Source organism: Rhinolophus sinicus, chromosome X, assembly GCF_036562045.2.
Source record: "Rhinolophus sinicus isolate RSC01 chromosome X, ASM3656204v1, whole genome shotgun sequence".
Lineage (NCBI taxonomy): Eukaryota > Metazoa > Chordata > Mammalia > Chiroptera > Rhinolophidae > Rhinolophus > Rhinolophus sinicus.
This window is the reverse complement of record NC_133768.1, coordinates 98,175,544-98,463,901: the sequence shown is the minus strand read 5'-3', so window position 1 is coordinate 98,463,901 and position 288,358 is coordinate 98,175,544. Positions and strand designations below refer to the sequence as shown.

General features: G+C 39.5%; 3 protein-coding genes, 1 non-coding gene and 1 pseudogene across 13 annotated transcripts; 4 read left to right on the top strand and 1 right to left on the bottom strand.

Moving 5' to 3' along the window:
• Positions 1-7,041: 7,041 nt before the first annotated feature.
• RBMX (RNA binding motif protein X-linked) lies at positions 7,042-16,092 on the top strand. Of its 4 annotated transcripts, none has more exons than XM_019714680.2 (11): positions 7,042-7,181; positions 8,691-8,817; positions 9,016-9,122; positions 9,653-9,824; positions 10,350-10,502; positions 10,762-10,876; positions 10,974-11,099; positions 11,186-11,268; positions 11,909-13,110; positions 13,996-14,080; positions 14,834-16,092. In XM_019714680.2, exons 2-9 carry the CDS (start codon positions 8,709-8,711, stop codon positions 12,220-12,222), a joined length of 1,179 nt encoding a protein of 392 aa, XP_019570239.1. In that variant the 5' UTR covers positions 7,042-7,181; positions 8,691-8,708; the 3' UTR covers positions 12,223-13,110; positions 13,996-14,080; positions 14,834-16,092. The 4 variants fall into 4 exon arrangements, with proteins under 4 accessions (XP_019570239.1, XP_074179320.1, XP_019570238.1 ...); XM_074323219.1 differs by having other exon boundaries at positions 10,956-11,099; XM_019714679.2 differs by having other exon boundaries at positions 11,909-14,080.
• On the top strand, positions 8,869-8,940 carry LOC141569782 (small nucleolar RNA SNORD61). Its single transcript, XR_012493578.1, has one exon. It is a non-coding gene; the product is annotated as a small nucleolar RNA SNORD61 (small nucleolar RNA).
• Positions 16,093-46,935: 30,843 nt separating the features above from the next.
• On the top strand, positions 46,936-173,622 carry ARHGEF6 (Rac/Cdc42 guanine nucleotide exchange factor 6). 7 transcript variants are annotated; one of them, XM_019714692.2, is made up of 22 exons: positions 46,936-47,203; positions 48,416-48,499; positions 79,478-79,562; positions 81,714-81,838; positions 83,039-83,240; positions 96,998-97,068; positions 122,478-122,572; positions 125,778-125,873; positions 127,457-127,579; positions 149,835-149,973; positions 152,890-152,949; positions 154,928-155,074; positions 157,508-157,594; positions 158,384-158,462; positions 159,483-159,628; positions 160,672-160,809; positions 162,507-162,527; positions 163,712-163,805; positions 164,931-165,020; positions 167,226-167,325; positions 170,080-170,134; positions 171,250-173,622. In XM_019714692.2, exons 1-22 carry the CDS (start codon positions 47,039-47,041, stop codon positions 171,388-171,390), a joined length of 2,343 nt encoding a protein of 780 aa, XP_019570251.2. In that variant the 5' UTR covers positions 46,936-47,038; the 3' UTR covers positions 171,391-173,622. The 7 variants fall into 7 exon arrangements, with proteins under 7 accessions (XP_019570251.2, XP_019570252.2, XP_019570250.2 ...); XM_019714690.2 differs by having other exon boundaries at positions 47,010-47,203; positions 160,684-160,809; XM_019714693.2 differs by lacking the exon at positions 160,672-160,809 and having other exon boundaries at positions 47,008-47,203.
• Positions 173,623-181,264: 7,642 nt separating this feature from the next.
• CD40LG (CD40 ligand) lies at positions 181,265-194,363 on the bottom strand. Its single transcript, XM_019714663.2, has 5 exons — positions 194,117-194,363; positions 192,131-192,262; positions 187,183-187,237; positions 185,208-185,270; positions 181,265-182,491 (listed from the first exon to the last, which is right to left on the bottom strand). The coding sequence occupies exons 1-5, from the start codon at positions 194,270-194,272 to the stop codon at positions 182,115-182,117; spliced, it is 783 nt and encodes a 260-aa protein (XP_019570222.1). The 5' UTR covers positions 194,273-194,363; the 3' UTR covers positions 181,265-182,114.
• A 78,089-nt stretch (positions 194,364-272,452) lies between these two features.
• LOC109436235 (large ribosomal subunit protein uL6) lies at positions 272,453-273,035 on the top strand (annotated as a pseudogene).
• Positions 273,036-288,358: the final 15,323 nt, after the last annotated feature.

The following is a 288,358-nucleotide window of genomic DNA, read 5'->3' as shown; positions in this document are numbered from 1 at the left end:
AGCTGATGGGTCCTGGGAAAACACAATGTTCCCCGATATTCCCCAATAAAAAATGAAAAATAAATTAAAAAATAAAAATAAAAATTAGCTCAAGTTTTTCTCCTGGCTTAAAGCCCTTCAATGGTTTCCCATTGACTTACAATGTTCTGGATGATCAGATGGCTCCTAAACCTTCCAACTAGATCACTTGCCATTGTTTTCCCTAAATCACTATGTTCCATAATATTATGTTCCACTTAAATAGTGGCTTCATTTAAGTTCTTGAAATACATCAAACCCTTTTCTTCGGCAGGGCCTTTGCACATGCTGTTGCTATTATCTAGAATGTTCTTCCCACAGTTCTTCCCATGTGTGGTTGCTTCTCATTTTTGAACTCTCAGTTTTCATGTCACTTCCTCAGAGAGATCTTCCCTGACCATTGTAAGCAGGTTTCCTCCACTTGCACACACATACATTTTGTTATTCTCTGTTACTGCAACTTGTTTCCTTTATGGCGCTTTTCACTATTTTTAAAATTTGTTTTCTTGTTTTTTTTCTCACACAGCCGCCCACTAGAATGTCAGCCTCATGAAGGCAGGGACTAAGTCCATTTTATTCAACCACTGTATACCAGTCCCTACTGTAGTAACTAACACATACTAGGTACCCAATAAATATCTGGCAAGGGAATGAGTTAATGAATTTGAGGCAGCCCAGTGGTAATATCAGACAGGAAGTCTGATGTGCACATTGAAGAGCTCAAGGGAGAGATTTGGGGTAGAAGTCATAAGGATATTTATTGTAGTGGACACCCTGGGGATGGGTGAGATTTACTGAGGAGTGAGGATATAATGAAAAGATAAGAGGGTCTAGGGGCAAGATTGGAGAAACTAATATTTAGAGATCCACTTGAAAAGAATGAGCTATACAAGCAGTTTGAGAATGAATAAATGCTTTTATAGTCAAATGAATCAGTTTTTTTTCATTCGTGCCATCTGGATTTTGTGTCAGGAAATCCTTTTGACTCTACCTTCAAAATATATCCACCATATTTTGGTAGATGGTGAGTGGTCAGATTCTTCTCACCACCTACCTCCATTACTACCCCTTCCATCCAAGGCACTATTACAATCATCTTCTGATTGGTCTCCCTGTTTTCACTGTTGCTGCCAACTGCCTGGATACAGCAGCCAAGGAGATCCTGTTATGAGGTGAGACAGATATGTCACTCCTCATAGATATGTCACTATGTTCCATCCATAGTGGCTTCATTTAAGTTCTTGAAATATATCAAATTCTTTTCTTCAGCAGGGCCTTTGCAGATGCTGTTGCTATTATCTAGCATGTTCTTCCTACAGTGGCCCTCCAGTGGCTCTTCAGTGGCTCCTGATTTCAATCACAGTAAAAGGTGAAGGAAAAAAAAAAAAAAGGTGAAGGGGATCAGAATTGCTATCCCAAAATATGCTTCATCGGCATAAGGATTATTTGAGTTGATTGATTTAAGAGACAGACACAGGAAATCTCTGAAACCTGGGTAGAAGTTACCCTTTTGTTACAGACATTTACATTTATAAGGGAATCTCCATTTGTAAGGGTGTCTTCCTCTCAGTAGTAAGCAGTGGAGGAATACCAAATCTCTGGAAACTGTCATTACAGGATAAAACAAGGACTTAGATCTACATGACAACCATGCCCTTGTTTACTGTGATTTTCCTGATAACATCCCCTAAATGGCTTCCCACCCCCCACCTTCTTTTGTCTTTAGTTGGAGAAGGTGATGGCTTGAGTCATTTTAGGGGATTACTCAGTTTTCCTGGGTCTCTCCCATGTATACATGTTATTAAACTTCTGTTTTTCTCATGTTAATCTGTGTTTTATTGTAGGGGTGGGGTCTCAGTCAAGAACCTAGGAAAAATAATTTTTCCTCCTCAGCAAAGGCCAAGTCTTTACCTTGGTATACAATGACCTACATGATCTGGTTCCTCTGCTACTTAACAGCCTTACCTCTTGCTACTCTTGTGTTCCCTCAGTCAGTTTCAGCCATAATGGTCTACCTGCTGTTCTTAAAACATGGCAGATAGCAGATATACTTCAGTCTTCCTGGCATGCTCTTCCCCCAGGTATCCACACTGCTAACTCCCTCCACTACCTTTGCTTCAACATCACCTTAATGAGGCCAGCTCTGATCAATCCTTTTAATTTTGCACACTTCCACTCCTGTACTCCTGACTCCCCTCCTTAGCATGCTATTTCTTTCATAGCACTTTTCATCTTCAAACATGCTTTATAATTTATTTATTTATTTATTTGGTTTATTTTCTATCCCCCCTCACTAAAATGTTAGCTCTAGGCAGGCAGGGATTTTTGTGTTTTTGTTCACTGATGTATTTATTCCCAGCACCTAAAACTGCTGGCATGTAATAGGCACTGAATAAATATTTGCTAATTGAATTAATGGATGGATGGTCCCCATGAAAAGATTATAAAAGCACCTACCCATTTTTCTTCTAATACTTCAATGCTTCAATGGTTCTAACTTTTACATGTCAATCTTTGAGCAGGAATTCATTTTGGAGTAAAAATTGTGGTACGAATCCAGATTTTTTCCCCCCTTAAATGGCTCTCTAATTGTCTTGACACAATTTATTGAAAAATCCATCATTCCCCACCCCCATTTGAAATATTCCTTAAGGTATACTTAGGTTACTTTGGGTAGAATATTAAGTTTGGTTAAAACACATCATTTCCTAAATTATTGGGAAAGATACAGTAGAATTATACCTTCGTTCATTCAGCTACTTCCTATATAGGTATCAGAACCATATGCTTGTTAAAAAGTTTTTATTCCTTGCTTGTTGTAGCTAAGTAGGCTATCTTCTGGACAGTGGCTACTTGAAGTGGTTTGGAAAGTTTCCCAGTCTTTAATCACATAAAATTCTTTCCTCCCTTCCTCCTTCTTGCTTCATACCAGATAACAGACATTTTTAGAACATGTGGCAGGATATCTTTTTGCAGTTTGGAAAACAGGCATAACTGGATGCAGAGTGACCTTACATCTGCCCTTCACGTAAAAATGCAAGGCTGACAGAAGAGTTTTGATTTACTTATTTCAGTGATCCCTACTTGATAACTAAATATTTTATTTTTTAATTTTTATTGGGGAATATTGGGGAACAGTGTGTTTTTCCAGGACCCATCAATCATTGTCCTTCAATCTAGCTGTGGAGGGCGCAGCTCAGCTCCAAGTCCAGTTGCCATTTTCAATATTACTTGCAGGGGGCGAAGCCCACCATCCCATGCAGAAATTGAACCGGCAACCTTGTTGTTAAGACCTGGGGTTCTAACCAACTGAGCCATCTGGCTGCCCCACTGGCAGCTCAGCGGCAATTCTTTGTCTTCAGTCTAGTTGTGGAGGGCGCAATTCACTGGCCCATGTGGGAATCGAACCAGCAACCCTGTTGTTAAGAGCTCATGCTCTAATTTACCAATTCATCCGGCCACTCCTAAATATTATTTCTTAATCATTCAACTGGTTGAAGCTTTTGAAACGATGGATTGTTTTTGTTTGTTTTTTATTTTATTTTTTAAAATGTCAGCCCTTTGCAAGGAAATTGGAATTAAAGACAAGACCACCAGTATTCAATATTTAATTTACTATGAACCCATCTCATATTAAGTATCATGGAAGGTAAAAAGATCTTACAAGTCATTTAGCCAACATTTACTAAGCACTGATTATACTCCAAGGATACCTACTGGCAAAGTAATATTGCTTGACTCAGTCTATCAGTTAATCATTGAGATGGCATCTGAAGATAAACAATGTGTTAAGTGAAAAATTATAGTGAGAAAATAGAACTATATTTAATGATAATTCAAAGAAAGAAGTAAAGAGAAAAATCTAGACGATCCATAAGGAGGAAGGGTGGAATTCAGAGATTAATTTTGGGCAGTATGAGACCTGCTTATCTGACTGCTGGTTGGCCAGTCCCTTACACTCAGCTGGCCCATGTCCCCTCTCCTGGTTTACATCAGCTATACCCTGCTTCTTGCCCTCCCTCCCCCAATACCGTCTCCAGAATGCAGCCACCATAATCTCTTTAAGATAAAATCTGATTACCTTGCTCCACCTCTTTAAAAGGCTCCTCTCTGCATTGCCATTTGATGTAATCAGTAGGCCCTCTGCCTCTCTCTGCAGCTTCTTCCTTTGTCCTCTCTGTCCTGACTGCACTATAGCCACAAAGATCCTCTCCTACAATTTCCTCGACTAGCCATACTGCTCCCTTGCTCTCCTGGTCCTCGGAAATGCTGTCCCCTAGTCTAAAGCACTCTACTCCTCCTTCCCTCACATTCCTAGGCACTAACTGCAAAGACCAGAATGATCTGGTCTACAGTGATGCTCATTTTCTCCTTAAGACCAAGGGAGCAGAGACATCTATTGAGTCAGCCTTGTTCTGCCCTAGACTGGGGAAGGTCTGGCTTAGACTCTGAGCTTAGGGAAGGTCCTGCAGTCCTTGGGTCTGGATCTGAGATCAAGTGCCAGCTAGCCCAGTGGAGGGACTTCTCCTGGTTTTGCCTGGGGGTGCAGATTCTACCAGCTGAGCCTGGCATTTAAGTGGTTTTTGCTAACCTGGCCAATTTCCACCTATTACCAGAGCCAATCTTTATATAACTTATTCTGAAGGCAAGACTTTTGCTTTACTTGTCATTATTTGGCGGGGAAAAAACCAAAACAAAACAAAACAGAAAACCAAGAACAAATATTCTTGCCTTACTAAGTACTATTCCCTCAATCGATGTTAATAATTCAGAGCTGGTTCCAAAGCCCCTTGGGGTTTTTATCCATGACCTGAGTATCATTTACTACCATCTGCCTGGCATATAACATAATTCACCATGGACAGAGTAATTGTAAGTGTGAAGAAGAAAAAAAAAAACAAATAACAATTGTCCATACATTCTCCATACATTTTATCTTCCCAAGATAAACAGGTAATACTTTAGCATTATTTCCTTCTGGTTATTTTCCCTCCATGTATATTTTTTAGTTCATATTGTATGATCTTGGGCCTTCTTATTGCATTGCATTCTCTTTCTTGTGATCTCATTCATCCTGGTGTGTTTTTACTACCATTTCTTATTGGGGGAGGGGGGCAGGACTTTATTGGGGAACAATGTATACTTCTGGAACTTTTCCAAGTCAAGTTGTCCTTTCAATCTTAGTTGTGGAGGGCACAGCTCAGCTCCAGGTCAGTTGCCGTTGTTACTTGCAGGGGGTACAGCCCACCATCCCTTGCGGGAGTCGAACCGGCAACCTTGTGGTTGAGAGCCCCTGCTCCAACCAACTGAGCCATCTGGCCACCCGGGAGCTGAATGGCAGCTCATCGACTTCATTCTAGTTGTGGAGGGTGTAGCTCACTGGCCCATGTGGGAATCGAACCGGCAGTGTTAGGAGCATAGAGCTCCAACCGCCAGAGCCACCAGGCCAGCCCCTTTACTACCATTTCTAAAGCGACAATTTAGCTCTGATCTCTGCTCTGAGCATCAGATTTCCCTACCCCTAACATCTCAAACTCACTCCTCTGCAGCCAATTTGATAGATGGCCATCATCTACTAATGCCAGATACTTAGAGTCATTCATAATGACTTCCCATTTCCTCAATTCCACTCTGGTCCTTTCCCATCTGATTCATTAGCAAATCCTGTCAATGTTACCTGCCATGTACACCTAGCAATTGTTCCTTCCTCCCCATGCCCACTGCCACAACCCTGATTCAAGTCACCATCCTCTCTCCTGGTCTGTTCACATGGCCCCCATTGGTGTCCCTTTTTCCACACTTAACCCTTGCAATCTCTTAATGGGTTTGAAGGTTCTGCTTACCTTGGTTCCCTCTTTTTATGCCCCTTGAATTCCTGTCACCCTGGATCTTTTTCTGTCCCTTGATACATCCAAGCTCTTTACCCCACTTTGTGTTTGGTGCTCTCTTCTTTTCCTGAGAAGCTCTCCCCCCAGCTTTCCCATGGCTGGTTTCTTCTCCCGTCAGACCTGATCTCCAAAGTCACCTCTTCAGATAGACCTTCCCTGATGTCTAAATTAAATTTTGTCTTCTAAATATTGTCCATCAAAGCACCTAGTTTACCTTCTCCGTCACTAATCACAACGTGCAATTGTTTTATTTAATTGTATTTATTTTTTCTTTGTTTTTAAAGAAATTAGACATTTTTAAATTTTTTAATCCGCCTATACATAGGATTGGCAGCTAAAATACAGAATGTCCGGTTAAATTTGAATTTCAGATAAACAATGAATAAGTTTTTTTTTTTTTTGGTATGATGATTGGGGCATACTTACACTGAAAAAATTATCTGAACTTCAAACTTAACTGGGCATCCTGTGTTTTTATTTGCTAAATTTGGCAGGTTTACCCATGAAGCGCCTTGTCCTTGTCTCGCTTGTTCTGGGTTGTATGCTCACGACCAAGCCCGGACAGAGCCTGCCGTTTAGGTGTTCAGTAATTGTTCTATATGAAGGAACTGACGATTGGTATGTTTTTTCCCCCACCTGACATCCATTTATCAGAATTTCACCCATTCACTAAAAATTCTTGTTAAAGATAGTTTAGGAAAATATGTTTTATTAATATCGAAACTTCTTTGTTTTCCATTTTCTGCAAAATTGGCATAATAGGAGTATCTACCCTTATCACGCTGTTTTGAGAATTAAACGAGTCAAAGGGTGTAAAGTTTAGCACCGTACTCGGCTCACTTGAACACGCGATAAATTTCAGTTCTTTATTAAAGGCAGACCGTGAACCATTTCAGCGGAAAGCAAAAACGCGCGTTTGTGGAGCACAGATGGGGGCTGGGAAAGCGTTTAGAAACGGGCGCCGGCCAGAAAACTGAGGGCTCAGAAAAGAGGAGAAGTGAAAAGTGAATGACAGAGAAGGCAGCCAATGGAGAGACTGGGAACTGGTCCCCCCTCCCTTTGCGTTTCAAATTAAGCTCAATTTCCATCCGGGTCCTTCAGCCTCGTTCCCGGGCAGTATAAAGTTTGCTGTCTCCTTTGTTCGCCCTCGTTGCGCAGTAGTGCTAGCAGCTTTTCTCTTCCGTCTTCTGAGCCAGTGGACCTCCCTCGTGCTGAACTGCTGAGAAGACCCTGCCCACGAGCTCGTTGGAGCTTGAAACCATCTTCACCTCTCCGGTACGTGTATCCTTTCTTTAGCCCGTTTTTCGGATACTCTTGCCACGTTAGAATTTGGGATTATCTCCCTGGAGATGGGGGTGCTGGGCGCCATTTTAAGAACCCAAAGGTGCCGACCTATTTAGATAAAGCTGAGAGTGTCGGAGGGAAACAGATGTTGGGGTCCCTTTCGTTAAATGTCTCTCAAAAGTTTGGCTGTCGTCTGCGGGGGTGGTGGCGGAGGTCGGGGCTGAAGCGGGACGAGGAGAGACCGCGCCACCGGTACCTGCATTGGGCTGGCGGTACGGATGGGCACGTGCACTTTTACGCGGGGACCTTGTTAATTGGCGGCTTTGGCGAGGAAGCCCTTTGAATTTCTTTCCTAAGCCACTGCTGATGGTAAAAGTTACTCCCCTGACGGTGTCGGTTGTTCTGGGTTGAGTCCAACTGTCGCCATTTTGTGTTTTCCACGCGGTTTTTTTTTTGTTTTGTTTTTTGTTTTTTTGTTTTGTTTTTGTTTTTTGGGGTTTTTCTGGGTTGTTTTTTTTGTTGTTTGTTTGTTTTGTGGTGTGTGTTTTTTTTGTTTGTTTGTTTTTTTAGATTTTATTGGTGAAGGGGAAGGGGACTTTATTGGGGAACAGTGTGTACTTCCAGGGCTTTTTCCAAGTCAAGTTGTCCTTTCAATCGTAGTTGTGGAGGGCGAAGTTCAGCTCCAGGTTCAGTTGCTGTTAGTTGCAAGGGGGCGCAGCCCACCATCCCTTGCGGGAGTCTAACCGGCAACCTTGTGGTTGAGAGCCCACTGGCCCATGTGGGAATTGAACCGGCAGCCTTCGGTGTTACACGGAGCTCAAACCGTCTGAGCCACCGGGCCGGCCCCTCCACGCGGTTTTTAATGACATTTTAATTGAGTTCTGCTGCAGTCATAGAGCGTTGAGCGTTACAGTGCACGTTTTTCACGTTCCGTTATTTAATATGAAGTGGTATTGACGGCCTTTTCGGCGGGGCCGGGGCTGGTGAAGAAGGGAAGGAGGCATAAGTTGGCTCAAACTTTCAATTTTTTATTAGATTTACTAGGGAATCCTTATGAGGAAAGGCAGAGTTCTTGGAAGAAGGCTTGGTGTTAAGGACCTGTGTCTGGTCTGTGACCTTGAATGAGTCCATAGTCTCTAAAAAACCATTAGGGTAATTAGGATGTAATTGTATCCTTAAAAGGCTACAAATCTAGGATTAAAACTAAAACTTTTTCAAATGTTGAGTAGTGGTTACTTGATTAAAACTGCCAAGATATGGATTGGGGTAGAGGCCATAAGTAAGTTAAGTTGGACATTTTAACCAGTTTGATGTAAATTGCGTTATGGCTTAACTACTTAATTTGGGTTTCCTGCTGAGGTTTAGAAAAGATCGCTTTTGGTGTCCTTAGTTATTAAGGAATAATGGTTTCAATAAAACAAGAACTATGTACCCCAATAAATACGTGTGTCCGATAAAGTTGAACTTTTTCCAGGGAGTTAATACTACATATTTTAACAGACTCTCACCGGGGGAAAAATGGTCGAAGCAGATCGCCCAGGAAAGCTCTTCATTGGTGGCCTCAATACAGAAACAAATGAGAAAGCCCTTGAAGCAGTATTTGGCAAATATGGACGAATAGTGGAAGGTGAGTGTATCTTAAAGTATATGCAGGGCTATTTTTGTAATTAAAATGTAAGCTATGATGAGTTTCATTGCATTGATCATTTGAAGTGATAATATATTTTGTCCTCTAAGAAGTTCTGAGCTTTCTTTTTAAAGATTCACTTTAGGTATTTCGTTTGAACTTAGAGTAACACTTTTCTCCCTGAAAACTGCTTTTTAGTACTCTTAATGAAAGATCGTGAAACCAACAAATCAAGAGGATTTGCTTTTGTCACCTTTGAAAGCCCAGCAGATGCTAAGGATGCAGCCAGAGACATGAATGGAAAGGTGAGATTTTTTTCACAAAGATACAGTGTTTGCTAGTGCACAAAATAGCACAATGTCTGGTCTAGAGAAGCTCTGGAATTTTGTTTTGAGTGTATACCTTTCCAGGATCCAGTGATCATGGCCCTTTGTAATTTTATAACCAAATTTCATAGCACAATTATAGATTATATACTCTTATTAAGAGTCAATTCAAAATACTATATGATGCTATACTTTAATCTGGGATCCATAAACTGATTTAATAATTTGTATTTTCTCTTTGGTTATTAGTTTTGATAAGTTGATAACTGTCTGGCCTTGTTTTAAATATTAAAAACCAGCAGTGCAGTGGATCCATCTTCTGTTTGTTCAAATCATTCTTAAAAACCTAAGAATTTTACGTAAATGGAAGAGTAATACTGAGTATTTGTAGCGTTTTTCTTACATTGGTGAGCAAAATTTGTAACTATTTTGAAGGATATTAGTGTCAGAGTGGATCCGCGAGTTCTTTTTAAATGTTGATGTAATTAACCTTTAAAAATATTATTTAGTCCTTAGATGGGAAAGCCATCAAGGTAGAACAAGCCACTAAGCCATCGTTTGAGAGTGGTAGACGTGGACCGCCTCCACCTCCAAGAAGCAGAGGCCCTCCAAGAGGCCTTAGAGGCGGAAGAGGAGGAAGTGGAGGAACCAGGGGACCTCCCTCACGTGGAGGGCATATGGGTAATGACTGGGTCTACCTTAGGCTTGGTATATAAGTTAGGAACTACAAACCTACACCAATGTGTGCTTTGGATAAGTCTTTGCTTAAAGGCCACAGATTTTGAAATTGAGAACATTGGCTCATCTACCAAAGTGATAATGACTTAGAAGGAAAACATAAAAGGCATCCTAAGTTAAATTACATACAGTGTTTTTAAATGATGGATAATATACTATTCCTTATCCAGGTAGTTCACTCTGTAGGAGAAAAACACTTGCAGAAAATTTTTGATAGGCATAAGAGTTTGAGCATATGAACTTGAAACAATTTATATTTTTCTTTGAAGTAACTTTAAGACTACCCTTTAGTTTTATTTTAGTAGCCTATATAGACTTTCTTGTGCTCAGTCTTATTACATAAGTGAAAACTAAAGCAAGATTCTCCAACTAAACAGAAATGGTCATAGTCTTGATCAAGCAAAGAACTTTTATAGCCTTTTCTTGATTTCTTGTATTAACATGTTTTTCTTGTCTGTTCTAATATAGATGATGGTGGCTATTCCATGAATTTTAACATGAGTTCTTCCAGGGGACCACTTCCAGTAAAAAGAGGACCACCACCCCGAAGTGGGGGTCCTCCCCCTAAAAGATCTGCTCCTTCAGGACCAGTTCGCAGCAGCAGTGGAATGGGAGGAAGAGGTAAATGTTCCACTTATAACAATCCTACCACCATAACACAAACGATTGAGAGGTGAATCCTAAAAATTGCTTGACACTGACTTAAGGACTCCAGGTGATCTATGTACATGCAGTTAATGAGCACTGAAAAGAATTTAGGTGTGAATAGGAAATTTTACATACTTTTGTATTTTGTTGATCACTATTCATTGCCTGATTCTAAATTCACATTTTAACTTCTCACTTTGGGTATATTTTAAAAATGATTGTTTTCCTTAAGCTCCTGTGTCACGTGGAAGAGATAGTTATGGAGGCCCACCTCGAAGGGAGCCCTTGCCTTCTCGTAGAGATGTTTATTTGTCCCCAAGAGATGATGGATATTCTACGAAAGACAGGTAACAGAGAAATGTAGTAGCTTTTGTCTCATTAATAATCAGGATTGAAGGGGAGAGCTCATCAAAAGTGTAAACCAAGTTACTTTTGTTTTTGTAGCTATTCAAGCAGAGATTACCCAAGTTCTCGTGATACAAGAGATTATGCACCACCACCAAGAGATTATACTTACCGTGATTATGGTCATTCCAGTTCACGTGATGACTATCCATCAAGAGGCTATAGGTAAATGACTTTGCTGCCAAAGCTTGCTGTAAAATGCTGTAAAAAGTTGATGCCCTGGGGCTTATAAGTTTTTTTCTTTAATTCAGTGATAGAGATGGCTATGGTCGTGATCGTGACTATTCAGATCATCCAAGTGGAGGTTCCTACAGGGATTCATATGACAGTTATGGTAAGATACTGGCTGAGGGTCTTTGAATAGCACCAGCTTGAGTTTTTAGGTTCATGAGCCAGTTTATTAGGCTGTGTGGTGCTTGCTTTTAAAGGGATGTTTGCTTGCTTTTGAGGGGGTAACTATGAGCTGGGCTTTTCCTAGTTTTGTGAGGGGCTTTTGTTTTTTTTCTAAGTTTTTTTTTTTTTTCTTTTTGAGGCTGTTTGCTTGCTTTGGAGGGGATTTTGCTTGCTTAAATTGGCAGCCTTATGTGTTTTCCCCCAACAGTGAAAATACAATTTAAAAAAAATTTTATTAACAACATCAAATGTTTACCATTCCAATATGAAGGAAAGTCTACAGTTCAAAATTGCAACTTATCACTGGAAAGTGGCTGAGTGTCTACTATAAAATAACAAGCTGTCTGGAATATCCTCTTGAAATACACCGTCTTCAGTCTTTTCAAACAAACATTAAAACCCATCCATTTCCATATCTCAGCAGATGAGCAAATCCCTGTTAATGGCCAGCAATGGCAGAGTTTAAAACCTCCCAGTTGAGAAAGTAAACGTTTAATACAAGAATTCTGTAAATTCAGATTTAAATGTTGTATATATACAATTTATAGTGTTGCCATATTACCTGACCATTGACCCTGCAGGTAACTCACGTAGTGCTCCACCTACACGAGGGCCCCCGCCATCTTATGGTGGAAGCAGTCGCTATGATGATTACAGCAGCTCACGTGACGGATATGGTGGAAGTCGAGACAGTTACTCAAGCAGCCGAAGTGATCTCTACTCAAGTGGTCGTGATCGGGTTGGCAGACAAGACAGAGGGCTTCCCCCTTCTATGGAAAGGGGGGGGTACCCTCCTCCACGTGATTCCTACAGCAGTTCAAGCCGCGGAGCACCAAGGGGTGGTGGCCGTGGAGGAAGCCGATCTGATAGAGGGGGAGGCAGAAGCAGATATTAAAAACAAAACTTTGGACCAAAATCCCTGTTCAAAGAAAGAAACAAAAAGGAACCTATTCTGTCATAACTACCCAAGGACTACTAAAAGAAAATTGTTACCTTTTTTTAAATTTCCTGTTAAGTTCCCCTTCCATAATTTTTATGTTCATGTGAGGAAAAGCGTGAAAACATGTTTAATCTATTTGATTTTATGACATTGCTTTCAACAAGCAAATGTTACATGTGTTAAGACTTGACTTGTGTACTAGTGTTGTAATTTTCCAAGTAAAGTGTCCCTAAAGGCCACTTTCTGATTTTTCCCAGTAAATGAGGCAAGCCATTCTAAGATCTTCCACAAACACCTAGCCATCTAAATGGAGATGAATCCCTCTGCCTATACAAACAAGATAGCTATTAGGGGGTGGTTGGGGGTATACTACTCTTAGGATACCAGTCTTCAAACTGAAATCTCAAATGTTCTCAGTATGAAAAACCTGAGATCAGGTGCTTATGTAAGGAAAGTGCTATTCACCCAGTAAACCCAAAACAAATGGATAGTGCTGGCCATATTTTGCCTTTCTGACATTTCCTTGGGAATCTACAAGAACCTCCCCTTTCCCCCTCCCCCAATAAGACCATTTAAGTGTGTGTTAAGCAACTACAGAATACTAAATAAAACGTTTGGCCAAAACCAACCATGAAGCTGCAAACGATGCTTGCTCTTACTGTTTCAAATTTTTGCAACTCTGTAGTGTCTCACTTTTAAGGAACAGCTTGATTGCAAAGGAGAAAATAGATAAGCAATGAAGTTATCTCCAACTTCTCAAAGGCTTATGACTTCTAAAAAGTGAATCTATCAGCATTCCACATCAGATTTAAAGCATCAAATGCCTGTGAAACCGCAAAGATGGTAAGCAAAGCAAACTAGTTTTTCCGTCTAAGTCGAAATTGAACACTTACCTTCCTCATAGTACAGTGAAACACTGTACCTGATGGCAGTGGAAATGCTTTCTAGATTAAGAAAAAACCTTTGGAAAAGCAAAGTGTTCTATAGCGTATTAGAAGTCCTCCAAATTCAACACTTGGATTTTTTTTTTTTTTTTAAGCATGTATGACACTTAAAGGCCTTAATACAGCTGTTTACCAATAGCCATCTGGGGCTTGGGAGGGGGTAACTTTTTTTTTAATCTTTTTGATGAAGACCTTTAAACATGCTTCATATATTTTAACATTTTTCAAATTAGTCTTTTAGTCAATGTAGGAAATGGCTTAAGTCTGGGGTCCCCATCTCTACCCCTGTAAGCCATTGCAAACTTGACATTTAGTTGGATGCCTGACTTGTTTTTAGTTCTATGAAACTACACTGGAGAAAATCTATTGCAAGTGGTCTTTAAAAAAGCAAAACCTGAGGCAGCATGACCCAGGTCCAGCCACGAAGTTGAAAAACATGCTCTTGAATATAGTAAACTTGAAGACCTCCAACTAAAAATCCTTATACTGCACTTATTCCTTCAAATAAGTTTTGTCCGTTCAACTTATGGATTTAACATGGCAGTGCACCATTGGAACAGAATGAGAATCCATAAGCCATGGAACTTAACCATTTAAGCCATTCCAGTCCATCCCAAGCCAGTGTGAATCTTCCACCACTTAAGAGACGTAGTAGAACATGAAATACGTTAAGCTGCAAGTCTGAACTTGCCTTTTCTTTCTGGAAAAGAGGGCAGTAAGTTATAGGCAAGTTTTGAAGAATTTCCTTAAGGGAGATAACTAGTTACCTATTTAATTTTTACAGGTTGAGGATTTTGGTCATTAAGGTCATGGAGTGCTGATTTATTCACACTAGATAAAGCTGGCAGCAAGAGAAATCAAATGCTAAGGTAAGTTTTGAAAGCAGTGGCCTTTACAGGTTTAAGTACTACAGTTTTGCCACTTTGCATGACTGGGAAATTGGCAAGTTACTACTGTAAATGGGGGATAACCTAAGTCGTGCATTCTGAGGCTGAAGTGAAGGGCTGTAATGTGTGACACCTGCTATATTTATTTATTCATTTGAATGTAGGGTGGTTATTTTAAACAGGTGTTTTTCCATTGGTGGCTCAGTCATGCAGTACTCTTAGCTACATTGGAATGAATAAAGCTTTCTAGTACTACCTCTTTATAAGCAGTTATTGACTGGAGCTATATACAGTTCATGTTTTGACACTTAAGCAAACTTCCTTTGTATGAGGTTCAAACTTGCTCCTGTGCATCTTGTAAGAAACACCCTCTTATCAGTGCCTGATCCTTTGCAGAGCCACAGTACAAATCCACTAAAAGGGGGAATAGATGGAGCTGTTAAGTTCCCAGTTTCAGTATCAATTTTATTGGTACATTATAGTTACATAGTATTGATATTATCAAAGTGAGGTTTATAGGAATTGTAATGGATATTTATGGTTACTTTTTAGACCATAGCAATTTAGAGCAAATACTTCGCTAGTTAAAGCAACAAAGTATGTATTTAAAGAATAGATAAGGGAGGCTTTGCTAGTTAAAGCAACAAAGTGCCTTTTAAAGAATAGGTAAGGGAGGAGGAATTTTCAGCTTAAAACAAGATCTTGTGACCTGATCACGTGCTTTTCATTTTACAGAGTTGAAGCAGAAGAATGCTGATGGTGGATAAGGCACAACAGTTGCATAAACAGTACTCGTCAGAATTGGTTTGGTGCAGGCAATAGATTTTTGCCTTCAAGGGTTCCTGTGGGTCTGAGGAAGGCAATCAGTGTTGGTTAGCACTCAACTAAGGAGTGGTAGTTACTTAAGTAATTGACCAGATGGAGAAAGGGGAGCAATTAAGGAAATTGGTAAGTGGAGGTAGTCAGGAAGTTCTCCTGGTTCTTTATGTAGATTTTTATAGCTTTGGCTTTGATCTTGTTGAGCTAAAGTTATAGGGACAACTCTAATTTAGAACTTCCTAATTATGACTCAAAGTTGAATTGGAAAAATGAAAGGCATAAGTGGCAACTTGTTATCCAGTAAAGTGTCTGATTTTCAGCAAGTGAAACACTTACTGTTACTTTTTCCAGAAGTGGGATTTAGTCCTATAAAAAAAACTAAAGGGAGGAATGATATCTGGAAACTAAGTGACTGGAAACATGGCTAAAATTATCTGAAGCACACTTTGAAAAGGACACAAAATTGGGCCACTTGGCCTTTTTTTTAACTTGTTTTGTAAGCCTACTTTACCCCCACCTCCTGTCTTGGAAACAAATGAAGACACTACTTGATTACATTAGAGACTAGATATGATAGTATAAAAGCTACTGTTCTCAAAGGAAACAAGGTTTTTGAGTTGTTGGATCTAGAAGAACCAACTCAATTTGAGAATTTTTGCATAGTAAATATCAGTACTATCATGTCCAACATTCGCCATTGTGGAAAATAATCCAAAAAATATAACCCTCATTTAGTATGCTCTTGAATCACAGTGAGGGTATTCACCAAGTTTAAACCAGCTATTGCACTTACATAGATGTTTTCCTCAATCCTATAACCTATATTACTTGGGTTTATGCTTCTTTTGGCTCTTGAGATTTTATTTAGATGTAGTGAAGATGGTATGGAACATTGAGATTAATCATAGTAAATATAAATTCTGAATTCAAATTAAGTAGTACACTTAAATGACCAGACAGCTTTTTGGCAAATAGATTACTGACCCAGTAGACTTACTTCTGCTCTCATTGGAAAATAATTGGTCTTGATTCTTCTGACTTTATATACTGGTTGTAAAAGAAATAATGATAGAGTGTTTTTCTTGTTTAGTCGAATATAGAGAGCATAGGTATTATAGATCACTTTTCTCTTTTGGAATGTTTTGTATTTGAAACTTAATAAAACGGAACATGCATTTTTTGTGGCCTTGGGTTCTTTTTTACTTTTTTGCAATAAGGACTTTATTTAGACTTTTAAGTATGATTTTCCCTTGTCCCCTTCGCACACAACTGTAGTTTTCATGATGCACTGTTGGCACTTGCGCCAGTTACCAGGGATCATAGTCACTGAGGGGGCCTCTTGCTGTGATTAGGCCTCCTATGTGGACTGGGCTGCAGGTAAGCATCAAGGTCATGTGGATGGTTTAATCCTTACCCTGAAATTAAATGGGAGCAATAATACTAGAAGAGTAGAAGCTGAACTAGACCAAAGATGTGCTGTAATGCTTTTACTGTATTTTGCTTAACTCAGGAAAAACTGGTCAGTTAACTCAGTTTGGCAGTGAACCACTTGGGACTAAGTCCTTCAGCATTACTGTTAAACCAGCACGTGACTAACGTGCTTCTGTACTGGCACCTATGTTTCTTGGCTCTCTACAATTCTACATACATCAGTCTCCTAACGTTTGTTTGCAGTCAGTGCCAAAAGAATAAAGTAATATGTGTCCTTTATCCCAGGGAAAACCATGGATTTGGGGAGTATAGTGCCTCACAAGCAGTGGAGCACTGTTCCCAAGATGTATAGAGTGTTAGAAGGCGCAACACAAGCATGATTGGCTGCAGGTTCAGTTATCTAGGGTAAAGTGAGCTAGTGGAAGCCAAGTTGGACAAGTGATTGGTGTGTTAGGTTTCCTTAACAGGTGTTGGCTGTAAATGCAGGTTGACTTGGACTTAGGTTTGTGACATGGGCCAAGCTACTGGGGCAGCCTCCATTTTGTGGGTCCCTATATATACATTAATTTCATGTATATATTTAATTAATTAAGTGCCTAAAACTGTTGCATTTGGGTTATATATCCAGTAGAACAGAACTTCACACCTGGAAAGAATTACCTGAGTATTAGGATGGCAGAAAAAAAAATTACCATTCTGTAAATAACCTAAGCACCATAGCCACTTGTTCCAGAAACTTCATCGCAGTCAAAAGCTCATTTCCCACCCCCAGAGAAGCAATGTTGACCTGGTATCTGTCACTAGGATATTTTTGCATATTAATATAAATTGAATCCTACATGAATGCTTTTTGTGTCTAGCTGCTTTCAGCATGTTTTTGAGATGTAGCCATGTAGTTGCATGTGGTTCGTTTTTGTGTTGCAGAGTAGAGTTCCAGTGTGTAGTTTATGGTGTGTGGAGTATCTGTTCTAATGGACACCTGGGCTGTTTCCAGTTTGGGGCAATTATGAATAATGTTTATGAATAGTGTTGTATTAGTCTTGGACATACTTTCTTTTGGATAAATATCTTGGAGTAGAATTGATAGGGTAGAGGATATATAAGTATAGTTGACATATTAGGTTGGTGCAAAAGCAATTGCAGTTTTTGCAATATTTAACCTTTTAAATCACAATTACATTTGCACCAACCTAATTTAGGTGTACAATGATTCAATTGTTATATACCTAATGATCACAAAGTCTAGTAACCATCTGTCATCAGTATTACTTGTCAGAGTATTAAATGACTTCCCCTTCACCTTTCACCCATCCCCACCCCCTCCCCTCTGGCAACCATCAGTTTGATCATTGTTTCTCAGTCTTTTTTTAGATTCCACATATAAGTGAAACCATAGGTTATTTGTCTTTCCACTGTGATTTTTTTTTAAAAAATTAAACTTTTCCACTTATTTTATGTGTTTATTCCAGGACCCATCAGCTCCAAGTCAACTAGTTGTTTCAATCTAGTTGTGTGGGGGGGGTGCAGCTCACAGTGGCCCATGTAGGGATTGAACCGGCAACCTTGTTAAGAACCTTGTTAAGAGCATCGAGATCTAACCAACTGAGCTTACTGGCCGCCCCTCCATTTTGATTTTAATTTGCATTTCCCTACTGACTAATTCTGCGCACCCTTTAAGAAAAATTAGGATGATTTTAAATTACAGAAAAGTTGCAAAAATTGCATAGAGTTGCTATATATCCCTTTACCCAGTTTGCCCTAATTTTAATATCTTACATAACTGGGGTGCATTACTGTTAACTAAACTCCAGACTTCATTGAAATTCCACAAATTTTCCATCACTGTCATCTTGCTGTTCCAGGATCCAATCTAGTATGTCATTGCATTTCATGTTGAGCAGTTTCTCATGTTATAGCCATCAGTATATCTTTCACAAAACTGTTAAGTCTTTTGTCCATTTCAAAAATTGGATCACCCTTTAAATCTTACAAAAATCCTTTATAGATACAAGTCTTTTGTCAGATACATGTGTTGTATGTTTTCTGTGTGTTGAATATTTTCTCCTAGTCTGTCTTGCCTATTTTTTATTTTTCTTAAGCAATTAACCTGATCAAAAATTTTATGGTTATTGCTTCCAGTGATCTATTGAAACTGCCTACTTTGAGGTTATGAAGATTTTTTCCCTCTACAGATCTGATCGTTTGAACTTAAGTCTATAATCCATGTTGAATTATTTTTTATGGTGTGGGAGGAGTTTAAACATTTTTAAAAATGGAATATCCATTTCTAGGGTCTTGATGAAAAGACTTTGCTGAGTTACCTCAGTATCTATCCCTAAGAACCATATATATATCTAGGTCCATTACTGTATTGTTTCATTATTAATGTGTCTATATTACTGTAACTTTACAGAAAGCTCTCTAAAGATAGTAATTTTTTTAAAGTTTTCTTTTACTCTGGGGTGTTTCTCCCTCCTCCTTGAAATTATTGGTGCTGTTTTTTGCTCTACTTCAAGCTCCATCTTCCGTGTTAGAGGCTTTCCTGAAATGAGTGGAAATTTTTGGTTTTGTGTTCATGATTATAAGAGTAGGGAATTAACATATGCTCTGAGGGCTTTTTGACTTTGAGGTTAACGGGATTGTTGGGGAACTCCTGATGCCAAGGTCTTTAGGTTTTTCCTCTTGGGCTAGTGAGATGGCTCGAGTAAAATGTTGGCCAGATTCCTCTGTTGAGGGTCTAGGTTGTATTTATGAGATTTAATAAAAAAAATAGTGAATGCTGCTGCCGAGTGCCATCTAATGGACAGGCAGGGATCTTCAATGTGGAAAGCTGCGCGTTGAACCTTAGTAACAATGTGACAAGTTTCAACTTGTTAGGTGCAGTCACCTGGGTGTGAGCTAAGGTTTAGAGAAGATGTGTTTTCAAGTGTGCTGTAAATCATCTTCCATCACGACGATTCTCTGTGTCACACATGGCTTCTGATATACGGCAATTTCTGTCAAAAATATTATGGTGTGTACTCATCTCACCCAGCTTGTTCACCGGCTCTGGCACCATGCGACATCTGGCTCTTCCCCAAAGTCAAAATGATTCAGGATATGGAGGTAGGCAGACAGCACAACTAAAGACATTCAAGAAAAGGCTTACAGAACTGCTTAGAAAGGGGCAAGAATGGTGGGATAAGTGTTCGAAGCGAGGGGGAGTATTTTGAGGGGGATTAATGGCAATGTGCCTTTAATAATTTTTTTTTTCCATTTAAACTCACCGTATTGTCCGATCACACACCTTGGACTAGCTGAAGATGCAGGGTTGGGGTTTCAGTATATGTGTGTAGTAGGAGGTGACTCAGCCTGTGTACCTGCCCCTGTAATGTGCTCCCCGCTCCAGTGCTGCCTTAATGTATCCCACCTGCAGCTGGCTGGGAACTGCTGTTCTGTCTTGCCATGGTGATGAGGTAGAGGATAAACTTCCCAGAGCAATGTTGGGGGAAAAAATAAAAAGGTGCGATTAGAAATTTCTCCTCTGGCATCGGTGTCCCTGGTGCCTCTCTTTCATTTCAGGCCACTCTCCTGTGACCTCCATCCCAGACTCGCCCTCCAGTCTCTCTAGGTATTAGAGACTGAGTTCAAATTTTAGCTGCAATATTACCAGCTGTGTGACTTTAGGCAAGTTACTTAGCCTCTCTACTTGTTTTCTCATCTGTAAAATGGGAATGATAATATTTAATAGCATCGGCTAGGAAGATTAAATGAGTTAATAGTGCCTGGCACATGGTAAATGCTGCATAAATAGTAGATGTCATCTGTCAATTTTCCTCTTGTGTCAGCTTCAGGGCTGGATTTGGGAGAGGGAGCCAGCACCTTATGTTAGATCAACATCTTGTCAAGGACTTCAAGTCCCTACTGCAAGCCAAGGTTCTTCCTTTTTCTCCTGAGTCATTCCTCAATTTTGTAGTACATTATTGTGATTAGTCCACACAGGGCCCGTCTCATTTTATTTTTACTTTTTATTCCCATTCCCCTGCCCCCCCACAGTGGTAACCATTCTAATGCATTTAATGTATATCCTTCTGTTTGTGTTATTGAATGTATATTGATGTTTTATGCATGTATTTTTAATTACTTAAATAGTATGTTGTATTATATGTCATTCTAACTTCTCATCACCATGTTTCGAAGATTTGCCCATGTTGCAAAATGTACATCTAGTTCATTGCTTCGAAGTATAGCATAGTATTCGAAGGTACAACCCAGATCATCTGCCCATCCACTCTCCCAGTTTGGTGGGTGTGTAAGCTCTTCTTTGGTTGTAGTGCATTACCTGGCCACCTGGAGCATGCTGAGATTTGACCCTAATTATGGGTCTAGTGAGAGTTGGAGGTGGTTGTGATGGATAGTAAGAAAAATAGCATTCTCTTTCAAGGTATCTGCCCCGAGTGAGGTTATCATGGGATTTTTAAGCAGAGGAAGGCTTGTTTCTACAGATACTGCAGGAAAAGCTTCTTCAACTGGTAAGGGAGATTCAGAATGACTTAAGGGTTCAAGATTGTCAGTTTCATCTGGATCCAAACATGTCTCCATTCCAAGTTTTAGGGTCCCATTCCTTGTCAGCACCCTTTCACATGAGAAACTTGAGACTGAATTCAACTGTCACTGTAATTCAGCATCCTTCCTGTACAGTTTTCAGGAATATCATGTCTGCAACTTACAAAGTTTTTTGTTTTTTGTTTTTAAGAGTTCTTTTTTAAGGGTTGTCATGGAAGCTCTTTCATTCTCAGACCATGAGGAGCTGAGAGTGGACTTGAGCTTGTACTTGTTTTCTTTGTAGGGACTCAAGTGAACACCAGAATCCACCCAGCACCAGTTTTTATTGGCATTGCTAGTACAGTGGTTAAGTACAGCAGCCACTTGGACTTCCTAAGCACATGTTTCAGTTGGCACGTATTGATTCACGTCTTGTCCCTGCATGCCATGGACTACAGTCATCCCATTTCCCATTTGCAAGGAGCCCTGAGCTCATACTCAAATGCTGTTTTTGTGGGTCTGTCTGTAGTTGCTATTCTTCAAGGTCTATCTCAAGGTCAGTTCAGTATTTGGGTCCAATTAGGAGAGAGAAACCACATAGTAGTTTGAACAGGGAAGGTTTGATATAAGGAGATTAACATGGATAGGAATAATGAGGGATTACTTAGAAGTAAGAGAGCCCTTAAGAATATAAGGAGCCAAGGTGGAGTACTCAAGGAAGACACCCCCAACCCAGGGTTGTGGTAGAGGAACCAAGGAAGAGCCCCACCCCAATGCTTAAATCTAGACATTGTTGGAGAGGCAAGGATGTAGCCTGTTAAATCGTAGAGAAGTCACTGGTGCCACACCCATAGAACTTACTAGAAATCTATCCTCCAGGATATTGGAGAAGGCTATTGACAAGGTGTCTCACCAGAGGTACTGAGCTATAAAACTGCCCCGGGGTGGGGGTGGGGAGGTTCTGGAGAAGTTGCTGTCCATTTCGCATTGCAGGAACCAAGCACTGGAGGCTGTGAGCACTGTAGGGGCCTGAAGCTGGAGACAACCCCCACTGCAGGAGCCAGAGCTGGAGAAACAGATGGTGCAAGAGCCAGCAAGCAAGCATACCAGAACCAGGAAGCAAAACTCTTTCTTGTAATGTTTCTGATGCCCTTTACTGTCAAAACTTAGTGATACTGTGAGATAATAAGAAATAACATATTTTGGTCTTCATCCCCAGCTCCTGAAACAGCTCTGGAGTGATAAAGGTGAAAGGAGCATCTTTTGTAATATTTGGGTTTTGTCCCCAGTTCTTGAAATAGCTCCAGACGGATAAAGATGAAAATAATGTCTTGTTATTCATAAAGTCCCTAAGGATAGGGTGGGGTAGGGGTGGAGTGGGGCGGGGAGGCTGGTTGCCAGAGTAACCAAACACGGACTGAGAGGACTGGAACTTGTAGCTTTACCCCCCTGACCTCACGGAGGGGAGAGGAGTGGAGATTGAATTAATCATCAATGGCCAATGAGCTAATCATACCCATGTAATGAAGCCTTCATAAAAAACCCTGACCAAAAGGGTTTGGAGAATTCCCAGTTGGTGAACACATGGGGTTGTTGGGAGGGTGGTATGCTTGGAGAAGGTATGAAAGCTCTGTGCCCCTTCCCCATACCTTGCTCTATGCGTCTCTGATTTGGCTGTTCCTGACTTGTATTCTTTATAATAAATGGGTAATAGTGAGTAAAGCACTTTTCTGGAGTTCTGTGAGCTGTTCTAGCAAATTACTGAACCTGAGGACATGTGGGAAGCCCTGATTTATAGTAGCTCAGTCAGACTTAGAGGAGGCCCAGAGTTGTGATTGGCGTTTTAAGTGGGGCAGTTTTGTTGGGACCAAGCCCTTGTGGAATCTGATGCTAACTCCACGTAGGTAGAATTGCAGGCCACCCAGTTGTCAGGGAATGGGTCAATGGGAAAAAACCCCACACATTTGGTGGACAGAAGTATTGAGAATAGTTGTATAGGGGAAACAATATGCCAGCTGGCAAAGGAAAAATCTTTAAAGGCCACAGATTCATTTTCACAGAGCAAACAAACAGTGAATTTGGAGCTGAGGCAATAAATTATGGTAAACTGGTATGAAGCATAATGCTGGTCTCATAAAATGAATCAGGAAATGTTCCCTCTTTCCTGAAAGGGTGTGCTTAGGATTGGTACTATCTTTTCCTTAAATGTCTGATGGAAATCACTAATGAAATCATCTGGGCCTTGAATTTTCTTTGTGGGAAGATTTTTTATTGCAAATTTAATTTCTTGAGTACATATACCGTGTTTTCCTGAAAATAAGACCTAACCGGACAATCAGCTCTAATGCGTCTTTTGGAGCAAAAATTAATATAAGGCTCGGTCTTAGAGTCCGGTCTTATATAATATTTATTATATACGTGTCATAGTAAGATCGAGTCATATTAATTTTTGCTCTAAAAGACGCATTAGAGCTGATTGTCCGGCTAGGTCTAATTTTGGGGGAAACAGGCAGGATGCCAAAATGACCCTCCAAATTCCCTTCCCTAATCTCTAGGACTATGAATGTTATATGTCACAATCATGATTATGTTACCTTACATGGTAAAAGGGATTTTGCGGATATAATTAAGGTTACTAATCAGTTAACTTTGAATTAATCAAAAGGGAGATTATCTGGGAAGACCCAATATAATCACGTGAGTTTTTTTAAAAGATGAGATTTTTTTTCTCTGGCTGGTAGCAGGAGAGGAAGTCAGAGAGATTTGAGCATGAGAAGAATTTCATGTGCCATTGCTTGCATGAAGATGGAAGGGGCTGCATGTCCAGGAATAAGGGTAGCCTCAAAGCTGAGAGCAGCCCCAGGCTGACAGCAAGGAAAGGAACTAAATTCTACCAACAGGTCAAATGAGCTTGGATGCAGATTTCTCTCCAGAACCTCCAATGAAGAGCCCAGCCCAACCAACACCTTGATTTTAGCCTTAGGTGACCCTCAGCACTCCCTCACCTCCCTGAAGTCTTTGTTTTGCTCATATATCACTTAAATGAGGCCTATTCTGACTGTGCTATTTGAAAACTGCAATCTGTCTATCCAATCTAACACCATGCCCAGCATGCCTAAACTCCTACTCTGGTCCCCCCTGCCCAAAACTCTTAATGCTTTCTTACATACTATGTAATTTACCTGTTTATTATACCCATTATTTGTTTTGTCTGCCCCTGTTAGAATATAATCTTCATGAGATCAGGAAACTTTACCTGTTGATTGATGTATCCACAAGCCTAAAAAAGTACCTGGCACTGGTTTGAAAATTAATTTGGGGAACGTACAGAGGGATAGTGGATGGGGGGAGGGGGGTTCACACAGTGTGAGGGATATAAATGATAAACGTCTAAGTTTTGCTTTGTCTTGTGCACCTGAAACTAATAAAAAAAAAAAAAAGTACCTGGCACAGTAAGAGTTCAGTAAATGTGTTGAATGAATGCATACACTTTTCTCCCCATATTTACTCTTCCAAAAATGTCTCTACCTAACACTATTTTGCATATATCCCCAAATGTACTGTTCTGTGTCCATCCCAAAGAAAGACAACCCAAAGTTTTGTGAATAATTGCATTCAACTCCAAGTGCAGAATCTCTGGGATCTTATCTCCATGTTCTCTTAATATGTGGACTGAAAATGTTAAATTTATCCCCAAACATTCTATATGAAGTATTAAGAGGAAATGAGTATGATACAATAGTAACTGGTCACAAGGCCATGACTGGTATTTGTAGTGGTCATTCTAAAAAATCCATTTTATATTCCTTTTACCGCAGTTAATGGTGGTATTTTACTTGGTGGTATCACCTAAACCTTTATTACTGAGGAGTCTAAGTGGACATCTTTGTGGGGGGACATTAGTCTGCCTACCACACAGAATATGTTCTCTAACTAATGGAACCAAACTAGAAATCAATAACAAAAATACAACAGGAAAATCAATGAATACTTGGAAATAAAACTTGAGCATGGCTAAATAATCCAGGGATCAAAGAGAAAGTCTCAAAGGAAATTTTTAGCAATACATAGAATTGAATGAAAATGGAAATACAACATACCAAAATGTGAGACTCATCTAAAGCAGTGCTGGAAGGCAAATGTTGTTTTTTTATGTAGTAGCTTCATTGAGAAATTTTTTACCCTCTTTTTTTTTTTTTTTTTTTAAATTAAATTTATTGCGGTGACAATTGTCAGTAAAATTACATAGATTTCAGGTGTACAATTCTGCATCACATCATCTATAAATCCCATTGTGTGTTCTTCACCCAGATTCAGTTCTCCTTCCATCACCATATATTCGATCCCCCCCATCCTCATATCCCACCCCCCACCCCCCACCCCTGTTACCCTCTGGCAACCACCAAACTATTGTCCGTGTCCACGAGTTTCTCTTTCCCATTTGTTTTTCCTGTTCCCTTGCTGCCTTTGGTTTATATACCACATATCAGTGAAATCACACGGTTCTCTGCTTTTTCTGTCTGACTTGTTTCGCTCTTAAAGTATACAATTCAGTGGTTTTTAGTATATTCACAGAGTTGTGCAACCATCACCACTAAGAACATTTTTATTACCCCCAAAAGATACCCCATACCTATTTGCAGTTACTTTTCATTCCTCCCTGCCCACTGTGCCCTAGAAAACTAATCTACTTTGTGTTTCTATGGATTTGTCTATCGTTTACTTGCACTTAGATGAAACCATACAATATGTATCTTTATGTGATTGGTTTCTTTCACTTAATATTTACAAGGTTCATCAATGTAGCATATATCTGTACTTCATTCCTTCTGTTGTCAAATAATATTCCATTGTATGGATATAACATTTTGTTTATCCATTCAACAACTGATGGACATTTGAGTAGATTACACCTTTTTGCTTATGAACATTCCTGTGCAAACTTTTTGTGTGAATATGTGTTTTCAATTCTCCTGGGTGTATACCCTCAGGGTGGAACAGCTGGGTCTTGTGGTAACTTGTTTCCATTGTGAGTTAATACAAAATTATTTTTCAAAGTACTGCACCATTTACAATCCCATGAATGAAAAATTTATAACACTAAATACTGTTTACATTAGAAAAGAGAAAAGGTCTCAAATCAATAAGTTCCTTCTTCAAGCAACTAGAAAACAAAAAGCAAAATAAAACCAAAGAAAGCAGAAGGAAGGAAATAATAAAAATAACAGAAATCACTGAAATTGAAAACAAAACAATAACGAAATCAGTGGAACAATAAGTGGTTCTAAAAAAAATCAATAAATTGAAAAGCCTCTAGCAACATTGACAAAGATAAAAAGGAGATATAAATACCAATATCTAGAATCAAACGGGATGTAACTAGATCCTATGACACTAAAAGGATAAAAAGGAATACTAGGAACAACTCAGTACTGATAAATTTGAAAACTTAGAATGTATCAATTCTTTCAAAACCACAAGGTACCTGTGATGGTTAATTTTACGTGTCAACTTGCTAAGGGATGTCCAGATAACTGGTAAAACGTTATTTCTAGTTGTGTCTGTGAGGGTATTTCTGGAACAGATTACCATTTGAATTAGTAGATTAAAGAAGATTACCCTCAGGAATATGGGTGGTATCATAGATTCAGGGCCTGAATAGAACAAAAAGGCATAGGAAGGGTGAATTGCCTCTGCTCGAGCTAGGACATCCATCTTCTCTTGTCCTTGGACATCAGTGCTCCTGGTTCTCAGGCCTTTGGATTTGAACTGGGACACCATTGGCTCCCCTGGTTCTCAGGCCTTCAGGTTTGGACTAGAACTATGCCACCAGCTTTCCTGGGCCTCCAGCTTACAGATGGAGATCCTAGGACTTCTCAGCCTCCATAACCACGTGAGCCAGTTCCTCATAATAAATTTCTTTCTGTGTATCTGTATATATAGCCTATTGGTTCTGTTTCTCTGGAGAACCATAATATAGTCCTAAAACTAAACCAAGATAAAATAAATCATCCAAATAGTCCTTTTAACATGGAAGAATTTGAATTTACAACTTAAAAAGCTTCTGAAAAAGAAATTTCATGCTCATCTTGTTTTTGGAAAATTCTCCCAAACATTTAAACAATATTATACAATCTCTCCAGAAAAATAGAAGCGAACACTTCTCAGATCATTTTATGAGGCCATTATTACTGTGATACCAAAACCAAAGACAGCATAAAAGAGAAAACTATAGACTAATATCTCTCACAAAGTTAGACACAAAAATACTCCATAAAATATTAGTAAACTAAATCCATCTGTGTACAAAACGAATTACACACCACAACCAAGTCGTGTTATTCCAGTAATACAAGATTGGTTCAATATTCAAGAATCAATATAATCCACCATATCAACAGACTAGGGAATAAAATCATATATCAATTGGCACAGAAGACATTTGCAAGCTTATTGTAAAATTTGTATGGAAAGGCATAGGCTGTAAATAACCTAAAACAAATTTTAAAAAGTAAAATGGGAGGAATCACTCTACTCAATGTTAAGGCTTAATATATAGTATAATCAAGATAATGTGGTATTGGTGAAGGGATGGCCACATAGACCAATGGAACAGAATATAGAACCCAAAAATAGACCCACAAAAATCTCCCAAATGATTTCTGACAATAGCATAAAAGTATTTTTTCCTCAGTGGAGGAAAACTAGCCTTTTCAACAAATGATGCTGGAACAATTAGACACATTCATAGGCAAAAAACCCCCCAAAAAACGAAAGAAAGAAAATCAACCTTGAGCTAAATCTCACACCTTATACAAAAATTAATTCTAAATGAAACTAAGACTTAAAATACAAAACTATAAAACTTTTAGCGAAAACATAGGACAAATCTTTGGGACCTAAGGCTAAGTGAAGCATTTTCTCATTTGACACTAAAGCACAATCCACAAAGGAAAAAAAATGGATAAATCGGACCTCATCAAAATAAAAAGTGCTCTGAAAAAGACTGTTAAGTGGGTGAAAAGATCAGCTAAATATTGGTAGAAAATATTTTCAAACCACATGTCTTACAAAGGTCTTGTATCTAGAATATATAAAGAACTCTCAGAATTCAACAGTTAAAAAAAAACAATCTAATTAGAAATTGGACAAAATATATGAACAAATATTTCACTGAAAATAATAACAAATGGTAAGTAAGCACACGATAAGATGTACAACATCATTAGCCATTAGAGAAATACAAATTAAAATTGCAATGAGATATAGCTACACACCTATCAGGTTGGCTAACATATAAAAAATTGTGATAACACAAAATACCGGCGAGGATATACCAAAAATGGATCACTCACATTTTTAGTGGTAATGCCACTCTGGGAAGCATTTTGATAGTTTCTTTAGCAACTATACTTATATTTACCATATAATGCAGCAAGTGCAATCTAGGCCACTTATCCCAGGGAAATGAAAACTTACGTCCACAGAAAAACCTACACATGAATGTTTAAAGTAGCTTTATTCATAATAACCCCAAACTGTCAATAATCCAAATGCACTTCAATGGGTGAATGGTTAAACAAAATGTGCTACATCCATACCATGGAATACTATGTAGCAATAAAGAAGAATCAATTGTCCATAGAAGCCACAACCTAGATAAATCTCCAGAGCATTATATAGGGTGAAAAAAGTGAATCTCCAATGGTTACCTAATACGTGAGTCTGTGTGGGCCCTTTAAGAGGATTTCTAGCAGCCTTCTAGCAGTCTGGGTTTCTAGCAAACTTCTGTCACACCTGGACAGACAGAATCCCTGCTGATTATCACAGCCAGATGTTGGGGAGGCTCCTCTTCGTGGCACCAGTGCTCTGGACTGGAGAGCCTGGTGTGGGGTTGAGGCCCCGGGTTCCTCGGGGGAACCTCTGCTGCTGAGATATTTCTCCAGATTCTCTACTGCCACATGTGGTTGTGGAGCCAGCCCATTTCATGTCCGTCCCCTCCTACCAGTCTCCATGTGGCTTCCTCTTTATATCCTTAGTTATAGGACTTCTATTCAGCTAATCTTCAGATGGTTCTCCAAGTTTTACCTGCTCTGCCCTCTTGCCTGGACTCCCCAAAGGGAGTAGATCTTAAAATCTCTCAGCATAAGAAAAAAAATGTAACTATGAGTAGTGATGGGTGTTAACTAGACTTATTATGGTAATCATAGTTCAATTAAAAAATAAATACAAAAACTGAAAACAAAGCAAATTCTCACATAAACAACCAGTGAGAGAATGTATTGCTACCATAATTACATCATAAGTAACATCAAAAATAAAGAAATAAATTTTTAAAAATCTAAAGAAGTTTCTTGAGTGAAAAGAATTTATACCGGAGATTAAAGTGAATCCACTCAGAGAAACAGAACAAAGTTAAAAAAAAACCAGAAAAAAAACAACCCACAAAACAGAAATTTTATTTACATATTCCCTTTTCTTATCTTAATGGATTAAAAAAAACTCCATAAAATAATAATTATAAAATTTTATTCTTAAGCTTTTTGTAACATATAAAAATGTGATATATATATGACAACATTGGAGGAGAGAGGGAATGAAACTATATTAGAACAAATAAATGACAGCAAACAGTAATTTAAAACCACAGGACAAAATAAAGAGTACCACAAATGGTAAATATATAGGTTAGTACAACAGAGTTGAGCAACAATTAAGAAAAATAACTCAAAAATATAGAGAAATTATTTAACAAAGGAGTTAAGAAGATACAGTAGAAAATATGTTTATTAAAAAATATGGCAGTAAAAATGGAAGAGAGGAACAAAAAAGTGAAACATACAGAAAAAATATTAGCAGAATGACCAACAAATCCATACTAATAATATTATAACATTAAATGTGAATGGATTTTACAACTTAATCAAAAGCTGATATTGTCAGATTGGATTAAAAACCCAAGATCAAACTATATACTGCCTATAAGGAATGCACTTTAGTTTCAAAGAGACACAGATATGTTGAAAATAAGAGGATGGAGAAAGATGTACCATGTAAAAAGTAATCATAAGAATGCTGATGTAGTTATACTGATATCAGATAAAATATACTTTAGATAAAAAAGTTACTAGAGACAAAGATGGACATTTTATAATAATAAATGTTTGCAAAAATGTAGAGGAATTGGAACCCTTATACATTGATGATGGAAATATAAAATGGTGCAGCCACTTCGAAAAACAGTTTGGCAGTTCCTCAAAAACTTAAACATATTTACTATGTGACCCAGCAATTCCACTCCTAGGTATATACCCAGGAGAAGTGAAAACATATGCCCACAGAAAGATTTGCACATAGATGTTCATAGCAGGTTTATTCATACTAGCCAATAATTAGAAACAATACAAAATACCCATCAATTGGTGAACAGATAAAATATAGTGTATTAATTCAGTGGAATACAATTTAGGGATGACAAGAACAAACTACTGATACACGTTATAACATGATTGAATTTCAAAAACATTCAGAAACCAGGTACAAAAGGCCACATATCCTATGATTCCACTTACATTAAATGTCCAGAAAAGACAAATCTATATAGACAGAAAGTAGATTAGTTCTTACCTAGGTCTTGGAGTGGCGATTAATTGCAAATGGACATGATGCATCTCCTTGGGTTGATGGAATGTTTGGTGGATTGTGTTGATGGTTGCACAACTCTGTAAATTTACTAAAAATGGTTTAATTGAAAAGTTAACAGCAATGAATTTTATGGTATGCAAATTATGCCTCAATAAAACTGTTTTAAAAAACATGAAAATATGATCAATATCATTAGTTACTAGGCAAATAAAAATCACAATGATAAAACCATTGCATACCCATTAAAATGGCTAAAATAAAAAAGGTGGACAATAGCAATTATTGGCAAAGATGCAGAGAAATGGGAAAACTCATAAATTGCTGGTGGGAATGTACATGGTACCACCACTTTGGAAAACAATTTGGCAGTTTCTTAAAATGTTAAATATAAGTTTACCATATGACACAGTAATTACTCTCCAAGGTCAATACCCAAGAGGGATGATTTTTTTTAAGGGAGTGTGTCCTTTTTAGGTAGTTATTCCATTTCCCAAGGCCAAAAATATATCCTCTGACATTTTCTTCTGTTTTTAGTTTGGAACAATTAAGTTTCTTCTGTTTTCAGTTTGGAACAATTAAGTTCACAAACTTGTTGCAATGATGTTTCCAACCTTTTTAGATATCAGAGGATTATCCATTATGAATTTGTAACAACTAGACAAACAGCCAAATTTACTATTTGGAAGTGCTGAAAAGGTTCTGTAGAAAAGTTAGACGACCTGAACCTTTTGCCAACAATTCATGGCTCTTGCTTCACAATGCACCAGCTCACATGGCACTGTCTGTGAGGGAGTTTTAGCCAGTAAACAAATAACTGTATTGGAACTCCCTCCCTACTCACCTGATCTGACCCCAATGACTTCTTTCTTTACCCAAAGAGAAAGGAAATATTGAAAGGAGGGCATTTTGATGACATTCAGGACATCAAGGGTAATACGACAACAGCTCTGATGGCCATTCCAGAAAGAGTTCCAAAATTGCTTTGAAGGGTGGACAAGGCACTGGCATAGGTGCATAGCTTCCCAAGGGGAGTACTTCGAAGGTGATCCTAGCGATATTCAGCAATGAGGTATGTAGCACTTTTTCTAGGATGAGCTCGCGAATTTAATTTTTTGACCTTGTATATATGCTTATATACCAGGAGTGCCGAAAAAAAGTATACAAGTGGACACTTTGGTCAACGTTGCTCAAGCTGTAGTTCACCATAATCAGAAATGTCTGGACGTTGATGGTAACTACTTTGAGCACCTCTTGTAATTGCAGAAGTCAAACATGACTTGTATTCATCCTTATTTATCAGTATATATTGAGTGTTACAATTTTAATACAGTTTTCCTTTCTTAAAATGTGTATACATTTTTTGGCACCCTCTGAATATATTATTATTAGGCTTAATCTTTATATTGTTATAAGGATTAAATATGACTTTCTGAAATTTATTTTTGTTTGTGGTATGAATTGATGATCTACCTCTTTGCCAAATGGATAGCCAATTGTTTTAACATCATTTATTGAGGAGTCAATCTTTCCCTATTGATTTAAAATACTATGTCTATAATATACCAAATTCCCACATATGCATGGGTTAGTTTCTAGACTCTCTATTTTTTTCTACTGATTTGTTTACCTAATCCTGAGTCAACACCACACTTATTTCACTATTGTAACCTTACAGTATGTCTTGGTATCTTTTGGGTAAAATCTCTTTTTTATTTTTATTTTTTAAAATAGTCTTGGTTCTTTTAGGGGTAGATGTGTTGAATCAATCTGTTCTTTTTAAAATATACAACAGCTTTATTCAGATAATTTACATACAATACAATTAACCCAGTTAAAGTGTACAGTTCATGATTCTTAGTATATTCACAGATATGTGACACAATCAAGTGGAGGTAGTAAGTAACCAGTTGAATATGTAAGTCTGGAGTTTAAAGGAGAGGTCGGGGCTGGGGAGCTGAAATGAACAACCTCGGGTTGTTTCCAGTTTGGGGCTACTACAAATAAAGCTGCTATGAACATTCATGTATAAGTTTTTGTATTTTCATTTTTTTCTTGGGATAAATCCCTAAGTGTAATTTCTGGGTTATATGGCAATTACATGTGTAGTTTTTTAAAGAAACTGCTAACTACTTTCCAGAATGGCTATAACATTTTATATTCCTAAAGCAATATAGAAGTGATCCAGTTTCTCTGCATCCTCAGCAGCGTTTGGTGTTATCACTATTTTTTATTTTAGCTCTCCTGATAGGTGTGTAGTGATACTTTACCTTGGTTTTAATTTGCATTTCCCTAGTGGCTAATGATATTGAACACCTTTTCATGTGTTTATTTGCCATTCACATAGCCTATTTCATAAAATGTCTGTTCATGTCTATTATCTATTGGATTGTTTATTTATTTTTTTATTGTTGAGTTTTGAGACTTTTAAAATGTGTTCTAGATAGTAGGCCTTTATCAGATATGTGGTTTGCAATATTTTCTCCCTGTCTCTGGCTTGTATTTTCATCTTCTTTAGATGGGCTTTCATAGAAGTTCTTGATTTTGACGAGTACTAACTTATTAATGTTTTTATTCTGTGAGGTGTGATTATATTGTCATCAACATATATCTTCCGAACTTGTCATTATTCCCTAGCATAATTTTCTAAAGTGACTTCGAGGAAGGATTTTAAGCATGATATAAAGGTATATATCTTAAAGGGATAGATTGGCATATTTAATTGTATACAAAATTTAAAACTTATGTATAGTAATTGTTAAGAAATACATAATTTTTAAATAAAATTTAAAAGACAAATACTACCTAGGAAAATTACACACACACACACACACACACACACACACACACACACACATACAGAGGGTGCCAAAAAATGTGTACATATTTTTTTTTAAATGTTTTATTGGGGAATATTGGGGAACAGTGTGTTTTTCCAGGACTCATGAGCTCCATGTCAAGTCATTGGTTTCAATCTAGTTGTGGGGGCATAGTTCAACTCCAGGTCAAATCTGTTATTTTCAATCTAGTTGTGGAGGGCACAGCTTACTGGCCCATTTGGGAATCGAACTGGAGACCTTGGTGTTATGAGCACTGCACTCTAACCACGGAGCCAACTGGCCGCCCCAATATACACATTTTAAGAAAGGGAAAAAAAACTATTAAAATTGTAATACTCAATATATACCGATAATAAAAGATGAATACGAGTCATGTGTTTATATACTTTTGGCATATATATAAATTTTATACATATATGAAATTTAACTATATATATACATTTTAAATAAATGTAATATTTAAATATATATAAATTTTAAATATAGATATATATCAATGATGATATTAATATCCTTCATACCTAAAGAGTCTTTATAAATTAACAAGAATGAACTGTATTAGTATTCATTTATTGCATGATGTAGAAGAAGACATAATTAAAAGTAAACTAAGCCAACTTCTGCTTTTATCCATGAAGGATTACATGGTGCGGACTTGTCTAGATATTGAGACAACAGACAGTGTAGGACTTTGATCCTCAAAAGAAGGAAAACAAATGAGGAAGAACCCTAGGTAACTCAGATCTTTGCCTAGAAGCAAACAGTACTATGACACAAGGAGGGGCAACTTGTTTGGATGCTGCTTTGAAAAAAAAAAATCTCTAAAAGACATATTTAGGAGCAATTGAGGAAATCTTAATATCGATTGAAAATTAGATGGTTTAGTGACTGTTAATTTTCTTAGTTGTGGTAATAGATCTTCAATTATGTTGAAAATGTCCATAATTTTAGGAGAGGCATGTTGAAGTATTCAGGATGAAGTGATATGATGTCTGCAACTTACTTTCACATAGTTTATTTTTTTAAATGTAGCCATTGTACCTATATAGGCAAGTGAAATATGACAGAATGCTACCAATAACTGAATCTGGAGATCATGATACCATTCCTTCAATTTTTCAGTATGTTATAAAGTTTTCCTAATAATCTGTGGGGGGGGTGTCATTTTTATCCCCCTTCCTCCTTCCTGCTCACTGGAATGCAGACATGATGGCTAGAGCTCAAGCAGTCTTTTTTTTTTTTTTTATGTACAATTGCCTTTTAAAAATAACAGCTTTATTGAGACATAATTCAGATGGTATTAAATCACCTATTTAAAGTGTATAATTCAATGGATTTTCATATATTCGCAGAGTTGTTCAACCATCACCAAATCAATTTTAGAAAATGTTCTTCAATCTGCCTCCTTCAAAAAACCCCTCATACCCATTAGCAGTCACTCCCCATTTCCCCTCAACCCGCACCCCAGTCCTAGGCAACTGCTGTTCTACTTTCTGTTTCTATGAGTTTGCCTAGTCTGAACATTTCATATAAATGGAATCATACAATGTATGATTTTTTGTGTGTGTGACTGGGTTCTTTCACTTCACATAATGTTTTCAAGTTTTATCCATGATGTAGCATGTAGCAGTACTTCATTTTTATGACTGAATAATATTCGATTGTAACATTTTATTTACGTATTTATCAGGTGATGGACACGTGGGTTGTTTTCACTTTTGGGCTATCATTAATAACGCTGCTATGAATATTTGTGTAAAAGTTCTTATGTAGACACATATTAATTTCTCTTGCAATTGCCGGGCCATATGATAACTATGCTTACCATTTTGAGGCACTGCAAAACTGATTTCCACAGCAGGTGCACTATTTGACATTCCCACCAGCAATGTATAAAGGTTTCAGTTTCCCCACATCCCGCCAGCACTAGTTATTATCTGACTTTTTTTATTATAGCCATCCTAGTTGGTGTGAAGTGGAATCTCATTGTGCTTTTGATTTGCATTTCCCTGAAGTCTAATGATTTTGAACATCTTTTCTTATGCTTATTAGCTATTTGTATTTCTTTGGGAAAATGTCTGTTCATATAATTTGCCCAGTTTTAGTTGTCTTTTTAATTATTGAGTTAAAAGAGTTCTTTATACTTTTTGGATAAAAGCCCCTAATCAGATTTATGATTTGTAATATTTTCTTCCATTTTGTGGATTGTCTTTTCACTTTCTTGATGGTGTCCTTTGAAGCACAATTTTTAAAAATTTTGATGAAGACCAATTTATCTACTCTTTTCTTCCATTGTTTGTGAACTTGATGTGATATCTAAAAAATCTTGCCTAATCCAAGTTCACATAAATGGTCATTTTGAACTATGAGGCAGGAAGCTAAGGATGGCCAAGTGACAGGAGAGTAGAATCATGGGTCTCTGATGACTATGAAGCTGCATGCTAGCATGGACTACAAAACTCTGGATTTATTTTACATGAGAGTGAGATAAAGTATCTTATTTTTAAAAATCAAGAACTTCTGTTCTGTAAAATATACCATAGAATGGAAGACCAGAGTATAAGAAGATATTCAGAAACACATATAACTGACATTGGTTTTGTATCCATAATGTACAACAAACAAACTTTTACAAATCAATAACAAAAGACAAACAATGCAGTAGAAATGTGGGCAATAGACATGATGTATTTGACAGAAGAGGAAATATGTGTGGACAATTAATATATAACAAAAATGCTCAACCTTATTAGCAGTCATAGAAAAGTAAATTTCACACCCACAAAAATAACAAGATTTTAAAAGTCTGAACTGTCAAGTGCTAGCTATGATATGAAGCAATGGTAAATCATATGCAGCTTGAGGGAATATAAAGTTGTATAATCATTTTGAAAAATAGTGCTTTGGAGATCTCTATGAGGTTAATGACTAGTTGTAGTGGGAGTAACTGAACAAACAAGATGAAAAGATGGTAGGCTGTGGTTAGAAATTGTAAATGTGATGTTTGAATTCATGATTTAGGAGGCAGAGAAGTTTGAGTGATGACAAACTACAAGATGTGACCTTGAGAGTGGTTGGCTAAAGTGGAGGAGTATTCATTGAAGATAACGAGGCAAGTCAGTCTGGGTCCAATTAGAACAGAGAAACCACAGAGAGATCTGAACAGAAAAAGTGTAACATAAAGAATTATTGGGGCAGGTGTTTAGCTCAGTTGGTTAGAGCATGGTGCTCTTATCAATAAGGTTGCTGGTTCGATCCCCACATGGGCCACTGTGAGCTGCACCCTCCACAACTAGATTGAAACAATTACTTGACTTGGAGCTGGTGGGTTCTGGAAAAACACACTTAAAAAAATTATAAAAGAAAGAAAAAAGAAACAAAGAATTATTGAGGCTTCCCCTTAAGATGGCGGAGTAGGTTAATGCAGTTCTCACCTCTTTTCACGACCACCTCAAAATTACAACTAAACTATAGACAACCATAATTGAGAATCACCTGAAGTCTACCTGAACAGAAGTTCTATAACTAAGGATATACAGAAAAAGCCACTTCAACTGGTAGAAAGAGAGGAGATATAGAATGGTCTGATCCCACACCCAGGTGTGGCAGTTAAAAATTGGGAGTAATATCTCAGCTGAAGGGGTACCCCTGAGGAGCGAGGGTTCCCAGCCTCACACAAGGCTCCCCAGCCCAGGGTTCCAGTGTCGGGAAGAGACGTCCCCACAACTTCTGGCTGTGAAAACCAGTGGAGATTGTGGCTGAGTGAGGTAGAGGGCGTCCAGAATCCCAGGCAGTCCTCTTAAAGGACCTGTGCATAGACTTATCCAATGATGGACTCACTCTCTCTGAGCTCCAGCACAGGGGCAGCAGATTGAAAGGTGCCAAGGACATATGGAGAGGAACTGAATTGTCTGGAATCAGGGTGAGGGCTGGAGGGAAATCTTCCTCCCAGACAGAAGTGCTGGCAGGAGCCATTGTTCCTAGGTTGAGCCCTCCATCCACCCAACCTACACATGCAGGTGGACACTATATGTGAGTCTCCATCAACATGGGTAACACCATTTGCTCTGTCCTGGTGATTCTCTGAAACCCCGCCCCACCCAACTTGCAGGCCCACCTAAGCTACTTCCAGTGGCTTTCCCATACCAAGGGCCTGTGTTGGCTCATGCTACAGACTTTCCTAAAATCTTTCAAAGGTTCACAAACCCCAAACAAGCAGCATCTTGTTCTGGTGTGTTCTGTACCTCTAGTTAACCAGCCCCAAGCCCGGCATTAGCAGCAGCCAGCCTCGGTTCACAGCTTAGCCTCTCCCAGGTACCTCCAACCCCAGCACAAGTGGCAACCACCTGCACACCACTTTGGAGCTCCTACCAAGTGTCCCCAGGCAGGGCACAGGCAGCAGCTGAACTTGGCCTGTCTCAGAGTATTTCCAAAGAGGCCCCAGAATCAACATACCTGGCGGCCAGCTTCAGGTGACACCAGAGCTCCACCCAACCAACCTCACAAACGAAACACCCAAGGGCAGACTGAGCAGGCATCAGAGCCCCGCTAAAGCAAATCCTGTGCCAGAGGATCAGCCCCTGCACAACAGCTCCTCACTGTAGTCACAGCCAGTCTCCACAACCAATCAGCCTGAGGGTCAATCCTTCCCATTGATGTGCCAAAGCAATCAAGGCTCAACTAAAACAGGAGGGCACACACAAAACACACAAGGGAAGAACCTGGAGCACCTGGCTCAGGTGACAAAGGAGACTGCATGACTGAGCCCCACAGACACCTACTACATAAGGCCACTCTACCAAGACGGAGACACACAGAAGCTCTACCTAATACATAGAAACAAACACAGGAAGGCAGCCAAGTGAGGAGACAAAGAAACATGTCCCAAATGAAAGAAAAGGAGCAAACTCCAGAAAAAGAACTAAACTAAATGGAGGCAAGCAATCTTCCAGATACAGAGTTCAAAACACTGGTTATAAGGATTCTCAATGATCTCAGTAAGAACTTCAACAAAGAGATAGGAAACATAAAAATGGAGATAGAAAACATAAAAAAGAACCGATCAGAAATGAAGAATACAATAACTGCAATAAAGAATACATTAGAGGGCCGGCCCGGTGGCTCAGGCGGTTAGAGCTCCATGCTCCTAACTCCGAAGGCTGCCGGTTCGATTCCCACATGGGCCAGTGGGCTCTCAACCACAAGGTTGCCAGTTCAATTCCTCGAGTCCCGCAAGGGATGGTGGGCTCTGCCCCCTGCAACTAAGATTGAACACGGCACCTTGAGCTGAGCTGCCTCCCGGATGGCTCAGTTGTTGGTTGGAGCATGGGCTCTCAACCACAAGGTTGCCAGTTCAATTCCTCGAGTCCCGCAAGGGATGGTGGGCAGCGCCCCCTGCAACTAAAATTGAACACGGCACCTTGAGCTGAGCTGCCGCTGAGCTCCCAGATGGTCAGTTGGTTGGAGTGCGTCCTCTCAACCACAAGGTTGCCGGTTTGACTCCCGCAAGGGATGGTGGGCTGTGCCCCCTGCAACTAGCAACGGCAACTGGACCTGGAGCTGAGCTGCGCCCTCCACAACTAAGACTGAAAGAACAACAACTTGAAGCTGAACAGAACCCTCCACAACTAAGATTGAAAGGACAACAATTTGACCATTGTTCCCCAATAAAGTCCTGTTCCCCTTCCCCAATAAAATCTTTAAAAAAAAAAAAAAAAAGAAAAAAAAAAGAATACATTAGAGGGGATCAACAGTAGATTAGATGAAGTAGAGGATTAAATCAGTGATTTGGAAGATAAGGTATCAGAAAACACCCACTTATAACAGCAAAAAGAATAAAAAAAAAATGAGGATACTTTAAGGGATCTCTGAGACAACATCAAGCATATAAACGTTCACATCATAAGGGTACCAGAAGGAGAGAGAGAGCAAGGAGTTGAAAACCTATTTGAAGAAATAATGATGGAAAACTTCCCAAACCTGGTGAAGAAAATATACATACAAGTCCAGGAAGCACAGATAGTCCCAAACAAGATGAACCCAAAGAGGCCCACACCAAGACACATCATAATTAAAATGCTAAAGGTTAAGGACAAAGAGAGCATCTTAAGGGCCGCCCCGGTGCCTCAGGCAGATAGAGCTCCATGCTCCTAACTCTGAAGGCTGCCGGTTCGATTCCCACATGGGCCAGTGGGCTCTCAACCACAAGGTTGCCAGTTCGACTCCCGCAAGGGATGTTGGGCTGTGCCCCCTGCAACTAGAAATGATGACTGAACCTGGAGCTGAGCTGCGCCCTCCACAACTAAGACTGAAAGGACAACAAGTTGAAGCTGAACAGCACCCTCCACAACTAAGATTGAAAGGACAACAACTTGACTTGGAAAAAAGTCCTGGAAGTACACACTGTTCCCCAATAAAGTCCTGTTACCCTTAAAAAAACAACAACTAATCAAACTGTACATTTTTTTAAAAAAAGGGCATCTTAAAAGCAGCAAGAGAAAAGCAGTTAGTTACCTACAAGGTAGTTCCTATAAGACTGTTAGCTGATTTTTTTTAAATACAAATATATTGTCTGCTAGGATTATTTTTATTAGTTGCAGGTGTAGAAAACATTTACACCCCTCACAAAGTAATAACCCACTCCCCCAATCTACTACCCCTCTGATATCATATATATCTGTTACAATTCCATTAACTCTGTACCCTACGCTGTAATCCACATCCCATGACTATATATATATAATTATAGTTGACATTCAATATTATTCAGCTTCAGCTTCAGGTGTACAGTGCAGTGGTCAGGCATCTACACTGTCCATGAAGTGGTCTCCCTAATAGGACAAGTGCCCATCTGACACCCTACAAAATCATTACATTATTGATTATATTCCCCAATGGCAATATTGTGGCTACCAATTTGTGCTTTCTAATCTCCTCACTTTCTCCCTCATCCCCACCCCCTCCCATCTAGCAACCATCAATTTTATCTCTATATATCTGAGACTATTTATTTCTGATTAATTTGCTCATTTATTCTGTTCTTCAGATTCCACATATAAGTGAGATCATATGGTATTTGTCAGCTAATTTTCTTGACAGAAACTTTGCAGGACAGAAGGGATTGGCACGAAATATTCAAAATGATGAAAAGCAAGAACCTACAACCAAAATTATTCTACTCAGTACAGGTATCATTTAGAATCGAAGGATAGGTAAAGAGTTTCCCAGACAAGAAAAAGTTAAAGGAATTCATCACCACCAAACCATTATTACAAGAAATGTTAGAGGAACTTGTTTAAAAAGAAGAAGAAAAAGATAAGAAATATGAATAACAAATATGTAGCATTGACTACATATCTATCAACAATTACTTTAAATGTATATGGATTAAATGCCCAATCAAAAGACATAGGAGAGCTGAATGGAAAAGAAAAAAGATCCTTACATGTGCTGTCTACCAGAGAATTACTTTAGATCGAAAGATACACACAGACTGAAAATAAAAAGATCAAAAAACGTATTTCATGAAAATGGAAGTTTTAAAAAAAGTTGGTGTAGCAATACTATACCAGACAAATTAGATTTTAAAACAAAGGCTATAACAAGAGACAAAGAAGGGCCCAAAAAACTCACTTATGAGTTTTTATTTGAAGAAACCCAAAAACACTAATTCAAAAAGACATATGCATTTATATGTTCATTGCAGCATTATTTACAATACCCAAGATGTAGAAACAACCTAAGTGTCCATCAATAGATGATTGGATAAAGAAGAAGGGGTACATATATACAATGGAACATTACTCAGCCATAAAAATAGAATGAAATCTTGCCATCTGCAACAACATGGATGGACCTAGAGGGTATTACACTGAGTGAAATAAGTGATACAGAGAAAGACAATTACCATAAGATTTCACTCATATGTGGAATCTGATAAACAAAATAAATGAACAACAAAACAGAAACAAACTCATAGATACAGAGAACGTTTTGATGGTTGCCAGATAGGAGGGAGGTTGGGAAGATAGGTGAAGGAGGGGGAGGGATTAAGGGGTACAAATTGGTAGTTACAAAATAGTCACAGGGATGTAAACGGCATAGAGAATATAGTCAATAATATTGTAATAACTCTTTATTGTCAGATGGGTAGTAGATTTATCAGGGTTATCACTTCGTAAGTTATATAAATGTCTAATCACTATGTTGTACACCTGAAACTAATATAATATTGTATGTCAACTATAATTGAAAAAAAAATATTTAGAAAGGAATGCAGTTTCTAGAGTCAGGCTACTTGGATCCACTCTACCATGTATCAGTTCTGTGAACTTGGGCAAGCTGCTTCACTTCTGTGTGCCTCATCAGTAAAATAGAGATAACAATAGTACCTGCCTCAGACGGTTCTTGAGGAGGCAAACTAATCCTAATTGACATAAGTGCTTTATGTTAGCTGTGATTCTTCCTCACTTGGTGGGGTGGGTGGGATGAACCTCAGCTCCAGGCATAGGATGTGAGTGGCTTAAGCAAATTAACGTAGCCCATCCCTAGCCATAATGATTGGTTCAGGAGGGAGCTCAGTATTCATTCAGGCCAACGAGGCCCAAAGAGATTTGCTGGGGTTTCTGGAAAGAAAAAGCTTCCATTTGTTTCAAAAGGATCATTTCTGTTTCCCTGATTTGAACAAACCAGCATTACTGGACATTTGTGAGGCAACCAGAGAAATTTGAACTCCAAGTATTAAATGATACTCAGGGATTATTAATGTTGTTAGAAGTCACGTGTCAACATAAGAAACGTCCAAGCCTGTAGAGAATTTTTATGAGTTTATTTGAGCCAAGCTGATGACAGTTGCCGGCAAGCGAAATCTCAACGAATTGAGAAAATGCTCTGGAGAAGTGCAGTTTTGCAGCTTATTTTATACATTAGAATCAAAGGAGGAGAACATGAAATGCATTGGTGGTAGATTAAGGGGGTGGGAGAAAGCAAAGCAGAGAAGTCTCTAGGATTGGATAAAAGGCAAAATGGAAAGACACATACTTCTTTTACATTGGTGGGTACATGACAGCTAATAATTATGAGATGGTATGCGGGGAACAAGATAATAATGAGTGGTCCTGTGCTCTGGTTGTCTTGTGCTCTGGTGCTGGCGGTTGTGCCTTCAAAGGGTAGGAAAAGAAAACTGATATTTCAAAGGTATGTTATCCTAGATGCATGGGAACAATGAACAGAGCTCACTGAAGGTAATGACTGACTTTTGCTAAGGAAGCTATAGGCCAGGGACATGACTACCCACCATGATCTGCCCAGTTAGGAATTTGTGATCAGACCATCCTGTGTGATGACTTTTGGTCTCTGAGTTTGTCAGCCTTGCCGTGTAGCCCCCCTGACCTTGTCAGGTTTCTTACATATCCCCCTTTTCATTCATATACGGTATTGTGGTTTGGTAAAAAACAAACAAACAAACAAGCAAACAAAACATACAAATGTTCTTATTTAGATGTGCACGTTAAAATATTTATGGGTGAATGTGAAAAAAAACAATTATTAATGATAATGAGATTGGAGTAACGAGGGATTGGCTAGTAAGAAGTAAAGGAAACTCTGAAAGGATACAGGAATAACAGATATACTATCTAATAGCAGGCTATATAAAAATAACGTGTATTTTTCACTTCCCTAGAGCTGTGATAGTCTGCCTTTCCACCCACTGTTGAGATGCAGGCCTTGTTAGAGAAGTTGCTGTGGTGCTGAGTCAGTGGAATTTGCTGGACATCCACCCTCTGGAACTTGCTGAAAATGTGCCACTCTAGGGTGCTGGTTCCTGTTACAGGGGAGGTGTCTCACCAGAGAAACTTCATTGCAGAACCACCCAAGGGTGGTGCCAGGGGAAGCTGCTACCCGCTGTGCATAGAGTAAGCCAATGCTGCAGAAGGTGAGCATCAGGAAAGCTGGGAGCTTGGCAGAAGCCTGTGGAGTGAGCACACAGGAAACAGGAAGTAAAAGTCTGCCTTCCAGCAACGTTTCTCCACCACCGTCTACATAAAACTTGATAAAACTTCATATCATGCCAGCTGGTAAAGAAAAAAAGAAAAAATATGTAAAGGCCCCTGGTCCATTTTCACAGAACAGGCACAAAGAGAGTCTGAGAGGTAATACATCAATTACAGGTACAGGTGGTTAAGGAACTAAGTGGTTCTAATGTTGGATTGTGTTCCTGTGGATATTGAGATGACCTAGATGTTGGCAGAAATTGGGGTGGAGTGAAAGGTTATAAATCAATTTATTTCTCCAAGTGTGACCTTGGTCCACCTGCATCAGAATCAGGTTGGGTACTTTAATAATACAGATTCCTTTGTCCCATAGTGGATCTTCTGAACTAAGGTATTGGGGAATAGGGCTCCCAAATCATTTTAACAAGTGCCTCAGTAGATTTACATTTTTTCTTTTCTTTTCCTTTCTTTTAAAGGAGGACGCAGCTCATAGTGGCCCGTGTGGGATTGAACCAGCAACCTTGGTGCTACCAGCACCAGATTTAAAAAAATTTAAAGTCAATTATGAATATTTCAAATACATAAAAGCAAACAAGTTCCAGTGTACCCAGCAACCCGTTTTAAGAAATGTTAACATTTACCTTACTTCCTGCAGATCTTTTTACTTTTAATAAAATGTTGCCTATTTTGGCTCAAGTTCAATTATCATTCTTTTCTCCTCCTTCCCTCACAAGAGGTGATTATTTTTGTACATCGTTGTTTGTAAATCATTGCTTTAGGCCTTTGAGGGTTATTGAGCAGGGGTATTACCCTGTTAAAGAGGTGTTTTTGGAAAATCAACCAAGCTGTGCTCTGCCAGAGTTCATTAGGATGAGAAAACGGAGGTAGGAAAGCCAGTGAAGACACAGATTCAGTGGCTCAGGGTATATGGTACTAACGATCTTAAGTAGAGTGAGAGACCTTTGCTCTTTTTACTCATCCTTTTGTGTGAAGACTGCTCTTTCTGCCACTGTGACCTCCAGTCTTTATATTCCCCACCCTTATTTCCCCAGTTCATCAGCTCCTTTCTACCATCACTGGCTTCCTTACCCAGCCAGGGTTTCATGATTAGTCATTTCCCCCCGTATGCTTGCTACTGTCCCAGAATTCCTTACTTTCTTGACATTTGATCATACCAACACTGACTTCCAATCTTTCTACTCATAGAATTGTTGCTTCTGCCTTGAGGAGTTGGCCTTGCCTTTCTGATTTTACTTTATTACTTAAAGTAATTTGTTGTAGTCAGGGTCCAAAATGAGGCAGATTTTCATCCAGGTGACCTTAGTGGGCTCAAGCCTATTTTGAACTAGGATGGGTTCCTGAAATTACTGACTCTTTGGTCTTCATCAGAAAATGTAAGTGATATGTCAATAATACTGCCTGATTTATTTGTCTGTAGAGTACAATTTTGATGAGTAATTGTGAAAACTGTGCAAATGACATATAAAATGTGTTTAAACAGGTCAGATTTGGGAATTTCATTTATCAACAAATGGGTTTTGTTTTTATTTCCATTACATAGAGTTGGCCATGGGTCAAAAGTCAATTAAAACTTTTGATTGATTACACCTATTTTGCTTTTAAGTATGAATACATCAAACCAAATATTTGGAGGTCAAATCTTTGTTATAGAACTATTGATATATGCAACAACATAAATGAATCTCAAAATGATGATGTTGATTGAAAGAATCCAGACAAAAAAATTTACCAAACTGTGCACTTCCATTCATATAAGATCCTAGAAAATGCAAACTAATCTATAGGGACTGAAAGCCGATTGGTGGTTCCTTGGGATTTGGGGGGAAGGGAGGGAAGGGTTTAAAAGGTCACAAGGACACTTCGGGGGGTGATGGAAAGGTTTATCTGGATCATGTGTATGTGTGATTGTATCTCAGGTGTATACGTCAAAGTTCATTATATAATACATATTAAATATGTGTAGTTTATTATGTCAATTATATCTCAATAACAGTATACAAATCATTAGCAAGGAAAAAAATGTTTCTTTTAAGACATTAAAATAAATAAAAACATCTTTGTTGTAATCAGATAATGTCTATACCCAGAAGACAATATGAGTTCATTCATTCATTCAGTCAGCATTTTTGAACATCTACTGTGTACCATGCACTCTGCTGGGAACAATGTTAAACAAGACAGATAAGACTCCTACTCTAGGGAGGTTACTTTCTGGTGGAGGAGACAAATCAACAAGTAATAATAGTAAAGTGTGATAAGTGTTATGACACGGCAGGAAGGGGAAGCTTTGAAAACATTTAGCAGGATTATCTAAACTGATTATTTGGTAGTAGATGCCTAAAGCTGTGTTGAAAAGGACTGTGAAGCTTAGGAGGATCCCATGCATGAGGAGGGGTAGTGATGGTGAGTACCATGCATTTGCCAATATAAGGCTATACTATTAAAGGTGGCCTTATCAGAAATTTCCTAATGCTGTAACTTTCAGCTGGTTCTGAAAATGTTCGAGAATAGGGCAAATCTCTTGTTTTTTTCAGAGCAGTATTTTTAATGCAAAATGTTTATTGTTGGGGAAACATCAATCAACCTTCCAGACTATAGTATAGACAGAGGACAGGTGCTCTTTTGTTCTCAAAAGTTCTGTTTTCAAGTGATTTTTACCCACTTATGTGACTGTGTCTGAGCCTTTGCTAAGGGTACTGCAGCTGGATTGTGTAGTGGAACCAGGTCCAGAAAAAGAATTGCTAAAGAATGCAAGTAAACAGGATGTCAGATGTTATCCTTAGCCTATTTCCCTAAACATAGCTTTTTGGCTGCAAAGTAAAATGCCATTCTTCTAGCTTCTGCTTATATACAGTGATGGCTGACAGCAGGTACAATCTTCATTTGCTTGGCATGGTGTCACCATGCAACTCAACATGTTTTGCAAGGAATGGTCATGACATACCATCTCTGTGAGAGTATGGGGACATCTGGCCATTTTGTGGAAGAATTTTCTCAGCCTACCTTCTTTGAGTCCTGTTGTGCCAGCCAGCACAGCTCCCCACAAGGCTCAGATCTGTCTGACCTAAGAGCCAGTTGGCATCTTCCTCCTGACAGAAGCCAGATTTTCACTGGGGCTAGACTATTTATTGACAGCGTTTTCCCAGACTGGCCCAAGAGTGTCTCATTTCCAAGGTCCCCTGAAGTGCTGGCTCACCTCTGTTTTCCAAGAGCTCTTGTTTCCTTCTTTCTCCTCCCTCCCCAGCATCCTCCTCACTTCCTTCCCTAAGAGCTTCTTGCACAGCTTTTTTTTTTTTTTTTTTTTTTTTTTTTTTTTTTTTTTTTGTGTGTGTGTGTGTGTGTGTGTGTGTGTGTGTGTGTGTGTATGTTTCTTCTTCTTTTTTTTCAATCCTAATGAATTTGTTTTGCAGGTTTTGAAAAAGAAAACCAATGTTTTCCAGGAATTTTACATTCATTCTCTTTCCACATCTCTGAGTGTGATCTTTGTGGTTTTGAAATCCCATAATTTGAGTGGGTTCCACCGTTGTCTAAGAAAAGTTGTTTTAAAGCTTTGCTCTGCAAGCACCAGAAGAGAACTCATAAAAAGGAAGACAACAGCAGATGCAATCGCGGATGTGGCTTAGTCCTTGCAGCTGCCCCAGAAAGCTGTTCGGAGGGTACAGTCCTCAGTAATGAATCCAGAAGAGCGAATCGTGACATGGCTTATATCCTTGGGAGTTTTAGATTCTCCAAAAAAGACCATCTGTGATCCGGAGGAGTTTTTGAAGTCCTCGCTGAAAAATGGGGTAGTGCTGTGCAAACTGATCAACAGACTGCGGCCTGGCTCTGTAGAAAAGGTAAGGGACATCACGTTTGTAGTATCTTTGGGAGTGCTTACCACCAGAGAGCAGCAATAATGTAACTCGTGAAATTTTCGATTGCCCAGGTCTTGGGACTCTATTACTTAAATGTCTTTCTAAGAGTTAGACATTCTTTCTTGCTGCTTTTGTAGTGTGAAAAAGTCAGAAAATGAAATGTTATCATTTAGTAATTAGCTACCAAATATTAGTATAATAACCTGTTACACCACTGGTACCAGTGGACAAGGAGAACACCCATATTATACTCTGTCATAGAGCTGCATGTTACACTTCCCTGTGTACCGAGGACATGTTTTGAACTTGGGGTACATATGAGTCTGTGGAATAATGGGATGATTTATAACAGATATTGATGGTGTTTATTGATAGTTTGACTAAAATCAATGTAGATTTTCTTCTCAAAGAAATAAAATATCTATAGAAAGAGAGGCTATTTAGCATCTAGGATAAATAATTCTAAATGTTACATAAGGTTTGTTAAAAAAAATAGAAACTGAATATATGATTCGAATGCAACCTATGTTCAAAGTGAAACTACCCTTGTTCTCTTTTAAAAATCCAAAATTTTTAATGTTGGAAACCCATAATTACAAGGATGGATAATTTCTAAACTAGGCACTTTAAGTCAATTTAAAGGTACAGTTCTACAATTATTTTCCTAAGGTCATCAGGGAATGTGACTGTGAGTATAATTCTTTTGCCTTCTTGAACTAGTTTATTTTTATTGAACAAATTGATTTACTTATAATTCATTAAACCTGAAAAGCAGTGAGAAAATGGTGGTAAAAGGTAGAGAATTGTGATCAAATGTAGAGAACAACAAAAGGGAAAATATACTTTGAATAAATTACTATGAAGAGACGGGAGCAAGGTAGTATGCAGAAAGCAAAACCAAGCTCAAAATACTGTCTGGGTTTCTCTAATTTGCTATCAGCACTCAGACAAAAGAGCATGAGAAAAAGTTCATAGAGATGGCTTGAGACTAAAGATTTGATGGCATTTGAAACAAAAACCAACCGTTTAGATTTTTGCATCACTTCCTTTGGTGGTTATTTCTCTTCCTGGATTGACAGCAACGCTGCTCCCTGCCTTAAAAAGCCTACCTATGTAGTTATTAGAGAATGGTGAATATGGTACGCTTGGCATGGGATGACAGTCTCCAAGTGACATTTGACTATTTTTCTCTAGTACTGTCTGGAGCCCCAAACAGAAGCCGACTGCATCAACAACATCAATGACTTCCTGAAAGGATGTGCAACCCTTCAAGTGGAGGTAAGCCCACCCAAGTTGTCTTCCTTCTTGCCATTGTTTTTCACTCTGCTAGTGAAGGCAGTGCTGTAGGTAAGTCCTTGGTTTATTTTCACTGTTAAACAGAGGAAGCATTTTAGGGAAAACCATGGTTGAGATTGGTGGTCCACAGTGGTGGCTTGCTAGTTTGGCTTTTCTAGAAACCAGTTTCAAAACAAAACAAAACTCAAAATATGATACCTTTCAGATACAACATCCAAGTCCCAAAAGCAGGCTTCCAGTGACAGAGCTTGTGTGGTGTGCTTCCCTACTAAGGGGAACCAAATGTGAGCCGCTGGCTGCTGCAGAGGGTCACTGCATTACTCCTGAGTTGGAAAGAGAGGAAAGTGTATCATTACTTTTTCCCATTAACACTTTAGAGCAGAGGCCTTGAAAAGCTAAGAGGATCTGGCCCTGAGTTAGAAATTGTATACTAAATTACATTGCATTATTTAATATTATATGGATCCTTATGATACATATTGGGGGTGTTACTGAGAGGCAGGTAGTACTCTCACCTGTGTGCCAAGTAACTTCACTTCACTGTACCACAGTGTTTTTATCTGTAAAATGGACACAGTGATCAGTACCTCATGGGGTTGCTTTAAGGATCAAATGAGATGCTGCATAATAATGTAGAGCTAAGAGCCCCAACTCCAAAAGACCTATGAGATAATGTATGTAGAGTTCTCAGCACAGGACCAGGGACATAAGAAGTGCGGGCATACATTAGTGGTATTATATTTGGAGAAATATTAGTAGTGGTTTGAACACGGAGTCTGACACTAGACTGCCTGGGTTCAAATCTCAGTTCTCCCACTAGTAGCTTTGTAACCTTGGGTGTGTTACTTAACGATGGCTCTATGGCTCGGTCTTCCCACCTGCAAAGTGGGAATAACAGCAGTACCTATATCATAGGATTGGTGTGAAATATCAATGAATTCATGTCCACGGAAGAGTGCCTGGCATGGAGTTAGTATTCCCCAAGTGTTAGCTATTATTATTAATACTAGCACAAGTAGCTTTGCCCCACATAAACTTTGCTGGCTTCAGAATTTTTCCTAAACTTAGCCACAGCATCAGACTATGCTTGTCCCAGAATATTTAGTTCCCGTACTGTGCACCTTAAGTTTACACAATGTTATGTGTCAAATATATTCAGTTAAAAACAATTTTTAATAATTTGCCAATATTTGTGTTTAGATCCATCTCTTAGTTATCTGGGAGCTTGAGACTGGGTGGTCAGTATTTTTGGCTGCTGGGTGCACCCAAGCTCAGTTTCTAGTTTCATTCCTTATGTACTGATTTTATTAGACTTCCGTCTGAGTCCTAGGAGTGCCTCAATATGGGTCCCATATACCTCTTACAAGCGTAATTTTATATACAATACTGCCTAGTAATAACAGTAACATTAACCAGCTGTTATGCATGTCTTATGTGCAATGATATCTTAAATGCCTTAGATGCATTTTCTCATTTGATCCTTAAAACCATCCTATGCAAAAGATATTATTAATGTCTCCATTATACAGATGAGGACACTGGAGCATAGAGAGGCCACGTAACTTTTCTAGAGTCACACAGTCAGTAACTGACCAAGCCAAGACTCTGACCCAGGTCTGTCAAACTAAAGAAAGTATGTGCTTAACCATGATGCTAATATTGTCTTGTTACAATATTCAAACAATGTTCAGGCCAGCCTGAATTATCAAAAAGAGATAAAAATATGTCCAGTGCCTGTCATTTAAGAAATGAAAAGTATGATATACTTTTAAAACGATTTCTATCCAAAGTGGATAAAAATATTTTAAGCATTGGTGCTTGAAGGAATAAGCATTAGCTATCAGAAAAAATCCACTTTTGCGAAACGACTCATTCTCCAACAATGTCAGACCTGAGAGGTGTTTCTGTACCACCTACTATTCTTAAAACTGCAAAGAAGCTCAGTATACCTTCTGGCAGCTTCAGAGTACAGAAATCATTGGCAACCTCACCATGTTTTCATTTGACAAATAAAAACGAAAATACCATTATCTGTTCCATAATAGCTATCATTCTATAAGGGATATAGAGTCATCTCAGACTAAATTACTTCAAAAGCTATACACACACATGCCCATATGCACAAATGTCCATGCACACACATGTGCTCACATACACATGTGCATGCTTGCGTGCACACATACAGAGCTAAAATTGGTCAATAGATTGTTTCCATATCTTGTCACTTAGATAGAGTATCTCTCAGGCTTAAAGTACTTTCCACAGTGCCTAGCATGTAACATGATTAATAGATTTTTGTTGACGCTATAAAACTGTTAATGCACACACAAAAAAACAAGAAGAACAGGGCTTGACTACTGCTTAAAACACACTGTTATTTATCTAAAGAAAGAATGCCAGATTGAAATGGTCAGTTTGGAAATGCAGAAAAGTGAAGCCAGAGATGCAGCAGCACACTGACAATTTGAGTATTGGCTGTGGGGTATGGTGACCACATTAAAAAGTGGCTGCCTTCTGACCCTCTTGGTGGCCAGTTAGGTTAGCCTCTCCAAGTGACCTCTATCTTTGTGTTCTCATATGGCTATAATGTCCTAGGGTCTCTAGAGGATCACACAGCTAGCAACTGGTCAGGTAAGTCTGCTGAGACACATGGGAAACAAAGCACTCCCTGAAGTGCCTCCCTAAGTTGATAGTATCCTTTGAAACACATTTTTTTTTAAAAGCAGGGCACAGCTCACAGTGGCCCATGCGGGGATTGAACCAGCAACCCTGGTGCTATCAGCACCATGCTCTAACCAACTGAGCTAACACGCCACCACTGAAACACAATTTTTAAAAACAATTTTGATGAAGTTAAATTCATCTAATTTTGTTTTTCTTTTGCTGTTTGTGTTTCAGATATCATATCTAAGAAACCATTGCTTATTGCAAGGTCATGAAGATTTATTCCTATGTTTTCTTCTAAGAGTGTCATAGTTTTAGCTCTTACATTTAGGTCTTTGATTTATTTTGAGTTAATTTTTGTATGTGGTGTGAGGTAGGGGTCCAAATTTATTCTTTGACATTTGAATATCCAGTTGTCTCAATAGCATTTGAAGAAAAGACTATTCTTTCCCCCACTGAATTCATTAACGTAGCTTTGAAGTAAGTTTCCAAATCAGAAAGCGTGAGTCCTCCAACTTTGTTTTTCATTTTCAAAATCATTTTGGCTATTCTGGATCCTTTGTGTGCTCATATGGATTTTAGGATCAGCCTGTCCATTTCTTCGAAAAAGCCAGCTGGAATTTTGGTAGGGATTTTGTTCAATCTGTATATTGCCTTGGGGAGTACTGCCATCTTAACAATATTAAGTCTTCTGATCCATGAACACAGGTATCTTTTCATTTATTTACATCTTTTTAAATTTCATTCAACAATGTGTTGTAGTTTTCAGTGTACATGCTTTGTACCTTCTTGATGATATTTAATATCTTATGTGATATATTAAAATATCTTGGTGGCATTGTAATCAATTCCTTTTGATGGCATTGTAAGTGGAATTGTTTTCTTAATTTTATATTTGGGTTATTCATTGCAAGTGTATAAAAGTACAATTGATTTTTGTATATTGATTTTATCCTTCAACTTTGCTGAACTTGTTTATTAGTTCTAATAGTTTTTTAGATTTCTTGTGGTTCTCTTGTGTAAGATCATGTCATTTGTGCATAGACATAGTTTTACTTTTTCCTTTCCAACCTGGATGCGTTTTTTTCATTTTCTTCCTAATTTAATTTCTTGTCTGGCTAGAACCTTCAGTACAATGTTAAATAAAAATGGTGAGAGTAGACATCCTAGCCTTGTTCTTGATCTTAGGGGAAGTTTTCAGTCTTTCACCATTAAGTATGTTAGCAGTGGGTTTTTTCATAGATGCCTTTTAGCAGGTTGAAGAAGTTCCCAACTTTGTATTCCAACTTTTTTGAATTTTTTTTTTTATCATAAAAGAGTGCTGGATTTTGTCAAAGGCTTTTGCTTCTGCTAAGATGAGCATTGGTTTTTGTATTTTATTATATTGATATGTACATTGATTAATTTTCATGTTAAATCAACCTTGTCTTCCTGGGGTAAATCCCAGTGGGCCATGTTGGATATGCATATAGAGATTTGTGCACATCTGTGATTATTCTTTTTTATTTTTTACTTTATTTGATTTTATTTTATTGGGGAAGGGAACAAGACTTTATTGGGGAACAGTGTGTACTTCTAGGCCTTTTTTCCAAATCAAGTTGTTGTCCTTTCAATCTTAGTTGTGGAGGGTGCCATTCAGCTTCAAGTTGTTGTCCTTTCAGTCTTAGTTGTGGAGGGCGCAGCTCAGCTCCAGGTCCAGTTGCCATTTCTAGTTGCAGGGGGCACAGCCCACCATCCCTTGCGGGACTCGAGGAATTGAACTGGCAACCTTGTGGTTGAGAGCCCACTGGCCCATGTGGGAATCGAACCGGCAGCCTTCGGAGTTAGGAGCATGGAGCTCTAACCGCCTGAGCCACGGGGCCGGCCCCCTGTGATTATTCTTGAAGCATCTTCACAGAAATAAAATTATTGTGTCAAAATTCTTTAGATACTCTCAAATTCCCCTACTGAAATGCTATACAAAATTCTACTCCCACCAATAGTGTAGAAAGTGCCTTCTTTCTCATGTCCCTGGAAGTCCTCCATATTATCTTTAATGTTTACAAAACTGTTGGGTGAAAATGGCATGTCATTTATTGCTGTAATTTGTATTTCATTGATTCCTAATGAGTTTGGACATCTTATCACCCTTTTATATTCTATTTGTTTTTCCTTTTCCGTGAACCAAATATATCTGTCCTATTTGTTTACAGAATGGAGAAGGGAGGGAGGACACTAAAGCCGCAAGAGAAAATCTTCTAGAGCATATGGAAAAATCCTCATGTCTAGGTAGAGTGTCACTAATGTGACCAGGAAGTCCCTTGGCAACACTAGTCTAGCAATGGTGGTTTGGTTTTGTTCTGCCTTTGAACTTGGTTGGAATCAGGGACATACACAGTTCTTCTGATCCTTTGAGAGTGGCCAGGTGATACTTATCTGACTGCATTGTCCTGGCTACAGCACCATGAATGATTGGTTTGTCACAGCTCTAATCCTGTGGTTGGTTTTCCTTTCAGCCAGGCTTCCCTCTGCCTCATCCCCAGCAGATTCTCCTGCTTTGTACCCTGCCACCCTTATTACCAACGCATTGCTAAGTATGCCCTACCATGTCCTGATCTGCTCCTGGTCCAAACCTACTTTGTAAAGATATGTTTTTTTTGTTTTTTTTTACCTGAAGGATTTAATTGAATATATATGAGGCTTATTTAGTGCTTCTTTCTTCTCTCTCTCTCTCTCTCTCTCTCTCTCTCTCTCTCTCTCTCTCCAGCTGGTATCAGTATGGCTTTTTCTTTGCCCCACCCCCTCACTGCCTCCTGTCTCCCTGACTCACTCCATCTGCCTTGTTGCTGGAACAGCATGGGTGCCTCCCCCCCCAAAGTGGGGCTGTGGGATGTATGATTTGCCATTTCCCAGGGGATGCTCTGCAGGGAAGCAGTTCTGGAAGGAAGGCAGCTCTACCAATGATCATGAGTCAAGGCTAAATCTTCCATAAGAGACCTCAAGCCCTAGGAGAGCAGAAACTCCCTGGAGGAGTGAGGCATAAGGCCCAACAACTACCCAGTGGCTGTAATGGGTATTAGCAGACTTTCCTTCAAGCCCTAAACCTACCACCTGTATGAGGTCAGAGTCCCCTTCTCTAAGCCTCTGTTGTCTCATTTTAAAATGAAGGGAAGAGTAGGGATTGGTAATGTCTAACTGTTGGACACTATTTTTAACTCTCCCGTTTCTATCAGTTTCCGCTGGGCAAAGCTTTGTATATTTAGCTGCTCAACTTCAGCTAGTGAGAAGACTAAAGAGGATTTGGTTAATTTTGTTTCTTCTGTTGAACAAATCTGGTAGTCCTCGTGAGTTCCATGAGTTCCATTAAATAACACCTATGAGTCTGGTCATCTTAATCTTTTACCGACTGCATTGTCTTTCTGTAAAAATTGGACTTCAAATAAGGTTGCAAATATTTCCCATCTGTCAAGAACCTTTTTATTCCTCCTCAAGAGACTATTTGATTTGGGGCCTGTTATCAGAGAGCCCAGGAAAGACATCCAGGATAGTTTGGGGAAGGGAGGCATGTGGAGGGTCGCTGGACAACGACCCTGGGGTTCCGAGTGGCGTCCGGGGGTGGAGGAGGAAGCGGGCCACCAGGAAGGGCTAATCTGTGAGGCCGGGATTCCCGCCCGAGGCTCTGGAAGTGACCGACTGGCAGGCGAGGCGCCGGCAGCCCTGGGCTCGGGGTTTAAGCAGGCGGCAGCAGCATGCGCAGTGTGGCCGCCGCCGTTACACCGGGGCTTCTGCAGCGGCCACGGCTACTTGGGCTGCTGCTGCTGCTGCTGTTGCTTTTCTGCCTCTCGCCGCTGTCACTTCCAGTTCCTACTTGGGTGATCCAGGTCCGGGTCACTGCTACCCCGCCGCTTGCCGGGTCCCTCCAGGCCGCTCTCCCTCCCTTGTAGACGGTGAGGGGGCCAGCGAGGGCAGCTGAGCGGGGTCCAGAGGAGCTGCGAAGGCAGGTTCCCTGGGTAGCCACTCCCGCCCGCAGCCGTCCCCTACCCACCCACCCCCACCCCCGCCCGCACGCCTGGCGCGGCTCCCTGACAGCGCAACCAACGGGGCGAGTCTCCTGCCCGCCCCCCTCCGCTTTCGGCCCCGCGGTCCTCCGCCCGAGGGGCGAGGTTCTGGAAGCAACAACTTGAGGGCAAGAATCTGGCTTCCCTTTAAATTAAAAAAAGAAAGAAAGAAAGAAAAGGAAAGACCAAAAATTTCCTGGACCGGAGAGGTTGCGGGCGCGGCACAGAGTTTGGAGACTGGTGCCCCCTCCTCGCCCGCGTCCAGGAGCAAAGTTGCAGCCGCCCCTCTTGCCCCTCCCCGCCCGGGCGAGCCGAGCCCAGCTCTCCAGTTTCGTCCTGGTGGCGGCCGCGCTCAGGGCAGGGTCCCAGCTCTGGCTGGGTTGAACGGTTCCCGCAGCCTTGGCACAGGCTCGCCCGCCCGCTCGCTGGCCCCGTGACTCCGGAGGACGAGCCGCTTCCAAGAGGCGGCAGCGGTGGGGCTGGAGTGATCGAGCAGCCGGAGGACAAGCGGGCAGAGGCCGAGTCAGGTGACCTGCCTGGGGGGCAGCGAGTCAGGAGAAGGGGAAAGCGTGAGGGTTTGGGGTGGTGCCTAAGGACCCCTGTTGGAGAGGAGCCGTCCTTCATTCCTCCTGCGGTGGCTCCCAGACTCAGCCGCTGTCAGGGCCTCCCAGTGCACTGAGATCCCGGGTGCACGGAGGGGGTGGCGAGGGAGCAGAGCGAGGACGCTCCAAACTTAGGGGCGAGTTGTCCGGCTCTGGCCGCAAGGTTTGCATCTGACCAGACTCCTCTTTTCCCCACCCCCGGAACCAGGGCAAGGAGTTAACAGTAATATTTTTGATACTAATTAGATGCCCCCCCCCATCCCGGACATCCGTACGTTTGGGAATATTTTTGGCGATGAGTACACAGGTCTGTCGCAGGAATAGTTTATGGATGGGGAAAGACCTGTACTCTATAAGGCGTTCCAACGTGCCGGTAGTTAATTTCGAGTTTTCATTTTCCAGTCATTTAAAAACCCAACAGGTATTCGAGCTATTCGTTTCTTAGTTCTAGAGTCCTTAAGTTTATTTCTGTCTCTTAGAAAATCTTATATTTTTGGTTTGTTATTGGTTTTGGATATAGAGGTGACTCACATGAGTTTTTTTCTTTTCTTAATGTGTAGTGGGAATAAAAATAGAGTAAGGGAATATATTATTCTATACAACTGTGTATGTTTTTGTCAGTAAAAGCTTCACATAAACAAGAAAGCATTACAGAATAGGAAAATTTCAATTGCTGTTCTGTAAAGTATTAACAATTTTAAAAGCAAGATTCTAAGGTCCAAACGGCTTTTCTAACTTATATTTGCCTGGAAACCCCACAATTTGTCCTTGAACTTCCTATCTTAATTTTGACATTGACCATGGTAAGAGGAGCTCTGATGACATCATTTGCTCCAGCCACAGTTCTGGTGTTCGGTGACTGAGAGCACCTCTCTCCAAAACGTAAGGCCTGGACCTGCCCTTGTACTTCAGCTGAGGCATTTCCAAGGATTTTTCTTAAGCAAAGTATTATGCTACATGCCAGGCAATGCTGCAGTCCCTTATTACATAAGCAAGTTTCAGGCTATTGTAGTGTTGGGGTGTGCTTGGAGTAGTGGATATCAGAGACTTCTCAGTCTTGGGGTGGGGTGGTGGTGGTTGATTGGAGTTTGGAACAAAGAAAATTTCAGCTAGTGTTCTCATCTTGCATTTCTTTGCTGCTTAATGATTTTTGGAATGCCTTCTACTTATCTTATCTGCAAGTCACTAGGCCCTTGTAAAGGATGTAGGAGAGATGGCATTGCTTTCATTTGACAGAGAAACAAAAGTTTAGTTCACCAAAGTCAGGCAGCTTAATAGCGGTAGCATCAAAACTCTGACCTGTATTTCCTGCTCTCAGCCCAGGGTTGTGTTTGTTTGTTTGTTTGTTTGTTTGTTTTTACTAAAACATGGCATTTTATACAAAAATATTTCATTTGGCATATTTTATGGATGGTAGGTTTTCCAATCTACTAATTTTTTCTATTCTTTGTGCCAACTCATGTCTTGGCCTTGTCCTTGCACAGGGCTGGAGCTATTCTTAAGGGTGAGAATGGGAGCAAAGCTTTCCAAAGGAGGGTCTGTGGTTTGTATGTCCCACGGTTGGCCTCCTCTCCATTCATCTTCAGGGATAGCAGGTGCTGAATAGAGAGAGCCACTAGGGCCCAGAAATGCCCGATATTCATCTGACATCACTAGTCCAAGTATAATATTACTTCAGTCTTTACAAAGAAACTCATTCAGAAGGAGAAATTGCAGAGCATGAGTTTTGTTCATTTACAGCAATCTGCTCATCACTGTACTTAGAAACTTAGATGCAAAAGAGAAAGAGGAGTCGAGTCCTCACCATTTCTCAAGTACCTTCTATGTTCTAGCTACTGTGCTAGGTACTTTAAGTATATTATTTTACTTTATCCTCACAACAGTCCTGGGAGGGAGGTGGCATAGTGCCCATTACACAGTGCTGGTTTGGGGATGACCCAGACAAAGACCTCACACTGCCAGTGCAAAACAGAACCAAAATGTAATCAGTGATGTACCTTACTCCAGAACTCATTCTCTTTGCCATGTGTCAGGGTGTCCCCACAAAGGAGCTGATGATAAACACAGGAACACCTAGCCCCTTGGTTTTCAGACATGGCTGTAATTAGAGTCACCTAGGATGCTTTTAAAAAATACAAATGTTGGGCAGTCCCTCCCACTGAGCTTCTGGGTGAATTGATCTGCAGTGAGGCCCAGGCCTTGGTATTTCTCTCTCTTTTTTTAACATTTAAGTAAACTTTATATATGTGTATAATGTGAATTCAGGAAATTGCACAAATCCTAAGTATATAGTTTGATGAATCTTTACAAATTGAACACATCCATATAATCAGTGCATCCATAAGGAACAACGATATCAGCACCCAGAAGCTACCCTCGTGCCCCTTCCCAGTCATACGCCTCCCAACAGGCTCCGCTGCCCTGACTTCTAACACTCGATTCATTTTTTCTGTTTTGGTACTTTATATGAGTGGAATCATGCAGTATGTGCTCATTTATGTAAGGTTTATTTCACTCAGCGTAATATTTGTACAAGTCACCCACGCTCTTACGGATACTAATGGTTCATTCTTTGTTATTGCTCGTTGCATTCCATTGTGTGGATATACCATATTTTGTTTCTCCATCACCTGTTGGACACCTGGGTTGTTACCAGTTTTTAGTTGCTATGAACAATGCTGCTGTGAATATACTTGTGCATGTCTTCTGGTGCACATTTCTGTTGGGTTTATACATAGGAATGAATAGCTGGGTCAGAGGGTGTGTATTTGTTCAGTTTGAGTAGATACTGCCCAACAGTTTTCTGAAGCAGCCAGGTCCTGTTATTATTTCATTTCTGAAAGTTTCCCAAGTGATTCTAATGTGCAGCCAGAGTTGAGAACCATTTTGCTGGTTAATCTAGAGTTCAGCAATCTAGCAACCTTCAGTTTCTGCCACCTAGCTGAGAACCCTAAAGAAAGATACCAGCTTCCTCTTCAGCCTCAGATCTTCTAGAAAATCTCTTCTGGATCGGGCAGCTGTTGTCTACTTTCCCATAGTCCCTTGTGCCACACTACCTGTATGCCGTCCACCTATGGTAATCTGTGGACACATTTGCCTCTCTGCTAGTCTTAGAACATCTCAAAGGCAGGAACCAGAGCTTGATCATCCTTAGAACCCCAGCACTCAGTATAGAACATGGCACATAGCAGGCATTCAGTAAATGTTTATTAAATAAATGATTCATAGAATCTCTGAATGGTCAGAAAAGATCTGGGCTGCAAAAGATATGCCCCATCTTTGCACTAAGACTTAACACACTTTATTCCTAGGAGACTGCCATAGACCCTCACTCAGAGCCTAATTACTTTTATTTATCTAAGCATGTTGGAAGTATGGGTAATCTGGTTGCTCATCTCAAAACTGATTAGAAATTAGATTGGAAGAGATAAGGTATGAGGAAGCGCTTTGTAAAGTGCAAAACAGCGTGTAAATAGAAACTTGTGATAAAGGGAGAAGAGGGGCTGCTATAGATTAGACATGCTGGCAATAGCAGAAAGAGTATGTATCTATGCATAACGTGGAAGAAGTGAAATCAACAACAGGTCAAGAACGAAGACAGAAAAACTATAAAAAGCAGCCCCCAAAACATAACCACCTTTTGGGGTCTTTTGTTATAGGGTCAGGCAGCTCAATACACACTGTGTGGTCTAGTGGCTACAATTTGACTTTCCCTGCCTTGTTCTGGCTTTGATTCATGGTCACAGAACCTTTGTCCTTGAGAAGTAATATAGTGGCTAAGAGCTTTAATTTTGGACTTGAACTGACCTGGGTTAGCCAATTATTAGGTATAGTCTAACTTCTTTGGTGGTAGTGGTACATAATATTAGGTATATGCTACTTTATTATTATTAGGTATATGCTTATTAGGTATATGTTTATTAGGTAACACTACCTCTTAGCATTAAATGAGAGAATGCAAGTAAAGCTCTTAGTACAGTGCCTAGCACTGGGTAAACTCTCAATAAAAGCTACTTCCTAATTGGAATTTTAATGTATTTCAATACACTAGTGTTCACAAATGATAGCATTGCATTATCAAAAGAAGTTCACTCAGTTCGGTTATGTTAAGCAAGGTCCATTTAAGAAGTGAGTCATGCTTTTTAGAAAGATTTCCTTTTGAAATCTTAACATTAAAGAAAACCTGGATACAGGAAAGGGTAAACTGTGGGCTCTGTGGAATGATAGCTTTGCCAGGGGTTCTGAGGTTTTACACTAGTTATACTGAGAATTTAGACAGGGATGAAACTTAAAACAGGAGAAAACAAATCCAGCCATCTTGTTTCTCAGTCCCATGCTTTATTTGGCAGAGATTGCTTGTTTTGGGAAAATGTTTTTTTAAAAAACAAAGTTGAAGGTAAAACCCCCACATATTTTCTAATACTTAACACCCCTCTTCAGAAGACAAAACAAAGTTCAGTTTCTGGGAGTTTTAGATGTAGTGATGGCAGGCTTGGCCTCTGATTTTATGTTAACAGCAGAAGTTAATGTTTTCAACATTATTAACATCTTTCACTCACTAATTGAAATGCTTTTTTGCCCCCTAGACTTGAAATTCTCAGTGCTTTGCATCATAGAAAATAATTTGAATTTAGATTAGAGTATATTGGAATGTGTTTAAAATTATTTACATGTCATATTTAATTTGTTTGTATATTCTATTTGGATGGCTACATAAAGACAGTTTAAATTTCAGTGATATTTAATGGATCCAACATGGAACAGAGATTGGAATTTTAACTCTAATTTCTGACAATAAATGTGTAATCTTAAGAATTTTATGAATTGGTTATAAAAGATGCTAAATCTTTAGCTTATTGTCTTGCTGCTGTTAGTGTGGCCAGTTTTTAACCGCTGAAAACAATTTGTATATGGTTTCCTTTATAACAACTCAGAACTAGAAATATGTTTGGGGATCCAGTTTGAAAGAGGAACTGGAGAAAAAAAAGCAACTGAATTCTTCAGAGACTATGAATTATTCAGTTGTTAACCACAGTAACTTCTTAGCTACTATTTTGTGTGCTAATAATAGAAACCGTTCGGGCAGATTCCTCTTGGAATTGAAAAATCAGGAAACCTTTTCATTCTTTTCTAGTCTATACATAAACTAGAAGAATGTGAAAAAAAAGAGTATTTTCAGTTTCTCATGTTTACCTGGATGAAATAGTTTAACTTTTATGTCTTTAAAAATGAGTGTATTTATTTTATAATTATGATAGCTTGAAATTTAAAAATACACACCAGAGCAAGATGCATATATTTTAGTTAAATTAAACAATTCAACAAATATTTTATTTTTTATTTCTGATGATGACTGACAAAAGCATTCCCCCTTGTCTCCAGGAAAATAAATAATAAGCCTGTTGAACTGGGCATAGTTGAGGCAGAAAATCAAAATAAAATTCCTCTATACAAAAAACACAGTATGTAACACTTAAAAAGGAAACACGTCATTTCTGAATTGGGATGCATGTATATTGATAATACCAAAAAGAATGTATTCTGTTAGAAAATTTGATCAATTCAATCTTCCTGACAGGAGATGTAAAAGTTATCTTGTTTTAAATCTAACTCATTCTAATTTGGTTTTAATGTTGATTCTAATCCAGGCCCTTTCTGAAGGCAATGGAACACAATATAGCTCTTTATTAAAACCACACAATTTTGGCCACCTATCCCCTACTCCAGTCCCATTCTAATTTGGTCATATGTTATCACTAAGGCAGCCCCCAAAATCAATCTGAGAGGTGAACAGTTGCCAGCACAGCATAAGGTATGCAGAGCCATTGTTGATGACATTGGAGTTAGAACCAAAAGGAAGTGCAAGGTCTTGCCTTTGAATCGCAAATGAAGACGTGTGATGGTACTTGCCAGTTTCTTAGGACCTTTGCTCACCAACTTTTTAGAGGGAGTGTATATCCACTCAGTCCAGAAGCTGCTCCATATTTGGATTTCAACAATGACGTTGCCACTTCCTCTGCTGTCATTGGGAAGAAAGACTTAAGACACCAGACTTCTGTCTGATTAGCTCCAGGCTTTGTCATACCCTAGCAAATTGTACTCTACCACACAGAGGGCTGTATGTGTTCTGAGATGTGGATCATCCAAAACAGCATACACTCACGCATCATTTCTGTTTGACTTCTGGCAGAAGATTTACCTTCCTAATTAAGTTCTGCTTAGACAAATCGAGTAAAATCCCAACTTTATACTTTCTTGGGGACTTGAATATTATTACAAAAATCAGACATGTCAATTGAGGGATTGAATAGGACAATAGGGAAAAGAAGTAATTAAAGTGAGATGAAATGCACTAGTTTGCAAAGCGGTGAGTGAAACCACTATTAAGGACTTCTCTCATCCTAGACAATAACATACAGGTTTATTTACCTCTTGGAAACATGGAGGCATTGTTAAGGTGTCAAACTCTTAACATCTTTTATGAAGAGCCTAGCCTGTGAAGCAGACCTGAATACTAAGGAACATTCCATCTTGTAATTTGTCTGTTCTTCATGGCGAGGTCTCCAGCAAACTGGGGATATTTATCAATGATTTCTGAGAAATGTATGCAAACCAAGAGAGTACAGTATTTTACTAAGATAGAAATTTAACCACTTCTTTTGGGAAATGTATGTTGTGATAGTGTGTTGTGGATTGGGGAAAATCTTGATTTGGGATTTTAAAAAATTACCTTCAAAGAAAGACAATATAATGGAAAAGAGTGGTTTAACGGCTGGTGCACCTGTGGGTGACTTCTTTGTTTGCCAGATTTTATATAGGGTCCTTTTTTTTCTCGTCTTAAAACAAATTTATGTGTTAGTGCCTGGCATATACCAGGTGTTCCATAAATGTTTGTTGAATGGATAAATTTTTAAAAATTTATTTTAGATAGCTTGTGTATCTAATAGTGTATATGTAGATTATCAAGAGTTGACTGTTATACACATAAATGACTCTTTAGTGGATGAAAATATGGATAAAAAGAAAGTTGAGTCCCCCCTAATACAGTATTACTCAGTTTTTCTTGCCAAGCTAGAGTACCTGTCTCACTCTTTTAAAAATTAAAAAAAGAAAAAGAAAAAAATTTAAAGTATGAGAGATTAGGCCCCCTATGTCTCATGGAAGACCTTCCCTGTTTTTCCAGACCTCAGGTCACTTCTTGCGTTACTCAAACTTTCTCGATTTCTTTGGGTTTTCAAGGTATGACATTAGAACTCTGTGACTTTGACTTTCCAAAGTGATCCCAGGCAGTCACTTCACTTTCTTTTGGTGAGGTAAATGCTTTGTCAGCATTCTTCAGTTCTCTCAATCATATTCTTCAAAAGGAAGAACCTATTTTATTAAGTGATGAAAAATGTATGAGCCCTGATTTATCAAGTTCTACCAGAAAAAAGTTACCTTTTCCCTGTCTTTCCTTCTGTGGAAGGCGTGCCAAAAGGACAAGTGTTTCTATTGGAACAAATATCTGTTTAAATTTTAGGTTGAAAGGAAAGACTAATAGTCAGCAAGTATTTGTTCACCATCTATATGGTGAGTGCTATGGCATTGTGGAAAGAGGCAGCATGTGTATGGGAAATAATGGAGTTGAACAACGTTTAAGAGTGTATGACTAGGTATTCAAGTTAATGGTTCCAGAGTCTAGAGCATAACACAGAGTTCAGAAGAAAAGACCTTTGTGTGCTGAGGTGTAGTGTTTGAGGAAGATCCGATGGAGGGGAGTGATTTAGGATGGGCCTTGAAGGACAGCTAGGATTCAGATGGTTGAGGGAACTTTTTCATAAAGAAAACTATACGTATCAGAGAGAGGCACAATGAAGAAAGTGAAGAATTCTGGGGCATACAAGGAGATGATGGTGAGAAAAAATGGGCTTGCTAGGTTGGGACCAGCTTGAGAAGAAATTTGAATGCTAGCCTGGAGAGTGTGGACTCGATCTTATAGGCAGTTATAAGCTGGGTTCCATTAGGCAGAGAGACATGGATGTTAAATGGAAGCACCATTCCTGATGTTGCTGGTATCTGAGCTCCCGAATACCCACCTTACTGTGTTTGGATTGTTTCCTAGATACAAATCTTGTTTGGGATCAGATGGAGGAAAATTAATTAACTAATTAAATAATTAACTAATGTCTGTTAGGCATTGATGGGCATCTCTGAAAATTACATACTTTTGAAAAAGTGACTCACATATAGACATAAGCAAGGAGTGCCAAAAGTCATTGCTAAATGTATTATTGAAGGTGATTTCTAAATAAAGAAAATGGTAGTGACTTTGGCACATCTTTCCCACCCAGATTAGCTGGTATAAAAGGGACTTCGTGGGTGTGATTTGTAGTCTCTTTCAAATTGCCTGTCACCCCTTTCTTGCCTCTCGTGAGTTACTTTGCCATATTTTGCCTTGTCCCACCGTGCTCTGGCTGCAACTTGAAGCTTGTTTTAGAGCAGAGTATGAGTGTGGCCTTAGTGTTTGTCATTTAAGCTATTTTACAACAAAATAGTTAAAAAATATAGCCAACTCCAGAAAGCAGTAAAACCACACAGTTCTTTCCAGCTCCCTTCCTCTATAATGCTTAGGTCAAGGTACTTTATGAGGAGATTTAAAGGAGCCTGTACTACTTGGAACAGGCCAGCAATTACGTACTTTGCCCATACTCGGCACACAACTCAATGAAATCCACATACATGGAATTTGAAGCACCTTTACTCACCTCATGGTTGCAGGGCTTAATTTTGCAGAGAAGTACAGATGTATGTTATTTTACATAATACGTCTCCTGGAAAGTTGCATGGAAATTGATTGTTTTTCCTTCCTTAATGATATATACAGATATATCACTTATATTATATATATTATACATATATTTCAATTTACTTAGGTATAATTGATATGTAATATTATATTAGTTTCAGGTGTACAACACAGTGATTTGACATTTGTATACATTATGAAGTGGTCATCCCAATGTCTAGTTACCATCTGTCACCTCACAAAATACAATATTGGTAACTATATTCCCCATGCTGTACATTATATCCCTATGAATACTTATTTTATAACTGGAAGCTTGTGTTTTTTGATCCCTAAGATCTTATGACTTAATCACTCATTTTACCCCCAACTCACCTTCCTTCTGGCAACCACAAATCTGTTCTCTGTATCTATGAGTCTGGGTTTTGTTTTGTTTGCTTGTTTTGTTTTTTAGATTCTACATGTAAGTGAAATCATGTGTTACTCTTTCTGTGTCTGACTTACTTCATTTAGCATAATACCCTCTAGGTCCATCCATATTGTTGCAAATGAAATGATAATTCTTTTTTACTTTACTGTAATTTCAGGACTGCTTTTTCTTCAATTATGGTTAATCATCTATTGGTGAAAGCTTCTAAACTTTTATTAATTCATCAAATATTTATTGAGCACCTACTATGTGACAGGCAGTCTTCTAGACACTGAGGATACAGAAGTGAAAATGTTTTTAAAAACATAGCTTCATGGGACTTACATTCTATGCACAATTTATATTTAAGTTTCTCTGACAGTACATCCTGTCAATCAACCAACGAATGAGTATTTATCAAATGTCTCATATATGTTGATTACTGGGCCAGGGCTGTGGGGGCAATTTGGACTTCAAAGAGTTTACCTTCTATTGGATATCCAAGGCTAATCTTTTTTTTTTTTATCCCCCACCCCCAAGGCTAATCTTTTTTTTTTTTTTTTTTTTTTTTTATTTTTATTTAATTAGTTTCAGGTGCACAAGACAAAGCAAAACTTAGACATTTATCATTTATATCCCTCACACTGTGTGAACCCCCCTCCCCCCATCCACTATCCCTCTGTACGTTCCCAAAACCTCTCACCTTCCCCTTATCCCCAAGGCTAATCTTAACACCCACAGAATAAACAGAGAATATTACAGTGGTGGGTAATTGAGGGCTTAAATGTGCAGAATCTATACAGCCTGTAAGACTGTAGCTGTTCAGAAGAAAGAAACGTGAGCCTAAGTCAATGGAGGACTTCATGGAAGGCTGTAGATGAAATTTCCAGAGGAGATGCTGCTTAAAGCAACCAGCAGGGGCTCCTTTTATCATTGCCCTCCTCCTGCCATAATCCTTGTGCGGGGTTCAATCAACACTAGTCTGTCTTTTATGTAGAAGTCGTAGTGAAGCAATTGCTTCTGCTAGACTTTCAGACAGGGGCTTCAGGAGCCCTATCTTCATAGCTGAGTCTCCCCCTTACCTGCCTAGACTGTTACACAGTCAGGAGCTGTAGACTGTTACAATTTCTGAGGATATTCTCATAATCTTCATACCTAACACTTGATTCTCTCATCACAGAGAGTTCTAATATAAATAGCACTCAGAGTGTCTAGGGTATTTGTTCATCCTTTAGGTGATAGGACAAGGAAAAACTATAAAGGATGTGGACTTCGATTTGGGGCCACACATCCAGGCATTCTTCAATATAAAAAATGGATTATTTTCCGAAAGTTCATTTGTAAATTATTGTCGGGAACACAGAAAACATTTTCCCATAGAAACAAGCTTCTATGCGGTGACTATGTTTTCTGGCTGGACCACAACAGCCTGTTTAATAACTAATGTGGCTGACTATAGAACTCAGAGACTAAGTGGCAGATGTGACACTATGTCTCTGAGAAAATGTTTTCTGCATTCCAATTTAGAACACTAGGAAATAAGTCCCCTTCTCTGAAGGGGTAGGGTGAGGGGTTTGGGGAGGACACCCTCAGATCTGGCACACAGATGTTCCAGCAGCTGAGGCATCACCCCTCTACCCCCACCCCTCAAAACTGGAAGCCAGTATGGCTCCTGCAAAGGCTCTAGTGACAGGAGCACAGGAGGAGGGGCAGGCTACAATGGCTGGCTGGCTGAGGGGCAGCTGGTTTTAGGCCTCCTACTTCCTGTCCTTGGTTTGGCAAGCACTACTGACAGGAAATATGTTATCTTTCCTTTTCCTTCATGCCTATTCTCTTTTTGGTGAGATTATCCAAGGCCAGTTCTTTCTCTTTCTCTTTTTAATCCTGTGACCATCCCCACCAAGATGCCTATGTCATTCCTCATTCATTCCTCTCTTTCCTGAACACTTAATACTCAACTGCAGATATATTTCTGTTGTGGAGAAAGTGTTTTCCCCCTAAATGACTGTAACAAGGAAGAATGGAGGTCGTAATGTATGACACATTGATGTTGCTGATGCTGAGGTGGCCATTAGGAAGTAGATTTGGTGACTTTGCAATGAAGGGTGAGCAGTGAGGAATTACACTCAGATCTTTGCTCCTATCATAAGAGCTCTATGGAGCTGAACTTCCAGGCTGTGGATTTGATGAGGTCCAAGTAATCTAGAAGCCCATGGTAGTTATGAAAAGTGACCATATAGAAATCCACAGAGATGAAAGAACGTAGATCGTTATAGCTGTCTGCAATAACAGCCCAAGTCCCACTAGGCAGTGGCAGCAAGATAGAGCCAAAATATATAATTAGGTCATTTTAAAATGACATTTTGAAAAAGTCAACTAATAAAGAAGTAATAATTATGTTAAGCTGTGATACCCCAGACTCCCTTTGCTTTGATTCTATACTATCCAACAAATTTCTAATTCTAATTTGGCTTCCCATGTAGAATTCTCTATGGGGAGAGAGTGATCTGGCTATAAAATGAGAGTATCCGATCTTCTTAATAGTTCATTTTTAAATAAAAATTAGCAAGTTGGCATTTTATTATATGCATTGACCTTTTGTGAATTTGGTTGATGTGAGTCCATTTTGAAGAGCCTTTTTTTTTTTAAAGAAAGACTTTTATTAAAATATAGCTAACATACAATATTATATTAGTTTCAGTCAAGAGCCTTGAGAATCGAAGACCAGATTCTGGACCTTTGGGTGCAGCCATGATGCTGCCTTTGAGAACCCCTATTCAGGTGATGGGCCAGCACATCTCTCACTTCCCAGATGGGAAACAGAGCCACAAAAAGGTGGTGTTGCTTTCCTAAGGTCCTCACAACTACTCAGCAGTGACAAGTCTGGGACTGGAGTCAAGGTCTTCTGACCCTCAATAGTGCTCTTTTCAATACCCCGATGCATATACGTACACAAGTCAGATCTTGTTTCCTAAATTGGTGAAATGGACAGAAAGCAAGAAATAAGAGAGGAATAGAGAGCAGGGTTTGCTCTCTTAAACTTGCTCCATATCAAATAGGAATAGTTATTATTTAAAACCAGGCAAGTACAAGTGCCATCCACTGTATTCTAGTAAGTGGAATACCGGTGGCTAGTTGAGTCTACTTTCTGAGCTTAGGATATTATTTGTTGCTGACTTTGTGACTACTTGTGGTAGGGGCTATGTGGACGCATCCCAGATCGCGTTTACAGACCCAGGAGCAGTGTCACCCAGTGAAATATGACTAAACAGCTCAGATTTGCTTGCTCTGTTGCACTCTGTGATGACATTTCCTCCAAAGTTCAGAGGTTAACAGAGACAGCATGCTCAGCTGTGAGAATTAGAGAATGAGATTCAAGATGGCGTAAGTTAATTTAAGATTTTGTTCAATAAGAACAAGAGACAGAATATTCCTAAAATATTTGGAATCTTGTTTTGATTGGGTCTGAAACATGAGCTATGTCCATGTGGTTCCACTGAATCCCTTGCTTTTCAGTTAATTAGATTTTAACAGTTGAGTGATGGAGCCTATTGTGATCACTTCAAACCCTAAATTAACTTTAAATGGAAGTCGATTGAATGGGACTGAAGCCACATGACATTAGAGACTTCACCCAGTTCTGAACTAGTATATGGCACGGCTTCTCTTAACAAAGATATGGCTGGGTTGTGACTGTTAACTTAGGTGATTAGAGCATGTTGCCAAGGAATGGTTTGATTTGGCCCTGTAACCATGGGCTGGACCTCCACCTAACCAGCACCTCACAAGTATGGACAGTGGCTCATAAGATGGAATCAGATGAACAAATAGGTATAGCTCAGTGCAACCCTTCCCAGCTTCTGGCAAAAGGTGCCTGCTGGGTCAGGGCTGCACTTTGAAATGAGAAGTATCACACAAGAATTAGGTGAGAACCCTGTGGAGACAGTCTTGTCATATGGGATATTTTCTCTTTGCCATGATTAGTTGAATTAGTCATCTTAGAGGCTGTAACAAACTTGCTGTAGATGGTACAAATGCTGCATGTACTGACAGCAGCAAGGGATTTCTCTTTGTGTACAAACCCACGGATTTCTTTTTTATTTTATTTTATTTTTTTATTAAATTTATTGGGGTGACAATTGTTAGTAAAATTACATAGATTTCAGGTGTACAATTCTGTATTACATCATCTATAAATCCCATTGTGTGTTCATCACCCAGAGTCAGTTCTCCTTCCATCACCATATATTCGATCCCCCTTACCCTCATCTCCCACCCCCCCCCTACCCCCCTTACCCTCTGGCAACCACTAAACTATTGTCTGTGTCTATGAGTTTCTGTTTCTCATTTGTTTGTCTTGTTCTTTTGTTGTTTTTGGTTTATATACCACATATCAGTGAAATCACATGGTTCTCTGCTTTTTCTGTCTGACTTGTTTCGCTCAGCATTACTCTCTCAAGATCCATCCATGTTGTCACAAATGTTCCTATATCATCTTTTCTTACTGCAGAATAGTATTCCATTGTGTATATATACCACAACTTCTTTATCCATTCATCTATCGAAGGACATTTTGGTTGTTTCCATGTCTTGGCCACCGTAAACAAAGCTGCAATGAACATTGGAGCACACGTGTCTTTATCTCTAAATGTTTTCAGATTTTTTGGGTAGATACCCAGGAGAGGGATTGCTGGGTCATATGGCAATTCTATTCGTAATTCTTTGAGGAACCTCCACACTGCCTTCCATAACGGCTGCACCAGTCTGCATTCCCACCAACAGTGTATGAGGGTTCCTTTTTCTCCACAGCCTCTCCAACATTTGTTATTATTTGTCTTGTTGATGATAGCCATTCTGACTGGGGTGAGGTGATATCTCATTGTGGTTTTGATTTGCATTTCTCTGATGATTAGTGATGTTGAGCATTTTTTCATATGTCTATTTGCCATTTGTATGTCCTCTTTGGAGAAATGTCTCTTCAAGTCCTCTGCCCATTTTTCAATTGGGTTGTTTGTTTTTTTGTTGTTGAGTTGCATGAGTTCCTTGTATATTCTGGATACTAGCCCCTTATCGGAGGCACTGTTTGCAAAAATCTTCTCCCATTCAGTTGGTGGCCTCTTTATTTTGTCAATGGTTTCTTTTGCTGTGCAGAAGCTTTTAAGTTTCATATAGTCCCATTCGTTTATTTTAGCTTTTACTTCCATTGACTTTGGAGTCAAGTTCATAAAATGCTCTTTGAACCCAAGGTCCATAAGTTTAGTACCTATGTTTTCTTCTATGCAGTTTATTGTGTCAGGTCTTATGCTTAAGTCTTTGATCCATTTTGAATTAACTTTGGTACATGGTGACAAATAGCAGTCCAGTTTCATTCTTTTGCACGTGGCTATCCAATTCTCCCAGCACCATTTATTGAAGAGGCTGTCTTTGCTCCATTGTATGTTTTTAGCTTCTTTGTCAAAAATTATCTGTCCATATTTATGTGGTTTTATTTCTGGGTTCTCAATTCTATTCCATTGGTCTATGTGTCTGTTTTTCTGCCAATACCATGCTGTTTTGATTATTGTAGCCCTGTAGTACAAGCCAAAGTCAGGAAGTGTGATACCTCCATTATTGTTCTTTTTTCTTAAGATTGCTTTGGCTATTCAGGGTCTTTTGTGGTTCCAAACAAATCCGATGATTTTTTTGTTCTATTTCTTTAAAATATGCCATTGGGATTTTGATGGGGATTGCATTGAATCTGTATATTGCTTTGGGTAATATGACCATTTTAACTATGTTGATTCTTCCAATCCATGAGCACGGAATGTCTTTCCATTTCTTTGTGTCTTCTTCAATTTCTTTCAAAAATGTCTTATAGTTTTCAGCATATAGGTCTTTCACATCCTTGGTTAAGTTTATTCCTAGGTATTTTATTCTTTTTGCTGCAATTGCAAAAGGAATTGTTTTTTGTATTTCTTTTTCTGAGATTTCATTGTTAGTATATAGGAAGGCAATGGACTTTTGTGCGTTGATTTTGTAGCCGCAACTTTACTGTATTCGTTGATTGTTTCTAATAGCTTTTTGGTGGAGTCTTTAGGGTTTTCTATATATAGCATCATGTCATCTGCAAAGAGTGATAATTTAACTTCTTCATTCCCAATTTGGATGCCTTTTATTTCTTTCTCTTGCCTGATTGCTCTGGCAAGGACTTCCAACACTATGTTGAAAAGCAGAGGTGATAGGGGACATCCCTGTCGTGTTCCTGAACGTAGAGCAAAGGGCTTCAGTTTTTCTCCATTAATTATGAGATTAGCAGAGGGCTTGTCATATATGGCCTTTATTATGTTAAGGTATTTTCCTTCTATACCCATTTTATTAAGTGTTTTAATCATAAATGGATGTTGTATCTTGTCAAATGCTTTTCTGCATCAATTGATATAATCATATGATTTTTGTCCTTTATTTTGTTTATGTGATGTATCACATTGATGGATTTGATGTTGAACCATCCTTGTGCCCCGGGATGAACCCCACTTGGTCGTGATGAATAATCTTTTTAATGCATTGTTGTATTCGATTTGCTAGAATTTTATTTAGGATTTTTGCATCGGTATTCATCAGAGATATTGGTCTGTAGTTTTCTTTTTTGTGCTGTCCTTACCAGGTTTTGGTATCAGGGTAATGTTGGCCTCATAAAATGAGTTAGGGAGTACTGTCTCTTCTTCAATTTTTGGAAGAGTTTGTGCAGAATTGGTATTAGATCCTCTTTGAAGGTTTGGTAGAATTCACTAGTGAAGCCATCTGGTCCCGGACTTTTGCTTTTGGGAAGGTTTTGGATGACTGATTCAATTTAGTTACTGGTGATCGGTCTGTTTAGATTTTCCAGTTCTTCATGGTTCAGCCTTGGAAGGCTATATGTTTCTAAGAACTTGTCCATTTCTTCTAGGTTGTTGAATTTGGTGGCATATAGTCCTTCATAGTATTCTTGGATGATCCTTTGTATTTCTGTGGTGTCCGTGATAACTTCCCTTTTACGTTTCTGATTTTGTTAATCAGTGTCTTCTCTTTTTATCTTAGTAAGTCTAGCCAAGGGTTTGTCAATTTTGTTAATCTTTTCAAAGAACCAGGTCTTTGTCACATTAATTTTTTCTATTGTCTTTTTGTTCTCTATTTCATTTAGTTCTGCTCTAATTTTTGTTATTTCCTTTCTTCTGCTGACCTTGGGTTTTACTTGTTCTTCTTTTTCTAGTTCTTTAAGGTGTAACATGAGGTTATTTATTTGGGAGTTTTCTTGTTTCTTGAGATAGGCCTGTAATGAGATAAATTTCCCTCTTAAAACTGCTTTTGCTGCATCCCAAAAATTTTGGTAGGATGTATTTTCATTGTCATTTGTTTCTATGTATCTTTTGATCTCTCCTCTAATTTCTTCTTTGACCCAGTCCTTCTTTAAAAGTATGTTGTTTAATCTCCATGTATTTGTGTTTTTCCGCTTTCTTTTTACAGTTGATATCCAATTTCAAAGCCTTGTGATCAGAGAATATGCATGGTATGATTTCAATCTTCTTAAATTTGTTGAGACTGATTTTATGTCCCAATATATGGTCTATCCTTGAGAATGTTCCATGTACACTAGAAAAGAATGTATAGTCTGATGTTTTAGGATGAAGTGCTCTATAAATGTCAATTATGTCCATTTCATCTAATGTGTCATTTAGGGCTACTATTTCGTTATTTATTTTCTGTTTGGATGATCTATCCATAGCTGTCAATGATGTATTTAAGTCCCCTAGTATAATTGTGTTTTGGTCAATTTCTCCCTTTAGTTCTGTTAGTAGTTGCTTGGTGTATTTCGGTGCTCCCTGATTGGGGGCATAAATATTGATGACTGTTATGTCTTCTTGTTGTACAGTCCCTTTCACCATTATGAAATGTCCATCTTTGTCTCTTGTTATCTTTTTCACCTTGAAGTCTGTTTCATCTGATATCATTATGGCTACACCTGATTTTCTCTGGGTACCATTTGCTTGGAGTGTCAATTTCCACCCTTTCACTTTGAGTCTATGCTTGTCCTTGTAGCTGAGATGTGTCTCTTGGAGACAGCATATGGTTGGGTTTATTTTTTTGATCCAATCTGCTACTCTGTGCCTTTTTATTGGTGAGTTCAGTCCATTTACATTTAGGGTGATTATTGATATGTGAGGATTTCCTGTCATTCTATCTTTAGTTTTCTGGTAAGGCTGTGTCTCCATTGTTTCTTTGCCTTTTGTTGTTGTCTATTATTTCTGTGTGGTGGTATTCTATGATGTTTCCCTCTGGTTCTTCTTTTATTTCAGTATATATTTCAATTCTGGATTTATTTTGAGTGGTTACCCTTAAGTATATGTAAAATAAAGTTTGATATTTAGAGTATTCCATTTTCTTCAGCACGCTTACTTTCTCCATTCCCATATTCCGGTTCAGGCCTTTACTCTCCCCTTTTTGAGTTTTGGTTGCCACAAATTGTCCCTGTTGATGGTGGTCGAATAGCCTCCTTTAGTATTTCTTGTAGTGCAGGTCGTGTATTAGAAAATTCCCTCAGCTTCTGTATGTCTGGAAAGGTCTTTATTCCTCCTTCATATCTAAAGGATATCTTTGCTGGATATATTATTCTTGGCTCATGGTTTCTCTCTTTCAATAGTTTGAATATTTGGTTCCACTCCTCCTGGCTTGTAGAGTTTCTGCTGAAAAATCTGATGATAATCTAATGGGCTTTCCTTTGTAAGTTACCGTCTTCTTTTCCCTGGCTGCCTTGAGGATTCTTTCTTTGTCGTTGATTTTAGACAGCTTCAATACAATGTGCCTTGGAGAAGGCCTGTTGGGATTGAGGTAACTAGGTGTTCTATTTGCTTCTTGGATTCGAGGGTCCAGTTCTGTCCACAAATTTGGGAAGTTCTCATCGACAATTTGTTTGAATATATTCTCTGTTCCTTCTCTCTTTCTTCTCCTTCTGGTATGCCCATTATTCTTATATTGCTCTTTCTGATGGAGTCAGAAAGTTCTTGTAAGTTCTTTCATTTCTTTTAAGTCTCAAGTCTCTTTCTTCTTCTATCTGTGTCATTTCCAGGTTTCTATCTTCGATGTCACTGATTCTTTCCTCCATCTGGTCAACTCTACTACCTAAGCTGGTTATTTCATTCTTAATTTCTTCTATTGAGTTCTTAATCTCCAGAAATTCTATTTGGTTCTTTTTAAGATTTCAATCTCTTTCGTAAAATGCTCATGCTGTTCTTTGATTGAGTTTCTGAGTTCATTTAACTGCCTATCTGTGTTTTCTTGTATCTCGTTGAGTTTTTCAGAACTGCAATCTTGAATTCTCTGTCATTTAAGTCACATATTTCTGTATCTTTAAGTGCCTTCTCTGGAGATTTTTCACTTTCTTTCTGAGCTATCTTGTTGCCTTGGTTATTCATGGCGATTACTGGTTTACTATTTCTCTTCCTAGACATCTACAGGAGTGACTTCTGCAACAGGTTGATAGAAAGCGGTCTTTCTTTTGTTTGCCAGTACTTGTTGGTAGAATGTTTTATTATTTCTCCAACTGCAACTTATTTTTCTTCTCCCACATGGTAGTGCTATGTTTTCTCTGCACTATTCCAACTTCTCACACAATGGGGGATTCCCTGGGAGACGGGATTCTCCTCTGTTAATAGTTCGTCTAGGTCACAGGGCGCAGTGTCCCGGTGGGTATGCGGAGAACTTTTGATGTTCCAAAGCTCTTCCAGCTCCTGATTCAGAGCCCGTATATTTCAGCAGTTCTGTTTACTCCTGCAGGGATCCGCCCAGATAGGTGGGGTCAGGGGCGGGGTGAGTTGTGACAGGTGGCCCAGAGCAACGGCGGCGACCACCACCACAGCCGGTCCCGCCTCCACAGCTCTCTCCCCTTTGCCGGAACTAGTTGGGCTGTGAATTTGTGTTTGCGGTCCACAGTTCTCAAAACAGCAAATTTTCTGTTGTTTTGATCTGACACTGCTACTGTTTTGCTTCTAGAACCGGGCAGGTGGGGGCGGGGCAAGCTCTGGGAGGGGTGGGAGGTGGCGGCTAGTCTCAGTGCCTAAGGCTCTGTTCTCTGCTCGGCAGTGAGGGCTTAAACCACCGTTTTCAGCCTTTTTCCCTCAGTCTTTTCTCCGAGGTCTCTGCCGTGAGCGTTGGGTTCAGCCGTGTTATATGCTGTCCCCTCAGCCCTGTGGAGCCCTGGCAGAGCCCTAGCAGTCCGCGCTCTTCCCTCTCCCGCAGCTGTGGTAGTTTCTGGAAGCAGCGAGCTCAGAGCACTGAGCTAGGTCTGCGTCCTGCGCCCGTGCGGCTCTGTCTCCGCGCACTTCTCCCTTTCCTCCTCCCTCCACTCGCGCGAATCTCCCACCTGTAGGTGATTTCAGTCGGTAGTGGGCCTCTTCGTCTTGCCTGTCTGCTTGCAGGGAGTCCTTTGTGGAGTTTTTGTTGTTCGATTCTTTGTAAATTCCAGGGGAGCTTTACAGAGGCTCACCTCACGCCGCCATTTTTCCAGAAGTCCCCCCACGGATTTCTTTTCCTTGTGGTTTTTAAAAAATTTTTATTGGGGAACAGTGTGTTTTTCCAGGACCCATCAGCTCCAAGTCAAGCCGTTTTTTTCAATCTAGTTGTGGAGGGTGCAGCTCACTGGCCCACGTGGGAATCAAACCGGCGACCTTGGTGTTATGAACACTGCGCTCTAACCAACTAAGCCAACCAACCACCCATTTTCGTTGTATTTTTAATGTCTCATGAAAACATAAAGTGTGCATGCAGGGCTTAAACACCCCTCACAACACTTTCTTGGGTATTTTCATTGGTTCCATCACTTTCCTGCTTCATGACTTAACTACTCTGAGTCTCAGTTTACTCGTCTATAGAATGTGGGAAATAATTGTACCCACATTACAGCCTTGCTGGGACAATCAAGTGGAATGAATCGAAATGATCTCTATATCTATCTATCTATCTATCTATCTATCTATCTATCTATCTGTCAATCAATCATCTGTCATCTATCTAATCTCCAAGCACGGTGTCAGCACATAGTAAGGGCTCAGTAAATCAGTAAATTGGAGCTATAACATTAGTGAGGGAATGGAACAAGGGGTTGGGGGAGTTTCTTGTCATGTGCTTTCTTGTGTTTGTCAGTTTAGTAAAAATGTCATAAAACAGCATACATGTTTTAACTGAAAACCACTCCAAAAGGATCTATTTGTAAAGCCATAAAAATATTAACTTCTGTGCAGTTTATACTGGCAGATCCCCAACAGTTCAGAATTAACACCTGGTGTTTAGTGGATGGAAACACCAGGATATCCAAAATGGAAAAACGTGGCGAAACATTTAAAAATTAAATGCCTCGTCTGATTTGAGCTGCTGGTGTGAGATTGGACCTTAGACTGGGTATATGTAAATCCTTTTTTAAAATCTTCAATGAAGATTAATCTCTGTCTCTCCCATTTTGTCTCCAGAGTATAGTAAATGTTTTTGTTTTGGTAGTTGGTATACTTGAACTTTGCCTCATCCTATTGCAGGAGTGGGATCTTGAAACCATCTAACAGTAGTCTAAGAAGCAATCCTTTTTTTCTTGTCTGCATCACAGTCATGGTATGTGGAGGGAGGGAATGCTGCTGTTCATCTGACCTTCCCAGATCTAACTGGACCAGCTAAATTATCTGGAACTAACCAGCTAATTTCTGGACCAAAATAGGTTTCATACCATACTAAACAGGCTAGTGAGGCATGCACAGAGTACCAGAAGATGAGTTCATAATGATTGTGTACTGGAAAATCACATGTAGCATAAATGTGCAAATTTACATTACCTTTTAACAAGTCACAGTGCTTTGCTGATAGAAAGGGGTAATTGGTTTTCCATATTGGGCTCAGTCCTAGGCAAATGGCCTGTATTATAATCTACTTTTCTTTGTTCTCCTTTCACCGCTCTCCATGTTGTGGTGTTTTCCCTTGCTTTTTCCCAGTTGGGCACCAGTGACCTTAGTTTTTCTCCACATCATCATCTCTAAACTTGGTCTTATGCCCCTCATTTCCACTAAAGTGTAAAAGACTAATAATGACTGAAAGTGTTGCACTCCCTCCAAATCATTTTAGTAGGGAACCAATCTCAAGTGCATGGAAGAGAGATCTGGGTTGGAATTTTCAATAGCATTCAGTTTGAGGTGTTGCCTTCTCTACTAGTCCCTAGAGGCCTCTTCCAACGCTTTCCTGTGTAGTTCCTCGTGCTACAGAATAGGCTTGCAGTGAGAAGAATGGTGTCTGTGGGTAAACTCCAGTGTACTGGGGTTTTCTAAAAAGGAAACTGCATAGTACAGGCAACTTCCCTCAAACAGACACAATGACTCTTGTTGATACACATTTTATTTTTCCGTCAGTTTATTTGTTCTCATATTCAGTCAAGTACTGGTACAACTGAATGATCCTAGTGTTGCTACATATAGGCAGTCAATTAATCTGGATATGGAGCAACAAAGGGAGAGAGGTTTTTTATCACAGCTTTTGCTCTCATGCTTATTCTGCTAATATTTACTTCTGCTTATTATTTTTGACTCTACCCATGTCCACCACATTTACCCAACACATGCATCCACACACACACACACACGTATTCACACTCGCATTAGGAATTAGGGGCTAAAAACAAATAATTTTTTTTTGCTTTGTTACCATGTTGACATACATGTCATTAACACGTTCCCATTACTCAGTTTTAAGGGAGAGTCAATAAGTCTGGAATCCCCTGGGATACTAGATACTCTTACCAGGGTCTATTGGATCTTGTACACCCAGGCTTTGGCAATCTAAAACAGAATGCCTATCAATTTATTCCTGGAAAACTTTGAAACATATATTGTAGTATTCAGAAACAATTTCAATTGTAATGTCATTTAACTCTTTAGTAATATTGGCATTACCCCTTTACTAAAAGTATATTAGTGTCTCAATTTTAGATGTCATTGGGTACTTTAGTCGTTTTAAGTTTGAATACAAAACATTTATTGATTAAATGAATAGCAGAGCTATTCTGGAATTCACTCTGAATTCCAGAGTAGGCAGAATTCCTTAGGCTCACATTTGCATATATTATCTGTATGGATGTTCCCCCCAATTTGATAAAAATGGATACTATATATTTTCATTCCAGAGACGGATTTTAGATCTTCAAGAATATGTACACAAAGAAGATAAAATTTTGTCTAGATGTGGCTCCCAGAAATCATGCAGATTAGAAGTAGAGCAAGCAAATGGCTCTACCTAATGGGAAGACAAATCCTTCAAAATCTTAGGCCCAATCATGTCCCACATGAAAAGGTACATTTTATTCCCATCACGCATTTGGGGAAAAAGACACAAACTCAGACATCCTGCAATTAAATATTTTTAGCAGGTTCATTTCTATGCAGAAAGTGGGCATCTAGTTACCTACAGATATACATATCAACATCATTGGCTGGCAGATTAGTAGAGTGTGTTTGCACTTGAGAATACTTCTAGCTTCAAATACCCGTATGTGAGAGTAGAAGTCTCAATATGTTTTAATACATTGAATATGTTTTAAAATTAATAAATTATATTTAAAACAACAACTAATTGTATCTTTACTAGGGACAGTGGCAAATCAAAAGACTGGCAAAGTGAAATATTGTATTTATTTAATTTATTGTTTAGACTGGCAAAGTGAAATATTATATTTATTTAATGTTTTGTTGCTGACAGTTGAGTGGTCTCAGGAAGGCCAGAAATCGTATCTGGAAAAGTCACTTAAGGCCAGGAAGAGTCTATAGGCTCAGGCAGACAGAGGTTCAAATCCAAGAAGCCTAGCTGAGGGGATCAAGGTCAAGCAGCAGAAACCAGGAGCTGAGGCTGGGAGCAAAAGGCAGACCTGGGTGCAAAGTCTGGGCGATGTGGAGTTGGGATCCCAGGCGTTGTGACCCGGTGGGTGGCAGTGGGGAGAATGAAGAGCAGAGAAAAAGGCACAGCTCACAGTGCCCCTGTTGAGTACAATGAATAAACTGTACAGATGAGAAAGTGTCCAAAAGGATCCACCTACTTCTTTGTCTACTATTATGTCCTTCTGTAGGTGATGGGCATTAACTGTAACCCATGCATATGAGTTTCCTGTAACTGGGCTGAGAGAATTGATATCTTCAGGTCAGAAGAGTGGGCCTGAGTATGCACTGTGCATTTCCTAGTGGGCCCTGCATTCTCAGCTTGGCTCTCATTTCCCATTACTGCTTCGCTCTGACTCACTTATGGCCTGCCACATGTCATTAGGCGGCTCAGCTGCTGCTTTCATTTCTCCCAAAGGTATACAGAGGTTTGGGTCTTGGCTTTTACATTTTTTTAGTTCTGAGAGCTAAAGGAAGTGGTCTTTTGATAGTTTGGTTTGTTGAGTTGAATACTTACAGCGTCTTACAGTTTCAATTTCCTTTTTCATAGGTATTTGATCCTGATGACCTTTATTCAGGAGTCAATTTCTCCAAGGTTCTGAGCACTCTTTTAGCTGTCAGCAAAGCAACAGAAGGTAAGCAGAGCTTGTGATTTATGAGTTCTGGGTGACATATTTGGTTCCATGTGTTTCTAATTACCTTAGGAGACAACTATGGCCAGGATTGTTTGGTGCAAATTTCTCCCCTCCCCACAAATAAACTCCAATGGATATCAAATGCTTTAAGTTTTCATGGTTTAGGATTTAAACATACCTATCACAGATGTCATTCTAATACCTGTAGTACAATCATTAGAACTAAGAACTCTTTCATTCAAAGCTACTGAATAGGCAACTGAGTGTAAGAAGACAAAATAAGAAGGAAAAGATCAGTTCCTTTTTTCATAAACTTTACAGACTATAGTGGTTGTTACTTCCCTTTCCCCACTAGAGACATTTTTCTCGTCGTTTTCTGTATGTCTTTGTCCATGTAAAGGAACCCCTAAGGAACCTTGCACTGGAAATGCAAACTCCGGTTCATAATGAGTGAAAAGAGTATCTTTTATTTAAGTGTTAATACTCACTACATTGGAGGTATTAAATATAAATCGTAGTAGATGCAAAGAAAATGATGATAATCTTGGAGTATAACTTCACTCCTTCTGTGACATAGTATCTTACCTATAGCTGGGCAGTTATAACCATAATTAAAGTGCTTTGAGCCCTTACCATGGGTCTAGGCTGTCCTACAAGCCTTAGGTAGTCTCATTCAATCTTTGAAACAACCCTGGGGGTAGGTATTATTATTAGGCCCATATTACAGATAAAGAAAGTCAGGCCCACACATGCCCAACTAGAAAGTAAGTGGCAGAGCTGGGATTCAAACTGACTCCAGAGCCCTATGCCCAAACACGGGTCTTGCTGCCGCAGACTGTGTGCCTAGCAGTGCCAGGGGCTACAAAGTGTAAGATATGGTCCCCGACCTTGAGAAAATTACCGTCTATTTAGGGAAACTCAACTTACCCACGTGAAACAATTAGAGAAGAAGAGCAGACAATATAATCAAGTGCCAAATAGGATGGAGCATCTAGGAAGCTATCAAGTAATTATAGTTTTAGTCAAAAGAGCTGTATATAATAGCAATAAATGTAAAAATACTTCTCCGAAGTTGTTCTTTTGCTATTTGGAAAAAAAAATGCTTTTGAGCTATGGCAAAGCGTAGAGCAGAAAGTACAGCTAATTCAAGTAACTATATTTAACACACATGACAACTCTCCAGTTCTGGGCAGGGAGGACCGTATCATTCTAACATTATGCCATACAAATTATACGTTCCTTTGCCAAACTTTCCTAGCAAGTTTTACAGTCTCTTCCCTCGCCACAGATATTTATAAAATACAAGGAGGTGAAAGTTAAAACCCACAGCATCAAGGAAACTACTTGGATACTGAGCTTGTCGCCTGGGGAATGTTTGGGCTTTAGACTTTTGCAGTTTATATCTTTTAAAAATAAGTGGAGAGGAAGAGAACCCTCATTTGAATTTGTCAAGAAGCCAGCTCCTCTCTTTAGTACACTCTCAGCATACTGAAAAATGTCCAGCTCAGCGTTGGTCTACTCGAATTTCACATGATTTCAAGGAAGAGAAGATTCTTGAGTTTGATTTTAAAAAAAATGATTCTAGTGTCAAGATTGCATCTTTCCAGACACACACACACACACACACACACACACACACACACACTCTCTCTCTCTCTCATTCTCGTTCTCCCCCGCACACCAGGCATAAGGGAGATTTTACATTATATATGCCACACATATTGTTACATGTGAGGAAAAAAAGAACCACTCAGTTATAGGCCAAAAAACAAAGAGAGAAATTTGAAATATTTCAAAGTAATAAGAGCCACAAACAGCTGTTTGGTACCCAATATAGTTCTGCCTGGGATAACAGGGCATACTGTTGCAACTGGCTCAGGAGGGAAGACTTGTAGGGAAATGGGTTAAGAGAAAATGTGGTTCTGTCGCTGTTTTTCATTCTACTGGAGAGCAATGGCCAGTAAGGTTAAGAAAAAGAAGTTGGCCACCAAAAAGGGAGGGGTGGGATAGAATACACTTGGCACATTCATAATGATAACAGAATTATGGCCAGGTTGCCTTTGAAAATGTCCCATGAAAGCTAATGTTATGTTGTAGATGTTTTTCTGACATGAGTGGTTCCCTTTACTGTGCCTTTTCCTCTTTTCACAGATCAGCTATCAGAAAGACCATGTGGACGTTCCTCCTCTCTTAGTGCTGCTAATAGTTCTCAGACAAACCCACAGGGAGCAGTTTCTAGCACAGCTCCAGGGCTGCACAGGCAGTCAAAGGCAGTGGTAAGTATAGTCCCCAATTTCCCCTGCCTGTTTTAAATCTGTGAAATTAGATCGAGACCCCGGTTGCATCTCCATGTGTGGTAAGATAACCATCCTGTTTGTTTGGGGCATCTCTCCATAAAACTACTTTTAAACCTAACACCAATTCAGGGTGGCCCAAATGCCTCTGAACAAATCAAAGGCGTGTGAGGCACAGAGTCAGATAACTGGGGTTGAGACTTTGGAGAATGCTATGCAAATATGTCATTATGACTACTTCCTGATGGCAGTTTGCTGTGATTTCCTCTATCTCTCGGTTTATTATCATCATGGGTACTGTCATTTTGTTTTTCTCTTTATATTATAATTGGGCCTATGATGAACTCCTATACTGGCATAGCCCTGTTGTCTTTGCATTTGGTCTTAACGGGAACTTTTGTTTAGGCGGAGATACCCCATCTTCTGCTCTTTTGAGACAGTATTCCTTGTGAAAAGCCACCCACTTGCTTTAAGCTATCATGAGTTATTACTTCCAAAGCACTTAACATTTTGAGATCACAGTTCCCTTTGAGAAGGTGATGAACACTATGGTTTCACATTCTTTGGGCCCTCTCAAATTGTGTGCAAACTCTCCTGTGTATGAACTTAGGGTATGTGTTTTGGGTAAAGTTCAATTTTGCTCATCAGCTTCTCAAAGGGGCCTGTGACAGGTGAAGAACTCCTGACTTAAGTAACTATGGGGTATTTGATCTTTTCATATGACTAAGTCTTAGCCGATTTAAGATATTCTTAGTAATTGTGTTGTGGGAGGCAGATTTTATGAGAGTAGGTTAGTACCTAATTTTGGTCGTATAATTACATAAGATATGTCTGTGTTGGATAGAGGCAGGATGGAATAGTTTATCACTCTACTTTGTTTCCTGGATCATTTAAATAAGTGTCTTTAGATAATTGGTAGGGAGAGAGGGAAATGAAAACCATGACCCACTTCAAAATACACATTCTCACAAATGGAAAAGTTTGCATATAGTTTCAAGGAGTTTCTTAATCCCCCTTGAGGCCTATCCATGTTAGGACTACTCCTAAGTTAAAAATTCAAGACTGAGATGGACCTGGGGTTTTATCCTTGGTCACCCCACTTTATTTGCCTACATTCATATAATGTCTGCCCCTGCCTCATTTAGATGAGTGCTTAATTTGGTGTGGCTTTTATTTTTCTAGGAGATGACGGAAAATGGAAGTCACCAGTTGATAGTAAAGGCAAGATTCAACTTTAAGCAGACTAATGAAGATGAACTGTCAGTCTGTAAAGGGGACATCATTTATGTCACTAGAGTTGAAGAAGGAGGCTGGTGGGAAGGCACATTAAATGGGAGAACAGGCTGGTTCCCTAGTAATTATGTCCGAGAAATTAAATCCAGTGGTAAGTCAATCTTTTAAAAGTCTTTTTGAATGTGACTCTTGTACTTTCTTGATATTCTTACAGGAAATCTTGTAGTTTTAATTGGTTAGCTGAAACTGTTTGTACTTGTATGTGTGTGTCCAAAATAGACTAAAACAGAACTGGGGAAAATCTGTGATTAGATATTTTGAAATGAAGTTGTATTTAGATTACATCAAGGCAGCAAAAAACTAAAAAAGCAAAAGAATTCAAAGCTCAGACAACTGTTCCACCTTAACTATGTCCCCTTCTGTCTACTAATTCTAGCCCATGTAACATAGTACATAGTCCTTCCTGCTACTCTAAGAATCACCATGGCAGAATACAATAATAAGAGGGGCCATGTGCTAACTTCCTTTTTTTAGCCCTCAGCTCTTGAAGCAGACCTAAGTCTAAATGCCTCAGAGATATGAGTGAAATCTTATTGCTCTTTAGTAGTCTTTTGAGACCTTGCTTAGGTAACTTACTTGCTTTTTATTATTTAGGAAAGTAGACTCTACCTATATTCCTGGAAAAAAACCTGTTATACAAAAATGTCATGATACCGATATAGTATTCAGGTATTCATTATATCTCCTCACTTTTCAAAAATATTTACCCATGGGTTCCTTTGAGTGATTAGCTTCTCAGTGCATTTTTTTCTTTTATAGATGTCTTTATTGCTTTTTTTTTAAAGATTGTATTGAGGAAGGGGAACAGGACTTTATTGGGGAACAGTGTGCACTTCCAGGACTTTTCTCCATGTCAAGTTGTTGTCCTTTCAATCTTAGTTTTGGAGGGTTCTGTTCAGCTTCAAGTTGTTCTTTCAGTCTTAGTTGTGGAGGGCGTAGCTCAGCTCCAGGTTCAGTTGCCGTTTCTAGTTGCAGGGGGCACAGCCCACCATCCCTTGCGGGAGTCTAACCGGCAACCTTGTGGTTGAGAGGACGCGCTCCAACCAACTGAGCCATCCGGGAGCTCAGCGGCAGCTCAGCTCAAGGTGCCGTGTTCAATTTTAGTTGCAGGGGACGCTGCCCACCATCCCTTGCAGGAGTCGAGGAATTGAGCTGGCAACCTTGTGGTTCAGAGCCCGCGCTCCAACCAACAACTGAGCCATCGGGGCGGCAGCTCAGCTCAAGGTGCCGTGTTCAATCTTAGTTGCAGGGGGCAGAGCCCACCATCCCTTGCGGGACTCGAGGAATTGAACTGGCAACCTTGTGGTTGAGAGCCCACTGGCCCATGTGGGAATCGAACCGGCAGCCTTCGGAGTTAGGAGCATGGAGCTCTAACCGCCTGAGCCACCGGGCCGGCCCTTTATTGCTTTTTTAATGCCTCAAAATAATACTATTAATTAATAATATTATAGGCTCACTGTAAATAAATAAAAACATTACAGAAATACATGTAGAGAATGAAAATTCCTTTCCTTGGCCCTTTCCCCCAGATAACCATTGTTATGAGCTTTTCCCTAAAGCTTTTAGGACAAATTTTACTTTGTACACTTTTCTGCACTGTTGGTTTAAGGCAGGGGGCAATCTTTTTTAATGGAATAATTATCTGTCTATCTATCTATCTATCTATCTATCTATCTATCTATCTATCATCTATCTATCTTAGCATTTTTTTTATTATTGAGAATTAAGATATTTCTGTTGAGCCTTGAAGTATTTTCAGGTCTTGCCTGGAATTTCCTTGGTTTTGATTATGTTCACAGCCAGTTTGTACCCCTTGTTACATCTTTCAATTGGTATAATCTGGTTGTTAAGATCTCTAAATAACTTTCCAGATTCACTCTAATTTTGTTCTCTTATTCAGTGTCTTCATCTGCAAAACTATAAGGCACAGCACTTGCTGCCTTGCTTTGGGACATAGGAAGTGGACAGACAGCACGCCCTCATTGTAATGTCCTTCACTGAGATGCCTTGTAGCACAGTCTGGACACTCCCTTGTGGACTGCCCATTTCTTGGGGAGTTATCTGAAGATTTTCAAATAACCAAGCTATTTGTCCTGATTTTTGGACCTTTCCCTTCAATTTTGTCCAATACACTCTTTGATTTAGAACTCAGTAAAGGACTCACATGTAAGCTCTGGTTCTGATTTGAACATCTAGGTAACCCCTGGAAACATTTTACCCAGCTGTTAAGGATAGGTCCGAACAGCTGGGGCCAGGAAGCCTGCTAGTCAGAGAAGGCCTGGGACTAGGAGTATGTGGAACAACATATCTCACCTAGCTTATTTCAGTGGCTTTCTAACTGGTATCTCTGTTCCTGTCCTTGTCACTCTTATAATCTAATTAAAACTCAGTAACTAGAGTGATTTTTTCAAAATCGAACTTGGGTAATGGTTCCCCATCTGAAAAAGAGTTAAACCAAGGTCATCCCAATAGTCTACAGGGATCTCCAGGATTTGACCTCCCAAACCCCTCTGACCTCCTCTCTGCCCTCTCTCTCCCTCACTCATTCCACTTTAGCCCCACTGGCCTCCTTGTTGCCTGGGCCAGACAGGCACCTTCTTTACTCTCTGTCCTTCCGCCTGGCGCACTCTCCACAGATATGAGCGTGGCTGATTCCCTCACCTCTTTCAGGTCTTTGCTTACTTGTTAGCTTCACAGTAGGGCCTTCCTTGGTCACCTGGGAGAAAATCGAACCCTATCCCCATTGTCCCTGTCATCCTTCCCTGCTTTATTTTTTTTGTTTACCATTTCTCTCCATCTAACGTAATATACATTTACTTATTTATTTCATTTACTGTATGTGTCTTACTATTAGAATGTAAGTGCTATGAGAGCAGAGATATTTTTCTGTGTCATTTATGCTTAGTAAATATTTGTAAAATGAATGAGTGTTGTGGGGCAGGTCATTAAATTTTGCTCAGCTTTTGTTCACTGAGCATTCCTAGGTACTGGGTGGGGGAGGTTATAATAATCTGTTCTCATGGACTCTGCCTCCAAGGACCTGACGATCTAGGAGTCAAGACAGGTGGGTACACAATCAAATATAACAGGATAGGACAGAATAAGTAACATGGACAAAACTCTAAGTCTAAATAAGATGCTGCTGGAGCAGTAAGGAAACAATTCAATTAACAATAACCTAAGTGGGGGAAGCACTTGAATTGGGTCTTGAAGAATGGAAAGAAGCTTCTGACTTGTAGAAGAAGGTTAGAGAGAGTTAGTACATTAAAGCATGGAGCAAGTGGTAGGATGATTTGGGTTGAGCGTAAGGTGAGTGAAGAGGAGTGGGGCCTTGAGCAGGAGCTACATTAAGAGAGGTGTCAATGCAGGGGATAGCAATGTAGTTCAGAAAGATCTTTCTAGTGGTAGTGTGAGGAATGGTTTGCAGGGAAGTGGTGGGGATAACCAATGAGGATGTGGGGAAACCGGCAGAGATGACTGCTGAAATCCAGGCAATCCAGATAGTGGTGTGGGCTACTTTTGTGAGAGTGGGGAGGAAGAGAAAGTGGATGGATGGAGTAGATACTGTTAAAGTAGAATCAAGAAAACCGGCTGATAATTAGTTATGAGGAAAAGGGAAGAGGTAAGGATTACTGCAAGTCTAGGGATCCAGCTTGATGGTGATCTCCTTAGAGACATGCAGTGTCATCCACCTAGCCAGCCGGCAAAAATTTATTCACCATGGCTAAGATTTCAGTCTTTGTCCTGAGCTCTGGTGAGGCAGAGACACCTAAGACGTGACTCTTGCCTTCATGGTGTTCATAATCTAATGAGGGAGCGCTATGATCAGAATGCAGTATGATAAGTTTAGTGATAGAGCTAAATAAAGGGTAGTTTGGAGAGTGGTGAACGGAAGAGAGGTGACTAACTCATCGTGACAGGGAAGTCAAGGGGGACTCATTCCTCTTTGTATACCTTTCTGTCCCCATAGTGCCTAATGGTTCTTTAGACATTGGAAATGTTTGATACATGCTGACCTCCATTAATAGAGAAGATAGGGAAGATAGGAGTAGGAGGAGTGTGTGTGTGTGTGTGTGTGTGTGTGTGTGTGCGCGCGTGCGCGCGTTGGGTGATTGGCACTGAAGACGATGAGTTGTTGTTTTGCACATGTTGAGTGGAGGTGCCAGCCAGTTATAGTTCTGAAGGTTTTCAAAAGGTAATTGGCGCTATGGATTTAGAACACGGGAGAGAGAAGAGCTGGAGATGAAACCAGTTGACAGTGTAAACTGGTAGATGATAAAGTGTAAAATATGTAGCAGATCATCAGTGTACACAGTGCACTGTGGCTGGAGAGGTTGGGGTAGGTTTCATGGAGGAGGTTGGGATTGAGCTGAACCCTCAGAGATATGTAGGCTGTGGGTAGGCCCAGAAGAGAGGGGTGGGGAGAAATCTAAGTCAGTGATTGCTCGAGGAGTACAAAAACCACAAAGGATCTGCAGTAGGATTGAGCAGAGTGAGCTTAGGGGACAGTGGGAGATATTAGCTTGATATAATGAAAATGTCTCATTGGAAAAATAGGTGTTAAGTCTTTGTTGACTTGAATTCTTTCCCATCTCAATTCCTGCTGCTTCCGCAAAACAGTGAGTAGGTCAAAACCTATCTAGGATTCTGCTGAGGGACATTTTAAATTCAATGCTGTGCTGTTTTGGTCTAGAAAACAAACACCTATCAATTTTTATTGCTTTTCATGAAGTTCATATTGATGTAAAGCTTAGGAAAGAAGATTTGTCTGTAAGGAGTTTAAAAAAATGATTCATAGATTAAATGCACATCTCATTGAAACAAAACCTTCAATTTAGAGTTTTAAACCCCACTGCCATACAACCTCTTGGGTCATTTATGAATCTGAATCAGACATGGAACTGAGGAACTTCAGTGATCTCTGTCTGCTTACTATTAGGTCAAACGTGTAACACTGAGATCACTAGAATCGTTAGTAAATCTGGTTACAACCTTCTCCCTGCAGACTGCTGTGCCATAGGAGTGGTGTGCATAGTTTTCTCCCCTGCAGCCGATGAAGAGCACTTTGTGCCTGGTAAATTTGCTCTTGGGGAGTGGCATTTTAAGTTTTAGAACCCACTGTAGCTTTTGTTTAGAGATAATTATGGCTGAAGCCCTGGGGACAGCTTCTTTCCTCTCTTCAGGAGGAGGATGATGTCAGAGGACTTATAGGACCACCAATCTAATACTGTAGAGAGTTAAGAAATAGAATATTTAACACACACACACACACACACACACACACACACACACACACACACACACAATCTCCTTTCAACGTGAGTTTTAGGATGAAGATAGAATAGTTTTTTGTGACCATGATAATAAAAGCCTCTCACCAAGGATGGTGGAAGTTAGACAATGGTGACGTTATGAAGCCATTGTTACCAGTCCTGCTTGCCTACCTTTTGATTTGTTGTTACATGAGAAAAATAAACTCTATTTTGAACACAAATGTTTTCATCAAATATCTTACTTCATAAAAAATACATGTATGAATAACTTAGTCCTTATAAAAGCCACAGAAGATATATTAAGGGCCTTTGCTCCTTTATTTCATTTGAGTCACATACATTATTTATAGGAAATTAGCCATTTATACAATTTTCAGTCCTTTTCTTAAACATCAGTGGTAGCATGTAAATTAACATGTTATTTGTACATCAAAATAATTTCTACCAATACATCAATAACATAGTAAATTACATCTCTTTTTAAAATGTTTTGTCTTTGTTACTGAGAAAAGCTAAGGGTTTTATCGGGACCTTGCATTAAAACTTTCCTGGCAAAATTTCCATGCCAAGAAAATATTGAGGCAAGTGTGATCGGAGAAGATATTTTAAGCAAATTCAGCTTTGTGCAACTGCTTCAGTTAAGGAGGGTCATTAAATTCTTCTAAAACTTCTTATTAGCAGGTAAATATAGATATCATATGAAGAGATTAGATCGATGGCTAATTAAGTTTATATTAAGGGAGATTAAGAAATGACTCTTCCTACCGATTATACAAAAAACTAGGATTAAGCTTTATATTTAGACTTCCTGTTTTAATCCCTTGAATATATCACATAGATGTTTCATATCCTGAGAAACTAGTTGTCACCAGATTTCTTTTTGTCCTATCACTGCCAACAGGCAATAGGAATTTGTACATCAGCAAGGGGAGGGAAAAAATCAAAAGTTAATTGAAAAATTATCTTTATATTAGGATTCAAAGAGTTTCTTATGGCTATATCTGTGTTAAACTTATTGTTTGGGTTATATTATACCAAATAACCCATTTGAATTCTACACTACATTGACTTATGTTTTTTCAGAGATTGAATTGAATTGACCAATCTTTTCATTGCCTTAGAAACACCACCTAAAAGGTTTATATTTTGATGTCAGTTCCCATTAGGTCACTTTGAACAATCCCTAGAAACTGAATTTGTCTCCTTTGAACCTCTACATCTTTATTCCTTCTCTCCATGTCGCTGAGTGTGGGTTTCAGAGAGAACTGCACATGGCAGGAGTAAGCAGTGGGAGGGATGGGAGTGGGGGCAAAGAGGAACCAGAGGTAACAAACTGTCACTGAGGCACAGTGCTGGTGTTTTTCAGTTTATATAGCCACCCTTTGAATTTTTTCATGGGGCCAATCATTTCCAAAGGCTGCTTTTTTAGATTTTTCCAAGTTTGTCCTTCCAAATCTGTCTCCCTTCTACTCTTTGTGTTTTGATCACCCATCCTATACCAGGCCTGTAGGGAAAGCCAGAATTTCCAGCACTATGCTGAATAAGAGCGGTCAGATGGGTACTAGACTTATGGGATGACCACTTTGTAAGTGATATAAATTTCTAATCACTATATTGTACACCTGAAACTAATATAATATTGTATTTACAACTGCAATTGAAAAGAAAGAAAGAAAGAGTGGTGAGAGCAGATTTCCTTGCCTTGTTCCTGATCTCAAGGCAAAGCGTTCAGCATTTGGTCTCTTACCATTATGTAAGATGCTAGCTGTAGGTTTTCATAGATGCTCTTTATTGAGTTGAAGAAGTTCCTCTTTATTCCTATTTTTTTTCTGGAAGTTTTTTTTTCTTGAATAGGTGTTCAGTTTTGCCAAGTACCTTTTCTGCATCAATTGATATCACCATGTGATTTTTCTGTTTAGACTCTTATTATGGGTTACATTGATTGATTTTTTAATATTTAACCAACCTTTCATCCCTGGGATGAATTCCAGGTATACAATTCTTTTGAAATATCACTGAATTCTATTTGGTAACACTTTGTTAAGGTTTTTTTGCATCTACATTCATGAAGGATACTGGTCTGCAATTTTCTTTTTTTGTGCTATCTTTGGTTTTGGTGTCCATATAAGAGTGACTTTATAAAATAAGTTGGAAAGTGGTCCCTTCTCTATGATTTTCTACAAGAGATTGTGAAGCATTGGTATTGCTGGGGGAAGGGAGTTATCACTTTGTGAGTGGTGTAAATGTCTAACTATTACATTGTTTTGTACACCTGAAACTAATAAAAATGAATTAATATTGCTTCTCCCTTAAACATTTTGATAAAATTCTCTAGTGAAACCATATGGATGTGGAAATTTATTTTTCCAGAGTTTTAAATTTATAAATTCAATTTCCTTAATAGTTATAATAGACTATGCAAATGGTCTATTTCCTATTAGCTGAGTTGTGGTAGTATTTATTTTCTGAGGAATTGGTTCATTTCACATCTAATTATAAAATTTATGTGTGTAGAGTTCTTTATAGTATTCTCTTATTATTTTTTTGTAATCTCCAGGGTCTGTAGTGATATCCCGTTTCACTCCTGATATTGGTGATTTGTATCTTGTCACTTTTTTCCCTGTCAGTCTTGCTAAAGGTTTGACAATTTCATCAGTCTTCTCAAAGCACCAGCTCTTTCTGCATCACGTTCAAGTATCCAGTAAATTTCAAGGCAGCCACTTCTTTCTTTTTAATTCATATTTCTCACTTCTACTTTACATAGTTAACATTTTGTTTCATTTACAATGACCTATTCTTATGGCCTTTCCTTTCCTCTTCCATGTCTTGGCAGGCTCTCCATTACTGTTTACCCTTTCTTTTGGCCTTGCTTTAGAAAGGTAACCACATCTTGCTGGTATCTCTAGAAACTTTTATGTTTATCAAGAGTGGTTTACATCATAATTCCACAAAACAACTGAGTTCTAAGTAGAACCATTATAGCTACATTGTAGAAAACTTGCCTAATAAAAAAACTAAAGGAATTAGGCAATGGTCAATTTTGAATATGTCTAAGAGTGTGGTATACTGGAAAGAACATCAGACTTGGCAATATAATACTTGGGTTCAAGTCCTGGCTCTGCCACTTACAATCATAAGTAATAGGCTAGGTGGTACTACATTGCTCAAGGTCACTCAGTTCAGCCTTGTGAAGCCACCAGGTGAATCCAGGCAGGTCTTGAAATATCATAAAGCCTCCGCAAACTGTCCATACATCACTTGTCAACACTGGGAAGTGACAGAATTGGCCCTTATTGCTGCCTTTACTTTGTTTCCACTATGCCCAGCTTGGCACAGCTAGACAACTCACCATCACAGACCCAGTCCTGCCTTGAGCATTGCCATTTCTATAGCTGTGCTTCTGGAATCTTCCATGACTAGAAAACTCTACTGTCTTCTCTGTCTGTTAGAGTCCTAGCTACCCTCTAGCGCCTGATCATGTACCCCCTGTCCAGCAAGGTCTTCTCTTACCATCCCAGGTCAAACTGATGGTCCCTTTGAACACCAGTAGGAACCACTACCCATGCCATCAACTGACACTTTTGGTAGCTTTATCTCTGGACGTCATATTGGTTAGAAGCACAAGCCCTTGTCAAGGCATACCTGAGCTTCAGTCTTGGCTCTGCCATTTCCCAGATTCATGCCATTAGGCAGCTGACATCACCTTTGTGAACCTTAGTAACCTCCTCTGCAAAATGAGAGCATTTCTGAATGACGGGGTTGTTGTGAAGGTCAAATAAAATGTCTTAAAAGCTATTAGGTGCCAAATAAATGTCAGGGATTTTTTTTTGGGGGGGGGCTAGCCACATTGCTGCTGGCCCCATCTGTGGAAAGATGCTTTTTTTGGGGGGAGAGGAACAGGACTTTATTGGGGAACAGTGTGTACTTCCAGGACTTTTTTCCAAGTCAAATTGTGTCCTTTCAATCTTAGTTGTGGAAGGCGCAGCTCAGCTCCAGGTCCAGTTGCCGTTGTTAGTTGCAGGGGGCACAGCCCACCATCCCTTGCGGGACTCGAGGAATTGAACTGGCAACCTTGTGGTTGAGAGCCTGCGCTCCAACCAAGTGAGCCATCTGGCACCAGCAGATGTGGGAGTCGAACGGGCAGCTTTTGGCATTAGGAGCATGGAGCTCCAACCACCTGAACCACCGGGCCAGCCCCCAGGATATTTTCAATATAATAATAATTAGCAATCAAGGGTAAATGGGAAATTATTCATGAAAGAATGTTGTAATAATTGGTCTTCCGGAAAAATGGCGGCGTGAGGTGAGCCTCTGTAAAGCTCCCCTGGAATTTACAAAGAATCGAACAACAAAAACTCCACAAAGGACTCCCTGCACAGCAGACAGGCAAGACGAAGAGGCCCACTACCGACTAAAATCACCTACAGGTGGGAGATCCCCTCGAGTGGGGGGAGGAGGAAAGGGAGAAGTGCGCGGAGACGGAGACGCGCGGGCGCAGGACGCAGACCTAGCTCAGTGCGCCGAGCTCGCTGCTTCCCGGAACTACCGCAGCTGTGGGAGAGGGAAGAACTCGGACTGCTAGGGCTCTGCTTATGGCCCACAGGGCTGAGGGGACAGCATATAACACGGCTGAACCCAACGCTCACGGCAGAGACCTCGGAGAAAAGACCGAGGGAAAAAGGCTGAAAACGGTGGTTTAAGCCCTCACTGCCGAGCAGAGAGCGGAGCCTAAGGCACTGAGACTAGCTGCCCCCTCCCTCCCTCCCCTCCCAGAGCTCGCCCCGCCCCCACCTGCCCGGTGCTAGAAGCTGAACAGTAGCAGTGTCAGATCAAAACAACAGAAAATTTGCTGTTTTGAGAACTGTGGGCCGCAGACACAAATTCACAGCCCAACTAGTTCTGGCAAAGGGGAGGGAGCTGTGGAAGCAGGACCGGCTGTGGTGGTGGTCGCCGCCATTGCTCTGGGCCACCTCTCACAACTCACCCCGCCCCTGACCCCACCTATCTGGGCGGATCCCTGCAGGAGTAAACAGAACTGCTGAAACATATGGGCTCTGAATCAGGAGCTGGAAGAGCTTTGGAACATCAAAAGCTCTCCACATACCCACCGGGACACTGCGCCCTGTGACCTAGACGAACTATTAACAGAGGAGAAGCCCGTCTCCCAGGGAATCCCCCCATTGTGTGAGAAGCAGGAATAGTGCAGAGAAAACAGCACTACCGTGTGGGAGAAGAAAAATAAATTGCAGTTGGAGAAATAATAAAACATTCTACCAACAAGTACTGGAAAACAAAAGAAAGACCTCTTCCTATCAACCTGTTGCAGAAGTCACTCCTGTAGATGTCTAGGAAGAGAAATAGTAAACCAGTAATCGCCATGAATAACCAAGGCAACAAGATAGCTCAGAAAGAAAGTGAAAAATCTCCAGAGAAGGCACTTAAAGATACAGAAATATGTGACTTAAATGACAGAGAATTCAAGATTGCAGTTCTGAAAATACTCAACGAGATACAAGAAAACACAGATAGGCAGTTAAATGAACTCAGAAACTCAATCAAAGAACAGCATGAGCATTTTACAAAAGAGATTGAAATTTTAAAAAGAACCAAATAGAATTTCTGGAGATTAAGAACTCAATAGAAGAAATTAAGAATGAAATAACCAGCTTAGGTAGTAGAGTTGACCAGATGGAGGAAAGAATCAGTGACATCGAAGATAGAAACCTGGAAATGACACAGATAGAAGAAGAAAGAGACTTGAGACTTAAAAGAAATGAAAGAACTCTACAAGAACTTTCTGACTCCATCAGAAAGAGCAATACAAGAATAATGGGCATACCAGAAGGAGAAGAAAGAGAGAAGGGAACAGAGAATATATTCAAACAAATTGTTGATGAGAACTTCCCAAATTTGTGGACAGAACTGGACCCTCGAATCCAAGAAGCAAATAGAACACCTAATTACCTCAATTCCAAAAGGCCTTCTCAAAGGCACATTGTATTGAAGCTGTCTAAAATCAACGACAAAGAAAGAATCCTCAAGGCAGCCAGGGAAAAGAAGACGGTAACTTACAAAGGAAAGCCCATTAGATTATCATCAGATTTTTCAGCAGAAACTCTACAAGCCAGGAGGGAGTGGAACCAAATATTCAAACTATTGAAAGAGAGAAATCATGAGCCAAGAATAATATATCCAGCAAAGATATCCTTTAGATATGAAGGAGGAATAAAGACCTTTCCAGACATACAGAAGCTGAGGACATTTCTAATACACGACCTGCACTACAAGAAATACTAAAGGAGGCTATTCGACCACCATCAACAGGGACAATTTGTGGCAACCAAAACTCAAAAAGGGGGAGAGCAAAGGCCTGAACCAGAATACGGGAATGGAGAAAGTAAGCATGCTGAAGAAAATGGAATACTCTAAATATCAAACTTTCTTTTACATAAACTTAAGGGTAAACACTCAAAAAAAATCTAGAACTGAAATATATACTGAAATAAAAGAAGAAACAGAGGGAAACATCATAGAATACCACCACACAGAAATAATAGACAACAACAAAAAGGCAAAGAAACAATGGAGACACAGCCTTACCAGAAAACTAAAGATAGAATGACAGGAAATCCTCACATATCAATAATCACCCTAAATGTAAATGGACTGAACTCACCAATAAAAAGGCACAGAGTAGCAGATTGGATCAAAAACTAAACCCAACCATATGCTGTCTCCAAGAGACACATCTCAGCTACAAGGACAAGCATAGACTCAAAGTGAAAGGGTGGAAATTGACACTCCAAGCAAATGGTACCCAGAGAAAATCAGGTGTAGCCATAATGATATCAGATGAAACAGACTTCAAGGTGAAAAAGATAACAAGAGACAAAGATGGACATTTCATAATGGTGAAGGGGACTGTACAACAAGAAGACATAACAGTCATCAATATTTATGCCCCCAATCAGGGAGCACCGAAATACACCAAGCAACTACTAACAGAACTAAAGGGAGAAATTGACCAAAACACAATTATACTAGGGGACTTAAATACATCATTGACAGCTATGGATAGATCATCCAAACAGAAAATAAATAACGAAATAGTAGCCCTAAATGACACATTAGATGAAATGGACATAATTGACATTTATAGAGCACTTCATCCTAAAACATCAGACTATACATTCTTTTCTAGTGTACACGGAACAGAGGGTAAGGGGGGTGGGGGGTGGGGGGTGGGAGATGAGGGTAAGGGAGATCAAATATATGGTGATGGAAGGAGAACTGACTCTGGGTGATGAACACACAATGGGATTTATAGATGATGTAATACAGAATTGTACACCTGAAATCTATGTAATTTTACTAACAATTGTCACCCCAATAAATTTAATAAAATTAAAAAAAAAAAAGAATGTTGTAATAGGAGAATTACAAAACTGTAGGTAACATAAGAAAGATCTGTGTGTGTGTGCATGTGTGCGTGTGTGTGTGTTCACAAGCACATATATAAAAGGAATGGTATGACACACTTCAAAATGTTACTCTGGATTATGGTTAGCTCTGGGTAATGGGCTAATCATTGGTTTTTATTTACTTTTTGATATTTTGCATTTTTTAGGGTGAGCATGCAGTAGATTTAAAACTAGAAAACATTATTTTTAAAAAGAAAAATCAAGGTCTGGTGATATATTATTACTTGGTTATTTATACTCCACCACACTTCAGAAAGAGTTTAGAGCAGCATACAATATAGCAAGATAAAAATGGAATACAAAACAAAATGAAGCAAAGGAGAAAATGAGGATAGGAAAGATAGTATATAGTGACACTATTAAACATTTACGATCAATGTCTTGTATTTTTATCAACTGGTTTTCTTTTTTAAAAAAAGAATGTACTAGGATGTCTCTTAGTCATGAGTTTAATAGGGAAAATGAACTTTGTAGAAGAAAGGCAACATTTTCCAGAGTAATGTGTTAATATTAAAATGATACATAAAAGAGAAGAATTTTATGCGAGTTGTTTTCAGTGTATTAAAAATTCTGATTATTTTGTTTTTGGCACAGTAGACAGCCCTAAGAAAGAATGGTTGCTATTATTTATATTATACTTGTACAGTAAGTTGCAATTTAATATATACATATATATATATATATATATATATATATATATATATATATATATATATATATACACATACATACATACATACATATATATATATTTGCTTCGTGTTAGCTTTGCTTATCTGTTTTGAATAAGTTGAATGGGGAAGCTGACTGGAGTAAAGAAACAAGCCCAAACTGGGAGTGAAATTTTTGCCCCAGCCCTGCCATTAAGTAGCTAGACCTTAACTCCTTGGGTTATTTGCCTCCTCAGAAATTGAGGGGCTTGGATACGAAGACCTAAGTTTGACTGTGTATAGTTTGGTAAAATTACAGTTTCTTGTTTAGGAATGTACATTTCCATTGATCCTTCCACTCGACAATATTTATAGTATGTTAGTTATAAAGTGTTCCTCTTAGACTTGTATGATATTAACATAATTTAAATGTCTTTTTCACAGAGAGACCTCTCTCCCCCAAGGCTGTCAAAGGATTTGAAACTACTCCACTTACCAAGAATTATTATTCCGTGGTGAGTGATTTCTTGACTCTCTATATGGAAACTTTTCACTTGTTGAACCACTGTATGTGTTGAGGTAATACAAATGGAAGGCTGGATAAAGTTGCACTGCAAGGATCTAGTGTCAGCTGCATTACAGTGGAGCTCTTCCACTTGTAGGCTTCTTATAGATGTCTAGAAATTTTACATTCACTGTACTGAAAAATTCAAGGGTAACACAAAGACCTAGAGCAAGGCCTATTAAATTGTAGTGAAAGAGAAATTCGTGAATATGTAGATGTTATGGGGAAATTCAGCCTTACCATATATTTAGAAGGTGAATTCCCAAGTTCCTCTAATGCAATAAGTTTTCAGTGATTGCATACTGTGATTTTATTTTAGAATCAATCAATTCATTATGATATCCTCTGAAATACTATCAACTTTGTTCTTGAAGAGAGCCCAGAGGGAACACTGCCCTTTGGCACAGAGGGAGGAATTAAATGGCTCTGGTTTGAACATAGACATGTCAAAATATATTAACTATAAATAGGGCATGTGCAATACTCAAAATAAGTTCCTGTTTGAAAAAGGAATCATATCCTTGTCCTTAATCTGCTCTCTGCCTTCGTTCATGTCTTCTTTCCTGACTTGGCCCAGTCACTAATGAAAAGGTCAAGTCATCATAACCTCTAAGTTTCCCTGGTAGTCTCGTTGTCTTCCCCCACCTCTGCTGAAATACGGTTTCACTTTTCACCCAATGTTGTATGTGTGTTTGTACTGTATGCTCCTTTCATTTTGTGCATGGACAGTTTTTAAACATCTCTATACATTTGGTTTCAAAAAACTAAGTTTCACTCTTCAGTGAATTTTTTCCATAATGATGACATGAGCAGCAGCTGGTATGAAAAATCAAGAAGGGACTTCATAGGTAGCATGGACAACAATCATAGGGGACAGTTTTGTCACTATTTTTCATTTTACAGTTCTGTGGTTAAAGTATATTACTCAACAGAGCTAGGCTCCCTTAACCCTTTCCCTCTGACTACTTATTTTTTAGCTTCCAAGTGACACCCAATGATTTAATTTTTAAAGACAGGATGCATTCAAATGGTGGATGACAATGTTAACCATAGCCTCTTCTCCCTGTGGATCTGGAACATACCATCCATCACCCTGCCTTGGGTCTCTTTCTACCTCTGCTGATTCTACCAATTTAAAATATTGTTGGGATTATCCAAGGCAGATTAACCTCTATGATACTTATGGGCCTTATGGAAATCTTGTATATGCTATGTGCAAACTCTGGATGTACTTCAGTTGGTATCATCTACCTCCTATTGGAGTTCATGTGCATCATTTCTAGTTCCTTGCTATTGTAAGCAATTCTGCAGTGAATATCTTACATATGTAACTTTGGCAAAGTATATAAAGATCTATAGGGTGAATTCCTAGAACTTAAACTGTGGGGTCAAAATATATATATTTTTTTCAAATTTTGATAGATTTTTGTCTCAAACATCAAGCTTAATAAAGAAAACTGAATGCCTTGGGGAGGCCGTGATGGCCTCTGAAGGAGCTGTAGAGCTTTCCTGTAAATATTACTGAATTGTTGAGACCAGTTAAACATATTGTTGTAACTAGATATGGATGTGAAGGCATTTGGGTTGGTTGTTGGTTTTTTTTCAAATCCATGTTTCTTTTGCTTTGAGTATTTAGGAAACTTTTTAGAGGTAATTAATTCAAAACATGTTCTTAATGTTGTGATTGTCCTTTCAATCTGCACTGAATACCTTAGAAAAAATCAAAAAAATTCTAGTCCACACACATTATGTAGAGACCTGGAAAAGCAAGTTTATCCACATGTAAGGTGTCCCTATCTAATCTTATATTAACTCTTCTTCCCTCTAAGAGTCATTAATTTTAGACATTTCTTTGCTAGTTTTTATAAAAGCACTAGTGACTGATTTTTTACTCCATTTCTTAAAAAACAGAAAAAATATTTTTTCTGATTACATAACATTATATAAATAACATAAAAATAAGACAATACAGAAAAAGTCTAAAGAAGAAAATAAATATCACCTTTAATCCCAGCATTCATAAATAATCACTCTTAACATGTTGGTGAATCTCATGCCAAATTTTCTTTGAGGTAGATGTGTATGTGTGTATGTGTGTGCATATATATAGCCTGTGATATATGTGTGAGTGTGTATAAAATGAAAACAGGAACAATGTATTTTTCATTGTTTCTCCTTCATGGAAATTTTTCTATCCTCACACCCTGACAATACTCTGACCAGACCTGTTCTTATGATCTTTCATTCAGTGAGTCCTTGCTATTCCAAATGCTTCCTTTACTTTGGTTCTGTGTATTATTCAGAGTTATTCAGAGAAACATAACCAATAGGGTAATATAAAGAGATTTACCATAAGGAATTGGCTCACACGACTATGGAGCCTGAGAAGTCCCGCAATCTGTCATCTGCAAGCTAGAGACCCAAGGCAGATGGTGGTATAGTTCAATCCTGGTCCAAAGGCCTGAGAAGCAGTAGAACCAATAGTGTAAGTTCTATTCTGAGAGCAGGAGAAGACTGATATCCCCACTGAAGCAGTCAGGCACAGAGTGAATTCTCCCTTCTTCCACCTTTTGCTTCTATTCAGGCTCTCAGCAGATTCGATGATGCTCGCCTACACTAGGGAAGGCAACTTGCTTTACTGAGTCTATTGATTCAAAGGCTCATCTCATCTGGAAACATCCTCACATACACACCCAGAAATGATGTTTAATCTGGACACATTGTGAACCAACCAAGTGGACAGATAAAATTTACCATCACATGCTATAAACTTGGGAAACATAGAGAACTCTTGGGATTTACAAGTCTATTGACATTCCGCCACCCCCCACCACCCCTTTTCAAGTTTCCAAGGGATTTTCAGGCCCATTCAGGCCTTTATGTGTTTCTGGTGGCACATCAGTTTTGAAATGTTAAAAAGTTCTCAAGTGTGATCAAAGTGCCTTTGTTACCAAACTCAGGTTTAGTGTCGCTTGCCACCGAAGAGCCTAAAAACTATAGAGTGACGGGTTGGTGAGGAGAAAAACGTCCTAGATGCCCACAGCTAGGGAAGATGGCAGACTAATGTCTAAAAAACCACCTTCCCCTGAGCCAAGAATGATTAAGAGGTTTTATAGGCCGGTAAATGGGAAAGAACAAAGGAAAGCAGGCCTCAGGGCTAATGAGAAATATGAGAAGTTGTCTCCTGGGGTCTTGTCGTGCAGGAGACCCTGCTCGCTGCGCCATTTGTCGTGCGGGGCGGCCTGCGGGGTCTCTGCTCCCGCTCCCCATACAAGAACGCAGGATATGGTGAGGCCAAAAAGGAACACCCACGGAGCCATAGGTAGGGGAGTCATACCACTATATTCTCTCTGGCGGCACTATACTCTCACTGGAGGCTGGATCCACACTGTCCGCAAACCGCCATCCACACTTGCCAGCCCAGCCGCCATCTTCTTGCTAGCCCCCATTCTTCCTCTCTCTCTCTCTGCTAGCGTAGCCACAGCAGTTATATTAGTGGCCAATGGCTCACTGGTTACAGCTGACGGCCAACTAGCCACAGCTGATGGCCATGCAATCACAGTTGGCCATTTACTACCTGAGCCAGCACCTGTCTATGTGAGGCCGAGAGCCTGGAAACTACTTTCTGGGGCTCTGCCCCCACACTCCACCCCTACAGGCTCTCGCCTCACAATCTACGCGACAAGCGTCTTCCGCGAGGGGCCCTGTGCGAGGAGCCTGGGGGTGAATGCAATATCCTGGACACAGCCAGGCTCTCTGGGCACAGCCAGGGTTTCTCAGGGCACCACCAGTGCTTCTGGGCACAGCCAGACTTCCTGGACTTCTTAGGGTACCACCTGTCTTCCCGGACACAGCCAGGGTTTCTCAGGGCACCACCAGTACTTCTGGGCACGGCCAGACTTCCTGGACTTCTTAGGGTACCACTAGTTTCCCCGGGCACAGCTAGGATTTCTCAGGGCACTGCCACTCTCTGTGGGCACAGCCACACTTCCTGGACACAGCCAGGGCTCTCAGGGCACTGCCACTCTCTGTGGGCACAGCCACACTTCCTGGACTCAGCCAGGGCTTTCAGGGCACTGCCACAGCCACACTTCCTGGACACAGCCAGAGCTCTCAGGGCACTGCCACTCTCTCTGGGAACAGCCCGACTTCCTGGGCACAGCCAGGGTATCTTCAGGGCTCAGCCAGACTTCCTGGACTCAGCCAGGGCTCTCAGGGCACTGCCACTCTCTCTGTGCCTCTCAGGGTACCCTGCTGGAACAACAGCGACTCACAACCAAGGTGCTTACATATTCTCAATGGCGGCCAGTCAAGAGACAAAAGCAAATATCCCCCAGTTCCACTAACAACAGTTCCCAAACAAACAGTCAAGCGGTCCATTAAATTAGGGATGGAAGGCAATTCCCCATAGTCCATAGTCATTCACCAGGGCTGTCCTGGGGGTGAGGGATGACCTTGACCCCACCCTCATCTCCCACGGAGGACTCAGCAAGCGTTACCTCCTGGGACTATAAGTCCTGCATCCGGGCTGCCTGAGCAGGAACCTCCCAGCCCACAGGGCCGCAACGACCTTTGCTTTCTCCGGCCTGTGCTGGTTGGGGAACCGTCCACATCTTTCCACCTCTCCACGGGGCTCCATCTCTGCAGCAGCTGCATGGCTTTTCCTGTGCTGGTGGGAGAACCGTCCACATCCTCACACCCCTCCACGGGGGTCCAGCTCTCCGGCAGCTTCTCCTCCTGGTCTTCCTGAGACTGGGTGTTCACACGCACAAACTGCTCCACCACTCTTTGGAGAGCTTTGGCTGGCACCATACCCTGCTCGCTGTGCCATTTGTCATGCGGGGGACCCTGCTCGCTGCGCCATTTGTCGTGCAGGACGGCCTGCGGGGTCTCTGGTCCCGCTCCCCATACAAGAACGCAGGATATGGTGAGGCCAAAAAGGAACACCCACGGAGCCATAGGTAGGGGAGTCATACCACTATATTCTCTCTGGCAGCACTATACTCTCACTGGAGGCTGGATCCACACTGTCCGCAAACCGCCATCCACGCTTGCCAGCCCAGCCACCATCTTCTTGCTAGCCCCCATTCTTCCTCTTCTCTTCTCCTGCTAGCGTAGCCACAGCAGTTATATTAGTGGCCAATGGCTCACTGGTTACAGCTGACGGCCAACTAGCCACAGCTGATGGCCATGCAATCACAGTTGGCCATTTACTACCTGAGCCAGCACCTGTCTATGTGAGGCCGAGAGCCTGGAAACTACTTTCTGAGGCTCTGCCCCCACAGGTCTTCTGAGGCCTCAGGTCTGCCTCAGTGTTATCTTAGATTTTATTGTCCGTAGCTGGACATTTATTGGCAAAAAACTGCTAGGGAGTTGTGATCATGGGTCCCTGGCTTCCGGGCACCTGAGGATTTAAAAAGCTGCTCTTTTCAGGTTAGGATGTTAATTAATGAGGTATGGGTAGCCTTGAGAAAGGGAGCAAACAGAGTTTTTCAGTTAATCAGCGAAGGGAGAAACAAAGAGGAAACAACTGAATATCAAGATGGATCAAATTGCAAACTAGCTAAGTTTAATTAAAGGCAGCTAGATAGTGAGCTATGTAGTGAGCCATTCTGCAAACTAGCTAAGTTTAACTGTGTTATTGACTTACTGAATTTCACCCTTACACCTTTGGGCACCCAGTACCTACCATAAGGCATGTTTAGTGTGTCTAACTGAGGCTTAGCCATTCCTGGCCTGTTGTTTTGAATGGGAGTTTAGCATCTTTTAGGGACACAGTAACCCAGAGGAGGCTTTTGCTGCCCTTGACCTTGGTTCCTTCATTGTCCTCAAAATTCATTTGTTAAACTTCTCTCACCTTTGGGGAAAAAAAAAGCATGTAATTTTTCTATTAGTTATCTTTCTAATAATCTCCTTCTCATTGGCTTTTTTACCCATTGTAACTTGATGTTATGTGCCAGGAGGGATTAAAAAATAAAGAACAACAACAACAAAAAAGAAAATGGTAACTATGTGAGTAATGGATGTCTTAGTTAGCTTGATTGTAATCATTTTACAAAGTATACATATATCAAAACATCAAGTTGTATACCTTAAATATATACAATTTTATTTGTTAATTATATCTCAAAAAATCTGAAAAAGTAAAGAATGAAAAAGGTGTCGTGCGGGGGACCCTGCTCGCTGTGCCATTTGTCGTGCGGGGCGTCCGGCGGGGTCTCTGGTCCCGCTCCCCACATAACGCAGGATATGGTGAGGCCAAAAAGGAACACCCACGGAGCCATAGGTAGGGGAGTCATACCACTATATTATATCTGGCGGCACTATACTCTCACTGGAGGCTGGATCCCCACTGTCCGCAAATTGCCATCCACACTTGCCAGCCCAGCCGCCATCTTCTTGCTAGCCCCCATTCTTTCTCTCTCTCTGTTAGCGTAGCCACAGCAGTTATATTAGTGGCCAATGGCTCACTGGTTACAGCTGACGGCCAACTAGCCACAGCTGATGGCCATGCAATCACAGTTGTTGGCCATTTACTACCTGAGCCAGCACCTGTCTATGTGAGGCCGAGAGCCTGGAAACTGCTTTTTGGGGTTTGGCCCCACAAAGGAATCTATGCAGCTTAGACATCAGGCTTAATTTGTATGCAGTGCTTAGGTCTTGGCACCCATGGTCTCATTGGGAAGACAGGACAGACACGATAGCATAAGCCACATGGCAGAGAGTGATGTAAAGTTATAAAGGGTCTTAAAATGAGTTTCTCCAAATGTAGTTGGGGGATCCTTTGCATCAGAAGCCCCTGGGAGCCTGTTAAAATTGCAAAACTCTGGGCCCCAAACCGGACTTGCTACATCAGAATCTCTGGCCATAGATCCCAGGAAACAGCATTTTATTTTGTTCAGTATTTTTTTTTATTAGTTTCAGGTGTACAAAACAATGTAATAGACATTTATACCCCTCACAAAGTGATAACCCCCTCCCCCAATCTACTACCCCTCTGACATCGTATGTAGCTGTTACAATTCCACTGACTCTATTTCCTATGCTGCACCCCACATCCTGTGACCATATATATATTAAATTATAGTTGACATTCAGTATTATTCAGCTTCAGCTTCAGGTGTACAACACAGTGGTCAGGCATCCACACCGGCCATGAAGTGGTCTCCCTAATAAGACACCCTACAAAATCTTTACAACATTATTGATTATATTCCCCAAACTGTCTTTCGTATCCCCATGGCCATCTTGTGATTTCTGATTGTGCTTTCTAATCCCCTCACCTTCTCCCTCGTCCTCACCCGCCTCCCATCTAGCAACCCTCAGTTTTTCCTCTGTATCTCTCAGATTAGGAAACATTTTTTTTTTGTGAGGAAATTGAGACTTTTTTTTTCAGATTTTTTTTTTTAATTGGGGGAATGGGAACAGGACTTTATTAGAGAACAGTGTGTACTTCCAGGACTTTTTCCCAAGTCAAGTTGTTGTCCTTTCAATCTTAGTTGTGGAGGGTGCCATTCGGCTTCAAGTTGTTGTCCTTTCAGTCTTAGTTGTGGAGGGCGCAGCTCAGTTCCAGGTCCAGTTGCCGTTGCCAGTTGCAGGGGGCGCTGCCCACCATCCCTTGCAGGACTTGAGAAATCAAACTGGCAACCTTGTGGTTGAGAGCCCACTGGCCCATGTGGGAATCGAACCGGCAGCCTTTGGAGTTAGGAGCATGGAGCTCTAACCGCCTGAGCCACCGGGCCGGCCCAGGAAACATTTTTAACAACTCTCTCAGCCCCTTTCTGCCCTGCCACCTGCCCCCATAGCCAGGTGATGTTGATACTCACTAAAGTTTGAGAACCAACAAAGGAATAGGTAGAATGGGAGGGATGGAATTCTAGGTGTGTCAAGATTTAGATAAACAGAGAAGAGCTGAAAGAGAATTCAGGCAAGGGGAATTGTGGGGACAGAGCCAGGAGTGCAGTTTCCAGGCTCTTGGCCTCACGTGGAAAGGTACTGGCTCAGGTAGTAAATGGCCATCAACTGTGATTGGATGATCATCAGCTGTGGCTAGTTGGCCGTCAGCTGAAACCAGTGAGCCATTGGCCACTAATATAACTGCTGTGGCTACGCTAGCAGCAAATGGGGGCTAGCAAGAAGATGGTGGCTGAGCTAGCAAGCGCGGATTGCAGTTAGCATGGTGGATTGCAGCCAGCTAGTGAGGTTGGTTGGCAGGCAGAGAAGTGAATGGCAGGTTGCGGATAGTGTGGCTCCTGCTTCCTGTGTCTCCAACCCAGCCGCCAGCGAGAATATAGTGGTGTAACTCCCTACCTATGGCTCCGTGGGTGTTCCTTTTTGGCCTCACCATGTCCTGCGTTCTTATGTGGGGAGCGGGACCTGAGACCCCTTATGCCACCCTGCATGTCAGGAACTATATGAGCAAAATTCATTCAGGCAGGAATGTGCATGTCTGCAGGTCATAGAGTGGACTGCACTGTCTTCTTCCTCCATCCAAATGCCCCTTGGAAGGTGGGATTCTTTATTCATTGCAACTAGGGTAGAACACTTTAATATTGCTGTCCTTTGTGCTGCCACGAATAGGCCAGACTCACAGTAATCCCAATATTCAACTCTGGGAAGGAGCATCTATCTGAAGAGTGAGAGGTGCTATTTCCCTACATCCAAATAGGAAAATATAATCAATAAGGGCTGGTATTATCTTTTTCTAACTTTTCAGCTTTATTATAACTTGTGGCAGATACCTAAAGGGTATGTTTCACAGAAAGTATATGCAGTAGGAAAGGTGGGAAGAAGTCTGTGCCATGTTAAATCACTTAAAAATCCCAGGAAGCCTCCTGTAATCCTTGCTCTTGCCACCCAATTTCTGCTTATCCGCAATTTCTCTCTCACTCATTTATCTACCCACTTGATCCTACCCTGAATTTTCTCTACCTTTTTAGTGCTTATCTGCGTTTTTAAAAATGACTTTATATTTTTAGAGCAGTTTTAGGTTCACAGTAAAATTAAGTTGAAGGTACAGAGATTTCCCATATGCCCCCTGCCCACATACATGCACAGACTCCCCTATTATCAGCATCTCCCACCAGCGTGGTGCATTTGTTACAATTGAAAAGTCTGCATTGACACATAATTATCACCCAAAGTTCATGGAACATTAGGGTTGACTCTTGGTGTTGCATTTTCTATGGGTTTGTACAAATGTATGTTGTGTATCCACCATTAGAGTATTATACAGAGTATTTTCACTGTCCTAAAAGTCCTCTGTGCACCCTCCCTTTTTTAGTCCACCAGCCTAAACTACCTTACATGTCTATCCATTTATTCCTTCTCCATACTCCTATTCTTTTTTACCTACCCATTTCCTGGCTCATTTATCCATATATCTCTTCTATCTGATTGCTGGAGGTAGAGGAGGTGATGGGATTTTATGGAGTCTATCTGTCGATAATGGAGGACAGTGCCGCTTGTTTTGTGAAAGTTAAGGAATTGGAGGTGCAAAATCAATCACTGAACTTAAATGTAAGCAGGTGGCTCTACTGGCATATAAGTAGAATATGACATAAATACAATATATTAGTATATTGCCTCTTTTGGTCTCATTGGACTTTCCCAACGTTAACTCATTTTTATAGGCATAAGAATTATCTCACAAATTGTATAATATGTTGTTTTTGCTCTGATTTAAAGTTTTCTGGGACCATTATAGTCTTCCTTTATCATTTAATATACCTTTATTTTCAGCCTTTGATTATGCCTATTAGCCTCATGAAATAATTTCTTCATTCTTATATGACTTTCTCTTTGGAAAACAGAGTTTTAAAAATGAACTCACTCTAAAGCCTTTCCAGGAAATATAGAAAATATATTTTACTGGAACAGCAATAGCCCAGGATGGTACTACAAAAGGCCTCCACCTCTTTTTCTATGGCTTCTCACTGTCCGCTTTAATCCGAATTTAGTCAAAGGTTAATTGAGCAAACGATACTTAGTTGTCCTTGTGAAGACAGAGTCAGGGAGGCAAAGGCAATATCTGGAGGCAGTCTATTTTAGTAAGTTTGAATGGATTTCATCTCAATCAAGTTGTACTGCTCTGAAGTTGGTTGGCCTGCCAAACTTCTTGCCTTCTGACTCAATACTGAAGCCTTCTGTTTGGGAGCACATAGCCTTCTCTGTCTGCTTCCCTTTTTATCCTTTTACAGTAGATGCCCTGTGGCCTGAAAAATAAAGAACCACTCTCATAAGTTCATCAGTTGGTCTTTTGAGATTGAGGAAAGCAATAAAAGTCCAAGCGAATTTGGGAAAGAATCCCAAACATCCACCCTGATGAGCATTTCTACTTCTCAAACCACAGCATGGACAATATTATTTAATACTTTACCATTCATTTTTTTTTGCATTATTTCATGAAGGACTCACTAATCACCTTTGTCAATTTAGTTTTGTAAAGTCAACATTCAGCCGCACTCAAAACTGGCAACCATAGGAGTTTTTTCTTTCTTTTTTAACCATAGGAATTTAATGTACATTTCTGTTTAGCTCTCCAGAACTCACTCAAAGGCACCAGAGGTGTCTGCTTGCTTCCCTCATCTTTGCCTTCTATGTGTCCAATGCTAGTGATTCCAAACAGAGATGGAACTCCTCGAAAGTGTACTGCTTCACGTAGCAAATAAACCCATTGGAACAGGACAGTTGGCACCTTTCTTGCAAAATCTTACTTATTTCTTTTAAAGGAGCCCCAGATGATAGCATTTTAAAGGAAGTTGAAATAATAACGCTGTTTCAATGGGGAGAGGGAGGTTGAATTATAGCAACCATGGAATTAAAGTGATGTTTAATCATTTTACAAAGCACATTTTATGGTGTAAATAATATCTGTGATTTTTCTAATTTAAAAATTCCTTTCCGGAGAACTAACTCTGGGTTGTGAACACAGAATGGAATATATAGATAATGTCATATTATAGAATTGTACACCTGAAACCTATATAATTTTACTAACCAAAGTCACCCCAAAAATTTTAATTAAAAAAAATTCCCTTCAGCTAATGACTGTTTAGTTTGTTTTTTTATTTTGTTTCTCTTTTTTTTTTTTTAACAGACATTATAATTTGCATAGTGTGACAGTTATAGACAACAGTGTTTGAAAGGATGGTAAGGATGTGAGATGGCTCATTACCAAACATTTTTAGAAAAATGTGAACAGGAGGTGATTAGATGACTTCATTCTCTCCTGAATATGACATGCCACCATCCTTTTCCCCCCAATACAATACTATAGACAAACAAATATTGTTAATAAAGCAATCTGCATATGAGTTTTACCTCTTAATATAATATGGTATCGTTGAATTCTAGTGCAGTTCTTTCCATTTCTAAGAATAAAAAAATGAATAATATTGCTGAGCGTGAGTATAATTTATTACTTGAGGTACTGTAGTGAACAACAGCTCAGCTGGGCAGAGAGCTATAATGATAGAACAATTTTAGTTTGGAGGGTCACTATACTGGATAAAGACTGGGACTCAGAAAAAACAAAAGTTTCTATTAACAGATGAGACATTGTGCTTTGGCTTTTTAAAATAACAGCTTTATTGAGATATAATTCACATACCACAAAACTTAACCATTTTAAAGTGTACAATTCACTGATTGTTAGTAAATTAACAATTGTGTGATCCACCAGCTTATTTTTAACATTTCATCACCCCAATAAGAAACTCGATACCCATTCGCAGTTACTCGCTCCAAGCCCTTGACTACCACTAACCTACTTTTCTTTTGTTTTAATTTTTAATTACATTTTTTTCAATTACAGTTGACACGCAATATTATTTTATATTAGTTTCGGTTGTACAGGATAGTGGTTAGACATTTATATAATTTATGAAGTGATTCCCTTGATTAGTCTAGAACCCACATGGCACTATAAATGGTTATTACAATATTATTGACTGTATTCCCTATGCTATACTTTACATCCCCATAACTATATTGTAATTACCAACTTGTACTTCTTATTCCCTTCACCTTTTTCACCCAGTCTCCCAACCCCATTTCCATTTGGCAACCGTCAAAATGTTTTCTGTATCTATGAGTCTATTTCTGTTTTGTTTATTTTATTTGTTTTCTTTGTTTATTCGTTCTTTAGATTCCACATATAAGTGAGATCACATGGTATTTGTCTTTCTCTGTCTGACTTATTTCACTTAGCATAATACCCTTTAGGTCCATCCGTGTTGTTGCAAATGGTAAGATTTCATTATTTTATGGCCGAGTGATATTCCATTTTATATATGTACCACATCTCATCCAATCATCTATTGATGGGCTCTAAAGTTGCTTCCATATCTTGGTTATTGTAAATAACGCTGTAGAGAACATAGGGGTGCATATATTTTTTCGAATTAGTGTTTTGGGTTTCTTCGGGTAAATATCCAGAAGTGGAATTACTGGGTCGTAAGGTAGTTCCATTATTAATTTTTTGAGGAACCTCCAAACCGTTTTCCATAGTGGCTGCATCAATTTGCAATCCTACCAGCAATGCACAAGGGTTCCCTTTTCTCTACACCCTCATCAACACTTGTTTGTTGATTTCTTGCCTTCTTTGTCATAGCTTAATTGACCATTATAGGCATGGGTTTATTTCTGGGTTCTCTTCCATTGATCTATTTGTCTGTTTTTGTTTTTTTCCACATTAGCATGCTGTTTTGATTACTATAGCATTGTAGTACAGTTTGATAACAGGTAGTGTGATACCTCCAATTTTGTTCTTAATTCTCAGGATTGTTGTGGCTATTCAGGATCTTTTATGGTTCCATATAAATTTTAAGATTATTTGTTTTAGTTCTGTGAAAAATGCCACTGGTATTTTGATAGAGATTGCATTGAATCTATAGATTGTTTTGGGTAGTGTGGACATTTTAACAATATTAATTCTTCCTATCCATGAGCACAATATATGCTTCCATTTATTTGTATTTTCTTCAGTGTTTTATAATTTTCCAAGTACAGGTCTTCTACTTCCTTGGTTGAATTTATTCCTAGGTATTTTTTATTTTATTTTGATGCAATTGTAAATGGGATTGCTCACTTCATTTTTCTTTCTGACAGTTCATTATTGGTGTATAAAAATGCAACTGATTTCAGAATCTTACTGTTGTGCCCTGCTACTTTACTGATTTCATTTATCAGTTCTAATAGTTTTTTGGTGAAATCTTTGGGATTTGCTCCATACAGTATCATGCCGTCTGCAAATAATGAGTTTTACTTCTTCCTTTCTGCTTTGTTATGCCTTTTATTTCTTTTCCTTGTTTGATTTCCTTGTCCAATAGTATGTTGAATCAAACTAGTGAAAGTAGACATCTGTGTCCTGTTCCTGATCTTAAGGAAAATGTTTTAGCTCTTCCCCATTGAGTATGATGTTAGCTGTGGGTTTGTCATTTATGGCTATTATTATGTTGAGGTATCTTCCTTCTATTCCCACTTTGCTCAGAGTTTTATCATAAATGAATGCTTGATTTTGTCAAATGCTTTTTCTGCATCTATTGATATTTTCGTATGATTTTTAGCCTTCATTTTGTTTATGTGGTGTATCACATTAATTGATTTGTGGATATGGTAACAACCTTGCATCCCAGGCGTAAATTCTACTTGACCATGGTGTACGAGTTTGGACAATTAAGTTCATGAACTTGTTGCAACAATGTTGCTAACCTCTTTTGATATCAGAGGGATTATTCATTATGAATTTGTACCAACTGCACAAACAATTAACCAAGTTGACCATTTGGAAGTGCTGAAAATGCTATGTGAAAAAATTAGACAGCCTGAACTTTTCGCCAATAATTCATGGCTCTTGAATCACGACAATGCACCAGCTCACACGGTACTGTCTGTGAGGGAGTTTTTAGCCAGTAAACAAATAACTGTATTGGAACACCCTCCCTACTCACCTAATCTGGCCCCCAATGACTTCATTGTTTACCCGAAGGTAAAGGAAATATTGAAAGGAAGGCATTTTGATGACATTCAGGACATCAAGGGTAATACCACAACAGCTCTGATGGCCGTTCCAGAAAAAGAGTTCCAGAATTGCTTTGAAGGGTGGACTAGGCACTGGCATCAGTACATAGCTTCCCAAGGGGAGCACTTCAAAGTTGACCGTAGTGATATTCAGCAATGAGGTATGTAGCACTTTTACTTGGATGAGTTCGTGAACATAATTGTCAGACCTCGTATGATCTCTTTCATGTATTGCTGAATACAGTTTGTTAATATTTTATTGAGGATTTTTGCATTTTATCTTCATCAGGGATATTGACCTATAATTTTTTTTTATTTTTATTTTTTGTAATGTCTTTGTCTGGTTTTGGAATGAGGGTAATGCTGACCTTGTAAAATGAGCTTGGGAGCCTTCCCTCCTGTTGAATTTTTTGGAATAGTTTGAGAAGGATAGGTGTTAATGCTTCTTTGAACATTTGGTAAAATTCACTTGTGGAGGCATCTGGTCCAAGACTTTTGTTTGTGGGGAGTTTTTTGATTACTGATTCAATTTCATTAGATGTAATAGGTCAGTTCAGATTTTCTGTTTCTTCTTGATTCAGTCTTGAAAAATTAAATGTTTCTAGAAATTTATCCATTTGTTCAGATTGTCCAATTTGTTAGCATATAACATAGTATCTTCTTATACTCCTTTGTATTTCTGTGGTATTAGTTGTCACTTCTCTTTCATTTCTAATTTTATTTATTGTGTCCTCTCTTTTTTTCTTGATGAGTCTGGTTAAAGATTTATCATTTTTTAAAAATCTTTTCAAAGACCCAGCTCTTGGTTTCAGTGATCTTTTGTACTGTTTTTATTTAGACTCAATTTTGTTTATTTCCACTATGATCTTTATTATTTCCTTCCTTCTACTCACTTTGGACTTTGTTCTTATTCTAGATATGTTAGGTCTAAGCTGAGATTGTTTATTTGAAATTTTTCTTACTTCTTGAGATAGGCCTATATTGCAATTAATTTCCCTCTTAAGACTGCTTTTGCTGTGTTCCATAGATTTTGTGTCATTGTGTTCTCATTTTCATTTGTCTCAAAGTATCTATTGATTTCTTCCTTGATCTTGTTGTTGACCCATTCATTATTTAGTAGCATGTTATTTATCCTCTATGTGTTTGTGTGTTTTTCAATTTTTTTCTTGTAATTAATTTCTAGTTTCATACCATTGTGGTCAGAGAAGACAGTTCATATGATTTCAGTCTTCTTAAATTTGCTGAGACTTGTTTTGTGGCCTAACATATGGTCTAATTTGGAAAACGGACTGGCTGTACTTGAAAGGAATGTATATTCTAGTACTTCAGGTGAAATGCCCTAAAAATACCAACTAAATCCAAGTGGTCTAGTGTGTTGTTTAAGGCCGCTGTGTCCTTGTTGATTTTCTGTCTGGAAGATCTGCCCATGGGTGTCAACGGGGTGTTAAAGTCCCCTACAATTACTGTATTACTGTCTGTCTTTCCCTTTATGTCGGTCAGTATTTGCTTTATATATTTAGGTGTTCCTACATTGGGTGCATAATTGTTTACAAGAGTTATATCATCTGGTTTGATCAAGCCTTTTATCATGATGTAATGTCCCTCTTTGTCTCATTATAGCCTTTGTTTTAAAGTCATTTTTTCTGATATGAGTATTACCACCCCAGCTTTTTTTTCCATTTCCATTTGCATGAAATATCTTTTTCCATCCCTTTACTTTCAGTGTCTGTGTGTCTTTTGATCTGAAGTGGGTCTCTTGTAGACAGCATATGTATGGGTCTTGCTTTCTTATCCATTCAGCTACACTGTATCTTTTCATTGGAATATTTAATCCACTTACATTTAAAGTGATTATTCATAGATACATCGTTATTGCCATTCTGTTATTCGTATTTGTGTTCTTTTTCCCCCCTTCTTCTTCTTAAAGAATTCCCTTTAACATTTCTTGTAATACTGGTTTGGTGGTGATGAACTCCTTTAGCTTTTTCTTGTTTAGGAAGCTCTTTCTCTCTCCTTCAATTGTAAATGATAGCTTTGCTGGGTAGAGCAGTCTTGGTTGCAGGTCCTTGCTTTTCATCATTTTGAATATTTTATGCCAATCCCTTCTGGCCTGCAAAGTTTCTGTTGAGAAATCAACTGAGAATCTTATGGGAGCTACCTTGTAGGTAAGTAGCTACTTTTCTCTTGCTGCTTTTAGGATTCTTTCTTTGGCTTTAATCTTTGCCATTTTAATTATGATGTGCCTTGGTGTGGGCCTGTTTGGGTTCATCTTGTTTGAGACTCTGCACTTCCTGGGCTTGTATGTCTATTTCCTTCTCCAGGTTAGGGAAGTTTTCCGTCATTATTTCTTCAAATAGGTTTTCGAACTTTGCTTTCTCTCTTCTCCTTCTCATACCCCTATGATGCAAATGTTGGTATGTTTGATATTGTCCCAGAGGTCTGTGATCCTCATTTTTTAAACTCTTTAGTTTTTCAATTGGGTGTTTTCTTCTACCTTGTCTTCCAAATTGCTGATTCAATCCTCTGCTTCATCTAGTCTGCAGGTGATTTCTTCTAGTGGATTCTTCATTTCGGTTATTGTAGTCTTTATTTCTGACTGGTTCTTTTTTATGGTTTCTATGTTATTTTTTATGCTTACTATATCTTTGTTGAAGTTCTCACTGAGTTCATCTATTCTTCCCCTAAGTTTCTTGAGCATCCTTATAACCAGTGTTGTTGTGTTTTTTTATTAGTTTCAGGTGCACAAGACAAAGCAAAACTTAGACGTTTATCGTTTATATCCCTCACACTGTGTGAACCTCCCTCCCCCCATCCACTATCCCTCTGTACGTTCCCCAAATTAATTTTCAAAACCCCGTGGCCATCTTGTTATAACCAGTGTTTTGAACTCTGTATCTGGTAGATTGCTTGCCACCATTCGGTTTAGTTCTTTTTCTGGAGTTTTCTCCTGTTTTTTCATTTGTTACATGTTTCTTTATCGCTTTGTTTGGCTGCCTCTCTGTGTATATTTCTATGTATTAGGTAGATCTGCTACATCTCCGAGTCTTGGCAGGATGGCCTTATATAGTAGATTTTCTGTGAGGCCCAGTGGAGCAGTCTCCCTGATCATCTGTGCCAGGTGCTTCAGGTGTGTCCCTTGTGTGGGTTGTGTGTGCCTTCCTGTTTTAGGGGAGCCTTGATTGCTGTTGGCACATCAATGACTGGGATTGACCCTCAGGTTGACTGGCTGTGAGGGTTGGCCACTGCCACAGCATACGAGCTGCTGTGCTGGTGATGACCCCATGGAGCGGGATTTGCTCCAGTAGGTTCTGGTGCCTGCCAAGAACACCCTTTGGTTGTGCTGGCTGTGGGGGTAATCAGGTGGTGCTCTGTTGTGGTCTGAAGCTGGTCACTGAATATGTTGGTTTTGGGGCCTCTTGGGAGGGGCTCCTATGCAGTCCAAGGTCAGTAGCTGCCTGTGTCTGCCCCAGGGCTACCTGGTAGAAGCTACAAAGTAATCTGCAGTTGTCATTGCCTGTGCTGGACCTGGAGTGAGAGAAGCCATTGTGTGAACCGAGGCCAGCTGCCACTAATACTGGGCCTGGGGCATCTCAGCAAATGGCCAAGGGCACCCCAAGGGCTGCTGCCACCTGCTTGAGGCCCTTGGACCCCCATGTGTTGTCCAAGAAAGACTGTATCGAGAATCAATGCCATTTGCCTGCCACCAAAAGAGCCTCAGGCAGTGTGGGGGCTCTGTGAGGCAGGATCCCAAAGAGTCACCAGGATGGAGCGAGCAGAGTCCACCAGGCCAACACAGATTCAGATTTGGCCATGTGTGGGGAGAGCTCAATATAGGAAAGATGGTGCCTGCCAGCAGGCTGTACAGGAAGAGGGCTGAACACAGGGACAATGGTGGCTGTCCCTTTAGCCCTTGCTTTGAAGTCACACAACTCAGTCTCTCTGTATGTGTCTCTGGCAGCTACCAAACTGCTGTCCCTCCACATGAGCTCAGGGTGAGTGCCTGGGAAAAAGAGAGGCTCTTTGTGGGCCCTTTAAGAGGACACCTGGGTTTCCAGCAGTCTTCTGTCTCACCTGGACAGACAGAATCCCTGATAATTTTTGCAGCCATATGTTGTGGGGGCTGGTCATCCTGGCACTGGAGCTCTGAGCTGCAGAGGCTGGTATGGGGCTGGGATCCCTTGCTCCTCAGGGAGGACCTCTGCAGCTGAGGTATCCCTCCTGATTCTCAACCTCCACACATAGGTGTGAGGCCTGTCAGTTCCGCATCTCTGCCCCTCCTATCAGTCTCGTCATGGCTTCTTCTTTATATCTTTAGTTATACTGTGTTTCCCCAAAAATAAGAGCTAGTTGGACAATCAGCTCTAATGTGACTTTTGGAGCAAAAATTAATATAAGACCCAGTATTATATTATATTATATTATATTATATTATATTATATTATATTATATTATATTATATTATATTATATAAGACCTGGTCTTATTTTACTATAAGACCAGGTCTAATATAATATAATTATAGTAAAATAGGTCTTACTATAGGTCTTATAGTAAAATAAGACCAGGTCTAATATAATATAATTATAGTAAAATAGGTCTTACTATAGGTCTTATAGTAAAATAAGACCAGGTCTTATATTAATTTTTCCTCCAAAAGACACATTAGAGCTGATTGTCCGGCTAGGTCTTATTTTAGGGGAAGCATGGTAGGACTTATGTTCAGCTAGTCTTCAGATGGCTCTCCAGGTTGCTTTTTCTGTAATTTAGTTGTAATTTTAATGTTGTTATGGGAGTAGGTAAGCACAGCATTTACCTACTCTGCCATCTGGATTGGAGGAACTCAGAATCACCACTAATCTACTTTCTATTTCTGTGGATTTTGCCTGTTCTGGACATTTCATATAAATTGAACCATACAATATTTGTTCTTTTGTGTCTGACTTCTTTCACTTAGCATAATATTCTCAAGGTTCATCCTTGTTATAGAATGTATCCATACTTCTTTTCTTATTATGGCTGAATAATCTATAGTACCAGGTTTTGTTTATCCATTCATCAGTTGATGGACCTGTGGTTTATTTCTACTTTTTGATTATTATTAATAATGCTGCTGTGAAAATTCATGTGCAAAATTTTGTGTGGACATATGTTTTCATTTCTCTAGGAGTGGAATTGCTGGGTCATTTGGTAACTGTATGTTTAACTTTTTGAGGAACTGCCAACCTGTTTTCCACAGCAGCCAAACCTTTTAACATTCCCGCCAGCTGTGTATGAGGGTTCCAGATTTCCCACATCCTCACCAACACTTGTTATTGTCTGTTTTTTTTCCCTTTTCATTATAGCCACCCTAATGAGTATGAAGTAGTATCTCATTGTGGTTTTCATTAGAGTTTCCCTAGTGGTTAATGATGTATCTTTTCATGTGCCTATTGGCCATGTGTATATCTTCTTTGGAGAAATGTTTATTCAAATCTTTTTGCCAACTTTTAATTGATTATTTTAATTGCTGAGTTGTAAGATTTCTTTATATATTCTGGATACTAGACTCTTATCAGATATATGATTTGTAAATATTTCTTCCATTCTGTAGGTTGTCTTTTGTCTTTCTTTTTCCCCCCTGAATATTAAATTTCTGTATTTCCCCCCCTTTCTTCCTCTTCCCTCCACCCCTACTCCGGTTCAAGCTGTTGTTTCTCAATCTAGTTGTGTAGGACACAGCTCCCTGGCCCATGCTGGTATTATGAGCTTTGCACCTTGCCTGGCTGAGGCAGTCTGTCACCGGTGGTTGGTCGGCCGCTCACAGCAACTCATGGCTGCTGTTGCCGCCTGCCGGCTGTTCACATTGGCTGCCAGCCACTCTTGCTGGCCACCGGCCGCTCATGGCGGCACACAGCGGCCCACAGCAGCCCACAGCAGCACACAGCAGCCCGCAGCAGCTCATGCCAAACTCCGGCTGCTCAGGGCAGCCCAGCTCCAGGGAGCGCCGTTGTTCACAATCTTAGCTGTAGAGGGCGCAGCTCACTGGCCCATGTGGGAATCGAACCAGTGACCTAGGTGGTAGGAGCATGGGGCTCCAACCACCTGAGTCACCCGGCCGGCCCATCTTTTGTCTTTCTTGATAATGTACTTTGTCATACATTTCCCCCCCCCAATTTTCATGAATTCTAGTCTATCTAATTTTTCTCTTGTTGTTTGTGCTTTTGGTGTCATCCAAGATTCCATTACTAAATCCAAGGTCATGAAGGTTTCCTTCTTTGTTTTCTTCTAAGACTTTTGTAGTTTTTTAAATTATTATTAATTTCAGGTGTACAAAACAACATAATGATTAGACATTTATTTACACCCCTCGCAAAGTGATAACCCCAACAAGAGAGTTTTGTAGTTTTAAGTCTTGAGTCCATTTTGAATTGATTTTTGTGTATGGTGTGAAGTAGGAGTAAATATTCTTTCTTTTGCATGTAGCTATCCAGTTGTTGAAAAGGCTGTTCCTTCCCTATTGAAAGGTCTTGTTACCCTTGTCAAAAATCAATTGAACAAGTTCATTTCTGGACTCTCAATTCTATTTTATTGATCTATATAGCTATCCTATACCAGTACTAAACTGTCTTGTTAGTGTAGCTTTTTATTAATTTTTGAAATGGGAAATTGTAACCCTCTAACTTTGTTCTTCTTTTCCAGGATTTTAAGGATTTGTGTAGGATTGGTGTGAATTAAACTTTTGGTAGTATCAATCAATAAAGCCATCTCATTCTGGGCTTTAACTTATGTGAAATTGTTTTGAATACTAATTCAATCGCTACTTATTATAGGTCTATTCAGATTTTCTATTTCTTTGTGAGTCAGTTTTGGTAGTTTGTGTCCTTCTAGAAATTATTTTACTTGTTTTAGTGATTGCCCTATGATTTGCAATATACATTTAGAACTAGTCCAAGTCCACTTTTAAATAATACTATACTACTTCACAGGTAGTGCGAATAACTTATAATTACAAAGAATTCCTAATTCCTTCCTCCCATCCACGTATCATTGTTGTCATTCATTTCACTTATACATAAGCATACATACATACTACATTTCCCTGAAAATAAGACCTAGCTGTACAATCAGCTCTAATGCATCTTTTGGAGCAGAAATTAATATAAGACCTGGTCTTATTTTACTATAATATAAGACCAGTCTTTATAATATAATATAACATAACATAATATAATATAATATAATATAATATAATATAATATAATATAATACAATACAAGACCGGGTCTTATATTAATTTTTGCTCCAAAAGATGCATTAGAGCTGATTGTTCATCTAGGTCTTATTTTCGGGGAAACAGGATATTATATATAAGCATATATAATCTAATACATTGTTTCTATTATTATTTTGAAAAAACTGTTATCTGTAAGATCAGTAAAAAATAAGAAAAATAAAAAATTTTTACTTTACCTTCACTTATTCCTTCTCTCATGCTCTCTTCCTTTATATAGATCTGAGTGTCTGACCTATCGCATTTTCCCTCTCTCTGAAGAACTTTTTAAAAACGTTTCTTGCAAGGCAGGTCTACTGGCAAAAAAGTTCCCTTTATTTTTATAGGTCTGAGAAAGTCTTTATTTCTTCTTGATTTTGAAAAAGAATTTCACAGGATACACAATTCCAGGTTGATGGTTTGTTTTGGTTTTTTTGTTTTCCTCTCAACACATTAAATATTTCACTCCACTCTTCAATATTCAAAAGTATTCAACTCTTACTTGAATGGTTTCTGAGAAGTCCGATATAATTCTTATCTAAGCTCTTCTGTAGGTAAGCTGTTATTTTCCTCCGGCTTCTTTCAAGATTTTTTTCTCTTTATCTTTGATTTTCCTGATGCTTGAAAATGACATGCCTAGGTGGGATTTTTGACATTTATTCTGCTTGGTTTTTCCTGGGTCTGACATTAATTTGGAAAAATTCTCAGTCATTGTTCTTTCAAATACTTATTTTATTCTGTTCTTTCTTTCTTCTCCTTCTGGTATTCTCATCACACATGTTATAACTTTTGTAATTGTTCCCCGGTTCTCAAATATTCTGTTCCATTTTTTTCAGTCATTTTTCTATTTGCTTTTCAGTTTTAGAAGTTTTATTGACATATCCTCAAGCTCAAAGGTTCTTTCTTCAGTGGCTCATCAAAGGCATTCTTCATTGCTCTTATAGTGTTTTAAATATTCAGCATTTCATTTTTATTCTTTCTTAGCATTTCTCTCTTACATTACCTATCTGTTCTTGCATGTTGTCTACTTTTTCCATTAGAAGTCTTAGCATATTTATCGTAATTACATTAAAATCCTGGTCTGAGAGTGGCCGGTTAGCTCAGTTGGTTAGAGCATGGTGCTAATAACACCAAGGTTCCCAGTTCCATCTCCACATGGGCCATCATGAGCTGCACCCTTCTTAAAAAAATAAAAATAAAATAAAATAATTATTTAAAAATTTTAAAAAAATGAAATCCTGGTCTGATAATTCCAACATTCCTGCCATATTTGACTCTGGTTCTAATATTTGCTTTGTCTCTTCAAACTGTGTTTTTTGCCCTTTAGTATGCTTTGCAATTTTCTGTTGGAAACCAGACAAGTTGTACTAGAAAAAAGAAGGAACTTCAGTAAATAGGCCTTTAGAAATGTGGTGGTGAGGTGTGGGGAAGTGTTCTAAAGTCCTATGATTAGGTCTCAGTCTTTTGGTAAGCTTAGGCCCATAGATCATGAACTCTACCAGTGTTTCTCACGTTTTCCCCCCCTCCCTTATGTGGGGCTAGAGGTGTTTCCCTCCCCCTAGGTATGTTAAGCTCTGATAAAACCCCAATATGTTAGGTTCTGGTAAAATCATTTCTCTCTTGAGAGCAGACCTTGTTACAAAGAACAGAATACTCTGGTGTGTTTCAAAATGGCTGTTATTCTCTTCCTTCCTCTGAAGCATGAAGGGGATTGTTCTGTCTTCATTGCGACAACCCAGTAGAACTACTGAAAGTGAAACTCACAAAAGTATCGGTAGGCTCCCCTATGACTGGGCCCCTCGAGTTTTTAACTCTCAGACTTGTTCACACTGATCCCCCAGCTATTCATCATTTCAGTTCAGGTTTTCCTACCCTGGTACTGATTCCCATTGAGGCTTCTGCTTCAGCAAGTTTTGATTCTCTTTATCAGCCTGTCTGTCTCTCCAATTTTGGGGGTAGCATTTTCCCGTGACTTCAATTCCCTGACACCCCATGCACAGATTATTCACCTATTTACTTGTCATTAAGATGGAGTAATGATGTCCAAGCTCCTTAAATGCTGGACCAGAAAGCAGAAGTCTTCTTTCTTCTTATTTGATATAGGCATTTACAGCTATATATCTGTCTCCTAATCACTGCTTTAACAGCATCCCATAAATTTTTTTAATGTTGTGTTTTCTTTTTTATTCATCTTAAGATAATTTCCTTTGCTATGCTTAAACTTTCTGTAGGGGGTAACACTTCTGTTCCATCACTGGATTAATTTCAGAAAGCATTAATACCTCCAGGCCCTTGTATTTACTTATACCTTTAGAGAGTAATTCCTGAGGAAAAGAGGAACTGAAAGTAGACGTGAGTGACTGGGAAGGTGGAGCTACGATTTAAACCCCAGCTTTTGAAGCCACCCTGTGGCCTGTGTTCTTCCAAACCAGTGCTTCTCAACCTGGGGTGATATTGTTCTTCATGTGACATTTGACAAAGTCTGGACACAATTTTACTTGTCGTAACTGGGGTAGTGGTTGGCGTGCAACTGGCATCTAGTGGGTGGAAGTCAGAGATGCTGCTAAATGTCCCATAGTGCACAGGGCATCCCCTCACAGGAGTTATCTGGTCTGAAATGTTAACACTGCTGACATTTGGAAACCATTTTTTAACCCCTTAAATTGGTGGGACTGTTTCCCACTTACCCAGCAACTACCTGTTCAGTGTCTCACTACCTCTTTACAGTGGTCCATGAGGTAGGAAATGTCACAATTCGAGATGAGGCAATTGAAGTCTTTAAACTGAAGTAACCTGTCAGTCAGTAGCAGAGCCTGGATAACCACCTATCAGCCCAGTTGTTTCCCAAAAAGCCCACAGCTACCTGGGCTCCACTAGTTTTGTCTATTCCACCTTTCAAAAGCAAGTCATCATGCATTGTCTTGTGAGTATATGTCTGGCATATTGATAGACTTAGGGGCTTCTCCTAGCTAAGAATGTTTCACGTTATCTTGTGATCCCCTGTTTAATGTTTGCCTCTACAAATAGGGTGGAAACTTCCTGTGGGAAGCATGGCATTTCGCATAGACATTCAGTGAATTTTTTGTTGAAAGAATTAGGAGATATGAGAGAAAATATATCAAAATGTTAGTTTGGTTATCTTTAGGAGCACAAAATGTAGGGTGTAGCTGCCTCCAGAAGCTGGGGAAGAGGGTGTGTCCGTAGGACTGATGGGGGAAGAGAAATTGTGTGCCTGTACATAAGATTTAATTTGGTTATCACTAATAATACTGATAAGCATTATTTCCCTTGTGAAATTCCTCACATTTCAGCTTCCTTTTCTCTTTGTATTGTTCATACCAGCACCTTTTACCTTTATTAAAAGACCAATTTTAATCCTGTTTAAAAATTCAGTGTCTTCAGATTTTGTCCCCTAAAGGTCTCATAAAAAACATAACTTAAAAAAGTATCTTGTGATGTTTGACATCAATTATCATTAAATTATCCTGACCTTGAATCGCTACAGTAAGTCCTTACTTAACATCACCGATAGGTTATGTGATTAAGTGAAATGACATATAACAAAACTAATTTTATCATAGGCTAATTGATATAAACAAGAGTTAGGTTCCTACAGCATCTAATTAACATTATAACGGGATGATGTTGAATGAAACAACGTTATTCAAGGACCTGCTTTAGGTCTTAAGGTAACTAGTCTCAATTTTTTTGTGCATAAAATAGGAATAATGATCCTTTGTTAACTAACTGAGACCTTTCCTGAGGATGAAATGATTTAAAGCACCACAGAAGCATTTTGAATTTTACTGTGTAAATGGCAAGACTCCTCCAATTATGGGCAACTCTGAAAAATTGTGTTTGAGTTTCAGTTTGTCTGACAAACACTATAACTAGTTGTGATGCAATGATTAAACAAAGTAGTTTGCTAGAATGCAATAAAGTGCATTTAGATTTTGTGCTTCTTACTTACAGTACTAGCCTGAGTAAATGGGACTTCTTTTCTAGTAATTTGATTAAAAGATCTAAAGTTATATTTTACCTTGGATTGTCCTGACAATTACAATACCTTGACCTTTGTTTCTCCATAGGTGTTACAGAACATCCTGGACACTGAAAAAGATTATGCTAAAGAACTTCAGTCTCTTCTTGTTACTTATTTAAGACCCCTGCAGTCTAACAACAAGTAAGATTTATATTTTAACCCCCTCACTAAATAAAGCAAGATAATGTCAGCATATGGAATCATTACTCTTATGTCACCGAATAATTGATTTTGCCCTTTAGAAGAATTTCTACAGATCATAGGTTGCCAAGAACATGGTCAAAGCAACAGAAATTATGCAAGCTGTTGCCTTTCAAGAGCTTGCTTGGCTTTCTTTCTCTTCTGGCTGTGGAAGGGAAGAGAAGATCTGCATTTCTGTCTGTCACAATTTTTATCTTGTACGTGTTTAGAAGTGATACATCTGGTTTCACCTTACAGAAAAAGAACTTGTTGGTGTTTTTATGCAGAAAGCGCATAAACTGGAAATTCTTGTGCTCACTCTGACCTTTCCTTGCCAGGACAGAAACTCTTTCCCATGCTCTGAGAGTGGAAAGAGTGTGGCATTTTGTGAGTGTTCATAAGAGCGAGTCAAGCTAGTATTTTACCCAAGCAAAAGTGAATGATAAGGAGATATTAAAACGTTCTTTAAAATAAAGTGTTCAAATCTTATTTTTGTCTTAGAAGTCTGAAGTGATTGTCTGAGGCCTGAATTGAAAACTTAGTTTTCACAAAAGAAAGATATTGACCAGTCATTTGTGTGTGTGTGTGTGTGTGTGTGTGTGTTTGTGTGTGTGTGATTATAGGCATGGCATATTTAACAAACAGTGGCTAACAGCATTTGTTTGCATTTTTATGTTAGCTGATTAAACTTTATTAGAAATTATGATTTATAAATAAGATAGAAAATTTAGCAGTTGGTCTGTGCAATGGAGGACAAAAGCCTCCTCTTTAACCTCAGTAAGAGTTTACTTTTGTTAGACAGTGGCCTAAACTTTTTTGACTTCAGGTTTAAATAAGTTCAATATGTTCCATTATTTTTCTCCCTTTTTTCAAATTGTGTTTGCTTAGGCGTAATGTCTTCCTAATTTCCCACTTGGTTATTTTCATGGCACTATGGGAATCTTACTTCAGTATGAAAGAATTTTGTACTTCTGTGTTTTGTACGAATTTAAACATGATCAGCAACAAAGTGTCTTTTGTCATTATTATGTAAAACATGAAGTGTTCTGTGAATCATAGTTCTTACAGCTGAATGGACCTCAGTGAATCATTGACTCTAGTGCCCTGGAAGAAATGACTATCCCCATTGAATGAATAAGAAAACTGAAGTCCAGAAAGGCTTACTGCCATACCCGTTACACAGTCAGGCAGTGGCCAGGTTGGACCCACGGTGTCTCCTGCCACCGAATGAAATTTGCCTTCCATTTTCTGGAGGTGACAAGTAGAGGAGGAGAGGGAAACTGAAGTGGTAACCCTGGGAGTGGAGATGGTAAGATTTCAAATGAAGGAGCGACTGATTAGCCATCAAGAAACAGTAAGAAGAAAGGAAAGGGAAAGAGCTGGGGCAGAGGAAGTGAGAGACCCGAGTCAGAACTGCACTGTGTCTCAAATAAATTCAAAATGCGGTCAGAGTAAGTTTCCACTGGTTCTGTATTGTAGATCCCAGAGTGATTTGAGCCAACCAGACAGTTTATTTTCTAATCCTGAAGGGGCCAAAGAAGCCCCCAGTCAGGTTCAAGTAAGCACCTAAATCAGATTCCTGGAGCTGTGAGAGAGCAACAGCCAGGGAAGCTGGCTGAAGGTTTCGCTTTTGATACCCATAATAGGGCTTTTCCAGTTTGTGGTTCAGGAGAGCATTACAATAGAGGAACTGGGAGCTTTTTATACTCTAGGGGTTACTGGTAATGTTTGGGTCTTCCTTTTCTTTGTCAGCAAAAATTACTCTCTTGGAAACATTCCCTTAGTATTATTATATTAAGGAGAAAGGACATGTAGCAGACACTGGCCTTTTAAGGAAATCTTCAGCAAAGTTTTCTCTCCAAAAGTGGTTAAGAGCTAGAGTGTTTTGATTCACATTCTGGCTTCACCACTCACTGGCTTTGTGACTTTGGGTGATTTGCTTAACCTCTCAGTGTCTGGGCTTCCTTACATGTAAAATGGAAACAGCAGTAGTACCTACATCATAAAGTTGTTGTAAGGTTCAAATGAGTTATTAATTGTAAAATGCTTGCGTAAGTGTAAAATGCTATATGAGTTTTGTTGGCTCTTGCTATTATCATCTACTAGTATTTGATAGGGAAGAATGATTGAGAAAAGTCTTAGTACGGAGGCCCTGGATGAAATTGTTCAGTTTGCCTTTACTTGACCCCATTCCACTCCAAAAATAAACAAAGCAGTATTATTTTCTTTCCTCCTATTTCTTTTCATAAAGATTTCCTTTAGTTGATTTGTGAGCATTCTCATTTAGGAGAAAATGGATTTTGTTCTTTTTCCCCATGTATTATAGGTGTATGAGCATGTGTAATACCTTTCCATTACTTTCCCAGCTCCTCTAGAAGAGAATACTCAACAGTTTTTACACATATGCCCACCTGTGATGTATTTTACTTATTTAAAGGCTAACATTTTTTATTGAGGTATAATTGACATATAATATTGTATTAGTTTCAGGTGCACAATGTAATGATTTGATGTATGTATATATTGTAAAATGCTTACCACAATAAGTCTACTTAACGGCCATCACCCTACATAGTTATACAACTTTTTTTCTTATCATGAGAACTTTTAAGAGCCACTTTCTTAGCAACTTTCAAATATGCAATACAGTGTTATTAACTATAGTCACCATGCTGTATATTACATCTCCATGACTTATTTATTTTATAACTGGAAGTTTGTATCTTTGACTCCCTTCACCCGTTTTGTCCATCCTCACACCCACCTCTGGCAACCACCAGTCTGTTCTTTGTAGATACTTAGATATTAAGTACTTGTTATTTATTTACTCATTGCTTTGTAAAATAACTAACAAACACTTATAAAATACCTTATCAAGCACTCATTTTCTTTAGGATCATTATTCTTATTATGGAAAAGGGAAATCAAGGAAAGAAACTTTGGAAGATTGCTTGAAACCAGAATTGGTATAAATGAAAAAGTAAACGTTAAAATATAGGGATTGCTTCCCTTGTCCCATTTGCCACTTATTAGCAAGCTATCAGCTCGCCAGACTAGAGATAGATAGCTGGAGCCTTTCTCAAGTTCTAGTCATGGATACTACATATATATATATATATATATATATATATATATATATATATATATATATAATTTTTTTTTTCAGTTTGAGTACTGTGGAGTTTACATCTTTATTGGGAAACTTTGAGGAAATATGCACATTTCAACAGACACTCTGCCAAGCCTTGGAAGAATGTTCAAAGTAAGTGTCTCATATTGCCATAAGGATAGCCAGCACCGTTGTTTTTATGTTTTGTTTTCCTTTTAACTGTTGTCTTAGATAGGGGGCACTTTATATTTATGCATTTGTTACAATTTTGATAAATTATGCCATTGCAGAGAAAATGTACCAGGTGGTGGTACTCACATTGTCCAATCACTGGTTGTAGTTTTGACTTTATTTAAAAATCATATCAATTTACTGCTTGTGGTCAGTATAAGAGACAAATAAGGTCTCAATGGACCATGGATGATGCCTTTAACATCAATTAGATATTTTCTTTGTTATGTTGCAAATTACTTGGAAAAGTTATTCAATTATTCATTCAGTTTCACAAGCTTGTTTTTCTCTTTTAATCATTCCTGGTATCATGTCTATTATATTAACAGTTGAAAGATATGAAAAGTGGGGAAAGGAAAAGTATATCTTTATGTGAACCACAACACATATTTGATGGCTAGCTAGATTGTTAAAGTGTTCAACTTCATACTACAGAACAAACTGTAATGATCATCAGGCAGTATATTTCTGTAGCAGGATTAATTTTTCAAGTAGTGTGTTTTGGAGAAGTTGGTGACTTTCATTGTCCATAGGGAAATCGGGGTGATTGCCTGTTTCTTGAACTTTATGGGACACGGGTGGTTGTCGAGGGAAGAAGATGGTGAGAGCCCACAATAAAGAGACCTGAGGAGCCACTCCAAATGCTGATATAGATCCAGATTATTGATATGGAAAGGTGGTCACTAAATGAGAAGAGTAGATTACAAACTAGATTTGTAATCTTTGTTTTCCATTTTATAGAGAAATGCAGAAAAAGTCCAATGAATATGACAAAATCATTATAACAGATATCTCTGAATGGTGGTATTCTGAGTAATTTTTTTCTTTACTGTGCTTTTCTGATTTTTCTACAAATGGAAATGGGTAAATTGTTATTTGAAAAATTAATATTAAATATGTGTATTTTTTTATTTGTCTGCCTTTTTTAATTAAAATTTATTGGGATGACAATGGTTAATAAAAGTACATAGGTTTCAAGTGTACAATTCTGTAATACGTCATCTATATAGCTGTGTGTTCACCATCCAGAATCAGTTCTCCTTCCATTACCATATATTTACCCTTATCTACCCTCATCTACCACCCCCCTAAAATCTTGAGGCCACGCTGCCTAGTAACCACAAGGCCACCAAGACTACATAATATTCCTTTTTGGATTGTTAGTTTTGTCTGTACTTGAACTTCATCTAAATTAGCCAACAGTAATTTTAGTGTGCTCAGCTACAAATTCGAATATTATAATTTGAATAAGCATCTTAAAAGAAAACCTTACCTACTGATTCCTAATAAGTATCTGACCCTACGTATTGGCACTATATTTAGTGGCTAGAGTTAAAGCACTGGTCAAGTACTTGCATTTCATGCATAAATGGTTGTAATATAGTTTCTCTTTTAACTTTGGCAAAAGAATTTGAAACATTTGCGTGTTTCTAGGTTTAATTAGAATCATCTTCCTTTATCCCCTGTTTTTTTTACATTCTGTGTTTCACCTGTTTTGCCTACAGGTTTCCAGAAAACCAACACAAAGTAGGAGGTTGTCTACTGAACCTCATGCCTCATTTTAAATCCATGTATCTGGCTTACTGTGCAAATCATCCTTCAGCTGTAAATGTACTCACCCAACACAGGTAAATCGTTAACATTTCCCCAAAATAAGCTGTTTTACAATGAGATCCTTTCCTAGGACCACCTCATTGGAAATTCAAGGTCTCCAGTTAAACTCTTAATTATTTTCATTCATCATGCCAAGAATTGATTGTTACACGAATTGATTGTTCATTAATGCAACAAATAAATTACTGAGCACCCAATATGTGCAAGGTCCTGTACTACTGTGTTTCCCCAAAAGTAAGACCGGGTCTTATATTCATTTTTGCTTCAAAAGACGCATTAGGAAGTATGTTCAGGGGATGTAATCCTGAAAATTCATGCTAGGGCTTATTTTCCGGTTAGGTCTTATTTTCGGGGAAACACAGTAGCTGATGGGGATACAGTAGTGAACATGGAAGAGATGGTCCCTCCCCTCATGGTGCATAGAATCTTGAGGAAAAGACAAATACAAAATATTGTAAACATGTTGTATACAAAAGGGTAATTAAAAGGATGCTGTAAGACTCTGCAACTTGATATCAACTTCATGGGTGTGAGAGAAGGATTAGGGAAGGCATTCCTGAAGTAAAATTCTATATAGATCCAATGGTTTAGCCTTCCTGTGTCCCAATGAATTATCTGAGTTGCTGACAAACAGCTAAACTTCCTAGGTTCATCTCTTTTTCAATTTTCCTTTGCCAGATAGAAGAAGTCTCAGACAGTGCTATGGTTAAAAGGTAGATATTAACATGGAAAGGGCTCTGATAATAATTATACATTGAATATGAATTGTTTCTGATTCATGGAGGACAACAAAATCCTGTCTCCTTTAAGAGTCCTTGCAAAGGACTGGGATAAATTTCCTACCCTTCCTTACCCTCTGATTACCCATCCCTGACACATTCATCTGGGCCAGAACACTGTATGATCGTCTTAAAGATGTAGTTTTAACTTTGAAATTGTATGTTAGAAATCCAGGTGGGACAATAGCAAGAACAGCACACAGAGGTTCTTAGGACTTAACCTGGAGATTCGATTCATAATGGACATGAATTTTAGAGGCTGCTCAAGACTGAAGAGAATGTTCTTCTACTAATCTGGCCCAGACTTAAACTCCCAGAGGCAGGCTAGAACACTAGTTGATTAGCAATCCTAAGAAGTGGCAGAAATTTGGTTTTGTCCTGATTTGTTGGGAGCTTTCTTGACTTTATAGAACAGTTATGTAAGGACATTTTTAAGGTAGAGTTCAGTAGTTCCTACTTGAAGGTCAATTTTTTCCCCTCTGATCAAAGTCGTGAACTCTTCTGGAATAGCAAATATTGAAGCTGAATTTAAAGAAAGAGAAGCCATTGACTCTGGGTTATTTAAGCAAGTGGCTCAACTGCTTAGAACTCATATTAGCTAATAATAACACTGAAAATGTGCCAGGCACATGATTTAAAATTCTATGAGGGAGTTACTATTGTTACCACCTCTGCTTTACAGATAAGAGATTGAAAGGTCAAGTAATCAGCCAAAGAACTCATAGCTGTTAACTGGTTAAGCCAGAATTAGAATTCAGGTCTGTCAGATTCTAAAAATATTTTTAATAAGATATATATTTTACCTACAAAGACAGTAATCTAGATGCAAATTTAAAGAATTATAATAAAATGAACACCCATGTACATACCACCCAGCTTAAGAAATAAAACTTTACCATTTCCTTTGTATATAACAGCTTTCTTATTTTATTTCATTTTATTTTATTAAATTTATTGGGGTGACAATTGTTAGTAAAATTACATAGATTTCAGGTGTACAATTCTGTATTACATCATCTATAAATCCCATTGTGTGTTCATCACCCAGAGTCAGTTCTCCTTCCATCACCATATATTTGATCCCCCTTACCTTCATCTCCCACCCCCCACCCCCCACCCCCCTAACCCTCTGGTAACCACTAAACTATTGTCTCTGTCTATGAGTTTCTTATAACAGCTTTCTTGAGTAATGATTTATATACCTTATAATTCACCTGTTTAACGTATATTCTTGAGTTATTTTTAGTATATTCAGAGTTGTGCAACCATCACCACAATCCATTTTAGAGCATTTTTATCACTCCCAAAACAAACCTATACTCATTAGTAGTCATTCTTCCCTACCAGCCCAAGGCAACCAGTAAAAATACTTTGTCACTATGGATTTGCTATTCTAGATATTTAAGTGAAATCAAACAACATATGACCTTTTGTGCTTGGCTTCTTTCACTTAGCATAATGTTTTCAAGGTTCATCTATGTTGTAGCACTTATCAGTACATTGTTTAAAATTTTTAAATATAACTAGTCCAGCTATCTTTTGATTACCTTTAATATATCTTTTTCCATCCCTTTACTTTTCATGTATCTGTATTTTGTAGACCACATATATGTAAGTTTTGTGTTTTCAAAACTACTCTGACAGTCTCTGTCTTTTAATTGGCATATTTAGACCATTTACATTTAAAGTGATTATTGATATACTTGGATTAATATTTACCATGTTTGTAACTGTTTTCTATTCATCGCACTTATTCTTTGTTTCTTTACCACCACCCGTTTTACTGCCATCTCTGGTTTTAGTTAAACAGTTTATATGATTTCATTTTCTTTACTCTCGTAGCATATTATTCTTCTTCTGACAAAATTTTAATGGTTTCCCTACAGTTTATAATATCCATTTACAACAATTTAACAGCATTTTCACATAACACTTTACCATTTCATAGGTAGTGCAGGTAACTTATAACAGAGTGTTCTCAATTCATCCCCCTCATCGCTTATAACATTGTTTTCATTCATTCCATTTATCTGTAAGGCAAAAATCACCCAACATATTGTTACTATTAGTATTTTGAACAGTTATCTATTAGATCCATTAAGAATAAGAAGAAAAGATTCTATTTCACCTGAATTTGTTATTTTCTGACACTCTTTCTTTTTTATGTAGACTCAAATTTCCTTCTCTTTGTTTTTTATGTAGACTCAAATTTCCTTCTCTCTGAAGAACTTTGTTTAACAATTTTTGCATAGGTGACAATTTCCCTCAGTTTTTGTTAGTCTGAGAAAGTTTTATTTCTCCTCCACTTCTTTTTTCCCTTTTATTTTTTCCAAAGGAATGCAGTTTTATTAGTTTTTTTTTAAGATTTTTTTATTAAAAATATAGCTAACATACAATAATATATTAGTTTCAGGTGTATACCATAGTTAGTCAATATTTATATATGTAAAGAAGTGATCACCATGATAAGTCCAGCAACCGTCTCACACCGTACCACGCTATCACAATATTATTGACTATATTCCCTATGCTGCACATTACATCCCTATGACTTGTTTGTTTTGTACCTGGCAATTTGGACCTATTATTCTCCTTCACCTCCCCCCCCCTTTTCCTTTTTTAAATTTTCAATTACAATCGACAGTCAATATTATTTTATATTAATTTTAGGTGTACAGCATAGTGGTTAGACATTTATATAATTTGAGAAGAAGTTATCCCTCTGACTAGACTAGTACCCACCTGGCACTATACGTTGTTATTACCATATTATTAACTATATTCCTAAAGCTTTATTTATATCCGCATGACTATTTTGTAACTACGAATTTGTACTTCTTAATCCCTTCACCTTTTTTCACCCTGCCCTCCAACTCTCCTCCCATCTATCTCCCTGATAAATCTAGTACCCATCTGACGCTATACGTAGTTATTACAATATTATTGACTGTATTCCTTATGCTATACCTTACACTTCCATGACTACTTTGTAACAAACAATTTGTATTTCTTAATCCCTTCCTTTTTTTTCACCTACTCCCAAACCCCTTCCCATCTGGTAACCATCAAAATGTTCTCTGTATCTATGGGTTTGTTTGTTTTGTTTGTTTATTTTGTTCTTTAGATTCCATATATAAGCAAAATCATATTGCGTCTACCTTTCTCTGTCTGACACTCCACTCAGCACAATACCCTCCAGGTCCATCCATGGTGCTGCAGATGGCAAGAACCCATTTCCATCCATGGCCAAGCAATATCCCATTGTATATATGTACCAGCTCCTCTTTATCCATTCGTCCATCAACTGACACCCAGGCTGACTCCATATCTTGGCCATTGTAAACAATGCTGCAGTGAACATATAGATGCACACATGCCCTTGAAGTAGCATTTTGGGTTTCTTCAGATAAATAACCAGAATTGGGATTACTGGTTTCTTCCTTCTCTCTTGTTACAGCCTTTGTTTTAAAGTCTATTTTTTTTGGCGTAAGTATTGCTACCCCAACTTTTTTGTTTGTTTCCATTGTTATAAAGTATCTTTTCCATCTCTTTATTTTCTTTCTGTGTGTGTCTTTTGATCTGAAGTGAGTCTCTTGTAGATAGCATATGTAACGGTCTTGTTTTCTTATCCATTCAGCTACCACATGTCTTTTGATTGGAGCATTTAATCCATTACATTTAAAGTAATTGTTGATAGATATGTAGCTATTGTCATTTTATTATTCATAATTTTGATCTTTCTTCTTCTTCTCTTTCTCCTTCCTCCTCCTTCTCATCCTCTTACTCCTTCTTCTTCTCCTCTTCCTAGTCCTCATCCTCCTTCTTCAGGAAGTCCCTCTAACATTCCTTGAAATACTGGTTTGGGGGTGATGAACTCCTTTAGCTTTTTCTTCTCTGGGACGTTCTTTACCTGTCCTTCAATTTTAAATGATAACCTCGCTAGTTAGAGTAATCTTGGTTGTAGGTCCTTGATTTTCATCACTTTGAATATTTCCTGCCAGTCCCCTCTGGCCTGCAAAGTTTCTGTTGAGAAATCAGCTGACAATCTAATGGGAGCTCCCTTGTAGGTAATTAACTACCTTTCTCTTGCTGCTTTTAGGGTTCTGTCTTTGACTTTAACCTTTTCCATTTTAACTGTAATGTGTCTTGGAGTGTAACCTGTTTGGATTCATCTTGTTTGGGACTCTCTCTGCTTCCTGGGCTTATATGTGTATTTCCTTCACCTAGTTAGTAAAGTTTTCCATTATTATTTCTTCAAATAGGTTCTCAATCTTGCTTTCTCTCTTCTTCTTCTGGTACCCTGTGGTGTGAATGTTGTTATGCTTGATGTTGTCCCAGAGTTCTCTTAAACTATTCTCATTTTTCCGTATTCATTTTGTTGTTTTGATTGGGTGTTTTCTACTACTTTGTCTTCTAAATCACTGATTCAATTCTCTGCTTCGTGTGATCTGCTGGTGATTCCTTCTAGTGCATTCTTCATTTCAGTTATTGTATTCTTCACTTCTGACTGGTTCTTTTTTATGATTTCTGTATCTTTCATTATGTTTGCTATCTTTTTTATTGAATTTCTCACTAAGTTCCTTGAACATCCTTATAAGCATTGTTTTGAACTCTGTATCTGGTAGGTTGCTGGCCTCCATTTTGTTTAGTTCTTTTTCTGGAGTTTTCCCCTGTTTTTTTCATTCGGGATGTATTTCTTTGTCTCCTCATTTTGGCTGCCTCTCTGTGTTTGTTTCTATGTATTAGGTAGATCTTCTACATCTCCTAGTTTTGGCCAGGTGGCCTTATATCGTAGGTGTCCTGTGTGGACCTGTGGTACAGTCTCCCTGGTCATCTGCCCAGGTGCTCCAGGAGTGTCCCTTGTGTGCCCTCCTGTTATAGTTGAGCCTTGATTGCACATCAGTGGGTAGGATTGACCTTCAGACTAACTGACTGTGGGGTTTTGCCCCGACTACAGTTTATGGACTACTATGCAGAGGACTAATGCCACTGAGTGGGATTCACCCTAGCAGATTCTGATCCCTGTTGAGACCACCCTTTGGGTGTTCCACTTATGGGTTTAATTGGGTGGTGCTCTGCTGTGGCCTGAAGCCAACCTCCAAGTACGTTGTTTCTGAGACTTCTTGGAAGGGGTTCGGTGCAGACCCAGGTCACCCACTGCCTGTGACTGGCCAGGCACTACCTGGCAGGTGCTACAAAGCGATCTGTGGTTGTTCACTGTCTGTGCTAAACCTGGAGGCAAGTGGGAGAGGCCATGCTGTGAAACAAGGATGACTGCTACAAATACTGGGCCTGGGGTAGCTACACAAAAAGCCTGGACACCCCCAGGCCTACTGCCACCTGCTGGTTCCTGTAAGGCTCAGCTGCTGATAAAGCCTTGTGTGGTTCACAACTTCAGTGAAGTAGGGTCTCAGGGAGTCATTAGAGTGGGAAGAGTTGTGTTCAACCAGGTTAATGCAGATTCTGTTTTGATGCCAGTGCTGAGCCTGGAGCTACTCAGTAGAAGTCTCAGAGCACACTGAGGCCAGTTGCTGCCTGCCTGGGGCCCGCAGACCCAGAGTGTTTTCCAAGAAATAGTGCAATGTGGGTGCGACTGGCTTCTCTTTGAGAAAGTGCCTTTGGCGTTGCATGACTTGGGTGTGGCAGGGTTCCAGGGAGTCAGCAGGGTGGAGCAAGTGGAGTTCACCAGACCAACACAGATTTAGATTTGGCGGTGTGGGGACAGGGCTCAACACAAGAAAGTTGGTGCCTGCCAGCTGCATGGGAGAACAATCCTACACAGGGAAAATGGAGGCTGTCCCTCCAGTCCTCACCCCAGAGCTACACGACTCAGTCTCTCCATGTAAGTCGCCAATGCCTCCTGAGTCATTGTCCCTCTGCAGGAGCCCAAGGTGAGTGACTGTGAATAAGTGAGTGTGTCACAGGCTATAAAGAGAATGTCTCAGTTTCCTGGACCCTTCTGTCCCACCCAGATGGTCAGAATCTCCACATTTTCACATCCAAATGTTGTGGAGACTCCTCATCCCAGCACTGGTACTCTAGGCTAGGGAGCCTAGTGTGGGGCTGGGGTCCCTCACTCCTCTTGGGGAGACCTCCATGGCTGAGATATCCCTCCTGATTTTCACCTGCCACATGTAAGTTTGGGGCTGGCCTGTTCCGTGTCTCTGCCCCTCCTACCAGCCTTGATGTGGCTTCTTCTTTATATCCTTAGTTATAAAACTTCTGTTCAGCTAGACTTCAGATGGTTTTTCAGGTTGATTGTTTTATAATGTAGTTGTAATTTTAATGTGTTCATGGAAGGAGGCAAGCAGAGTGTTTATCTACTCCTCCATCTTGTATCTCTCTCCTCCCTTTTATTTTTATTGTGGTTAAAAAAAAAAAAAATATATATATATATATATATATATATATATATATATATATATATATATATATGATGTGAAATATACCCTCTTAACAAATTTTTAAGTGTATAGAACAGTATTTTTAACTTTAAGCACAATTTTTTACAGCAGATATCTAGAACTTTTTCATCTTTCATAAGTGAAATTTTATACTCATTGAATAGCAACTCCCCATTATCCCCTTATTCCAACCCCTAGAAACCACCATTTACTTTCTGCTTCTATGAGTTTGACTACTTTAGATACCTCATATAAGTGGAATCATGTCGTATTTATTCTTCTGTGGCCGGCTTATTTCACTTAGCATAATTTCCTCAAGGTTCATCCATATTGTCACATATGACAGGTTTTCCTTCTCTTTAGAGGCTGAATAATGTTCCATTGTATGTACATACCCCCATTTTCTTTATCCATTCATCCATTAATGGACACGTAGGTTGTTTCCACAACTTGGCTATTGTGACTAATGCTGCAACAAACATGGGAATGGAAATACCTCTTCAAAATCCTGGTTTAGATTCTTTTGGATAAATACTGAGAAGGAGGATTGCTGGATCATATGGTAGCTCTTTTTTAAAAAATGTTTTGAGGAATCTCCCTAGTGTTTTCTCTGCATAGTGGCTGCTCTGTTTTATAGTATCACCAACAGTGCACTAAGGTTGCAATTTCTCCAAATATATATATCTCCAAAAATTGTATGCAAGTGGACACTTTGGTCAACGTTTTTCAAGCAGTAGTTTGCCGTAATCAGAAGTGTCTGTATGCTGATGGTTACCACTTTGAGCACCTCTCATAATTGCAGAAGTCAAACGTGACTTGTATTCATCTTTTGTTATCAGTATATATTGAGTATTGCAATTTTAATACAGTTTTCCTTTCTTAAAATGTATATACATTTTTTTGGCACCCTCTGTATATATATATATATATATATATATATATATATATATATATATATATATATATATATATTACCTCTTCTTTATCCATTCATCCATCGATGGACACTTAGGTGTTTCCATATCTTTGGTGAATAGCTATTGTACATCATGCTGCAATGAACATGAAGATACAGATATCTCTTTGAGGTAGAGACTGTGTTTCCTTCAGATAAATACCCAGAGTCGAATTGCTGGATCATATGGTAGTTCTATTTTTAATTTTTTGAGGAAACTCCATACTGTTTTCTCAGTGGATGCACCAATTTACATTCCCACCAACAGTGCACGAAGGTTCCCTTTTCTCCACATCCTCACCTACACTATTTATCTGTTGTCTTTTTTGACGATAGCCATTCTAACGGGTGTGAGGTGATATCTCACTGTGGTTTTGATTTGCATTTCTCTGATGATTAGTGATGTTGAACACCTTTTCATGTACTTATTGGTGATTTGTATGTCTTCTTTGGAAAAATGTCTATTCAGTTCCTCTGCCCACTTGTTAATCAGATTTTTTGTTTCTTTACTATAGAGTTGTATGAATCAGATACATGATTTGCAAATATTTTCTCCCATTCTGTAGGCTGCCTTTTTTATTTTGTTGAAGCTTTTTATTTTTGTGTAGTCCCATCTGTTTTTTTTTTTTTCTTTTGTTGCTTGTGCATTTTATAAGTACCATGGCTTCAGTTTCTTTTAATTTCTTTTTTTTTGCCTCTCTGTATCTTTGTCTTTGCTAAGAATTCCTTTTTAAATGGAGTCTGAGTCATGTAGCTCTCTCAGATAGTCCTGTTGATGTGGTGGTAAGATGTAGCAGGGGGATGCATTCTATAATGACAGGAATAAATTTCAGTTGTTTAGTGGACCTGTGTTCCTGAGCTTTGATCTTTAGAAGCATTCCTTAGCCTTTTTTTCTCATCTCACGTATGACAGGAAGATGAGACAGGGCTGGAGCTGGCCTCTTGTCCCTCTCTTCCCCAGGTTAGATTAGGCTCTGGCAACCTAGTTTCTCTTGGAGAGCAAACTTTTGTTATGGAGAATGTTCTAGGTGCATTACACAATGGTTGCTTTTCTCTCCGCCTCCCTGAACCACAAGGAGATTTATCTGTGATTTTTACCATGAGAGCCTACTTGGATTCTTGGGTGCAAAAACCTGCAAAAATATTGGGGTCCTCAATACTGTGTCCCTGAGAGTTTTTAACTGTCAAGCTAGTTCACACTCAGACTCTTGCAATTCATCAAAATTACCATCTAAGTTTTCCTACAAGTTATTGTCTCTAGTAGCTTCTCCTTCTAAGGGAAGCTGACCTCAGCTCTAATTCTCTGTACTTGCCTGTCTTTCCAGATTTGGGGGTGGCAGTTTTCTCTGTAATCTCAATTATCAGTGAATCTAAAAAAGTCATTAATTTTCAGTTGTTCGTATTTTTTCTTTCTTTCTTTATTTTTTTAAAAAAGATTTTATCGGGGAAGGGGAACAGGACTTTATTGGGGAACAGTGTGTACTTCCAGGACTTTTTTCCAAGTCAAGTTATTGTCCTTTCAATCTTAGTTGTGGAGGGCGCAGCTCAGCTCCAGGGCCAGTTGCTGTTGCTAGTTGCAGGGGACGCAGCCCACCATCCCTTGTGGGAGTCGAGGAATCGAACTGGCAACCTTGTGGTTGAGAGCCCACTGGCCCATGTGGGAATTGAACCGGCAGCCTTCGGAGTTAGGAGCATGGAGCTCTAACTACTTGAGCCACCGGGCCAGCCTCTGGTGTTTTTTTCTTGTTGTTAGGATAGTCATGATGACTTCCAAACTCTTTACACGTCAGAGCTGAAACCAGAAGTCCTTTAATAATTTTTTGAAAAATGTAGTGGCTGTTCTCTAGGCTTTCCATATATATATATATATATATATATATATATATATATATATATATATATAAACTTGTCAGAGTATACTTCATGTTAACACTGATGTAATTCTAGTGAGATATACAAATGTTACTCCTAGTATAGGTCTGTTTCCTTTTTCCTTTTTTTATGCTATTATTGTTATACATATTACATTTATATGTTACAAGTCCAATAACACATTGTTATAATTATTATTTAATATAATTTTATGTCTATTAATAAAACTGAGAGAAGAAAGGAGACCAAGGATATATTTATAGCATTTGTTATATTAACATTCTTATTTACCATTTGTTTATCTTCATTTCTTTCTGTGGATTTAAGTTACTGTCTCTTATCATATCCTTATTACAATAGAGCTTTGCTCCCACCCATTTCCATTGTACTGCTGTTGTAAAATATATTCGATATTATAGGCACAATGATACAATTATATAATACTGTTTTCATATCAGTTAAAAATGGAGACATATGTATTTATACTGTCTTTCATAACTGCATGATTACCTTTACTGGTGCTCTATGCTTTTACGAGGTGTGTTCAAACAATACAGTGAATGTTTAAATTTTAAAAAAATTATTACAGTAAAAGACACATAGCCATTAATCCCCCTCAATATACTTCCCCTCGCTTCGAACATATTTATCCCATCATTCTTGCCACTTTCTGAAGCAGTTCTGGAAGTCCTCTTTCCTGAGTGTCTTTAGTTGTGTTGCCTTGGCTGCCTTAATGTCCTGAATGATTTTGACTTTGGGAAAGAGCCAGAAGTCGCAAGATACCAGATCCAGTGAATAAGGTGGATGAGGACACACTGTACTGTTTTTATTTGACAGAAATTGCCGTATACCAGAAGCGATGTGTGACATGGACTGTTGTCATGATGGAGGATGGTTTATGGCACACTTTAAAACACACCTCCTCTCAACCCCGTAGCTCACACCTGACTGACACCACTGAACAAGTTCAAACTTGTCACACACTGTTACTAAGGCTAGACTCACCGCTTCCCATATTGAAGATCCCTGCCTTTCCGTGGGATGGCACTCAGCAGCAGCATTCACCATATTTTGTGATCACAATGGAAAGGCCTCATGTCACACATCACTCACTTCTGGTTCAGCAATTTCTGTCAAATAAAAACATTATAGTGTGTCCTCATCCACCTTATTCACTGGATCTGGCACAGTGTGACTTCTGGCTCTTCCCTAAAGTCAAAATGAGCATGAAAGGTAGACATTTTGAATTGATTCAGGACATTGAGGCAGCCAGGACAGTACAACTAATGACACTCATGAAAGAGGACTTCAGAACTGCTTCAGAAAGTGGCAAAAACAGTCGGATAAGTATGTTCTAAGCGAGGGGGAGTATTTTGAGGGGGATTAATGGCAATGTGTTTTTTACTGTAACAAATTTTTTTTATTTAAACATTCACCATATTGTTTGATCACACGGTGTATATGTGGATTTGTATTTATGACTGGATTTATTTGCTTTTATGCTGTTACTTTAGTATTTCTAGTAAGGTGGATATTCTAGCAAATAATTCTCTTAGTTTTTGTTTACCTGAGATTGTTTTCATTCCAAATTTTTGAAAGATAGCTTGAATGGATATAGAATTCTTGTTTGGCTGCTTAGTATTTTTGTTTTGTTGTTTTCCATTGCTTTAAGTATGTCATTTCACTGCCTTCTGGCCTCCATTAGTTCTAATGAGAAATTAGCTATTAATCTTATTCAGCTTCCCAAGCCCATGATGAGTTGTTTTCCTTGCTGTTTTCAAGATTTTCTCTTTGTCTTTGTCTTTAAGCACTTTTACTATATTTTGTCTGTGTGTGGGTCTCTCTGCATTTATCCTACTTGGAATTCATTGGAGCTTCTTGGATGTGTAGGTTAATATTTTTCTCAAGTTTTAGAAGTTTTCAAGTATTATTTTTTCAAATTTTTTTTCTGCATTCTCTCTTTCCTCTCCTTTTGGCACTCTCATCGTACATATGTTGTTGTGCTTAAAGATGTCCCACATTTCTCTGAGGCTCTGTTCATTTTTCTTTATTCCTTTTTCTCTGTTTTTTTTCCATATTTCATTATCTCTATTAGTCTATCTTTAGGTTCACTCATTCTTTCTTCTGCCACTTGAGATCTATCATTGAGCATCTCTAGTGAAAGTTTAAATTTTAGTTATTGTACTTTTTAACTCCAGAATTTCCACTTGATTCTTTTAAATAATTTCTCTTTCCTGTCTCTACTGATATTCTCTATTTGATGAGGCATTATCATAGCTTGTTTTAGTTCTTTAAACATGGTTTTCTTTTGTTCTTGGAACACATTTATAATGAGGACTTTGAAGTCAGTTGTCAAATCTGACATTTTGTCACTCGTACAATTTCTGTTGTCTCCCTCCCCTCCAACACATATATATAGGTCACACATTCTTGTTTCTTTGCATGTCATATTTTTTATTGTTGGAAACTAGACACTTTATGCAATTTTAGGTTTAGCAACCGTGGATACTGATTCCCTTCCTCTCTCCCTGGGGTTTGTTTTTGGTGTTGCTTATTTGTTTAGTAAATTGATTAGACAATTTTAGTGAAGTCTCTTTGCCCCACAGCATGCAAAGTCTGATATTGTTCCTCCAAGGGCATGCACATAGTCACCCTGAAATGACAATCGTTTTAGAAGGGGTCTCTTTGTCTCTCTAATTGATCTGTCTGTTAAGCTATCTGCCTGCATTTGGTATCACACCCAGCTGTCAGGCAGCATTCATTTCTAATTGATTGTTCTAATGTGTTTGAAAATTTCGTGGGGGCATAAATTGCTCTGCCATGTGGTCCAATTAAGTTCTGGCAGGGGTAGTTTTTGAGACCAGTCTTTGAGGTCTGTTCTGACCCTTCTTTTTAAAAAAATTTTTTTTTAATTTTTCAGTTACAGTTGACATACAATATCATATTAGTTTTGGGTGTACAACATAATGATTAGACATTTATATAACTTACAAAGTGATCACCTGATAAACCTAGTACCCCTCTGACACCATACATAGTTATTACAATAGTATTGACTATATTCCCTATGTTATATTTTACATGCCTATGACTATTTTTTAACTACCAATTTGTACCTCTTTATCTCTTTTCCCCTTCATCTATACCCCCAACCACCTCACATCTGGCTACCATTAGTTTGTGCTCTGAATCTATGAGTTTGTTTCTGTTTTGTTTGTTCATTTATGTATTTTTTAGATTCTACATATGAGTGAAATAATATGGTGTTTGTCTTTCTCTTTCTGATTTATTTCACTCAGCATAATACCCTCTGGGTCCATCCATGTTATTGCAGATGGCAAGATACTATTCTTTTTTATGGCTGAATAATGTCTCATTGTATGTATGTACTTCTTCTTTATCTGTTTATCTATTGATGGACACTTAGGTTGCTTCCATATCTTGGCTATTGTAAATAATGCTGCAATGAACATATAGATGCATATGTCTTTCTGAACGAGTGTTTTAGGATTTTTCAGATAATTACCCAGAAGTGGGATTACTGGGTCCTTCTTTGTCACTTGTTACAGACATTGTTTAAAAGTCTGTTTTGTCCAGTATAAGTATTTCTACCCCAGCTTTTTTGTTTGTTTGTTTTCCTTTTCATGGAATACCTTTTCCCATCCCTTTATGTTCAGTCTGTGTGTGTCTTTCGATCTGAAGTAAATCTCTTGTAGGCAGCATATGTAGGGTTTTGTTTTCTTATCCATTCAGTCATAATATATCTTTTGATTGGAACATTTAATCCATTTACATTTAAAGTAATTGTTGATAGATATGTAGCTATTGCCATTTTATTATTAACATTTTAGATCTTATTTCTTCTTCTTCTTCTCCTTCTCCTCCCCCTCCCCTCTCCCTTTCCCCCTCCTCCTCCTCCTCCTCCTTCTTCATCTTCTTGTTAAAGAAGTCCCTTTAACATTGCTTGTAATACTGGTTTGGTAGTGATGGACTCCTTTAGCTTTTTCTTGTCTGGGAAGCTCTTTACCTGTCCTTCAATTCTAAATGGTAGCTTTGCTAGGTAGAGTAATCTTGGTTGTAGGTCCTTGATTTTCATCACTTTGAATATTTCATACCAATCCCTTCTGGCCTGCAAAGTTTCTGTTGAGAAATTGGCTGCCAGTCTTATGGGAGCTTCCTTGTAGGTAACTAACTGCTTTCTCTTGCTGCTTTTAGGATTCTGTCTTTGTTTTTAACCTTTGCCATTTTAATTATGATGTGTCTTGGTGTGGGCCGCTTTGGGTTCATCTTGTTTGGGACTCTCTGCACCTCCTGGGCTGGTATGTCTATTTCCTTCTCCAGGTCAGGGAAATTTTCCATCATTATTTCTTCAAATAGGTTTTCAATTCCTTGCTCTTTCTCTTGTCCTTCTGGTACCCCTATGATGCAAATGTTGGCACACTTGATGTCCCAGTTTTTTGGATTCTTTTTCTTTTTGCTGTTCCGATTGGATGTTTTTTGCTACTTTATCTTCTAAATCACTAATTCAGTCCTCTGCTTCATGTAATGTACTATTGATTCCTCTAGTGTATTCCTCATTTCAGTTACTGTATTCTTCATTTCTGACTGGTTCTTTTTTATGTTTTCTGTCTCCATTTTTATGTTTCCTATCTCTTTGTTGAAGTTCTCCCTGAGATCATTGAGCATCCTTATAACCAGTGTTTTGAATTTTGCATCTGGTAGATTGCTTGTCTCCATTTTCTTTAGCTCTTCTTCTGGAGCTTCGTTCTGATCTTTCATTTGGAACATGTTTATTTGTCTCCTTATTTTGACTGCTTCCCTGTGTTTGTTTCTATGTATTAGGTAGAGCTTCTATGTCTCCTGTTCTTGGTAGAGTGGCCTTATGTAGTAGGTGTGCTGTGTAGCCCCGTGTCACATTTCCCTGGTCACCTGAGTCAGTTGCTTCAGGTGTGTCCCTTGTGTGAGCTGTGTGTGCCCTCCTGTTGTAGGTGAGCCTGTTGTTAGCATGTCAGTGGGAGGGATCAACCCTCAGGCTGATTGATTGTGAGGACTGGCCTTGACTACAGTGGAGTAGCTGTTGTGGAGGGGCTCCTATGGAACAGGATCCACTTTAGTGGGGCTCCGGTGCCTGCCCAGTCTGCCCTTTAAGTACATCATTTGAGGAGGTTGTAGGGTGATGCTCTGGTGTGGTCCAAAGCTGGCCACCAGATGTGTTTGTTCTGGGGCCTCTTGGGAGGTGCTCTGTTACAAGCCAAGGTCATCTGTTGCCTGTGCCCTCCTACAAAGTGATCTGTAGATGGTTACCACTTATGCTGGGATGAGCTACAAAGTGATCTGTAGATGATTGCCACTTGTGCTGGGCTTGGAGGTACCTGGGAGGGGCCAAACTGAGGCTAGCTGCTGCTAGTGCCAGGCTTTGGGCTGCTTATCAGGAGATACAGAGCATACCAAGACCAGATGGTGCTTGTTTGGGGTGATCTTTTGAGAGATTTTAGGGAAGTCTGCAGCATGAGCCAAGACAGGCCATTTGTGTGAAAAAGCCACTATAATTGGCTTGGGTGAGCCTGCAAGCTGGGTGGGGTAGGGTTTCAGGGAATCACCAGGGCTGGACGAAAAGTGTTAGCTAGGTTGATGGAGACTCAGGTCTGTCACCTGCCTGTGTGTTGCAGGCTGGGTGGAGGGGGGGGGGTGGAGGATTCAACAAAGGAACAATGGCTTCTGCCAGCACCTCTGTCTAGGAGAAAGTTGCCCCTCCAGCCCTCGCCCTAAGCTAGACAACTGAGTTCCTCCCTATAAGTCCCTGGTGCCTTTTGAGCTGTTGCCCCAGTGCTGGAGCTAAGAGTGAGTCAATCAGCGAGTAAATCCATGCACACGCCCTTTCAAAGGAAAACCTGGGACTCCAGCAGCCCTCCGTCTCACTCAGCCACAATCTGCACTGGTTTTCATAGCCAGAAGTTGTGGGAACTTCTCTTCCTGGCCCTGGAACCCTGGGTTGGGGAGTCTGGTGTGGACCTGGGACTCTTCACTCCTCAGGGGGACATCCACAGCTCAGATATCCCTCCTGATTTTTAACTGCCACATGTGTGTGTGTGTGGGACCAGCCCATTCCATGTCTCTTCACCTCCTACTAGTCTCGAGGTGGCTTCTTCTGCATATCCTTAGTGGTAGGACTTTTGTTCAGCTAGACTTCAGGTGATTCTCAGTGATGCTTTTTCTGTAGTTTAGTTGCAATTTTGAGGTGGTTGTGGGAGGAAGCAAGACCACTGTTTACTGACTCTGCCATCTTGACAGGAAGCCTGTTCTGACCCTTAGCACTTCTTAGCTATCTCTTTCCCTGATTTTCTCTAGTGACCTAGCTGCCCTGTGGTTTACCTTGTTGCTCTTAATGAAGTGGAGCTACCTACCTCCTCTAATTTGATTACCACCAAAATGTTCATTGTATTTACAAGAGCCCTTTGTTTTTAATTTCCCCTACCCTCCTTTTCAACTAAAACCAGTTAGTTTGGGGAAAGCTTCAGAGCTGTTTGTTCCTATGGACTGCCTCTTCCCCTGGGAAAAACCTTTGAGCCACTACTTTTGGTGCTGAGCCAAGCAGTAACCTCTGGTCTCTTCTGCTTGCCTCTCCCAGCACAGAATATGTACCCTCCAAGATAGCTAAGGTGAGGGTGATTGGGCCCTAGTATTTTCAGCCTGCCACTCTTGGGGTAGATCCTCCTCTGTATGTTTGGGGGCTGAGTGGAGAAGGAACCATGCAACCTCTCAGCCACACTTGCCAGGAATTTAGCTTCTTCTATTCAGAGTTGAAGCTGATGAGATGTGCTAGTGAGATATTATGTCCTTGGATTGGGAGCTGAGGGAAGAGAGAGGCTTATGTTCTTGGCCACACTTGCCTGGAGTGGAGCTTGTATCAAGCTCAGCTGGGAAGGAAGGAGAGTGGGAGATAGCAGGTTATGGCTCAAATGCCCAAACTCTCCCTGTCCTTACTGAGTTTTAGGATATTTTCTTGAATAAATGTCTTTTCATGTATCATATGTTATTAAGATAATTTCTAGACACTTTAAATGGTTGTTTTTATGGTTTCCACCAGTTGTGCTTGTTTCACTGGGGAATGAGTCCATGGAACATCTCATGTCATCATCCTGAAAGTGAAATTTCCTACCATTTCCTTTTCAGCACCTTTGTGCCACTCCTTGATCTCAGCCTAAACTTTTTATCACTTTTATATTGCCTTGATTTACAATTCTGCTACTTAGAAGCTGTGTTTACCCAAGGTCATTCATTTAAATAAGCTGTAATTTCCTCACTTGTAAAGTGAGGCTAAAACCACCTACCTTGTGGGGTTGGTATTAGGATGGAATGAAATAATGTACATGAAGTCTACAGCATATAGCACAAGGTAGTTGTCGATGCTGCCCATTTCTACTCTATTCATCTTCTGTCAGATACTAGGTTTTGTTTTGTTTTTTAGAAAAATATGCAGTATTTCATGCATACAAAGAACAGAGATAAAATGAAGTATACCCATGAACCCACCATTCAGCTTAAGAATCAAATTATAGCTGCAACTGGAGTCCTGTGTATATTCTCCAATATTTCCTGCTCTTCCCTCCCTCATCAGAGGGAACCACAGTCCTGAATTTGTTTTTATCATTTCCAGGAATGTTTTCATACTTTACTATCTACCTTCCATAAAGAAAAAATAGTTTAGGGGCAGTTTTTCTGTGATGGGTACATAAACATCCTATGTGTATAAGGAAAAATTTCTAAATACCAATAAAAACAGACACCCCCCCACATGTTAATGTCCCATTTCCACAAGCATATTCTTTTTCTTTTAGTCTGAGAAGAGCAATTCTGGATAAATACCAGAAAGAAATAGTATACCTCAAATAGCAGACTTCTGTAGTATTTAGAGAACTTTCTGTGGTAACTCTGTGTGCTAAAATGTTACTGACTGAATTTACTCATCTTACGAATTTAATTTTATAAATAACAGTAGAGATTCCTTTAAACTTTATGGTTCAAAGTTTGTTGCATAGTTAATTTAAAGATTCTCAAATTTGGGGAAAATTATTGTACCATGGTGCTTGATTTTGGTTAGTGATGTTTTTTGAGACTTTTATAATATCCCTTGAAATGATAGAAGACTCACTGGAGTCCCATAAAACTGAAGTTTTATCTTATTGGTTTATTTACATGTTAGGGATGAAAAATCTATTAAAATACTTGGGGTTGTCCTCAGATGTGCTCCTAATATAATTTCAGCTATTTTACATGCATCTTTAATTTATGCTGATATACTAGAGGCAAAGCATAGTTGAATGAAATTCACAGAAATTTCAGATTAAAATAATCCTGTGTTAGATGAAGGTTTCAGTTGAAATAAGGACATTGGTGGATTTCTGGTTTTTTACCTGCTGAAGCAGTAGATGCTTAGAAGCAGGAAAGTCACTCTGAGCCTGAGCCAGTCAGTTGAACTTCTTCCTGTTGGCCTACAGATGGCAATATCATACCAGAAATGCAAGTGACAATTGGCAATGAGAAGGCATGTTGCCTTAAAATTGTGTGACCGCATATTGGTACTTTGTTAAAAATGCAGTAATGTGTTATCTGAATTTGGATATATAAGCAGACCCCAGCCTTGGTGTGTCCCCAGATTTACATATATTTGAATGGCTGCCTCAGTCTTCTGCTATCCTCTGAGTGAGGTCTTTTGGGATTTCCCCTATCTCTCCCCTTATGGTTTGCTATTGTAGCTCGTGTTTCTCCCTTACAAAAATACCCACTTCCCACCCATGCTTCAGTGTGAATTCCATCCTTTTCATGAGAGAGAGGGACTCAGAGTTAAAAGAGAGGTGGAGAGAGTTAGTGCTAAGACAGATCTGGACCTTACTTCTGTCTCGATTGCAGCAGTTAACAGGAACACCACTGTGTACTTTTCCTCTTCTTAGCTGTATTCACTCTCTGTTTATCACTGTTCTCAGCAATGAAGACTTTGGGAAAAACCCAAAGAGTTGTGTACTTGCTTTGGGGACAAGGAGCACAGGTAAAATTCTGAGACTAGATTCTGTTCTGTTTCTATCTTTGAGAACCCAGGGAAGGGAGTGAGACTGAACACAAACAAAAAGTGATGAGGACACAAAAGGAGCAGACAGCCTAGTCTCTGGGACTGGATAAATGAAAAATGGATAATAGAGATCTACTCAACCGAGTTGAGCAGCACCCTTGGAATTTTCCACTGGCCAGAGGCCTAGCTCCTCATGCCTCACCTCCCCTTTCCAGGCCACAGTGATTCCCATGAAAGACTGGCCGGAAAGGAGTAGGGTGGGGAGGGGAAATAGTTGATCCTTTTGTAGCTGTTCTAGGTAGAGTTATCATCATTCAAAGTAGAAATCTATGCAAAGATTCCACAGAAACAGAGTTATATGAGATGGCTAAGCTCTGTAGTGATATTATAATGTGAGACAGTTTTCTTGAGCTTTCCAGCCCAAACCAGAACATACCAGAGCCCCATCCACCATGAGTTCTATGATATAAATGTATGTTGAGTTTTAAACAACATTTATAAATTGGGAGATGCTTCTGTTGTATCACATCACATATACAGAACATGTTAAGTTTAAAAAGCAAGTCAACTCACTGGCATTTAAAGCAGGCTGTATATAATTAAAAACTGCATTTTAAAGACAGATTTTTACTTGGTACAATGATATATATTTGCATATCATATTTGTGTATAGCAATATTAATTTGTGTATTAAATTTATTTGGCTAAGTAAAATGTGTCTTTTAGGATCTATTCATAATGGGTAGTGACTTTATAACACAATTTTATTCTTTTGTTGCACTAATAAAATGTTCTTTTTTTCCCAATAACCAGTGACCTCATGTTGTATTGAAAATTAAAAAAAATACTTTTATAATATTTAACAAGCCTAGAAGTTAGAATACTACACGGAAAGTCATAACAGCATACCCATTAGCACTTGCTTTTAATTGTTGTAACCCTTGTATCAATTAGAGTAGAACATTGAAGATGCAGGCAGTTATTTAGTCATGGAAAGAAAAATTAAGACTTGTTTACCAAATCGAAAAGAAATTAAGGTGATTTTCTCTAAATTACATTTCTACTCAAATGTGCTCTCCAAATTCAAGTTATTTTCCTGATTATATTTTATATGCGATGAATTTTTAAACTTCTTTGTGCTCTTGGTTGGAAATTAAACAGAAATTGAATTTCCATTAAGCTGGAAATCCCAGCTAAATGGTAGCTTTTAAAGATGTTTTAGCAATGTATTTGCCTTGGAATAATAATAATAGTAATAAAAAGGCATCTACTAACTACCTTAAAGTTTATGAAATGCTTTCCTATACAGAGGCAGTATGGTGTCATGGAAAGACCTGAGGCTTTGACTTCAGATCTGGGTATGAACCCCACCCAACTTAGCCATGCACTTGCTGTTACTCACCTTTCCTGAGTCTCAAGTTTCTCATCTATAAAATGAAGATAACACCTGCGTTGAATGTGAATATTAAACAAGAACAAATGCATGCAAAGATCTTCGCACGAAACAGTAGCCTTACAAACCTCAAGTGTTTAATCTTTACAATTTTAGTAGGAAGTAGGTATTATGTCTATTTTACAGATGAGTCAGCTGAGGCTAGGTCACTGATCCAGAGTCACCAAATCTGTTTTATGACTCCAAGTCCAGGGCTCTTCTCCCTCTTCAGCTGCTTCTGGAGCAAGGCTGCAAAAACTGCTAAAATACATTAGTTACTAGATGTGACCACTCAGATGCAATCTAGCTTCCTTTAAGGCAGTGATTCCCAGCCCTTTTCCCCTCTGACATACATGCGACACTCAAAGCTGCTGGTATGTTAGTTGAAATGTCATCCTTTTCTCTCCTTCTCACAAAACCCAAGAAGGGAGAATGTCTATTACTAGGGATAACCTGCAATCCACTCCCTCCTCTAGTATTTAATACTAATAGCAAGTTTCTTTGAACACATTTCATAACTTAATGCGATGCACCACAGTTGGGAAAATTGCATAAGATGTGTTGTAGGGAAAATAAGTATGATACTTTGTAGTTGAGGGTTTCTGTTAGAATGATGAAAAAGATTGTTGGGGGTCAGTAGAAGTCTAAAAAGTTAAGACTCGATCTCACAGACAACCAGAGTTTCTTGAGTAAGAAAGCAATGGGATTAAAGTGGTAGTCTGCAGGATGGTTCAGAAGTGAAAAAGCCTGGAAGCCAAAAGACCAGTTGGATTATTGAAGTGAACCAGATAAGATGAGCAGGCCTGAACTAAGGCAGTGGCAGTGGGGATGGAAAGGAATAAACAGATACAAGAAGACTTGTGACTGATTGGGTATGCATGGGCAAGCAAGGAGGTAAAGGGGTTAAGTGATAAGCAGAAGTTTCAAAATATGCTGTCAGTTAGGCAGTAAGTATCCTTCTTTAATTATATTTTGTGTAAATGTATAGTAAAATGATCTTGCAGCCTCGGGATTCAATATCCTATTGGTGGGAAGGAGACAATCCACAGGGTGCTCAAGGGCAGAGAAAGCACAAACTTAGAATTAGACAAGACATAGCGAATAAACTATTAATACAATCTTTTCTATTTTCAACCAAGTGTTCGGATAGCTTGCGATACTGGTTTCAGATCCTAGGCTGAGTGACTTTGTAATTAGTCAGACAAACATGCTGCTATCTGAGTTTAGGACTTGATTTTGGAACATTGCAAGTGGGTGCCCCAGTGGTAGGGATGACTTGGTGAGTTGCTACACTTGGCATCTGACCAGCCAAGAACTAGAATGATTGCAGTGACTAAGAAAATAGTTTTTAAACCTGACATTGAGGTCATCTGATAGACTGTAGGCCCATGCCCTAGGCCCATGGGTGCAGGCTCCTTAAGGGCTGGGATTTTTGTTTTGTTCACTGCCGTATCCCCAGCAGAGAATGGAGCCTGTTGCTTAGTCGACACAGTAATTGTTGGATGAGTAAATGAAGCCAGGGATCGTGAGTGTCTGGCTCACCTCTGTAGCCCCAGTACTGCGCGCAATGCTGATTGCATAGGAGGAACTGAATAAAAGTTTATTAAATTGAGTTAAAATGAGTTGGGCAGCATTTGGACTAGTGAAACCAAATTTCATTTGGTTTTATGTTGTGTGAAATACAGTACAATCATGTTCAGTTGATAATTCTTTACATGGGATATTAAGCAGTAACAGAAGTGTATTTGTTCTTTTGCTAGTGATGATCTGGAGCAATTTATGGAAAGTCAAGGTGCATCCAGCCCAGGTATCCTCATTTTAACAACAAGCCTCAGCAAACCATTCATGAGACTGGAGAAGTATGTTACTCTCTTGCAAGAGTTGGAAAGGCATATGGAGGTAAGGGAAGGCAAGCTTTTTGAAGCTCATGTACAAAGTATGGGTCTCTGCTCTGGAGGAACCTGCCATTCTGCCTTCAAACTAACCTTGTTGAGGAATTCAGAAAAAACCTTCGTTTCCAAATTTACTTGATCCAATCTTCCCTCTTCTCAGGCTTTTAGTTTTCCTTTTTTTGCAGCAAAATAAGAAGGGGACATTCTTTTTTCTCCTCTGAAGGTTTTCTTACATGTTTTTATTTATTTTTTTCCAGCTTTATTGAAGTATGATTGACAAATAATATATACAAATGAAATGTACGAACAAATAATTTATGCAAATAAAAATTGGATATATTTAGGTTATACATCATGGTTTTTTAAGGTATATAAAGTGATGATTTAATATATGTATACATTGTGGAATGATCACCACAATCAAGTTAATTCACACATCTATCACTTCACATAGTTCCTGATTTTTTATGGTGAGAACACTCACTTAGTATCTTAGTGTTAGCAAAAGTATACAATACAATGTTATAAACTATAATCATGAACTTATTCATTTTACAGCACAAAGCTCCCCATCCTTTACTGTTAAATATTCATGATCATTTCTCCTCCTCTTCTCCTCCCAGTCTCGGTCCTGTTGCTTCTCTCAGATCTCTGCTAACTTGTTGACTTAGATTTTCTTCTGCCCTCTCATCTGTAGATGGTGGTAAAGGGTGGTAAAGGTGGTAAAGTAATAAGCAGGAGTGATACTTCAACCAAGAAACCTTCTGTTCTGATATATAAACCAACTTTACTGTGGGAGATAAACAAAGCAAAGCAACATTACAAAATATAAAGACCACTTTCACTATAAACAGGAATGTTTATCTCTAGAGCACTGCGGTCATTCAGCTTTCTGATTCTGGATTACAGTGGAAGATTCTGGTATTTCCTTAAAGATAAATAAATAGGTCTAATATTAGCTTATTTCTCTATGCATCCATTCATCTACATCAAAGTCCCCTCACATTTTTGTTTATAAGCTTACAGTTAACTTGCAACAGCTGTAGCATAGCTATAATCTTTTCTAAATATTAAGATTTCAATGAGGCCTAATAATTGAATATCATTTCATCAAGAACCCAGACTCTCTTATTAAAAACCAATCAACAGGGTGGCTGCTTAACGCAGTTGGTTAGAGCATGGTGCTGGTAGCACCAAGATTGCCGGTTCGATCCCAGCAACCAATCAACAGGGATAGCTTCTTGAGCCATTCTTGCGCGATCGAACATGAGGTTTGAGGTATGGGTAGGAGAGAAGGGCCCTCTGGGGGAGGCTGCATTTACCCTACTTGCTCTTCCTGTGTCTGGGGAAAGGTTTTGAGGTTTTAAAAGGTTTATTATCTTTAAAGAAAAAGGTTGCACACTGCCGGTCTTGTCAGCATTTGTAAGGATTGAAAGCATGTACTCTGAGTGAAACCACAATCAGGTTATTTGACCTGCCGGAAAGCTGGAGACAGTGGGGAGCTAGTGAGTAAAGCCTGCCAGAATAAAATTTCAGTTAGGTCTCGGGAAGGTGTTGACCTCTGGATGCCTTTCCAAAAGCTAAACCAGTTCACTGAACCGTTTGAGGTTTGCCCCTCCTTGTTTATCACACAAATCCAGAAACTAGTGGCCTCAGTTTCTGTTACTGCTCAGTGCTGAACGATGAATATACACTTAATTTGGTGAGAAAAATCCCCAGATGCTCTTACTGGCTGGATCCCCTCTCTTGGCCTTCCTTGTATCGGAGGCCATTTCTACTCCTGCCTCCATTTGCTATTGGTCACCTGCCTTTGGCTGCCTTCCATTTCCTACCATCAGATAATACATACCCTTAACACTAGTTTCCTATCTGGTGGGACACTGAATCCAGCTTCCTGAGTGTTTAGCATGGCTGCTGGCTAATGGTAGATTAGAACCTGAACTTCACAGTTATTCGAGTAAGGATGTTTAACTATAAAAGAATACAACCCTTCTTTTCATAAACAATGCTGTTCTTGGGTTGGGTCAGATCTCTAGACTGTTCAGCTCTGTATTTTATCACCCAAAGCTGGCCAAACAGCAGATGTTGTCTTCCCATTATTCCAGCTGAATTCCAAAGGTTAGCTACACATATACCCCTAAGGTTAGATACATATCAACACCCCATATACTCCAATGTGAGGTGTACATCTACCCCCAAGAAACTCTACTTTCCCTTCATAAACAGTAATGGGGATGTGCATTCCTCAAAGCCATTTTGAACCTGTCTACTTCTTGGGGTTGTAAGTACCATGGAATTGCAGATCATATGTAATAACCTTGCTTAAGAAGGAGGAGCCTATGGTATAAAACTTGGAATTTTTTTCCCCATCTGCTAGGTTGAGTCTGCTGAAAGAAAATGGAGGCATTTTAGGAGATGAGATTGGATTGATTTTTCTCTAACCATCATTCCCTACCTCTTGTCATTTACTAAAAACATGACTAATGATGCCTCCCTCAAATAATTATTATTTATTATCTAATGTGTAACAGCAAAAAAGGAAATGGGAACTTTTGCCTCACTAATCACACCTAGTATGTTGTTACCAAATTTGTGATGTTTTACCAGTGGTCTTAATTTCTTAATCACCTAATTTCTTAATCACCTAATCTGGTGCTGAGATTCCAGATGCTCAAATGCTGTGTGTGTTTTTTATCTTTGAATTGGCATATAGTAAAATTGATTTTTTTCATTTGGTGTACTACTGTTCTATGACATATGTAAAATTAATGTTACCACCACCCAATTGAGATACAGAACAGTTCCATCATCCCTCAAAATTTCCTCTCTATCTTTGCAGCCACATCCTCCTCCCAGCCCTAACCCCTGGCAATCACTGATCTGTTCACCTTTAATATTGTTTTAAAATGTATTCCTTTAACAGGATACACATCCAGATCATCAGGATATTCTGAAAGCAATCGTAGCATTCAAAACTCTCATGGTAGGTGATGCTCTAAAGTTATAATTCTCCATTTTGTATGCTTTGTTCCTAAAAGAGTGATTTGTGTGTAACGTTTCTTTCCTTATGCAAAGGTCTTTACAGTGGAAATAATAAGCTCTAGTGACAGAATCGCAGTGATTGTTTCATTTAATTTTGTCTTCCAAAAATCATGCTCACCTATGAAAGGTTGCCAGGCTGAGGGCATAAAGCACTCACATTTGAAGTCTCTGCCAAATTAAGCAATGCTGTGTAGGTGGGGGTTTCCTTTAGTCTCTTTGTCTTTACCCCCATGTTGCTCACCTTATGTCGGTGCAACTTATCCTTCACTGATTGACATCAATACTGGATTCATCTACTTAGGCCAAAAGGTGTGAGTTTATCATTTGCATACGAAAAAGAAATCCTTCATCATATCTAAAAGGAAAAAAAAACCTACTAAAATACAATTGCTTTATATAGATTGCTATCAAAGGTAGCTGTAATCTTATATCTTGAGCATGAGGGATATTGTCTTCTTGAACCAACTGTTGTAAAACCACTTGGTGTCATTTTAGGAGGAAAGAAAATGTTATTTTGGGTGATTGATTAAGTTTAGCTTCAATTTAGACATTTCTGTAGCATTCCAAGTGCTTGGGATCAATGTTTAGTTATTGATTCTTGCTGTAAGGTTGCACTGCAACATTCACTATCAAACTCATTTTTATTGCTGTTGAAAGATCAGGACCTGATGTGTCCATGGTTAAACAGCAAACTGAAGACCAAAGTAAGGTATTAGGTTAAAATTGCTGTTACAGGTCAAAAACAGTTTAATACTGGCAGTTTAATGTGGTTCAACTCATGAATCCTATGGCATTTATTATCATTCGTGTCCCTTTTATTTTTTTAATGTAAATTGAATATAAAGGGCCTTTTTAAAAACTACATTTCTTTCTGATCATTTTACATGTTGTAAAATTTGCTTTGATGGTTATAGTATATTTTTTCCCACTATAGATGCTTCAAAAATATGTGCACAATGAATTGATTTCTTCGAGTTTCCATTTAGCTGAAATGGATAGCGAAGATTTTATAGAAAACACATCCCCCAAAACTATGATGTTCATTTGGAAGCAATGACATAACTAAGCAAATGCTTATTTTTAATATTCAATTTGGAATGAATATTGTTAAATTGCTCTAAGATAACCTCATGTTTTCTGAAGTAGTGACGTGTGTGTGTGTGTGTGTGTGTGTGTGTAGTATTCATACCCCATGTATTGTTTCTCGGTTTGTATTTTCAGTTTGTATTCATGAAATTCAGTTGTATCTCTTTTTTTACAATCCTTTTGGGGGTAAAATTAATTTAGTATTTTTAATAGAAATTATTACTAGTCCCTGAACAAAGTATAGGGCAGTGCATATGTATCATTATAAGATCAATTTGATTTACTGTGGCATACAGAATTTAATTTTCTCTTTTTCTATAACTCCTGAAGTCAGGTTTTTTTTGTTGTTCAGTTTTTGTTTTTTATATTAAGATGTTACTTGATTAGAAACTGAGCATATGTTAGAAAAATAAAATTGCTTTGTAACTAAAACAGTATTTATGCAGATAGACAAGATGGAGAGGAGCAAGAGCAGGGACACCAACCAGGAGATCTGAATCTGCCAGTTGTTCTCCTGGCTCTGTTCGAAGTGATTCTGCTACTTGTCTTCCCATACTTCTTGCAGGAAGGGAGGAACAAACCCCTTCTACCACTTTACCTTGATGTTTTGGCAAAATAAAGAGTAGCTCTTCCTCATAAAACTTTTAGGGGCTCAGGCTAGAGATTTAGGGCGGTGGCTCTTGCTGTCAGGACATCGATGATGGGATTCATCGTGAGGAATAGGGACTCAGTGGAAATCCGTGAGAGTCAAAAGCCACATCTTAACTTTGGTCTTATTTTAGGTCTGTTTCGTAAGAATTCCTGTCCCACCGTGTTCTGCTTTGGTTCTGTAGGTGCAGTGCCAAGATCTAAGAAAGAGAAAACAGCTGGAGTTGCAGATACTTTCTGAACCTATTCAGGCATGGGAAGGGGAGGATATTAAAACCTTGGGAAATGTGATTTTTATGTCACAAGTAATGGTGCAGTATGGAACATGTGAGGTAAGATGTTCCAAATCTCAACACCACTTTTTCCATCTTTCACATTTTTCTTCATTGTCTTCCGTCAAGGTCAGAGGCTTGAACATTCAAAGAAACTGAGCACCTATTCTTTGCCTAACACTGCTAGGTTCTGTAGGAGATAGGAGGGAAGAACATACAATGATCTATGCCTTCAAAGAACTCAAGAACAGATTAAAATACAAGGTGCAAGTAGGAAAAAAAAGAAAACAACACAAAATAGTCAATGCCAGTTTGTGTAATCTCAACAACAGATTCCATAGAAGTTCAGAGGAGGGAGAGAACAAGAAGATTTTATGAAGATAAGGCTTGAGGAGGAGGGCCATGAAGAGAAAAGGGGAGGATTTGGTAAGATAGAGCTCATTCTTATTTGAGGAGAGAACAAGACCATGGTCTTTTTTCTGCAGGATGTGAGGAAGCCAGTCTGTTAGGAGCAGAGAAAGCATGTTGGGCAGAGTGAAAGAGAAGATTGGTGGAGTCAGATAGTCAGGTAATGAAGAACCTTGGATGTCAGGCAAGAGTAGTTCAGATTGATGCAGCAAGCGATAGGAAACTATGAGTCTTGAGTAGTAGAGAAACACAATGAAAGGGATGTAAATGACACTTAATCTGACCATATATGTCAGGTAAACTGGAGGGGATGGGGCTAGAAACAGAAAGGCCAGCTGAGTTGGAAAGTCATAAGTACTCCCGATGAAGGGTAATGGCGGAGAGAATGAAACTTAAGGGGCAAATCAGAGCCATATTTAGAATGGAAAGTGTATAGGAAGTGGTGACCTACAGGCGAGAGGAGATGACAAATACAGTTTTAGACCTGTTAACTTTCAAGTGGCTGTAGGTATCCGGGGGGGTGTCGTATAGGCAGCTATTAAAACAGTATAGAAATGTGGGTGGGAGTTCAGAGTTAAAGGCAGAGATTTAGATGTCCCTGACAGATGGGCCTTCCTAGAAAGTAAATATCCAGAGAGAAGCACAGAGGGCTGAAGATAGATTATGTCTTTTAGGAAGGGGCAGCGTAGGGGAAGAAGGTTGGTTATGTCAACTGGTATGATTTATTGGATGTTAGAATTGTCTTCCCCTTCCCAAAACATCTTCCTATACTCCCTGACAGGTCTCTGTCAGAGATTCATTACATTGGGTTAATAAGCAATCTCATTTAAAATGTAGATACCCTGGGGAAGGTTAATGCAGAGAGTTTAAATATTAGTCTTTTACACCTTTGGATAAACCTCTTTGGTGAAGGGAGGAGGAATCAGTGCCAGAAAGAAAAGACAAAGAGGAAGATAGAGGAGAATTGGGGGAGAGTGATGTCACGGAAATTCCAGTAGGAGCATTTGGATGTGGTCAGCCTGCTGAGTGCTGCAGGAAGTTCAGAGGTCAAGAAGCATGGAGACCAATAAGAAGCCATTGGATTTCGCTAGAAGGCAGTTATTGATGACTTTGAGAGAACAGTGGGGGTGAGTAGGTAGGCATCAATGGGGATAAAATGAAGGCAGCAAGTAATATGGCAATAAATGTCATGAAACAGGATATTTTGTATGAGGAGTCACAGGGGCAAGTGAAGGCCCATTGGGACAGGAGGTGTGCATATGTTAAAAGCAAAAGAGAAAGAGCTAGTTGAGTAGGAGAGGCTGCTGGAAGAAGGAAGAGGAGATGAGACATCTGTAGAAGGAAGCTAAGCAAGAGAAAAATACGAGAGGATGCAGAACACTTGTTAAAAGAGTTAGCCTCAAAAGGCTGCTCTTCTCAAGTGGAACGAAGGAGATGGAGAAAGGTAGAAGGATAATTGTAGCTAAGATGGCTGGGCATGTAAGCTGAATGTAATTGTTTATATCTCCTAATTGCATATTTGTTTAAGGAATTCAGAGAAGCCCTTATGTATACAATTTTCTTTAGTGCCATTTAAAAAAAGTATTTACTTCATTTTACATGGGTACAATAACTATCTTGTTCTTACTGATTAAAAGTGATTTTCTAAATAAGAATTTAACATATACTTTAGAGCATGATAAATTTCCTATCACCTAAAAAACAGTTTATTTGCCACTTTTCAAAGTAAAATCATTTTTGTTTTGTGAACCTAGAGACTTACCTTGTGCTCTGTCTGTAGTTTGGGCAGGCAGGCATTAACTGTGACTTCTAGGGCTTGCAATACTTGGGAAACAAGCATGGTTATTTGTATTTAACTGTTACATATAGGAAGGAGAGAGATAAACTGTGGGTTTATATACATGTCAAAGTAAAATTCAACTCATTTTCTGCTTTTTAAGTTGCGTATCTTTTTTTAAAAAAATCACTGTTCATGTTTCATTTCCTTATTTAAGATTTATGTTACAAAACAGTGAATCCAGAAATTCTTAACAAACAAAATGTCCAATTTCTATTCTCCATTTAATATTTTTCATTCCACATCAGGAAAAAGAGGAGCGGTACTTCATGTTATTTTCAACTGTCTTGATAATGTTATCTGCCAGTCCTCGGATGAGTGGCTTTATCTATCAGGTTAGTAGATTCCATATAAAAGAAATAGCAGGACCCATAATGAAAAGAGGTTTTCATCCAGATGCAATATTTCCACTGGGGATTTAAAAGCTCCAGCCGGAAAAGGCAGAATGTTCTGACACCTCATTGTAATTAAACAGCTTACGAGAACAGATGTTCCTTACATCAGAGACCTTTGTATTACTATAATGAGTTTATCTTGAATGTCCACTGCTCTGGTTATGAGCTAGGTTGTGAATGTACAAATAGAAATCTAAGTTTGCAACTAGATCAATTAGCAGCAGCATGTTACAGGCCCATATTATATCATTATTGCTGAGAAAATATAAAGCTGGGACCTGCTCCTATGACTGTCGTTAGTCACACCACATGATTTGGGTTTCTGAGATGCAAATCATTAAACTCCTTAAGAAATTAAACTTCCTTCAGTCTGCTCCCAAAATATGGAGTATTATGAGTTACTGTTGCCGCTTATATATTGATCTAGCAATGACATTTCCATAAAATTTGAGCCTTTGTTTACTGTTTCTCCTGAAAATGTGTTAGAAAAGTAAACTGTAAATCCTGACTTTATGGCTTAGGGTGCGTTAGAAAAACACAACCCACATTTCCCCCTTACTTTCTTGTCTGAATAAAATTTAAAGCAGGGAAACATTATCTATTCACGGACCAGAGAAATATATGTAGCCATAATTCAGCAGTGATTCCTGAGATGGTCAGAAAATCTAATAGAAGTAAGCAGAGACATGTAAAACCACAGAATTAATGGGAATGTTCTTTTTCTGGTAGGGAAAAATACCAATAGCAGGAATGGTGGTGGCTAGATTAGATGAAATTGAAGGGAATGACCACACATTTGAAATCACAGGTAGGTAATTTTCTCTTTTTCATGTAGCTACTTCAAATCCTTTTTGGAAAGAAGTGGGGTTTAAATGAAAAAAATACTATTATTTTCTGTTATACAGTCCATGAGCAAGTTTTACATGGTCATGGCAAAGTATATTCCATTTTTTGGGATAATTAGGGCACAGCGATAGAATAGAGAAGTCTCCTGGTCATTCAAAAGCCTCGGCTTTGCCATTAGTTCCAATTTTCTCTTGCATAAGAGCTATTTGTTACAGCTAAGAAATAACAAAATGGACTGATGCAAATGCAATTTTCTCTCCCTTCTGTTATCTATTCCCTGGTGACAGAGGAGCCAAAGATGTGGAATTTTATCAGCAATTTTATCATCACCTATGAATTAGCAAGATTGGGTTATAGTTCTAAAAAGTGCTGAAAAGCCATGGCACTTTCTTCACAAATTGAGCAAAATGCTAGGTCTCAATAATACTCCCCGACATTTTGGCATGTTGTCCCTTTAGCCAAGCCTGTGTGATTTACATGTAATGGTTGTACTTTTTGCACTGATAGGGTGCAATGGCTGACACTGGGATAATGGCCCCCGACCTAGCCCCTTCTTTCCCAATAGGCAGCCCAAGATTTGGTGTTGGCTATAACCAGTCTTAGTTGGGTATTGTTTCACCTTTGATATTGGGTAAAGCAGTACAATATTCTAATTTTAGACTATGAACTAGATGGACTCTGTGCTTACATTTTTGGATTGTGAGTTTGTTTCTAGTGAAGTTTTATACTATTTTTAAGATTTTCTAAACAGTAGAAATCAAGGCCGGTATTATAAATCAGAGATGAATAATTTCTCTCTTTACTGTATTATCAAAGCTTCTCTGTTCTTGATCTAGAAGTTTCCAAAGGGTTATCCCGTAGGTATGAAAACTCTAGAAAATAGACACCCAGGTCCTAGTCGTGTGAAGTATGTTTATGAATGAGGCAAACTCAAGGTTCTCCTTGCCTTTTGTTTCCAAATGCTCATAATTGGGTGATGCAGGTAACATAATAGAGAGAATTGTGGTCCACTGTAACAACAACCAGGACTTCCAAGAATGGCTGGAGCACCTGTACAGACTAATCAGAGGACCTGCCTCCTGCAGCTCCTTATCCAAGACATCTTCGTCATCTTGTAGTGCTCATTCTGTAAGTAGTCTGTTTGTTCTGTCCAGGGAGTACTGAGTCTCTCATCAAATCCTGCCTGCTGAGGACTTAGAAGAAGTAGTGAGCATGCCCTTAGTCTTTGGGTAGTCTATATTTGTAGGGTTTGAAGTACAGATAAACCTCACTAATTCTGATTTCTTGTTGTGGAGGGAGGCCTATCTAAATTAATACAAAATTTTACTTAGAGGTGTGCAGTTTAGTTTGACCTTAACTTGGAGTACCAACTAACTTCTAGCAAAGTTTTTCTAACCAGAAGCCCTGCTAAGATGTTTTAATGATAAACAAGGTTTATTTTAGTTAGCAACTGTTATTCTCATATTAATAATGTGCTAGGTCAAAACAAATAGTTCACTGTCGTAAGTATTTAAGCATCTCCATGTAATCTCATTTATGCTGTCACAGTCACTCAGTAACCTAAACTTCTGACGTTGCCTTCTTTCAAGGTATCATAAATTTAGCATTCATGGAATTTGAATTAATGAGATTTTACTGTACTTGCTGAGTGGGATCGAAGATGTGCTGTGTTATCTGTTAACACTCAAACCTGTGATACCAAAATTCCAGTTTTGAGCACTGTGTGTTGTGATGGGAAGAACAAGGGCTTTGGCATCAAATCTGGGATCAAATCTTGGCTTTGACAATTGCAGGCTAGTTACTTCACTTTGCTAAGGTTTGTCTTAGGTTGTTCTGATGAAATAACCTATTTAAGCGTCTAGTAGAGTGACAAACACATGACTGAACCCATTAAATGTTGACTGTTATTCCACTTTCCTCCCTTATAGAGGAAAAAAAAACTGCCTTGAATGAAATTGCAGAAGGGAGAGGGAGGATAGGATCATGGGATGTTGAGTCCATTTTGTGCTGTTCCTTAGAGACCCCATGATCTTGGCTGGAAAGCGCCAGTTCTCAAGTTAGAGACTTTTGTTTTCCCATCTTTCCCTTTCTATGGCTGGCTTTGCTGATCCAGTGAAGCTATTGTTCTCTCACTGTGGGGTTCAGATGGCAGATTGCCAACATCTCATCAGACATTTTCCCAGTCTTTTAGCTCTACTGGACAGCCCCGAGGACCCTTGGAGCCTCCTCAAATTATAAAACCATGGAGTTTAAGTTGTCTACGACCTGCACCGCCACTTAGACCATCAGCAGCACTAGGTTATAAAGAGGTAATTTTGCTACATATGGTACAAAACACTTCTGACCGGCAAATTTTGTAGCTTATTATAAATCGGTGGGAATGTGCTTAGAATTTATGACAGGCGATACATGTTAGTCAGTCTTGAATTGCTAGACTCAGTGATTTTTTTATTTCTTTATTTTCCATTTCCCCATTGTCCATCTGCAAATATTTATTAAATATCCACAGGGTTTATGTACACCTGAGTTTCCCCAGCCGTCTCCTGAAGTGCCTCTGGTTTACCTTTTTTTAAAGTTTTTGTTTGTTTGTTTGTTCTTTTAGTTTCAGGTGTACAAAACAATGTAATTGTTAGACATTTACACGCCTCACAAAGTGATAACCCCCCTCCCAGTCTACTACCCTTCTGACATCATATATAGCTGTTATGGTGAGATGATAAGTTGCTGGTGGTGTGCACACATCTCAGATAAGAGCCACTTCATTAGAGTTGAATTTCCAACCAAGCAGACCCCAATCTGCATTTTGGATTATTTTGATTTATGAAATCGAACTGGTAAAGTCTTATGGGAACAAGCCATGAGTCTGAACTACGAAAGTCTGAACTATTTGCTGTAGTTGGAAAGGGAAAATAATTTAATGAAAGCAATGCCTTTTAAAAGGAGTCTTCTAAGTGACAGCCTTAGAGGACATTTGATATTTGGGTAGTGTGGGGATTTCAAGGTTTGTTTGTTTTTCTCTTTCTCTCTCAAAGTTGCAATCAGGAAATATCAGTCACTAGCTTCCGTAACTGTGTGGAGTGTTACCTTTTCCATGCAAATAGTGGTGTTTTGTTTTTTCTCTCTCTAATCTGTTGCTCATTGTTCCAGCTTTCAGAAAATATCCTCATTTATTAGTAACTGTTTTTTAAATAGGTCTTACCGAGTGAAGATTTAGGTTTGTGACAGTTATCAGACACATTTTAGAGTTATGATGCAAAGGCAACATATATTTCTATATCAAATATGTGTTTTCATAAGTGATAAAGACTTAGCTGAGTTTTGAGTTGGTCTTGATTTAAAACACCATACTACTGTTTCAATTAATTGTTCAACTCTTAATGTAGTAAAAATGGAACAATATTTGGACATTGGATGATTTTTTTGATCCTTTCAATCCAAAATGATAGGAGAAATAATCCTTGAGCTGAATCTTTATTATGTACCTCTGTTCAGAATTTGGCCAGGAAACAGTCTCACAGGTTTGCTTTGGAAATTGACCTGTGATACCTGATCCAATTTTCTTCTTTGATTACCAGAACACAAGTGCCACTTCATAGTTATATAGGTTCCCTTTTTAATGATGGATATTTTGTGATTGTCAGTTACTAAATTCAAATTAAGGTGAGCTTTGAAGGGTGAAGTTGAGTTAATCCTTCACAGAACTAATCCATTAAAACTAAGGCATGATCACTTTGTTTCTGCTGGGAGAAGAGAATTCTTACTATGTAGTATATATTTTAGTTATTTTCAGCATTTGTTATTCTGCACAGAACTGTATTCCTTGGGCTTTTGCATGATGATATTGCATCTGAAACTAATGTGGAAAACGTGATGATATTCTCTCTGTGTAATTTATGATAACACTAACATTTCAAATGTTGTTTTAGAATTATTGATAAATGGATTTGGTCATTGTAAACATCGACCTCTCACGCTCATCTTCTCTTTCTTTACATATTCACTTTAGAGGATGTCTTATATCTTAAAGGTAAGGGTAGAACACTATCTTTGGCTTACAGTGACATCATAATGCTGTGCTGTAACCTTTGATGAATGAAGCTTTCTTTTATGCTTGTTTTGTCCCTTGTTATTATTGGTGGCTAAAATATGAAGATGCAATTCTGACATGTAAGTACTTTCTTTAAAAAGCAGGCTCTTGTGAAATACATGTGATAATGTGATCTTATAATGCCTTTAAATGCCCGTTCTCCTGATTTTTAATGCTATTTTTTCTGTAGTTTTTGTCACGTGAACTTTTCATGTCTGTTTATTCATATGGCAAAAGCAAATTTAATCATTGATGTAATTCACGTCTCTTTTATCTACTAATTAAAAATAGGGCTTAATATACAGAGGGTGCCAAAAAATGTATACACATTTTAAGAAAGGAAAAACTGTATTAAAATTGTAATACAATTCATTTGATTAACGCCATCTTTTGAGTGAACGTCATACTACACATTGCTACCATAATTCAATTCAACTTCAAGAAGTAATACATAGATAACATCTTTTAAAATGTGTACATTTTTTTGGCACTCCCATGTACGTATATTTAAACTTGGCTGTAGGAACATTACTCCTAACCCAAAATTAATATCAGGAAGTCCTTCATTTGGCTCTTCTCTGACTGAGGGGAAATTAGTCTCTCTGCCTTAATTGTCCTGACTGACAAATGGAAATTAATATTCTTCGTTGTGGAACTGTTGCTAAGGAAAATTTATTTAAGTAGTTTCCAAGCCCTTTGAAAAACAGTGTTTACTACAGTAGTAGTTACAATTTTATTTGATTTCCTTAAAACTGTATCAATGGGGAATATAAACCAAGTTAGGAATCCTGCTATTGCTCTAGGGTTGACATCCATTACTTTCTCTGCAGATGGTACCCTAAAGGCATTAGGCCTCCTGGAGAGTCTGCCGCATCTTCAGTAGGCACACTCCATTCTTATTCCCATCCCTATGGCAATTGAGAGGCTAATGTCATTGCCTGTATTTTATTTAACATTTTAAAGTTTATTTGAGCCATTTGTATTGTGTATACTATTAAATTTCGATGCACTCCTAACTGAGACTGTCAAAATAAGAGAGAGCCATACTATTTAATTTCATTTGCTCTTTTTAATTTGATTTTGGGGGAGAATTTTAATTCATAAAGAAACCTCTATTCTTACAGGAGTCTAGTAAAAGCCCCAAAACAATGAAGAAGTTTCTTCATAAAAGAAAGACCGAAAGGAAGCCATCAGAGGAGGAATATGTGATTCGGAAAAGTATGTGTTTTACACTTTCTGAAAATTGCTAATAGATTAAACAACAGAAGAATTTTTTTAAAAGCAGATGATCAGAGCAATTTGTTCCTGGCACCATTTGTTACATAAAGAAAAATACATAGAAATGTTTGGTCACCTCAAAGATTTTTGAGTAAACTTCTTCCTGCTGTACTTCGTGTCATCTTTGGCAGACACCATCTGTATGATTTTCATGTTGAATATTTTGACCCACCTGGTTAGAGCCACTAAAGGGATCATTTGCTATGGATACATTTTCCCCTCTTAGTTTCTGATGCCTGAGATATTTTCCTCTACTGAGATAGACTAAATAGACCTGAAGGCTGAAATCCTTCTGGAAGTCTAACGCTCTGTGATGTTCTCAGTTAGCCAAGGAATCAGCCTGCTGACATGCAGATTTAGAGGCAGACTGTAAAGTTGGTCAGCCTATCGATATATACTTATTCACTTCTACACTGGGAACAAGGTACTTTGGGACACACGTGGAGGAGTAAGTGATGTCTCACAAAGAGGTGACAGAACTACGTTTATTAGTCAAAAATATAGTCTGGATAAATCTTTGCTTGACTCTAGCTTCTGCATCTCCCATCCCCACACTTGGGTGTGCACTTCAGCGTGTTACCAGGGTTCTGCCATCCAGTCATTTCAAGAATGAGTTGGAGGAGGAAGAAGAATCAGTGACTATGCTGGCTGGTTGGAAAAATAGGTGGGGTTAACGGGGAAAGCTTCCTAGAGAAGGTGAACCTTGAAATTTGAAGGAAAGTAAAGATGTGGTGTATTGGATGAGAACTGAGGCTAGCACCGAGCCCAGTGTTATACTTGTGGCCTTGAAGAGAAGACTGACAGGACTCTATAGTTTAAAGCTCTGGGTGGGCTTCGGGAGCAGAGCCCCTCAGTGCTGGATTTACTGATGCTGACTCCAGCGCTCCTTGGGGATACTGTCACTCTCACTCCATTATGAGGTTTGCATAGCGTTTTCTCCTGCCTTTCACAAACGCCACTGGTCAGAGAAGCCAGTCCCCAGGGCACTGGGGAGTGCACTGCATCATTTTGAGGGTCCAGAAGCACATATATCTATGAAAAGTCATTATTAATTAACTTTGACAGGTACAGCTGCTCTGGAAGAGGACGCTCAGATTCTTAAAGTGATCGAAGCCTACTGTACCAGTGCAAACTTTCAACAAGGCCATGGCTCAAGTACGTTCCCCCATATCACTTTCTCTAATGAATAATGTTTCTTCTTTGCTGCTTACTGCCTCTTAGAAGAAGAGAAAAGCAGCCCAGATGGGTTGCAGGGTGTGTAAAGCAGGTGACTTGGTGCAGAGGAGCGGTGCAGGACTGCATCTTTCAGATAAGGTGGTTTTAGCTATCAAGCGGTTTGTTTACCCAGTTTCTTTTCACCAGAGAGACAGAGAGATGCAAGAGTAAAAAAGTGGGAGGTGATAGAAATGAAAAAAATTTTTTTTTTAAAGTCATTCTCCTTTGAAGTACACAGATACCTTCACCAACACTAGTTAGGAATTAAAGAGCCCAGAGAGTTCCTGTGTCTGTGAACTGATGCTAATCTCTTCTTATAGGCAGATTTGGAAAGGAAGTCAAAATACTATCTTTGATCAGCTGCATATTTAAGCGAACAGTGCTTCACCAAACTCAAGTTTCAAAGTTGCTATGAAAATCTGGAAATGTAGCTGCTTAGCAGGGGCTATTCGGAATGTATACAATTTATCAGGGAGCTATTAGGTGACGGTATTTCCCCGAACAACTTTCAGGCTACAATCTGAAAGCGAGATAATGTTTTCTGATTCATCTTTGTGCTTTTTAAAAAGCCAGGTCACATCAGTTATGTCTCTTGTCTTCCATTATCACAGACATTCCGAATATGTTTCATGAGGTTTTGGCATCTGGGTAAAAGAGTTATCCACCATGCTCCATTTTGGACAGCCTCTGACCCATTACTTGAATGTGGGATGGGATTACTTAGATGGACTGCCTTGTTATATGCTTTCAAAGTGACATAGCTCTAAGGCTATCATGAGGAAAATGTTCGATGTGAAAGTTGACACATTTGACCATAAAGATTGGACTGTCAAAACTTCTGCTTCACAGACAAAACCTGGCTGTGGCTTTGGGCATCCCCAGCTCTGATAACAAATTTCGAGGAACCAGGAAAGGAAAGTGAGAGTGGTTTTTATCATGAAAACTAGGAACGAGATGGGGACAAGGAGATACCAGAAGAAACATCCCTCATACAAAATCTGGCCTCATCTCCCCCCTCCACCACCTCTCTTCATATGAATAGAGTCCATAGACCTGCTCAGAGATGCAGGTGTTCTAGCCTAAAGTCACATATTCACCTTTCTTCCCCAGCCTAAGTTTTACACGTGGAAAGTGTCTAGTGCAGTTCTTGGCATGCAGCAAGCCTTTTAACATCATGGTGACCTACCCTCTCCTGCCAGAAGTCTTGTTTCCCTAGATCTGACTGCTATTGTTTCTTGCTGCATTCAGTTGGTTGATCTGTCAGTCAGTCTGCTTTCCACTTAATAAGCACCTAAGAAGTGGTTGGCCCTGTGGGAGGCAGAGGCACAGCCACCTCAGGAAAGGGGAGGTGGTGAAGGGAAGGCAGTGAGTGTTCACACCTCGAAGGAACCTGGCTCAGAGGAGAGGAAACCAGTAGCTCAGGGAAACTGAAGAATAAGAGCTCGAGCTCCAGGATGAAAGATCCAGGGGGAGCTTGGAGGTGTAGGAGAGCTGTATGGTCAGGTCCCATGTCTGTTCTGTCACCTCTTCTATCCCAGATCCCAGAAATAGTCTGAGTAGAAAGAAGTCCTGCATCTTTGCTGCTGAAGTGATAATCTCCCAACCCTGATTCAACTCTTGATCAAAATGGTCTTACCTAAACTTTCCTTACCCTACAAGACTGTAAAGAGAACAAATGGGAGTGAGTGATACTTCCGAGGCCCTTTAAGCACATTGTGTCCCGGTGCATTGCTACTCTGAATTTACTAAAATGATATAACACCATAGCATAGGATGTGGTGTGCCATTCCCTGGAGATGTGCAGAGACAATACGATCACTAGTCACTCTTTACTGTGGAAGAGACAAAACAAGAAAAGACAGGGTCTTGGTTGAGGACAGGTATCATAGTGACCCTTTCACATTATTTTTCTGAATACAAAATGCTCCCTTCCCCAAGATTGAATCAATATATTTGGTTATTTAGTATTTCCTCATCTCAGGAAGATTTAGTCATTAAATGTTGGGTGACTGTTCTCTGGGTGCAAGGTTCCAACATGCTATCAACAAAGAACCTTAATAACAATAGAAGATAGAAACTAACACCTATAAAGAGTCCTCACTAGTAACTCTTTCCTCTCCTCCCTCTTGCAACCCTTGCATGTAGGTACTCGCAAAGATTCAGTTCCACAAGTCTTACTCCCTGAGGAAGAGAAACTCATCATCGAAGAAACCAGAAGCAATGGCCAGACCATCATTGAAGAAAAGTGAGTAGAGTGAGCTAAACCCTTTCTGATTTGTCTAGGGGCTGCAAAGAAGGTTCTGTCAGGGCAATGTGGCTCTTGTAAAGCATGCACTATGCCATCTCAACTGGAAATGTGGCCCTTTTTACTGATCATGCAATTGGGAGCCTCGGGAGGGCTGCCCCCCACCTACAGCAAAGGGAAGGGGGAAGGAGAGGCACAGGAGACAGAACTCTATGTGGTGGCTGCCCCTGGAGCCTGCTCTCCCATGTGGTAAGGTGCTTCAGGGGACACAAGAAGATCACTCTACAGGGGTTGAGGTGGTGCCTGGGAATGCTATGGCACCAATTTCCCTCCCCAGAGGGATGCTTCTCACGTTTATTGAGTCAGGCACTGGACTTTTACCTATTTGACCTAATTTAAAATTTTACAGCAATCCAGTGAGATAAACATTGCTTTCACGACTTTTACAGATGAGGAAACTGAGGTTCAGGGAAATTAGGTCTCTGGCATACCTTTGCACAGTAGTCAGGGTGACCTACTGGGGGAAAATCAGGTTAAATACCTTATGGCTCATAAAATAAACACAAAGTAGCCAAATAATTCATTTGTTTAAACTTGAGTCATTTCTGAAGTCAGGACTAAATTTGCATCAAACAGCATTATTTCAAAGTGCTTGGCATCATCAGTGTACAGTACTTTTCCACCTGGTGTATGAAGTGATATGACCAAACGGTAAAGCTCTTGGGCTTATGAGAAGAACAGCCCTGGTTCAACTCCAAATTCTACTACCTGTTGGCTGTATGACCTGGGGCAAGTTCCTTCCTTCATCTATCTGTGCCTCACTTTCCTCATCCTTAAAGTGAGTGTGGTACTCATACTTTCAGGGTTGTTGTGAGCTTAAATGGAATAATAAGTATAAAGGCTAGCATGTAGTAATCTCTCAATAAATGATTATATTATATATAATTATAGTATAAATGATTCTATATTATATTATAATGATTTTGTTTATTTTTCATTTTTAATTAGAGTTGACATACAATATTATATTAGTTTCAGGTATACAGCATAGTGGTTAAACATTTATATAACTTAACAAGTGATCCCCCCGATAAGTCTAGTACCCACCTGGCACTATACATAGTTATTACAATGTTATTGACTATATTCCTGATGCTGTGGTTTACATCCTCATGACTATTTTGTAACTGTCTTAATTTGTACTTCTTAATCCCTTCACCTTTTTCATCCAGCTCCCAAAACCCCTCCCACCTGGCAACCATCAATTTGTTCTCTGTATCTATGAGTCTGTCACTGTTTTGTTTGTTTGTTTATTTTGTTTTTTAGATTCCACATATAAGTGAAACCATATGGTATATGTTTTTCACTTAGCATAATACTCTCTAGGTCCATCCATGTTGTCACAAATGGCAGGATTTCATTCTTTTTTATGGCCAAGTAATATTTCATTGCTTATTTGTACCACATCTTCTTTATCCAGTTGTCTATTGATGAACACTTAGGTTGCTTCCATATCTTGGCTATTGTAAATAATGCTGCAATGAATATAGGGGTGCGTATATCTTGTTGAATTAGTGATTTGGATTTTTTTTTTTTTTTTTGGATAAATACCCAGGAGTGGAATTTCTGGGTCATAAGGTAGCTCTATTTTTAAATTTTTGAGGAACCTCCGTATTGTTTTCCATAGTGGCTGCACCAATTTGCAGTCACACCAACAGTGCACGAGGGTTCCCTTCCCTCCATATCCTCGCCAGCACTTGTTGTTTGTTGATATATTGATGATGGCTATTCTGACAGGTGTGGGTGATATCTCTTTGTGGTTTTAATTTGCATTTCTCCAATGATCAAGATCTCCAATGTTGAGCATCTTTACATGTGGTTATTGGCCATCTGTATGTCCTCTTTGGGAGAAATGTCCTCTGCCCATTTTTCAATTGGATTCTTTTTCTTTTGGTGTTAAGTTGTATGAGTTCTTGATCTATTTTAGGTAGTAACCCTTTATGAGATATATCATTGGCAAATATCTTCTCCCATCCAGTAGGTTGTCTTTTCATTTTGTTGACGGCTTCCTTTGCTGTATAAACACTTTAGTTTGATGTAGTCCCGTTTGCATATTTTTTTCTTTTGTCAAGAGAGGATGATAAGGAAACTGGTTACCCAAGATTAGAGGTCTGGCACGAGGTAGGATCAGACCTGGAACCAAGGTCTCCAAAGTCCTCTTCCAGGGAGAGAGCCTGAGAGGAAATGACTGCTCCACAGCTCAACCAGGGTGTTTTATACTTTTCCGGAATATACAGGATGTTCCAGGAATAATGCCACTAACTTTGTGTCATGTAGGGCCAGATAGGTGATAAGGGCAAGGCCATATCACAAATACTGTAAGCTAGGCAGGGCCCTGTGACACCTCTCGTTGTATGTTAGGTGATGTTCATTCCTGCCTCAAAGAAAGAAATCAAAATCTGATGATGAGCACTAGTCTCTTTTTTGTACACCCCAAGCTGGGAAGTGAGTGGTAAAGCAGGAGCAAAGTATAGAAAAGGTGCGATGACTTGGCTTTTCACAAGCACATGTAGTGGTGATTGCTAGCCCATAACAATGAGGAACACAGGGACAATTTGTAGCAGTATCTTTTCCGATCAGCTAGAAAATTCATTGCTTTTCAGGACCTGTATTTCTATAAAGATGCTTTTCTTATTAAGTATTACTTAACAATACTTCAGTGTCAGCTATTAATCTCTGAACTTTATATTCTAGGAGCCTCGTCGACACTGTTTATGCCTTGAAAGATGAGGTCAAAGAACTGAAACAGGTAATGAAACGTAAAAGTCTTTTTTTCACATCATAACAGGACCACCCCCTCTTCCTTGTCACATGTCGGTAGATTCTCTTAGGAGAGGTCCAGGAACAAGGTAGTGAGGTGGGGATTTTTACTTTGTGTCATCAAGGTGGGTTTTGTTGATTTTACCATGTGGCCTTGGATTAAAACTTCTGAGGCTTGCTTATATACTTATTTAGCGGTTTACAACAGGGTCCCTAACTTAGTTACAACTTTCGTGTTCTCCAACATTTGTAAACAGAATTTAAGAAAAGACAAGTCATTCATGAGTGAGAGTGTAAGTGTAACCAGAACCATAAATCACGATTTGTGGGCTCCTCTGCAAATGTAATCCAGTGCTCCATGATGCATACTCTTCCTTGCGTTTGAGGACTGTACCTGGTGACAGGGTAATGGATAGATTGGAGGGAAGAGATACTAGAGACTGGAAGACCATTTAGGAGGTTATTACAAAACTCAGGGTGAGACATAATAAAGTCCTGACCTGAGGCAGTACCACTGAGACTACAGAGGAGGAATGTAAAGGAAGCCACATCACAGAATTAGGGCCTGTAAAAAACGATGGTGGGATGTTGGGATTAAGAAAGTGCCAGTGGATTGAAGATGAAACTTCTTACCTGGGTATGATGGTGCCCTTCATGGAGATAAGCAACCACAGGAGGAAGAGAAGTTTGGGTGACATAGACACTGAGTTCACATAATGAGTTTGAGGTGCTTGTAACGCATCTAGGTGTGTTACCAAGTTGGCATGAGATGAGACGAGGTCAGTACCAGAGAGACTTGGAAGGCCTCTTAATAGATATTTGAATTGAAAGAGAGCAGACACTAAGTGAAGAGTGTTGAATTAGCAGAGGACCAGGGCCAGAGCCTTAGAGACTGCTTGTATTTCAAGGAAGAAGAATGCAAAAAGTTCGTCAGAGAGAGGTAGGATTCTCTTGATTCTCCTACCTCTTGTCTTAGAAGCTTTGAGAGAAGAGCTTGAGGAAGGAAAGTGTAGTCAATTGTGAAGGCCACCAAAAGGATGAGCAGGAGGAGCCCTGAGAAGCAGTCCCTTTGTTTGGTAATCAACAAGTCTTTTCCCATCATAGGAGAATAAAAGAATGAAGCAATGCCTGGAAGAAGAATTGAAATCAAGGAGGGACCTAGAAAAGCTGGTCCGGAGGCTGTTGAAGCAAACCGATGAGTGTATTCGGGCTGAGTCTAGTAGCAAGACCTCCATTCTTCCATAACCATCACTGTGCAGCTGGGCAGAGTGTATGCTTCAGCACATCTCGAAATGTCCAGCTGAATGATTTGGCTCAGCTCGCTTGCTTCTTTGGTTTTTATTTTGTATTTGAGTCAGCCCCCTTCCCCTCTGTTTGCTTGAGTGTTTATTGTCTGCTTATTGGTTGGTTGGTTGTGTTGTTTTTCAACAGGTAAAAGCAAGAGGTGGTGGTAGAAGTCTCCCCATCATCTTTCTATTCAATGACAAAAGGAAAGCTAATGTAGACAAATGAATTAAGTGGTCTTCAGATGGCCTTCAATTCATTGTACCTCTTTAACAACCATTACCCTTTTAGGGCTGGCTACTATCCCAAAGCAGCTGGCCTTGGCTTATTAAAGGTGAACTTGACTTTCCCCCAATGCTTTCCTGTACCTGGAAGCCCCTCAGTACCTAATTTACTGAAGGCAAAGCTTTTTGAGCTTTAATTAGAGTAGGGTAAAGATGAACACGTTTGCCCAATGATCCAGCTGCCCATCCCTGGACCATCATATGCCACTCCTCAATGCACACTTTAAAAAAAAATTATTACTGCCCTATGTTGTCTGTAAGACTAAGAAGACAGTAGTGCCCTCATTTCTTTTTTGTTGGTTTACATTTTAACTCTGTGGGTCAGAAGCTCTGATCATCCATGCCAACACCAGATCCATTAGCAAATTGCTCTAGACAGTCCTCCTTTCAGCGGCAGAGTTGATCGTCTCTTCCCTAGTATGTGATAAGTTTTTCCCCTAGCCTTGTGCCTCGTGTGTAAGTTTTATATTTCCTCAGTGCTTTTAGCCAACCATACCTAGTAGTGTGTAAACTAGTATGTGTGTGCTTTGCTTACTTTTTAAAAATATAGACTGTGAGCAGTTACTTTATTAACATTGCATAGTCAAATGGTGACTTCTCATCTTTAAAACAATCTGCCATTGAGGAGATCTTATGCCCTAGTCGACAGCTTTAACTCACTTTATTGCTCTCCCATATATGCCGTGAGAAGCCTGTAATATTCATCAGCCTTTTTGAGTAGGACCGTAATCATTATTTGCAGAAATGCTGCTGGTTCAGATTGTATATCTGGAAAGAAAGAGCTGCTCTATAGCTGTGTGCTGATTACTAGTGCAGCTGATTATTTGGAACTGGTTTACTCAAGTTGCTCATCAAATCAAACCATCACCTTTATCAGTATCTCACAAATTAGAACTGTGATAAACCAGGTTTAGTAGATGGCCACAAGGGCAGCACACATCCAAATTCTGCACAATCAAAAGTCAGCTCGAGGCTCTCTCTCCCAAAGAGGTGAAGTTTGGCAAAGTGGGGAAGACAAACTGGAAAACGAGGCAAAGGTCCAATGGACTGATCAAAGTTGTCTTCCAGATACATTTAATGAGTGCCCATAAATGTGGGTTTTGTAAATGTTGTTTAGAAACCAAACTTGAAGCTTAAAAACCCCAGATTACTAAGCCCTTTTTCTTTCTAGTACTGGGGTCTCAAGTTCCCATAGCTACATGGTACAGGGCTGTTGACTGCTTGCTGCACAGCAGAAATGATACCATCCATAGGAGATGGACTGTTCCTGCAGTCCAACGTCAGCCAACCACATATAGCTGTCTTTGGAAGCTGAAGACTGAAGAAGATTTCTAGGAATTGGCTGTTGTTCCATTTTTAAGCACAGCAGTTTAGATATACCATCCTTCACCTAAACATTAAAACAACACAGATCTTAGCATCTGCCCTTTCTGTGTTTAGTCAATCGCTTGCAATAAATGTGCAAACTATATCCATAGGAAACATGTTTGTGATTACGAAATATTTTAGTTGATGAGGTATAGTTTAAAATGTTGAAAGGCCTTTATTTTTAAGTGACATGTACATATGCATGTTTTGGAGACTCGGCTCTTCTGATGAGAGGCCCTCGGTACTCTGGGTAATGAAGCTTGTGCAGAGTGGTGTCCACACTCACACACTAAACAATAATATAAAGGAAATGAAGCCATGTTAACCTGAGAGCAGTGTCTCCATAGTTGTGTTGTTTACAATACTCTATAAATGGGTTCCTGTTACCCTGTAATTAAACTGTTGCCCTTAGAGGCCTTTCAGCTCCTCTTCTGTCGTGTCCCTTCTTACACAAGCTCAAATTTTCTAACTTGTTTTTATTTTGAAGACTTTTAAAATTGACATTTTCAATAAATAAGAATAACAATGCTTTATAAAATAAGTCCTGTGTTTCTTTTTTTTTTCTTGCTAGCTGGTGTGCAGAAAGATTTCTCATGTTGTGTCAGCTTCCTTTCCCATTTCCCTCATTACTCTCTACTCTCATCAGTCCCCCTCACCACCTTCGACCTTTTTCACTCAGGGCAGATGATATTTCTCCCCACTTTACACAAATAATACATATCAGAAGACAGAACCTTCCTTAACTTCTCTACCCCTCTCCTTCTGGACCCAACCTATAAACCGTCTGTACCTCTTGTCACCATTTTCCTGCCGATATTAGAGAAGGAGATATCCATTCTTCCTGTTTAAGCTTATCCCTTGATCGTTAGTCTTGTCCCCATCCCTCTTTATAATTTGCAAGATTTTGTCAGTCAGTGATATCCTATATTTTGACCACAGTTATAATGCTGGTGTCAGCAGTCAGGAAGAATATATTTCTTCCTCCTCAAGACAGATGCTCTGGATATCATCTGTTGCTACTCAGCATCCATTTCTACCCTGTTTATGTTTCCCCCAGAAGGCTAAAAAATGCACATCCCAGACTCCCTTGCAGCTAGGATTCTGGATACAATGTGGGTTCTGACACATTTTCAGTACTGGCAATGAGATGCCTTTGCACAATATTTGGAAGGTTTAAGTTAGGCAGAAGATAACTTCCTGGGGTTTGGTGGCTGGCAGGCAGTTCCAAGGATATGTTTATGGCTTTTGTTCTCTACATTCCAGTGTGTGTACTCAAAGTTTTGTAGGTGAGAAACTGTAGTGGGAGGAGTGCTGATGGTGGCAGCAGCAACAGCAGCAGCTTCCTAAACTAGATTTGGATCACAACTGCAGTGATATGACCTTGAAGTCCAATGGCAGGCCCCTGACTTCCACTTCTGTAGCCAACGATTTTGTAGGCACCTCGTATTACTTTCCTGCTTGAGATATCTTCGTGGTTTATGTTTGCTACTTTGAAGCAATAGATAGAACATTGTACCTCCAGTGTATTAAGCCCCATACTAAGTGTTTTACATGTAAACACTTGTTTTACAAGCTCATGTAATTGTAACAACCCTATGAGGTATTCATTATTGTTATACCCATCTTACACATGAACAGAAGCACAGATGTTGAACAATATGCTAGTAAATCTGGAGCTGGAATTTGAAACCTTCCTCATTTGTCTGGCTCTTGGATCCATGTTCTTTCCTAGCACATTTCCTCCTCTGCAAATTGACAAATTCAGGGAACACTTTTCAATGCCCATCTTGACCTCTCTGCAGTATTTGACCTTTGCCTCCTTGATAAATCTCCCTTCCTTGGCTTTCATGATCTTAACTTTCCTGGCATTCATTCAACTTTTCTGGCCACCCTTCAGTCTCCTTTGCTGGATCTGCCTTCTTTGCCTGTCCCCTGAACATTGCTGATCCTCAAAGCTCTTTTCCTCTTCTCTTCCTTTTTAAAGCTTCTGCCTGGACAATATTGTCTTCTCCAATAACTTAATTTATCAAAATACAGATGACTTCCATGTCCATATTTCCACCCCCCCCCCAAATTTCTCCTGAGCTCCAGACCATTGCATGCAGCTACCTTCTGGACATCTCAGCTTGGATGTTTAACAGCACCTCAAACTCAACATGTCCAAAATTGAACTCCTTGTTCCTATTCCCAGATCTGTTTCTCCAATGTTTTCCATTCCAGTGAATAGCACCCTGGCCACTGAGTTGCCTCAGCCAGAAAAACAGGCATTATCTTCATTCTGTCCCCCTTCTCAACCCTGTATAAATGTATACATTAACCATTTATAAGTTTAGTCATCAAGTCTTACCATTTTTAGCTCTGTTGTATCCCTTGAATTCTTCTCCAGCCTCATGACCATTGTCTATTTTTAGCACTTGTCTCCTGCCCTTTGGACCAAAGCATCTCCTTGCCTCTTGTATCATCATCTCTATTCTGGCCTCTTTGGTGCCAGTAGAATGATTACCTAAAAGATCTGATTATATCGTTCATAGGTTTAAAAAATTTAATCTCTTGTTACTATCCTCCATGCTCAGTAAAATTTGATCTCATTGAATTTCTCTTAGTACTGTAATACTGTAGTACCTTCAAAAGGAGGGATTGAGTACTTTCATCCAGGTAGGTTCAGTGCCTGATACAGGATTGAGCCCATAGTCCCTTCTCAATAAATAGTTATTGAATGAGCAAATGTTCCAAATAATTTCAGGCCTCCACTATTTGTGTGGGAAAATTGTGAAAATTTGCCTTGGTGCCAACAGCAGAAGTCAACTAGGTTTCTAAGCTTCCTGCAGCCTCAAAGCCTGCAGGGTCCAATCTGTGACCCAGCCTCCCCACCACCTTTCTCAAGACTCGCACTGCAGGCCACCTAAGCCACACTGTAGTACAGGATACTGTGGAGCAAGCCCTTCTGGGCAAGCAGGCCAGAGGGCAGTTTATCCCTGCCATACGAACACAAAACCTCTTCCTAGATTGGGCTTCAGCATGTGCTGTTTGGACTATACACCAAGGTTTGTTCTTACAGAAGGCCCTCTGTGAGCTGGCTCGTCCTGCCTACTCCCCTATACTGTTTATCCATTTTCACACCTCTATGCTTTCGCATGTTCTGCTCTCTCCCTCTGGGATTCCTTTCATCCCTATGGCCCTTTTCCTCCCCTCAACATCCTTCAAGACTCAGTCTGTTCACCTCTCTTGGAAAGACTTTCTTTGCTTGTCATAGTTTCTTGGCCTTCCTCTGTGTTCCCTGTAACACCGGTGCTTTCCTCTGCTGCAGCATTGACACTGAACTTTAAACATTTGCACACCTGTTACACAAAAGACTATAAACTACTTGAGGGCAGGGAATGGGTCATATTCATCTCATGCCTAGCACAGAGGCTATAACTTCAATATCAGATGGATGGTATGAGGGATGGATTTTTAAAAATCTTTTAACTCCTAGTAACAGGAAATGTGAATGAAATCTAAGATGTGTTAAATGTTGCACTTGGACTCCAAAGAGGTTTATAGTCAGAGAGGTCCCCGAGATAGGAGTAGAGTTTGTGACCAAACATTATTGGACTTTCAGTAGGGTTACATTAGCAGGAAAAATGTGAACTATAACTCAGTGGAACTCCAGGAATGCAGAATAGACAACAATTGTATATTGAACTAGTTTTCTCGAGAGTTGCTGAATTGCCTATTGGCATTGCTCAGAGGAGTATGGTATGAAAGCGATAGCTTTGTGTGCGCATGTACTTCAGATTGGGAATCAATGATCGTAGATTTTTGTTTTTAATTTTTTATTGGGGAACAGTGTGTTTTTCCAGGACCCATCAGCTCCATGTCAATTCATTGTTTTCAACCTAGTTATGGAGGACGCAGCTCACTGGCCCACGTGGGAATCGAACCGGCAGGCTTGGTGTTATGAGCACTGTGCTCTACCCACTGAGCAAACCAGCTGCCTACCGACAGCTCAGTTCCAGGCTCAAGCCGTTGTTTCTCACTGGTCCACATGGAAATCGAATTGGTGACCTTGGTGTTATGATCATAGATTTTTAAAAGAAAACTTCCTAAATATCTCAACTACAGAACTGCTCAAACCTATTGTAAAATTTGGCAACCCCAAGCCTCCAGTGGTTACTTGTTTTTGACAATGAAACTAAAGAAAGAGTCTTTGTTACCCACAAATCTACTCTAATGTTAGGTATGTGTTTTAACATTGCCCTTTTTTTTTCTTTTTTTCTTTTGCTTTCTCTTTGCTTCAAATTGTGTGTGGTCTTTTGGTCTACTACACAGGCAAGACTTTTATGTGTACCTGGGTTGCCAGGCACTCTCCTTGGTCATAGAGGTTTCAACCATTTAAGATGCCATCCTGTCTGTTTGCACCACTGAGTACAGACTGGTGTGCTGGGGCCGCATGGAGATCCACCTTAGTGCTCTTTATATGATGATCTGCTCCAGACTTTCTGTGAGTTATCTCATCAAATCCTCATAAACCTTGCAAAGCAGATATTCTTTATTTTTTTAAGGAGGGTGCAGCTCACAGTGGCCCATGTGGGGATTGAACTGGCAACCTTGGTGTTACCAGAACCGAGCTCTAACCAACTGAGCTAACCAGCCACCCCCGCAAAGCAGATATTCTTACCACCCCTACTTTACAGATGAGGACACTGAGGATCAGAGGAGGTAAAATGACTTGCCTGTGGTTATAAAGTTGGTAAATAGTGGAGCCTAGATTAAGACTGTATCTGTCTGACTCCGGACTTAACTACTACAGTACAATTAGTATTTCTGATTTTGTTTTTTTAAACGGAGATGTAGTTCACAGAGAAAAAGGACATAGTAAAAATCATTCTTAGTTCCATGTTTCTGTGTCTCAAAGTACTTCAGGCTGCTCTAAAGGCCTAAGGTAGTGCAGCTTCTAATACAGTGGTATTAGGCCCTACGGAAATAGTCAAATTCAAATCAAAATGTGTTCCCTCCTGGAGCCCAGGAGTTTATATGTTGTTTCTCTTTAACTTGGGTTCCCTGTACTAGCAGCTTTCTAGGGCAGTTTTTTAGACATTTGTTTCCTATCAAGTAGCAGAGATAATAATTACACTTTGTTCATTTTCTCTTTATTTGGAAATAACAATTATTGGTCATTTTAAGCATTCCTCTACCCCTTTGATGAAATGAAGAAGTGACATGTTCATAAAAATGTAATTAAATTAGATAATTTAGTATCAGAATATTATAGGTAGATCAGAATCTACTCAAGTCCTCATTTATTAGAACAACTTTGAAAATGTTCAAGTGAAGTTTGGAGCAAACATCATGTACTATTTTGCAAATTATCATGAAGTATAAAAATATATATCTATTTTTATTTACAATATAATTCTCATTCTCTACCCTGAATATATTTTTATCATGTAGATATTTTTGACAAAATAAAGGTTTATACAGTATTGCAAAGTTTTGTTTTAACCAATACACAGAATTATTTTATGGACTACTGAGTTATAAGCAGCTTTATTTGTTCATTCATTTATTCCTTCATGCAATGAATAAAGGGCCAACTCCATGCCAGGCTCTGTAATAGACACTGAAGTTGCCATGGTGAACAGGACAAAGTCTTGGTTCTCAAGATGGTCACAGCATAGTAGGTAAAACCTCAACCATATTTTTAAAAATGGAGACATGGTTCACAGAGAAAAAGTGCTGTGATAAGTGCTGTGATGCTGAAGTGCAGGGTGCGGCGGGAGAAGGAATGGGTGTTACAAGAAGAGAAAACAGCATGCCCGGGTCCTAAGGCAGGAAAGCATTTGTAGCCTTACCTAGAGGAACTGACCATTCAAACTTATGACACTGAGAGAGGTATTGGCAGGAGATTAAATAAGTTAATTACTTTGGTCTTTATTCTAAGGTCGACAAGAAGCAGGCAAGTGGTGAAATCAGAATTGTATTTAAGAATGCACTAGCTATGTGTGGAAAATGAGAGAGAGCAAAAGTGGAGGCAGAGAGCCTAGGAGGGTGTTGCAGTATTCCAGAAGAGAGATGACAGTAGTTTGGACTAAAATACTGGCAGTAGAGATTGAAAGAAGTATATTAACTTAAGAACAATTTAAGAAATTGTTCTTAAACAATTTCTTAAACAAAAGGGCTGAAGTATATAAGCTGGTGAGATTGGATGCGGGACTTAGGACAGCGGTAAGTCAAGCCAGGTTTCGGGCTTGGGAAGCAGGGTAGATAAGGCTGCCATTCACCGGAATGGGAAGCACTGAAAGTGGATCCCATTGTGTAGGGGAAAAGATCCAGAGTTCCATTTGGATGCATTGGGTTTTGAAGGCTTGGGCCCACCATTTGGAGATTTAGGCAGTTGGGGACAGACTCTAGGAGGCAGGTCGGGACTAAAGGTGTGACAGTAGCATGAAGGTGATAGTTGAACCCTTTAAAGGGTAAGGGGAGAGAGCCCACTGTGATCATGTAGGACAGGAACAGAAGAGGGTGAATGATAGGACCTGAAGTTCTTGGGAAGGGCAAGGTGACTTCATGAGGAAGCAGTCTGAGAGGTTGAAGGCAGTTGGCCATATGAGGCTGAAGCTTGAGGGAAAGTTCTGGGCTGGAGCTATAGCAGGTGGCATTTAGAGGGCGATGGAAAACCTGGGAGCAGAGGAGGTAGCCTAGAAAATGTAGTTTTTGTATCGATACCATTCCTTCTAACACATACTGTTACCAATTTGGTTATTAGAGGTGGAAATAATCTGGATGATAATGATTCCCAAAGACGAAGACGGCAGGGGCAATGTTTAAGCCAGAGGATATGAGTTTATATAGACTACAAAAGATTTGTTCACCACCCAGAGTCAGTTCTCCTTCCATCACCATATATTTGACCCCCTTTACCCTCATCTACCACCCGCCCCCTCTGGTAACCACTAAACTATTGCCAATGTAACTTTACTAACAATTGTCACCCCAATAAACTTTAATGAAAAAAAAAAAAGATTTGTTCAGGCTGGACATGGGTTCTCTTCTTATGAACCCAACTGAAGAGGAAATGCTTCTGGTCCATTCCCACCCCCATTGCCACACCCAGGCAAGCTGGGCAAGTATGGCTGTTCTACAAAGTGGGCACTCAGCTACCGTGAGAATGGGAGAGTCATGGCCTGTGTGTTGTCTTCTTCTCTCTGGATCACACCAAGCCCTCCACTCAGCCAGATCTGGGGATCTGGCCTTCCTAAGGCAGGCTCATATCTGTGAGAATATGATGACCCTTCACTGCCACTGCCACTGCCCCACTTCCTTCAAGTGTTCCATGCAGAGGGCAACAGTGCCGAAGGATCTTCTCTCCAGAGGACAAAATAGCACTGTGAACATATCCCTAAGTGAGTCCCTGAATCAACAAATGTCCCCCCTGCTCATACCAAAGTTCTCTCCTTGGAGAAAGCATGCAGCCCAGCAAGTTTGTCTAGCATGATTTCAGCCTTGGGTTACAAAGTCATGGTCTAAGTTCTTCAAAGTCACTCAGCCAAGAAGGGACTGTGCTGTCCAGAGGACTGAAGAGCAGGGGCAGTGGCCAAGAGCTGACCCCACCTCTCCTCATTTCCCTTTCTTTGTTCTACAGTAACATTTTTCTGCTTGAACATGTGATGTTTGTTTTAAGTAATACACTCTACCAGTAAAGATGAAAAAGCCACTCTCGGTTTCTTACACGAAAATCCCTCAATTGGAGGTGACAAGGCTTCCCTTGGCTTCAGTGGGAGACTAAGGGACCGATACTTCCCATCAGGCTGTCCCAGCTCCATTTCCTCTTGCCTAAAGTGGAAACCACCTAAATGGCTATTAAAAAGATAAACAACTGCTTCTCATTTAAGGCGCCCCCTCCAGCTTCACTTAACTGTGATTAATCAAGAAAAGAACCGTCTCTCTTCAATCCCCTGCAAACTTTCCACAGCAAGCTGGGAAGACCAGATTGCTTTTCACTGAATAAGCTACCATGTCATCCATCAAAGGCTATCACAGACTTCCAAGGAGTGTGCTGTTGCCAAGATATTTTGTGGTGCAACAGGCTTGGGAACCACATTTATGAAAACATCACAAAGGTTGGGAAAATTCCCTCCAAATGACTCCTTTTCCCATTTCCCCGAACCTGGCCTAGGGCTTTAGGTGCTAAATAACAACAATAATGTTAAGGGATCTTTATTATTCAAAAAATAAATAACAAGATAATGACAAGTTCACTCTGGAAACAATGGAGACTACAGGTAGATACAATAGACTTCCTTTAAATACAGTCAGTTCTTGAGGAGTGGGCAGGCTCAGAGCTGCTCTCTCTGCTCCCCCCCAAGTCTATAGTGATGGAGATAGGGACAGGGTTGAAATAAGACAACTGATTAGAACAGCCTGACTCTGTGTGTGTGTGTGTGTGTGTGTGTGTGTGTGTGTGTGTGTGTGTGTGTGTAAGAGAGAGAGAGAGAGAGAGAGAGAGAGAATGAGTGTGTGTCAGGGTGACTGGTGAGGAGCAGGATTTTTCAGTTCTTCACTGCATTAGACTTTCTAGAGCCTGCCCCCTCCATCAGGGCCACAGGGACCCGGAATCAACCATAACTGGATGTGAGCTGAGGTTCCCTGTTTCCATTCTGCATCTTCACTGATAAATCAAATACATTATCCACTGAAAGACATGACTGGCAAAAAAAACAAAACTAAACTTGGCTAATTATCTGCTGTTTACTCAGAATTCAATCTCTGCATAATGGCCTTGTCTTTTCATAGGACTCTCTGGATTCTGCATCAGTCAGGTTGCTGCTTCAGAATATAAGCACTGATGGAACAGGGCCTGTTTGGATTTCACCCACCCTGTAATTCACTTACTGCATCCCTACATGCCTTGGGGTGTATAATAAATAGTTCTCCATGAGGAGGATCATAGGGTTATAAATAGGCAGTTCAACAGGGGGTGGTCTTAACTGCTTTGTTGTATCATGAAGACTGCCAGCGTCAGCTCAGTGGCAGCCTGCAAGGTTACACTGTTCAGAGTTTGAGTAAGCCAAAAGACGTGAAGCCAATCCCATGGCTCACTTGGCTTGGATCAGTCACGTTGACAAACAACGAAGCACCCGGTTGCAATTCAAATACTCCTCCCAAGTGAATGGATTGTTGCCCGCAAGGTTTGGAAGAACTGTGGGTATTTGCCGCTCTAAGTAAGATTCTTTCAGATCCACTCATGGACCTCAGGCAGAGGCTGACTATAAATGGAGTTTGACTTGAAGCTTCACGATTGGAACAAAAGGTGACTTGGGCATAGATATAATAGAGTCCTTGTCTTTTAACGGCCAGCTGTTTCCCATTTTCAAGGGTTACCAAGTTGTTGCTCATGGTGTAGTATCCTTTTTGGGCCCACTGTAGAACTGTAATAGAGAGGGGAAAAAATTGTGATGAGGTGAAGCATAGCATGGTTCACATTCTAAAAGAAAATATAGTTTAATGTTGATACTAGCTTAATATATGAATGGAAGTTTTGGGCATCAGGGATTCTTAACGACCCTTCCAGCCTTCAGAGTCTATGGAGAAGCTATGGATGATAGGTCAGTATGGGCTTTACACTCAGATGGAGCTGGGTTCCAATCCAAGCTTTACTCAAGTTTGTGTAAGTCACTTAATCTCCCTGAATTTCAGCCTCTCATCTGCAACACGGGGCTAATATTACAATCTATTTCAGAGACTTTTGAAGATGAAAGTAACAGAGCCCAGTGAGTTTTGTTGTCCCTTTAGAGTTCTTAAAGCTAACATGCCCTTGAACTTAAGAAACCGTGAATGATTTTAAAATCCACATCATAATTATGCATACCAAAATATTCAGGCAAATTCTTGCAAATATTAGCATTGATTTCTTCCTTTCCTTAAATTCTGCAAAGCCAAAATGTTGTTGGTCCACCTAGCTCTGCCTCAGCACAGAGAAAAGGAAAGACCCCATTTCTTCCTACCTGATCATGCTGTTGCAAACCCGACCTACCTCCCACAGCAAAGACTAAAATTAGGCAAGGAAGTATGAAAATAAACCTGTCATTTCACTGTGTGTTTTGATCTCCCATTGCAGTGGGTGCCACCAACTTGAAAGGACCCGTATTCTTGTGGCTAAACCGGAGTACCCACCAACAGTGTGCCATTTTCTCGGCTGAGATGTTGAGTGGGTTCAAAGTAGTGTGTATACCCAATTTTAAATCTCAGCTCCCATAGAGAGCTAGATTGCTGGGGGTGGGGGGTGGGGAGAAGTGAAAGAACTGATGCATTTGCTTCCCTGAGCTTTTAAAAAAATTCTTATTTGGTGGTCTTAGGCCTATCGGTGTTGGGCCTATCAACCTGTTAAGACTCATCCTTTAGTAACAGGAAAGGCATCCCAAATACCTGACATTTCTTGGCTCTCCAGACCACTCCAGAAATGACACTTCATATGATATTTCCACTTTTGTACCACTTGATTGAGAAAACAAGTGCAGGTTCCCAATCTTTTAGTCCACTAAGTTTATTTTTGTCATTCCTTCCCTAATTTTAGTCTTTGCTGTGGGATGTAGGTCAAATTTGTAACAGCATGACCAGGTAGGAATGAGAGGTTTGGAATTGAGGTGGGATGCGGAATGTTACTGTCTTCCCACCTGATCCTCTGTGATGCAGACTGTAAAATATACTAGGGCCAATATCAATCATGGGCCTTTTAGTGGAATCTGAATATCATGAAATATATCCAAGGGCAAGGTAGACAAAGAGCAATGGGAAGTTATTCTTCTAAGAAGTGTCTTTGTTGCTGTCATCCAATCTAATGACAAGGTGTCATGTGGATGGCCACCCTAAACATGCCAATATAGTTGTGATGTTCTCCCATAGTATCTTTTCTAAGAAAGGGGTACGTGGCAGAATTATTAAATATTGTGGCAATCGTTGGTATTAATGAAGGGCTTTATGTCACTCTTCTGACATCTAAACTACAGTGAAGTAAGCTAAGTAATGATACCTTACATTTGTACAGCACTTGACAGTATAACTTTCTTCTACAATAGCTGATTTGATGCTCAGAGTTACTCTGTGAAATAAGTGAGGCAGGAAACTGCTATGTAGGTAAAGGGACTTGCCCAAGGCTACCCAGCAAGTGATAGTCATGGTTCTTGAACCTCAGTATTCAAAATTTTCTATTTAATGCTCTTACTCCCATACCATGACCCACTGAGAAGCCTAAGCCCCCCCTCAGAGATGAGGCTGTATCACGTCTTACATCTTCTCTCTCTCTCTCTCTCTCTCTCTCTCTCTCTCTCTCTCTCTCTCTTTCACACACACACACACACACACACACGCACACACACAGGTTGGAAGTCCATTCTGAAGCACTATGCTGAATTTTTCAAAGGCTGCTATGATGTTCTCAGGCTGCATTTATGTATATGGGGGATTTTATGCTAGTGTGCGTGTTTCCATCCATTTATCAGATGTGACACATTCTCCAGCAGCAGCTATCAGGAGGTACAGATTTGGGGAAAAAAGATCTAAGGGCTAGAATAATGGCAGAATGTACATGGAAATAAAATCATTCAGAGTTGAAAAGATTACAGTATGTCATTTGTTGTTACTTCATTGGAAAATCTAACGTCCTGGCACCTATTGATCTTTGCAGAATGATTTTACCTTTAATTTCCCTAAGGTTGGCCCCAGTGAGGCTGGGGTTAATCATATAGGGATTGACAGATGTCAGGACATACCCCCTGAGGCCTATTTACACACAGCAAAGAGAGGTTAGGATGAGGGATGCTTACAGTCAGGAGGTCACTACTTGACATCTCTTCTATGTTGTCAAAATAATGGTCTCTCTACCCAGTAATTCATCATTTAGAATCAGCCATTGAGCAAGAACATAATGAGAACATTGTGATTGCTTCCCACATATTTTTGTCCCTCCAAGTCCCATCTGTACATTTGAGCTCACTTTGAAGACAAAGGAGAAGCAAATGAGAGGTGTATAGTTGATTTGTAAATTAAGCCCCAGAGGAAGAGAGGAGCCTAATCACTAGGCCACATTGCATCAACATCCCAGCCTTCCCCCTTGGGTGGCTGATGCCCCAGTGCTTCTGTACTTACCAGATGCTGTTTTACTACTGGCCTCACTTATGACATGCGCTGCAATTTGAGGCTCCTGATCACCTGAAATGAAACCAAAAGCAAACTGTCAGGCTAAAGTAATACAAAATTTCCCATGGAACTATTTGGTCCAGTCATATAGCTGTGTAATAGAGACTGTGCTTAAATATATGTAAAAGGAAGGGTAGAATGGTCTGAAATCCTTCTCAGAGGGAAACGGTTCCTCAAATTTGAACAATTGAATTGGCTGTTTCCACTGAACCCATTCTTATAATAGTTGTTCAGTACTCAGCTCTGCTTTACATAAATTGACACAGGCTGAAAATACTAGTCTTCCTTAAACATGTTTTGAATCTTGCTTTTAGGAACCACTTCCATCCTTGGGAATCTTAGTGGGCCTCAAGGTCATGTCTGGACAGTTAGCAGTAAGATCCTTATAGTGTCTGATTTGGTCAAGCAATTGGCCAACCTCTGGTATCTATCTCTCATTTTTTCTCATGTAACAGGCTTGCTTCTTAATTTGATGTGCTGATCTCCTAAGTACAAAGACTATGTGGAAGTTTCTTCCCCCCCACCCCCCGCCCAGTAATGAATCTCGTGCTGGATTCTTTGTAGGTGCTCTATAAAGATTGAGTCAAATGGGATGACCTAAATTACCAGTTTTGTTAAGTTTATCATTTTCCTGAAGAGTGGTAGGCAACATCCACATGAACTGTTTCCTCAAATTTCACTGTAATTAACAGATAACATGGTACCACTCAACCTATCTTACAGTCATTCTGAAGATAAAATCTTCTTGGAAATCAGATCACCCTTTGCATCTAGACCAATAGTTAAAGCAAGCTCTGACTACTTCGTTTGCCTCAGAAAACAGTGTCTATATCCCTGTATGTATGTCTATATGTATTTTGTGTGTGTGTTAACTTTACAAAACCCATAGCATAATTTTCACTGACGTTGTGATAAAAACACCCATCTACCAACACTTCATCTTTCCCATGCTCAGCTGCTCAGATCACTCCCGGCATTACTGTGTTTGGTTTGGGTTGCTACATTCTAAAAGGAGTAGGGAAAGTTAGGGAGTTGTCCAGAAAGGGAGCTAACTAGGAGAGGAAAGGCCCTGTAAAGGGTCATAAAAGGAACAGTGGAAGACGCTGGGGAGACTTAGCCTGGAGAAGAAAAGGCTCAGGGATGATGATTGCTGTTTTCAACATCTGTACAGCTGCTGTGTAGAAAAAGAATTATACTTTGTTTCATATGGTCCCAAAGAACAGAATCGAGTCCAGTGAGTGAAAATTACAGGAACAAATTTCAATTCATGAGGAGAAAAGACTTTTCTCATGTAGTAGAGGAAATTTATTGTAATTATTAGAGCTATTCAAAGATGGACCAGGCTGCTTTATAACATAGAAGGTGTGTAGGCATTTTTGATCAGAGACCAGTTGGTCAGTGTTGTGAAGGAGATTTGTGCTGTGGGCATTGTGCTGGATTTGAGAACCATCAAGACCTCTTCCAACCCTGAGATGTTCGAGATGATCTGAAATCAGGAAAAGGGCAAAGAATAGAACATTGTCGCACTGACTCACTCCCTGATCCCAGAGGCTCCACTGGGGTTCCCCATGAAAAAGTGTTATAACTGAGCAATGAATGCAGCTGCTATCAAATGATGACTTTCTTATCATCTTATCCTCTGTAGATGGTACTAGGCTATGTAGTTGCTTTGGTTGAAGTATTAAAAATAACGGAATGTCTTCATACTTGGTATTGTCAGCATTAAAGGAACCCGGTCCTACCCATAAATATGTATATATAAAGCCTTTCCAAATCACAGGCAGCAGAAGTATAAATTTGCCAGTTGTGTTCTTGTTTTATTTCCAGGGCTAAAAGTTCTCTGATTCAACATTGGGTTATTCAATATAATAAAGCTTCCTTTTAGTTTTTAAGTGTTCACAGAAATTGGTAAATAGCAACCTACCTTTTTGCATTTGAAAGTTTTTTTCTTTCTCCTTCACTTCGTTTCCCATTATATCCTGAAATAAGAATCATTGCAAAAGGTCATTTTGACAGGAACTCTGCTGTGGGGGCTTAGAGGTATCATTCATTTGGCATCCATCCTCACTCTGTTGCCTGGTTCTTGTGAAGATTATCACGTAGACTCAGATCCCGTCATTAATTCCATCATACCGATTGGGAGCCCATAGCTCAGTCAGATGACCTGACAGCCCCAAAAGCCCAGGGATATAGCTAGAAGCAGAATCTGGGCTTTATTATCTCCATCCTAGCACTCTCTCCAGACCAGAGGCAGCAATACTCACTCTATGACCCCAACCTCCCTGGCTTTGACAGGTATTGAGAAATGATGCTGAACAAGGAGATGATTCTACCCTGGGACTTGGTATATTGACTATTATTAAACATAAAGCACGGTATGTATCTATTAGAATGAAATTGGTCTGAAATCTCTTAGGAAATGGTAAGAGTAAGTTTGATCTTGGGAAGAAATCCCAAACTATGAAAAAACCCTTAGACGTTTCTTATTTTGTTGTCCCTTTCAATGGGCTGAGGAGAGTTTCTAGTTGCTGGCTGTGTGCTCTTGTGTGGCCTGTATTTATTTATAATAATCAGCATACAGGAAACACAGATAATCTCCCAATGCTGCTGATGTTCAAAGGCAAATGCAACACTTTTTCAGGAGTTTCTTCTCACTTAGCAACTGAAGAAAGGCTAGACAGTACTTTAAGAAGCTAACAGACTGCCATCCACCAGGTCAGAAAGTAATAAAGGCTACTGCTGTCATTTTAAAGGTACTGAATAAAAGGCCTGGAGGACTTAACTGGCTGTCATGAGGTCACCCGAGGAATCTGAGGCTGAAGGCAAGAGTCAAAACTATGAGATCACATTCAGAGGCTGGGCTTAACTCACACCATCTGCCTCTACTCTGAACACAAAGGAGGAAGACAGTAGTATTTGCACATCTTTTGATAATCGAAGTCTTATGTTCCTTCCCATTACTGGAATCAAGTTTCTATAAGGCCCTTCCTTTTCATTCCTCCCATAGAAGAAATTAGTGTTGTTACTGTTGAGTGTCTTCTTGTAGATTCAGCTCAGTTGTCAGATGTGAGGGTGTAAGTCACAGAGCCTAAAGGGGAACCTGCGCCTCGAAACGCTCACATGGGCTGCAGAGCCTCAACTTTCCACTTGAGCAGAAGGGTGGCACTGTAAAAGTGCGGCAACAGGAAAATGTTTGTGAGATAACAAGTAAACAAATGAGTATTTAGTGTCTTTTCAAAAAAATGGAGTGTGATGATCGAGGTTGAGATACTTTCAGGCTAGGTGGTTGCATTGGTGTCAGGGGTTTAGCCAAGATGAAAACGTGAAGTCAGCAAAGTTTGTCTTTTATGCACCCAGCCTTGCCTTTCCGTGAACTTCCCCTAGCCACACTCCTCAGAGCCTTTTTTTTTTTTTTCTTGCTTTACTCCCCAACCCAACTGAAAGACTTTTTAAAGTTGACTTTCAGAAAATCTGGGGGGCTGGCCCGGTGGCTCAGGTGGTTAGAGCCCCGTGCTCCTAACTCTGAAGGCTGCCGGTTCGATTCCCACATGGGCCAGTGGGCTCTCAACCACAAGGTTGCCAGTTCAATTCCTCGAGTCCAGCAAGGGATGGTGGGCTCTGCCCCCTGCAACTAAGATTGAACACGGCACCTTGAGCTGAGCTGCCGCTGAGCTCCCGGATGGCTCAGTTGGCTGGAGCCTGTCCTCTCAACCACATGGTTGCCGGTTCGACTCCCGCAAGGGATGGTGGGCTGTGCCCCCTGCAACTAGCAACGGCAACTGGACCTGGAGCTGAGCTGCGCCCTCCACAACTAAGACTGAAAGAACAACAACTTGAAGCTGAACAGAACCCCCCACAACTAAGATTGAAAGGACAACAATTTGACCATTGTTCCCCAATAAAGTCCTGTTCCCCTTCCCCAATAAAATCTTAAAAAAAAAAAAAAAGAAAATCTGGGATTAGTGATTTCTCTGTCAGTGGAAACTCTATGTGGCAGGAATGGACAGGTTTACTTTAACTTGAAAGGAAATGCTTTGACCCTAGCCAAGACACCTCAGCACTGATGGGCAGACAATCATGGAACTGATCATTCTAGCAGGGGGTGGGGTGGGTAGTAAGTTTTAATGTGAAATGACACCATTCACAATGCTGCCTCCACTTACCCTAACCTAATGCCTGAATCCCATCTTCCCCTCAAAGTGACGGCTTGGTGTTACCTGCCTTAGGAGATAGTGAGTTCCTTTTCATTAGAATCATTGTAAGTGTTCAAACAGAGATTGGGAGACCACTTGGTAGGGACTGTGGGGAGAAGACTGAAGTTCTGGGTTAATAATTAGATCTGATGATTTGTAAGACCTCTTCCAATGATTCAGAGCGCCTAAATTTCAAACTTTAGGTTGCTCTGAACCAATCAGACTATGACCCAGAAAGAAAGCCTGCTAATGTTAGCTAAGAATATAAAAGTCCAATTTGAGGTTATTATGTAGTTAGCCTGTTAGGTAAAAAAGTTTAAAATAGGGGCGGCCGGTTAGCTCAGTTGGTTAGAGCGCAGTGCTCTTAACAACAAGGTTGCCGGTTCGATCCCTCCATGGGCCACTGTGAGCTGCGCCCTCCACAACTAGGGTGAAACAACTACTTGACTTGGAGCTGATGGGTCCTAGAAAAACACACTTAAAGTAAATAAAAAAGTTTTGTTTAAGTTAAAAATATTGTTTTAGGATGAGGAATTTGGGGGGATGGATATTGGGAAAGGGTTCAGTCATTGGAAGAGGACTGAGTAGCTGGAGGACTTTGTGTCTCACCATTGTACATATCATAAGTACAGAGGACATTGATTAGGATGCCACCCCTGCTGCAGTAGAGGCAAGGGGCTTCCTCTGTCGCATGTAAGGAGCCCCAGGTGACATGCCTGAGAAGGTTTGCCTTTTTAGAATAAGAAACTTTGGAGCTGTCACTTTTTTTCATGCAAGCATAAACAGAGAAGCCAAATCAGCTGTTGTCCTTATTCCTATCCTGGGTAGCTGATCTGGGAAGCTTTACATATCTGACCTGAAATAAAGCCATGATGAATTGGCAGTTCAACTGTAAAACTCTCGGTAAGAAAGAGAGAGGGAGGGAAAAATTAACAGTCACTCTCACTGCCATTGAAGAGAACTGAAGCCTGATCACATAATTACAGAATGTTGGAGTTGGTAGTGCCCTAACAGATAATCTCAACCCTCTCATTTTATAGATGAGAAAACTGAGGGGTAGACAGGTGAAGTCATTTGCCCAAGTCACACAACCAAGCACATTATATATACTATTTGGATTACTAACCATGGTTCTGAAAGTGGCTTTATTCACATTTAAATTTGCAACACCTCCCAACACCCTGTAATACTGGCCAGAAGCCTCAAAGAACCAGAGAAACTCAAATCATCTCCAAACCTTGCAAACAGAGTTAGTAGTCTTCATCTAAAACTCAGATTAGCATAAAAAACCTAAAAACCAGCAGTAGATTTGAGCTGCGTTCTGATTCCCATAGGTGACTCAGGAGTAAGGTCTTAGAGTCTTCCCTACTTGATTAAATTATACATCGGGGACAGTATAAGACAGGAATAAGCTCAGAAATAAGATCTTAAGCTCTTCACTCCCGGGTTAAATCACACATAATCCATATGTGAGAACTAACTCCTCTTGGTTCATCCAAATACCCACAGAACTGCCCTCAACGTGGAGTACAGCCTTCTATTCGTGACCCCCAAATGAGCTGAGAGCCAGCGGTGTTCTGAGAAGGAAACACATAGACAGACTGCTTAAGGTTCTGCTTCAGGAGAAAGAGCCCCTAGACCCCTTGTCTATGATGATGGAATTAATGTTGTAGGGGCATCCTCAAGTAAATGTTCTCAAAATTCTTGTTTTAGGTACCTATTATATTACTACATGCTGGGTACCAGTCTGTTGGGCTAGAAGGCTTCAAACTATCTCTGCCTCAGGTATTGATTGGCCCTAGAGTAAACTGACTTCATGAGCAAGTGGTATTATATGGGGTCTGGTTTGAGCAGTACTGAGAAGGTCCATCACCCACTCCCTATACCTCTCCTCACAATAAAAGGAAAAGATCTCACTTTCATGGCACATGAAATTCCATCCTTCATATGATCGGATGTATCAGTCTTCAGAAGTCCCTACTACTCCCAGGAAAGGCAGTACCTTAGCCCGTGGCCTGCTGACACTGCAGTGGTCAATGGGTATTGCTTCCCTGGGAAATGGGGACCAGGCCAGGGGTCCACAATTGAGAAGGCATCAAGATTTGGATGGAAAGAAAAAAATGCAAAAAACAAACTTGGTGTACTTTATACTTTTCCCAGAGGCAGCTGCAGGTACGAGCTCATGTGTATGTGTGAAGGTGCCTTTCAGAGTGTGCATTTTCCTCGTTATGGTCAAGAACATTCCTATGTGCACACTCCAAACTTTCCATTCCCTTTTAACATAGGATTTTGGCTTCATTTTTGCTTTTTTTTATTTTTTATAAATACACATACCTATGTATGTATATACCAGGAGTGCCAAAAAAAAAAATGTACACAATTGGACACTTTGGTCAACGTTGCTCAAGCAGTAGTTCACCATCATCAGAAGTGTCTGGACACTGATGGTAACCACTCTGAGCATCTCTTGTACTTGCAGATGTCAAACATGACTTGTGTTCATCTTTTGTTATCGGTATATATTAAGTATTACCATTTTAATACAGTTTTTCTTTCTTAAAATGTGTATACATTTTTTGGCACCCTCTGTATAGCACAAGTTTAAACTTTTACACTGTCAGGTTTCCGATCTAGCAGAAGTACTAAAACTTTTCAATCATACCTTTACCTACTCCTTACCTTGACGAAGGCTTCAAACTGGCTTCTAATTTCCTCACAGTTCAGTAAGGATAAGGACCTCTCTCCTTTGTTGCACCTTTGTATCATTTTCATGAACACAAAGTCTTCATGAAGATTCCTTTCATCTTCTATCTATTTGTGAAATAACAGGGACATGAGAAATGTATTTCTGAAGGAGAATGCAGCTAATGATGTGTGCCGCTGCATTCACTTCCATGGCTTCAACAACAGGCAGACTTGGCAGATATAAATGGGGAATAAAGAGTTATACTGGATTATTGATATTTGGCATTAGCAGTTTAAAACTCTACAAAAGCCAGTAATTAAAATGCCATAGTATCTGAAACCCTAGGTAGAAATCACAGATATTCTAATACAATTTCATTACAAAGTGTACGTTGCAGTTATTAACATTCTATAATTGTCGTATTTCCCATTGCTTCAATAATGATTGCTCATTATAAACAGTCTATAAAATAGTTTTCTGCTGAGCTAATTTGTCCACTTCATTTTAGTGTTTGTGACGCATTGCTTTATAAATAGAAGTTAATTTGCAATGGATGCCAATTAACTCAAGTTCTAATTACATCTCTCTCTTTTTAACTTGAGTATTTGTGGAAAACATTTGCGTTTTTAAAGAAATAATCTTTCATTTCCAAAGTTACAAACAATTTTATTTCCCAATGTCGTAGAATAATTAAATGTATAGAACTCACTTGTATAATCAACTAATTCTGTGCTGTTTTCTTCTTTTAAGATTAAAATTTTGGATTCAAAGCAAGATGCAGTTAGCTGGCGGTTTTCACTGTCATTAAGAACACACCTAAATGCTATGGTAAATTTGAGTCTACCCTAGTCAATATGGGTAGAGGCTAAGCTTATGTCCAGGCAGAGCCCACCATGCCCCCCCCACACACACACACCCAGAACACCCCCTCCCCATTTTCTCAGCAGTGATACTTAAAATTTGAGCAACATAGTGAATTGCCTCAACTATCATTGCTCCACTTATCCTGTTGGTAAAGCTCATGGCCTTAATTCTAGGTTGGCATCCCAATTGAAGACACTCAAAGATCCCTGAGAAAAATGCAGTCTCCAGATACTGTATACCCACAATTCCCACACTGAAACTTTTAGGAATGATCAGATAATTGATCAAATCTCTCCTTTTCATCTATGATTGATGTTTTGTCAACACAGCCAATATCACCCATCAGTAAAAGTGGGTAAATACATCAGAACAGGATAAACCTTAATGGTTATCTCTTCCTAAGAATACAAAACAAACTACTAAGTTACTCTATTCTTTGTTCCTGTAAGTCCAACTATTTAAGAATGTAAAACACCTGAGAGGGAAACTGGTCAGCTTGAACACTTGGAGAATTATACAAAGAATGCCACTCTTACTAAAAGACTGCAAATTCTGGGATTTATCCATATCTATGCTAATGGGAAGCACTATGACATTTCAGATCAAACTGATGTTCTCCTTCTCCAGCTGAAAATTTTTTACAAAGTTGTCTCCACGGTAAAAAAAAATAATAACTTCTTAAGCAAAACTTTAGCAAGTAATTATAGCTAATGCCTTCATAGTGCTTACTTTGTGCCAGGCTCTGTTCTAAATTTGTTTCAAGGCTTAATTCATTTAATCTATGTGGTGGTTACCATTATAATTCCCATTTCTCAGATGTGGAAACTAAGGCATAGAAATGTAAAATAACTTGCTTAGGATCACAGAACTATTAGTGGGCAGAGTCAAGATTTGAATGCAGGCAGTCTGACTCCAGAGCCCAAACTCTTGACCAGAGACAAGAACAGGGGACTTCACTAACTAGTTGTTTCAAGACAACAAACATCATGCTGCAAGACCGTTTATCTATTTGCGTACCTACCACTGTCCATCATTTGGGGAGAACTAAAACCAACCAACCCATAAATCAACAAGGACCCCAAATTTAGTTAATAGAAGGTCATGGTTCCTCTTACCTTGTCCAGTCTTCTGTGAAGATATACAGCAAAAAGTGCTGACCCAATCATCTGAGTGATAAGAAAAACGGTCAGTAAATACATAAAAATTTTCATACTGACGGGTGGTCCACTGGCCACAGATCGGGGAGAAGGTTGACTGTATGTTTCGATCATGCTGTGTTAGAGTTGAAATAATATCTTCTGCCCGAGAAGGTGGCAGAGGCAGCATGAGAAGACTGTCAAAGTGGCCACCTTACTCAGGATTAGTTAAGAGCGCACAATCGTTGCAGCCCACACTTCCTGGAAAATGTGCTTCGTAGTCTTCTCTCCCAGCAAAAAGTTACGTAAAGGTTTTTTTTTTCTTTCTCTCTTTCTTTTTTTTTTAAATTATACCCATATCGTTCACTTCCAGGCTTTCCCTTTTGTTAGTAAAGAAGAAACAAGTCTCTTCTTCCATACATTCATTCTTGCCTTGAAATGTCATAGACTTCTTAACAGACAATGGCAGTATTTTCCTATAGCTGGGTAACTTTTTGGGTTCACCAGTTTCAAGGAAAGTGACAAATTAATCCACCAGCAATAGACTTATTTCAATTTCATTCTTACTAATGTAAAGCGGGAACCTGGTATATGGGGAAAGAAACAAATGTCAACAAAAGTTTGAATTGATTGTATGAATTGTATGACTGGTGTGTCACTAGCTAATTGCTTCTCAAAACTTCTTTAATATTTAAACCCAAAAACATCCTGGCAGCTTTTCAAGTCTACATGGCATAAAGCAAAGGAGAGTGCTGACAATTATTAAATAAAATTTAGCTGGAAAGATAATTCAAGAGAAAAAATTTCTCAAAGGCCAAGAGAAGTAGGATCTTAAGAGAAATCAGGCCAAAACTCTTCTATTGAGGTTAGCATAGCAATATTAGCTTGACTTACCCCAATTGCCTGTCTATACTGTTCCAGTCCATCAGATAATTTCTGATGCCGATGTAACTGTTCAGAATAGGGAAAATATGCTGCAGTTAAGAGACCTGAATTCTAGTCCTAGCTCTACCAATAAATTGCTATGGACCTCAAGCAAATCACTTTGCCTCTCTAGCCCTCAGTTTCTTGATATCCAAAGGGGTCAGTTGTACCTGCTTTGTTTATCCTGTATGTTGTTGTAATGATCAAAAAACATTGTGCATGAAAAATCTCTGAAATGTGTTAAGCAAAAGACAAACAACTCTCATCCTGAATTTGTCTGGAGTTTATTTAGCCTAAGATATAAATTTTCCAAATAATTGCCAACTCCTTACATACTAGTAAAACACAAAGGGCAGTAACATTAAAAGCACCCAAAGTTTTGATAACAAATAGAATCATTGAGGTGTGTAGGATTACGCATTTCTGAATGGCTTTTGCATGGTCTTATCAGATTGTCTTGGAAATAAAACCAGCTGTGGAAATCCCTACCCTAACTCCCAACCTGGTCTAGAAAGCTGATAAGATTTCTTTGGTAATTCCTACAAAATTGTTTTGAGAGACAAATAGGAACTGTTACCAAATGCTCTGATAGGCATGCTATCTGTAGAGTTAGCACCTGCTCTCTTCCCCGCCCACACCCCAGCATCCTGTCCTGGGCTCAGATCTGTGTAGCTTTTCACTACATCTGCCAAGTAGGTGGCTTCAATGCACGTGATAAACTTTGATCAGTCAAGTCAGAGGCTTTGGTTCTTAGACAAGTAACCTTTGTTCCACTGAAGGAAAATTATCACGAGAGGCAAAATGGGCTCGAGGACTTCTTCAAGGCCAGTTTCATACAATTACAGAATGTCAGAGCTGCAAGAACCCTGCAAAGTTCAGCTGAAGGGACCACAGAGATGCAGACAATGTCAGGATGTGTTCATGTGACTAATTTCAAGAAAGAGTTGTCCTGTCTCCCTGCCACAACTTCCTGATCTCCAACCTCCTGCAGTCTGACTTTCACCCACAATATTCCCCTGAAACTACTTCCACCATTATTAGTTCAATGGTTTTGGCCAAATTCTTTCTAGAGTTCATTTTTAGTGACATTTCTGTTAGTCTGTTGACCTATTATTCTGTTGTCATCCTTCTGAAAAAGTCTTCCCTCTTGCCTTCCAGAAAACTTCTTCATGGATTCCCTTTTTTTTTTTTTTTTGTCTCTTGAAACTTTGGTATTCCCTATCCTCGTTCTCCTGTCCTTCCTCTCCATCCCTCTCCTCTCTTCTTTTCCCTACTCTGACGTTCCCTCTCTCCTCTTCTCTTCTCCTACATGTTTTCCTGGATAAGTCCCATCAACATTCATAGTTTTCACTATCACCTTCATTGTGACAAATCCCAAATCTTTAATTGTAGCCTGAAGTTCAGATTTGTAAGTATAGCTACCTCTGAATATCGCTACTTGAATATCCCAAAACCACCTCATTTGGCATATTCAAAACTTAATTCATCTCCCCCACTCCACTTCCAACCCAGATCTGTTCTTCCTCAAGTGTCTCCCTATCTCAGTCAATGGTACTCTTAGACCCACCTAATTGTCCAGGTCAGAGACCTGGGAGTTATCCATGATTTCTCCCTCTCTCTTGCCCAGATTATTACCCAATCCCAGTGGCTTCTTCCAACCCAAAGCTTCCTGATTGCCACCACTTCTTTCCAACCCCCTGCCAACATCTTAGTCCAGGCCTACATCCCCTCCTAGATTACCGGATTGTACTCTCCTAATTTATCTCCTTGCTTCCTTTCTGCCCCACCCCATCCATCCTCCATAATTCCAGCAGAATGTTAATTCTAAATCGTATAGCTGAATATATTATCTAACCTGATTTGACTCCTCAGAATCTGCACCAGACCCAGGGAAGCAGATTGACAGAGTGCCCTGACATGTTCAACGTGAATGGGATTCCAGAATTACTTGCTTATACTTCAATTCTTGAAGCCTCCTCTCTCTCCCATTCTTCTTCTGCCTGGTCCTCTAGCTTGATGCAACAATTAGCTACATTTCCAGCTTCCAAACTCTAGCTCTATTTTCTGATTTCTGATTCTGTCTCAGGCATTCTTTTTATCAAGACCTCCCCTCCCTGTTTCTCCCCCAATAAGGAGTGGCCTGGCCCTGGTGTTGGATCCCCTTTAAAAATCTTCAGTTAGAAGTGATTTTAAAATTAATCACCAAGAAATTTGTAGATCTATAGAGTACTTCAAAGGGCCTGTAGCCAAAGTCAAATATTGACCATCTTTTTCTTAGTTAACAGAAAGAATTAAGTTAATGGATTGAATTGTTTCAATTTTCAGTTTTTCTTACACAAATTTTTTTTAAATCTCTGTCACCGTTTTCTACTACTGCTTTTCTTCTAGCTGGTGATTAATCTGCAGCAAATAAGAATCAAGGGAAAAACTCAAAAACCAATGGATCATACTTCAACAGCTTGTTTTTGATGTGAATGAATATGCTTGCGGTTGTGATTTTTTATTGATAACCTAGAACAGTCATAGTTTCTGCTAGGAAAATTATTTCCAGTACATATGAAAGAGTTAAATATATCAGCATTTTGTTTGTTCTACGAAGCGCCTCACAAGGACTCTTTTCCCTGAACAGGCCTGAAGAACCCTTTCCTAGAGGACAGTGTGTCCATTGTTAGCAAGCACATGATCTGACCCCTGCCCACCTTTCTGCCTTCATCCCTTGCAACTCACTCATGCTCAGCTCTGGGCATCAACCGTATCGAGCTAGGTTTATTTCCCTAAATGTGTTGTGCTTGTTCAGTCTGTTCACTATGAGCATGTGGACTCCCTCCTAGCTTATCTATTAATGTTGAAGAGACACCCCCCGCCTGTGAAGCATCCCCTCCCAGCTGACAAGGTATCCTCTTCTGGGCTTAGTCTATCCTAGCATTTGCCAAATCACATCATAATTAACTCATCTGGACATTTCCTCTACCATAAGCTTCTAGAGAAAAGAGACATTTTTTTAAAATCTCAGAATTCTTTCTTTCTGATGCTGTAATGAATCAGTAAATCTTTGCCAAATAACTAATTTTCTTTTAAGGGGATAGAAAGGGAAGTTGTGAAACATTTTAATCTGGTAAAATAGCACTGGCTGGCCTCTCTAGTGATACAGATCAGAATATATTTAAGTTTTCCTCTGTTCCTTTAATTACCTCTCTTTTCTCTGGGGTCAATTCAATTTGTTTAGTTTGGTCCTTCTCTTTCATGCTGATAGTTTTCCCCAAATGTCTGATGACGTTTGTGTCTGGTCATATTTATGAATGAAAAACAATGTTAGATTTAATGGGTAGAGGGCACAGGTTTACTCTGCAATTGTGTAGATCTATTTCCCCCACAAACCTCTCTCCGGAATGGGAGGGCTGACTGTGGGTTCTATTTAAGTGGGTAGGGCCTATCAACGGGCAGCTTTCCCTTTAGGTTATGTGGGTAGAGAGGCAGGAACACCAGGGACCCCACACAACTGATAAAGTAAGGAGGGCTTTTCTCTGGGGGTGGAGCCCTATAGAGGTTTCACTCTTGACTGATGCTGGTTTTCCTTTTGTTTTCTTTTTTCTATCGGTTGTGGAGGTCTCAGCAGAGCCCTAGAGCCCTCTCCAGGCAACTTTAGCCTGAGGGCAAAGGCCAAATATTGCTTCTGACAAAGGATCCATGGGGGAAGGGAGAGAGGGAGAAAAAGGTCCATCTGTCCCAGCTGTTTGCACTGCAGCTAATGAGTTACCATAACGATTGCCTCTCAGCCTACCCTTGCTCTTTGCACTTCATGACTCAGATTGGTTCATCCTTGGGAAAACCCACACTTCCCTCTGGTTTCTTGAATTGCCATGTTTTCTGCTCTGATTTCTCTGTTGGTCCAAATGCATTGGCTTTCTTGCTTCCTCATATCCCTCAAAATTCATTTCACATTGATGTCACCTTTTCTTGTTTCCCATGGTGGTTTCATTCTTTTTACATTTACTTTGATTAAGTAACACATTCACATAGATAAAAATGTACGAGATACAAAAAAGTGTGCAATGTAGTCTTCCTTCACCTCTTCCTCCCAGTTCTCCATGGTCAACCAATGTTGTCAGTTTCTTAGGTATATCTCAAGATGCTTTTATGCACATTCAAACAAATACATAGATATTCTCTTTCACTCTTTTTATATACACAGTACTATACAACACACTGTTCTGCATCTTTCTTTCTTGTTTTCATTTAACAATATATCTTGGAGATTATTTTATGTCAGCAAAGTTCTTCTTTATTTTTTTTAACTGCATAGTATTCCAATATATGAAAGGCATACTATAATGTATTTAACCTATCCCATACTAATGAACATTTAGGTTGTTTCCTATCGTATGATATTAAACAATGCTGCAACAGATAACCCTATACTTACTCATTTTTTAAAGTTTCTCTTTAGATCTTTCTGTGAGATCTAGAAGACTAAAAATTACATATTTTTAACATTGCCCAGTCAACATGTTACACATGTAAACACATCACACTCAAAGATAATTTAAAAGCTATTGTTTATTTTCCATTAGTTCAATCAATGTATAGTAAATTATTTGTGTTATACACCGTCTTCAAAGCCAGGCATTGCATTTCAAAGCTTCCAATACAAAGTCCTATATGGCCTTGAGGACTTTGGTTGCACCATGTGGGATTCTCCATGTAAGTCTGGAGCAGAAAGCCGGAGATGGTACGATCTCTTGTGCCTCCATCCAGGATGCTACACTTGTTGGGTAGATTGGTAAGGAGACATTTCTTTCAGTTAACTCATTTGCTCAAATCAACACTCACTGAATGCCTGCTATGGGCCAGATTCTGATCTGAATTCTGGAGATACAAAGATAAAGCTGATCGTCCGTCCCTACCTTGACAGGGGCTCCCAGTCTAGAGAAGCCAACCAATACACCAGCAGACAACCATAAAACAATATGAAAAGTGCCACAGTAGAGGTGAACACAGAATATTGTGGGAACATTAAGGAGGAGTACCTACCCAATCGGGGGTGGGGTGGGGTGGAACAGAAAGACTATCAAGGAAGACTCCCTACAAGCAAAAATGCCAGCCATAACATTGTATCTTGACTTCTAACACTCCACTGACATATCCCAACATTCAATGTCCATTACTGTCCTTGGCTTTTCTAGTCTAGAGTCTTTTACCCCTTTTCATTCTGTGGCAGTTTTCTAGTTGGTTACATTCACTCTGATGTTCCAAAGGCTTAGGAGGAGTAAGGTAGGAGGGGAGTGGGGATAATTATTTCCAGCATAGATGAATGTGATTGGGGACAAGGATGTTTGGAGTGTTGGCCTGGTTTCAGGTATTAGGTCTTTATTTTTTTCAAATTAAAGTATAGTTGGCATACAGTATTATATTAGTTTCAGGTGTAAAATATAGTGGTTCAACATTTATATACCTTATGATGTGATCACCACGATAAGTTTAGTAATCATCTGTCTCCATGCAGTTATTATATTATCGACTATATTCCCTGTGCTGTGCACTACACCCACATGGCTTATTTATTTTATAAATGGAAGTTTGTACCTCTTAGTCTCCTTCACCTTTTTCACCCATCCCTCCATCCTCTCCCTTCTGATAACCATCAGTTTGTTCTCTGTATCTATGAGTTTGTTTCTGTTTTGTTTTGTTTGTTCTTTTGTTTAGTTTTTTTTCTAGATTCCACATATAAATGAAATCATACAGTATTTTCCTTTCTCTAGCTGACTTATTTCACTTAGCATAATACCCTCCAGGTCCATCCATGTTGTGGCAAACAGCAAGATTTCATTCTTTTTGTTGCTGATTAGTATTCCATTATATATACCTGGTAGGACAATTAAGTTCGCGAACTCATCCTAAAAAAAGTGCTACATACCTCATTGCTGAATATCACTATGGTCACCTTCGAAGTACTCCATTTAGGAAGCTATGGACAGACACCAGCGCCCAGTCCACCCTTCAAAGCAATTTTGGAACTCGTTTTCTGGAATGGCCATCAGAGCTGTCATCGTATTACCCTTGATGTCCTGAATGTCATCAAAATGTCTTCCTTTCAATATTTCCTTTCTCTTCAGGTAAAGAAATAAGTCACTGGGGACCAGATCAGGAGAGTAGGGAGGGTGTTCCAATATAGTTGTTTACTGGCTAAAAACTCCCTCATAGACAGTGCCATGTGAGCTGGTGCATTGTCGTGATGCAAGAGCCATGAATTGTTGGCAAAAAGTTCAGGTAGTCTAACTTTTTCATGCAACCTTTTCGGCACTTCCAAATAGTAAATTTGGTTAACTGTTTGTCCAGTTGGTATAAATTCATAATGAATAATCCCATTGCTACCAAAAAGGTTAGCAACATCATTGCAACAAGTTTGCGAACTTAACTGTCAGACCTTGTATATGCAACATCTTCTTTATCCATTCATCTATCAGTGGACACCTACGTTGATTCCATATACTGGCTACTGTAAATAATGCTACAATGAATATAAGCATGCATATATCTTTTCAAATTAGTGTTTTTATTTTCTTGGGATAAATACCCAGAAGTGGAATTGCTGGGTCATATGGTAGTTCCATTTTTATTTTTTTATGAAGAACCACAATACTTTTTTTCATAGTGCTGCACCAATCTGCAATCCCACCAACAGTGCACAAGGGTTCCCTTTTCTCCACATCCTCGCTAGCACTTGTTTGTTGATTTATTGATGATAGCCATTTTGACTGGGGTGAGGTGGTGTCCCATTGTGGTTTTGATTCACATTTCCCTGATGATTAATGACGTTGAGCATCTTTTCATATGTCTGTTGGCCATCTGTATGTCCTCTCTGGAGAAATGTCTGTTCATATTCTCTGCCCATTTTTAAATCATATTGTTTGTTTTTCTAGTTATTAGTTTTGATAGTGTGACCAGAATCCTCAATGTCTATTTAGCTGCCTACCTCCATCCCATGTCCCTAAGGTCAATATTCTTGGCAAATGCTCATTCTTTGTTTCTGACTTGTGAGCACTATGACTCCACTCCCCATTTGTACAAGAAAAAAATGCTATATTTGTTTATGTGCTTTGATAAGTCAAAAACTGGTAACAGTGGTTACCACTGAGAAATAGAACTGGGGTGTGGGTGGCAAGTTTTGCTTTTTGATCTATGCTTACTGTGCTTGTTGCATTATTTTTACAATGAGTATATTTTACTTTTGTAATAATTTATTTTAATGAACTTTTTGTTGAAGTAAACTTTTATGAACAGAAAAGTGCACAAATTATAAGCTTGATGAATTTCATAAAGTAAACACACCCATTGTAATCATCACCCAGCTTGTAGACCTCTGAAACCCTCCATTTTTCTTTTTCCAATTACCTCTACTTCTGCAAAAGGTAACCACTATTCTGCCTTCTATCACTAAAGATTAGTTTTGACTGAATTCCAGTTGCTCCTTATCCTCTCTAGCACTTGGTATTATCAGTATTATTTATTTCAGCCATTCTAAAAGGTCTGTAGTATTATCTCATTGTGGTTTTGATTTGTATTTCCCTAATGGCTAATGATTTTGAACATCTTTGCACGTGCTCATGTGCCATCCATATGTCCTCTTTGATGCTCACATCTTCCATAAATATAGAACACAATCATTTTTACTTGCTTGAAAATAATGCCATTAACCCAACTAGGGAATAGTCTTTGAGTGTAACAATCCTTCTAAGAGGCAGATTAGGGTGGTGGAAATAGCCAGAATTTGGTAGCAGGCACTCCAGACTACTTTACTTGCTGTGGGATCTTAGGAAAATTATTGAATCTCTTTGTGCCTCAGATACTTTGTCTTTAAATCAGGATAATAATAGTTCCTGATTTAGAATATTGCCCTGAGGGTTAGATGAGGAAAGGCTGTCTGCGCCATGCCTGATGGGACATGTTCATCAGGATCTCTCTGCCCTTCTGTCAAAGCCTGGAAAGAGGGCAAGTGAGAAAGGGTTGTCCTCGAGGCAGTCAGTGGCTTAGTATCTGAGGGAGAGTGAGTGAGTGATTCCTCTTTCTCTGGCTCTAAGGAAAAAAAACTCCAGAGTTGTGTCCTCAAGGCAGGATTCTGTCCCCTCACTCCCTGCTTTTCCCCATTCTCCCCCCCCCCACCAAACTAGGAGCAGCCTACTTATAAGGAAATTCTAGAAAAAATTTCTAGTAATAATTGGGCTCTTGGGTGCTGCTGCACCCCTTATATGATTTTAACACATACTGCTGTGTGTCTAGCAAAAAGACACAAGCCTCACGGCATCTTTCTGTATAATTCCCAAAGGTTCTCCCACCGGTGTTTCCTATAGCAGGAGTTCATGAGGGCCCTGTGTCTGACATCAAAGTAGTCAATATCCATTCAGCAAATATTTGCCTAGTTCTTAGCAGGCTCTAGGCTCTCTGCTAGGTCTGGGGAATCAAAATGAAAAAGAAAGGACTGCTAGTTAAGGATTCGACCACAGTGCACTGGGGAAGCACCACAAGAGAGCAAGTGTAAGGGCTTGCAGGAACATGCAGGAGTGAAGTAAAGGTGTGAGAGGATCAGGGAAGGTTCCTGCAAGAGGCAACATCAGAGCCCTGAGGGAATTTTCTGGATGATGGAAGAATGCATTCCAGGTACGGGGAATAGCACATGCAAAAACCCAGAGCCTGAAGACCAGGGGCTTGAGGTTGCATGCTTGGGACCAAACCTTGCTCAGGGCTCTGCACAGCAACCCAAGTTCTTCTAGTGGTCCCTTAACGTGGAGTACAGAATATCACGACTTAATAGTAAACAAATTCCCTTTGTTCCTGGGTAAAGCATCTCAGGGATCGAGTGCTTTATAGGTGGGTACCCATTTTTGGCACCCATTTTCCTTCAGAAATCAGCCTGATATGATTGAACACATGAGACTTGTCTGTGTGGTCCTAGCTCATTGTTTTCTCCCTGGCTCCAGTTTCAGCCTGCCTTCTCCATCTCCCCCAAAACTCCAGATCTTTGGTAGGCCGTCTCTTATGCCCCCAAACCCTTCCACACAATCTTACCCTGGGCCCCCCTACTTTACCCCTACCCTAACCCCTGTTCTTGATTTAACTTGTTCAGGATTTTCTCCTCTCTGTCTGTCTCCGATTTCTAACAGATATCCTCCAAACCGCCCTCTTCAGTTCTGATCCCAGGCTTAGGCAGTCCCTGTCTGATCCCTCCTGCGGTCTGCTCCTTGCGGTTGTTTCTGAAGTGAGTGCTTCTGCTCCTAACTCATCTCCTAAGTCTCCTCACAGGAGACTGTCTTCTTGGTGGGGACCTGACTCAGGAGACCTCTAGTTCTCCCACAGTGCCTCCTGGGGCCAGCTCCATGGTTTCATAAATGGGGAAACTGAGACTCAGAGAAAGGGAATGACTTACCAGGGTCAAGAAGCAAGTTAGTGGCCGAGCAGAGACTAGCCCAGGTCTCCAGACTTCCAGCCAATGCTCTTTCCCAGGAACCAGGCTGCCTCTCACAAGGCTCAGGTCTTCTAGCCGGCATCAGCTCCCACCCACTGACAGCATAGTGCACCCATCTCTGTTAGCACTTCCTTCCTGAGCCAGTTCATTAAGACTGAAGCTGGCCCGTCCAGGCTTCTGACTCAGCAGCCTAGCAAAGAACATCCAGCCATGTCTGCAAATGATTAAGGGAACACCAAGGGCAGGAAGCATTTTTTTTTTCCTCTGGTGGAATCAGGGGCAGGGTGCATGGGGAATGCAAAAGGAGGCAGAGTGATTCCATTAAATGCTAAGATGTGAGGGACCACGGGGATGAGGTGGAGAGTGGAAGTGTCATATCAAAAGATTTAGGAATACTCATTAAATAAACTTTGGTGCAAAACTTCCAATTATAAAATAAATAAGTCATGGGGATATAATGTACAGCATGGTGACGAGTTAGTAACACTGTATTGCATATTTGAAAGTTGCTAAGAGAGTATATATTAAAAGTTCTCATCACAGGAAAAAAAAATTTGTAACTGTTTGTTGATGGATGTTAACTAGACTATTGTAATCATTTCACAATGTATACAAATAAATCATTAGTTGTACACTTGAAACTAATATAATGTTGTATGTCAATTATACTTCAATAAAAATAAATAAATTAATTAATTTTGGTACACAAGTGTATTTACTGGCTTAGAAGGACCCCTATGATACACCATTAGGGTAAGTTAGATGGCAAAAATAGAATATCCCCATAGTTCCACTTCTATAAAAATAAGTTGAGAGCGTCCCCAAAGTGCCTATGAGTGGTAGTTAGAAATTAGTTGTATGTTCCCGTCCATTCTCTGTACCCATGTTAATTTTCCCCAACAGGTTAATAGTTGAAAATGATTATCTCAACCTTCAAGAGCTGTTGTGGCACACGTGTTCACCTGCAAATAAATGGAGTTGATAACTTTTCTCCTTCACAATGTCACACAGTGAATGGTGTCACCTTACTAAGTGTGGACTTAGAACATCTCCCACTAGAGCACATGTACATCTAATCCAACATCTAATCCAATGAGGGATTTTGACATCAAGATGTTTTCTGACTGAAAAGAGCAGGAAGCCCTGGTGTCCCCTATTGTGACAGGGTGACTGATGCCTGGATACCTCTCTCCTGACATGGGGAAATCAACCATACCTGAAGCATGTTCAAATAAGCAATGGGATTGACATTTGTACTGGGTTGAATTGTGTCCTCCCCGAATTCTTGTCCACCTGGAACCTGAGAATGTAACTTTCTTTGGAAATACAGTGTTTGCAGATATTAGGTAAAATAAGATGAGGCCATACTGAATAAGGGTGGGCCCTAATCCAATGACTGATGACTTTATAAAAAGAGGAAAATTTAGACACAGACACACACCAAGGGAAGATGGCAATGTGAAGACAGAAGCAGAGATTGGAGTGATGTTGTCATAAGCCAAGGAACATCAAGGATTCCTGGGAACCACCGGAAGCTAAGAAGAGCCAAGGAAGGATTCTTTCCTAGAGCCTTCAGAGAGAGCATGACCCTGCCAACACTTTGATCTCAGACTTCTGGCCTCCAGAACTGTAGCAGAATAAATTTCTGTTGCTTTAAGTCACCCAGTTTGTGGTACTGTGTTATAGCAGCCCTAGGAAACTAACGTAACACTTCCGTGAAAAAAGTAGCTCCATTTTCTGAAATGCTGCTCCAACTGTGACATGAGGAGAAAAATGCTCATCAAGAAAGGACACACTCTCAAGCATAAGAACCATGTGGCCCCTGTAAGTTCTATACTTGTCTATATGTTCACAGAGAAATAAGTCGGGAAAGTACCACAAGACTTGTCTCTGGGTAATAAATTCTGGGAAATTTTTATCCCTTTTCTTTAACTTGTCTATATTTTCTAAGTTTCTCACAATAAGTATGTACTACTTGTGTCAAAATATATATCTATGTATACTTGTCATATAGTTATCCACCTACTTAACTTTAATTATTGGTACTCTCATACACTCACAGAATCCTTCCAAATGCAATAGCTCTATGGTACCTTTGTTTCTTATAGGCCCAAGGTGGGGAACTACTCCCTAAGAGCCCTGGAAGGGATGAGGGTAGAAAATAACAAAACCATATATTTATATTGTATTTGATACTATCAAAGAACACACCTCCATATCCATTGACCCATTCAACCTCCTACCCCTCTGATAGATAAGGAACCGGAGGCTCAGAAAATTAAGGAATTTGTCCAAGGTCTTATAGCTAATAACTCATGGGGTTGTGATGAGCACTCAATGACACCTGATTCAGTAACCATTTCTAGAATGTAAGATCCATAAGAACAGTATTTTTTATCTGTCTTGTTCTCTAAGCACTGATATCTCCAGCACTTAGAATCATGCCTGGCGTATAGTAGGTGATCAGTACATTTTCACTGAATGAATGTGACAAAAGCAAGCTCTTCCCTAGAAGCATTTTCTGCTACTAGGAACATTTTTGTTTAAGCCAAGCTGTTGTGCTCTACAGATGGTAGCAGGGCTGCTGAAGGGGTCCCACTCTCTTCTCAATCTCTGTCCTCCTACAGCCTGCTCCTCAGCTCCCCACCTCCAGGCAAAGGATAGCTAATTTCTAGGGCTGGCTTCTCCCATCACTTACAAGAAGGCAGTTACGTGGTATGGCTCAAGATGAGTCTAGAACAAGCTCCTTGTCCAAAAATAGGGCCATCGAGCAAAAAATATCCAGGGTCAAGGGGAGGGCAGGCTCTGCTGATGGGTGGGCTTGTCAACCACAGAATCATTTATTTGGTTCTGGGACAAGAAATAGGACACATTAATAAATATTGACACAGAGAGAAGATGGCAGCAAGGTAGATGGAGAAGGGTCTCAGTTCAGGAACAGAACAAGAGAAGTGCAGAAAATATCCAAAAATAAGTCAAGAAGGAAAACTTATTGAAACAAGTGAGAAAAAGGAAATGAGGTGGGGCAAGCAGAAGACATTTCCACTTTTACCTGTCACCCTAGACCAACCCTTAGTTATCACACCCTCACTAAGGATACCCTACATCACCCATATAGCTGACACGTTCTCATAAGGGGTGGGCTCCCAGAGGGTAGGCTTTGTACAAGCTGTCACCCCAGTTCTCTTTTTCAACTGCAAGTTCCCAAGAATCTTCAAAGCTGCTCCCTGCCCTGCTTTGGAGGGTGGGGGTGTGGCTACTCTCAATGCTGAGAGTCCAAAAAGTCAGCTGAGAAGCTAGAGAAGGGGAGGGACTTCCAGGGGCCTGAGCACTGGGTTCAGGGAGCAGAGCTCTGTGGACTCTGCAGGGTTTCACAATCCTCTCCTTCCCTGGTTTTTTTCCACACCTAGCAGGACAAGAAGAGGAAGCTTAATGAGGACAATGGGCTAATTAATTGTAGGTGACAAAGTTATCTTAAAAAGGAAAACTCACACTACTGTCTTAATTAAGTACAATTCCTGGCCAATTTACTAGACAGGGAGAGGGGTACAGTTTTAATACCAAAAGATTTTGAGATATCATGCATGTCTTTCCAGGTAGAGCCACATGTACTCTGGGAAAGGAAGTCTTCCAGGCCTTTCAGGTATATGGGAAGGGAGCTACAAGAGTGTGTTTCTTCTTTTCCGACATTGCATATTTCTGCCCCTAGCATTCTAGGGTTCACAGCATTAGTAGCCATTAGATACAAAATGCCAACTCAGGATGTCACTCATATGGCTGAACCTAGTGTCATACAGGGTCTCTGGTCCCGCTCCCGCATAAGAATGCAGGATATGGTGAGGCCAAAAAGGAACACCCACGGAGCCATAGATACGGGAGTCATACCACTATATACTTGCTGGTGTCTGGGCGAGACACACGAAGTAGGAGCCACACCATCTGCAACCCGCCATCCCCTTTTTTTGCCTGCCAACCAACCAATGCAGTCATGGCAATTACATCAGCAGCCAATTGGCCAACTGGTTACAGCCAACGACCAACCACCACCCGAGCCCACACCACCCCCATGTGAGGCCAAGAGCCTGGAAACTGTTCTCTGGGACTCTGTCCCCACACCTAGGAATTAATGCATTTTGTCAATTACCAATGCTCCTATTTTCATACTTCTTAACAAAGACCTAGCTCAAAATCCACTCCTAACTGGGAGCAAAATATTCATTTGCAGCTGAGGACACACAAGAATTTCCATCAGTGGGGTGGATTTTGGGACTATCCTTCACAAAGTTGGCGAACACTGAAAACTACTGCATTTTCAGAGTTAGCTCCCCTGAAACCGGAAATGTGAACAGAGCTAACTTATTGCTAATACTTTCTCTTACTCCTGTAAGAAGGAGGAAAGACTATGCTCAAGGTAGCAGTGATGTGCGAAAACCACAGCAGAGGTTTTGTGAAGAAGAACAATTGTGGCTTTTGCACAAGTTATTCCTAAACCGAGGCTGAGGACAGCATATGACAATTCTCAAAGTAGGTTCTGGACTGGTATTTCACTGAAATAAAGAAGATCTTTGAGCAAGACCGGAAAGCCAAAAGTCTATGTTTCATGACCTCTGCAGGAAAGTAATAGCTGTATTGTGGAATATTCTAGAATGACAGGCTCAAACCATGGCCTGGAAAAACTGTAAGCCTTTTTGGTTTGGAGTGGGGGAGGCAGGGAAAATCTAATTCCCAATAAAGTTTTCTAATAGTTTTCCACTCTCTCTCCCCAACCTCTCACCTAGTTCTCTGTCTCTTCTTTAGCCACTTCCTCTAGCACATGGGATCTCATTCAATAGCTGGGAAAAAGGAAGTAGAGAAAACAGAGAAGAAAAATTAATGTCAATCTCAGGAAGTCCAGAACATTTTTAGTTCAAAATTTGCCTGCAAATATAAAGAATAGGTATCATGTACCCATTATACTGGGAGTGCACCTAGGTATGTCATGTATCTAGATGTAGCCCTGGGAAAAGTCCTCATAGTAAATATTATTTTAGAGCTAATCCATATTAGGATAAGAAGAAAACAATTGAAGGTTTACCAGGTAAAAAGGAAGATATCACTAATGAGTAAGTAAGTGAACAGGAAGAGCAAAGAAATGGACTGATAAAGTAGAATGAAACTCTTCTGTCCCTCTAGAGATTCCTTGGGCTGGTTAAAGCCCCTGTTAAGGAACTTGTCCAAGGTAGAATAAACTAGGAATGTTTTAAATAGCTAACTCTCCTAAGTAGCATCAGGCATTTAAAAATGTTCTAGAATAGTGAAAAATAAGACAAGGTTTCCATTTTTTAACCAAGACCAGCATAATATTGATAACATAGGGAATACAGTCAATAAATACTATTATAATAACTATGTGTAGTGCCAGATAAGTAATAGATTTATTGGGGTTATTGCATTGTGAGTTATATAAATGTCCAATCATGCTGTTTTTGTATGTTGTTTTATACACTTGAAACTAAAAAAAAAAAAAAATCTGACCAAAAAATCCACTTAACTTTATGCCTCAAGGATTTAGAAAAAGAAAAACATATTAAGTCCAAAGTTAGCAAAAGGAAGGAAATAATAAATATTAGAATAGAAATAAAAAATTAATAGGAAAACATCAACAAAACTAACTTCGTGCTTTGAAGTAACCAAAATTGATGAAACTTAACTAAGAAAAAAAAGAGAGAAGTCTCAAATAAATAAAATCAGAAATAAAAGAAGGGACATTGCAAGTGATGCCTCAAAAATATAAAAGATCATAAGAGACCACTATGAAGAATTATACACCAACAAACTGAATAACGTAGAAGAAACAAACAAAAAAATTCCTAGAAACATACAACCTATTAATACTGAATCACAAAGAAATAGAAAATTTGAACAGACTAATATGAGTAAGGAGACTAAATCAATAACCAAAAACCTCCCAACAAAGAAAATCCCAGAAGCAGATGGCTTCATTGGTTAATTCTACCAAACATTTAAAGAAGAATTAACACTGTTTATTCTCAAACTCTTCCAAAGAATTGAAGAGAAGGGAACACTTCCAAACTCATTTTATGAGGCTAACATAATGATACCTGATACCAAAGCCAGACAAAGACACCACAAGAAAACTACAGGTCAATATCTCCAATTAATATAGATGCAAAACTTTCAAGAAAATACTAGCAAACCAAATCCAACAGCACATTAAAATAATCATACATCATGACCAAGTGAGATTTATCCCTAGGATGGTTGAACATATGAAAATCAATCAATGTTATACACCACATTAACAAAATAAAGGATAAAAATCACATAATCATCTCAATGGATGCAGAAAAAGCATTTGACAAAATTCAACTTTTTCATGTAAAAACTTTGAACAAACTAGGAACAAAAGGAAAGTACCTCAACATAATAAAGGCCACATATGACAAGCCCACAGCTAACATCATACTCAATGGTGAAAAGCTGAAAGATTTTCCTCTAAGATCAGGAACAAGAAAGTGTCACAAAAAGTGACACTCTTGGCACTTCTATTCAACATAGAACTGGAAGTTCTAGACAGAGTAATTACCGTGTTTCCCCTTCCCCAAAATAAAAAAAAAATAAATTAAATTGAAAAAAAAAAAAAAAAAACCACAATGAGAGATCACCTCACACCTGTCATGGTTGCTATCATCAAAAAACCAAACGGCAAGTGTTGATGAGGATGTGGAGAAATTGGAACCCTTGCACATGTTGATGGAAGTTCCTCAAAAAATTAAAAATAGCACTCTTATGTGATCCAGCAATCCCACTTCGGGGTATTTATCCAGGAGCATTGAAATAAATCAGGATATCAAAGAGATGTTATCATGCCTATGTTCATTGTAGCAATAGCTAAGATGTGGAAACAACTTAAATATCTATCAACAGATGACTAGATAAAGAAAACGTGGCATATATATACAATGGAATAAGGCTTAAAAAAGAAGGAAATTCTGCAATATGGAACAATAAGGGTGAACCTTGAAGAAATTATGCTAAGTGAAATACATCAGTCCCAGAAAGATAAACAAATACTGCATTCTTCCACTTATACAAGGTATCTAAAATAGTCAAATTTATAAAATCAAAGAGTGGAATGGTGTTTTCCAGGGGTTAGTGAGGGGGAATAGGGAGTTACTGATCAACAGGCATGAAGTTTCGGTTAGGCAAGCTGAATAAGCTCTAGAGATCTGTCCTTATACTCACAATAATGTATTACACACTTTAATATTTCTTAAGAAGGTAAATCACATGTTAGGTGCTCTTCTGACAATCAAATAAAATTCAAAAACCAGAACTAAATTTAACTGCCTGTCAGTCAAAGACATACATATTTATTGAAACAATGCTAAGTGAAATATTAGTAAATGGAATCCAGCAGTACATTCATATATTCATACTGTCACCAACAGAGTCTTATTCAAGTAATGCAAAAATGGTTTAGTATTAGAAAATCAAATTCACAGAAGAAAAAAATACTATTGTGATAAACGATGAAAAAGCAAAAAATTCAACATCAGTGTCTGATAATGCTTTTAGAAGAAGAATAGTCACATTCTTCATCTGTAAGTAAGATGAATTTACATTTTAGTCTTACTATCTCTGTAACCTTGGGTATGTTACACACTCTTTGTGCCTCAGTTTCCTAATATTTTATATAGGGATAATAATACTTCCCAGTGTCATGAGGATTCAAGAATATATATGTAAAGTCCCCAATATGTAAACACCCAATTCCTTCCACCCTCTTACTGCCTTATTTTCTCACCTGTGTGACACTCAACACTGTGTGGAGAACACTAATGAAAGTGATATACTCTACTATCATCCTGTTATTTTCATTTACACAGTGGATGTAGAGTGTTTCTACTGCTACTCCAGCTTGTGTTTATTCATACATATTTTTGTAAACAAAGACACTCTTCCTGACCACCCTTCATGCTAACTTCCAGACCCCCTTAAAGGAAGATTGTACCGATTGGCTTCATTGGCTATATTAACCCAATGGTTCCCAGCCTTGGTTGCACATTAGAATCACCTGAGCAGCATCCCCATGGAAATCTATGGGGTATCTAGAATTGCAAACTGGTGCAGTAGTCATTTCACTCCACATTACAAATATTTTCAGTAGTTCTACAGAAATTGACATATGTCATTTGATTCAGTAATCAACTTTGATTCATCACTAAAAATTAACAGAATGACTCCATAACATTGGCCATAAAAGATTCATTAGAGTGAACGCACTTTCAGAAAGAAAGAAAACTTAAAAGAAATGGTAGAGAGCCTGTAATCAAACCTTGGGAGAATCTCGAAATTAGGTAAAAGAAAAGAGAGAGCAAGGCGGGGTCAAAAGAACATAGAATCAGGATTGGGCAGTGAGCATAGAAACCAAAATGGGAAAAAGATACAAGAAGGACTAAGTTCAACCTCTTGTTTCCCATGAAGCACCAACGACCTGCCCATCCAGGAAAGGTTCATCAGTTTGGCCTCACCCTCAGAATTGGAACCACACTGCCTGGCTTTAGATTCCAACTCCACCATTCTTTTTATTTATTTATTTTTCAATTACAGTTGACATTCAATATTATATTAGTTTCAGGTGTACAGCATAGCGGTTAGACATTTATATTAACTTATGAATTGATCCCTCCAATAAGTCTAGTATCTACCTGTCATGCGGGGTGTCATGTGGGGTCTCAGCTCCCGCTCCCCACATAAGAACGCAGGATAAACAAATGAGAAACAGAAACTCATAGACACAGACAATAGTTTGGTGGTTGCCAGAGGGTAAGGGGGGCGGGGGCTGGGGGGAGGGAGATGAGGGTAAGGGGGATCGAATATATGGTGATGGAAGGAGAACTGACTCTGGGTGATGAACACACAATGGGATTTATAGATGATGTAATACAGAATTGTACACCTGACATCTATGTAATTTTACTAACAATTGTCACCTCAATAAATTTAATAAAAAAAAAGAAAAGAAAAAAAAAACTAAAAAAAAAAAAAAAGAAAAAAAAAGAACGCAGGATATGGTGAGGCCAAAAAGGAACACCCACGGAGCCATAGGTAGGGGAGTCATACCACTATAGTCTCACTGGAGGCTGGATTCACATGACATGCAACCTGCTGTCCGGTTTTCTGCCAATCGACTGACGGCTCTCCTTGACTCCCCTTGACTCCCCAACCAACACAGCCAAGGCAGCTATATCAGGGGCCAATTGTCTAACTGGCTACAGCTGATCGCCAACTAGCCACAACCGATGGCCATCTACTACCCGAGTCAGCACACACACCCCCACGTGAGGCCGAGAGCCTGGAAACTGCTCTCTGGGGCTTTGTCCCCACACCTATGTATGGCTCCGTTGGTGTTCCTTTTTGACCTCACCGTATCCTGCGTTTTGGTGCTGGGAGCAGGACTAGAGACCACGCATGACAGTATCTATAACCAACTCCACCATTCTTTAAGCACACAACATCAGGCAAGTTACTAAACAAGGTGTGCCTTTGTTTCATCACCTACAAAATAGGGACAATAATAGTGTCTGCTCCTATGGCTGCTGTGAGGCCTAAACAAGGCACCAAGAACAGCACCTGGAAAACAGTGTGTATTATGTTGAGTATTCGCTATTTTTATTTCAAATATCTCCCATTGTAGATTTTCATAGCACTATGCATTTCCCTTCTGTAGTATTTGTCCCAGTTGTCATCTTATAATTTCTTTCGGTGGTTGATTAAGTCAGGTCCACCAGGATAATCTCCCTTTTGAATAACTTAAAGCCAACTAATTTGGGACTTTAATTCCATCTGCAAAATCCCTTCACCTTTGCCATATAATGTAACCTAATTATGGGAGTGAGATCCCACCATATTCACAGGTCTGGCACACATGCAAGAGGCGGGGATTAAGACTGTACAAGGCATGAACACCAGGGTGTGGGAATCTTAGCGACCACCTTAGAATTCTGCCTACCACAGTGCTTATTTGAGTAATTTCTCTCCCACTAGATCAGAAAATCCACAAGGGCAGGGGCCATTTCTGTTTTGTGGAATGAGCAAATGAATGAATGAATGAAAAATGAAAGAGAACTAAGGAAAAATTCTTGTGGATATATGTGTTTTTTTTGAGTGATGAAAATAAGGGATTTATTGTAAGGACTGTATCTTATAAAACTGTGGGAACTGGTGAAGAAATCCTCTCTAGATTCTTCTTGTTTTCTTTTTTCAATTTTCTTTTTTATATTAGTTTCAGGTATACAAGACAACATAGTGATTAGACATTTACATCCCTTACAAAGTGATAACCCTTCCCAAGTCTACTACCCCTCAGACATCATACATAGCTATTGCAATACCATTGACTATATTGCCTATGCTATACTTTACATCCCGTGACTATATTAAATATATATATACAGAGGGTGCCAAGAAGTGTATACACATTTTAAGATAGGAAAACTATTGTAATACTCAATATATACCAATAACAAAAGATGAATACAAGTCACGTTTGATTTCTGCAATTACAAGAGGTGCTCAAAGTGGTTACCATCAGCATCCAGACACTTCTGATCACAGCAAACTACTGCTTGAGCAACGTTGACCAAAGTGTCCACTTGTACACATTTTTTGACACGCTTGGATATATATATATATATATATATATATATATATATATATATATATATATAAAGTTATAGTTGATATTCAAGATTATTCTACATCAGCTTCACGTGTACAGCACAGTGGTGAGGCAGCTACACAATCTATGAAGTGATCTCCTGAAAAGTCCAGTACCCATCTGACACCCTACATAACCTGTACAACATTATTGATTATATTACCCATATGGTATTTCACATCCCAATGACTATTTTGTGACTACAAATTTGTACTTTTTAATGCCTTCACCTTCTCCCCATCCCCTAACGCCTCTCCCATCTAGCAACCATCAGTTTTTTGCTCTGTATCCCTGAGTCTATTTCTTTTTTGTTTGCTCATGATTCTGTTCTTTAGATTCCACATATAAGTGATATCATATGGTATTTGTCTTTCTCAGTCTGACTTATTTCACTTAGCATAATACCCTCTAGGTCCATTCATGTTGTTGCAAATGGTAAGGTTTCATTCTTTTTTACGGCAGAGTAATACTCCGTTGTATAAATGTACCATAGTATCTTTATCCAATCATCTATTGATGGTCATTTCGGTTGTTTCCATATATTGGCTATTGTGAATAAAACAGCAGTGAACATAGGGGTGCGTAGATTTTTTAGAACCAGTGTTTTGGATTTCTTTGGATAAATACCCAGGGGTCGAATTGCTGGGTCATAAGGTAGTTCTATTTTTAATTTTTTAAGGAACCTCCACACTGTTTTCCATAATGGCTGCGCCAATCTGCAATTCTACCAACAGTGCATGAGGGTTCCCTTTTCTTGTAAGTATATGTTTTGATTCACCAAAAGCTTCACCACTATGTTCAAGAAGCTGAGGGAACACTTAAAACTTCACAGAAGGTTGTGGAAAGCTGTATAGCATATAACCCAGGTGAGCATCAAGGCTGAACCCCTTTTGGGGGCTTGCCATGTTGCCAGAGGTGATGGAGGAGCTGCCCGGGGCCTCTGCTGGCCCCCACAGTTCCCAAACCACAGGGTCTCTACACACCCACCTAGTTTCTTGCCAACACCCAGAACATAACATCTGGCACTCCTAACACAGGAGCACCATCTGATTTATCGACTGTTTATGAAGAGATCAAGGGCATCCTGAGTGAGGGAAGGAGGGGGAGAAATGGCATCTAAGGCCAAACCTAAGAACTTCAGAGAATGAGTTCAAGACCTCACTTCAAAGGCACCAAAGTTTTTCTGTTTGGTGTGTGTGAACTTTTGCAGTTGCTAAATGGTCTGAACTGCCCATCAGTCCATTGTCCTGCCATTTACCTTCCCCATTCCTCTCCCAGCAACTGAACCCATATTCTGGGCCAGGACCCAGCATAGGCCCTGGAGCTTCAGCTTCAGTATTTTTTATAACACCTTTATTGAGATATAATCCCCATACCATACAATTCATCCATTTAAGGTGTGTAGTTAAATGGTTTTTAGTATATTCACAGAGTTTTGCAACCATCACCATCTATTTCTAGAACACCCCGTTTAGGAGTCATGCCCCATCCTTCCCACCCACTCGTACTCAGTTTTGACTAAGGTAGGATCCCTGCCCCCAAGGCTCTCCCAGTTTTGTGCCACATCATTGGGCTCTGGGGGTCAGAAGACAAAGTACTAGTCCTGGCTGTGGTCCTGACCAGCTCTGTGACTGTGTCGACTTCCCTTTCTGGCTCTCAGTGTTTTTAGATGTATAATGAAGGGGTTTGAACCACAAAATATTTCCTGAGGGACTTTGCTGTTCTTACATTCTACCCACAAACCACGACTGTAAGCAAGGTATTAGCTTAGGCCAACAGCCCAGCATCCTTACTGCTCCATTATGCCTTCCCTTTCATTCACCTCACCTGCAATATCTTCCTCTCCTTTCACACCCCCTTTACACCTGTCCTGTCAAGACCCATCCTCAGCTGTACCTCTTCCAGGAAGGCCCATAGGGCTATCCCTTTTCTCTAAATGTCTATCGCAACTAAATTGTCTACCACACAACTTGGCCCTCCCTTGATATATAGAAAATCTGTGCTTCTCGTGGGAGCCTAGGGAATAGCATCCAGTATTTTCATTGCATTCCACATTGCCATCCCCTTTCTCCACCGAATGCCTTGTATTGCTCTGTTTTTGTAATTCTTTCCTGTTTGACACATGGCAAAATATTGCAATACTTCAGAACTTGGGGTGAGACGAGGAAGGAAACAGGAAACAGGATGAGACTAACATGGTTTGGGGACTTATGATATGCCCAGCCCATGCTAAGGATTTGATATGTTTTATCTCATTTGGAGGCTCCAAGCAGCAGCTTGTGAGGTAGAGTTGAAGCTAGGAAGGGTCAAGTTATTTGGCCAAGCTAGTAAGCAGCACATAGCAGATGAAAATCTAAGTCTGTCTGATTCTTGTGTTTGTGCTTTTAACCTCTACGCTATGATAGCTCTCACTACAGAAGGAGATGCTGCAGGGGACCTGGTCAGATAAAAATCCAAATTCCTCCTGTAACTAATGGATATTGAGCTCACTCACAACAAACAGCAGAGATTTCTGCAACTCCATCACACCCAGTACAACGCTGGGCACTCAGTAGGCCCTCAGCTCCAGCTTGCTCAGGCCTCGGGCGATCTGTCAACATACTGAGATCCTAAGGCAGATGGGTGGAGGGTGTGGCTGCCCCTCCCTAGATCTCAGTGGAAATAAGTTTACCTCAAAGAGGATTAATTTCTGTTAAGAATTCATTTTCAACTAACCAGGGATTTCTTTTAAATTGTTCTTAAATCTGTTTTCTTATTTTCACAGAGAGCTCTTCATTTTAGAATGTTTCACCCACCAGTGCCTGATGGAGCTCTGGTTTTCTGATGAGAAAAATGATAAGCGCTCATTGTGGGAAACTTTAAAATGGAGAAAAATATAAAGAAGGAAACAAAAAGCACCCGCAACCCAAAGATAACCACTGATAACATTTTGGAGTATTTCCTTCTAGGCTCACCACCTTGCATGCTTTCTCTGTCAATAAAGAAATAAATATACATACATTGTGCATCACTGAATTCATACTGAATATATCACTTTATACCTGCTTTTCCCCTGAACATCGTGTGGGGGTGAGCATTTTTCTTTTTAGGTTGTTTCCAAATTTGTCCCTATTAGGAACTGATTTTGTAAATGAATAAAATGATTTTATCACTGGCTCTCAGAGGCACATTCCATAACTATCAAATACCAAAACCTAATAAACAAATGAAAATAGCCCAGAGCCCAGAGGGTGGAGTAATTTGAAGGTTGTTGTGGTATCCTTGGAGCTCTCTTTCATTCATGCCGCACATAGTTATGTAGAACCAGGCACTGGCACTTGACTGTTTCTTGTCTCTTTAATAAGCACGAGGTATTAAGCTTCTTTGGTGCCCTGTCCCTTCACTCCCCATTTTCCAATAAACAGTTGCTGGATTAATTCAAATGTGTTTTTTGAGATTTTTTTAGTCAATGTAATAAGCAGCCCCCACAAAAAATATTTTGGTGAACCTGGTGATTCATTTAATGATCTGTGAGGACCAGGGAAAGTTCTAAGTGGCAAATGTTAGCCACAAAAGTCATCTTCCTTCCCAGGAAGAGAAAGCACCATCTTGCGCCCAGCATGCTCCATTTCTCTTTTCCCTACTTCAGGTCCATCCATGTGGAGCTCAAATCAGGGGCCTCCAGCTGTTCCTTTTCCTTCTCCCTGAGGCTCAGTTATTGGAATCCATGCTGGCAGGCACACATAAGAATAGGTTGCACCATGGCCTCAACTTAGAGAAATGGACAGAAATAAGGCTGGTGGCTCTTTCTCTGAAGTTACTCAGATTCTCTCCAGGTCTACTCATAGATAGCCAAGAGCCGAGCTGAGCCCCCCTCCTAGGCAACTTTTTAGGATGAAGAATTACTAACTGCATTGAGACTCTCAGCGTCTGGAAGATTGGGTTCAGCAAGGGGAAAAAATCAACTCATGCTTTCAACCTGGGAACTTAAAGTTATAATAACTAGACAGAAATCCTCTTTTAAATAAAATTCTGAAATAGTCTTATTTAATGACATTTCCCAAAAAAGAAAGAAAAGGAATAAAATGACCTATAAACCTAACTTTCTAGCATAACCATTGTTGTTATATTTCCTTCTAGTCTTTTCTTTGTATAAAGATTTTCATGATTGTAATTATAGAATCTATATAATGTTTGTTTCCTTTTTTACTTAACCTTTTTCAGCTTTATTCATGTGTAATTGACAAATAAAATTGTAAGATATTTAAAGGGTAAATAGTGATGATTTGATATACATATACATTGTGAAAGGATTTCCCCATCTACTTAACACAACGATCACCTCACATATTTATCTTCACTTAGCCTTTTCTAATAAGCATTTTCTATGTTGCTTCACATTTTAATAAACAGCATTTGAAAAGACAGCATAATAGAATACTTCCTTTTAATAACTTGCAACACTGTGAGATTTGTGAGTTTTTTCCTCTATTTCTCTGCAATAGGCACAGGTAAAGAGGTTTGAGACATCGCTGCTGCCCTGAAATAGCTTTTATTTTTTCTGACGGAGACAGTCATTTTTGCAAAGATCCTTAAATTGGAACCCCAAAGCATGAGTAGTGTTAAGTTCAGGACTATTTAAACAGGTACCCCTTCATGAGCAATGGAGTATGTGTGGGTGCAACTGGATGAGTCACTTTCAGTGACCCAAGTCTACCACTCTCAAAATCAGATTCTATATTGGCAGCTGTATAACCTACTCCTAGTTACAGAGGTATTTCAGTGGCCTTGATGTGGGGGTTGTATATGTGGAGGCCTCTCCCACATCCTTTTAATCTGGTTGGTTGGTTTAATGGAGAACGTGCCCTGATGGGTTTGCACCCTACCTCCATGGTAACCAAGTGACAAACTTCTACCATCATGGAGGACATCAAATTGAATCCTATGGTGAGACACAGGATCTTTCTGACTCTTAATGGCTCAGCTGGTGGAGGTGTCACCCAGAATCTATAGTCCTGATAAGGATTACTGCATTTTGTCACATTGCTAAAAATTTCCAACCCTTAGTTTTACTTAGAGACCAATAAGTATTTAGAAAATTTTTGTAATCTACAATTTATGTTTGTTGTTCTGCACAAGCATTATCACTCCAAATCATCTGCACTGCGAGTCTCTTTTATAACAATGGCCCCTCTATAGTATCCTGAATTCCATGAAAAAAGCATGATCTTAATATGAGGAAATCTTCATCACTGGCTGCCAGTGCTCAGGAAATAACAAAACTACCAGCACCAATGTATTCTTAAGTGAAAAGAGACATTTGAACATTTGGAAGTGCTAGCTATTTTGACTTCTAAGCCGAGTACTACTCCTTGAGCCAATACTCAGCTTTGCTAAAAAATGACTTTTCTAACTTATTCTGCAGTATGTTTTTATACTGATCTCAAGATCACGTGTGCTTGTGAACTTATTATTGACTTTGATCAATAGTATTCTAGACTGGTTGAAATAAGCATGTTTCCCTGAGGCACCAACTCAGGCACTGGAATGTGGGCAGTACCAGATCATCTGGAAATTAAGGTTTAAACTTTGAGTTATAGAAAGATTGTGAAAAACGTATGTTACAGAAGGGCCCAGAAAATCATCCTTCAATGTCATTCCATACAGACTGTGAGAGGGTGTCTTGAATACTCATATTTTCTCCTCTTCTTTAAGAACATCTTTTAGGCATTTCCTTGCTAAAAGGTAGCAGATTGTATCCCACCATAGTAAAAAGACATTTTCCCATTTGAATTACCTATTTGCTATCTCAAAAACATATTTCAGTAGTTTTGTCCACAGCCATTAGTCTTCCTCTAATTGCTCTGACTCAAATGGAGACTGACTTTGTGGTTGGAAATTTTGTGACATTACCAAGAAAGTTCAGTCAGTACCAGGACTCTTCCCAAACTCCTGTCTGCAGACCCAAGGAAAAACCTATAGCAGGAAAGGCCAAAATACTGATATGCAAAACAAGTATGGGATGTTGGGTAGAACTAAAATGATTAGCAAACCGACCCTTCTCTCCGTTTTTTGGGGTTGTTTTTTTTTTGTTGTTGTTGTTTTGTTTTTTTGTTTTTTTGTCAAAGGAACCAGTTCAAGGAAACTTTTAGTGAGGCTATATACTGATTATTTGTGTTCATGGGGGACAAACGTGTTCCGGAAAATTAAAAGCATGACAATATCAAAAGTTTATGGTAAGCAAGTACTTTCAAAATTATTCCCCATTAAACCTTTATTTTTGTTTTTCGCCTTGCTATGGGTGATCCTTTGCTGGAAGTAGAAATATGGCTTCTATAGCTAGAAAGCACTGGAGGACATCATCAGCTGCACTAAGGATCAAACGAGAAGTTAAGAGTAACAAGGGACCCAGGTGAGAAAGTGGTCCTATTTCTAAACAGGTGATTGGGATAGGGGAGAGTGGAAAATAGGTCCCAGACTCATGAAGATGTTGATTTGAAAAAGACCTTGGAGCAATGGTGTTTGTCAAAATGCAAATTCCAAGACTCCAACACAGGAGATCCTCAGTTAGGGGTCGGGGCTAAGACCCAGGATTTTATTGGTAACAAGTGTCCCAGATGATTGTGTTGCAGCTGGTTCATGCTGATCCCACCTTGAGAAACCCTGCCTTAGCAGAAGAGGGGTACAACCCCATTCATTTTACAGATAAGGAAAAAGAGACCTTAGGAGGTTAGGTAATTTGCCCAAGGTCCTTGAGAACAAGATTAAGAAGCGAGGTTTCTCAGTCCAGGAACATTTCCTGTCTGCTATGGTCCTAAAGTGAGATCTTCTACTTTCTTCTGGGCTCTCAACTGGAGCCTATGCCAATGGCCAAGGCAATCAGGCCTATTGTTTCAAGTTGGGGCTGGTCCCTCTTCACCGCGGGCCTTAGACTGGGTGGGCTGTGCTGATAGGGGAAGGACATCAACAAAAAGGATCTGGCTCCCTTAGCTTTATTGTCCCCCACAAACTAAGTGAACTGCAACACAGGGGCCAAAGTGCTAGGCTATAAGGACAAAGTGCTGAGCTCTGTAGTCACCATTGCTTAAGCCAGCCAGCTATTTCACATTAGTGACCGTGGGCTCTGGAATATACCTGTCCTGTTGAAGACTTGGCGTGTTGGCATATATAGGTCATTAAAAACTTGGATATTTGATCATCTTACCTAGCCAGAAAGAATAATATTAATTGACCATATATGTAGTTATTAGTTTGCTAGGTTTGTCTTAATAAAGTACCACAAACTGCATTACTAACAGTTCTGGAGGATAGAAGTCCAAAATCAAGGTGTCTGCAGAGTTGATTTCTTCTGAGGCTTGTAGATGACCATCTTCTCTCTGTGTCTCCACTCCACATAGTTTTTCCTCTGGATGCATCTGTGTTCTACCTCCTCTTTTTATAAGGATACCAGTCATATTGGATTATGGCCCACCCTAAGGACCTCTTTTAACTTAGCTACTCCTTTAAAGACCCCATCTCCAAATACAGTCATATTCTGAGGCAGTGGGGGTTAGGACTTCAACATATGAATTTTTATTTTATTTTATTTTATTTATTTTATTATTATTTTATTATTTTATTTTATTTTATTATTTTATTTTATTTTATTGGGGAATATTGGGGAACAGTGTGTTTCTCCAGGGCCCATCAACTCCAAGTCATTGTCCTTTAATCTAGCTGTAATCTAGCTGTGGAGGGCACAGCTCAGCTCCAAGTCAAGTCACCGTTTTCAATCTTTAGTTGTGGGGGGGGGGAGGCACAGCCCACCACCCCATGTGGGAATTGAACCAGCAACCTTGTTGCTGAGAGCTCGCCCTTTAACCAACTGAGCCATCTGGCCGCCCCTCTGGAAGCTCAGTGGCAGCCCGTTGTCTTCAATCTAGTTGTGGAGGGCGCAGCTCACTGGCCCATGTGGGAATCAAACCAGCAACCCTGTTGTTCAGAGCTCACGCTCTAACTGAGACATCCGGCTGCCTCCAACAACATATGAATTTTGAGGGACACAATTCAACCTATAACGTGTTGTCTTTGTTTATTTGCACAATGAATTAGGATGTGTGACTGATAGTGGAGGTGGGATGGGTAAGGAGTGGAATGGAACAGAAGAGTGGAAACAAGCCTAAGTATAGGACATTCTAGTGAAGTGAAAAGTGTTAAGTAACAGAACTCAGATATCAGGGAGGAAATTTCACCAATTCAGTCATAAAATCAAGTACCATATACTTTTATTTGGCTGAAATCCAACATTTCATAAGGATAGATGAATGTTTCATAAAAACTACACATGCAGGAATTAATATTATATTTCACTGATAAATTGTGCTTTTCTGAGTCAAAAAGACAAACTTGCCTTTTTTGTTCATGTTTTGCAGCTTTCTCATATAAAGTCCCCCAAATCTCTTAACTATAAGGGAAAAAATGATAACACATTATCTCAGAAATTTAAAAAGATATAAAGGCATCAAACATTTCACCACTGAGAACATAAATAGAGATGTTAAGAGACCTCCAATTCAGATCCTCTTACAATGTGGTTTACTATGGTTAACTTTGAAAAAATAGAGGTCACAGCTATCAAGGGTGGCCTGACAAGAGGAGGGAGGACATGGTGAAGGCAATGGAAAAGAAATAACTTGGTGATGACAAAATTGTCTTGGGTCAGTCCTGCAGATCACTAACAAAGATTAGGAAGCTATTTTAGGTGGAGCTTATTTGTTTTGTGAATGAGGGATTAGGCTCTTTGATTCCAACTAGCTACTGGGAATGTAGGTTTTGCTCAATCAGAATCCCATTTGGGGAATGTCTGGAGCCCTAGGCAAATAGTCTGAGGGATGACTCTTGATAAGGAACCCTGCAAATCCAGAGTCATTATAAGGGCACCAAATGCCTGGGGGAATTGGAGGAGGGAAATGCTGAAAAAAGGAGTGAGAGGGGCCACCCAATATGCACTGCCAATATCACCCACTGTTGTGGTTCAGGCTAGCTTTGGGTTTAGAGTACTATGGGGGAATTAGAAAGTGAGTGCTGAGTCACCTACGCAGAGTTGCTAGAAGACAGAGGTGGGCAATTCTGAGTTTTGGTGGTCACAAAATGTGGCTTCTGGTGGGCCACAATCTAACTACTCTGGAGTTCAATAATAAACAGTGGAAAGAGGAAAGAGAAATACTTGGTGCACCGAAGTTTTAACTTGGAGGTTTAACTTTCAACCTGCTGCTTCTATTTTCTCTATTTGGTAGCCTATCCACAGGCCTTTTTTTTTTTTTTTACCACAGGATGATTTCTTACTTGAAGCAGCATAATAACTTCTGTACTGTTTACTATGTGCCAGGTTCTGTTTTAAGTGCTTTACAAATAATAACTCATTTAATCCATGCAACAGATGAGAAAATGGGGATACAGAAAGATGAAGTAACTTGCCTAAGATTATAGCTCTAGTGGTATAGCCAAGATTAGTGGTATATAGCTCTAGTGGTATAGAGCCAAGATTAAAAACCAAGATTAAAACCAAGGAATCAAACTTTAGAGCCTATGTTCATCATGAGTACAACTTACAACAGCCTAGTCGCTGCATATGAAAGGACAGTAGAAGTAAGCAAGCCCAGCTATATAGAACCAACAGGTATCTAAAGCTCTTTTAGAAGAGCCCATTTTCCAAGTATGTGAAGGGCAGCTCTTTGTGTGGAAACTTACAAATTATAGTGTTATCAGACAGAAATCTCTCTAAAATGTTACTTCTCAATAGAAGACTCTAAACGTAGTTATTTTTTCTGGAAGATTAAATGGCTTCATTACCAACATGATTCATGCATTCACTCCACATTTATTGAGTGTTTGTGCTGTTGATGTAGCCATTGATGCCAGTGGGGAATTGTATGGGGCACTAGCTGAAGGAGCATTCTGGTCTGTGTAGGATGGCAGATGCCCAATGCTCTATCCAAATGCTGTAGTACAGTGGTTGGCATGTTTTCAGCTGGAAACACAGATACCTTAAGGTTGGCTCCAGAATCAGATAGATCTAGGTGATTTATATTCAAGTATTTCTGCCACTTACTAGCTTGTGACTTTGGGCAAGTCAGTGAACTTTAGTATCCCCATCCGTAAAAAGGGGATAAAGATACTTCCTACCTCAAGGGTTGTGAAAATTCAATGAGATAATGCACGGGAATCACAGTGCCTGGTCCCAGAATGAGCCTTGTGATCACAAACCAATCAGAAGTTTCCTTTTATTCTACACAGGAAACCCACCACTCTTAAGCACTGGGTGTCATCTCAGGGGCTCTGGTCTTCCCAGCTCTGTTCATTTGTGGTTGTATGCTCAAGAGTGCAGCTTCTAGGCTATCAGAGAAGCCTCTCCCAGTCCTGAGCTAAGCAAGCCCAGGCCTGTCTGAATGAAATAATATGGGCTATTTGTTGACATGGCTCAAGAATTATGTCTTATAAAAAATAAGCCCTCAGTGAGTAGCAATTTGAATGGCGTACACAATAAGCCAGGTAGTTGATTCACCTCACTCCGCCTTGGCTGTGCCTCACTTTCTCCACCTGCACATGGGCCTAATAATACTTACCACCTACACACCTTATAGCTTATTGTAGGCAAAGGCCATAGAGAGCGGGGGATCATTAGAAGATGTACATCTAACAAAGTGGAAACCTTTGAACTTTCAGAGCTGTGGGGTTGTCATGTAGAGACCTGTTATCTTCATCTTTCAAACTCCTCTTCAACATTTCAATTATGTTAGAAGCGAAGTGTTCCCTTCCGGCCCCAGGTTGGTGGGTACATATCCAGGAGCATGTTCCAACCTCTGGCAGCCCATACTTCAGCTTACCTCTTGCCAAAAGTCCCTTGAGTGGTGACAGGGACAACATATACCTGTTTCCCCCAAAATAAGACCTAGCTGGACCATCAGCTCTAATACATCTTTTGAAGCAAAAATTAACATAAGACCCAGTCTTATTGTACTGTAATAGAAGACCAAGTCCTATCTAACATAATATAAGATTGGGTCTTATTTTAATTTTTGCTCCAAAAGACGCATTAGAGCTGATGGTCTGGCTAGGTCTTATTTTCAGGCAAACACGGTAACTGGCACGCCTTATCACTGCCACAGCCCGATGCTATTTAGTGTACAAGAACAGAATATAGTCTTGTTTGCCCCATAAAAAAATCTATGAGGTCTAAATTATCTAAAGCTATGGGGAAGTGAATAATTTATTTTCAAGAACACTTGCTTAGAAATCATTTCAGTTCATTATTCTTTTATTTCCTTCACAAATATTTATTGAGCACCTGTTATGTGACAGACACTGTTCTGGGCTCTAAAGGATACAGGAGTAAACAAACCAGGTGAAGTCCCTGTCCTAAGGTATATTACATTCTTGAGAGGGTGGACAGACAATAGTTAAATAAAGAGATAAATTAACAAGATGATTTCAGATAGTAATAAGGGTTATGAAAAAAATAGAAAGGGGTAGTTGGTTAGAGAATGACCAGGGTGGGGAAAATGGTTTAGTTGGGATCATTGAGAAAGGTCTCATCCAAACTAGCCCATCTCATTCTGGGGCTTGGGAACTAGAGGTCACAGGGCTTGGATGTCCACCACTAGAGATTTCTTACTTTAACTGGAATTCATTTCAAAGGGGTTCAACTCATGACTACTAACACCTTAATGTGAATTTGCTGTCAAATTTTTTCCTCCCCATCCAGAGGAATGAAGCACATGCGGCTGAGAGACTGAGTAGGGCATAGGATGAAGTGGGGTAGAGACACAGCCCTTTGCAGCCTCTGTGTCATCGTTTCCGCCTGCACATCAAGGTGTTTTACCCCTCAGGAACAATCTTTAGATGACGAGTGACTAGAAATTGGTCTGAGAGGTTTCCAAAGCCGTAGATAGTGTGATCACTGTTGCCATACCTGCATTCTTCCCTTCCTATCAACAAACACTGGAAAAGCTCTGATTCATGGCGTCAGGCTTACCATGCGGGCTTCTTGTTCTGAGTCAGAGTGGAAGAGCTCAGAGGCCTTCGGTTGGTAGGGCTTAGTAATGAGGAAGGAAACGGTTACTAGGAAATGAAGAGTTGCACTCATCAAAGTGATCGGTAACCAAAGAACGGTGACTTGGTTCTTTGTTACATGGTGGAATAGAAAAGAGTAGGTGTGTGACAGAACCAGACCCAGATGACCCCACACTGCGCAAAGGGCCAATGCCAGCTTCCTAGGAAGTAGGCGGGGACATCCCCAGTTGTATCTCCATATTGTTTATTTTTGCTTTTCCCGAAATAAGCAATTTCAATCTTTAATTTCCATGTGGAAACACTCCCCACTCTCCCCTGCCCCCAAAATGTGGGTGTGTAGAAGAACAAGATTTTGCGGGCGGTAATCAGTTACCTGAATTTGGAAGCTTTACTCACAGCGCTCCTCTCACCTGCCTTTGACTTGCTCTGTCTTTAATTGCTGCTCACTAAACTGGCATGGTAGCCAAAGTTAGCTGAACATTCTAGAAACATTTAGAACTCAGAAACAATAATACACAGAACTTATCAAGTGCTTAGCTGTGTTGGAACCATTTTCTAATAATAACACACTTAATCTTACAATAACTCCATAAGATAGCTGTCCTGTCATTATCCCCATTTTACAGATTAGGAAACTGAGGCCCAAGGAGGTTAATTAACTTGCACAAGTAATGGAATGGCATGGCAAAACCTAAATCTAGGCAGCTTGTTTCCCCTGCCTGTCTCTTAAGCATTATGTTATTCCTGTTTCTCCCACTATCTGTGACAAGTGTTACCCAGGTCTCAGTGTTTGGGGCTGCTTTTGTGTGTTTGCTTAAACTCTGCCTTTACCACTCATTTTTTAAAAAATTTTTATTTTATTAAATTTATTGGGGTGACAATTGTTAGTAAAATTACATAGATTTCAGGTGTACAATTCTGCATCACATCATCCATAAATCCCATTGTGTGTTCATCACCCAGAGTCAGTTCTCCTTCCATCACCATATATTCGATCCCCCTTACCCTCATCTCCCACCCCCGACCCCCCAGCCCCCTTACCCTCTGGCAACCACTAAACTATTGTCTGTGTCTATGAGTTTCTGTTTCTCATTTGTTTGTCTTGTTCTTTTGTTGTTTTTGGTTTATATACACAATGGAATACTATTCGGCGGTAAGAAAAGATGATATAGGAACATTTGTGACAACATGGATGGATCTTGAGAGAGTAATGCTGAGCGAAATAAGTCAGACAGGAAAAGCAGAGAACCATATGATTTCACCACTCATTTAATGTATTATCTCCCCCAGCTACCAGAAAAGATCAGAAGTGGTGGCTTAGACTCTAAGGATTCACCCCACCTAGAACAATAGTTTACCAAATGTCTAGCTGGGTTATAATTATTTGTTACCCACCCACATATTTCCCCCAAGTGTTTTTTATGCCTGTTCTTTCCTCAGAGAATCAGGGCTGTGAACTTCTGAAGCCCAAATGAGCACCATAGTTTTATCTGGAAACTATGAGTTGGGTGGGCACCATGCCCAGAGATGGCCCGAGCAGACACTTTACTTTTCAGAGATGACTGATTTCAGTTTCATAAACTCTGAGCCAAAGCAAAATTTTGCCGAATACTGGGATGAGAGCCCAGAGTTTGGTTACTATATATAGCAAGAAATCCTATCTGTGCTCTTAAGGAGAGCAATTGTGATGATGACTTGGTTGGCTTAGTTGTATCTGGTTAGCTGATTGAAGCAGTGTGCTTATAATGATAGGGTCACGAGTTTGCTGCTTGGGGCAAGGGTATAATGGTTGGAGTGTGGTTTGTGTGTTGCCCCTAAGGACACATGCTAAGGGGGAGAATCCAAACTCTTCAAACCAAAGATCCATGCACATTCCCAGAGGAACAAATCAAAAGTGAAAATAGGAACTAGGAAAGCACATCTTGACTGGCATGTATAGCATAATGGGACAAAATAGTCTCAGGGATCTAGGTGCCAAACTTGTACTTATTTACCATAATCCACAGGTCAATTTCAAGGTATCTCCTGTAAAAGAAAACACAACAGTGAAACCTCAGATTCTATTTCCCCTTCTTCCACAGAGATCTCTTACCAGTCAGGTCATCTGGCAGAGTTCTCTCTCCCTTCTTGACCACAGTTTTCTTCTTCAACACCTTCTTGAAAGTCACTGATTCCAAACTAATAACCCATCGACAGAGTTTTTATCTAGGGGAGGATTAAAAGCTTGCTTACTTTTCCACAAAGAGAACAAGAAAAAATAAGCTTACATTGAAGAAAAGGGGGTTTGTCTGATTATCATAGACTCTTTCCCAACATACCCTCAACTCCTTAATTCAGAGTCATTTCAGCACTTGAATCATTAATTTCCAGTTTATTACTTGGCACGTGGCCATATGTTGCTTCAAAATGTCAGTGTCTGCTTTTTGCTTGCTTTAGTGTTTGTTTTTCCTAACAAAGTCCTTTGGAGCTTCTCACAAACCCAAGTCAGGTTTGAAGCATTCAAAAAAGTTAAATGACATGAAATAAAACTATAGAAGAGTTGTTTTAGAGTTTAAGTTACCAAATGTTATATAGTCCCATCTGGGATGAAGTTGTGCCTGGTTTGTGGTAGCAGCAGTTCTCCAGCCACATGGCGGCTTTTGCAGTGAGCCTTTTACACTGCTATGTGCTTTAAAGAACTGAGAAGAGTCTAGAAAGCCTGAGCTACCTGAAGGCTGGCACTAAAGATATTCATCTCCACTGCATAAGAACCTCCCCCTCCACTGAACGTTGAGGGAGAAGGCTGCTCATCTGAGTACACCAGCAAGTCAAATGAAAGATGAAAATAGTCTCCATTCGTTGAGCATTTGCTGTATTTAAGGAACTTGACACGCATTATCTCTTTTTCTCGTCACAGCAACTGTGTGAGTTAGGAAATGTAACGAAAATCTCATTTTATAGGAAACCGAAGGTCAAAGGGATTTTAAAACTCTTCCAAGCTCACTCAGTTTGTAAGTGGCATACCTGAGACTCAAGTGCAGTTAGTGAGAGGTCACTACCTGTGTGTTTTGCCACTGCCCTATACTACCCCTCAAGGTCCCCAATGCATGAAGGTGGGACTGGAATTGGACCATAGGTACAATTTAACCACCACTTGGATTTCCTCAATTCTAAGATACTGTTAGATATGTTATGAGGCACCCTTGGTTCAGAAATAGCTTTGAGAGAAAATATAAATCCCATCATTTTGGTAAATTGTATGACAGTGTCATGGTTAGGGTCATGACTCTGTACACCTCTGCCACTTAATAGGTTTGTGTGTGTGTGTGTGTGTGTGTGTGTGTGTGTGTGTGTGTGTGTGTGTGAGATCTTGGAGAATTTACTTAACCTTCTTGTGCTTCAGTTTCCTCAACTATCAAAGAGGGGCTAATAATTGCACCTAATTCACTGGGTTATAAATGAGTTAATACAGATAAAGCACTTAGAATAACACCTGACATATAAGTTGTATATAAGTTTAGTTATCACCATCATCACCACCATCATCATTATAATCAGAAATGATGAACTGTGAAAAATGTGATTTTTAAAAGTGAGGAAATAGAGTAAAGCTATTGATCTGATTCAATGACTGCTGGTATGGATTGTGTACGTTGTCTTATAATTTCATCATCTATGTGAGCCACTTCTGACACTCCAAGGGTCACTTTTTTTCTAAAATCCCGAGGAAGGAGGTTTTCTGCCCGCACATTTACTCCTCAGTTAGATGTTCACCAGGCAGCCACTTCTCTTGGTTTGGATCCCTCCTGGCCACTCTCAGCAATTCTTCTGCATAGGCCACTGCTCATTACCGGACTTGTCACTGTATGGCGCTCCTGGACAATGGCCCTTCCTGGTGTGCTGCTGTCCTCTACCTGGGCCTCAGCTCCAAGCTGACTGTGGAATAGGCTTTCCTCCCTTTGTTATCCTTACAAACTCCATCATGCAGCGTTCTGTAGGACTATTGGACGTAATTAGAGGACTGAAGGCAAGGGTAACTATAGAGAATTACAATAAGGGTGAGAGGATGCAAAACTGTACACTGAAAGTGGCTTTTGCCTTTGTTTTGCACAACAGAAAAGCGTGAAAGAATTAACCCCTACACAAGGGTCCTTTATGGATGTGTCCCAGTTCCTAGCTTGCTCTTTCCTATTGAAGCTGTGGGCTTCCTTTTTAAACAAGGCCTTCGTTTTCAAGGTCAGAGTTACTACCTTCCTTTAGGGAAATCCTACCTCATGGTGGCAAACTTTGAGCATTTACTAGATGCCAGGCACTGCTCTACGCACCATATCAGTATTAACTACTGTATCTAATTAATTAGGAAATGTGCACATTTCCCATTTTAACATTTCTGAAACCAGGATGTCTTAAAACCTATAGTGTATAGAGTTTAAGGGGTAACAGGATTTTTTGGTTTTTGTTTTTTTTGGTGCTACATGAAATAATGGTGTTTCCTACAACTGATGATGTCTTAGATTTGATGAGATATGGCAATTTAAGCCTCACAGCAACTCCATCATATAGGTACCATTTTTCAATCAACATTTTACAGATGATGTATTTGAGGCTCAGCAAGGTTACAGCTAGTAACCTCAAGGTTGCTCAAAGTCACATAACTAGTACAGTCATGTGCCATTTAACAACTCGGATAATGTTCTGAGAAATGCATCGTTAGGTGATTTCGTCATTGTGCGAACATCATAGAGTGCACTTCCACAAACCTAGGTGGTACGGCCTACTACACCTAGGCCATATGGTGTGGCCTGTTGCTCCTAGGCTACAAGCCTGCACAGCATGTCACTGTACTGAATACTGTAGGCAATTACAACACAATGATAGGCTAAGACATTACTGTACAGTACTGTAGACTTTATAAACACTGTACTCTTAGACTACACTAACTTTATAAAACAGCATAAGATTAAGTCTATCACAAGAGAAAATGACACGGTAAACATGACACCTATGAGGCTGCTGCCAGTATAATAGGGCAGACTGTTTTACAGCAAACTTTTTTTTATAAGTAGAAAGAGTATATGCTAAAATAACAATTAAAAGAACAGTATAGTAAATACATAAACCACTAACATAGTTGCTTATTATTATTATCAGGTATTATGTACTGTACATAGTTGTACGTGCTGTACTTTTAGACCACTGGCAGCACAGTAGGTTTGCTTACAGTAACATCACCACAAATACATGTGTAATACATTGCACTACGACCTTATGACAGCTACTATGAAGTCACTAGGCAATAGGAATTGTTCAGCTCCATTATAATCTTATGGAACCACAGTTGTATAAATAGTCCGTTGTTGACTGAAATGTCATTATGTGACGCATGGCAGTAAATGGTAAATGTGAATCTAGGCAGGCTGACTCAAGAGCCTATACCCTTAGGAGATGATCTGATCCTTTTGAATCAACACGTTTTCCACAGGTCCCTAATAATTGTCAAGGACGGTCCAGTCCAATTTAAACTGAGGAAGAGAAATGTTTTCCAAAGATTCACAAACCTGCCCAAACGGCGCTGCCAAGTTACAATTGTTACACAAAGCAAGTGCCAGTATTTTGTTTCTTCTTCTGCTTTCAGACTGTTCCCTGGGTGGGTGGGGTGGGTACTACAGAGGCATAAAAAGTAAACCTATCACAGAGCCACCTACCCCAAGAGCTCACAGAAACTTTGAAATGGAACATTTTTTTCTTTATTTTGGAGGCTAGGTCAAATTACAGGGCAAGACTATCTCCTGCAATCTCCGAAAAGGGAGGCTGAGGGAAGATTTACTAATATTCCTGTGCCAACATCTTTGGGATGGAGAGGTGAAGGAATGGGCAGTGGTAGTCCTTCTGGTTACACATATTTGTGATATTATTATTTATTATATCTTGTCTATTAAATGTATATATTTGATCCACTCATTTCCTGTGAGCTGTGACAGAAAGAAGTTTGACACCAGAAGCAGAGATTTATGTCTTCAAACTGTGTCTGCATCAAGCAAGCAAGAAGCCAGCATACTTCAAAGTGAGGATGGCTCATCCCAGCCCCATTTCTAAATATTGGAGGGAAAGAGCTGTAGAATATTAAATAATTCATGAGGTTTAGAGTAGTTTATTCTACAAGTTTCCAAATGCTGCCAAATGTGCAGTTGGTATTTTTCCTTTTGCTACACAGACCTTTGTAAAAAAAAAAAAGATTTTCAGATCACCATGCAAGAAAAAGTAAGTTAAGGAATAAACTTAATATTTCACCTGACATGGGGATTGTAGAATTTCATTCCTAATATATATTATGTGGGTGTCATGGGGGAATTTTCTAAAGAGAACACCTTACTGTTCTTATTTTTAACTATTTTGTGATATACATCATATTTTATACAAAATGTAAACATGTACTGCTTTACCTTGTAATATGTTGTACTTTTTAATGCCAATTAAAGTGATCTAATTTCTCTACTCTAAAATCCAATGATAAAGGCTAAATCAGCATATGAATCACATTTTGGTCATTTGTTTTAGCACCAACTAATTGTGAAAACCATGTTTTGCTTTCTGTTAGTTGCATAACTATCTGTGAGCCCATGTCGATATGTTAACAATAGGTTATATATTTTTAAATACTTAATGGTTAAATACATTTGAAAACTTCTAACAGAGATACTGAATTGTTAAATTGAACACCAAGTAACATATGTTAGCCTTTCTGAAGGTCAGACTTGAAAAAAGTTTGTCCTATGGTTGGTTCTTTCCTACATGACACCCCATCTGCACTGGTCTTTTCCCTTTATTTCTTTTATGCTAATACTTTTAGAAACACAGCACTGGTCTGTTTACCTTTCAAAATACTTTGAAACAATATCCTGAAGTTGTACAAATACCGCTGTTATATGGAAAATCACTATAGTTGGTCAGTCAAACAAGTTGGACCACTCTCCACTTTCCAAAATAAGTTCTGCCCTCCTGGCCCACCCTGCCTACATCTAAAGGTAGCACTTTCCATAAGCAAAAGCAATTGCTCTCCCAAACTCTAACAACTCTTTGGCAAAGTCTAATGCCATCATCCATGCATATACATATACACCCTTTACTTTCATTCTTAAAACTAGTGTGGGAGAATCGTGTGTCCTGAGATGGAATTTCACTACCACGCTTGACTATCTTTTGCTGGGATTTGTACTCTGTGTATTTTATGACTCATCTCATGACAAGGACAAGTTCATTGGAATTTAAAGGGTCTAATATTTTTCCTTCACTTGAACAAATTCTCACTAGTCTGAGACAAATTCCTTTTGTAGTTCTGCCACTTTGAGTTTTTGAGAGGTGCGAATTTTAGTATATTCACAGATATGTACAACTATCACCACAGTTAATTTTAGATTTCATGACTTAAATAAAACCTTTGCACCCTTTAGCTATCACTCCCTACTCCCCATCCTAGCCTTCAGCAACCACTAATCTTTCTGTCTATAGATGTCTCTATTCTAGACTTTCATATAAAATGAATCATCTAATATGTGGTCTTTGTGTCTGGCTTCTTTTCCTTAGCATAATGTTTTCAAGGTTCCTCCCTGTTGTAGCGTGTATCAGTACTTCATTCCATTGCATGGCTGAATAATATTCCATTGTATGAATATATCACATTTTGTTTCAACAAAGGGAATTAAATAGAGGCAGCGGGGACCAGTGAGCAAGGTCTAGGAAAGGAATCAGTAGGCCTGATAGACCTTAGGACCTGACAATTCTGAGAAACTCTGAGGATGGATGAGGCGCATGAATATCATGCAGGATTTGCAAGTCCTTATTGGTAGGCAGAGCCCTTAGGTCTAGGTTTTCATTGGGCCACAGTTTCCAGGTCTGCTAATAATTTGCCTGCCCACCCACAGGTAACCTGCCCTGCACACCACTCCTGTGACCCTAAATGTCCATGAGACACCACCCTTCTCAGTCTTGTCTGATTGCAGCAAGATTTATGGGCATTTCGCCAATGATGGCACCTTTTTAGGCAGCTTAGGGCCCTATGTAGGACTCCTGTGGCCTGGCTTAAGAAGACAAGCTTGATCAATCAGATTCTTCTCTTGGGGATATGGTCTTGGGAAGTTGAGAGTCTGAGCTACTATCTAAGATGAGACTGAAAAGCTATAAGACAGACTTGGAGCTGGGTCAAATGTGAGGGGCTATCCAAAGTTTGGAGGAAGCCAGTCAACAGAAAGAGGAGAATGGAGCAGATATGCAGAGAGGAGCAGAGACACCCAGAAAGATCATGGACCTCTGGAGGGAGAGTCAGAAATTGTACCTGCTTCGATTCCTGTTCCAGGTCCCACTGTGGTGACTTTCTTGGGAGTGCCATGAGATGTTGTCCTCCTTACAATAACTTGTGCCCCACCCTCCTGCTTCCTCACACAATTTGTTGAACCAGCTTGAGTGGGTCTCTGTTCCTTGCACCCAAAGGATCTCTGACTGAAATACATGCAGAATGGGTACAGAGTCAGGAGCTGGGAGATGGAGGCGTGTTGGAGTAGCAGAAGTTCAACAAGATGATGAATGTTGGCCAGGCAGCACTGGGGTGATCTGGCATCATGGGTTGAGTAAAAGAAGAGGTGCCTGGTAACAGAGTAATACAGAGAGGGCCAGAGTCACCTCATGAGCTTCCTGTCCAGAGCAAGATGTGTGTGTATGCATGCATGTGTGTACACATGTGTGCATGTTTATGTGTGCGAGGTGTGTGTGGGGAGCACTAACAGCAAAATCTTAACCCAAAGTTAAGATATGCATGTAGATTCTCAACCAAGTGGCACAAGGGATGGTCAAACTCACTTGGCAGCATGAGCACTGCCTGACCCTTCCGCCTCTGGCTTCAGCCACGTGGAACTGCCCCTTTCATATTTACTCGTTGGTTTATGTTGACAACAACAAAACCATTCTGCTTAGAAATGCTTCTGGTGAGAGCAGCTGTTACAAAGCAGAGAAAAGAAGCTTGGGAAGATGGGTAAGAGAATAGTATCTTATGAAAACATTTTTCTGGAGCACACAGACTATAGTTGTGAACCCAGTAAGGCTTCAAAACAGTAACTCCAAACTCCTCAGCTAATACCTGGTAAATTCTTAGTAAACTGAAGGAGAGGCGATTCCACAACCTACTGACATTGGTAAGTTTGAATGCCTAGTTTATTGTCCCGAAAGTTAGCTGAAGGCATTTCCTCAGGGCTCTCATGAACAGGACAATGCAGTAGAGGCCTTTTAAAATCTGGGTTTGGGGCAGCCTCCTGCGTGGGGAGGCAGGACTTGACACCTTTAAAACTTTTTTTTTAAATTAAAGTTTATTGGGGTGACAATTGTTAGTAAAATTACATAGATTTCAGGTGTACAATTCTGTATTACATCCTCTATAAATCCCATTGTGTGTTAACCACCCAGAGTCAGTTCTCTTTCCATCACCATATATTTGATCCCCTGTACCTTCATCTACCATCCCCCTCCCCCCTTTACCCTCTGGTAACCACTATGTCTATGAGTTTTTGTTTCTCATTTGTTTGTCTTGCTCTTTTGTTTTCAGTTTTATTACCACATATCAGTGAAATCATATGGTTCTCGACTTTTTCTGTCTGACTAAATTTTTTCTTTTAAAAGATGAAATGCTTTTCTTTTCCCTATTCCACAAGTACTACATGATCATTGTGAAAAAAAATAAAAATGTACACAAAAGTGCAAAGATATTTTTTTTGTCTGTGGTAACCCCAATCCCAGATACAGCCACTGGTCACATCATGCTGTATGTTAATTGCAGCCTTTCTTTTCTATATTCATCACTCTTCCTGGCATTCTGCCAGCATGAGGCCAGCATGCCTGTGGGCTCTGGTGCATACCAGCCTGGTAGAGAGAAGCAGAAATTGAAACAACCCTGCCACCTGCTGCCCAACCCACTGTCCTAAGCAGCTTTTTAGGTCTTTAAAGCATTTTTTTCTACTTAAAATCCCTATTATAGATGCCTGACCACTGTGCTGTACACTTGAAGCTGAAGCTGAATAACATTGACTGTCAACTATAATTTTACATATATATATGGTCACAGGATGTGCAGTACAGCATAGGGAATAGAGTCAGTGGAATTGTAACAGCTATATATGGTGTCAGAGGGGTAGTAGACTGGGGGGTTATTACTTTGTGAGGGGTCTAAATGTCTAACTAGTACATTGTTTTGTACACCTGCAGCTAATACAAAAAAATCCCTATTGCTTACATTTTTTCTAATTACAAAGGTAGTATGTGCTTGCTGTAAAATGTCAAATAGACCTTTAATGATACCTCCACAGAGCACCAAGCATTCATTCTCCATTGAGGAGCCTCCCATTTAGGCAACTTGATTTTGGAATTTCTATTGATCTTAGAATTGTTTAGGGTTCCATGCGGGTTCTGCTTTCAAGTGGAGGGCTACACTCCTTTGATGGCCTGATCATCATATGTACACAGGTACATATGAAGAAGTAGAGCAATGCCAAGAAACCTTGCAAAGGCACCTGTGCAACTGGAATTTCAGTATCCTCTTCTACTCTTTTATTCATACTGCTGGAATTGGAGTCACTCTCACATAATTTAAAACATACTTTCTCCAAAAATAAAGCAAAACTACACACTTCCTGGAGAAGGGAAGGTGGCTATTCAATTGCTGTTGTGTTTTTCTTCTACTTCATTACATTTTGAAAAAGACATCCAGAAGGCTTGCAGCCAAGCAAAAAAATGGAGGACTCAACTTAAGAAGTAGCAATGGGGGATGTGATGATGAATTTAACACATGACCTTGAGGGTAGCACCCTCAGGCTTTGTTGATGAATTGTTTAGTGGATATTGTCAAAAGATGAAGACGAAAGAGTTTAAAAAAAGACTTTTGAGGTTCCTTAGTCAGGTTGCCTGAGAATATAGTGATAATATCATCAGACATAACCTCTACATGAGTGAAATCAAGTTGTTAGGAAAGACTAGGCACGTGATTAGAATATCCTGCTTTTAGACTGAGCAGATATTTAAACTAGTTTTGACTGCTCCCATCATTTTATTTCAAACATAAAATGACACTATTTTCAAAATAACTTTTTAAGATGAAATACTGCCATTTGTGACAACATGGATGTATCTTGAGATTATTATGCTAAGCAAAATACCTCAGACAGAAAAAATCAAGAACCATATGACTTCACTCATATGTGGGATATGAAACTGAAAGCAAAAAATGAACAAGACAAACAAACAAGGAAACAAAACCTCATAGACACAGAGAACAGTTTAGTGGTTACCAGAGGGTAAGAGGGGAGAGGGATGGTAGAAGACGGAAAAGGGGGTCAAATATATAGTAATGGAAGTGTTACCAGAGAGTGAGTCCTTCTCGGCACGATGTCCATGTTCTTGGCGTCTTGAGCAAAGAATTGAATGAGACACAGAAATAAAGTGGTGAAATAGTAGTTTCTTAGAAGAGATAGTACATTTCAAAGAAATAGAAGTGGACCCAAGCAGTAGAGAATGGCTCAAGGGCCCAAGGTGACATTATTAGGAGAAAAAGTATACTCCAAAGAGTTTGGAGGGGGCCTGGCAAAAGAAGAGGTTCAAAAGGCAAAAAGCCCCAAAGGGCCAAGGGCCCAAGCTCAAAAAAAGGGCCAGACTGGCGAGAACTTGGAGTTTTTATCCTTTTTTCTCTAGAATGGGCTGTTCCTTTCCAGGTGTGGGACCACTTGATTGACACCTGTGATTGACAAGAGGCTATTACCTCATCTTTTTAGACTGCACAGGTGTAAGTGGCTGGTTTGATCTAGTTGGGTGTCTTGTACCCATTTGTTTACAATGAAAAGGGGAAGTTTTGGACAGAGAGGGGTGGTCTTTTGGGCGATAATGCATAGACCCGATGCCTATCTCTAACTGTCTGCCTTGTTTTCACCTTGAGAGATGTAATCCCCATAAAATCTCTATGGGAAGTTGAGGGACAGGAGGTCTGTTCTTTTGTATCTGCTTCCTGCTGGGCAGGGGCCTAGAGCTGTCCCTACCTATTGGGGGATTCTCAGAACTCTCGCCCTGTCTGATCTCAGATGAGAGGAAGGGGTCTCAGTATCTGCCTGGAAGACTGCATTGGCTTCTTTGGTTGTGACTGGCAATCTTGCTGGGTATCGTCTGTATCCCCAAGACCCCTGAATGAGGAAAAATAGATTTTAATTAATAAATCCGTTAGCTCTATAGAGCCTGTGACCATTCGACTAGTCATTTAGGCGGTGTCAATTGTTCAGGAGCTGGACATAGAATGGGTTGGAGAGAACATTAGGCTTCAATGATTACAATCAACAAGTATACTGGCCTGGGGGGTCCAGAATGGCTTGGAGGATGTTGGAAAGTCACAGGCTATTAAGTAGTTATCTGAGAGACATTCTGTGATTCAGGTTAGGAGCAATCTCTAGTCTAGGATTCAGAAACTGATTAGAAGAGTAATCAAAGCCAGGGACTAAGGAGCTAACAAACTAAGGAGAAGGAGACTTAAAAAATTTCTATAGTGAAGGGGCTCCCATATCAGAAGAACTGAACTGACTCTAGGTGGTGAGCACACAATGTGATACATAGATGATGTATTATAGAATTGTACACTTGAAACCTATGTAATTTTACTAACCAATGTCACCCCAATAAATTTAATAAAAATAAAATAACTTTTTAAATCTATAAGAAATTTCACCAAAATTATTTTTAAACTTTAGATCCAGATTATATAATGAGTATCTATATAACTGATTTCATTAGAACTGCTAAATTTGTTAAGTTCAGATTTCCACTTTTAAATGAATGGATCAACAAATGACTACATGATCCCTGGGGTGAGAAACAACATGGTGGAAAGTAACAGCCACTAACTCAGGAGGCAGCATGGTATGGAGGCTAAAAGCTGTCTCCTATATCAAACAGACCCAAGTTTAAAGCCCAACTGTGCGAAGTGGGTGCGTTTTTTAACTCCTCTCAGCCTCATTTCCCCATATGTAAATTGGTGATGATGTATTACTGACCTTATAGAATTGTTGTGAGAATTTAATGTGACAATATTAGATTTAATCTTTTAAAATTCTCATTTCTTTAGGTAAAAAAGTCAAATAGCATTTTTTTATGGTTCAACCTATTCATGTAAAGCACGGTGCAATTAATAAAACTTAGCAATGATTATTCAGGAAATATGGGTTCCAATTCCAGCTCCATGGGTCGGTTGTATGACTTTAGATAAATTTTATTCCTCCTCTGGGTGGGTCCAAGATTCCATCAATCCCTTAAAGAAGTTGAACCATCATGGAGGCTCTTTAAAATTCTTTCATGCTTTCACCTCCTGGGTTTTTACTGGAGGATGCTAATTTTCCCCAACGTAGGGTGTGTATAAACTTCTTGAGGGCAAAGATCTTTGTCTTGTTCATTGCTCTTTCCACAGTGTCTAGAATAGTCAGTGCCTGGCACATAGGAGGACAAAATTAGTCATTGAGTGTAAATGTATAAATGAAGGCATAGTCAAGGCCAGATAAGGGGTGACCAGTCCTGATAGCTCAGGTACATTTTTGCCTTTCCTCCTCCCAAAGCTGTTGAGACCAAGGTGAGGTGAAGTGTTCCAGATTGACTATCAACGTGAGCACTGATTGGATTCCCAAGATAATTTCTCTCCACTTCATTTTGATTGAAAAGATAGCTGTAATTGCTACTTGCACAGAAGAGTCAGGTAATCAATTTTTTTCTGGTTCAGAAAGTATTTAAAAGGATCAAAATGACGGCATGAGGTGAGCCTCTGTAAAGTTCCCTGGAATTTACAACTAATCGAACAACAATAACTCCACAAAGGACTCCCTGCACAGCAGACAGGCAAGACGAAGAGGCCCACTACTGAATTCACCTAAAGGTGGGCAAATCGTGCAAGTTGGGGAGGAGGAAAAGAAGAAGTGTGGAGACAGAGCCGCGCGGACACAGGACGCAGACCTAGCTCAGTGCTCCGAGCTCGCTGCATCCCAGAACTACCGCAGCTGCGAGAGAGGGAAGAATTCAGACTGCTAAGGCTCCGCTTATGAACCACAGGGCTGAGGGGGCAGCATATAACACGGCTGAACCCAATGCTCATGGCAGAGAGCTCGGAGAAAACACTGAGGGAAGAAGGCTGAAAACGGTGGTTTAAGCCCTCACTGCCGAGCAGAGAACGGAAGCCTTAGGCACTGAGACTAGCCGCCCACTCCCTGCTCTCCCAGAGCTCGCCCCGCTGCCACCTGCCCAGTGCTAGAGGCGTAACATAGCAGTGTCAGATGAGAAGAATAGAATATTTGCTGTTCTGAGAACTGTGTACCACAGACACAGATTCACGGCCCAGGTGGTTCTGGCAGTGGGGAGGGAGCTGTGGAAGCAGGACCAGCTGTGGTGGTGGTGGTCACTGCCATTGCTCTGGGCCACCTCTCACATCTCACCCCACCCCTGGCCCCACCTATCTGGGCGGATCCCTGCAGGAGTAAACAGAGCTGCTGAAACATACGGGCTCTGAACCTGGTGCAGGAAGAGCTTTGGAACTTCAAAAGCTCTCCCCATACCCACACAGACACTGCACCCTGTGACCCAGGCGAACTATTAACAGAGGAGAAGCCCGTCTCCCAGGGAATCCCCCCATTGTGTGAGAAGCTGAAATAGTGCAGAGAACACATAGCACTACCGTGTGAGAGAGAAAAAAAGCCTGCAGTAGGAGCGAAAATAAAACATTCTACCAACAATTACTGGAAAACAAAAGAAGACCTTTTCCTATCAACCTGTTGCAGAAGCCACTCCTGTAGATGTCTAGGAAGATAAATAATAAATCACTAATTGCCATGAATAACCAAGGCAACAGGACAGCTCAGAAAGAAAGTGAAAAGTCTCCAGAAAATGAACTTAAAGATATGGAATTATGTGACTTAAATGACAAAGACAGAGAATTCAAGATTGCAGTTCTGAAAAAACTCAACGAGATGCAAGAAAACACAGAAAGGCAGTTTAATGAACTCAGAAACACAATCAAAGAACAACATGAGCATTTTACGAAAGAGATTGAAATTTTAAAAAGAACCAAATAGAATTTCTGGAGATTAAGAACTCAATATAAGAAAGGAAGAATGAAATAGCCAGCTTAGGTAGTAGAGTTGACCAGATGGAGGAAAGAATCAGTGACATCGAAGATAGAAACCTGGAAATTACACAGATGGAAGAAGAAGGAGACTTGAGACTTAAAACAAATGAAAGAAATATACAAGAACTTTGTGACTCCATCAGAAAGAGCAACATAAGAATAATGGGCATACCAGAAGGAGAAGAAAGAGAGAAGAGAACAGAGACGATATTTAAACAAATTGTTGATGAGAACTTCCCAAACTTGTGGACAGAACTGGACCCTCGAATCCAAGAAGCAAATAGAACACCTAATTACCTCAATCCCAACAGGCCTTCTCCAAGGCACATTGTATTAAAGCTGTCTAGAATCAACGACAAAGAAAGAATCCTCAAGGCAGCCAGGAAAAAGAAGACGGTAACTTAAAAAGGAAAGCCCACTAGATTATCATCAGATTTTTCAGCAGAAACTCTACAAGCCAGGAGGGAGTGGAACCAAATATTCAAACTATTGAAAGAGAGAAATTATGAGCCAAGAATAATATATCCAGCAAAGATATCCTTTAGATATGAAGGAGGAATAAAGACCTTTCCAGACATACAGAAGCTGAGGGAATTTTCTAATACACGACCTGCACTACAAGAAATACTAAAGGAGGCTATTCGACCACCATCAACAGGGACAATTTGTGGCAACAAAAACATAAAAAGGGGGAGAGTAAAGGCCTGAACTGGAATATGGGAATGGAGAAAGTAAGTGTGCCGAAGAAAATGGAATACTCTAAATATCAAACTTTCTTTTACATAAACTTAAGGATAACCACTCAAACAAAATCCAGAACTGAAATATATACTGTAATAAAAGAAGAAACAGAGGAAAACATCACAGAATACCACGATACAGAAATAATAGACAACAACAAAAAGTAAAGAAACAATGGAGACAAAGCCTTACCAGAAAACTAAAGATAGAATGAATGGAAATCCTAACATATCAATAATCACCCTAAATGTAAATGGACTGAACTCACCAATAAAAAGGCACAGAGTAGCAGATTGGATCAAAAAACTAAACCCAACCATATGCTGTCTCCAAGAGACACATCTCAGCTACAAGGACAAGCATAGACTCAAAGTGAAAGGGTGGAAATTGACACTCCAAGCAAATGGTACCCAGAGAAAATCAGGTGTAGCCATAATGATATCAGATGAAACAGACTTCAGGGTGAAAAAGATAACAAGAGACAAAGATGGACATTTCATAATGGTGAAGGGGACTGTACAACAAGAAGACATAACAGTCATCAATATTTATGCCCCCAATCAGGGAGCACGAAATATACCAAGCAACTACTAACAGAACTAAAGGGAGAAATTGACCAAAACACAATTATACTAGGGGACTTAAATACATCATTGACAGCTATGGATAGATCATCCAAACAGAAAATAAACAACAAAATAGCAGCCCTAAAGGACACATTAGATGAAATGGACATAATTGACATTTATAGAGCACTTCATCCTAAAACATCAGACTATACATTCTTTTCTAGTGTACATGGAACATTCTCAAGGATAGACCAAGGATATTGGGACATAAAATCAGCCTCAGCAAATTTAAGAACATTGAAATCATACCAACCATATTCTCTGATCACAAGGCTTTGAAATTGGATATCAACTGCAAAATGAAAGCAGGGAAAAACACAAATACATGGAGATTAAACAACATACATTTAAAGAAGAACTGGGTCAAAGAAGAAATTAGAGGAGAGATCAAAAGATACATAGAAACAAATGACAATGAAAATACATCCTACCAAAATTTTGGGGATGCAGCGAAAGCAGTTTTAAGAGGGAAATTTATATCATTACAGGCCTATCTCAAGAAACAAGAAAAATCCCAAATAAATAACCTCATGTTACACCTTAAAGAACTAGAAAAAGAAGAAAAAGTGAAACCCAAGGTAAGCAGAAGAAAGGAAATAACAAAAATCAGAGCAGAACTAAATGAAATAGAGAACAAAAAGACAATAGAAAAAATTAATATGACAAAGAGCTGGTTCTTTGAAAAGATTAATAAAATTGACAAACCCTTGGCTAGACTCACTAAGATAAAAAGAGACCAGACATTAATGAACAAAATCAGAAATGAAAAAGGGAAGTTATCACGGACACCACAGAAATACAAAGGATCATCCAAGAATACTATGAAGGACTATATGCCACCAAATTCAATAACCTAGAAGAAATGGGCAAGTTCTTAGAAACATATAGCCTTCCTAGGCTGAACCATGAAGAACTGGAAAATCTAAACAGACCGATCACCAGAAACGAAATGGAATCAGTCATCCAAAACCTTCCCAAAAGTAAACGTCGAGGACCAGATGGCTTCACTAGTGAATTCTATCAAAACTTCAAAGAGGATCTAATACCAATCTTTCTGAAACTCTTCCAAAAAATTGAAGAAGTGACAGTACACCCTAACTCATTTTATGAGGCCAACATTACCCTGATACCAAAACCTGGTAAGGACAACACAAAAATAGAAAACTACAGACCAATATCTCTGATGAATACAGATGCAAAAATCCTAAACAAAATTCTACCAAATCCAATACAACAATGCATTAAAAAGATTATTCATCACGACCAAGTGGGGTTCATCCCCGGGGCACAAGGATGGTTCAACATCTGCAAATCCATCAATGTGATACATCACATAAACAAAATAAAGGACAAAAATCATATGATTATATCAATTGATGCAGAAAAAGCATTTGACAAGATACAACATCCATTTATGATTAAAACACTTAATAAAATAGGTATAGAAGGAAAATACCTTAACATAATAAAGGCCATATATGACAAGCCCTCAGCTAATCTCATAATTAATGGTGAAAAACTGAAGCCCTTTGCTCTACGTTCAGGAACACGACAGGGCTGTCCCCTATCACCTCTGCTTTTCAACATAGTGTTGGAAGTCCTTGCCAGAGCAATCAGGCAAGAGAAAGAAATAAAAGGCATCCAAATTGGGAATGAAGAAGTTAAATTATCACTCTTTGCAGATGACATGATGCTATATATAGAAAACCCTAAAGACTCCACCAAAAAGCTATTAGAAACAATCAACGAATACAGTAAAGTTGCTGGCTACAAAATCAACATACAAAAGTCCATTGCATTCCTATATACTAACAATGAAATCTCAGAAAAGAAATACAAAAAACAATTCCTTTTGCAATTGCAGCAAAAAGAATAAAATACCTAGGAATAAACTTAACCAAGGATGTGAAGGACCTATATGCTGAAAACTATAAGACATTTTTGAAAGAAATTGAAGAAGACACAAAGAAATGGAAAGACATTCCGTGCTCATGGATTGGAAGAATCAACATAGTTAAAATGGCCATATTACCCAAAGCAATATACAGATTTAATGCAATCCCCATCAAAATCCCAATGGCATTTTTAAAGAAATAGAACAAAAATCATCAGATTTGTTTGGAACCACAAAAGACCCGAATAGCCAAAGCAATCTTAAGAAAAAGAACAATACTGGAGGTATCACACTCCTGACTTTGGCTTGTACTACAGGGCTACAATAATCAAAACAGCATGGTATTGGCAGAAAAACAGACACATAGACCAATGGAATAGAATTGAGAACCCAGAAATAAAGCCACATAAATATGGACAGATAATTTTTGACAAAGAATCCAAAAACATACAATGGAGCAAAGACAGCCTCTTCAATAAATGGTGCTGGGAGAATTGGATAGCCACGTGCAAAAGAATGAAACTGGACTGCTATTTGTCACCATGTACCAAAGTTAATTCAAAATGGATCAAAGACTTAAGCTTAAGACCTGACACAATAAACTGCATAGAAGAAAACATAGGTACTAAACTTATGGACCTTGGGTTCAAAGAGCATTTTATGAATTTGACTCCAAAGGCAATGGAAGTAAAAGCTAAAATAAACGAATGGGACTATATGAAACTTAAAAGCTTCTGCACAGCAAAAGAAACCATCAACAAATAAAGAGGCAACCAACTGAATGGGAGAAGATTTTTGCAAACAGTGCCTCTGATAAGGGGCTAATATCCAAAATATACAAGGAACTCATGCAACTCAACAACAAAAAAAGAAACAACCCAATTGAAAAATGGGCAGAGGACCTGAAGAGACATTTCTCCAATGAGGACATACAAATGGCAAATAGACATATGAAAAAATGCTCAACATCACTAATCATCAGAGAAATGCAAATCAAAACCACAATGAGATATCACCTCACCCCAGTCAGAATGGCTATCATCAACAAGACAAATAGTAACAAGTGTTGGAGAGGCTGTGGAGAAAAAGGAACCCTCATCAACTGTTGGTGGGAATGCAGACTGGTGCAGCCGTTATGGAAGGCAGTGTGGAGGTTCCTCAAAAAATTACGAATAGAATTACCATATGACCCAGCAATCCCTCTCCTGGGTATCTACCCAAAAAATCTGAAAACATTTATACATAAAGACACATGTGCTCCAATGTTCATTGCAGCTTTGTTTACGGTGGCCAAGACATGGAAACAACCAAAATGTCCTTCGATAGATGAATGGATAAAGAAGTTGTGGTATATATACACAATGGAATACTATTCGGCGGTAAGAAAAGATGATATAGGAACATTTGTGACAACATGGATGGATCTTGAGAGTATGATGCTAAGCGAAATAAGTCAGACAGAAAAAGCAGAGAACCATGTGATTTCACTGATATGTGGTATATAAACCAAAAACAGCAACGAACAAGACAAACAAATGAGAAACAAACTCAGACACAGACAATAGTTTAGTGGTTACCAGAGGGTAAAGGGGGTGGAGGGTGGGAGATGATAGAAAGGGGGATCAAATATATGGTGATGGAAGGAGAACTGACTCTGGGTGGTGAACACACAATGGGATTTATAGATGATGTAATACAGAATTGTACACCTGAAATCTATGTAATTTTACTAACAATTTTCACCCTAATAAATTTTAAAAGAAAAAGAATGTATTTAAAATGAAAAAGGAAAATGTTGAAATGATTGAATCACTGCATTGGAGATATGAAGATGGTCCGCCATTATGTCTTTTGATAAAATCTGTGGAAAAGAATATTTCCTATAAAGATAGGCAAATAAATCTCCTACATATGGGAAAAAAGACAGTGTTATCAAGAATCTAAGTTACAATTTAAATACAGTTTTCACAGTACTGCAATTTTAGAAAGGTTATGAAGTATTTTGATAAGCATTAAGTTTCTACATTTCCCGGGGTAAGGGGCTGATGGTAATATATTGAATGCAAAATAATAAATGAGAATTCTTGCCACAGCAGATATCCCTAAACCATTTTTGGGGGGCATTTTAAGTCACTAAACTGTTACAAGATTAAACCTGGCAGCTGCTTTTAGAGAAAATACGACAACTCTTGTTTTTTTCTTTCTGTTTTTTAATCACAATTCAAAATGTGCTAGAAAATTTTCCAATTGGGAGGGACTTGGGGGTCAAATATAATTCACTTAGAAACCTAACAGTAAACAAATTTCTTCTGGATCTATTATGCTACTGCAGTGGACTATTTCCACTGTATCCTATGTCTTTCTATGATAAGCATGGGGTGGGACAACTTTCTAAACCCAGATTGATTGAGATCAGATGTCAGAATGGTGAGGTGAGGGGAGCGGAGGGGAGGCTGGAGAAGGACAAGGCCCTATCTATTCACTCTCACCTCTGAGACCACCATCTGTGAAATTTAGATGAAAAGGAATGTCAAGGTCAGCTTTGATGGGAGAAAGAACTTACAAAAGACCAGTGTAGTTTGAGGGATAGGAAACAGCCGTGCTCAGGAGTTTGAGTTGCCAGTGCATATGTCAATTAGGTGTAATTATATGTCTCAGGTGTTTTTGTCTTTTACATGCAACTAGAGCCTTCTCTTCCATTTCACTGAGAATTGGCCCAGAGCAACTTGCTCATTTGTTGATAAGGAAATGGAGGCCCAAGTCAGACAGTTTGGTGCCTTCTCCTTGGCCTTCCCCCCTCCACATCTTAATTGATAGCTGAACCCTGATTGTGCCAGGCTTTCAAGCCAAGAGCCCTTGATAGAGGGGAAGGTATTCCCAGCTACTGTCATTACTAGTCCAGGCCAAGCATGGTAATCCCATTTCTCCTGCCACATTTACAGGTGGCCGTCTGGCTTAGTTTGGGTCAATGAGACAAAGGGAAAGTCCACTGGAGCGCTTCTGGGAAAGGTTTCCCTCTCTGATCAAAGAGAGAGGAATATACAGAGAAAGTGTCTTCGGTATACCACTTCCTGCTTTTGGAAGTGGTCAGGTGATTGTGTGATGCTTGGAGCTGCTGAGTACACTGCTGAGAGGGTGAAGTTGCTTATCCACTGAAGGTGGCAGAGTGGAAAGACAGAGAACTGGGGTCTTGAGCTGTGGTCCCTTCTCTGGAACTACCTGTTTCCAAACTTTATTATGTGAGAAAATTAAATGCATTTATTATTTAAAACGGTATTAGTTACTCAAGTACTTGAAGCCAAAAGCAACCTAACTGATACAAGACACAAACTAAATGACATGTCCAAGAGCACTCAGTTCGTTGATATCAATGCAAGGATTAGATCTGGAATGAAAATGGAGTTTGGAATTAAATATTCATGTTTTTTTGTTTTTTTAATTTGTTTCAGGTGCACAAAACAAAGTAATAGTTAGACGTTTATCATTTATATCCCTCACACTGTGTCAACCCCCCTCCCCCATCCACTAGCCCTCTGATATCGCACACAGCCATTACATTTCCACTGTCTCTGTTCCTAATGCTGTACTCCGTTTCTTGTAAGTATATACATACATATGTGTGTAAATATATATATATATATATATATATATATATATATATATATATATATAATCTTGCATAAATATTCATGCTTGAATCAGTGGTTCACTATGTGTTCTTGGAGAAGTTACTTCATATCTCTGGGACTGTTTTCTTCTCTGTAAAATGGGGATAATACAAGCATCCACCTCATGGGGTTGTTGTGAAGATTAAATGACATCATGTAATGTGGCTGACAGCGATAAATGTTAGCTCTCTTCTGCTTCCTCCTTGACACTGCATCTAGTGTGATTTTCTTTTAATTTCAAAAATACATTTATTTTAAGAAACAACTTTAAAATTGTTTAATGCAGTAAAAATTTTTAAGTTAATCTTACTGTGTTTACAAAAAAAGCGCCATTTTTTTAAAAGATTTTTCCTGGGGAAGGGGAACAGAACTTTATTGGGGAACAGTGTGTACTTCCAGGACTGTTTTCCAAGTCAAGTTGTTGTCCTTTCAGTCTTAGTTGTGGACGGCGCAGCTCAGCTCCAGGTCCAGTTGCTGTTGCTAGTTGCAGGGGGCATAGCCCACCATCCCTTGTGGGAGTCGAACCAGCAACCTTGTGCTTGAGAGGATGCGCTCCAACCAACTGAGCCATCTGGGAGCTCAGCGGCAGCTCAAGGTGTCATGTTCATTCTTAGTTGCAGGGGGTGGAACCCACCATCCCTTACGGGAGTTGAAGAATCGAACTGGCAACCTTGTGGTTGAGAGCCCACTGGCCCATGTGGGAATCGAACCAGCAGCCTTCGGAGTTAGGAGCATGGAGCTCTAACCACCTGAGCCACCAGGCCAGCCCCTCTTTATATGTTTTTGATATATATATCTCTTTATATATTTTTGATACAACATGAACATTTTACCAAAGAGATTGACATTTTAAAAAAGAACCAAATAGAATTTCTGGAAATTAATAACTCAATAGAAGAAATTAAGAGTGAAATAGCCGGGCCAGCCCAGTGGCTCAGGCGGTTAGAGCTCTATGCTCCTAACTCCGAAGGCTGCCGGTTCGATTCCCACATGGGCCAGTGGGCTCTCAACCACAAGGCTGCCAGTTCAATTCCTCAAGTCCAGCAAGGCATGGTGGGCAGCGCCCCCTGCAACTAAGATTGAACACGGCACCTTGAGCTCAGCTGCTGCTGAGCTCCCAAATGGCTCAGTTGGTTAGAGTGCATCCTCTCAACCACAAGGTTGCTGGTTCGACTCCTGCAAGGGATGGTTAGCCATGCCCCCTGCAACTAGCAACAGCAACTTGACCTGGAACTGCGCTGTGCCCTCCACAACTAAGACTGAAAGGACAACAACTTGAAGTTGAACGGCACTCTTCACAACTAAGATTGAAAGGACAGCAACTTAACGTGGAAAAAAGTCCTGGAAGTATACACTGTTTCCCAATAAAGTCCTGTTCCCCTTTAAAAAATACATTGTTTATTATAACTTTACAGATGAGAAGAGTGAAGGACAGTGGTATGCTGTAACTTCTCCAGGATTGCACAATTACTAATGGGCATTCAATTCCACCACGGCCTGATTCCAAAAACTGCTCTTTCCACTCCATCATGTAGCTTCCTATTGTAACAAGAGTAAACTGCCATGGGGAAGCTCCTGCAGGTTTAAAATGGAAAATATATCTACCGTAATATATTTTAAATGTCTCAGGGGCCTTACATTCTTTTGTTCCCCAAACAACTAGACCAACGTACCAATGAAGCACTCAATGATTGATTGATCAATTGACTGATTGGTAACAAGCAATATCTTACTTGCACACATTTTCTTCTGAAGAAATATTTACTGACCTGACAATGATATGAATCTCATCATGATTTCCAAAATATGTGTTATATTTTCACAATGGTTGCAAGATAATTTTACAGCAATAACAATTTCATCAATTTGTGAAAGTCTTGAGGATACAATTGTCAAAAAGGAAGCTGGTCATATCATTTTTTCAAAGGACAAATATAGCAGTAGTTTTGCAAGAGGAAAAACAAACAAACAAAAAAAACAGAGACCTGATTCTTCATTAGACCTTTATGTCAAAGCTTAAAATTGGATATGAACCAAAATAGTTTGTAGAACTAAGAATTTAAGTGTCATAGCCATAACTCTCTAGTAGATATATAATTTGAAATTCTTGACATTTTACATATTCATAAACTTGAAGGGATAGACTGAATGGGGTTAGGGGTTCATATGTATTTCATGAAGAAAATAGACTGGTGTTTTTTAAAAATGCATTGCAATTTCATTTGTATAATTTCAGATTGGGGGTCTGTGGAAAACTAGTGAGTTAGAAGAAATCAGGAGAACTGGAATCCTGTTCTATCAATGTTGCTAACTTACTGTGTGACTTTGGGAGCATTGTCTCTTCCCCTCTCTGAAGCTCCATTTCACGATCTGTACAATGAAGGCTGGACCATATGATCTGTAAAGCCCGTTTCATGTCCAAGTCAGCCCATTCTTTTTGCTTTTACTCCACGGGTCATTGCCGTAAGAGGAAGAGGGGACATTCTTAAGAAAAGTCCCTGTGATAGAAAATATCCTGTCTCATGGACCTGGAGAACACTATGCTAAGTGAAATAAGCCAGACACAGAAGGACAAATACTATATGATTCCACTTGTATAAGGAATTTAAAATAGTAAAACTCACAGAAGCAGAGAGTAGAATGCTGATTACTAGGGGAGAGAAAAATGGGGAGTTGTTACTCAATGAGCTTAAAATTTCAATTATGCAAGTTGAATAAGTTCTAGAGATCTGCTGTACACATTGTGCCTATAGCTAACAGTACTGTATTGTACAACTGAAGATCTGCTAAGAGGGTAGACCTCATGTTTAAGTGTTTCTTTCACAAAATAATAATAATAATAATAATAGTAAAAAGAGGGCATGAGGAAACTTTTTGAGGTGATGCATGAGTTTATGGCAAAGATTGTGTTGATAGTTTCATGGGTGTATACTTATTTCCAAATCCATCAAGTTGTATATGTTGATATTTAATGCACATATTTTTGTATGTCAATCATACCTCCATAAAGTGGTTTGAAAAAAGCAAAAAGCAAAAAGAAAATACCCTCTCTTGAGATGAAAGTGCTTGGATACCATAAGTCTCTTCATTCATTTCTGGAGGCAATAGCATGTTTCATGTTTATATTAGTCCAGGTTTATGGTGGTTGCCAGTGACTTGCACCCAGCTGGAATTTTGCTTATGCAAACAAGGTAGACTTATTGATTCATGTAACCGAGCCATGGGAAAGGCAGGGACAACTGGAACAATGGACTCTAATAACTGACAGGATTCTCTTACTCCCCCTTCCCCTGACCTTTCTTTTTCTGACTCCCATCTCTGCCTCTCTTGAGTGTCAGCTTCATTCTCTCAGGCTAATTTCTTCCATGCAGCTGGATGCATGGCAGCTGGCCAGTTCTGTACTCAGACCTCCCAGAGTTGTTTCCAGAGAGGAGTTTCTACTTATTGTGTAATGCCAACTACTTAAAGTCCTGGGAGGGACTTTTATTGGCCAAGCTTGGATCACGTGCATGTGCCTATACCAACCACTGTGTCCAGGCAACAGAGTTTTGTAAGAACATAGCAGTCATCTTTCAAATGAATGGTTGGAGTGGAGAAAGGAGCATTTTCCAGAAAGGGAGTACTGCTCTGGGTAAACAACACACTAGATAGCCACTGCAGCGAGGCTTCATTGTCTCCAATGGAAGACTGCTGAGCAAAACCCACAATAACACCAAAAGATTCTGGCATTTTTCTAATAAAGAGATGCTATAGATTGAATGTTCATGTCCCCCTTAAAATTCATATGTTGAAATTCTAACCCTTAATGTGATAGTATTTGGAGGTGGGGCCTTTGGGAAGTGATTAATTCAAGAGGGTGGAGCACTCATGAAGGCATTAGTGCCCTTATGAAAGGGACCCCAGAGAGCTCCCTTGCCCCTTTCAGCTATGTGAGGACACAACTAGAAGACACTGTCTATGAACCATTCAGCTCTCACCAGACACTGAATTTGTCAGTGCCTTGATCTCAGATTTCTACCCTCCAAAACTGTGAGAAACAATATCTATTGTTTAAAAGTCACCCAGTCTATGGTAATTCGTTATAGCAGCCCAAATGGACTAAGACAGCAGAGTCTTGGAAAATCAAATACATTGTTACATTGAATCTAAAAGACTGAGGGGTTGAATATGTTTTACCAATCTATATTCTACAATGCAGATATGACCTGTGACTTGGCAACAGACATCCATTTTCTATAATATCATTTAAGGAGTAAGCAACAGAAACTTCATCCATTCTTATTATTCATAACAATACTTGATACTTACATACTATGGCATTTTCATCAAAGGATCTCAGAACATACAATTAGCAAGTATTAGTCAGTTTTCAGATGGGAAGTCAGAGGTGCTGAGAAGGCAAAGCCAGGCACCATGAGTATGCCTGGGATGGTGAACTTCTGGAAAGTACCTTTTCTAACCCTGGCCTAGTCAGCCAGTTCGAAGGTGACATGACCTCCAGTCCAGAAGCTCCATTTCAGTCAGAAGTAAAAAAAAAAAAAAAAAAAAAAAAAAGGAAGGTCGTGCTTTCATGGAATCAGAGACCCTCAGATCTGGAAGAGGTCTTAGGCGCCAGGATGCAACCTCCCACCTGTGCATAACCTCATTCTAGTTTATCATCCATCATGAGTGATCATGCGATATCTAGAGGTTAAACCCTATTTATCTCACTAAGCAACACGTTTTATTGTTGGAAGGAGGTTATTCTTGTTGGAATCCATCTTCCCCAGTGCATTCATTCTTTTTTTCTCTTTTTTTCTGTTATTCACTCTTAAGGGCCTGTTCTGTAACTGATACCCACCTAGTGTAGGAATTCAGAGGTGACTAAGAATTAGTCCCTGTCCTCCAGGGTCTCAGTGTTTAGTGGAGGAAACAGATGCATCTGTCTATGGTAGGTGCTTTAGTGAAGGCGTGAACATTGGGGCTCAGAAGTGGAAATCCTTACCTCTCTCCAAAGAGGTCAGAGAAGTTCTCCTGGAGGGCTAATCCCATAGCGGATTTTTGAAAAGATGAGTAGGAATCTGCCACATGAACACAATAATAGGGGTGAGAAAAAGCATGATTATGAATTCCAGGAACAGAAAGAAGGTCACTATGACTGGAGACTAATGTATAAAGGAGAGAAAGCTCTGAGATGAGGATATACACTTGGGGTCAGATCTTGGAGTCTTATAGGCCAAATTAAGGAGCTCAGACTATATTGTAAGAGCAATGATGAGTCACTGAAGGGTTTTTTTTTAAGGTTTTTAAAATAAAATTTATTTTTTTAAAGGTTAACATGTGCATATAATAAATAGGAAACTGAAAAACGCAAGAAGTCACTGAAGGGTTTTCAGCAAAGGAATCAAGATCAATTAATACTTTAGAAAGATCACTCTGGCTGCAGGATAAAGAATGGATTTGAGAGCACCAAGAGTGGCAATTAAGAGACCAAGTTAGGAGGCTATTACAATAGTCCAGTGAGAGATAATGATGACTTGGACCAAGGTGGTAGTGGTGCAGATGGAGAGAACTACATGGATTTGGGACATATGTTTGAGTTACAACCAATAGCACCTCCAGGTGGAGCTATCCTACAGGTAGTTGGAAATATTTGCGGATATCCTCTTTCCTATACCACGGATTTCTCCCTTCCTGTTGCATTAAGGCCATCAGCATTCAAACACACTCCAGTAATTCCTGTCTTAAAAGAAACTCTCTTTTGATCCTATATACCCCTCCAACTATTCCCTCTCAAAGCAATTTTTTTGCAAAACATTTTTTGCAAAAACTTGTCTATACTCTCTCTACTTACTCATTTCCTGTTCACTCATTTTTAAACAGCTTTATTGAATATATAATCCACATATCATACAATTAATCCATTTTAAGTATACAATTTAATGTTTTTGAGTATAATCAGAGAGTTGGAACATTTTCATCTTCAAAAAAAACAACAACAATAACTCTGTACCCTTTTGCTATCACTCCTTCTACCCCTCATTTTACCAAGCCCTAAGCAACCACTAATCTATTTTCTGTCTTTATAGAATTGCCTATTCTGGACATTTTATTTAAGTGGAATCATATAATAGGTGGTCTCTTGCGACTAGCTTCTTTCACTTAGCATAATGTTTCATGGTTCATTCATGTTGTAGCATATATCAATACTTCATTCCTCTTCATGGCTGAATAATATTCCATTGCACAGATATGCCCCATTTTGTTTATCCATTCATTAGTTGATCCATTCAGTCTTCAGTCTTCTTCAACTGGACTTTCATCACCACTATTCCACTGAAGATACATTTGTCAAAGTCACCAATTACCTCCACATTGCTTAATTCAATAGTTACTTTGCTACTCTCCCATTATTCAACTTCTTAAGTATTCAACATAATTGAATACTCTTTCTTTCTTGAAATAATTTCTTCTCCTGATTTCAGTGACACCATATTTTTCTACCCAACTGGTTGCTTCTTTCAGTTTTGTTGCTGGTTTTCCCCCTTTTATCCCACCTCTAAAAGTTGAAGTGTTCTAGAGTTTGACCTTGGGCTTTCTCATCTGTCTACACGCTCTAAATGATTTCATCCAATCCCATGGCTGATGACTCCAAAGTTTTTAATCTTCAGTCGAAACATTTTCTCCAAGTTCCACATTCATATATCCTACCTCTTGTCTAACCACCTGCTCTAGATGTCTAATAAACGTCTAAAATTTAACATGGCCAAAGCAGAACACATGATTCCCTACCTTCTACTCCATCCTCACAAACCTGATCCTCTTACCGTCTTCTCGATCTCAGTAAATGTCACCATAGTTCAATAGTTGCTCAAGCAAAAACCTAGGAATCATTCTTGATTCTTCACGTTTGCTTCATCCCTTACATCCAAACCCTCAAGAATTCCAATGGGCTATATTTAAAAAGTGTATCAAAATTTGACGACACTGCCTTTTATTACCTCCACCATTATCTACCCCCCTAGTTTAAGCATGGCCCAGAGAAACTAGTTATCCTTGTTTAGACCACTGCAATAGCATCCTCATTGCCCTCCCTGATTCTATTCTTAGTCTCATCCCAATTCATTTTCTATATCCCAACCAGAGCAATCATTCTAAAATGTGAATCTGATTAGGTCTTTCAGAATCCTTTTAAATTCCTCCAATGCCTTGCTACCTATCTAAGTGGAATCCCTTAGAATAAAATCCAAAGTCCTGACTATGACCTATCAAGCCCTGTAGGACTGACTCCTGTCACTCTCTCTTATCTCATCCCCTATTACTGGCCTCCTCGCTCATGTTGCTAAAGCCACACTGATTTCCTTGTTGTTCCTCAAACAACTTAACATGTTCCTATTTCAGAGCCTTTACACTTCTGTTTCCTTTGCCTTGGAGGCTATTCCCCCAGATTTTTGTATAGCTAGATTCTCATTGTATCATCTCAGTTCAAATGTTATCTTCTTTTTAGATGGAATTCCTTGACAACCCTATCTAAAATTGCACTCACTATTTTGTTTATAATGAAGAGCAAAGTAATTTTTTAAAATGAGAATGGTATGGAAAAGTTATATAGTACTACTTCTCTTAGTCCATCCTCTAAAATTGTTGGCTGAAGTTAAAATGTATTTGTTTACAATAAATATTCCAGATTAACTAGCATAATTCCATGAAACTGTCAAAAAGGAAACTTTTTAAGAGCTAACTCTGTAAGAAAATCTGTAAGGAAAATGCATAGGTATGTTGTTTAGGAAGGTGTAATTTGCAGCATAGACCAATTTTAAATATAAAGGATAAAATGTCACCATCAATCACTATGAGAACATCCTCCGTAGTCAACATAATTTATGAAAATACTGGCAGCTATAGTAGCAAAACAGTGAGTTTTGAGCTATATCTTTAGGGTCTTGGAAAATCTAGTTGAATGAAAACCCCTAGGACTTCATATAAGCTTAGAACACTACAATTCGTTTCCTTTTGGAGTTTCTAAAATCTTGAGAGATGGCTTAAACCCAGAGCCAACCTTGGGAGTGATGGCTTCCAGAGGCTCAGAAAACTAATTTTTCATTGGAACTAAAGTCTACACATGTAGGCCAGAAACTAAACACTAAACTAAGCAGGACAACTACATGCTAAAATATAAGACTTAAATAAAATCAAGAGTGTCCTAACATAATCAAAATGTACAGGATGTCATAAAAAATCATTCATCATACCAAAAACCAGGAAAATTACAATGTGACTGAGAAAAATCAATTAACTGACACCAATACTGAGACGAATCACATGTTGGAATTCTCTGACAAAGATTATAAACCAGGTGTCATAAAAAAATGCTATACCAATCTATTACAAATTCTCTTGAAACAAATGAAAGCATTCATATTATAAGAGTTCCAAAAAAGGAGGAGAAGAGGGACTGAAAATATATTCCAAGTAATAATGGATGAAAACTCCCCAAAATTGACAAGAGACATAAACCTACAGATTCAAGAAGTTGAGCAAATCTCAGTCAAGATAAATCCAAAAATATCCACACCAAGACACAGCATCATGGAACTTCTGAAAACTGAATACAAAGAAAAGTCTTGAAAGCATCCAGAGAGAACCACAGAGTTGTAGGTAATGCTATAGGGGACCACCAATTTTAATCACAGTGGGTTTCTCATATGGCATCATGGATGCCTAAAGGAAGTGACACATTTTTCAAGTGCTGAAAGAAAAGACCTGTAAACTACAAATTCTGTATTCAGCAAAACTGTCCTTCAGAAATGAAGGGGAAATTAAGACATTCTCAGATTAAGGAGAACTAAGACAATTTGCCAGTAGCAGAGCTACTCTGAAAGAATAGCTAAAGAAAATTCTCTAAATAGAAAGAAAATAACAGAAGAAGGTGGGAACCGTCAGAAAGGGGAGAAGAACATGGAATGGTAAAAATAGAAATAAATATTATAGACTATCCATCACCTCATGAGTTTCTTTAATCGTAGTTTATGGCTAAAGCAAATGATATAACCCTATCTGATGTGGAGCTCAATGAATATATTGGAAATATTTAAGACAATTATATTTGAAAAGTAAGGAGGGTAAAGGGACCTAAATGGAATTAAGGTTTTTATACTTCACTCAAATTAATAAAATGTCAACATTATTAGGCCGTGATAATTTATGTATGTGGTAATACCTAGAGCAATCACTAAGAAAACTATACAGGCCAGCCCGGTGGCTCAGGTGGTTAGAGCTCCATGCTCCTACTCCTAAGGCTGCTGGTTCGATTCCCACATGGGCCAGTGGGCTCTCAACCACAAGGCAGCCAGTTCAATTCCTCGAGTCCCACAAGGGATGGTGGGCAGCGCCCCCTGCAACTAAGATTGAACACGGCACCTTGAGCTGAGCTGCCGCTGAGCTTCCGGATGGCTCAGATGGTTGGAGCTCATCCTCTCAACCACAAGGTTGCTGATTCGACTCCCGTAAGGGAAGGTGGGTTGCGTCCCCTGCAACTAGCAAAGCAACTGGACCCGGAACTGAGCTGCGCCCTCCACAACTAAGACTGAAAGGACAACAACTTGAAGCTGAACGGCACCCTCTACAACTAAGATTGAAAGGACAAAACTTGACTTGGAAAAAAGTCCTGAAAGTACACACTGTTCCCCAATAAAGTCCTGTTCACCTTCCCCCCCCAAAAAAAAGAAAAAAAAAAAAGAACTCTGTTCACTTTCTTAAAAAAAAGAAAGAAAACTATACAAAGCAATATACTGAAAAGTATTACAAATAGATAAAACATAACTCTAGAAATTGTTCAAATAGCCCACAGGAAGGAAAGAAAAAGAGGAACAAGAAATAGGAAACAAACATAAAACAAATATTAAAGTGACAAACTTAAGCCCAAATAATTCAATAATAACTTTAAATGTAAGTGGTGTAAATTCACTAATCAAAAGACAGAGATTAACAAAATAGATTTAAAAATATGACCCAACTGTATGTTGTCTATAAGCAATGAACTTTAAATATAACAATATAGTTGGTTTGAAAGTAAAAGGATGGGAAATTAATAGAACTGCTAGACAGATAATTAGCAAGAATGTAGAACATCTTAATACAACTAACCAAGAGAATCTAATTGACATATATATAACATTACATCTAACTATGACAGAATATACATTTTTTTCAAGCACTCATGGAACATTCACCAATATATCTATATTCTGGGTCATTAAAAAAAGCAAAAACAAAAACAAAAAATCTTTAAAGAATTGAAATCTTGCAGAGTATGTTCTTTGACCAAAATCAAACTAGAAACCAACATCAGAAAGATAAAAGGGATATTGCCGAACACTTGAAAACTAAGCAACACACTTAATAATCTCATCAAAGAAGCAGTCTCAAAGGAAATTTTTAAAATATATAGAACTGAATGAAACTGAAAATACAATGTATCAACATATAAATATATGGGATGCATCTAAAGCACTGCTGAGAGGGAAATTACAGCACTAAATGCATACATGAGAAAATAAAATAAGTCTCAAATCAATAATCTAATTTCGTTAAGAACCTAGAAAAAGAAGAGAAAGGTAAATCCAAAGAAAGCAGAAGGAAGAAAAAAATAATGATAAGAGCATAAATCAATGACATGGAAAACAGGAAATCAATAGAGAAAATTAATGAAACAAAAAGCTGGTTCTTAAAAAAACTCAATAAAATGGATAAACCTCTAGTAAGTTTGAAAAGGTAAAAAAAGAGAAGGTGCAAATCACCAACATCAGGAATGAAATAAGGATATCACAGCAGATCCTGCAGCCATTAAAAGGATAATAAGAGAATACTACAAACATGTTTATGGTTCCAAATTCACCTTCAGGAACTTGCACACAAATGTTCATGCATCCTTAGTCATAATAGCCAAAAACTAGAAACTATCCAAATGTCCTTCAATGGGTAAATGGTTAAACAAACAGCAGTACATCCATACTACTCAGTAATACAAAGTAATGCAACACTAATATATGCAAAAACTTGGATGAGTCCCAAGGGAATTATGCTGAGGGAGAAAAATCTAATCTCGAAATAACACATACTGCATAATTCCATTTATAATATATAACATTTATGCAACACTCTCAGAATGGAAAAACTATAATGATGGAAAACAGACCAGTGGTTGTCAGGGATAGGGGAGGGAAGGATGTGGCTATAAAGGGGTAACACACTTACATCACACTTATAATTAGATAAAAAAGAGTTTTGTGGTGATGGTACAGTTGAATGTCTTGGTTGTGGTAGTGGTTATACAAATCTTCACATTTGGCAAAATTGCATAGACACACACACACACACACACACACACACACGAGGGCATGTACATAATTGGTAGAATTTGAATAAGCTCTATGGATTTTACCAATATCAATTTCTTGACTTTGATATTGTATTACAGTTGTATAAGATGTTAATATTTGGGGAAGCTAGAAGAAGACTTCTCAGGACTTCGCTGTGTATTTCTTTGCAACTTCCTGTGAATTTATAATCATTTCAACACAAAACATTACAAAAAAAATCTAGAGAGCAAATAAAAGATGCCATATATGAAGTCCTTCGTCAACTGAGAAGGGCTGTATACATGCCCATTATGAGTGCTATTATTACACCCACCCTCCTGATCCAAGCTTTCCCCATTTATAACAGTTTCAAACAGTATTGCCAAATTGAGTAGCTTTGCCCATTGTGGTCACTCCAAAAAAAAAACAAAACCCTTTTTTAACCTTGCTGAAGCATACAGTCTTCTATTAGGCTGCCTCCTCCTAGTCCTCCTTCCTTGCTTCAAGACAGCAACATTTCTGGTCAAGAAATAAAACACATTTTTGTTAACACAGTAAGAAGCACTTGTATAAGGGTGAGTGCCCCTTCTACTCAGAACAAGAGTTAACAAGAGTGCCATCACCCTGAACTTTAAAGCGTGTGTATGTATACAATTTGTACATAACTGGCATGACATTTGTCATTTATTTACAGGAATCCAGACATAATAAGGACACTCTGCTACTTTGCTTTGGAAATCAGCTTACTATTAGCTCAAATATTTCTCACTCTTCCCGGCCTGGGTTAAGAATACGGGCACTGGGCCAGCCCGGTGGCTCAGGCGGTTAGAGCTCCGTGCTCCTAACTCTGAAGGCTGCCGGTTCAATTCCCACATGGGCCAGTGGGCTCTCAACCACAAGGTTGCCAGTTCAATTCCTCGAGTCCCACAAGGGATGGTGGGCTCTCCCCCTGCAACTAAAAAATTGAACACGGCACCTTGAGCTGAGCTGCCGCTGAGCTCTCGGATGGCTCAGTTGGTTGGAGCGTGTCCTCTCAACCACAAGGTTGCCGGTTCGACTCCCGCAAGGGATGGTGGGCTGTGCCCCCTGCAACTAGCAACGGCAACTGGACCTGGAGCTGAGCTGCGCCCTCCACAACTAAGACTAAAAGAACAACAACTTGAAGCTGAACAGAACCCTCCACAACTAAGATTGAAAGGACAACAACTTGACTTGGAAAAAAGTCCTGGAAGTACACCCTGTTCCCCAATAAAGTCCTGTTCCCCTTCCCCAATAAAATCTTAAAAAAAAAAAAAAAAGAATACGGGCACTGACATAAGATAAATGTGTGTCCAAATCCAGCTCTACTACTTACAGGTATGAGAATATGGGCCGTTTGTGATGACTTCTCTAAGCCTCATTTCTTCATCTGTAAAGTGGGTTCATAATTACAACTACCTCAGAGGTTTGCTGCCATGAGCCAATTAGATTTTTTTAAAAAGTGCTTAGCACGACGTGATACCTGTTGGTATATAGTAAAAGTTTAGCACACAATGGCACTACTACTAATAGTAATTATTATTGTTATTATTATTATTATCATTCTCATTATCATTCTTTCACCACCCACCTCTAGTGGTAGAAAGATCTAGAACCCATGGTTTTAGATTTCACTCCTTCTTGGAACTCCAAGTGAGGGTGGGCTTTTCAGTCTGTACCCTCTCAAAACTTTGGAGAAAAATCTTTAGATTTCAAGTAAACCTTTACTTGTTCGGGGTCTACAATGTGGTTTTGACTGAGTTTCACTCTGATATTTGAATTCAGCCAAGGGTAGAGTTCAAAGTGAAATTTAAAGGGGAAGAATCTTTTATGCAACTGTAACTGAAAAAAGTTTCTGCAAAACAGAAAGTGCTGAGTTTTGCACAAATCTTAGGTCAGTTTGCTTTCTTAGGCCAGACAACTCCATCTACATTGGTAGAGCCGTAATTCTAGAAGAAAGAAATGGCTATGGAACGAGAAGAGGCCTCTTTGTCCACCCCTTAGTTGTCCTGGGTGTGACAGAGAGATGGTTGGAAGAAAGGTAAAGATGGGATCCTGTCCAATGGCTCAGTGTCTGCTGGATTTATCAAGTCACCTTGAGGCGGTTGCTCTTAGACAGAGGCTTGTTTGATGAGGCTGTAGTGGGTGGGGATTAACGCAAATGCCTCCTCTCCAACATCTCAGATGGGAAGTATTACAAGTGTTGACTGGTGATAGAACTATCAAAAGCATATGACGTCTGTTATGTAAGGTATGAAACACAAGTCAACAGTGTTATTAGTTCTACAGCACTATAAACGTAGTTTTTGCAATAGATTGAATGTTCACACCCTTGAATTCATATCTTAAAAGCTAACCGCCAATGTAAGGATATTTGGGGGTGGGTGTTTGGGAGGTGATTAGGTCATGAGAGTGGAGCTCTCATCAATGGGATTAGTGCCCTTATAAAAGACACCCCAAACAGATCTCTCACCCCTTCTGCCACGTGAGGACATAGTGAGAACTCTGCAGCCTGGAAGAGGGCCCTTGCCAGAACTCAACCACGTTGGCACCCTGATCTTAGACTGCCAGCCTCCAGAACTGTGAGAAATAAATGTCTGTTGTTTATAAGCCACCTAGTCTGTGGTATTCTGTTATAGCAGCCCAAACAGACTAAGCCAGTTGTTTGTGAAGATAGAGAATTAAAACTGAGTTTTAATTTTTTAATTTTCATGCCGATTTTGTAATTCATTACCTGATAAGGGAATTAAGAAGAAGAAGGAAAAAAAACAAAGGTACAAAATACTCCTTGCTCATTCCAGCTAAGGACAAACTCTTGAGGGTTTTCAAGTATCATTTCTTTAGGGATGCTTTCTCTGACCTTTTTCTCCAGCCCCACTAGGTTGGAGCCCTATGGGATCCCACATTCTCTCATTCCTTTCCCTCAGAGTGCACATCACACTTATAATTAGATAATACATTGTGTAATTGTGAGTTTAGGACTTGTTTTATTTCTGCTAGACGGTACACTCTATGAGGAAAGGGACTTGCCCCTCTTAGTTACTGTTTATCACAAACTCTTAGCTTACAAAACTGGCACATAGTGGCTGCTCAGTAAATACTGTATTTCTGAGTTAATTCAATTTCCCCACCTAACCTTTATCAAAACTAGTTAAGTGGGTTTCTGTCCCTTGCAAACAAAAAACTAGAGTAGAATACAAAGGAATTAATGAAAACACAAAGTCTTTGAGAAAGCTTAGCTCAGGTTTCTTTTCAAGACTTTATTTGCAATGGGATTAATTCTGTTTGTAAAGAAAGGGCCTATTTTTTCATACCCGGGTGCTTGGATAGCTAGATCTGCTTCCTTTTCTCATCCGGGGGTAAAATATTGCACTACTCCTTCTTTCTTTACCTCCATTCTAGTTTCATTTTTAGGTTGCTAATCTGACCTTTAATTTCTTTTTTTTAAAGGCACCAAATGCAAAGAGAGAGTAGGTATTTTCCCCAGTGTTATTACCAAAGTGAGACAACATCATTTCTTAGATTCTCTGTAGTTGGGGACCAGGTCATAGTTCAAGGTCCCTGTTCCTCACACATAGGTCAGAATGTAATCCATCCTTATTGCAGGGCCAATTTTGCTTGGAAAAGTTAAACTGTGGTGTTTATAAGAATGTATATTGAGAAAACAATGGTGTGGTTTATGATCTGTGCATGAAACCCAAGGGCTTAGCAAACACCAGCCTTTTGAATATACGATGCTGTAATTACTCCCCCAAAAGAGAGATTTTACAAATGCACCCAATCCCTTCCCCCTCCCACACGCACATTCCTACAGTACTCAGGCAGAACTTGGAAGTCCTGTACTAAGTGGGAGACTGTCCTGGAAACTAAGCCCCCCACACCTACCCACCCACCCACAAAGCACATATCAAGGATTATGTAAGCTCAAAAAAGAGTGAGGCACTTCTTGAGAATTCCCTTGAAAACAATTATTATTCTTACTCCTATGCAGAATATGCTGGTAACAAATTTTAATATATAAGGAAACTTCTACCTCAGTTTCCAAAAGAGATGGCCACTCCTAATTATCTTTTGAGCTCAGCTTAAGATGCCACATTACCTCCTCTAGGAAGCTTTCTTGTACCCTCACCAACAGAGTGCCCTCCTCTGCGCTTTGAAAGCAGCTCCAGCAGGCCCTGTCACAGCACTTGACCCTACACCTCCTTCAGCCTGTTTCCTCATTCATCTCTCCCACTAGACTGAAAGCCCCTGAAGGGAAGAAACACATCTTTTTCATTCATTCAATTGTTCCCTATCTTTTTCTGGGCCTTCCTTCACCCCTAATCATCCTTCATGGCTTTATTTATGCACTATGTCCTATGCGAAGCTTTCCTCAATACTTTCACACACTCCTCCACCCTGCACTGAAATTCTAGAACCATGTGGCCCACTGGATTTGCTGTCATCTCCTATTTGCTAGTCTGTGTCTGGTGGCATGCTGCTAAATGTTTAATAACTGGTTTTCTGGGGGGGAAAAATCCTACTTTGTATAATGATTGCTGGTTTTGTGGTATAAGTATTCCTACCATGGCCAATTTCAAGCTGCTAATATGAAGTCACTGAGCACCAAGTTGGGAAGAAATGCCGAGCAGTACAGCATTATATAGCATTTCTACTATACAGATACAGTAGCTGTAGGTAACTGCAAGAGCATAGATATAGTAATAAAAGGCAGAACAATGATTAGGAAGTAATAGGCTTTGAGTTTGTATTACTTTTAACTATATTTTTATTTAATTGTAAGTTTATATAACTTCTTTTTAAATTAGTTTCAGGTGTACAAAACAATAGTTAGACATTTACACCCCTCACAAAGTGATAACTCCCTTCCCCAATCTACTACCCCTCTGACATCATATACAGCTGTTACAGTTCCGTGGACTCTATTCCCTGTGCTGTACTCCACATCCCGTGACTATATATATATATAAAATTATAGTTGACATTTGTTATTATTCAGCTTCAGCTTCAGGTGTACAGTGCAGTGATCAGGCACCTACACCGTCCATGAAGTGGTCTCCCTAATAAGACAAGTGCCCATCTGACACCCTACAAAATCTTTACATTATTGATTACATTCCCCAATACGTCAGACAGAGAAAGACAAATACCCTATGATATCACTTACATGTGGAATCTAAAGAATAGAATAAATGAGCAAACTAATCAGAAACAGTCTCAGAGACATAGAGGAAAAACATGAGGGTTGCTAGGTGGGAGGGGGGGTGAGGATGAGAGAGAAGGTGAGGGGAGTAGAAAGCACAATCGGTAACTGTAAGATTGCCATGGATATATAACTTAACTTTTAATAAGTGTGTTTAATAATTGGCTTGCAAAACATCTGAATATCTATAAACTCTCATGAGCCAGTAGGAGCTGGTTCCAGCACATCACTGTCTCCCTGACTAGACTGTGAGCTCCTTGACGACTGAGAGTGGGACCGTCTTGTTTCTCACTGCATCTCCAGCACCTGGCACAGAGGACACACTAATGTTCACTGGTGACAGCCAGGCGAACCCACCCTTTTTTCTCCCTACAAAAGAGGTTAAGAGAGAGCTCAGTGTGCTGTTTAACCACAAAGGCCACTTGGAAAATGCTCTAGAGGAAGCCATGCCGACCTCAGCTAAGAACAAGGTCAGATCTCTGTTATATATAGCACTTCATGACCAACTTCCTACACACTGAGCTAATGTGCCACTCCCTGTTGAGAAACTGAACAACACTCTGTCAAGTGTTTGAGCCTTTCCTGGAGGGGTTAGCTTCCACTTTCTTACAAAGGAAGCAAGCAAGGATAGTACAGGTCTGATCTTAATGCCAAATTCGCACCAAATTCCATACAGCAAAAGAGAACTCTTGCCTTTCCAAGCCTCAGACACTGATCTATTTCAAAACTCATTAGAGTTCACCGAATTCCAACCCAACAGGAGAATTTAGACATCTCCCTGAGATTTGTTGTAATGATTTGTCTACCCCAGAGGACCAGGCTGGACACCAGCAGGATAGAACCACAGGAATAGTCACAGTGTGTTTGAGGCCAAATCCTAATTGTAGTAAGCCTACCGTTCAGGCACTGGTGGAACCCTTTGGAAATGAACTTTTAATAATCTTAGCAATAACCAACATGCAGTGAGTGCCAAGAACCATGTGAGGCCATCCCCACAGACTAATTAATGAGGCCTCACATAAAGTCCTCAACCAGTGGCATCCTCATCTAAATTGTCAGTATGCTGGCGCTGTTGCCAATCCAGTATGATCAGACTGTGGTTGGGATCAAAAGATTCTGCTTCATTAAGTGTCAGAATAATGCTGTGGCTCTCTAAGAAATCACAGTTGGGGGAAGTCTCTCAGAGGCTATTTTTCTTTTTGCCAAGATGGTGCCATTCAAACTGGTGGGAGATGTGGCTTCCTCAGTAAGTGTGCCTAAGTCACCTTGAATCACTCCATTGAGAAGCATGGCAGGAAGAGATCCCACGGGCTCAGCTTTGCACCTCTCTGACATCTGTTCAGAGTTGGCTTTTCAGGGCAGTGGGTGATACTACCCACGGTCCCCTCCAGATCTTCAATAGGTTGACATTTCACATCATTTGAATAAATCAAAGTGACAGAGGTGCATTAAGTTGCTGAGTTGGGAAGATGATCATAGAGAACTGAAAAAGACATTTTCATTTTCTTGCTGATGAGTGAAATAAGTAAATTTTGAAAAGGAAGTGGGATGCTTTGTGGGAGGAACCTTCTCAGGGAGGGAGCTGCAGTGGTACCTCTGTGTTAGCCAGTAATACACTGGTGGGGAAATGTTTCAAAAGCTTCTATCATGTGCACCCTATTAACCAAAATGTAGATTCTACACTCTCCCTTAAAACAAGAGAGACTTGACTTGGTAAGTCCTGACCTTGGAATACAAACTGTCAGTGTCATGTGGAAAATTGGATCCCATTTACTTTAAGTGAAACTTGAGCCTTGGTCTACCATGGCTGTTGATCGTTATCTTTTCCTACAAAAGGAAAAAGTCGTTTTTCTACCACGGGTGGAAACACAAGCTTAGATAGATGCTCTTCTATTTGTGTGCAGAAACAGCCTAATTCTGCTTTCAAACTGCTTTGTTCAAAATGAGTTTCAAGAATTTGGTGAGTGAAGAAAAAAGCAAACAAACAAAAACCCTAAGTTGTTCTGCAGTTTGGGCAGAAGCTGAAAAACATAATTGCAAGGCCTCATTCAGGAAGGAAGATCTTTTTCATGCTAATCAACTACTAATTATAAAATAGGTGATAGCAGCACTGTGAGGAACTAAAAAGGAGGGGGTGGTGGGTGCTACTTCATAATTTAGTCACCCTTGATTGGAAAGTGGGCGCTGTAAGATTTGGCACCAAACCCCAGCAACTCACTCTATAACATGACTTTCTCTCACTTTGGGCTTTCATTTGGACACAGAAAGACCATGCCAAAAATTAAAGCAGGAAAGGGTGATTTTTAAAAGGCCACCTGCAAAGAAGAGAGGGTTTCAGTCTCCTTTGCAAATACAGGTGGAATAATGGGAAAGGAGTGAGGGGAAGGAAACTTACAGAGGTGGTCAGCTATCCTATCCAAATAATGCCCTTGAAGTAGTGTCTAAGATCCTGGGCGTAAAAGGAAGTCCTGAGACGGGAGACTAAAGCCAGTCTAAGACCAAATCATAATATTGCCAATGTCAACTGCCCAGAACCAAGTCAGGGGAAATGTATTTGGAGTCTAGGAAGTAAACCTAAGACAAGTGGTCTCAATGTTGTTTGCATATTAGAATCACCGGGAGAACTTTAAAAACTCTTGATATTTAGGCTGCACTCAAAATGGATGTAATCAGAATCTCTGGGAGTGAGACCCAGGAATCAGTATTTTATTTATTTATTTATTTATTTATTTATTTATTTATTTATTCGTTCATTCATTTATAAATATTTATTTATTTATTTAGTAACTTTGTTAATTGGTTTACTTACTTATAGGTATCGATATTTTTTTAAAGACTCCCTAGGTGATTTCAATGTGTATCCAAGGTCGAGAATCATGAAAGCAACAAAGCATTGCTAAGATAATAAAGTGTATCCTAATGTGTATATAGTGTTGTGTTTCTTCAAATGGTGCTTTCTCTTATGGCTGGAATGCAATACGCACAATCAGTATTAGTGTTTGTATCTTATTTATTTATTTATTTTATTATATGTTTCAGGTGTACAACATTGTAATTTGACATCTGTGTACACTGCAAAGTGATCACCACCAAAAGTCTAGTAACTATCCATCACCATACAATTGATCCCCTTCACCTCTTTTGCCTACCCCACAACCCCCTTCCCCTCTGGTAACCACCAATTTGTTCTCTGTATCTATGACTTTGTTTGTTCAGGGTTTTTGTTGTTGTTTGTTTGTTTGTTTGTTTAGATTCCACATGCAAGTGAAATTATGTGGTGTTTGTCCTTCTCTGTCTGACTTATTTCACTTAGCATTATATCCTCAAGGTCCAAACATGTTGCTGTAAATGGCAGGATTTTATTCTTTTTTATGGCTGAGCAGTGTTCCATTGTATATATGATATCTCATTTTAGTACTGAAATATATGCAAAGTGAATACCTAGTCAAAGGGCCAAGTCTAGGGGCCTAATGTTGAGTAGACAGTGGGCTGGCCAAGGTGATGCCCTCCTCAGAGACATGGGCTCCTGAGAGCTCATGGGCTTGGCACTTGGTGTGATTGGCCAATCAGTTGCTACCAAGTAATCAAGGTGAAGCCAAGGTATGAGAGTCAGGCAGGGAGGTAGAGACTGGTCGGGGAGGCAGGGTATATCTGGGATTCAAGGTTGAGACAGGGTGGAGAGGCATACAACATAAAAGCCCCAAAGATGGGATGGAGTACTGGAACAGGCACAGGGAGGGAGGGTGCTTCAGTCTACCCTACGCTAGAGTACTTCATTCAGGTGCAGGCAGTGGTGGTCCTCCTCTTTGGCAAGGGTTTTGAAGCATCTGCTTCATGGTGGGTCCTAGTTTGTTCCATGTGCAGTGTGTTCTAGTCAAGAGCCACCTATCTGGTTGAGGACAGAGTTTTGAGGTACCTAAGATTCTCCTGGCTAGGGCCGCTGTGTGCTGGTGTGGGTCCTTCCTCCATGGTTGAAGTCCTTGTCTACTCTGGCCCAGTTGCCTTCAGAGTCTGATTGTTAAGATGGCACACAATAAACATTGTATTGCAACTCGTTTGAGGATATTTGTTCATTTATTCATCTGACAACTCTTCATAGAGTACATGATAAATTTCAGGGGATGAGAAATGAATGAATGAGCTAAGGCGGGGGTGGGGGTAGAGGTATCCCAGTCTTTTGGGGAGGACTATTCCAATAGGGCTTAAGGACTACACAAAACAAGAGGAACATGGCATAGGAAGAGTTCTAGAGGTGCTGTATCTTAAAGAATGGAGTAGGAGCTCCCTAGGCAAAGAGAGCTGGGAAGAACATTCCAGGCAGAGACAGGGAAGGAAAAACATGTTTTTGTTGGAGACCATTTGCATATCAGTGTGGCTGGGGTGTTTAGTGTGAGGCAGGGAAAAGCAAGAGATGCAGATGAAGAGGTATGGAGGGGTTAGATGATGGACCTGTGGGCCATTGAGGAGCTTCAACTTTATCCTGTGAGCAATAGGAAGCCACTAAAGCAGTGTTCCTCCAATTTAGCTTTATATTGGATCCACCTGGGGAGATTTAACACTATTGATGCCTGGATCCCACCTCCAGAGATTCTGATTTAATAGGCCTGGGGTGCAACCTGGGCATCAGGATATTTGGAATCTGTCCTGGTGATTCTGCTGTGGAGCCAGGGTTGAGAGCCACTGCATTAAAGGGTGTCAAGCAGGGCAATGATGTTGTCAGATACCTGTTTTAGAAAGCTCATTCTGACAGCAGGTGGAGGAGCAATCGGAGACAAGAGCCAGTTTGGAGGCCATTGCAATATTCCAGGTGAGAGATGATGTAGGATTGACCAAAGCAGTAGTAGTAGGACTGGAGAGCAAGGGACAATTTTGAGAGATGTTTAGGATGTTAAATTGGAAAAACTTGGACGATTGATTAACTGTGTGAACTAAAAGAGAGGGAAGAATCAAAACTGACTCCCAAATAAATTTGACCATCATACATTGCTGTTGGGGTTGTAAAATGACATATTCGTTTTGGAAAATAGTTCAGCAGTTCCCCAAAAGCTTAAACATAGATCACGATATAACCCAGAAATTCTACTTCTAGGTATAGACCCAAGAGAACTGAAAACGTAGTTCCACACAAAACTTATATGTGGATGTTCATAGCGGCATTATATATAAAAGCCAAAATTGGAAACAGCCCAAATGTCCATTAACTGATGAATGGATAAATAAAATGTGATACATTTATGCAATGGAATAATATTCAGCCATAAGACAGAATGAAGTTCTGATATACATTACAACATGGACAAACCTTGCAAACATTATGCTAAGTGAAAGAAGTTAGTCACAAAAGACCACATATTGTATGATCCCACTTATATGAAATATCCAGAATAGGCAAAATCCATAGAGACAGAAAGTAGATTAGTTGTTTCCAGGGGTGGGAGGAGTGACTGCTAATGGATGCGAGAGATCTTTTGGGAAACGACAAAATGTTCTAAAACTAGATTGTGGGGCTGGTTGCACAACTCTGTGAATTTACTAAAAAGCATGGAATTGTACACTTGAAAAGGGTGAATATGTGAATTACATCTCAATAAAAAAGTTCTTACCTTGGCTGGCTGGGTCAATGATGGTGTCATTAAATGATGCAGAGAAAACAGGTGGCCGAACACATTTAAGAGGGACCGGTGCCTGTGGGACCACTGGGTATCGATGTCCAGCAGACAGGTGGATAATGAGTCCTGAGCTCCTGGGAGAGGCCTTGGCGGGAGACAGATTTTAGAGTAGTCAATTTGGTCATCACTGATCATAGATGTTATGGGAAAGGATGCAATCACCTAGGAAGAGGGTATAGGGTGTGAGGACTGTAGGCCAAGGAAAGATCCCTGGGGAACACTAACATTTAGGGAGGAGCCAAAAGCAGAGCCTCAGGGAGATCTGAAGAGAAGCAGCAAAGTGGGAGGAAGGAATATCATTGAGCTCCCAGAGCACTGAGATTGAGAGAAGATTCAATTCAAATGCTATCATATAATTGTCTTTGCCCACATTCTCAGTACCAGCCCATACTGACTTTGTTTTGCACATATGGATAAGATGAAACTTGTTCAATGATCAATTCTCTATAATTTAAAAATTCTCTGTTACAAGAGAATTTTTTCAACAAGAACATTTAATTCCTTTTTTCTCCTTTTGCTATAAAATGCATTTATTTCCAGCCAGATAAAATTTCCCAACTGCATACATGGGTACATATTATAAAGGTTCTTCTTTGATAAATGTCCTGTTAACAAAAGCTATTTCTAATTTTTAAAATGTATACCAAACAAGCATCTTTTCTCTTACAATATAATTTAATTAAACTGCTAATGTACAAGCCACAAGTCTGGTAATTGACATGAGTGGTTTGAAATTCTTCACTGATGAGTCCAGAGCAATATCAGCACATCACCTCATGATGAGACGCTTTTTAACAAGAACATTTTATTTTATTTTTGCTATTAAAAACGTCCATTTGTGCCCTTTTTTCGCTTCTACTGCGAGGATGAAGACAGTTCTCGGCAGTCAGATGGTGGACATTCTGGAAATCGTGGCCATCACTCTGCAGGGACGCACAGGTACTGGGAAGGGCCCCAGAGCCACCCTGCGGGGGGACTGCAATCACATCCATGCAGAACTCAGTCTCCTTGGAAAGAAGAAGAGGCTCCGGGGTGACAAATGGTGGGGAGATAGAAAGGAACTGGCTAGTGTTCGCACTATCTGTGATCACGTACAGAACATGATCAAGGGCGTTACACTGGGCTTTCGTTACAAGACGAGGTCTGTGTGTGCTCACTTCCCCGTCACCGTTGTCAGCAGGAGAATGGTTCTCTTGTTGAAATCCAAAATTTCTTCGGTGAAAAATACATCCGCAGGGTTCAGATGAGGTCAGGTGTTGCTTGTTCAGTACCTCAAGCCCAGAAAGATGAGTTAATTCTTAAAGGAAAGGATATTGAACTTGTATCAAATTTAGCTGCTTTGATTCAACAAGCCACAACAGTTCAAAACAAGGGTATCAGCACATGTTGGGAGGGTGTCTATGTTCTGAAAGAGGAAGAGTTCAGCAGGCTGATGAATGAGATCTAAGCTGTCCAGCTCCAGAAACAGCAAAGTGCCCAGTGATTCCTCAGACTTATTTGTGATATTTTAAAGATGCGATAAAAGTCATGTACTGAAAAAAAAATCCATGTATTTTCATATAACATCAGGAAGTGAGCTTTTAAAAACACTGATATTTCAAAAAATAATAATAAAATAATAATAAAATAAATAAAAAATAAATAAAACACTGATATTTCTATACATGCTCATTGTCCAAACCAGGATTCTAGTTTCACATGAATTTCCTGACTCTTTTTTCTCATTAACAGTTATGAACTGGAATTTTTCTTTAAAACCCACACTGGCAACATTTTTGGTTATAATTTAACAAGAGCATTTTAAAACTCTTTTACAAGTCCTGGTCCCTCTGACAGTTTCCTCCCTGCCTCTAGAAAAGCAGAGGTCACCACTGTGGGGCAGAATTTGTTCCTCAACCCTCTGTAGCCCTGTTATTTCTGCAGGTACTCTTGGAGACAAGAGGAAGAGGTATTGTCCCTGGAAGACTGAAAATGAGCTGTCAAAGTGGACTCATCACACGGGCCCAAAATTGTCTGCCTCCTGCGTTGACAGTAAAAGTAAGAGCTGACATTTATTGTATACTGTATGACTGGCATAAGCATTTACTCATTTACTCCTCAAAATAACCTTGTAAGTACTGTTATTCTTCCCATTCAAAAGATGGGGGAGATGAAGCAAAAAGAAGTAAAATAATTTGCCTGATGCTATACGAGTTCTGATGATTAAGTTAGCGAACTTGTTGCAACGATGTCACTAACTTTTATTGATATCAGAGGGATTATTCATTATGAATTTATACCAACTGCACAAACAGTTAACCAAGTTTACTATTTGGACGTGCTGAAAAGGCTGCATGAAAAAGTTAGACGACCTGAACCTTTCGCCAACAATTCATGGCTCTTGCATCAGGACAATGCACCAGCTCACACGGCACTGTCTGTGAGGAAGTTTTTAGCCAGTAAACAAATAACTGTTTTGGGACACCCTCCCTACTCACCTGATCTGGCCCCCAATGACTTCTTTCTTTACCCAGAGGTAAAGGAAATATTGAAAGGAGGGCATTTTGATGACAGTCAGGACATCAAGGGTAGTACAATGACAGCTCTGATGGCCATTCCAGAAAAAGAGTTCCAAAATTGCTTTGAAGGGTGGAATAGACGCTGGTGTCAGTGCATAGGTTCCCAAGGGGAGTACTTCAAAGGTGACCGTAGTGATATTCAGCAATGAGGTATGTAGCACTTTTCTAGGATGAGTTCGCAAACCTAATTTTCAGACCTCGTATACAGCTAGAGAGTGGTTGGATACTACTAGGAACACTTGGCCTCAACCATTGCTCTACCGACCTTTCAGTAAGTAGCACAAAGCAGTGTCATGCAGCGGTAGTGGGAATGGATTTGAAGTTAGACAGTCAAGTCCAAGCTCTGTAACCTAATAGCTAGCTGTGTTACATTTGGCAACTCGTGCAACATATTTGTGTCTCAGTTTCCTGATCTATATAATGGAGGTATTAACATTTGTTCTGCATATCTCACAGGTTTGTTGTGATGACCAAATGAGATGTGCACTAAGTGAATGCTTCAAACGATCAAGCTTTGTGCACATGCAAATAGGTGGTATTATTGTTTTCCCAGAGCCTCACTTGGCAGTTGACACAGAGTGAAAGCTCAGTACTGCTGAGGGAACATGTTCTATGCTCTCTCGCGACACTAACTGCACTTGATTGTAATTCTCTGGGAATCTATCTTCCCCACTAGACTGAGTTTGCCAAGGACTCCACAGCATCTGGTTCAGTACCTGGCACTGAGAGGGTACTTGATACATGGTACTAGTTTGTGGTGTTAATAGTGGTAGTGGCAATAGGAGAAGCCCCAGCAGCAGCACTTTGAATGAGTCACTTTCTCTGCAACTACAGCACCAGCCTGTGGCCAGTAGAGAGCAGCAGAGACCCCCTCCCCAAGCATAAACTTGTCTCCATGCAAGCCTGGGTATGTGGGCCAGGTCTCTTTTCATCTCTAACCTTGCACAGCATTTGGCCTCTCTCCAAAGGGGTGGAAATCACACCCGGTTTGACTAAAATGTTTCCCCGAACCTAAGCAGTTTGCAAATTTCAGCCTGAAACTGGGGCAACAGGAGCAGCATCCATGAGGCCTGAAACTCTCCAGGGAAGGACAACACTTACCACTTCCTTCACACAGAATTCAACGGTTTTGACCAAAGGTCTTATCGAATTTGGAAAGAATTCCTGGCTTTAGAAGACTGAGAACAGGACACTTATGCTTAGAAAAAAAATAGTGCTTTTAAAGGTCCTTTAGAGAGAACTGCCTAATACATATTATTCTGATGTTCTACAGTTAAGCAGAAAACCAAATTAAAGCCCCACAAGTCCAGGTTGGGAGTCATTAAAGTGATTAAGTGGATAGTAATTATTTTAGCTAGCAATGAAGAAGGGCCCAGCATACTGGTAAAGTGGCCTGTGCTTGTGCTAACTGATGGGCTAACCTTATTATTTTTTCCATTTCACACCAAAATGCTGCTGAAACTAATGGCCTTTCAAGAGAAGGCAAAAGCTTTCTGTGTCTTTATCTCTGGCTTTTACAGGGTTTGATTTTAATATCCCTTAATTGCTCTACAGCAGTTGAGTGTAAGGGTTAGAGTATGGTCTTTGGAGTCAGACAAAACCAGGCTTGAATCCCAGCTCTACAACTTAGCAGCTGCATGGGCTGTACCACTTAACCGCTCCAAGCTTTAATTTTCTTATCTGTAAAACAGCAACACTAATTCTTGCCTCGAAGGGTTATTGTGAACATTTAATGAGCTGATGCATCTAAAGCACTTAGCCCAGAGCCAGCTACACGATGAGTGCTCACTAAATCGTAGCCCTTGTTACTCAAATATTGTAAGAATTCTAAACACAGACACACGCAGAGACAATTATGAATTCACCTTGAGGATAGGCAGTGGCAATGATAAGATGCTCAAAACAAGCCCTAACAAAGAAATGAGGCTCAGAGGGATGAGATAATTGCTCAAAGTTGGTCAGAAAATCCTAGAGATGGACCTTAAGCCCTGTCTGAAGCCAAAGGCCCTACTCCTGATTGCAAGAACTAAGCCTCCCCTGTTAACTTCGTTTTGGAAGGGCAATCTACTCTTCCCTCCAGTCTTAGATCTCAGAGTCCTGGTGTTAAGACGATGCCCCACATCCCTTTAAAGGTATGTCCCTGAGCCCACTGCTGTAACTCAGGCTGGCTCCCAGGCAGCCATTATTTATCTAAGCTCACACAGTTGACCGAGCAAGGAGACCTGGAGAAAGAGTAGTAAATCCATTATTCCATAGCCCTGTACTTCTGGAAATGGAGTATCATTAATATTTCACACATTCAATCATTCATAAACATGACACTGGGGTACAGTGATGATCAGGGCAGACCTAGCTCACAGTCTAGTGGAGAAGAAAGACAAGGAAATAGTTGATTGAGATCCACACGGTGTGACCAGTACTGTGATAAGAGAAGCCCAGGGAGCCATAGGCGCTCAGAGGAAGGCAGCTAACCTGGCCTTGAGTAGGGATGCAGGAAGGATCTGTAAAGTTCATTTGTTCTTTTTCTTGGCCAAGAGTATTAGAAATTGGTCAGTGCCACAGTGCTATTTTCATTTGTTTACTTATTAAACTGAACGAGGTCCCTGTGCCAGGAAAAATAAAATAAAGATAAAGCACAGAGATGGCTCAAACATGACTATTGCCCTTCTTTTTTTCCAAGTAGGGAATTTATTTTATTTTTATTACTTTCAGGTGTACAAAACAACATAGTGATTAGACATTTGCATAACTCACAAAGTGATCACCTCAATAAGTCTACCACCCATCTGACACTGTATATAGTTATTACAATATTATTGACTGTATTCGCTATGCTGTACTTTACATCCCCATGACTACTTTTTAAAATTATAGCTGACATTCAATATGATTTTATATTAGTTTCAGGTGTACACCATAGTAGTTAGACATTTATATAATTTATGAAGTGATTCCCCCAATAAGTCTAGTACCCACCTGGCACTATACATAGTTTTTGCAATAATGATCGTCTATATTCCCTATACTGTACTTTACATCCACATGACTATTTGGGGGGGGGATGGGAATTGCCCTACTGAAAGTTGACTCTTTCCTTTAGGAAGGGGGTGCCAATGATGTTTTTTAGTTTATTTAGTATTATCAACTTCATCAGCTTCAGGTAACTGGTAACAATAACTTAGTCTGAAGAATTCATTGGTTGGATTTCTGCCTGCTTAAACCATCTGTTGATTATTTATTCTTTTTGCATCACAAAATATGTTGGTTCATGAGCAGGAAAGTATTCCTGAATATCTGGAACCGTCTGACATGGTTATATGTTATGGTACTAGTTAATCGAGTCTTGAAGACTGACCTTCAGCTTTTGAGGATGAAATCAAACTCAATGTCAGTGATATGAGCAGACATGAACACCAAGGCTTGTCCCACCCACCGTGGTGCAGAGCACTTGGATACTGTGTTAAATTGCTTACTTGGAGAGTTGGAATAAAATGGGGAATGTTCAAATGATGTGCTTGTTATTCGTTCCAGAATGTCCCACCACGGTACTTCTTAAGTATACAATTTTCTACACTCTTTCAGTAGTTTGGAAGTCATTGCTATTTATTTCTGACATGTCCTCTGTTTATTTGTTTTCACATACTTTTGCTATTTCTGCCCAGATGCCTTCTGAAAGTTCCATCCTGGAGCTTCCAACCCTGCATTTCCTCCTGAGACTTTGAGTCTATAATAAGAACCTGGCCTTATAAACCATAAAGATCAGAAAACAGTCATGATTCTGATTTTCCAATGAAATACAGCAGTGCTCCCTGCTAGGTCTTTGTGGGTCATTTGGAAAAAACAACAATTAGCTCAAACTGTGACCGTGACTCTGAATTTCCACTCTGGGTGTAGTTTGGCCATCCCACTTGATAGGTTATCTAGAAACTGTTGTCAGAGGAAATGCTTTCAGCCCTCCAGGAATTTAGCCCTTTGCTAACGAATTTAATAGGTCTTAGGGATTAGCTCCTCTGCGTTGGGAGAACTCTGAAAAGCTTATCCACTTTGGAAGGCTCTAATGAACACCTTGCTCAAAATAACTGCACTGAACCACAACTTTCAGCTCTGGACCAACAAAGCTATCCCAATTTGCACTTCTCCCAGTTGTCTTGAATTTGTTCTGTTGTTCTCTAGGCAAGTTGAAGAACATCCCTTCTAACAGGACTTCAGTAATTCAATCCCTATAACTGAGGTCACTTGTCTCTTTCAGCTTTCTGCAGATGCATTAGAGTGGAAAGAATGTTGACTTTGGAGTCAGTCCAACCATGGCTAGAGTTGAGACTCCACTACCTCTTAGTTTTGAGACCCCAGACAAGTGACTTAACCCCTCTGATCCTTCAATTTATTATCAGTAAAGTGAAAATAATAATAGTACCTCCCCAATTGGGTTACTGTGAAGGTTAATGAGATAATGCATGTAAAGTGACTTAGGGTAACCAACTGTCCTGATTTGTCTGAGAATGAGGAGTTTCTTGGGACACTGGACTTTCAGTGCTGAAACCAGGGAAGTCCTGGGCAAACCAGGACAATTAGTCACCCCAGATGAGTATGCAGAAGGTGTTTCCTTTCCTCCTTGCTATCACTATAATAGCCACCATTTCCAGGTCAGGAGACTCTTTCTCCCCGAACATATCTACACCGCCTGCCTGATCCAGGCAACCAGTTCCACTTACATGAAAATCGGAGATTGAAAGCCTCAAACTGTTAAGTTCTGTAAGTGTTTAAATTATTACTATTGCTTTATTATTATAGTCTCCCATTCTAATAATGACAGCTTCAACAGCAGGCTATACAAAGCCATTAAAGAAGATTCAACATTTATTGAGTGCCTACTCTGTGACAGATACTATGCTAAGCATCAGGGGAAAAATAATGTACTGAGGAAAACTCAATAATAAATTATAACTTTTTGATAAACTTTTAGAATGAGTTTGATATTTTTATTTTTCCAACTTTATTGAAGTATAGTTGACAAATAAAAATACATTTTAAGTGTACAACATGATGATTTGATATGTGTATACATAACTAAATGATTATCACAATCAAGTTGGTTAACACATTCATCACCTCACATAGCTATCATTTTTTGTGTGTGTGGTGAGGACACTTATAATCTACTCATCAATTTCAAGTATACAATTACAGTAGAGTTAACTACAGTCACCATGCTCTATGTTAGATCCCCAGAACTTACTCATCTTATAACTGACCAACCCTTCCCCATGTCTCCCACCCCATAGCCACTGGCAACCACCATTCTACTCTCTGGTTCTATGAGTTTAGCTTTTTTAGATTCAATATATAAGTGAGATCATACATTATTTGTCTTACTGTGTCTGGATTATTTCACTTATCATAATGTCCTCCAAGCTCATCCATGCCGTTGCAAATGGCAGGATTTCCTTCTTCTTATGGCTGAATAATATTCGTGTGTGTGTGTGTCTGTGTGTGTGTGTGTACCACATCTTCTTTATCCATTCATCAATCAATGGACATTTTGGTTGTTTCTGTATCTTTGCTATTGTGAATAATGCTGCAGTGAACATGGGGGTGCAGACGTCTTTTCAAGTTAGTGTTTTTGTTTCTTTGGATAAATACCCAGGAGTGGAATTGCTAGGTCATAAGGCAGTTCTATTTTTAATTTTTTTAACTTTTATTTATTTAAGTGTGTTTTTCCAGGACCCATCAGCTCCAAGTCAAGTAGTTGTTTCAATCTAGTTGTGGAGGGCGCAGCTCACAGTGGCCCATGTGGGGACAGAACCGGCACTGCGCTTTAACCAACTGAGCTAACCAGCTGCCCCTCTATTTTTCATTTTTTGAGGAACCTCCATAGTGTTCTCCATAGCGGCTGCACCAATTTACATTCCCAGAAACAGTGCACGAGGGTTCCCTTGTCTCCACACCTTCACCAACACTTGTTATTTCTTGTCTTTTTGATGATAGACATTCTGACTGGTGTGAAGAGCTATCTCTTTGTCGTTTTAATTTGCATTCCCCTGATGATTAGTGATATTGAGCACCTTTTCATTTACTTGTTGGCCACCTGTATGTTTTCTTTGGAGAAATGTTTATACTTGTTGGCCACCTGTATGTTTTCTTTGGAGAAATGTTTATCCAGGTCCTTTGCCCATTTTCTAATCTGCTTATTTGTTTTATATTTGTTTGTTTATTTTGCTGTTGAGTTGTATGACTTTCTTACATATTTTGGTTATTAGCCTCTTATGAGATACATGTATACCATGTTTTATTGAGCTTTGCTTTATTGTGCTTCACAGATATTGCGTTTTTTACAAATTGAAGGTTTGTGGCAACCCTCTTTCAAAGAAGGCTATCAGCATCATTTCCAACAGCATTTGTTCACTTCATGTCTCTGTGTCACATTTTGGTAGTTCTCGCAATATTTCAAACTTTTTCATTATTATTATATTTGTCATGGTGATCTGTGATCAGTGATCTTTGATGTTACTATTGTAATTGTTTTGGGGCTCCATGAACCGTGCCTGTATAAGACAGTGAACTTAATCGAAAAATGTGTGAATTCTGACTGTTCCACCATCTGGCTGTTGCCCCATCTCTCTCCATTTCCTTGGGCATCCCTATTCCCTGAGACACAACAATATTGAAATTAGGCCAATTAATAACTCTACAATGGCCTCTAAGTATTCAAGTGAAAGGAAGAATCCCACATATCTCACTTGAAATCGAAAGCTGGAAATGAGTAAGCTTAGTAAGGCAGGCATGTCAAAAGCCAAGATAGGCTGAAGCTAAGCCTCTTGAGCCAGTTCTCCAAGTTGTGAATGCAAAGAAAAAGTTCTCGAACAAAATTAAAAGTGCTACTCCAGTGAACACAAAAATGATAAGAAAGCAAAACAGCTTTACTGCTGACGTGGAGGGTAAAATGCTATCAAACAGCATTGTTTGCTACAAAGAAATTGTTCATGAAAGGAAGAGTCAATCAATGCAACAAACTTAATTGTTGTCTTATTTTAAGGAATTGCCACAGCCACCCTGTGCCTTCAGCAACCATGACCCTGATCAGTCAGCAACTATCAACATCAAGGCAAGACCCTGCACCAGCAAAAAGATTATGACTTGCTAAAGGCTCAGATGATGGTTAGCGTATTTTAGTGATAAAGTATTCTTAATTAAAGTATGCAATTTTTTTAGACATAATGCTGTTACACACTTAGTAGACTGCATTATAGTGTAAACATAGCTTATATACATTGGGAAACAAAAATATTATGTGACTCTCTTTATTGCGATATTCACTTTATTGTTGTGGTCTGGGACTTGACCTGCAATATCTTTGAGGTATGCCTATATATAGTGTGCAAATATTTTCTCCCATTTCATTGGTTGCCTTTTCATTTTGTTGATTGTTTCCTTTGCTATGCAGAAGCTTTTTAGTTTGATATAATTCTGCTTGTTTATGTTTGCTTTTGTTGCCTGCACTTTTGGTGTCATATCCAAGAAATCACTGCCAAGACCAAAGTCAAGGAGATTTTCCCCTATGTTTTCTGATAAAAATGTTAAATGAAGTTTAACACACATATAGGAAAGGGCACACAAATCTAAAGTGGCCAGCTCAATGAAATGTGAGAAAGTGAAAACACAGGACTAATAAGCACCCAGATCATATTATTGAACGTTATCAGCACTCCCAAGGTTCTTGTCCCTTATGCCCCCCTTTCAGCCTCTACCCTCCCAGGGAAATCTTGGTTTCTGTTTTTGTCTTTATTATGTTCTTCCTTGTACTCTCTTTTAATTTACCTTGTTCTTTTCCAAGTTTTTTTCAGTTGAGAATTTAATTCATTTATTTTTATTGATGTAGGTGTTTTGGGCTATGAATTTTCCTCTGGCCACTGCTTTAAATGTATCCCATGGATTCCAATATGCAGTGTTTTCATTACCATTATTTTTCAAGAGATATATAATTCCTGATTCTTTCCCCTTTTAACCATGTTGTTTAATAAAGGTTTTTTAAATTTCCAGATGGAAGGGTCTTTTTTTGGTTTTGGTTTCATTTTTAAATTCTGCTTTTATTCCATTTAGAACCTTTACATTTTTCACAACAGTTTTGTTCTGCTTATTTTTTGAACTTTGTATAAATGGAATCCTGCTACTTCCTCTTTTGAAATTCCACAGCATTTCTCTTTTCAGTGAAAAAGACATTATACTCAAGGTATCAAGATCTTCTGACCTAAAATTAGAAATGCTTCTACCATAATTTCAATAATTCTGGAAGTTACTGACGTTAAGCCAGATAGAGTGAACATATCACCATTGCAGTTAGGTTTTGAGACAAAAAATTCCAGTCAAAGGGTTGGGAAATTTTGAAAATGTGTCCCAATTGTCCTCCCCAAAGTGCCTTTTTCTGTCATTAGCAAGCTAGAAGCAAAATAACAGAAAATGAGAATGTAATGGTATTTTCTCCAGATTTTATTTTAATGTATTTCACTTTCCAACTTCACAAAGATCATATTCAGAGTATTTCAAAGTAAATATTCGGTCATTGCCTTTACAACATGAGCAGATCATTACCAGAAAACTAGGTTTTTGTACCATCTAGTGGTGCATCCAAATATAGCTGACATGTAATTTTTTTTATCTTCATTAAATTTATTGGGGAGACATTGGTTAGTAAAATTACATAGATTTCAGGTGTACAATTTTGTAATACATCATCTGTATATTGCATTGTGTGTTCAATACCCAGAGTCAGTTCTCCTTCCATCATGATATATTTGACACCCTTTTCCCTCTTCTACCATCACCCTCCCCTGTTACCCTCTAATAACCATTAAATTGTTGTTTATGTTTATGAGTTTCTGTTTCTTTGTTTGTCTTGTTCCTTTGTTGCTTTCAGTTTTATATCCCACATATGAGTGAAGTCATATGGCTCTCGACATTTTCTGACTTATTTTGCTTAGCATGATAATCTCAAGATCCATCCATGTTGTTTCAAATGGCAGTATGTCATCTTTTCTTATGGCTGAGTAATATTCCATTATACACAGGTACCACATCTTCTTTATGTAATCAAGTATTGAAGGACACTTTTGTTGTTTCCATGACTTAGCCACCGTGAATAATACTGCAATGAACATAGGGGTACATATATCTTTACAGATAAATGTTTTCAGATTTTGGGGGGTTAGATACCCAGAAAAGGGATTGCTAGGTCGTTTGGTAATTCTATTCTTAATTTTTTGAGAAACTTCCATACTGTTTTCCATAATGACTGTACCAATTTACATTCCCACCAGCAATGTGCGAGGGTTCCTTTTTCTCCACAGCCTCTCCAACAGTTGTCTTGTTCATGATAACCATTCTAACAGGTATGAGGTGGTAGCTCATTGTGGTTTTGATTTGCATTTCTCTAATAGCTACTGAAGTTGAGCATTTCTTCATATATCTGTTGGCCATTTGTATATCTTCTTGGGAGAAGTATCTGTTCAAGTTCTCTGCCTATTTTATAATTGGACTGTATGGTTTTTTGTTGTTGAGTTGTATGAATTCTTTATATATATATATATATATATATATATATATATATATATATATATATATATTTTTTTTTTTTTTTTTTCTTTTTTTAAAAGATTTTATTGGGAAAGGGGAACAGGACTTTATTGGGGAACAGTGTGTACTTCCAGGACTTTTTTCCCTTTTTTCCAAGTCAAGTTGTTGTCCTTTCAATCTTAGTTGTGGAGGGTGCCATTCAGCTTCAAGTTGTTGTCTTTTCAGACTTAGTTGTGGAGGGCGCAGCTCAGCTCCAGATCCAGTTGCCATTGCTAGTTGCAGGGGGCACAGCCCACCATCATTTGCAGGAGTCGAAACCAGCAACTTTGTGGTTGAGAGGACGCGCACTCCAAAACCTGAGCCATCTGGGAGCTCAGCAGCTCAGCTAAGGTGCCATGTTCAATCTTAGTTGCAGGGAGCGGAGCCCACCATCCCTTGAGGGACTTGAGGAATCGAACTGGCAACCTTGTGGTTGAGAACCCACTGGCCCATGTGGGAATTGAACCGGCAGCCATCGGAGTTAGGAGCATGGAGCTCTAACCGCCTGAGCCACCGGGCCGGCCCCTCTTTATATATTTTTGACATTAGCTCCTTATCTGAGGCATTGTTTGCAAATATTTTCCTTTTTTTGTTTCTTTTTGTTTTGTTTTTTTTGTTTGTTTTTTATTTTGTTTTGTGTTTTTTAATTTTATTTTATTAAATTTATTGGGGTGACAATTGTTAGTAAAATTACATAGATTTCAGGTGCACAATTCTGTATTACATCATCTATAAATCCCATTGTGTTCATCACCCAGAGTCAGTTCTCCTTCCATCACCATATATTCGATCCCACTTACCCTCATCTCCCACCCCCCACCCCCCTTACCCTCTGGCAACCACTAAACTATTGTCTGTGTCTATGAGTTTCTGTTTCTCATTTGTTTGTCTTGTTCTTTTGTTGTTTTTGGTTTATATACCACATATCAGTGAAATCACATGGTTCTCTGCTTTTTCTGTCTGACTTGTTTGGCTCAGCATTACTCTCTCAAGATCCATCCATGTTGTCACAAATGTTCCTATATCATCTTTTCTTACTGCCGAATAGTATTCCATTGTGTATATATACCACAACTTCTTTATCCATTCATCTATCGAAGGACATTTTGGTTGTTTCCATGTCTTGGCCACAGTAAACAAAGCTGCAATGAACATTGAGCACACGTGTCTTTATCTCTAAATGTTTTCAGATTTTTTGGGTAGATACCCAGGAGAGGGATTGCTGGGTCATATGGCAATTCTATTCGTAATTCTTTGAGGAACCTCCACACTGCCTTCCATAACGGCTGCACCAGTCTGCATTCCCACCAACAGTGTATGAGGGTTCCTTTTTCTCCACAGCCTCTCCAACATTTGTTACTATTTGTCTTGTTGATGATAGCCATTCTGACTGGGGTGAGGTGATATCTCATTGTGGTTTTGATTTGCATTTCTCTGATGATTAGTGATGTTGAGCATTTTTTCATATGTCTATTTGCCATTTGTATGTCCTCTTTGGAGAAATGTCTCTTCAAGTCCTCTGCCCATTTTTCAATTGGGTTGTTTGTTTTTTTGTTGTTGAGTTGCATGAGTTCCTTGTATATTCTGGATACTAGCCCTTATCGGAGGCACTGTTTGCAAAAATCTTCTCCCATTCAGTTGGTGGCCTCTTTATTTTGTCAATGGTTTCTTTTGCTGTGCAGAAGCTTTTAAGTTTCATATAGTCCCATTCGTTTATTTTAGCTTTTACTTCCATTGCCTTTGGAGTCAAGTTCATAAAATGCTCTTTGAACCCAAGGTCCATAAGTTTAGTACCTATGTTTTCTTCTATGCAGTTTATTGTGTCAGGTCTTATGCTTAAGTCTTTGATCCATTTTGAATTAACTTTGGTACATGGTGACAAATAGCAGTCCAGTTTCATTCTTTTGCACGTGGCTATCCAATTCTCCCAGCACCATTTATTGAAGAGGCTGTCTTTGCTCCATTGTATGTTTTTAGCTTCTTTGTCAAAAATTATCTGTCCATATTTATGTGGTTTTATTTCTGGGTTCTCAATTCTATTCCATTGGTCTATGTGTCTGTTTTTCTGCCAATACCATGCTGTTTTGATTATTGTAGCCCTGTAGTACAAGCCAAAGTCAGGAAGTGTGATACCTCCATTATTGTTCTTTTTCCTTAAGATTGCTTTGGCTATTCGGGGTCTTTTGTGGTTCCAAACAAATCTGATTATTTTTTGTTCTATTTCTTTAAAATATGCCATTGGGATTTTGATGGGGATTGCATTGAATCTGTATATTGCTTTGGGTAATATGGCCATTTTAACTATGTTGATTCTTCCAATCCATGAGCACGGAATGTCTTTCCATTTCTTTGTGTCTTCTTCAATTTCTTTCAAAAATGTCTTATAGTTTTCAGCATATAGGTCTTTCATATCCTTGGTTAAGTTTATTCCTAGGTATTTTATTCTTTTTGCTGCAATTGCAAAAGGAATTGTTTTTGTATTTCTTTTTCTGAGATTTCATTGTTAGTATATAGGAAGGCAATGGACTTTTGTGCATTGATTTTGTAGCCGGCAACTTTACTGTATTCGTTGATTGTTTCTAATAGCTTTTTGGTGGAGTCTTTAGGGTTTTCTATATATACCATCATGTCATCTGCAAAGAGTGATAATTTAACTTCTTCATTCCCAATTTGGATGCCTTTTATTTCTTTCTCTTGCCTGATTGCTCTGGCAAGGACTTCTAACACTATGTTGAAAAGCAGAGGTGATAGGGGACATCCCTGTCGTGTTCCTGAACGTAGAGCAAAGGGCTTCAGTTTTTCTCCATTAATTATGAGATTAGCAGAGGTCTTATCATATATAGCCTTTATTTTGTTAAGGTATTTTCCTTCTATACCTATTTTATTAAGTGTTGTAATCATAAATGGATGTTGTATCTTGTCAAATGCTTTTTCTGCATCAATTGATATAATCATATGATTTTTGTCCTTTATTTTGTTTATGTGGTGTATCACATTGATGGATTTGCATATGTTGAACCATCCTTGTGCCCCGGGATGAACCCCACTTGGTCGTGATGAATAATCTTTTTAATGCATTGTTGTATTCGATTTGCTAGAATTTTATTTAGGATTTTTGCATCGGTATTCATCAGAGATATTGGTCTGTAGTTTTCTTTTTTGTGCTGTCCTTACCAGGTTTTGGTATCAGGGTAATGTTGGCCTCATAAAATGAGTTAGGGAGTACTGTCTCTTCTTCAATTTTTGGAAGAGTTTGTGCAGAATTGGTATTAGATCCTCTTTGAAGGTTTGGTAGAATTCACTAGTGAAGCCATCTGGTCCCGGACTTTTGCTTTTGGGAAGGTTTTGGATGACTGATTCAATTTCACTGGTGATCGGTCTGTTTAGATTTTCCAGTTCTTCATGGTTCAGCCTTGAAGGCTATATGTTTCTAAGAACTTGTCCATTTCTTCTAGGTTGTTGAATTTGGTGACATATAGTCCTTCATAGTATTCTTGGATGATCCTTTGTATTTCTGTGGTGTCCGTGATAACTTCCCCTTTTACGTTTCTGATTTTGTTAATCAGTGTCTTCTCTCTTTTAATCTTAGTAAGTTTAGCCAAGGGTTTGTCAATTTTATTAATCTTTTCAAAGAACCAGCTTTTTGTCACATTAATTTTTTCTATTGTCTTTTTGTTCTCTATTTCATTTAGTTCTGCTCTAATTTTTGTTATTTCCTTTCTTCTGCTGACCTTGGGTTTTACTTGTTCTTCTTTTTCTAGTTCTTTAAGGTGTAACATGAGGTTATTTATTTGGGAGTTTTTTTTCTTGTTTCTTGAGATAGGCCTGTAATGAGATAAATTTCCCTCTTAAAACTGCTTTCGCTGCATCCCAAAAATTTTGGTAGGATGTATTTTCATTGTCATTTGTTTCTATGTATCTTTTGATCTCTCCTCTAACTTCTTCTTTGACCCAGTCCTTCTTTAAAAGTATGTTGTTTAATCTCCATGTATTTGTGTGTTTTCCCGCTTTCTTTTTACAGTTCATATCCAATTTCAAAGCCTTGTGATCAGAGAATATGCATGGTATGATTTCAATCTTCTTAAATTTGTTGAGACTGATTTTATGTCCCAATATATGGTCTATCCTTGAGAATGTTCCATGTACACTAGAAAAGAATGTATAGTCTGATGTTTTAGGATGAAGTGCTCTATAAATGTCAATTATGTCCATTTCATCTAATGTGTCATTTAGGGCTACTATTTCGTTATTTATTTTCTGTTTGGATGATCTATCCATAGCTGTCAATGATGTATTTAAGTCCCCTAGTATAATTGTGTTTTGGTCAATTTCTCCCTTTAGTTCTGTTAGTAGTTGCTTGGTGTATTTCGGTGCTCCCTGATTGGGGGCATAAATATTGATGACTGTTATGTCTTCTTGTTGTACAGTCCCTTCACCATTATGAAATGTCCATCTTTGTCTCTTGTTATCTTTTTCACCTTGAAGTCTGTTTCATCTGATATCATTATGGCTACACCTGATTTTCTCTGGGTACCATTTGCTTGGAGTGTCAATTTCCACCCTTTCACTTTGAGTCTATGCTTGTCCTTGTAGCTGAGA

What these genes read in the sequence shown, in the direction of transcription:
- RBMX (XM_074323219.1), top strand. Translation starts at nt 8,709, where the DNA reads ATGGTCGAAGCAGATCGCCCAGGAAAGCTCTTCATTGGTGGCCTCAAT. An exon ending in CAGTGGAATGGGAGGAAGAG is followed by an intron (nt 10,503 to 10,761) that starts GTAAATGTTCCA and finishes GTTTTCCTTAAG; the next exon opens with CTCCTGTGTCACGTGGAAGA. An exon ending in TATCCATCAAGAGGCTATAG is followed by an intron (nt 11,100 to 11,185) that starts GTAAATGACTTT and finishes TCTTTAATTCAG; the next exon opens with TGATAGAGATGGCTATGGTC.
- ARHGEF6 (XM_019714692.2), top strand. Translation starts at nt 47,039, where the DNA reads ATGAATCCAGAAGAGCGAATCGTGACATGGCTTATATCCTTGGGAGTT. An exon ending in AATGTACTCACCCAACACAG is followed by an intron (nt 127,580 to 149,834) that starts GTAAATCGTTAA and finishes TTCTTTTGCTAG; the next exon opens with TGATGATCTGGAGCAATTTA. An exon ending in GGAATATGTGATTCGGAAAA is followed by an intron (nt 163,806 to 164,930) that starts GTATGTGTTTTA and finishes TAACTTTGACAG; the next exon opens with GTACAGCTGCTCTGGAAGAG.
- CD40LG (XM_019714663.2), bottom strand. Translation starts at nt 194,272, where the DNA reads ATGATCGAAACATACAGTCAACCTTCTCCCCGATCTGTGGCCAGTGGA. An exon ending in TTCACAGAAGACTGGACAAG is followed by an intron (nt 192,263 to 194,116) that starts GTAAGAGGAACC and finishes TTTCACAAATAG; the next exon opens with ATAGAAGATGAAAGGAATCT. An exon ending in AGTTTGAAGCCTTCGTCAAG is followed by an intron (nt 187,238 to 192,130) that starts GTAAGGAGTAGG and finishes TTCTTATTTCAG; the next exon opens with GATATAATGGGAAACGAAGT.